Source organism: Fundulus heteroclitus, chromosome 9 (assembly GCF_011125445.2).
Source record: "Fundulus heteroclitus isolate FHET01 chromosome 9, MU-UCD_Fhet_4.1, whole genome shotgun sequence".
NCBI classification, from domain to species: domain Eukaryota; kingdom Metazoa; phylum Chordata; class Actinopteri; order Cyprinodontiformes; family Fundulidae; genus Fundulus; species Fundulus heteroclitus.
In genome coordinates, this window is record NC_046369.1 from 16,538,406 (window position 1) to 16,793,289 (window position 254,884).

The following is a 254,884-nucleotide window of genomic DNA, read 5'->3' on the forward strand; positions in this document are numbered from 1 at the left end:
CATAATGGCGTCGCTGCAGACTGTTTGCAAAGCCGTCCATGGTCTAAAACTACATGTTTCTAAGTTTAAAACTGAAATAGCCAGAAACTAAACTAAAGTTATGTTTTCTTTTAACAGGTTTTGTGTAGCACAGAGAGTATAACTCGATAACCGATGGATACTTGGGTTTGCCACAACACAAAGCGATAAATGCTGGCTTTAAAAGTCGTTTATATTCAAATCGATGCAGTACGCGCTTTAACCTCCTGACATAGACATCTAATGGGACCTGCCCCGGCCTGCCGATGCACAGTGGCGCTAAAGCTGCCAAACACTCAGTGGGCAGCGGAGAGAGAGACTTGACTGACTGGTTCAATATTTGCTGGTCCAGAGTGTAGGCGTGTGGAGGCTGCAGGAGGTCAGGAGGTCAGATGGCCAAAACGGTGGCCTTTCAGCTCAGACAGGACTGACCAGCAGGTGAACAAACAGGGAGACTGCAGCAGGGATGACCTCGAGGGGCAATGGCATCAGGAAAGCTTGGTTTAAATTCCACAAAATTAGGAGTAAACAGCACCTTACAAAGGGATTAATACCCATTTATTTATTTTTTTCCATGTTTCGTCACCTTGTATCCACAAACTTCAGCATAATTTACTTTATTGGGATTTGATGTGATCCACTATGACAAGGCAGTGCAGTCAGGGAGGGGAGGGGGAGGGGGTGTCATGTTTCTGAGTTTTTAGATTAAAACGTAGAAATGTATACTTAGAGGGATGCCAAATTGCACAGCAGAGAGTATTACTTGTTGTTAACTAAGCCGCTAATCCAGGATGTGACATCATCACGCCTGCCGTCCATCTGCCAAAGTTTGAGTCCATTTATCGCCACCATCTGAGTAGTCCATCGTTCCATTCAATCAGCCCCTGCCATGGATCACTGACACAACCTTAAGAATCAGTTGTCCAAAATGATTCAATTTTATTTATATAGCGCCAATTCACAACACGTGATCTCAAGGCACTTTACAAAGTCAAAGCAATCAAATCATCCAGACAGATTGGTCAAAACGTTTCCTCTCTAAGGAATTGCATCAAGTCTTGACAAGCAGTCTTCACTCCTTATGGGAAAGCGTGTAGCCACAGGGAGAGTTGTCTGCATTATTGATGGCTTTGCAGCAATCCCTCATACTGAGCATGCATGAAGCGACAGTGGAGAGGAAAACTCCCCTTTAACAGGGAGGAAAAAACCACCAGCAGGACCAGAACCAGGCTAAGTGTGAACGGACATCTGCCTCGACTGAAACAAAGGAGGTTTGAAGCAGTTTTTTTTTTTTTAAATATTGTTTTATTTTCCAGATTGCTTTGTATGGTGAACTGGTTGTTGGAACACCAAGCAACTGATGGTTCTCCCAATTCCTCAAAACAAACCTCAGTTCTTAAATGCATGTTCAAAAACTGGAATATCACTGCATCCGTTCATTGGTTTTTAGTTTCAGTTTTATTCTTATTTGTTCCTCTGTTTTGTACTACTTTTTTCCCCCCTGTCATTTATTCGTTTCCCTTATTTTCAGTTCCACGTAGCAGTTTAGTTGAGTGTCACTAGCCTAGTTCAACAGTTTCTTAACTAAACTATAATAACTTTAAGTATTTCGTTCATTAATTCTTGTGTTTTGAAGAAATGTTGTGTTTTTTCTGTACATGTGTGCAGGGCTTGCCTTTCAAGAACACCAGAGGCCAAATTCACTCCATTTATTACTTTATAACACCTCACCTCACCAGGCAGGTATTAACAAAGCAATAATTGTCAGAGACTGAGAGTGTTTGGCCATATTAACTCCTGATAATCAGATGGTGCCCCAGCTTGTTCATTCTGATTAAAATGACCAACTTTGTTAATAAGCGCCTATATAGCCAAACCAACTGTTGTAGCACAACAAATGTGACAGAATTTGGGAAATTTTCAAGGACTATGAACACTTTTGCAAGCTACTGTACTGTGAATTGAAAGTGTGTTTGGTAACAGGACAAGATGCTTGGTGAAACGTCTTTCTCTCCAGCTCAACGCCTTCTTAACTCGTCTCCAATCTTATTTCCAGCTCCTTCTTTCAGAGGTCATGTGAAAAAAACAAAAAAAAAACAGCTTTAAGAGCATTTTTTTGTGCGTGTGTGTGTCGAACAGAAGTGCGAGAATTCCTGAAAGCGGGGACCATGTAACGTGGCAATCCTCTTGTCTCAATCTGGTGGGATGCCAGGCAGGTTGAAGTCCAAATGCTCTGGGAAAACACCGAGCCATTCATGTGGCATAAGCCTGTTTTTACTCCACGACTCCCAGAACACATGTAAAACAGCCGCGTTTGGGGAACGCAGATCTAATTAAAAGCATGAGCCGAGAGAAAATCAGATCAGGGCGTCCTGAAAGGAGACAAAAGCTTGATCACTTTCCCCAATGTGTTGTCATTTCTGCTCTCCTTTTCACCCGACGACAGAGCCTCGCCTGGAACATTCGCGCTCGGCCTCGCCGCGTTGTTTACTCTAGGTTTAGTGCCTGCTAAGATACTATTGACGGCCAGTCAAGTAATGTCGCCCGACTGTTTTTCGTCTGGCCTCAGTGTGGCACTCAGGCGATGAAAGCCGGGCCCTCAGAGTCCCCACCAATCCGGCAACAAGTGCAGCCCCCTCTGTGAGCACGGCCGTGCGAGGAGTGCAGCTCAGCCTGACTGACGTGAGCGGTGTGGACAGATACACTTTCAGCCGGGCAACACAGCCTGGATCTGGCAAACCTCCTCTGTGTTTACCTAAAGGCTGAAGGCAGCTGAGGCAGCGGACCTCACCTGCTGGCCTCACTGGTTGCCATGAGGGATCCCGTAATCCCACTAAGTCCATGCAGGCTCAGAGCCGCTTCTGGTGCTAAAGGCTCCACATCCCTCCCTCCCTCCCTCCACTCGATTCACAGTTTGTGACGACGATTACTGTTTTCTTCACGGGGGGGCTTTGTATGTAACTCCATTCAGAAACGGATAGCTAAAAAAAATTTATTTAATGTCTTTAACTCCCTACACTGCCAAAAACAAACCAAAAATAAGTAAAATGTCCTTAAAATGAATGTATTTTTCCTTGATTTGAGCAGGTAAATAAGATGATCTGCCAATAGAATAAGATTTTTGCACTTAAAATCACAACAATTCATCTTCATCATCTTATTTCAAGTGCAGGATATCTAATTATCTTATTTTAGGGGTCAAAATACTCATTCCATTGGCAGATAATCTTATTTACCTGCTCAAATCTAGGGCAGAAACACCAATTTTAAGAACATTTTACTTATTTTTAGATCCGTTTTTGCAGTGTAGTTTCAGACTTTCTGTCTCCTTAATATCCAAACTGCCACTGTTTGAACTATAAGATTTAAGAGGTGAAATCGCACCAGTTAACATGTTTTTTCTAATTTTTCTTAGAATCTACGCCTGCTTTTCAAACAGGTATAAACCCCTAAATGTATTAATAATTTCAAGAGGTTTATGCGTAATTAAAACTGAATTTGTTTTTGCCTTTTGCCAGTATTTTATAATGTTTTTCAAGTTACCAAGAGTTACTTTTAAATCAGTTATTGCCATTCACAAAAACAAAGCGGATCAAATAGTTTATAAAATATGTTACAGTTTTATTTTAACAATGGTTTCTATCTTGCCATTTTTTTCATAAAAGGCAGATTTTTTTTAGATTGCACAACTGATTGTTGTCCTGTCAGCACGTTCATACAACTGAGCTTAGGATATCTGCAGCTCCTCCAAAAGCAACCATGGAAATACTGCCTGATTCTCTGATAAATGCTTCACTTGCTCAACCTGTTGGTCCAGGTGGACAACCATGGTTTGGTAGGTTTCATCCTAAACAGGTTTGTTGTGCATGATATGAACCATAAACCTGTGATCCAAAGAAACATTTATTTTATCTTCACCATAAAAGCTGCTGCAACAGAGCAAGTTCATGCAAAGCAGTTGTAACTTTTCTCCTTTCCTAAGGCCGTGTTCATTAAATCAAATCTTTACGACACGCTGCTGAATCTTGGTAAGAAAATTCCCGATAAAAAAAAAAAAAACCCTGAATCAACCAGATGATAATCACCCAGCGGTTATGATATATTTTGTTTTCTCCCTTCCTGTTACGGAGCGGATGCTGTGCGGCTCATCCTTCAGGGATTTACCCTCGGCGGCCCGTTTGCCTCCACAATGGGCCGATTCACAGACGACGTCCTGAGCTACTGCGATACGGGACGATGAGGTCACTTTATGGGTGGATGTCAGCCGTGAATGGTGAGAACGAGTCACGCACAACACACCCATGGAGATACATACAGGACCACCGCAGGATTCACACGCTTTACGCCCGCTCAGCTCCTAAACTTCAGGCGCTGCCATAATTTATAGCTCTCACAGAGTAAGAACAGGGCTCTGTATGGATGTGTGTGTGTGTGTGTGTGTGTGTGTGTGTGTGTGTGTGTGTGTGTGTGTGTGTGGGACGGGGAAGGTCGCTGACCTCTGTGACTCGGCTAAACTCCCCACGGGCCCGGTTCATCGTCGGAATGGACCCCACAGCGCAATGGGAAGATGGCTCCGACATAATGAGCACAAAGGCCAATTGTGAAGCTATTCTCTGCGGGGCAGAAAGCAGCGGGCCCCGGGGACAGTACAATGTCTTGTCGGCTGAAACGGAGAAGGAAGCCTGTTGCTTTAACAAGTCTCTGATAACATTCAGCAGAAGTGACTCAACAGCGGCACTTTGTCGCCTGGGACACAAAGTGTTGGATTTCCATCCACTGTATTTATCGGCACTTGGAGACAAAGGTGCTGGCAAGTGTCTCTTAGGGACCAAATTAGTCTTTTACGGTTGATATCGAGATGAAAGATGCAGCATCTTTGGTTACTTTTTAAAAATAACTATTCTATAATATGCTGCTTGATTTTTTTTTATTCTTTGGTAGAAATTGTGATATATTGCACAATTACAAGTGCATGCATTGAAAATGTAAGAAACAAGTGCAAACAAATTAGAATTTTATATACAGTTTAAATGTATTATTTTGTCCTTTATATAAATAAACTGTCCTAAATCATTCAAATTAAAACCAATGAAAAAAATCTAAATCTGCACCCATAAATTAAAACCATCTAAACCTTTGGCTAAATGTTCTGGTGCTGTACTATTGACTCCCATTTGGGGGGGGGGGAAAGCTTCTGTAATGAAGCTTGATAGCCTTTTATAATAAAAGCAGAGACATTTAAATTTGTGCAACCTTATTGAAAGATTCACAAGTCCCGACTCAGATTTCTTCTCTGTTTTTGTTTTTCTTCACACTTAAAGGTTTCTAAATGATCATTAGACAAAATTTGATACCAGACAAATTTAACCTGAGAAAACTGCAGGTTTTGAAGGATGATTTCATTTATTCAGGTTGGTTGATACGGCGTCAAAATAAAGTTGTGCCCCCCCCCGCTAACTTCTGAATTAACTATTATTAATCACAATTTCTCTGGTTGAGTTTCACTGGCCACACCCAGGCTGGCCTCTACATTCAAGAAACCCTTAAAAAGTAACAGTCTGACAAAATGCAGCAGCCTAACAAACTTCCAGAAGCAAAACCTAATCAAACAGAATTTAAGAACAGATGAGAAACAAACTCCTTGACATTTAACAGTCTGGAAATAGACACAAACCATTTCTAAGGCTTTGAGTCTCAAAGGAGCCATTTTCCACAAACAGAGAAAACAACTACCAGAAGTGACTGGCCGATGTACTCCAAGAGAGCCTCATCCAGGACGTCATAAAAGAACCAGGAACGTTTGAAATCCCCGCAGATCTCACCTGCTTCAGTCAGTGTTGATGATTCAACAGGAAGTGGGTGGACAAAAATGGCCTCCAAGAGAAAGTTCTAACCCAAGAGAGCTCTTCATCAAAAACGATGCAAAGAATTGCCAAAAAGGTATCGGGGATCCCTAATACAGAAAATATTCTGTGGACTGATAAAATAAGAGAAAAAACGTTTTGGAAGGTGTGTGTGTGTCCCGTTACACGTGGAGCATAACTAACTCATTATATAAAGTCTAAATCATGTGGACACCCGAACATGGTGGTGGTAATGCGATGTTCTGCTGCTGCGTTGCTTCACAAGGACCGGGACGACTTCCCGTAATAGATCAAACCAAGCATTCTGCTCTCCGCCAGAAAATCCTAAAGAAGAATTTTGGGCCATTAGGCAGTAATTTATACAACGGGGAAAAAAATCATTTTCTAATGGCCTAATCAAAGTCTAGTTATATACAAAGCCAGGTCACTTTGGCAAGCCATTTTCTTGAAAAAAATTAGATATTCATTTAAAAAAGTATTTTTATATATGCAGTTGTGTTGATAAGGTCATTCAATCTCTGATATATATTTTTTTTGATGATGTGAGCTAGTTAAGCAAAAAAAATTATATAGGGGGCAAATATTTTTTAATTTATTTATTTTTTTATTTCCTAGTGGATCAGTTGTATATTGCTTTACTTGTTTTACTTTATGTAAATAATAAAAAAAAATAAAGTAAAATTTTCTTGTCCAAACACCTCAAGGTAATTAGACAATAACCTGTTAAACTGACCAATCAAAGGAGAGATTGTTCATTTATCTTTAAGGTTATTGGTTGACTCTCTAGCTACAAGGTTAGATATATGGACTTAATTTATTTTACATTTATATTAAGTTAAAATGAAACAAAAAGAAAGTAAACAGGATGGATTCCTATAAAGGGAAGGTTAGTCTGCATATTTCATAGCAGGTAGTTGTATTTGGAAACGCATGTCCTGCTGCATTAAAACGGCAGAGAAAAGCATTAAATGAAACAGCAAAGTCTCTATTCAGCAGCCATTAAAAAAAGAAGCTTATCAAGCAATACTATACAGCTTTGTTAACCCAAAAGTAAAGAATATAAATTACGTTTTAAAACCTGTCCACTGATTTCATGTCAGTATGTTTTCAACACCAATCAAAAGAAAATAATTTTTTGTTGCATTTGCTTGATGTTTACTAAGATCTGTCGGGGGTTAGGGGGACTCCCATCTGTCCTCCTTTATGACAAATAAACAATCCTGACCATCTTTACATCTAATTGGACACCAGAGGATGCTTTTGCTGCTTGATAACGTCTGATCAAATGGCGGCTTCGTACATTTATCTGGTTCCTGCCTCTGCTGCGATGTCAACCATCAGGATGTTAACAGAGGAGGACAACAAAGCCGGTGACACGGACAAGGAGGCAAACAAACGCTAACACCGCCTCTGCTGCCAGAAAACGCCCTTGCCTGCAACTTATTGCCTCCTTTCCGAGGCGTATTCAAAGTTTCCGTCCTCCACCGACCCGCCACTCCCCCCTGCCAAAAGATTCTGTCCGTATGATTAGGTGGACGGGATTAAATAAAATGAAGCAACAAAATAAGGCCTTTCTCTTTCCTCCGAAAGACTAGAAATGGAGCTTTGTGTGCATCCGCTGTTGTGGCACATTTGACAGGTCTGGCTCGGCTGCTTTTGTGCAGCCAGAATAAAGGGGATTGACGGAAAACACAAACTGAGCCACTGTGCTGTTGTGGAGCTGGCTATTAGTCAACGTGATGGCCTTTGCAGATGCTAATGGCTTATGGTGCATCCAGGCGGGCTTCCCTCCACACAGAGCGTGGCTATCTGGTGGCACAAAGGCCCTTTGCTGGAGGTTGACTTCTCCCCCCCCCCCTTTCTTTTCAGAGCTGCTACAAAAGTCATTAGGCTGTTTCTGAGAAAACAGGGGGATATAATAGCAGCACACAATGAAACGATTTGATAAGAAGCAGCTATCTTCACGGTTAAAGCCCCAGGTGATGAAGAAGAGGCTTCTGAAGTCCCTCTGAGTAATGTGGAGCTGCGGTAACAGCCAGGCTCTTGTGAAAGCAGAGATGATGCCCGGGAGTGTGGGACCTCTGGACTCCCGACTTATTAATCAGTCAGACCCTCAGCTGCGTGCCTCAGGCTGCAGCGTGCCTTCAGCCTGCTCTGGGACCAGATAACACCCTGCAGACTTCCATACTGGGAGGGTTTTACCCAGACCTGGAGCACAGGCCTTGGCTCATCAGCACACAGGTCACTGCATCCCGCAGCAGCAGCTTGAGGATAGCAGGATCCTATATGCAGACATGAAGAGCGCAGGCCTGCAGGGCTGAGAGCAAAACAACACATCAAAGAAGATCCTCTGTGTCTCCACGTCCAATCACTATTACCTTTCAGTTCAATCAAGCTGTAATATGTAGGAAAGGTAAAACTGCCATCAGCCTGTGTACCATGTGGTACGTCTGTTGGAGTGTCAAAATGTGACTAAATTAGGTACTTTTTGTCAAAAACTGTGTCACTTATGAAGGGCACCTGTTTTCTTAAGGGTCTATGTAGTGAGATGGAAGATTTGGAATGCAGTTATTTCACAATATGTAAGGATTAGATCTGTGCTCAGTGCCCTATGGGTGCCCCCAAGTGCTTACATAAATATTAGCCGAATTAACCAGGAAGTGGGACAGCTCCATATATGGAGTATACCTTTATCGGTGCAGACCGAGCATCTGCATAGCGTAGCATGAGATAAAATAAAAAGACTCTGTCACCTGGTAGTCATAGTCATTACCAGATCAATTATTTAATTGTTATTACTTCATCATTAACTCTTTACCTCACGGAAATGTTTTTTTTTTTTTTCCCCAACAACTGAGTCTGCACAGTAGCTACAAATGTAAAAAAGAAAACAGGTCAAGAACACTCAACAAAAGTGATAAAGAAATTTAATAAGTAAAATCGATGAAAAGTAAATCGATATGAGCTGAAAGTCCACGTCTCACATTAGCTGAATGTATTTTTTTTTTTAAAGAGTTAGAAACAGCAGGAGAAGCAGTAAAAACTCATCTGTAAGATTGCTTCATGGTTTGAGTACCATTAGACCACAAAGACACTCGACAATGAGTGGACACATTTTTAGAGAAGTTATGTCTGACAACCACGTTGGAAACAAACCAAAATATAGCTTTCATTTCCCATTAATAATTCATTAATTCTTGTTTCCCAGGGGTGTAAATAAGACACAAAGGTCGATTTCACCTCCAAGACAGGAATGACAAGAACACACCTCTCAAGCAAGGCAGATGCATATTTATCCTCATGATTCAAGCTAAAATAAGAAAAAAAGCTACTCACCTAAATGTGAGCAGTTCTACAATCAGGAAGATTTAAAGTAGAAAACAACTAGAACTGTGACAAACATTGGCAGACAACGACCGAGGTTCAACTCACTACTGATCAGTGAGGGGACTGGCAAAAATGGGTGACATAAACAGCAGTAAACGAGCATTTTGAATAGCCACGTCTCCATGGCAACCATTAGCCGTTACAGTATCTACTCGATAATCAGTCATTCAGAGCCAGCCTGAGAAGAAGAAGAAAAAAAAAAAAAACTTTTGTCCTATCAACTAGTCCGGGTTGCTAAATTCTGTTTGACTATTAGATGAGGATAAGACTCGGCTTACTGCAACAAACACTGAAGAAATTAACGAAGGTGAGCAAACGCATGTGATGCCGTCTGCTACGTAGGTCAGAAAAACAGTGATGCTGTGGGCCCATTTCTTTTCCAGTCCGACACAGAACAACGTTACAGTGTGTCGCTTCATTAGCTCTCTGCAGCACCAACACGTTTCAAATAAAGTCCTGTGCCATCACATTTTTTCAACAGGATGAATAAAAAAATATATGGCTGAACCAAGTCGGAAGAGGTTCACCAGGCAGAGATCAACCTACCTCCACGACGATCCTAACCTGACTCTAGCCATATGACTTTCGCTCCGCCTAGCTCCACTCATCCATCTGGAACACCTCCATAGGAATGGTGTTTCAGAAGGCTGGGCCTTATCAAAAATTCTTGCATATGATTGGATAAGCCACTTGTCTGTCATCTTTATCGACGTGCTATTTCAACCACTCACACCGAAGCTAACCCGTGACGCTGTGAGAGCGACGAAGGAAAAAACAAAACTTTTTTTTTTTTATGTGTTTGCGGCTCTAGTGGCACACGACAGTGAGCTGACAGGAAGAGGGAGAAGACAGGCAGCAAAGAGCCGCGGGTCGGAGTCGATCCCGGGCCGACCGCATCGAGGACTAAAGGCCTCCTAACATGGTTCGCGCTAACCGCTCCGCCATGGACGCGCCCCGAAAAACAAAACTTGCCAAATCCGGTCGGGAGAAGGGCGAAAACATCGTTTCCACTAACAAAAGCCTTCAGAGGCGTTCTCTGATGTTCTTTTAATGAAACAATATTAGGTAGATTGGACAACACGGAAGAAATAGCAGCATCAATGTTAATGCTTGCTTCCTCGATGCGAGCCGCCATCTGCGTCCTGATTGGCTGCACAATAAAATTGCTTGGAGAAATCACTCTCTATGGGAGATGGTCCCAGTTGGATGTAAGTGGAGCTAGGCGGAGCGAAATCCGTCTGGCTAGGGTCAGGTTACGACAATCCCAGTCCTCAAATTTAAATCATTATAGAAACCTGTTGGGCGATAAAGAGAATAAGAGAAACCATTACAATCTAGAGATTGTCCAAATATGGTTGAAGATTCCTCTGTGTGCAAGTTCCACCCTTGTGAATGTAGCGACAAGCAGGGGCACCAACTATGGTGGGTGACAGAAGAGCTTGTGGTAAAAACAATTAGATCTTAAAACTGTGCTCAAATCGCATGATCCTGCAATAAAGAATTATTTTAAAGCTTTTCACACAATTTTAATGAATGTGTGTGAACAACCTGTATGTGCACCCCTTTGTTGCATAAATGTAGAGCTTAAAGCCCACAGCCTCTGGAGTGTACAGCTAAAAGCATCTAAAAAGGATGATAACGTAATTAAGAAACAATAAAGTTCACAGTTTTTATAATAATTTTAGACAGCTATGCGTCAACCTATCATAGACTAGTACTGACATTAACCATATGTAATTTAAGTTTTAATTAAGGAATTTGTTTCAGCAATATTCCAAAAAATAAACCTTTTTCTCTTGCTGAGTTTTAACTAGCAGTGAAGGATGAGCAAACATTTGCGGGCAGCCGGACCGAATCAGCGAAACTTAAAAAGACCAATCGGCTTCGACTGCCGCCTGTTTTAAGCGACGATAAAAGAACAAACTGACATTTAAAAAAAATGAACTTTATTTACTGATGTCAATTTTATTCTCATTTAAACACAAATTAAATAAATAAAGCACATCTGTAGGGGGGGTACACCATGCACACGTCACTTTCTACAACATAAAACTTGTTTTCGGACCAGCTTTTTAGCCTTCTGCTGCACAAACACACACGTCTCAGTCTGGATCCTCGTGCCGCACATGATAGTGGCTCCCCAGCTGCGGACTCACTTCCTCTGTGCAGATTGGTTACTTATGTACACCTATATGCACATCTGAATGAATGGATATTGGTAACGCACTCTCACCCCTTCACTCAGGCAGAAATGGAAAAAGAAGAGAGCAAGACGTCGGTGGAGGATCTTAACGGCCCAAAGGAAGGAGGTGCAAAGAGAGAGGGCAGAAGAAGAAGCAGAATTTGGAGATTGGGAACAGTGAGCCCTGAACTGGGACTGGAAGGGGAATGAATTAATTGCAGAAATGGTGACAAGTATCTTTTTTTCTTGTCTTTGAAGACAAATTCAGAGTTTCTATTATTTTGTGTTCTTAGAAACCATTCAGACACAGAGGGAACTCTGAGTAAAACTAAATCTGTGTTGGATACATCTACGTAGACTGAACATCCCTGACAAGTGAGAAGCCTGGTGCAATTTTGAGAAAACAAAACAAAGAAAAATATATATATATATAAATATATCTGGAAGAAAACCCAACCGATGTGTAACTAAACCCACGGAGTATTGGATCAGCACTTCAAACCTGGAAGCAGAAAACTAACTATAGTGACTCAGGCTCTAAAAATCCAATCAAATCTACCTGCAGAAGTACCAACTGGGTTTGTGTTTAAAAGCTTAATGACAAACATTTCACTTTTTAAAAAGACATTTTATAATTTGTTTACTTGATTTAGCATTCCAATAACTGATCTATAAAGATACATTCGGGGCATGTATGGAATACACAGAAAATAAGACGACAGCTTTGTTATGGACTTTATGCTGCATGAAACCTGTTTGTTTAATAAAGTCGGCTATGAAAGGGAACAAAGTGAATGAAACTCTATGAGAGGTGATGCTTTTCTGTAAGGGCCGTGGAGGGTGATGGTGGGCTAGAGCTGGGTTTACGTTTGGATCAAGTGCTGTAGAGTCTAAGTGCAACTATTCAATACATTAGAAGGTAACCGGGTATTATTCTAGGAGCACCAGATGAGACAAGAAAACCAAAATACCAAACCGGGGACATAAAATGTACACAATCCTCAATCGTGGGAAACAAGTTAAAGTTTGCTTCGTAATTCTCCTTCGATCTCGGTGTGTTTGGGTTGTTGTGCTCCTCTGGTGTCAAAGAAATTCAGGAGAAGACAGGGAATGGTTCCTCCGTAGTTTTCTTCTGCTTGTGTCCAGCTGTCCGAGAGTCACTGATGTTAAAAAGAAAAAATCAGGAAGCTGTTGAATATGGAGCCAGAAGGGGGCGATGGTGGTCATTTACAGATGTGTTGGCTTTGTTCAGTGCAATATTCTGCTGACACAGGAGAAAAAAAAAAAAAGATGGCGTCAATAAACATGTTAAGAAGAAAGAGAAACATAAATGCGTAAACACCTCTCCTGACGCCATACGTCGCTCAGATTGACAATTTAACCCTAGAGAGAAATACCTGGATCCGTTACTTCTCCTTGTGAAGAGCTTCTATGAAAGCTTCAAGTTTCTCCTGGATCTCACGGACTTTTTCTGCAAAGTAAAGAATAAAACAAAAAGGCATAAATTTCTGAATCAAATCTAAAATAGTTTGCCGTGAAATAGAAGAACTAATTTAGTAAAAACAACACCTTTGGCAACATCGTACGACTCTAATTTAAGGTGTGATAAAGAAAGAAGCGCACAAGTTGCTGATTTTTGTAGCTAAAATAATCACTTTTTTTATGTTTTTGTCAAATTCTTGTTTCTGGTTGCTAAATAGGCAAAACGAGAAGTGGAAAGATTTGAAAGGTTTCACCCACAAAATGATGCATTAACTGGGAAAACAGATCTTTATTGAGTTTTGATTTATAATTGATATATGTATACAAATATAACACATAATACATACAGGATGTGTATTGACGTAGGAGGTTTTCGTGGTTTTTAGATAAAAATATCTAAAACTAAATTATTTCCTCATATTTTCACAAAAAAAGAGCAAATAGCTCTCTTTGACAGTGACAGCCAAAACCTCAAGGCAGGCCCTGCTTTGCACGTTGGATGATGAAGACTTATGAACCCACATCAAAGCGCTCGCACTCTCCTTTTTATAGCACGTACCTCCTGGGCACATTGCTAATGGACGGAAGGAGACACCTTAGCATCTCAGAGGGAACGGCAGGGTGGGGGGGGGGGGTTGGGGGGATGGGACCCAACACTCGCTCTTTTTAATATGACCAACGTTGTCTATATAGTATAATACAAGCAATCCTTTCACCAAACATGTAGCGTCACAAGAGCTGAGCGAGCCGTCCTAATCACTGATTAAACAGTGGCTGAAGGAAGTCTGTGGACCAGCGATGGGAGAAGGGAAGCCTTAGCTCGCGGTGCCAGCTGCACCTCCGGGGTCTGGCTGACTCTCCAGTTCCCCCCCCCCCTCACCCACCCACGTCACCCTCGCTAATCTGTCTGCATCTCATCCAAGCACAAACTCAAACACTGGCTTTGAAGAACAAACCAGCACTACTCCATCATGATCAATCGGCAGCACGAGATACACAGGAGGACTATTGTCGATTGTTTTCCCTGCTGAAAAACGCAGCTTTGGCGAAACTTTCAGGAGCATAAATCATTACGGTTACGACCTCAGAGCAGTAGTGCCCAGAGCATCTATTTAACGTCGGCGCGCCGGCGACAACCCCGCGCTCGTTTGAGGGGAAACTAAATATCATACTCGGGATGGCGCACTGCTGCTAAGGTATCGTTTTCTCGATGGATGGATGGATGGATGTTTGGAGAGACGCAGCCACGCCGCCGTCTTGAGCCGTAAAAACTGGCACAAGAACAAGAGAACAAGCAGCGAGAACCGGTCCAAACCGAGTCAGAAGGGGTTTTGCTGTGAGAGCTGTACAGTCATGCCACTTCCACCTCCTTTCACCCGCCAACATGTTCCCCACTGGCAGGTGGCAGAAAAAAATAAAAAAAATCCCCCGCCTTTGATACTCTGTTAACACACTAAGACAAAATGACAGAGTGTAAGGAGGGGATTACTACACCTTATGGAGGCATTAAAAGGGGGCCTGTGGAGGGGGAACGCCGACAAGTCGCAGCAGCAGGTTTGCAGCTGCATGAAACATAAGCCTGCGGTACGCCACTGCAACAGGCAGCCCACCGGAGGGCCCGGCTCAATGCGGCAAACAGATTAGGCGTAGTGCCCTGACCACAAGGCAACATCACTCGATCCAGGGCCGACGGGGACAGGATTAGAGACATCTGCCTGACCTCGGGCTGCGAGGGACGACGAGGGCGGGAGGGTCCTGACTGTCAAAGCATACAAATATGGGAAATCCCCCGGATCAAGCTCCAACGTTTATTATGGGGTTTGGATGTGGATGTTGATGAAGTGGCTCTACTTGGATTTCAAATCTAGAACGAGCAAAAACCGGTCAGCCAACAGCGATCCTTCCAGTGGTGGGCGAAGAGCTGGAGGTCAGCTGTAGACCTCTGAGGCTACTGGAGGACATCAGGGCCTATTTTTCTCACTCTACTGATTTCTACTGTTCTCCAGTTTTGCATTGCATTGAAATGACTGTTGTCATTTCAGCTTTTAACTTTTTAATCTCTCTTTTTTCTTCATAGTAGGTACACCTGGTCTGGCGTTCTGTTAACTGTGACATCATCCAGAGAAGACGGCTCACCTGCTACTACCATCTAATGTAGAACAGATTACTAGATCAATGTGTGCTTCTGTGCTTTTTTGTCTCTCTTGTTGTGTCTCTGTCTTCTGTAACCCCAGTCGGTCGAGGCAGATGACCATTCATACTGAGCCCAGTTCTGCTGAAGGTTTTCCTTCCCGTTAATGGGGAGTTTTTCTTCCCACTGTCGTCTCATGCTTGCTCAGTATGAGGGATTGCTGCAAAGCCATGGACAATGCAGACGACTCTCCCTGTGGCTCTACGCTTCTCCAGGAGTGAATGCTGCTTGTCGGGACTTTGATGCAATCAACCGGTTTCCTTATATAGGACATTTTTGACCAATCTGTATAATATGATTGAATTTGACTTTGTAAAGTGCCTTGATATGACATGTTTCTTGAATTGGCGCTATTTAAATACAACTGAATTGAGCGCGTTCAGAGGTCGCGTTAAAAAGCAAGAACGATACCAGCTGCAAGAAGTTACAAATGGGTCCTATAAGGTGTGTCAACGATCCGATCCCACTGTCACATGCAAGAAAAAACTAAATTTTCTAACAAATAATAAACCTGGTATCGTTCCCTTGGTTATTGGTTTATTTTAAAATATGCACAGAGAAATCAGGTGGTGACCACAATCAGCCAACCGTTAACTTGGCCGGCAGCAGCAGAGGAGACTGGGGAGCATCCTCTCCCGCACAACAACCATCAGCAACAGCGCCCCCCAGGGGTCTGTCTTTTAACGACTCCTCTTCTCTCTGCACACAACTGACTGCACCAGTCTGGGAAACTTTTTTGGTCATTGGTCTGATCCAGGCGCCGTCAGAACCACCTAGAGCTTAACACGTGATGGTGGACTTCCAGAGAACACCACACCCTGCCTCCCATCACCCTCCTCATCACAGTCAGGACCTGAGCTGTTCCACAAAGACACTGGAAAAAAAGGTCCAGCAGAGAAGGGACGTCCTGCAGCAACTCAAGATGTACAAACTTCTGCAGGACCCGCTGCTCATCATCTACACCATCATTCGGTCTGGCCTGTGTTTGTCCGAATAAAAACGTGACAAGTCACGACCATCAGGATCATCAGGCCTGACCTGCCCACCTCCATGCAGGAACCACAAAACCCTCACTGCGTCACATCTCTGTTTATGTTTGTGTGCTGTGGCTCAGGCTATATTGAGTACAGGTAGGAAAACTAAAGCCTGAAAAAAAACGGATCACTTCAGGCATATTTCCACCACTACCCTCCTTGAAGGAGTTAGCCCACTAGGACACTAGCTCCACTTCTGCTGCCCCAATGGATAAAATGACCAGTCGTGGTATATAGTTTAACCTGTGTCAGATTAAATGTGGACCTTAGCATTTTGCAGAAAGTTCCTTACCACTATTATTATTACCATCATCATCATCACGTTTTAATGAAAGAAATGCTCAAAGCTATGCAGAAGTATCTCAATTAGTCCCGTATTACATGTATGGCTTCAGCTGTAATCATCTTATTCTTAGTGTTATTTTTTTTCCCCCTCTGGTATTTCTATCTAGTTTATGTGTCGTCATTCCACTTCTTCTGTCATGTTGATTGTTCACGCATACCTGAATTTATTAATCTAATAAAAAAATTGGTGAAAATGACTTAAATCAGAGATGCGACCCTAAAAACCTCCCTTACAGGAAGATGCACCCGGCAGCTCTCAGGAACCAGGAGGCTTCGGCCGAGTATGAAAAGCTTCTGGGAATAAAAACTGTGAGACTGAATTTTATTCCCCCCCCCACCCCCAAACACCATCTGTTTTCAGCCAAAAAGACCACAGCACGATAAAGAAGAGGCCAGGACTTGCCTTTCCTTTCACCATCCTGTGGAAATGAAACAAAAAACAGTGGTCAGAGTCACCGCTGCCCGTTTCTCACTGTGCAAAAAAGGGAGTAGCGGTTTAAGACTCCATTTAAGCGGCTGTTTACTTAAGAGATGAGCCCCAAAACACAGTCATTCAACCGCTCACCCCTTTATCTGGCCATGAATATTCCCATAATCCTCTACCCTCAATCTCAGAGGCCCCGTCTTTGAGATGCTCGGGTGTGTGTGGGTTGCAGAGGGTGGAGGAGTAAAAAAAAAAAAAAATCTGGGAAGCCGTTTCCCCCCAAATCCTTTCTTTTAAGGCCGTCCCTCTGCTGATCTCCACATGAAATGATATCTCATTCACTGGCACTCAGCAGAGCCCAATAAGCCTCCGCCGGCCGAAGAGCTGGCAGAAGGAGCGCTGAGACAAAAAAGTATTTAATTGACCTGTAATTAGACTACGCAGGCCTGCTGGACAAGTGACCAGCACAGACGAGAAGGGGAACAGAGAGAAGAAGAAGATGTGTGTGTGTGTGTGTGTGTGTGTGTGTGTGTGTGGGGTGGGGGGTCTGCAAACTAATCCCCTTTAACTCAAGATGGGCAATCTTCCTCACAGGATGTGAACGGGAGGAGCCACAGAGAATTGGAGGCTGTTGTAAAGAAGTGGCAAGAGAACGATTTCAGTAGCTGAAGACCGGAGCCAAAGAAGTTGCTTTAGTATTCAGCAGCAGTTCATGGTCAGCAGAAGGAGCGGGTTCCTGTCCTAAACGCCCGTCATTCATGAACAAAGCTCTCGTATCGCCGGGCGGCCAAGGTCCCCTGAGCATCTGAACACTGTGCTTCCCACCTCTGAAGCCGGACCTCTTAATGCAACAAACAGAGAAGCTTTGATTTGTCACCGAATCTGGATGGTTGCTATAAAAACTAAAGCCACAGGAGAGGTGCATGCAGGGAAAGTGAGTGTGTCGGTCGGCAGCCTGAATGCCATGTCAGTGGCAGAGCAATGAATCAGCCGCAGCACTCAGGGGTCTTATCTAGAAAACAGATGCCTGGGAGTGAGGACCCCAACCCGGGGAGAGGGATACGTAGGTCTGAATGGGTCAGAGCCTGGGGTCAGCCAAAGGCCAGACTAAAGGAAAACAGCAACATTTACAGAGAAAAAAAAAAACTTTGAGAAGAACCAGATGATGACTTCACTGGTCTAATCGACAAACATCGCGCATGGCTTTAGAGCGTCAGACTTTACGGCAAGCTCGTAGATGCTGAACGTTTTTAGATCTAAAGATCCGGGTGCTTACAGACTAATTTAAAGAAATTATCTCAAATTAAACATGCATCTGCACCCAGAAGGACTCCATTTTTATGTTTTCTATTTGTGAGGTGATTGAAGGTCCAACCATACAGGTCAGCCTTTGACTCAAGAAGATCTGGGGTCTGAAGTTTTTTTTTTTAGTCTGCTTTGGGTCTCAGATGAGGGCTGAACTCAGCCCAGGTAACAATCCACCTTATGAACCCAAAGTGTGAGGTGGAAAGCTCCGATGTAAAGTCAGATCTGTTCTTTGTCACTCAGAGAATCTCTTCTTTCCTTAGTACAAGTGTGTGGAAAAACATTAACTCGTCATCTTTGCCAAGCGTGCACATGCAGCTGGGCCCTGATCGGTGTCTAAGAACACGGCATGGTTCTACGGTTCTATGGTGGCTATTATACACCCACACAGACCCCGTTGCTGGATCAATGTGCGCTTTTCTATTATTTGATGTAAACTAAATCTGTTGGCTACATGTCTAGAAGGGAACCGTGACATCTTCTCTGCAAAGGTACACTTTCAGAGTGACAGTGGGGACTGGTTCCAACCATATCACCTCAGCAGCTCTAACTGAATCAACAACTTTAAGATGAACAGGGGAAGATACTTTGTTTTTAGAATACGCTAAATCGCTGTTGATGTTTATTTATTATTAGTATTATTATTATTATTATTACAACATTGCCTCTTTTTTTCCAAATTACTTTATAAAGACACAGCCGGTCAGCTCTACTGACCAGATGCTCTGCCTAATAACCTCATTATAACAGCAAATAAGCTCATTTGAGCCAGTAGAAATTATTCTTTCAGATCCATACAGGGTGGACCTGTTGACATGCAGGGTTTTCACTGGTAAAGACTGAAAAAGTTGTGCCAGTCTGATTAGAAAGTGCTGCCTGATAAAAATGTGCTGAGAAAGTACATTTAAAAAAACAAAATAAAAAACAAGGAACTCAGTCGGAGCAGAGTTAGAGCAAGCCTAGGAGGGCAATTTTACGACAACAGCTCATTTAAAGACCAAGTTGTAACCAATTTGTTCTACATTAGATTTATAGGTTCTAATTACATAATCTGTTCTAATCATTTAGATGAGCACAATGTACTGAATCCCAATTATCATCCTAATATCAATGTATGAAATTGTGTAAATGCAATTTGGAAAACTATTATATTTCCTGTGTCAGTCGTTTCTGCTCTGCATGTCGATCATGTTTGTCCTCATTAATGGACCTTAACTGCCATGATGTTCACATCTTTTGTATATTGGTAGTGGCTAAGAGGCTAAACCTTACAATAGTCATTTTTTTACTCAACCGCACAAATTTCATAATTTTTATAATTCAAAAAGCCATAAAAATAATGTATGTTTATGTCATTTCATCCTGAGCAGCACCTGCTATAAAGTATTACTATGTGCTTGTGTTTAGGTGACAGGAAGTGGAGCGGGACCTGGTCCCCTGCAGCTAGAACGTGCTGGGAGCACGGAAACAAAAGTCTGGATGAGTTTCCCTTCTTTCCTTTCTGTCGCTCCCAGACTTGACCTTCCTCTTTCTCATTGCATGGAGAAAAAAAAAACCATTTCAGTACCTCTTGGATGGTTTTATTCCAGTTTCACCACTTTAATCAGCCCCTACTCATTTCATTTTTGAGTTTCCATCCCTGTCTCTCATGTCAAGTGCTTTAACATGATATGCATATGTTGTTATAAAATACTGTATTGTTGCAAAAGAAAGATGTTCCTGGATCATGACACCGGAAAAAGAGAAAAAAAGGGGACTAAAGGGGAAGAGACAGACGATGGAAACGATGGAAAGAGAAGCTTCTTGCGATTTTGGTAAATGTCAGCAGCTGGCCAGTCGGAGCTTTGATTATGGAAGCAAGACAGAGATAAATAGAGGAAAAAACATGTGAAATGTTTTACAGCCACATACTCTTTTAGTTTTTTTTTTTTTTTTTTTAAAAACAGGTCAATAATTCAGTATGTATGATCATAACCACAGCAGCATTGGTAGAATGAGGCTAACAACAAGACAAAGAGCCTGTTTAGACAAAAAAGATCCATGGAAAACGGGATTGTTTTTCTGTTTCCCTTAACACGTCTGCATGACAAACGTTCGTTACCATCTCCTGAAGCTGAGCTTCTCGTGAAGTATGAATAGACAGAGCTAATTTCTTGGTTCTCGCTGAGGATGTAGCAAGCTTTAGTCAGACTGAGCATGAGCTGGACTTCACCAAAAAGGCAGATCCCCCTTTTTTTATTGCGTACACGATAACAGAGGCCGAAATGGTTTGAACGCTCTGTAGCCCGTTTTCAAGTCGCTGTTGTGGTGTAAAAGAACTGTAGAAGAATAAGTGCCAATTTTGTGTCGCAAAATGTACGAGTGGTACAAATTAGGCGCAACAACAAAAGCAGTTCATTCACCTGGATACAGACAGACGAACAAGTTGACAAATTAAAATCTAACTATAATGGAAAGTACAAATGCAAAGCATTTGTATTTTATTAACAAGTTTTGTTTTGGTTATAATTTCATAGTACATGGTTGCACAGACATCCAGTGAATGTTTCACAAAAAGCAGATATTAGCACATACGTTGATTTCACTTAAGAAATACAGTAAGGCATTAGAAAGAAGGGCAAACCCGTATCCTTTTCTACTCGCTGAAAATAGATAAAACTTATCTAAGCCTAAATAAAATGAGCCCATTTTAGGTTTTGCATGTATGATCAGTTTTCTACAAAAATCAGAGTTCTTTATTTCCTATAAAAATAAAAAAATAAAAAAATAAAAAAAGGGGATAGGCAAGTTAGAAAATGAATGGACGGATAGTTTATTGTTGGGTACCTAAAACAAAACAAAAAAAAAGAAAAAAAAGAAAAGAAATATCTACTAATAAGATTATTTTTGCACCTTTAATTTGCAAAAACACCAGAATGTTTGTGGCCGCCGTGTAATCTCAATTTTATGATTGTGGCCCCAGTAGCAAAGCGCCGTCTTCCAGACGCAGAGAAACGTGAACGACTTAAAAAAGGGAATGAGCAAACTTAAAACGCCTCCTACTCCCCGTCTATCCTGCTCACAGGAAGATTGTAACCACAGCACCTCAAGATCATACGTCACTCCTGAAGCGGGGCAGAACAGAGGAGCACTTCCCCTTGAGTCCTCACTAATCACTGTGAGGGAAGCTGCCATAAGGAGGCGCAGGGGCAGGAGATGAAAGGAGCCAAAGTGAGCGTGAGGCTGAGAGGGCATTCCGCTGAGCAAGCCCAGACAACCACGGCTTTATTTTGTTCTGCTTCCACCCCGGCACACGGAGAAAGTTCCTGCATGCGCAGACAAGCCAAACATTACCTCAGTCTTTGTTTAAAGGACCCGCTGTTGACACCTGTTGTTCCCTAACCCTCAGATAACCTCACTTCATAGAAGCTGAATCCACCATTTCCTACAAATTGTTGCATTCATCAGTGCCAACAAGCCTCCAATAAAGATTGCGGGGCTTATGGTAAGAGGTTGTGCAGTGGCCAGGTGTTCTTTTGAATATAGTATTGTAGAAAATGTGCCAAAAACCCAACTGTGACGCTAATGGACTAAAAACTGAGGTGTGAAAATGCAAGAAGCATAAAATCCTTGACTTAAAGTGCTACAGTGACGGCACTTTACCAAGAATCATAATAATTTATCAGTAACAATATTTGAAACTTGAAACTAATAAACGCCAAAACCAAAAAAACTGAGTCATTCTGTAATTCTTTACTGTAATTTTCTGAAACTTAAGTAGGATTTAATTAATCTTATTCATAGCACAGAAATTATAATACCATGGTTAACTGTCATTAAGTTTTACTGCCATAAAATGATTAATGTATTATATTTTATGCATGAGGAGGTGCAATGATATTATAAAATATTTAAAGCATTGGCTTCATATACAGACCACTTTAAAAATGTTGGTTTCCCTGATTTTAATATTTGTAGTTATGTGTTGTTTTTGTGTAAAATAGACATTTTTGTTTTCGTGTATGAACTACTAACATGGTTGTTGATGGGTAGCACTGCAAAAAAGGGAACTAAAAGTAAGTAGACTTTTCTTGGATTTAGTCTATTTCTCCTTGATTTGAGCAGCTAAGACTAACATAAGACTATTTGCCAATGGAATCAGTATTTGTACTCCTAAAATAAGATAATTAGATATTCTGCACTTGAAATAAGATGATGGAGATGAATTGTTCTTATTTTAAGCGCAGAGATCTTATTCCATTGGCAAATAGTCTGATTTAGCTGTTCAAATCTAGGAAATACACTGAATTCAAGTACTTACTTTTAGTTCTCTTTTTGGAGGTGTAGAAATACCTTTATTGTCACACGACAGCAGAAATCTGGGACAGTGACAAAAACACCAAGACAGGGTGCACCAGATTAAGTATGAATAAACAAACACTGATTTAAAGTTAAGTTTTAAATCAGAAGAGACTGAGTTTATCAGAAAAGGGGGACGGGGGCCTATTGTGCAATTATTAATTGATAATACAGCATATTCAGATAAAAAAAATGCAATAACCAAGTGAAATAGCGGAAAGACAGCAGCCGATTTACAGAACGAAAGGTAGGCAGGGAGACGCTTAGCGGCGAGAACCAACATCCAATCATTAGAAAGCAACAACTACAAACTTTCTTGCCTGGAACGGTTGCAGCAACATCACCTACAGGTCAGGTTTTCTCTAAACATCTGTAGCGGCTGAAGCACAGTAATGCATTGTGCTCTCTCACATTAGGCACAACGGTATGTCCTTCCAGTTGCACTCGTATGAAACCGCACACAAACACACAAAGGGGCAGCTTCCTAATTTGGGCAAAGGAAGCAGCAGCAGCGGCGGCCTCAGCTCATGGGTTTGCACATTAGGCCCGGGCTTTGCTCCAGAGGTGGCGCTGTGCCATGCGGCTTGTCGGGCACACACACACACACACACACACACACACACACACACACACACACACACACACACACACACCTCAGCGGTGCACACTGGTCTTCATTCACTTCAGGTGCTTTCACACTCCCCCAGTGACGCACCAACCTGACCTCTGTTTGTAACCTGAGCAATGTAGAGGCTGTCTGCGAGCAGGGGAGGGGGGGGGGGGGGGGGCAAACAGAGCTTAACAGGAGACTGCCCCCAGGAGAATATTTCTGCCTTTGTTAAGTGTGTTTATCCTTTCCCTCGTCTCATGTCTCTCCCTCTTTCTCCTTCCTTGCGCCCTCGTTTTTTTTTTCCTAACAGAAAGAGATGTGAGGTGAAGGTCCCCTCTCTGATTTCCTATTCTTTCCGTCTCCCTCCGTCAAGGAACGAAACATTTGATGAGAAAACGTGGGGAGGTGGAGAGTTAAAGACGGATACCTGGATTAAGTAACCCTGTGGATTAGCCTGCTGACCTGTGTGTGTGTGTGCGTGTGTGTGTGTGTGGGGGGATGATCAGCATCTCAGAGAGTGAGATGATTTCATAATGCCAGGAAAACTGCCGCAGAAAATCTCCTTTTCCATGAACCAAACATGGAGAAGCAGCATTTAGTTCCTATGCTCCACTTCTCTGGAACAAACTTCCAGAAAACTGTAGAAGTGCGGAAAGCCTGAGTTCCTTTAAATCGAAATTAAAAACACATTTGTGTAAAATTGCCTTTGAATGTTCAAGTTAAACTGTTTAACCGTTTTTAAATGTTCTTTTTTTGTTTCTACAATCTATCCCTACTTGCTTTTATTCCTATATTTTAATCATGTAAAGCACTTTGCATTGTCTCTGTACTGAATTGTGCTACATAAATAAATTTGCCTTGCCTTTTCCCTGAGAGCAGAGCTCACCTGAGAAGGTGTGGGTGTAACTCCCGTCAAGGGCTCTTAACCCCTGATCTAAACAGGCAGACCAAAAAACAGCCGTGGTTACGGTGGTTAACCTCGTGGCAGAGTAGGCGTCTAACAGCTGACGTTAAACGCGCCGACAGAGGAGTAGAGGAGACGTGACGCAACCACAGGCCACATGTAAATGGTGATCTCGCTTTTATGGTCCTTATCATAAACAATGTTTTAGATTTTATCTGTTTTTAATCTTCCGCTTCATTTCAAGTCTTAAAGAATAAATTAAGAATAACTATTAAATGGCAAAATAATATTCCTGTGCTGCCCAAAAAAGTATTCCCACCCCGTTGTGTCATGGAATGAACTGTAGTTAGCTGACCTGGGTCAATGCTTTGCAGAAGCAGCATTCGCTTTAATTAAAGTCTTTTGGGGTACCAGTTTAAACCTCTACAGACTGAAATGTCTGTTATTATTTCCTCCCAAATCAGTTCAAGCTCAGTCAGACTGGAAGGAGAGCGTCTGCCAGCGGTTCTAGGTTGATTTAGGTCCAGGACATTCTAACACATATATGCTCTGATCTAAATGTTTCTGTTGTAATGCTGCATGTAGATTTTCAGACGGCTGTCCTGCTGGAAGGTAAACTTGTAGCAGCCCCTAACAGGTTTTACCTCAGGGCAGCGCTGTATTATCCCTCCATCTTCCCGTCAATTCTGGCAGGCTCAGGGTAGTCATACCTCCTCCATTTTCAGAGGACGCAGCAAACAGCGCTCTGTGACGTGTCCAAAGCTTTGGATGTTGTTTTGTAACCCTCCTTTAAATGCTTCGCCACAATTCACTCCTCAATCTGCCTGCTGTGTTGCTCTGTCTTCATGATCCTGTTTGTTCTCCCATTAAACCTCTGATGCCTTCGTACGGCAGCTGGATTCAAACGGACATTAAATCACACACAGGCGGACTCCGTTTATTATTTAGGTCACTTAGGGAGGCAACTGTTGGCTCTGCGTTTTATTTAAACACCTAAAGCGCCCTGAATACAAATGCAGGCCACACTTTTAAGATTTTATTCATTGGTTCACTTTCACTTAATTATGTACCACATTGTGTGGTAAATACAATATAAAATAGCTGAAAACATCTCAGAGGTGTAGGTACTGAAGCTGTCAGAGAGTATGGCGTTGGCGCTCAGGTGTGTCTCCATCTTCTGTGAGTTTGTGACAGATTCAAACCACATTCCCACATCTATCAGAGACGGGAGGCTTTGGTGGTGGGAAGTGGGGAAAGCCGCGCCTGTTTGGAAACGTTTGGGATCGACTTGCCTCTTCGGGTTATTAACAAGGCCAGGCAGGTTTAGTGTTTTTTTTTTTTTTTTTTTTTTTTTTTACACATAGTGGTATGGACCCAGTGTGTGCTTGTTCCCTCGTTCTACTTAATTCACTGGGTGAGGGGGGAAAAATTAAAAGTAACTGTTCATTATAGAAATGTGCTGATTTGATCATAGACCGGCAGGACCCTGTCGATGTGCTGTCCGCGTCGGTGAAGCTAACATTTAGACAGACGGCGTTAGCTTGAGTTGTCCAGCAGGTTGACTCCTTCACTGTTGCAGATACAGGAGCTTTACTGACGTCTTTGCATTGCTCTCGAACAGCAGCGTAAATCCTAACATCTAGCGTTGGCATAGCTAGATGTTAAAACTTTGGCATGACTCCTTATCATGGTAATGCAGTAATCTCAGGAAAAAAAAAAACAACATAATTTACAAACATTCATGTCCATGACAGACTTTGAGAATATCATACAGGATGCAGTGAAAGTGGGACGTCACTGTTCTTGTTGAGTTTACTCAACTTCAATTTTACTTCTAATGTTTTATTCCATTCTTACTGTTTGATTTATTTTTTGTATTGTTTATAATGATATGTCCATTTTACATTGTTATTTTTATGGCTGCTTCCTCGGCCAGGTCTCCTTTGGGGACTTCCTGGTTACATTAAGGTAAATAAATTAATGAATGGGTGGCATTGTTCAGCATTTTGTTTTTTTTCCCTCTCAGCTTCCCTCACAAGGAACGTTCCTATGTGCGACGCTTTGGTGTTCGACTAGTCGGCTAAAGAGGGTCGCCTGTGTGTTTGTTTTGGCAGTACTCGCCACATTGGAGTTCATACTTCCTGCAGCAGAGCCTCGTTTTTGTCAGGTAAGCTGCTGCAGAGACGGGGGTGCCGAGTGTCTATGATATTGCAGCACTCAATCGGAAGTACTGCAACAACATGTACGTTTGTTAAGTGTTTGTAAATGTCGTTTATATCGATTTTGACCCAAATGAGTAACATTAAATAATAAATCTTTTAGTATTGAATTATGTTGGCAACCCTGAAACTCCCCTTCACATGTAATAAGCATGTCCATCACAGACATGTGCCAAGGGGATAAAACTGAAGCCCATATAAATGGAAGAGCTTTTCAACATGGCATCTCCAGGTTTGAGATTTAAATAATGTGCGTATTCTGAGGTGATTGCAGCTTATCAGATATCTACCACGTACCTGAAAGAACATGGGAGCAAAGCCCCTCCTATAAAAAAAAAGCAGTTCAGGCTACAGCTGTCTGTTTAGCCCGGCTGTGCTGTCAGCTGCTACTGAGCGGAGCAGCCAGTAGTCAACACTGATTCCTGAAACACTACTGCCACCCCCTGACCACCGACCAGACTTCTTCCTGGGGTCTCCAGCTCCAGTCCTCAAGAACCGCCTTTACTACAACTTTTTAGATGCATCCCTGCTCCAGCATAGCCTAATCAGTAGGCGGAATTACACACTCAGCGTGGTGGAGATCTGCAACTCCTAACATTGAGTCTTTTATTTAATTCAGCCGTATTAGAACAGGGATTCACCTCAAAGTTGCAGGACTCAAAGGACTGGAGTTGGAGACACCTGCTCTACTGCCTACAGCCTGAGCAGAGACAATCAGCTTGAACACAAGGAAGCAAACTAAATTTAGTGCTGCTACTGAGAACCTTTGAGTTAAAAAGGAATAAAAATGTTTGTGGTTTTAACTGTAGTGGTTGTTGTATTGTTGTTTTTTCTTACTTAGATCCTCAGCCAGCTGGACTCTGCGGCCGGTGATGAGTTGAGTTTTTTTCTCCATGTCTTCCCCAAAGTCATCCAAGACCTCTTTGACATTTTTCTCCAACCGCCGCACTGCAAAAGAAAAATATAACAACCAACCCATAAAAACGATGCTAAAGTCTAAGAACTTTTTTTAAAAGGCATTCCTTATTTGTGAACGAGACATTTTATCGCTTTAAAAAATAAAATTAAAAAAAAGAGACAGGAAGTGTTTAAGCAGATTAATTCCAAAATCAATGATATTATAAAAGGAAAAATAAAATAAAACTACAGGCTTGATCTGGCTGGTGTCATCTGCTTTCTTTCCAAAATGAAATGTAAGCTTGTTCCTAATAAAGTGTTTCAACTGAACAAACTAGAGCTTCTAAAATGCATAATAGCCAAAAAAAAAAAAAAAAAAAAAACTTTTTTTTTTTTTTTTTTTTTTGCCATTTTAACTTTCTCTCGTTGGTGAGGTCTTAGAGCAGCCTTCTGTTATGAGCCGGTCCCCGTCCTCACCCTCAGTGTTGGTGAGCTGCTGCCGGAGCGTGTTAGCCGTGATGACCAGCATCCTCTGGATCCTCCAGAACAACACCACGTCATTGCACTCCAGCTAAGACGAAGAGGGATGAGAACACCGGGATGATGTGTTACAGGTGGGAGCACGCGGAGACAACAAGGCAAGCATATAACGCTTCACTCTCCCTGCTAACCTCAGAGTCCACAAAGTGCCTCTGGTAGTAATAGAAGCCTCTCTTGCAGAGGTTGCAGTGGGTCAGGGCTTTTTGCAAGAAGTGTCTGCGATAGAGCTGATGCCACGTGTCTTTGATCTGGACACAGAGTCAATATTCAGGTGGTTAGTAGTAATGTGCGATGCGCATCTACACCTTGTTCACATCGCCGGCCTTTTATCTTACCAGCACCGGGTCCACTTCTACGCCCCGTCCCTCCAGGTTCTTCCTGACGGTGGTGACCTCGTCGTTGGCCAGGTAGGCGGTGTGGTCATCGTGCAGCTTCAGCAAGCGATCCAGCTCGTTTTTGGTTTCGTTGCGAACGTGCTACAAGACCAATAAGCTCGTTTATTAGCATTTCTGCGGATCTGCGTGCCGCAGCGTTTCTCGCGTCGCGCCTTGCTTGTGACGACAGACGGTTCTGTGCTTTGGTTCTGACCTGTTCTGGTGTCCTGTTGATCCAGTTCATCCACCTCTGTTTCCAGTCAGGGCCCACCATGTCTCTGATCACTGATTCAGCTTGAGGAGGAATTGGGAGTGAATCATAAAGAGTCAAGGTGAACGTTTTTTTTTTTTTTAAACTTTGCAATCAGACATTTTAGTCACTGCAAAAATGGAAGTAAAAGTAAGTAACATTTTCTTGAAATTTGTATATTTTTCCTTGATTTGAACAGCTAAATAAGACTATTTGCCAATGGAATGAGAATTTCTACCCCTAAAATAAGATAATTAGACATCCTCCACTTGAAATAAGATGAGAGAAATGAATTTTTCTTATTTTAAGTGTGAAAATCCTATTCCATTGGCAAATAGTCTGATTTACCAGCTCAAATCAATGAAAAATACACTAATTTCAAGAGGATTTTACCTAATTTTAGTTCCTTTTTTGCAGCGTTGGTGGAGGCGACGTACAAACAGCCGATCGCCCCATGAGGTAAGACCATACAGAATACTGAAATGTTATTTTTCTCTCAGAGAATCAGAATACACTTACTTTAATAATCATAGAGGGAAATTACTTAATTTTATGAGCTTTAGCAGAAACCAGTGACGTTTCCACATTGAAAGATGTGCAACTTTTACTAATCGACACATCTACACAGATCTCTGATATCCAGCGACCAACAGAAGGCAGCTATAGCCAACGTACTGTCTTTGAGGCGTGACTGCAGAGTTTCCTCCATGAACTGGATGGCAGCGTCCCACTGAGGTTTGTCTGTGATGGAGCGGTCCTCTAAGGCGTTGTGCTGGATCACCCTCTGATAAAAACGGCAGCGAGAGGTATAAACAAGACGTGACATAAAGTATTATAGTTTAAACAGAAAGTTAGTGGTATAGGCGGCCTTTGTTAGAACAGATCTTTTTGGGATCAAAGACGTAAAGAGCAGCGTTTTTTAACGTCGCAGCAGATTATGTGGAAAGTGGCGGATTTGAAAGGGTAAATCAAGAAGCGTGGGAGCTCTTTGCATTCTTGCGCCCGGGACGGGTTGACTTTCTGTGTTTACCAGGCTGTCCATGGCTCTCTCGTTCCACTTGTGCCTCTTGATGCTCTCGTCCTTCACCGCCTCCTTCAGCTTGTCAAAGATGTCGTCCTGGTCTTTGCCTTTGTATTCAGCCATAAAGCGGGCAAACTCCTCCTGCAATGTCTCCCAGGCAACCTGGAGGGGGAAGATTAGGCAAGACGGACGGAAAAGAAAAGGCAGAGGACGCCATTAAAACGAGGAAACCGGGGCATTTAAGGCTTCTTTAAACGTCTTATATTCGACTTAGACAACTTTGTCATTTTGTATGCACAGAGTGCGTACAGAACAACATTTCGTTGCATACAGCTTGTAAAATTGCAGTAAAAATTAAATTACAGTATAAGGTGCAGCGCTGATTAAAAGTAAATCAATTGAAATGTAAACAATGCAGGAGAAGTCACAGTGTACAGGTGAGTATTTTTAAAACCATTTGTATGTGCAGAATTGATTCTGCAAAGGGCATTAGTGCAAGAATACAGCTTGTAAATTACAGTAGATTTAAAATACAGTATAAGGTGCAGCACTGATTAAAAGTTAAACAATTGAAATGTAAACAATGCAGGAGAAAGTTAGTGTACAGGTGAGTATTTTTAAAAAACACTTGTATGTACAGAATTTGATTGTGCAAAGGGCATTTGCGCAAAAATACATTTAAAAACTAAGAGTTTTTAAATGCATTCGTGTCAAAAGTGTTGGATTCGTGTGAAAAGTGTTGGAGCGATCAGCAGCAGCCAAGCAGTAATGATTACAGCACAGGACGGAAGATTAAGAAATAAAAATTAGAGATGCTCCAAACAATCGGCCAATTTTCCTCTGATTGGTTCTCAGCTGGTCAAAAGGAAACTCATCAACTAACAGGAGGGCTGCACAGTTTTATAAAAACCGTATAATGGCAATAATGTTGGTAAATGTTGCTGTGACAATATCAGTTGATATATGTTAATTTTTGTCTTTCCTCTCTTATCTGCCCTTCCTAAAAATCAGTCAAAATCAGATAAAAAAAATCAGGTCAGTTGTGAAGATTTTATTTTGATCTTTTACCTCCAGTGCCTTGTGTGGAAGCTGCTTGTCAGTCCACTGCTTGAGCTTAATGTCTACAGTTGTGTTAAAGGTCCCAGAGTCCATTGTCTGGGCGGCAGGCAGGTAGATGTTCTCGATGACGTGTGTGGAAACACGTTCCCAGAGCTTCTTCTGCAGAATAGACTCCCTGTGTGGAGAAAAAACATGCAACACACCACTACTGAGCCAAATAACAGCTGTTTGTCGATTTGTAACACAGTCTGTGGGCCTGTTGTTCTGGTCTTAGTTTTCTGCTTAAAACCAAGTTAACGTTTTCAAGATGTGAAGATGTACTTTTTAGTTGAGGTTTATAGCAATGATCCAACATACATGTGCTGATCCAAACCCTCTACGTTTGCAGTGCAGCTCAGCAAAGTGACCCACTGGGGGGGGAAGAAAAACAATGGCGATGGAGCAATTTGCCCACAGCTTTCACGTTTGCAGCCAGAACCACAGCAGCTTTGACAGTAAAGTCCAGCGCTGCTCCACAATGGCTCCCGTTAGCAGGTTAACGCATCCCCGCCTCCCTACTCAGGAACAAAACTGAAAATCCTCCCGAGTCCCCGTGTTACCACAGCAGTGCTGCCCCTTTTCTCATTAATCATAAACACTTACTCATATTTCATGCAGCACCCCCCCTCCCTTTGTTCCAGCTGCCTCCCCTCTGCCGTCAATAAATCCTATCTTCAATTGTGCCGGCTAGCTAACAGGGCCACCCCTGCTCCTGTCCACGGCTCATTCATCAGATTATTGATTAAAGAAAACTAGAGGCACGCACACAGGGGATGGCCAAAACACAATGCATACATCTCATTAAAGCAGCCTTTTCCTCACTGTAGATGTTAGATATATAGTCGTCTAGAACGTATCAACCAAAGACAGAGGACCAGCGGTTTATCCTAAATAGAAATAAATAAATTAAATAACACCTGACATCTGCCGACACGTGATCCAAGTGGCTCTGACCAGACACAGAACCTTAAACTTTAGGAGCTTTAAATAACCCTGAGATTCTACAAACGGAGCAATAAACGAGTCATGTAAGATGTGGCTGCCAACCAATGGATAAATAAATGTACATCTAATTAAAGCCTGAGTTCCTTTAAATCGAGATTAAAAACACATTTGTTTAAAATTGCCTTTGAATGTTCAAGTTAAACTGTTTTACTGTTTTCAAATGTTTTTTTTTTGTTTCTACATTCTATCCCTACTTGCTTTTATTCCTATATTTTAATCATGTAAAGCACTTTGCATTGTCTCTGTACTGAATTGTGCTATATAAATAAATTTGCCTTGCCTTGCCTAAAAAAATATATTGTAAAGGTCATTTACTTTCATAATTCAATTAATTGAAGTTTTGTTTCATTATTATGGCTTAAAGCCCCACAAAAGCCAAAAGACGAAATAATTAGAAATGCTGCATAAGAATAAAACAAAGGCTTTTTAATGTAGGAATGTCGACCTACTGACAAGTATTTCCATGTACTGTACAGTAATGCGCTCAGTCTGGGCTCCTTTCACACAACCTACTGTAGCCTGTGGCTATGCCAAGGCATGAAGAAGCCCAGGTAGCTGTAATAGCGGCCTTTTCTGTACGATTGAGGTGAGTGGAGTTTTCTGACCACTTACAGGGTAACTCACCCCCAAATCGACTTGTTTTTTTTTTTTTTTGCTAATAAACTGTTAACATATCCTGTCTACATGTCCTGGTGATTATATTGACAATTTACTGCATCTTTGTTGAAATCCTGCTTTTGTGTCTAAAACCGTAAGTGTGGCGCCCTCGCAACGTTTAATGGGGTTGTCTTGCATTGAATTTCCAATCAGTATTGCTATTGGTTCAAAGGGTTTTATGAGATCACCCAGAAAAACTGACGGCAGTAGCTCTGCTGCTGTGGGATATAAAAGCCGGCGTGGCGACTTTACGTGAACGCGGCAGTCGTTCCGCAGCTACTGTCGTCCGTCTCAAAAGATCGATCGAAGTTACCAGCGTCATGATCGCCCCCGCCTCATCTGAGCAACCTGCTTTTTGTCCTTATCGTCTTTCTGCTGAAAAGACTGCTGCACGTCAGCAGTCTTTTCAATCATCGCGTAGAAAATAACAGAACATTTTAGTATTTTTTGGTGTTATGTTATTAGAGAACTATTCTAATTTAGAGTACCGCCCGTTACTAAGGGGGTGGACCTGTTTCGGTTGAATTTGCATGTTATCTAAGCCATTACAAGGCCTTTGTTACTCCACATTACTCCAGACTTTTTGAATTGAGAAAGCTTTCTGGAGAGGAAGTGAACTATGAAAAACAAGTCCAGTTGCTTTTTTTTTTTGCTTTTTTTTGGAATATTATCCAATTGAATTTCCCAAATAAATTCACTTTTGGGGCATACATTCATTGTCATATAACTGCAAACAGGTTCAAATATTGCTTTACTTAAAACTTACCAGAGTTGGGGAGTCACTTGACTCAAACTGATGACTTCATCCAAAATTTCATTCTTTGCCTTTTCAAAGAGTTCATTCTGCGGAGAGGCAAAACATCATGGAGTAAGCTCAGCAGAACTACGCCCCTTTCAGGAAGCAATTTCTACATTAAACCGTTCTTTTTCTACGTCTACAAAGACACATTTCTATAAAAGAAGCACAGAGAAACATCATGGACCGGGTCTGTGTGGGCCTTACCCTGTCCAGTTCTCTCAGACGAGGATAATTGTTCTTCCATTCAGTCTCCAGGTTGAATCGTGATGCTGGGGGGGGGGGGATATAAAGATTATCTGTAAACTTCATAGATATAAACCAGATCTAATGTTATGACTGAGGATATTCATCATAAAATGATACGCCCGGTCTTAACAAGATTAACAGACTCTTAACAGCTTTTTTATTTTATTTTGCTCCCCCGTTTCCAACAGTGGATTCCCACAATCAACAGGCGATAAGCATCACCACACAGAGCCTGTTTTATTTTCACATAGTATGATATAAAAGCCACTCTCAGGCTGATAATGGTGTCCATCCTTTCATAAAAGTGGCCGAGGACACTTTGCACACTCTCCCCTAACTGGTCCCTTAGGAGGTGAAGCAATGGGGCCAGAAGCCTGGAGTTTTTAGCCCTAACCTATGCACAAATAAAGACACACACAGGCCAAGCAAGCCTGGTGCCTTTCTCGCTCAGCTCCCTAGCCACACCGCCGATTAGTCTAATTGCAGCTTTGTGGCGCCGAGGAACGGAGGATGAAAGCCGGCCGTGTGTGATTTGATGGGATACGGATCGATGCGCAACACAATGGGTCTATGGGAACTGCAGTCTCACAGCTATAAATCTCCTCTGCTGTTAGCAATGGCTTGTGATTGTCTAGACTAATTGAAGAAGGCCGAGGGGAGGGACCTGGGAAGTGTGGCAGGGTGGGCAGAGAAAGACCAGAAGAGTGAGGAGGTGGCACTGCCTGGTTCCTTTACAATCGCTGCTTAAAAGCCTGTAAATACTTTTGTAAAAACATTGAAAGACGGTTTAGACAAAGATCCACTAAACGTCAGCCTGATCGTACCTTTAAAAACATCCGCTTGCTGCTCTACGGACTCCCTGACCATCTTCCAGAAGCAGTCAGAAACAGCCAGGCTCAGGTTCTTGGTGGTGACCTGGTGAGCTTTCAGCATACCGTCCCTTTTGGCACAGAAAAGTCGTCTTCAACTACGCACTTAGCACCGACAATGACCATTTGTTGATTTAGAGATCAACTTGCCTCAGCAGTCTGGAGTTCTGGAAGAAGTCCTCTTCGTAGTCTTTAATTGCGTCGATGCTTTCGCCGGTGCTCCCTTTCAATGGGGACAGAAACGGCGGGTCAAATTAGTTTGAAAAATAAGGAAAATAAAGACAGAGGCTGGATAACTCTGTGAGACGGTTTACCTTTTCCTGTTACTACAGCAAAATAACCGAGAGCTTTCATGGGAAAGAGCTTTCCTTCAACAATTTGCTGAATCTAAAAAGAGAAAAAAAAAAGTGCTTTAAAGGCAGAGATCAAGTTCAGTTTAGCGCTGCAGCTGTAAGAAACTTATTTAGTTTGTAAAGTTCTCTATAAATGATGAAAAACATTACAGTCTTACAACCAGTGACAGGCCTAATGAATAACACTGATCAGCTCTTTATTGTTGCCCGTGTTGTTTGATCCAAAAGGCGAGTGAGGGTGGTTCAGACTGTCTAATGCCAGAAAGGAGTCAGAATAGTGTATTTTTTAGCGTATGGAGCTACACAATTTCCAACCAGTCAAGGGAGGTAACTGTACTTCCTGATGGCTGGGGCCTCTAGCAGCAGAATAATACACATATCTGTGAATCAAAAATGATCCAGGAATGGTTGGAGGAGCAAATCCTGAGGTGTAAACTTGACCTCTAAATTCCCTGAATCCAATCAAGCCTCTGGAAAATCTGCAGGACCAACAAATCCAATCTATGGAGGCCCCGCCTTAAAACTTAAAATGAATTAAAGAAGTGCCAGATGACATCCTGTGTCATGTGGAGTCCATGCATGAAAAGTTCAGGGACATTTGGGTAGGAAAAATAAAGAGTAAACTAACACTATTAGGCAGGTAGTCATAAAGTTATGCCTGATTGGCATATGGTTCCTGGAAAGGGATTGAGCTCCCCCTAGTGGAGCATCTGGATATAATTTCAACATTGGTCCCTGATGTTTTCCTGGTTTAAAAAAGGCAGCAGACTTATGAACAAGTGGCAATCTTTGGGAAGATTTCACCACCATCTTTAATTCAGTGTAAGTGAGTAACTGCAGCACCAAAAACCTAAAGGTGGATCAGCTGCTTCCGTAAAATTTGAGAGATAAAGCGGCACTTGTGTTGGAACAGTTCAGATCTCTTACCCTGCTTGGACTGGCCAGGTTCTTTTCAGCCAAATCCACTTTAGTTAGAACAAAGATGGTCCTTTTCCCCTGAGGGTCCATCTGGCTGACCAGGTCTGTCACGATGCTGCGCTCTGCATCCACACTCCCATCTGGGTAAAAAAAAAAAAAACAAGGCAATAAAAAAAAAAAACGCATCGCAACACACCTGGGGTTTTGTTTCTTGTGCAAATCTTAAAAATATTTTTGTGGTAATAATGTTGCTGTTTATTTTAATCATGTGACCATGAATATATCATTTATCAGGCTGAAGACCCACCTTGAATACAGAGAATGATTGCATTTGGGTTTTGCATGTAGGCCTTGCTGATGCTGAAGATGGTTTCCTTAGTGTCGGTCGCCATGCCTGCGGTCACCGTCTACAAAAGAGTTGAATTACATTATCTTGGTGTTTTCAAAGATAAGTGTTTTTTTTGTTTTTTTTCAGTAAAACTATTAATTGCTTATGCAGCAAAAAACAACAAAACATTTATTTTTGACAACAGGGTTTCTACACATTTCCCATTTTATATTCCATAATTTTCCAGACTAAATTTTTTACATTTTCCACACATTTGAAAATAAAACTAATTATCTAGTTAGGTTTTATTGTCTATTTGTTCAAGAAATCATGAAACAACATGATAATGGAGTTGTCTCTCAACCCAGCACCAAAGTAAATTAAACTGGTCCATTTTTATGTCAACAGAAACTCGTCAGAAGCATAATCTTTAAAGCGCTGCACGGAAATCTTTCACACAGGAAACACGTTTTTTTTTTTTTTTAAAACTCGATAATTAGAGGAGTTTCAGTACGTCGTCCTAATTCAGACCGAGTTTTAAAACCACAAACAGGTGCAGTTTATACTCTGATTTCAGAAAGACCAGACGCCAAATAGGCAGCAGAAATCTCCCTTTTAACGTTATTTTTATCTTTTTTTAGAAGAATATGTTTTTTAATTCAATTTTAACTCTTTAAATAAATGTGGTAATACCATAAGCAAAGAGTTGATTAAAAGAATAAACAATTCTAGAGAAAAAAAAACAACTATTTCTCATAAAAAAAAGAAAAAAAAAAAGAAAAGAAATCAAGTGGAGACCATCGACGGATGTAAAACCAAAGCATCAATATATTTGATGAGGAACAGCTCAAACTGAAACAATTAACAACATAACAGCTATAATTAAATGTTAAAATTCAATGTAAAAAGACCATTATTCTTTACAAAAGATATATCATAACTGCATAGGAACCTTGTAGCAAAGCACAACACAAATTAAAATTCAATAATACATCCGTATCCACCTGGGGACGTTGAAATACTCACACTGATGACACCAGGTAAGTCAACAAGAACCATCCTCTGAATGCCCGGTCCTTTAACACTCAGAGAGATTGTCTAATGTGGGAGAAATGAAAAAAATTATATTTCATAAACTCTTCCAAACAATTCAGTAGAAAAAGTGGTTTATTAAAAATCCAGATGTAGTTTTGTCCAACCTCAGAGCTGACCGTCTGTCCCTCCTTCACACTCTTCCTCATCCTCAGCTCAATCTCGTGCCTCAGAGCCGCCAGCTACACAAAAACCGACAAAAAAACAACAACATCCAAGTGTGAAAAACCAAGCAGATTAACGTTCTCCCTTAAATACACGCCTGCATGTGTCACCTACATCCTCCTCCTTAGTGAGGTCGAACTCTCGGCCGCTGTCTTTGAACCTGGCCACATGGTGGGGACCCTCGCTTAATGTTACCTGCGAGGAAGATATGGAGCTTATCTTAAAGAAATCAATCAAATCCAGACGTAAAATCAGCCTATTTGACCTCACACACCTTTACAGGAGAGCGCGTCATCATCTCCCCCGAGCCCCTGGGGAAGATGCGGGCCTGGGCGATCATCTCAAGCACGCTGGTCTTCCCAGCGCTCTGATCTCCAACCACAACCACCTGAAAGCCAAGAGGGAAACGAGGGAGACCTCCGATGAACGATAAGTCAGAGCTGGAATGGACATCTGTCAGTCAAAGACAAGAACAAGCTGAATGGGGTAGTTGAACAGGCCAGTAAAACAATTGGCCTTCAGCATATGCAGCCTCTCCATTTACATAAAAAGGGCTTTGAGGAAAAAGTACTTCAGAGCTACAAAAATCCCGCTCATCCTCTGCAATCATCTTGAGCTGCTGCCAACTGGCAGGAGACTAAAAGCCCCATTAACAAAGAAATAGGTATGAAAAGTCCTCGTTCCCTTTGCTCTGACCTTTTAGAAATAGGGAATAATTTAGTTAGTCACTGCTCAGATCCTTGTGAGTCACGTTTAATTTATTTATACGTTCGTTTATTATAACGTTGTCTTTAATGGAACTGTTTTAAGTGTGTTTGTTAGATGTTGTTTTTCCAGTAAAGCTGTTCTTTTAAATGTGCCGTTTAAATCATCAAAAAAAACAAAAACAATAAATAAATAAATCATCTGTTTTTTATGTACGAACTGTTGCCAGATGTCAAAGACAAATCTCCATCTCAGGAAATGTGATGGACAATAAAATGACCACAACACAAAAATCAGAACAATTAAACAAAATGAGAAAAGAACATCAGAAAATAGTGATTTTGGCCAGTTATAACTTTATAACGAAATATCAAAACTATCTAAATGAGACGGCAATTTTACAAAAAAAAGGGATCAGAGAGTTTCCATTAAAATAATGTCAAATCCCTCTGAGTATAATAAATAAATTGTGTAACTTACCCTGGGCAAGTGATCCTGGGTGTTGTAGTTGGCATCGTAGTCAGACAAGATGTCGAGGACTTCTGAGTACAGGTCAATTAGGGATTTCTGCAAAACAAATAATAAATAGTATTTATGGTCAAATAAAATAATTTTAAGACTAATCTAACAGGGTAAAAACTTAAGTTAGTGATCACAACAACCAGACAAGTGGAGCTGGAACCTTAAAAACGGTCTCTGTATTAAAGTGTTTAAGGTCTTTTGTATTAAAGTCTTTTGCATAACTCACCTTCACCTTCCTTTGATGAATCCCCTTATCGTCTTTTTGCAAAACCACTTTCCTCAGCTCTTTATTTTCCTTTTCCAGTCTTTCCAGCATGCGCTGATACTTCAGCTGAGGAATAAATGATCACATTAGCGCCCGTAACACAAGGTCTTTTTTTTTTTTTATTCTTGCCTGATTTCAGAGATGCACGGCTGCACCTGAGTCCGAAGAAGCTCCTCTTGCAGCTGGTCGATCTTTTCTTTGTCCGATGACTGAAAGTCACAGCAGAAGCAAAAGAAAAACAAGAGAAATGGGTAATATAGACGCTTCTTCTCAGTGTTAGCTTGTGGCTTCCCGTTATGCTCACAGTACTACCTCAGAAAACTCCCAACAGCACCGCAAACGATCAACACATGCAAATTGTAGTAGATTAAATCCCAAAGTGGAAAGTCAAGTCAATGAATAAACAAAGGACAAAACAGTTCAGGAAGACAGTCGGCATTCGGCTATTGCTTTAATCTCATAGATCCACAAACAGGCAGAAATCAAGGAGGGAACCCTGGAAGAAAAAAATAAATCAAGCTAGATTTATTCACAAAATCATTTGGTTTATGTAACATTAGATTATTGTGATTTCATGTCATTCCCTTAGCGTTATCTCTGCATGAGAGGCGGGAGGGAAACAAAAAGACAGAATACAAGAACAACCAGAACTGAGAGAAGACAAAATGAATTTAATAGACACACAGACAAAGCAAACTACATCAGAAAAACTACTCCTTTTCTTTGTTTTAACATATTTCCAGCAATATGCAGAAAAGATGATGATCGGTTTTCTTCTAGGACAAAGTGGTTCCTTGTGAGCTGAAAGGCTTCAGTCTGTGGTTTTCAAAGAACGCAGCTCACACCATGCGCCTGGCTGCCACACAGTTTCATGCAGCGTTCCCAAACGGCAAACCGGCTGCCGCTGATCGTCCGGCTACGTCTGTGGTCTGGTGAAGCTCGATCTGTTGCAGCTTTTTCTGGAACTAGCCCACTAAGAGTCATGCGTGTCACACTGGCTGATCTACACCCAGTGGTATGCATTCAGTCGTACGTGGAGACTGTTGTCACGCTTTTCACAGAGGGCTAAAATAAAGCGATGCAGTGCCTTGCAAAAACTATCCACACCTTATAAACATGTTCACATTTTGTCCCATCACAGCCACAAACCATCACAGAATGTATGTGATGGACCCACACACGTTAAAGGAAAATTAAATGAATTTCAAATTTCTTTACATCAAAAAAAAATCCAAAAGTGTGACATGCGTTTGTGCTCAGCCTGCCTAAAGGCCTGTCACTGCACTAACATCTGCAAGTTGCAACCTTTGCACTAGAAACAAACCTTTCCACTAGTTCGTCTTTGCCAAACAGCTCAAACTCGGTGAGATTGGATGGAAGAAGTTCTTTAACATCGAGCTTTTCTGCAGGTTATCAACTGGATTTAGCTCTGGACTTTAAGTAGGGGTCCGTTATGATCTAACCCATCCCACTATGGGGCTCTGGCTGTATCTTTACAGTCATCCTGCTGGAGGGCGAACCTCCGCTCTGCTCTCTTGCCGTCTCTTACAGCTTTTCAATTAAATTAAATTCAATTAAATTTTATCTATATAGCACCAATTCATGAAACATGTCATCTCAAGGCACTTTCCAAAGTCAGATTCAATCAGATTGTACATATTGGACAAAAAAGTTCCTATCTGAGGGAACCCAGCAGATTGCATCAAGTCCCGACAAGCAGCATTCACTCCTGGAGAAGCGTAGAGCCACAGGGAGAGTCGTCTGCATTGTCCATGGCTTTGCAGCAATCCCTCATACTGAGCAAGCATGAAGCAAGAGTGGAAAGGAAAATTTCCCCTTTAACGGGAAGGGAAGACCTCCAGCAGAACCGGGCTCAGTGTGAACGGTCATCTGCCTCAAGCAGCTGGAGGTTTCTGTCCTGTTTTTACCTCCGTTTATCTTCCCATCAGCTCTGAACAGCTTCCATGCTCCTGCTGAGGAAAAGCATCCCCACAGCATGACTGTGCCACCACCGTGTAAAGGCTGGCTCACACGGCAGGATTTTTACCCCGATCTTCCCCTTCCGACAGTCTAATCTTAGTTTAATCTTAAGAGATGTTCCTGCCGTGTGTGGTGTGTTCAGAGAGATCTGGTCCTCTCCGTAGAACGTCGGGACCGCTCAGACCTCAAATCTGGGATATTTAACATGTTTGATTGTCTTGACCCGATATATCCTTGCGTGTGTGGTGTTCCCAGAGGACAAAGGAGCACGCAGCCTGTTGAATGTTGGAAACCCTGAAATAAAAACAGCAGCTCATCTCAACATTATTCTTCCCCGTCGTCCATTTTTATTTACTCTGAACTCACGTTTGATCCTGAGAGGTTTTCGAGATTTCCCGTCTGACATCTGAATGATGAACCTGTTTTATCTACATATTTTTATCCTTACATGTGGCGTCTCTCAGGCTTTGAAAATTGCCCGACTATTTTAAAATCCTGCCGTGTGAACCAGCCTTTGACTCTTGGGATGGGGTCTTGTGTTAGTTTTCTACCATACACAGGAGGCTGCATGAAGGTCAAGAAGTTTAATTTGATCTCATCTGACCAGGGTGCCTTCTATCACCTTTGCTGCGTTTTGCAGCAAACTGCTACCCGCAGTCCTCATTGCCTTTTGTCAATAATGCCTTTCTTTGTTTGTGATGGGCTATCAGGGTAAATACACTGAACTTTGTGGCTGTAATGGTAAAAAATTCAGTGGTGGGAATACTTTTTTTAAGGCACTGCAGGTAAAACACCTTTATATGTATAACTAAAAAGTATCTTTTTGCCAAATAAAACAAAACCATGAAAGCATCCCTGATAAAAAGGTGATCTCAACTAAGTGCTATCAAGCAAATATTGTCAAAGACTGAATAGATTGTTTGTCCTCAGCATTTTATTTTGATCAGCCATAAAATAAATACTGAATTTACCAGGATTGATCCTTATAGTTAAAACCCAGATTGTCTTTTTGGATGACTAATGGAAATTGTGTCTTTAAAAAAAAAAGAAAAAAACTGTGGAAACTTTCTGTCTTTGGGCAAACAATCCGTCTACTGTTAATAGTATTAATTATTAAAAATAAAAATAATGAATGAAACTAAAAGAAAACCTGACTCCAGCTCACTTCCCTTTAACCGAACTGCCCTAATCCTCCCTCCTCTGTCCTTTAGCTGGAGGTGTTTGGGGGGGGGTTGCTGGTGGGATGGGGCGGATCTAAGTGGGGTGGGACCTTCACCTTGCGTGTCTGAGTCGAGGGGTTGGGGTTCGGAGAAGGATCTTGGGGCGGCGAACGCGCGCTATTGGCTGCAGCGGCCCGCCGGACCTCCTCCTCGTGCCGCTGGATCTGCTGCTGAATAAGAATGAGTTCTCCGAGCAGACCCTGCTGGGGTACGTCAGAGACGTGAGAGAGAGGAAGGAGGAAAATAATAATAATAATAATAATAATAATAAATTAAAAAGCAACAACAACAACAACAACCACCGGGCTGATCCATGCCATGTGGACCAACACTGCACCCCACTGCAGGAAACCTAGCCGGGGCAGCTGGCACTGGTGTTGTTCGGGTGGAAGAATCACAACTCAAGTCAGGATTAAAGTTCGAAAGAATCAAGATCTTTCACTTTCCTAATCTTGCCACCATCATCAGTGAAGAAAACAAAGTCTGTCTCGGTTTCAGACAAACTTTGCCAGACTGAAGGCGGAAGAGGCGACTAATACCACAATCAGTGCCTCCCGGCAGGCGGCGGCGGCAAATCAGTCATCTTCCCTTAAGAGCCACAGCAGTTCAGGGTCTGCCGCATTAGTCTGAGTCTTCAACTAACAAAACGAGACGTTAGAGCGCTCTCAACTCTGGGGCTCGGATGACGCTTAAAAAGGAAGATGAAACAAGCAAAGCAAGCTGGGAAATCTACCGAGTCGCAGGACAAAGCAGGTTGAATCTGTCTGATTTCAAAGATTCCCCAACATGAAACGCAGTTTGTCTCATTTTTGGGGCTGGAGGTTCTACATTTACACAAAAAACCTAAAACCTTGTGCTCATGTTTGGAGAAAAACAGGGAAACAAGATGCATCTCTTTCTAATTTATCACATTGCCAGATTGTTTTTGTTTCCAACTTTGTGTAGTTATTAAAAAATAAATAAAAACTGGAGGATGGTGAAACTAAAACAAGACATGAGACGGCAAGAGGACAGGAAGAACAAACATTTATGAATATAAATATTTTTGCAGAGACAAATCATTTGGTTAAATAAAGTGGCCAAACGAAAGGAAAACACTTTTTACAATTCACAGTCTAGCTTAACAAGCCCAAATAACCAGTGATAAAGAAACCTGTGAGTGTTTTCCAGCTCCCAGACTAACAAATAATCAGAGCAAATGTAATTGCTCTGCTGCACCATCCTGGCAGATCTGAAAATCATGTCAGGGTTTTAGGAAGTGCTAAACAAAAAACCAAAAACAGTCACATTTAATTAACCTACTGAATCAACAGCTTTTAGAAAACATTTCTAACTATTTAGGACCTCTTTTATTCATTCAAAGCCATATTAGTTTTGCAAGACTTAAGCACAATGTCTCACAGATTTATATGTCAACCTTTAAAAAAAAAAAAAAAAAAAAGTTTCATTGAGGACATTTTGATTCAACCAACTACAGTTGTTGAAGTGAAAAGGTAACAAACTGCGAACAGAAGTTAAAGGGACTATATCATCAAATTTTTAGAGCCAGAAATGTGTCTTCTACGGATGAAAAATACCTGGTTTGAAAATTCTTTTCAAACCAGGTAAGTCAATTTGAAACTCACTTTTCTGCTACAAGAGTTTTTCTGAGTCACACAGGAAGACGCTGGTGTTTAGCTGGAGTATGTATGATGGGAGGCCATTTATTGGCAACACAATGAAAAAGAGCAGTGAACACTTTCGCTACAAAGTTCATCTATGCAGCAACGGTAGGTGAGAAATTTATCAGGTAAGAAAACGAGAATACCATTAGCTGCAGCAGTTTTGTGTGTTTGAACCAAATGGAGGAGAGAAGCGTTGATTGGAGCTTTCCCTTCCAGGCTCCAGATATGCAGCATTAGCCTGAAGAAACTTTAGCAACAATCGACTTCCTGACAGGAATAACAGACTTAGGGAGTTTAAGGGGCGTTACAGAAGACATCCTCAGAATAACGTTTTGACAGCTTTGACATTACCATGTAATAAAGCAGAAATCCCACTGATTAGGTGGAGAAAAGTGAGATTTCCACAACCGCTGCAGTTCTCCTTAAAATGAAGCATTTTTGACAACGGTTCTTTAGAAACTAAAAAGGCTGATGGCTTTGGGGGAAGAGAGAAACAAAGATTCACCAAATATTTAATGTTAAATAGGATTTTTTTTTTATACAAGTGGTCACTAATCACTGTGCTGAACTGCAGGCAGACGAGGCTCAACACCAGGCGCCATTAAATCTCCCCCGTAGGGTGCCTGATTGCTAGGTCTCCCAGCCGCGGCTCTCAGATACCTCCCCCATAACCGTCATCAGATAAGTCTTCTTATAAATCCTCGCTTTATTAAACGCAAACTCAAGCTGCAGACTTTGCTCAGACGCATCGTCGGCCATTGTTTTATGTCATACCAAATGTAAAGCTGCCACCGTTTGGCAGCGTTTTGAGTTCTCGCATAAAGACCATCGCAGCAGTCGAGAGCTGTGAGCCTGAACACGGGTGACAATGAAACGCTATAAAAACGATGATATAGGCCCTTTAAATGAAAGTGAGCTCTGGCGGCGTAGAAACAGCGCACAAAAGCTGTGAAGTGCAAAACAAACTTTAGACACTTGCCTTTTTGTACTGCTTGTCGCTGGCATCGTGTCCAGCTCCAGCCGAGGAGTCTGTGGCTTTTAGAGCAGGATCGCCCGACGTTTCTAACAGAGAAACAACCGAGAGATGAGAAGGTAATGTAGAAACAGGACATACTGCTGTTAAAAGGCTTCAGGGGGTGCTTACTGTGATAAAAAGAAGAAGGAAAAAAATAAATAACCACCGCTGTGATTAAGTCCAAATTTTTGAAAATTGCTGCAAATATTCTTGAGTTTGTGGGCAAGTAGGTAACACAGAACCCAAAATTTTATTTAGGACAGTAAAGTATGAATAAAATACTTTAATTAGCCTGATTAAACCACTTATATGTTTGTCGTAAAACAAATAGCTAATTAAAGTGAGGCCACAACAAAAACGAGCTGGTTTGAGGGGACAATTTGTCACTCATTGTGCAGATTTTTTTCAGTTCAGTGAATGCATCATACAATAGGTCATGGCAGCAGCGATACTCTTTAGTGCATCTGTAGGAAAAAATAAAATAAAAATCTCCATGTTACCTATTTTCAGTCTCGATGTGTTTACAGGAACGTCTTAATATTAAATTAGAATATTGAAAGGTTGATTTGTTGCACCATTTCAATCTAAAAAAGTTAAACTGATTATGTAAGAACATAAAGAGTGACTTCTTTTAAGATTTTATTTCTGTTAATCTTGACGAATCTTGTTTCATAACCCTCGCGTTGATTTGTTTTTTCTACCACAATTTTTCCTTCCACTCAATTTTCCAGGGATAAAGCACCGTATGAAGATCCAGCTTCTTAAGAAACGGTCTGTTTTGGCTCTCCCTCCACTGTTTGTGTGTCAATTAAAATCAGAGGAACTGTGAGAGAAGATATCTAAAAGGAAACTATATTTTCTAAGTGGCATGTGGACTGCACATTCAGGCTGCTACTTAAAGAAAACTAGAAGTCATTTTGAAGGTTTAACATGCTGATATGGAACATGCCAGGTTTAGAAATGTTGACAGGCTTTTGGATATCTCTCGGTACCTACACGGATGCAGCTGCTGTTTTTGATATAAAACAACAGTAAAATGTTGTTTTGCAGCCTCTCTTCCCCAAGCACTGAGACGTCACTGCTGCCCCTCGCTAAAATAATAATGGCTGCTGACGGCAGTCAGGTTCGGAAACGTTATAATGAATGCTGCTCATTGTTTCCTTTTAGGGAGAAATCGGAAAAAAATAAATATCTGTATCAGCGCATCAAAGCTTAAAAGAAAAAACACTTCTGAAAGTTTTCCAGTTCTGATGCAAATAAAATTCATATCTTTGAAAATATGCTACTACTAAACGAAAGCTGAGATCCTGTAGATGTTTTCATTCTGAGAAATATGTTTAGAGGAATGTTTTTGGACTTTTGCTGAATGTTTGTTCAATAGTGAACTTTGTTCCATTCAAACTTGCTTTACATGTCAAAATAAGACATAAAAAAAAATCACACTGAAAAGGTTTTTGTGAGAACAACTTGGACATTTTTAAATCTTAAAAGTTATTGCAATGCTTATAAACGTGTTTAAAACCCAGAATGTAAAAAAATCATAAGGTATCTATATGAAGCCATTGATATCCATACGGGCAATTAAGAGTTAATAAAAAAAAGAGTAAGGGACACTCCTTTGTTTTTATACGACTTAGATCTAAGGTGTGGTCACGTCTGCCCTGACACACAGCTCCACAAATGAACGTCCAATCACATAAAACTTCATTTTGTGTTAATTTTTCAAACACCTGCGCGTCAGTAACCAGAGACAGAGGGTTAGCAACGAGCGTGTCGTTAAAAACAAAAAAAACAACAACAGGTGAGAGGAAGGGTGGAAGTCAAAGGAGGCACACGCCTAAAAAGGGCACAGTACAGCCAGAAACAGCCAAGTAAAAAAACCATAGAAAGAAAACAAAGAAGAAGAACAAACTACAGGCAAACAAGACGATCCTTTAAGTCTCTTTGTGAGGACCAAAGCAAGGAATGAACAAATCCCAGATGAACATTTGGATATTCATCTGCATTTAACTTTAGATAAATCCAGTCGTTTGCAACCCTGGTAGCCAACTCTGTTCACCACTAGACCCGAACATTAAGACGATCCAACCACAGACGACCACAATCCTGTGGGATGTCCATAAAGTGCACAGAGAGCGACAGAGAGACAGAGAGGAGGGCTACGGGCGGCTCTACCAAAATACAGGGTTTACACACCTAACAAAAGCTGCAGACCAGACGCTCCTTTGACTGCACTACCCAAACTCACACCTGTGAAGAACGTGGAGGACAGGAGGGCGGGGGGGGGAGGGGGAGAAAAGGAAGAACACAAGATGAAAATCATGAAGAAGACAGTCACGGGGATGGTGGTCAAACCAGGAACTTGGCACAGTAACCACGGTTAATAAAAAGCTGCGCATGAACATAAGCTTTAGTTGGAAAAAGTCACTCAATGAGAAACTGATTAGCTCTGATCGGTGATTAGCAGCTCAAGAAATTCAACTAAACTTCTGTTTGCAAACCCAACAAACAGCTTTTCTGCTTTCATTCAAAAGTTCCCCTTTTTCGAAAGTACCTCCGGTAAACTTTGTTGTAGTATTTATGAATAAAACGAAAGACTTCACAGGTAAACGGACACTGGTGCTGGCCGGTGTGATCAGCGCATCTCCAGCCGTTTTATTTAGTAAACTCCTGCCTCTGTGTTTCATCAGTCCCGTCTGTGACTCAATACCTCCAAGCAAAAGCCTTTCAGATAAGAAACCTGGAGTTTAAAAAGGGAAATTCTGCAACGCTACAAAAAAATGCAGTGACGCAAAAAAAAATAAAAAATAAAAAAAAAAAACCCAGTGAAAAAGAACTTAAAGCAAACCATTACATTTTATGTCAGGCAATCAAAAACTGAAGCAGTACACTAACACGGAGTCAGACATGGAAAACAGCAGACAGGAAGTTGATTTAGAGACAGGCTGCTTTCACTTTGAAGGCACTTAGAGCTAGAGGATGAAACAAACTATGGATTGGCACAAATGTTAAAAAACAAATAAATAAATAAAAATAAATCTCCCAAGATATAACGCTACCTTTCCGCTAATAAATCATGGTCAGCTTTATTGGTTATGGTTGAATGTGACTGCGTCTAGAGCGTACGCTAATGACGCCACTGTAACCCTCATTCATGTGTGGCACTGAATTAGTTGTTTGATTTTACGCCGCAGGGCGACTACTAATGTTGAGTTTACTCACCGGAGGAAAGGAGACTTTTAAGGAAAGTGAAGTTCTCTCCAATCTTCTCAAAGTCAGGCAGAAGTTTAGCGATTTCCTCCATCTCTGGTAGCGCTTTGGCCAGTTTGTCTTTAGAGAAGAGAGACGACAAGCAACACTAAACTCAACCGTGGGAACAGCCGCACTGCAGTGAACGAATCTGCCACAGCAACAACACATCCAGGATATCTGACATGGAATTATGCATTGTGAAGGTCCATAAACGCAAACATTTTTATGTAATCGATGGCTGATTAAGTTTGAAATGTGAATCCGGAAGAACTGATAACATAAGCTGTTGGTCAAGTGCATCCGAGGAACTTCGTCAAACCCAAAAATAACTTGAAAATATTCGACACTGCTGGTGTAAAAGCAGCCTAATAGTAGCTGTAGCTCCTCATGTATAAACTAGGGCTGGACGATATAGAAAAAAACATTGATAAAATGGAAATATTGATCAATATCGATAATTATCACCAAATTCAAAAATGTATATTTCATATGCAGCCCTGGCCATTTTATGCTGTTACTTAATGTCCTATTTTTTGATACAGAACAGACAAACACTAAATTCAAGCTCAACCCTTTATTCAACCAACTTTTTACCAAAACTACAAATTTTTTAAAAAGAAAAAAAATAAAGAACGCGTGCTCTCTGAACCCTTTGAAGGGGGCGAAGCTTAGCGACTGAGCTTTCCTGGGTCTGCGTTGTGATTGGTTGGGAGGATGTAATGACTGTAGTATTAACCTACATGGCTAAAATGCAAAAGGAAGGAAAACTGTTCTATTGAACTTTTTATTGACACTTTTTTTAACATCAATATACGTCTATCGATCGATATATATCGTTATTAAATTTTCGTCCAGCCCTAATATAAACCATGCATTATTAAAGTATTCCCACCCAGTCAATTTGTCCAGAGTTCAGCAAATTACCACAAACTTCAGTTTGGTTTACTTGGACTTTAGGGGACAGACCAACACAAAAGAGCACATGATTATGAAGTAGAAAAGAATTATATAGTTTTCCTTCTTTTAAAAATAATAATCAGAAAAGTGTGGCATTCTTTTGCATCTCCCCCCACTAACTGAGTAAATACTTTGTAGAATCACTTTGTGAAGCAAGTACAGCTGCAGATTTGTGAGGCATGCCTCCACCATCAAATCTTTTGCCGATTTGGTACAAAAACAGTTCAGGCTCAGTTTGCTTCACCAGATTGGAGGGAGCGTCTGCAAACAGTGACTTTTATGTCACAACACAATTTCAACTGGACTTAGGTCTGGACTTTGTGTGGGATATTCCAACATATGGACATCCTTTGACCTAAACCATCCTATTGTAGCTCCGGCTGCATGTTTAAACTCACTGACCCTCAACTGACCTTTGAAGGCTATTTTATGCCCTAAGGTTTATTCAGGGGTATCAGAGTGGAGAGGGCTGACTATAGCTGGCCACACACATTTCATATTTGAGAAAACATGATGTAAACCATTTGCCATTTTTATTTCCACTTCATAATTAAAATCCAGTAAAAAGATTTGAAATTTGCGGTTGAAATGTAATTCAATTCAAAAAGACTCAAGGGGTAGGAAAATCTAGCACGACAAGGACAACAACTTAACAAAGAGATCCATATGACGTTAAATGAACTTACCGAGGTCAATTTGGTCGCTTAGTTCCCAAACAAAATCAGGGATGACCCAGTTGTATTCACTAAAATCAGGCAGCATGTCTTTCCACTCTTCATAGGTCTGCGGAGTAAAGGACATTTTTTTTTTTTTATTTGCCTTTACCTGCCGCCTGTTCACAGACGCGCAGCAGTTTGCGTCCCATCTACACTGCGCTACATTAAAACTGCCGATGAAGCAGAAATCCTTGCTTATATGATTCTGCAGCCAGCAGAATAAACTGACAATAATAGAAATGACAATAGCTCCCACTGACCTTCTTAGCGGTGTAGCCTCCTCCCACGGCGGTTCCCAGCAGGATGTATCGGAGCCTCAGCAGCCGAGCTGCCAGGCTGGCCACCCAGAAGTTGCGCTGCTGTTGGTACCTGTGACCGCCGGACCTTGGGGGAGGCTTCGACGGCCGCATGGGCAAGCGAGACATGGAGGTGAAGTATCGAGCCGCTGTGCGATGAGGAGTCCGGTGAGGGTTACCGTTTCCAGAGTAACGGTGGTGGATGGCACGAGACAGAGGATGGAGCTTCTGCAGCGGGAGCCGGAATCTCACCCCCATGTTGGATGAGACGAGGTTCCTGCAGGCCACGCTGAGAGGAGAGAGGGACAGCATTAAAAGCTGTGAGCCGTCTGTTTTCAATTCATTAATATACAAAGTTTTATTAGATGCAGGACGCATGAGACGAACACACACGGGACGTATGGTGCCGTGCAAAACTAGTCCCACCCCATCGTTACAGTCCGGCCTGTAATTTAAATGTTGTTTTATGTTATGAGATGGATCTGCAGAAAAATAGTCTTGGGTAGTGAAATGAGATGATTAAAAAAAGAATAATAAAAAAAGAAAAATAACTTTGGCAAACATATATATATTTCCGTTCTTTTAGTCGCTTCACAATGAAAAAAAAATGTAACAAAGAAGATATCTTCAAAGCTGTTGACTTATTCTGTAGATGAAATGGTGAAGATCTTTTCATTAATCCATTTTAATTCCAGGTTGTGAGGCAACAACACATAAACAACACCAAGGGGTGAATACTTTTGCAAGGCACTGTAGAAATGTGAGTCACATTTTAATTTTATTGCGATTATTTAGAGTTCTATGAATGTGTTTTGGATCAGAATTGATATGTGGATTCATACCGTTTTTTGTTTATAAGAAATTGCGTCACATTTGTGTGTCGTAGCTATGAGAAAGTGGCAGGTCAACATACAAGATTTAGTGTTATTAAAAGTAGTGACTACCTTGTTGCCCAGTTTCTGGGGTTATTTTTATCCACAAAAAGGAACATTAAAACATGATCAGGATGGAGGTTTGGTGTATATAACCTTATTTTATCATGATTAAATGGTTTTGATCCTTTTTTTAAAGCAAATAATGTGGCTATATACCTATAATTTAGTCAGTGTGTAATTATAGTTAGTTTGAATAATTCTTAACCTTTTAGGTCAGACAATACCATGTTTGACTTGCCGGGAGATGAGAACTTGTTTACTCAACTAAACAATCTGTTAATGTTTTCAACTTCCAGTTTTCCAAAAGTCAATTGATTTGACATATTCCTAAATTGTCAGCACAAAGTCCAGATTCCACAAATAATTGAAAATGGTAGGTCTCCTAATTTCAAGGGTTGACCATGTTTTATTCGATAAATGAGGCAAGCTGATGTTTGTCTGGTTATTTTAGGTTATGACAAAATGTTGCGGCCTTTAATGACGAAACGGAAACTTTAACAGTAATGATCATGAGCTTTTAGCTAAAACAAGAACTATTACAATTAATACAACCATTGAAAACCATCTTCAAAGATCAGTAAGTGAATATCTAAATAAAACGTTTTAAAGTGAAATATTTTTTGTGATCAGGGGTCACAGCTTTTCACTGGTTGCCGTGCAAACTGATCAGACCAAAGTTAGAGCAGAATTTTAGCCTTAAAAATGCTATAACTGCCTCTGATTTCAATCTACTAGTGTCATCTTTGTATAATTTGAACAACAGTATGTTGCTCTCTCACATGAAATCGTTACTTCTTCCATAAAACCCTCATAATTTAGCAAGCATATCAGGTTATGGGAATTATTACATTTTATTATAAAACCGATCGGCCACGGTAACTAGAAAAATGGCTACTCTGGGAAGACCTTGCACTGCAAAAACTGATCTAAAAATAAGTAAAATGTTCTTAAAATGTGTGTACTTGTCCTAGATTTGAGCAGGTAAATACGATTATCTGCCAATAGAATGAGTATTTTGACCCCTAAAATAAGCTAATTAGACATCCTGCACTTGAAGTAAGATGATGGAGATGGATTGTTCCTATTTTAAGTGCAAAAATCTTATTCCATTGGCAGATAATCTTATTTACCTGCTCAAATCAAGGACAGATAATCTCATTATAAGAAAATTTTACTTATTTTTAGTTCCGTTTTTGTAGTGTGGTAAAATATTCTGACTCCGATTGTAGGCAAAACACGCTAGCAGCGTACATTGACAGTTAATACTTAGCAACAGCTAATAGGAAGTCAACTTATATTAAAGCAACAGTAGATTATTACGATCAGATTGAATAGAAATCCACTCACCAACCTCTCGGGTTAGCTGCTTACAGTCAGCTAGCAGCTGTATAAACTCAGTACCAGCAGCACCAGAGGGAAATTCGGTTTAAAACACGTTTAACGTGAAACATACATGGAATATTCACGTAGCCATTCGGGTTTATCGGGTTTGTATTTATTTAAACTAGGGCAGCGGCTATGCGTGCCAGAGCAGAGCTAGCTATACTGACATCAGCTGTCAGAGGACCCCTCCGCTCCTTATCACCGCAGCTAGCTTGCTGTGTTACCGTTACCTTCAGGGAAACGGGACTCACCGGGCAGCTGAGCTCCCGACACGCAACATGGCGCCGCTAACAGGAGGTGAACGTTGCTCTCTTTCAGATTTTTATCTCCCGGCACAGTTCAATTCATCTTTCCGAACGGGACACATCTGCTTGCCTCTTATGGCAACTCACTAGCTCGCTAGCAAGGACACAAGCACAGTGACAGTTCCACTTCCTGTACGCGGTACTACTTCCAAATGTGCACTGGCAGAAACAAACGCAGCGGCCCTTTAGTTCCGCTGATCTATGAACGCTTCATTACTATGGAACCTATTCCTAGCCTAAGAAATGGGGTAAAACTATCGCTTTCCTTGGATTAAGCGACTCTTTAGCCCCAGACACTGTGAGAAGAGTCTTGCCTAAAAAAATAAATTAAATAAAAAATAAGAACTGATGTGCTGTGGTTCAAACAGTGCAGCCATCCAAAAGGACATTTTGGAGCACTTTATGTTTCCCTGCCAAGAAGCTTTGGGGGGATATGCTGATTTTATTGCAGGTCTTGGCACCTGATAACACTGCAAAACATACCAATACATAGTTTAATGACCACGATATCACACTGTGCTTGACTGGCCATCAACCTGACCTAAAACCCACAGAGATCTGCATGGCTTATAGTCAAGAGAGTGAAGAGAGACCAGACCCAACAATTCAGATGAGCTGAAAGCTACTAACAAAATAACATGGGCCTCCTTAACAACACATACACCACATACACTGATTACATGACCATCAAAAAACAAAACCCCTTGCCAAGTATTGGATGCATATACTGTATGACACGTGACCTTTTTAATTGGAAGAGATTTCTGTATTGCAAATCCTTCACTTATTGGTCTTAGAACTATCAGCACTGGTGTCCCTCAGGGGTGTATTCTCTCCCCACTTCTCTTCTCCCTATAGGTCCAACGTAAATTACAGTATCTCAGCAGACCTGTGTGTGAGACACCTGAACACTGGAGATGAAACCAGTCACTGGTATGATCCAGGACTGTGACGAGTCTGCACAGGAACCACCCTTTCTAGTTGAGGCCATTACATTTTTACAGTGGGGAGAACAAGTATTTGATACACTTGCAAAGCATCTAGAAGAGGTCTTTCATTCTTATTTTAGGTATTCTTCAACTGAGTGACAGAATCTAAAACAAAAATCTAGAAAAATCCCATTGTCTGTAATTAATTTCCATTTTATTGCATGACATAAGTATTTGACACATCAGTAAAACAAAACCTAATATTTGGTACGGAAAACTTTGTTTGCAATTACAGGTACCAGACATTTCCTGTAGTTCTTGACAAGGTTCGCACAAACTGCAGCAGGGATTTTGGACAATTTCCTCCATCTAGATATTTTCCAAATCCTTCAGGTTTCGGTGATGTCACTGGGCAATACAGACTTTCCGCTTCCTCCAAAGATTTTCAATTGGGTTAAGGTCTAGCGACTAGCTAGACCACTCTAGGACCTCGAAATACTTCCTTAGTTGCCCTGGCTGTGTACTTCGGGTTGTTGTCATGCTGGAAGAAGCATCCACGACCCATCTTTACTGTCTTTAGTGAGGTAAGGAGGTTGTTGGCTAAGCTCTCCTGATCCATGGACCAATCCATCCTCCTCTCAATACGGTGCAGTCCTTTCTCCTTTGCAGAAAAGCATCCACAAAGAATGCTTCACGGTTGGAATGTTGTTCCTGGGGTTTATACTCACCCCTCTTCTTCTGAGTGGAGTTTAGACCAAAAAGCTCTTTTTTGACTCATCAGACCAAATGACCTTCTCTCACTCCTCTGGATCATCAAGATGGTTATTGGAAGCTTTAAATGGAACTGGACATGTGCTGGTTTGAGCAGGGGGGACCTTGTGTCTGCTGCTGGATTTTAATCCAGTGTGTTACTAATGGTCTTCTTTGAGACTGTGATCCCAGATCACTTCAGATTATTGACCGGGTCCTGCAGTGTAGTTCCGGGCTGATCCCTCACCTCAGATCTTGCATGGAGCCCCAGATCAAGGGAGATTGAACTGGTTCCATTTTCTTATTATTGTGCCAACAGTTGTTGCCTTCTCACCAAGCTGCTTGCCTATTTTCATATAGCTCATCCCAGTCTTTTGCAAGTCTACTATTCTATCCCCAATGTCCTTATAAAGTCTTTTTTACAGATGAGTTCAAACAGGTGCAATTAATACAGGTAATGAGTGAAGAAATGTGAAGAGGAACCAACAGGCCTGTGAGAGTCCGGTTTCTTACTGGTTGGTAGGTTATCAAATGCTTATGTCATGCAATAAAATGCTAATTACTTAAAAACCAGGCAATATCATTATCTGGATTTTTATTTTAGATTCCATCAATCACAGTTAAGGAATACCTATGATACAAATTAAAGACTGCTACATGTGTTGCAACAGGAAAACCTGCAAAATCAGCAGGTTTTCTATACTTGTTTCCACTACTGTATTTTACTAAGTGATTTTTGTACCAGGTGCAATTTATAAACAGTGTTAAATCAAACTATAATATTTGGTCATTATTAAGTTTGTTAAAAAGTATTTTGTTGAAAATTGTCTGATGCAAAGACCGGCTGTGCAAAGCAGAAAGGCTGTGGTTAAAGTTTCATGGTTAAACACTTGATACCGGATATTCAAATGTGAAGACATGATAAAACAATGGATAATGGCAATTTGAATGAAGATGTGCATTTCAGAGCTAAGGTCAAACTGCACTGTAAAACATGCTAATGACTAACAGAGATCCTGATCCTTTATGAAAATGTGTCTGTAGTCAGTTGCATCACCTCATAGGCTGAAGCTACCACTTTAGATCGATGCACTAAGCAATAGAATTCTGAATGTGTTCTTATGAAAACTGAATTTGTACAAGATTGCAACAATCCACAGGTTTTCTAAATTTTCATCAGAACAGCTCCTTGGACTTGCAAAAACAGAATAAAGGATACATTTTTTTGAGTTCTTTGGATTGCCAACTAAATGCTTCCTGGTCTATTACAAAACATTAGTTCTAATAGTTGGCCATAGGGACGGGTGATACAGACGTAAAATTTTATAGGGGCTATTGGGATAAGTGACTAAAAAACTTCTCACCAACTTGCACATCCTTTTATTTTACCAGAGTATGCTATTTTTATGAAGTGTAAAGTATTATAGATATGTTGTTAAACTGACTTTTACTGCTGGTACACCTGAATTTCATAACTGTGACAATAAAAGATCCTTTTATTCTCCCAAACCCGATTAAATCTAATCTACCTTTCAGTATAGCTTGGTACTCTTGCTTTTAAATGATCAAATGTACATTAAAAGTGTGGAGGAACAAAACCTTAGTCGTTCCAGTTGCTTAAAGAACATTTATTGAAAAGAAAAGCAATTCAACATAAAGCCATAACAATCTTCAGAGAGAAACAAAAATCAAAAATAAATACAAATAAATTATAAAATACAAAAATTGTCAAAATATTATCTTTATCAATAAAAAAACAAAAAACAAAACATACATACAGCCCAGGTGACCCTCTTGGTGAGGTAAGAAAGCTGAAAATATTGAGCACGTTAAAGAAAGTCAGAGCTAGGTTGCAGGCAGACTGATTAAAAAGATGCAATTAACAGCCTTTTTCTGAATTAAGCATTAAACCCAAGTGTAGTTATTTATTTAACATAAATCATTCATCCACTGGCAGACCCAATGTGAATGCCACGAGTAACATTTAGACATAATGTAAATGTGAGCCCAGTCTGAAAACAACAGCCGGTAAAGATATTTAAATATCCCTGTTGAAGGTTTGTTGGATTGGAGGGAAAAACTAAAGACAACAGTAGCATTTACAATTTTTCTGAATAAAAAGGTGCAGATATGACACAGCTCAGTGAATCGTTTTGCTCCTAGCAGCAGTTTTTTTTCTGTAGTAATGAGATCATGATAAAAGAGCAATGCACATTTTGTTTGCCAGCTACATTTTTTACATGGATGCAAACTGATGTGACCAGACAAACTAGAAATGTGACACAGGCTGCGTTCAACACCAAATTCCCTTCTTGTCAGATTTGTTTTATCAATTAGAAAACTTTGATAAAGAAAAGGAAAACACCAAAAAGAAGTCCCAACTTCTGGAGCCTGCTGGAGTAAATGATTCAGGTTTGATTGATTAAATCTAAACCCCAAAACAGACATGGGCTGCAATTCGTTTATCCAATGTTCTCACCAGACTGAAGGAAATGCCCAGGATTGATGCCCAAATAGAGAACAAAGACAATCATGGTACGTTACATAACCTAGAGCACAAAACAGTCCAGGGAGAAAAGAGAAAAAAAAGAAAAGAAAAAATTTGACAGCTGATTGTGACAGTACCAAAAAGTAGAAAAAAAGCAAAAAAAAAAAAAAAAAAAAAAAAAAAAATACATCAGCCCTTTTATAATTCAAAATACATCTTATAATTAAACCTTTAAACTCTTCTGCTAACAAGAAATGTACACACCCATATATACAGATAAAACTCAAAACACAAATATTATTTTCAACTACTTAATGTCCACTTGATGCGCTCTACCAAATGTCACTCAACTCCTGGCTTAAAAAAAAAAAAAATCCCACTTTTCTTCTCTCACGCTCTTTATTTTATTTAAACAACCAGAACAAATGTGGGGGAAAAAATGTCTTTGGGAATCAGAAATCAGTAATTTGCGGGTTTGCATTGCATTACATTCAATCTTAGAAAAATAAAGAATTTTCAAAATCACGTATCACTCTTTTAGAAATGTTATGTCATATAATCTATATTTAAATTAAACAAAAAAAAAAAGGTCTTGGATTAAGAGTAATCTGCTTATTTATATAACTCAAGGTGGCATCAAATCCACTTTATTTCAATCCAACATTTTCCCGAGAAAATAGAAATATATTATCCAATCACAAAATGATGGTCACATTTAAGCTCCTCTACTGGCTTACTTATTTTTCATGTTAAATGAAGAGCGCTGAACCCAAAATATAGCCCTTAACGCTACACAGGCAGGATATGTGAAGGATGTGAATACAGCTATTTAATCAGGATCACTCACTCATAAATATTTGTTACGAGAGAAAAAAGGGAAAAGCCAGACGCGGCACACAGACGAGATGCAAAATCCCCCCCCCATTCACCAGTTTTATCTAATCAATCTTCCACGGGAAGAAAGTTTGCTTTAAAAAAAGCCGTACTTCTGACTCCAGGAAACTATCTGAAGATGCAGGAAGCTTTAAGTCATCTGGTCTCATGCATTTGGTTAACGCTTTACAGTAACCAACCAGACACATGCCGCTACGCAACTATTTTAATCACCCTTTACCTATTATACAACTATGTTAAATGTTTGAGTCCTACAGTAACGCCACATGCCGGAAGTTAAATGTCTAGCATCGCCACGGTCAGGTGAACCATGGGCAGGCTGGCTTCATGCAAGTCTCTGTCTGCTGCTGGCTTTCAGTGTTTCACAGACAAGCGAGCACCAGTTCAGTCTACAAAAAGCTCTTTACACACTAGAAAAGAGTTTTACTAACAAAGGAAATGTTGAAGCAAGCATGCTTTGTAAGGTTTAGTTAAAGGGTAAACTCTTCAGTCAGAATTCAAAGCACACAGAGCAATGTTCTTTTTTTTTTAAAATAGTTAAGCAAAAAAATAGCATTAAATGTGTTAGAAATGACATGATAAATGCCAGCACTGTCAAAGTTGATATGGATTCAGCGATCGGATTTAAGGTGCATCTAAAACCTATAGAAAACTGCTGGGAAGCTTTAACTGAGCTAAATTTGACGTTTCTTTATCAATTATTCCATATTGCAGAGCGATGAAAACGAGGCCCATATGGTCAAAGAATGGATGAAATCGTCTCTCCCGCCCATTTTTTTCCATTCCTCAAAGACAAAACGCTACGACTAAAATTTGACCATAACAGCGGATATCATGCCACAAGACAAGACTGAGCCGAAACATCTCAAACTGTTAATGAAACTGCTCCATACGTCACAGTTGTTAGCGAAATGGAAGAGAAATGCCACCTGAAGTCAACCCTGGCATTATTCTGCAACTATTAGACAAAATGCCCTTAGCTTTAACCAAGTCAGAGCCATTTTCTGTTCTTCTGGGGGTTTACATAAACTTTGTGCCCACACAATATGAGAGGCACGTGAGAGCAAATGTACAATGCATAAATTAGCTTCATCAGCTAAGAACCCCCCCCCCAAAAAAAAACAAGTTGTGCCATTTTAAAACATTCCATCTTTTCCCTTTCGAATCTGTATGCCTTTTAAAGACAGAACATCTAGTTTTATACTTAACCTCAAATGTGGTAATGCAACTAAACTATGCAGGGACCAGAACACCCCCCCCCCCCTCCCAAACAGCTGCCTAAATGTTTCTCTAGGAGTAATTTAATGCAAATCAATCATCCTTATTGTTATACTTGGATTTTTTTTAACCCCATTTCAGTGAGGACTTACCATATCCCTAAGCTAATGCACAAATTAGTCAGTATGTATTTACAAACATACATATATTTTGAGATGCAGAGAAGTTGGCAGGTGACCATATCAGCCAATATTAAGCTCATTTGGCTCAAACCGTCTAGTTTGATTGTTTTCTAATGAGTAAACGCATCGTGTTTAAGAGCCAAACGGTGGCGCACTATCATCAACACTGTTCAGTGTGGAAGTTGTAATTGTGAAAGAGAGAGAAAATGTGCATTTGATTACTTCTTTGTTTTGACAATTTCTAAACACTAAATCTATTACTGTTGGAAAGTCTGTTTATTTATAAATTTCTAGGAAAATCTATTTGTGGGTTGAGCCCAATGCATTTGCCAGATCCTCTCCTCGCATGTCAAACTGCTCCACCGGCCATTGACTCTTACTTGCTCTCACTTATTGGATTATGTTCTTGAAGTTTAGAGAAACAAGACATATTTACAATTTAATGGATTCAAACGGTCCTGAAGGGCCTCAAGGAATCCCGCACAGCCACAATCTCACTTCGTCCGTTAAAAGCTGGTTCTCACAACTTCCCCACGGGCATAATGCGCATAATCAACCCTGCTGCGCAACCCACAAATACTTCATCTTTTCACACGTGGAGCTATTTAAAGGAAAAGTTAACAGGCAGTTCATCGCAACAATGAAACGTTGAACAAAACAGAAATTTCGGCTACGTTTATATAACGGTTGTTTCACAACACAGCAGTTATCAGAGTCTATAATAATCATCTTTTAAAAAGGGAATGGACAATTTTATATCAAGTCAATCCATCTATATTTTCATCCATTAACCTTTTTTCTAAAGTGCATTCACTTTCGCATTCTCTTCTCCCTTTAAATGTTTTCCCATCTACAACCTTTTTTGTTCATTTTAGTTATTTTTTTTTTTTTTAGAAAAGGGTAAAATTAAAAGCCTCGTTCCTTGGGTAAAATAGGTATCAATCCTACGCTGCACAGCTTCACTAAGTGTGTATTTGTACTTTTTAAGGACTTTCACATTATCTGTCAATCTCATATCAATTATTGTGGTGTGTAATAAAATCTGATGGAGAAAAAAAATAAATCTTATGAAAAATAACACGGTCTATATACGACACACATCTCTGAAGTGTACCTCCATATGGTTTGCCCTCACAGATAGGTTGAGAGAGTGATGAACCTACACCAGAAAGGGTCAACGCACAACTTTTCCTCTGACTGCAAGTCTGATGAACGCTACTCTGATTTGCTAAAAACAGACACCACATAAATAATGACATTCAAGTTCAACAGCAACAATGTTTTTTTTTACAGAAAAGCAAAAGAAAAATGAGACCTGAGAGCATCGGTACAGAGTGTGATGGAGAAAACAGGAGTGCTCTGAAAGTTATGAAGGTGATCGTTTTGGTATTTGTGTGAAATTATGGAGTTTTTGCCTGAAGAGTGAAAGCTGTCCAGATAAGGTGAATGTGCATTTCCCTTAGTACTCCTCATATGCATGTCTCCCGTAGGAGAGCCAGGGATCCCGTAGTGTTGGTGAGCGTGGGGGTGCTAGGAATTGATGATGATGATGTCATAAACGGAGCCGTTTTCAGGGCGGGGCTTGGCTTCAGTGGTGGTGGTCGGTTTTGGGGGCCAGTCTGGGTCCAGACTTAGCTCTTGGGCAAGATGCATGTATCGAGCTTTGGGCGCCGTCTTGCGTGGGCACAGCCAGGACAGACACTTGTACCCCTGCAGGTCAATCAGCCCCTGAAAATTCCCAGGTTGTAAAAAAAAATTAATAGATGAATAAACAGTTGCATCAAAAGAAAAAAAAAGGGGGGGGGAAGAAAAAGAGGCTGTTAATTTATATTCAGTTCCTGCAGATCAGGTGTTTTCAGGCTATTACATTTATTGCATGCAAAACGTTAAACTCAAGGGTCCAGTTCTGTGATAAACAGTTAAAATTCATACATGCATGTTGTTCAAACAAAAATTTAGCATGAAATTAATTTGAAGGAGTTGGTTGTCAACAGTTTAAGTGAAGCAAACTCCTTGAAAACAAGCACATGGAGACTGAACACAGATCTTTAAAGATGGCCACACAGACACACTTTAAAGATGCAAATAAAGAATGCTTTTCCCAAGCTCTACAATGACAAAATAAAAGGGTCAGGCTTTTTTTTTTTTATTGTGACATACCTGAGGACATCTAACAGGGAAACTAGGCTAAGCGCAACAAGCTTTAGGTCTTAAAACAAGAAGCTGGCAGCACAGCAGAAGCTAAAGATAGTGGCAAGCATTACAGGATATTAAAGGCTGAAAACCAATTAAGCAATTTATAAAATATAAAACAGCCCTTTTTTACAAAACACGTCTGGAAGCAGAGTTGAATTTTGAATATGATGCAATGATTTCAGCTTAATTTAAACGTGTGTTCAAGTTGAAAACATTTAAAGAAATACTTTTGTAAAATTTACTTCTACATTAATTTTTATGCAGTTACCCCAGATTTGACTTTTAAACGTTTCCTCTAATATTGAGCTGCTCAACACCCTTAGCAGGCATTTATACGTACTAATGCTAATCCAGCTAACTGCTAATGTAACATGTACAAGTCGGCATATAAAATTTTTTTTACCTATCAATTCATTATCTTAGGCAGAATCAGGAAATGCCATTAAAACTGTTTTTTTTTATACAGAAACTTGGTTAAGTTTAAAACAAAAATTATTTTATGAAAATGTTTTATCTGTGTTGTAGAAAATAGTAAAAATAATTCCAACATTCTATACATGTTTAATTTGATTTACCATGTTCATTGCATTTATCACATATTTACTCATTACTATTAAAACAAATGTTAGAAACTAACATCTGTTGTCTTTCTTCCCTTTGTTGTTTGATGCTTGTTTTAGGTGCTTGAACCTGACATAAAACGAGTCTTAATGTTAGTGCACTGGCTTGGGTTCATCAGACCGAGAAACATTAGATATGCGATAACTCACTTCATATATTTTTAAACATTTTGCAAAATCTTCACTGTTTTTGTTACAATTTAAAGGTTTTTCTTCTGCCCTCACCAATATTTGGTCTTTCAATAAAACATACAGTTTAAATTTACCGCAAATCATTGCAATCCTTTTTTTTTCTAATTATTTTACAGATCATGGTAAAAAAAAAAAAAAAAAAGTTATTTAGGCAAGCAAGACTAAAATAAAAACAGAATAGTCGGCAGTCAATAGATTTTCTCTGCAGTGTGTACATCTGCGTGGGGAATGTTGACGTACTGAATCACATGTAGCGACCGACCATCTACGTGGCATAATTCAGTCAACTGTGACGCAATGCATGTCACTACCTTCAGGGTTCAAGTCACACAAAAAAAAATAGAAAAAATAAAAAAATTAACCAAAATACTAGGAATTTAAACTCCTGCATCCTCTTAGCTTCTTGTGAAGTTGGCAGAAATTGCGCAAGCTGAACTTTTCTAATCGACCCTGGACCGACGGTCCATTAGGGGGTTATAACATCGGGTTGTTCTCATGCATGTCTTAGGTTAGCAGTCACATCAGAAAGGTGCACTTTGTGACATTAGAGAAAGAGGAAGTTATGACAGAAAGAGGAAACACCACACATGAGGAACAACAAAGGGCTAGAGAAGTAGGTGTCAGTTTTTCCCAACCTGTGGTGTCGGGGCGGCAGGGGTGACGCCATAGTTGGCCTGTTTGTCTCTGCTGAACGCAAGCTTCCATAAGACGATGTCAAGGATGAAGGTCTAAGGAATAACAGTGCATTGGGCAGGGAAAGAATTAAAGAGGCGAATTTGACTTCCCACACCTCCTGCTTTTATTTCGACACAAACGTCTTCAGCTGATCTTGCAACAGAGCTTTAAGAGATCATGTATGTGAAAAGTCGTAATTGCTGAGGCAGTGAAACAATAATTACATGTGTTATGAAAATCATGCGAGTCGGAAGAATTTACCGAGACTCATTACAGTGAGAAAAAGTGAAAACGTCTGATTATGCAGAATCAGTGAAGCTGAATTAGTTAATTGGCTTCAAGGGTCAGTAGAATCTAAGTGGTTTGCTAAGCAGTGCTTATTTGTGACCGCAGCCATCAAAAAGGAAAGGTGGGAAACTGTGATGCTGCTCAGGGCAGCATAAACTACTGACGAAAATCAATTCTGTTCCTAAAAAGCTTCTGCCTGTGATTAAAACAAACACGACACTAGATGCAGGTAAGCTGCAGGGGACAGAAATGACAGGGCCAAAAAATGAACACCTGTATGAAAGAAGTCATGTTTAAAAGAGACAATTTTCTCCATTATAAAACATTGTCGCATCACAACAAGAGATCGATCCAGCTGTAAGGTTGCATAAGACAACGATGAGCACACTGCATGAAAAAAACAAAACTGAACATGACCAAAAACATCTACCATTACTGCATGTTACTGTGTGTGTGTGTGTGTGTGTGTGTGTCTTACCTCCACCAAAACAGACACAGCAGCATTGACTAAGATTACCAGGAAAAGCTGCAGCCTCCATTCAAAAGGGACACAAACAATCTGCATGGACCAAGAAAGAAATATATATATTTAAGTAATTATTACTAAAATACTAGAGCTGGAAATATTTTAGGTGCAGAAGTACAAAGTACTGACATTAGGCGTGGGCCTAATGATCGCAATCAACCACAATATTGTCAGACTAGTGCTTCTCTGGCTCTCTGCTGTTTTGTATTTTTATATTTTTATAAATCTTGACCAGAGACAAAAACATTGAGTTAATTTTTATTTGCATATTCAAACTTAATTTTTACAACTTGTAAAAAAAAAAATCTATATATTTAGCCTAACTGAAGCTACATATTGGACACAACCTGAGCACTTAGTGGTACCAGGGAATAAAAAGCGAATGAATTATAGAGCCACACCGTATATCAGAGTGATTATGTAAGTCGTTGTGGCGATAAACCCGATTATTTGCATGGAGAACAGCAACGACAAATTCAAACTACTAAAATAGCTACAGCATGCACCATATTTTCTTAGAATTACCAAGACCAGGAACTAAGAGTTTAAATACATATCCAATAATTAATTTTAGGAATAAAACAGGAGATGAATAAAAACCTGAAAAGTGTGTTTGTATTCAGCATTTATGAGGGATTTAAGTTGCAGCTTTACGTCTTCTGGGCCCTGTCTCTTTCAGCTTCCCACATCTTGAGAGATATTTATGCTTAAATGTTCTTCTCAAATAGCTCTCTGGCTCTACCTCACAAGTAGGGCTGAGTATCGATTCAAATTTGAAGAATCGATTCCGATTCTCAAGATTTAGAATCAATTCAATTCAATTTCAAATTGATTTGCTGGTATCAAAAAAAATGTTTTAGCTGTTACCTGAATTTCGTGACAGGCCTAATTAGATATTATCAATAGTTCTGGCATCAGACTTTGATAAAATCTGTTTTTTCTTAACAAACATTGAATAACAAATTAAAGGTTGGATTTTAAACAATTTTAGCATCAGATTTCACTACTGCATTAAAAGTTGAGCTTTAGTTTTTTTCTTGCACAACTCTATCAGGGGTGCAAACAAGTTTGTCACCATCTATTTTAAAAAAAAAAGAACCAAAAAAACATTGTTTTATATGAGTAACAGGCACCATTACATACCTCTAGAAACCCGTCGATGCCTTCAACAGGATGAAACATGATGAAGAGCAGGAAGAAATACAATCCCACAGCAGACAGCACAAAGGGCCCTGTTGAAAGATAATCACAGACACGCATCATGATACCGAAGGCTGAACATCGCAGCGTACCGCAGAGCAGGAAGGAGAAGACGGGCCCCTTACAGTTCTTGTAGCTAGGCTGCCTGAAAGGTTTGCCTTTGGAGAAAACGATGGCAACAATGAGATACTGGAAGGAGGAGACATAGAAGAGACTGGTGTTCTCAAAGTTCTGGATGTTGTGCTCATCCACTTCTGTGTTGTTGAGGTCGGAAACGTTCAGGGGATCGGAGTGGTTGCAGACGCTGGGCGAGCACAAAAAAAATATATCAAACAGTGCAGCTTAAAAATGTGACAAGGGGGCGATTTCTGATCAGCTACTCTACGCTGGATGGACACTTACTCGGTAAGAGGGTTCCACTTCTCGTACCAGGGCTGCTTTTTGACCCAAAGAAACGTAAATGTCTGGAAGCCCAAGCAGATGAGGATTTGGGTGAGCACAGAGAACAGCAGCGGTCCTGAGATAAGTCCTGACGGGGGACGACGGGACACCAGTTCTTTCCAGGCTGGGTTCAGACTCACTGAGGAGGCAGCCGAAACAGGAAGGGTTAAAATATGTTGGTTTAAAGAAAACATCGCCTCCTGAAGGGCACTCCTCCTGTACTTACTGGTGAAGACGATGAGGAGGATGATAGCAATGTCAATGAAGAGGAACTGGAAATCTCCAAGGTTACTGGAGACCTAAGACACAGATTGGGAAATAAGAAGCTTTTCTCCTCGTTTTTTCACTGTTGTTGATAATCAATGAGGCCACGTTACGTACTGAATAGAGGAGCGTGACGCTGATGTACTGGATAATGCTGTAGAGGGCCATAAACTTGAAGACACAGAAGGAGGTGATGAGAGCAGCACGTCCCTCCCTGGAAAGCCAAGCAAACAATGTCTGACTGGCTGAAGCACAACGGAGCGTCGAGCCGCATGGAAGCAGAAATCTTCACTTTACATTACATTATTATGGCTTTTATTTTAACGTGTTATTGATGTGCCACTTTTAGCTCTGAAAAGTCACAACAACATTAGTAACCGTATACAGGGCAATAAAAATCACTAAACTTATGTTTTCACTGCCATTTAGGCTTCTTTGCAGCCACTTCCATTGTGCTGCTGCTGCTGCTGCTGCTTTGTATTTTTAATAAAAGCTTTTTGTAAAGATGTTTTCATAAATATTGACCAGAGATGAAAACATTGAGTTAATTTGTATTTGGATATTCAAACTTAATTTTTTACAACTAACACATACTTTTATCTCCTTTGGGGCTCTAGCTAGCCTGTTTATGGTTGTTGTCCTGCTAGAAGCAGAACTAAAGTCTTTTGCAGCCTCTGACCGGCTTTTCTTCAGTATCGCTACATATTTGGCTTCAAACATCTTCCCATCAAGTCTGACCAGCTGAATAAAAGCATCCTCAGGGCATGACCCTACTGCCACCATGTTTCACAGTTTAGATGGTGGGTTTAGGGTGGTGCAAAGTTTGTTTTTAACACATTTATTTTGCATGGAGGCCAAAACGTCTCATTTGACCAGAGTGGCTTGTGGCTTTTCTTTAGACAATGACTTTTCTTTTGCCACTCCATGAAGATCACACTTGTGGCGCGCAGGAGTAATAATTGATTCGTAGATCTCTGCAGCACACAAGTGGACTCCATTTATGATAATAATACTGATTATGTGCCTTCTGAACACAGCTGGTTGCTTCATTTAGAGGTATCACAATAACAGGGGCTTAATAAGAAAGTAAACCCCACTTTTTTAGATTTTTTTTTCTTCCTTTTAATTATGAAAATCCATGTATATACCCTCCCGTCAGTTATGCAGGACTTTTGTAAAAAAAAATCCAATAAAGTAGGGCTGGACAATATGGACCAAAAATAATATCTTGATACTTTTAGGCTGATTAGACGATATATAACTTGATATGTTTTTTCTTTTTGTAAAGTAATTATAGAAAGGGGTCTCTGAACCAAAGCTGTGTCCCACATGTCTCACAGGCACATTTTTTTTAAAAACAAATAGCTGTAGATAAATATGAGAAACAGCTGGAAAATAACCTACTGGAATACATAAAAGTCGTCCACATAAACGATAAAGTCTCATCTTACATCTGTTTTTAAAATATCTTGATTTTTTTTTTAAATCTTGATATATTGCTGAGCTCCACAAGTACAGTAAAGGTTTTAGTTCAAAAGTGCATAATGTTACTTCAACAAGGTACGGTTAAAGGGAAAGGACAGAAACCTGATGAGACTCGGCACGCAGGAGATGTTGGGGGTCTTGGAGGTGAAGGGCGAAGCTACTGAGGCTTCAAGCTCTGACAGGGAGATCCCACCATGAGCCCTCTTCAGCGCCTTGAGTTAAAAAGAAAAATGCAATTACAGGTATGTGATATCGTGTTGCTTCTTTTCTTAAGGCAACGGACGGTTTTTACATACCCCGCAGTCATTTGCACCATCTCCACACATTCCCACAAAGTAGCTGGGAGAAAAAAAAATGACACGGAGCAGAGATTCCTTGATCAGCACTATTGTTTTTAAAGGAACTAATTGCTTTGATGCAGATTTCAACACTCATGTGTTCATTAGTAACGCAGCAGAGATGACAGTAAAGGGGTCTAGGGACTAGCTGAGCCGGGCTCACAGTGCTGCATCATGTGTTCGGCCGTAACACTCACTCTACTCCCTGCAGCGTCTCAATGAGCTGGGTCTTCTGGTCAGGCGCCATTCTGGCAAACACGGTCCCGTGCAGCACGAGCTACAAAACAGACAACGCTCCACATTCATTAAGGCTGTGGGATCGCTTTCAACATCCCTGCTTCTGTTTAAAATAAATACACGGGGGATTCCCACTTCAGAAGGAGACGCGTCGCACCTTTTGAAGCATGTCTGGGAAATGCTCGGCGATTATAGCGAATGATTTTCCATTCATGGCAAAGTGGTACAGTTCTTGTGTTTTAGGCTCCTCCAGATGAACTTCATTCTCCAGGCTTATGTTGATTTCCTGTTAAAGTGACCAAAAGTAGGGATTAGTTACAACAGAGACATTATAGAGATACCAGAACCATCCACTGACAAAAGCCCTGCCTAATCCTCTCTGTTAATAACTAAATTCTGGGAATTAAACTTCCCTTTTACTACAGCATAATGTTACCACATGTATTTTAGCATCATTTTTAATTTGTATCTACTTTTTTAACATGTCCTGTCTGGCAGGGTAGCATTAGGTTGCTTTACCTCGAGTCGCGTGGTTCTGCTGGGCTTGTCAGCGTATCTCCAGGTGATTTTAGCAGCTTGTCCATCATGAGGAGGAAGGGCATCAGCGATAATGACAGTGTCCTCCGGAGGGATCATTCCACAGTCACGGGCCACAGAGATTGCCGTCAACATGTTGTCGCCTTTAAAGTGGAAGAAAAAAATAAATAAAAATCATCATCTCCAAAACTCAGAATGTATATTTAATTTTATCGAGCAGCTATTCAATCAAAAGCAAAGACCTGCTACTGTGGCAGTGTTGCAGATTTAACCCAAATGAATTTAAACTTAAAGCCGTAACCACCATTTAACATCTTGGGTCTCACTGGGCCCAAGATTTTGTCAAAGCTAACTCTTATTTCCAACTATAGCTATAGCTCTTTTCCTAGAGAGTGTTTTTGAGAGACCAACTGATTTAGGAATATTAACATCAGTACAACAGATCACAGGCAATAAATAAGCAGGTTTCATTGCAGCGGAGCTGTCCTGCTTGCAGATGCAGAGCCTATTTATTAATCAGCTCTGACAACTGTGAGGAGGTGGAGGATAGGAAACTAAAGTCTTTGAACTAGCATTCACCATATGGCCAGCCACATTTCCTTCAAATCACTCACAGAGCTACATGTTTTCTAAGCATTCAGTTTAAAAAGGTAACTTTACCTCTAGTTAAATCAGATTGAATAAGCTGAAGGCAGACTGAGTGATTGGGAACATTTTATTAGCAGAGATTATTGGGGGGGAGGCTACAAGGTTTATATTTACCAAGCCTCAAAACTGAGCTGGTTTCTACTAATCATGTAATTTTGTTATGTTTTGAGATTTTCCCGTTCTCACCAGTAACCATGATGGTGCGAATGTTTGCTCGATGGAGGTCCAGCAACACTCCAGGAGTTTCAGCCTTCAGCTTGTTCTGCATGATGATGAGACCCAGGAACTCCATGTTTGCCTCAATGTAATCCCTGTTAGAAAAAAAAAACAAAAAACAGAAACATTAAAACATGTGCAACAAGCACACCTAAAACATATTTTGTTTTTTTACAAAGAATAGGGTGTTTTCAGCTGACGTCACGCTCACGTGACTACTCAGCGCGTCCGCCATATTGGGTGGCAGTCGTTTCGCACCGTTGACCTGCATTGTATGACGCCTTAGGCAGTATTGGAAGTGAACAATGGGGAAAACGTGTTTAATGGTTGGTTGCACGGCCCGTGGAGGTGGAGATCAACGCTCTTTCTATCGCCTACCAGCCGTAATAGTGAATCAGTGTGAAAAAAAAACAGCTGTCTGAACAACGCCATCACCTATGGCTGACACGGATATCCAGTGCCGATTTGGACGGTGTTAAGCTGGAATACGCCAGAGTCTGCGGTGCTCACTTTGTCACAGGTAATTAACTGTTAAGTATTTAAAACATGTAAGAAGAATATATTAATAATAGGGCTTGGGCGTCATGACTTATTACTTTCCGCGGCTGTCATGTTGACTGCCTCCGCTGCCTCTACTGCCTATTACTACCGCATACTGTACTCCCTCTCTCAGCCGTGTTTTAATTTGATTAATTTCACCTTAACTTGATTTCAACCATGGTAAACCGTTGCTGTATTGTGGGCTGTAACAGCGCAACACATGATCGCCATGGGAAAAACATAGAAACAGATTAATTTTCCACCGCTTTCCTGCCTGGAGGCGCAACCACGGAGAACAACTGTTAGCGATAACAAAGAGTCGTCGGCTCGCTTGGATCGCGGCTGTAAGTCGACCGAACATAACTTTCCACAGTATCCCGATGTCAATGAGAGTGTGTTCTAAACGTTTGAAACACATAGCAGCTAGTTAAAAGTACATTACATGCGCGAGTGGTTGTTAGCGCTAACGGTTAGCATGTGCAAACCCGTCTGAGCACAGCTTACCTTTGAACGAGTTACAGACATAACAAAGAGATCGTCGGCTCGCTTGGATCGCGGCTGTAAGTCGACCGAACATAACTTTCCACAGTATCCCGATGTCAATGAGAGTGTGTTCTAAACGTTTGAAACACATAGCAGCAAGTTAAAAGTACATTACATGCGCGAGTGGTTGTTAGCGCTAACGGTTAGCATGTGCTAACCCGTCTGAGCGCAGCTTACCTTTGAACGAGTTGCTGTGTTCCCACTGTTTGCTGGCTTTATGATCTGCAGCTCCTACCGGCGCCAATACGGTAAATACAACTTAATTTTGCACTGGTCATTGTTCTGCTTAAATAATTAAAGCCGCGAGCGGCGTCGATCGGCCCAGAGCCCGTCCGCCCTGCGGCGGGCGGTGCGCCTTCGCGCACCGCCCGCCGCCGGCCGCCAGCCACCGCAGAAGCATGCGACACATTTGCGTCGGATTGTTTACATTTTTACCATCTTATTAAAACTCACCCGTCCACGTATGATGGCGATTTCCTTGATGTACATAACCAGATGTGAACTGGTTGTGAGCCTCTAGATCCTTGTAAGCTCTCATTTCCTCAAGAGTGTGCAGAGGGTTTTCACCGAACACCAGGTAATGCATCTGGATTACGGCTAAACAAGGCACCGTGGAGGGCATAGGGGTCCATATGGTCGATCACGGAACATTTCCTCAGATATACGTCCTTATCTGGTCGCTCTAGCGTGCTGGCGTACTTATCCATTCGCGATACGATAATACGTGTAAGACAACTAGAGATAAGGAAGTGTGCCACCCAATATGGCGGACCGGAAGTTGGCCAGTGACGTCAGTGAAAACACCCTATTTTGTGTTAAGCGATTTGTTCAAAAAAAAAAAAAAAAAATCCAAGTTATATAAAAGTTGGACTTTTAATGTATGAGTGTTCATTTTCAACTACTCAACTTCATCTTTTAACTATCTGCTGCATTTAATGGCCGTCTTGTTTGAAATTCTTCCCAGATCGACATAATTATGTATAAAAAAAAAAATAAAAAAAAAATCAAATGTAATGGTTTAAACTACCTGTTGATGTTTTGGACTTTGTGCCAGTTGAGTTTTGATCCCAGGCGTCGGTGAGCCAGAGCGATCACTCGGAAACCCTGCTTAGTGTAACCCTCCAAAACCTCGGCAAAGTCTTCTGGCACTGTGAAACACACGGTTGGGTTAGAGGCGGGATTCAGCTGCTGGAAAGCCTCTGATTTGTTTTACCACCACTGCAGCTAAACGCTGCAAGTACCAGGACTTCAATACATTTAGGGAAGTTGTAAACTATAAAAAAAAACTTTAAATGCATCCTTTTGTGAATGTTTTATTGCAAAGCTTCATGATTTTCTTGGACTCCTAAGATGATTGGATGGGCGCCCAGCTCACCTGTTTCCTTCTTGCAGAGGCTGGCCACAACCTCTGGCGCTCCCTTCATGAAGGCATCCATGCACTTCTCCCCCAGAGTACGAGACACAACGCTCATCCTCTGGAGCCCCGAGGAAAAGGGAAACTGACGCACGATACCTATTTCATATAACGACTACACACACACAGATACACCAACAGAGAAGTGTCTGTAAGACTTAGCAATTAGGAACAAGTAAATAAAGATTTATACTGATTTAAATACAAGAAAATGAGGTATTAAAGGACAATTAGTTTTTCAGTTCAAGTGTTTAAAAATCAAACTACAAACCTGAAAAATGTAAAAGCCTAATTTATTCCAAATATACTTATAAGTGTCATTTAGAGATTGTCTACCTTTAAGGATATCAAAATACCATCCAAGTCTGAGCAGGACCAACACCAAAGACGACTTCTGGTTCTTTCTATTTTATTATACATTATATACATTTATAGAGAACGTTAAAACCAACCTCAGTTTCAGCATAATGTTGTATGGTCGAATTAAAAATAAATGTATCAAAAACGGTGTATAAAACCACCTAATGAGCAGAAACTGTATTACAATAAAAATCTGTAAGATGCTACAGTGCCAGCAACTGATACCTACAAAATAATTTGATTTATAATGAATTATAAAATACAATCTATATACATTTCTATAGATAAACAATTTAAAAGTTGTATAAAATAGATCTTTCATAAACCACAACAACATCAATAAGATCTGAGTAGGAGTGTGAGCTGTGCACTTCAGACTCTGTGCCCAACATGGATTTATATTAAATGAAAATGCAGTAAATGAAAAGTTACGCAGGTAGAACTGCTGAAGAGAACAGACTTGAGAATCCTGAAATGTCCCTTTAATTCAGAGGAAAATTAAATGGTGTGTAATGACTAAAAGGCGGGCTACTTACCGAAAGTTCAGCGAGTTCCTACAGCAAAACAAAAGAACAAAACAGGTGTCAGTGTCAAAAAGTATGGCTGCTGTCATTTTTCACACATAACTTTATACATTTGGACAGATTTCTTTATATTTTTACTGTGTTTTTAAGTGTTTAGTCTGTATGTACCATGTCCTGTTCGGCTGACCCGTCAGGCTGCGAGGGCAGCAGCTGCTTCGGCGGTCGGACGACGGTGGGCATGATGCGGTTATGGAGAGCGGTTTCCTCCTCAGTGGCTTCCTCCAGGATCTGGAGAAGATAAAGTTACAAGAGATTTAAAAAAAATATATAATAATATATAAAAAAACGCTCAGTTCATTTCTTTTTTATAGTGTTTTGTGTAAAAATTCATAGTTTGTAGATTTAAATATTGATAAATTACATAAAAATGAATATTTGTGCAAACAGTCATAATGATGAGGGCTTTCACTCAAAGCTGTGTTTATATGGAGAAAACATGTGCTTTAATGTTCCATAAAAAACACACATGTGCAAACCCCATCTAATCAAATAAAACTTCATGCTTATAAATGAACGAGCACACTGCGCCGACCCCGTGCCAACGGACACAATCAGAGCAACTCACCCAGCCTGTAGCCTCAAACATCTTGAGGTCCAGCGGGTCTCCAGACAGCTGGCCTTCTATTTTGGTGAGCGAGTGGCAGGTGGCCATGCAGGCCACAAACTGGGATTTGACCAGATTCTCCTTTTGGGCGGTTTCCTCAGAAAGGTGAAAACTGATCAGGGAAGAGAACCCAGTTGTAGGTGAGCAAAGGCGACGACAGTCAGATAAATGATTAATGACGTTTGGTGTTGATTCGTGCCACAGAACAGTCTTTTTCTAAACTAATCAGAGAGCAAACACAACCTGTAGACTGAAATCTCTAATGTTTTCCATATTTCATTAATCAAAACCATCATACCAGCCACTTTCAACTCTCTGAACTCCCCAGAGGTCCAATCCATCCTCTGTTAAAGTTCCCGTCTAAAAGAAGAAAAAAAGAAAGAAACACTTTAACGTCTTGATTTCTCTAAATATAATGTCTAGGAACAGTTGATGGCAATGTTTTTTATTTATTTTTTATTTTGCGTGGGAAGTAGGAAGGTTAAAGTCTCACTTTATCAAAGCAGACCAGGTTAATTTGGCCACAGATGTTGATCCTCTGCGGACTGATGCAGAAAATGCCGATCTTTTTGAGACGCCGCTGGGCGTACACAATCCCAGCTGTCATGGCTGCTGGCAGTGCTGGTGGTACCGTAATGGTTATAATGTCCAGAGACTCGATGATGATGGTTTTCGCTGGCACCTGGAAAGAAACAAAGTCAATGACGGCTTCGTTTCTGCTCTCATTTCTTCTGTGGGCAAATCTCTGGGAGCTCTCCTTCTGGTTTCTCAGAGCGGTGGATACTCAGCAGTAAAGTATGGGGTAAGATAACTGTCAATATAAACATATGCATAAGTCTCCGATTTTGTAAATGTAAGTAAATAAATGTAAGATTTGTATTCGTTTCTGGTTGTCAACTCATACATATATGTTTAGACGTTATGAATACAAGTTACAACTTAACTTATCTTAAACTTATCTTAAAAATACAAGAATCACAATTTTACAAAAATGAATCTACAGCCCGATGAAACTTTTACACACCCTACCACTTGGTGGCAGTAATGACACGTGACATTTCACAGAGTCAACAATAAGAACTCTATTGTGGGGAGGAAAGGAGCTTCGGACTGCTGTGCTGACCAATTGGTAAGAAGTATAAAACAGCTTCATCAGGGGTTGTAGATGCGTACTCATACATTTGTGATTTGTACTTGTATTTTTGTAAAGTTGTAACTTGCATTCTCACAGATAGTCGTCATCACTTCACTTGGATTCCCAAGGTGAAGTGATGGTGACTATTGTGATATGGTAATACCCTGTGTGGAATGTTGTATATATATATATATATATATATATATATATATATATATATATATATATATATATATATATATATATATATATATATATATATATATATATATATATATATACATACACACACACATATATACAATGTGTGTATTCTGGAGCACGTAACAAAAGTAATTTCCTCCTGGGATCATTAAAGTATGTCTGAGTCTGATAAATCATCTGTTGTCACAGGTATGTATGAGTTGACAACAAGGAACAAATACAAATCTTAAACTTATTCACATTTATTCACTTACATTTACAAAATCAGAGACTAGCGCATACGTTTATATTGACAGTTGTCTTACCCAGTGGTAAATTCCTGGTAACATTTGCCAAAGTGAGCTGCGTAAAGCGCAGTGAATTCCCACCATTTTCTACCGTTTATCCTTATGTCTCGGTATCTTAAGCTCACAAGAGATAAAGAAATGGATGTAAGGGCTCTGGTGCTGGAAAGCATTTCAGTAAACACAAAGATCTTAAATTAAGCAAAGAAATCTTAAAAAAATAAATAAAAATATGCTGTTGCTTTAAGAGTGGCAAAATAAACTGGGGAAATGTCTGACGAGAAAACAAGATAAAAAAAATACCCCAAAAAATGTAAGAAAAAAAACGTATCAAGAAGGATATTTAGGAAAATGTAGTTTTTGCCATTTCCTTCTTAAAACCTCGCACACAGTGAACTGTTCAACTCTAAGCAGATTAGACTGATATTCTTATTATAAATGCTCAGAAGGAGTTCTGTGAGAAATGAGAAAGCTGTTTATCCTCCTAGATTACCTCGTTCATGATACTGAGGACGATGGAGTAAACAAAGCCGATTCCAGCCACAGCCACCAGACACAGCAGAAAGAGGTAGGCGTCGCGATACAGCTTGAAGTCGGTGGGTTTGGGATAAAGGATGGAGCGCACCAGTTGGCCTTTGGCTGTGCTGAAACCTGGAAGACAAACAACGCTTTATTTTTAATTTTATATTTTTATTAAGTTTACATTTGCTTCAGAGAAAATGAACCAATGATTCTCATTTACTGTAGAAAAAGTCTATTATGACTCTCGTACATTTAGAAAAAAAAAAAAAAATCAGAAATATATGCTGTACACCATATGGGCATCAGTACTTAGTTGATTGAAGTTTTTGTGCATGAATTATTGTGCCAGAGCAGGGTAGCATGGAGGCAACCAGTCTGAACCCTCATTCCCATCTTGTCATGGATACATCGGCACTAGGCGCTTCAATCACAAACTCCAGCCACAGGCCTTATGACTTTAAACTCTTAAATGGTGTTAGCCTCACAGTCCTCTTGAAGATGTAGTTCTGTCTTTTTTTCCTTCTTCCACTCAACTTTCCTTAAATATGCTTGGGTACAGGACTTTGAACTAGTGCAGTCTTTAGCAATGAAAGTTTGAGGCTCATCTTCATGTGGATGGTGTCGATTAATATTCACCAACAACAGTCAGGTCATCCCACCCATGACTGCATAGACCATAACCGTACAGTTCGATATTTTTTTAAATCCCATTATATTATAGTTTTATGTAATAATTTAATTAATATATTTCAATAATCAATTAATATATTTCAGATTATCTATATATTTAAGCTAAACTTTTTTATCTGAAGCACTGAAACATTAAACATCTTGATATTATAATTAACTGATATGCACCTTTTTATTATTTACTAGGGCTGGGCGATGAATTGATTTTATCAAATAATTTGAATTTGCAATTCTTAAAGATTAAAATTTTGGTAAAACTATTTTTTGGCACTCTCTTGGGCTTCCATGAAACTTTGCATTTTATCAGTCCTGAAAGGGGAAATTGTTTTGGTAAGAGCATGCAAAGTTTAATGTATGTTTAAGATAATATATTGACAAAATATATAGTTTTACTCTAATATGAGGCAATTTAGTTCATTCATTAGCTTATTTTTAGGTTAATTTTAAAGTATACAAGTGTAAAACCTCACATTTGGTTTTTTAAGCATGTTTCAACGCTTATAATAAGCTGCACTTTGAATTCGGGCCAACTTAAAGATGAGATGATTGAAATAAAAAGAAGTCATATCGCCCATTCACTTGATACATTGCCCAATAAAAACAAGCAGAAGACCTAAAAGCGTTTGCATTCAGGTTCTCATGCTGACCTGTGCGGACCACCACGGCTTTGACCAGCTCTCCTGTGTAGAAGCGGGTTTGGATGACGTTGGTGCCGCAGAACAGTGTGTGTCTCTTATGCTCCTCGGTGTTGTAGGCACTGTCCGCCCCCTCCCGCTCGCCTGGTGGTGGGTTGGGGAGGTTGGTCTTCGTCACGGGAACACTCTCGCCTGATGAAGGGGCGCCCCGTTAATTCGAGCAGAGAACGACACACCAGGCCGCTGAACATGAGCTTTCACCCAGGGTCTGCCGTCTTACCTGTGAGCATGCTTTCATTGACGATGCAGGTGCCACTGACCAGCACTGCGTCGCAAGGCATGATGGTCCCGTTGCTTGGAATAACCACCACATCACCAGGTACCAGATCAGTCGACAGTATCTCCTCAACTTCTGCCAGGAGAAGCAGGAGTCAGAAGCCGCATTTAGCATGCGATACAAATAAAAAGCATGAGGGAGCAGGGAAGGGGTTGATGGGAAAGATGGGGATAGATTTACAGAGATCAACGACCCTCCATCAATACTTCTTTCATTAAAGCTAGACTGAAAATAAATGCATTTTAATTCCCAACGTCTGGAGGTACTCTCAATTTCCCTTTTGGTTCAGCTAGCTCCATTTAGGAAACTAAAAACTGAATAACATGCACAGGGCAAAAAAAACACATGAAGCATACCGTTATTGGCTCGGCAAACAGACACACGGACAATACTGTGAGCTGCCACCATATCATGAAGCATGATGTATTGCTGAGGGAAAGGAGAGATGAAAACATGTTTAACTTCAACAAACACTTGTGTGACTGCAGGGTTTGACGTTTAGAGCTACGAGCAGCAGAATGTGTGCAGAAAAGCTTTTGTATTACTCAAACTGATGTAGATTAGACAGGACCAACTCAGATACGGAGTCGCAGCGCTGAGCCAGCAGTTATTCTGACACGAATAGCAAAAAAAACAAATAAATGATGCAAGAAGAAGTCTAAATGCATTCCTCTTATTTTTTACTGTACTAGTTTTACAGTCTGAGAACAACATACAGAGGGTAAAGATATCTGCTGGATGAGTATAAATGCTTTCACCATCATCATGCGGCTCTATCAAGAAGACGCAATTATGGCTTTGTGTGTTAGCGTGTGCAAACTGGTGGATAAATCTTGTTTCCATAATGAATTAGGCTAAAGTTGTCAAAGACTAAAGGAGAGTCTAAGTTTTTGAAGTTATGTGAAGAGAAATGAAGGGCTTGGATGCCTCGTGAGGTTTATTGGTTTAACTCAGGAGCACGGAGAAATGTCTGAGCATCAAACGCCACTGATGAGCCGGCAACAAAAAGCTTTCATCGGTTTTTTTTGAAGCTGCTGAATGCTCTGAGGCTGGACACACTGTTGGTCTGCTACAACAGAATAGATGCTCATTGAAATGTTGAGGCAAGCATCATTAATGCTTTTTTTTAAAAGTAAATTAGTGAAAGGACTTAATTTTATGTATTTTTGTCTTGCTGGAGTTTTTTTATACCGACAGGAAATTTATTTCCTTAATGCGTCTTTGCGTACATTTTTTCGTGGAATGCTATAAAAGCTTTGACAGTTGAAGATATAAATAAATGAAACTTGGTTTTGTTATTTCAATTAAACTTTTTTTATAAGCCAAATAGATCGATAAGAAAAACAGTTGTCAATGTCTTAGACAATAGTTTAAAGAGAACGGATCCACCAACAAATCCAGGATTTGAAGCAAGAAAATTGCATAATTTTGACTTCTAGCTGAGATGCACAAAATATAAGTTAACACAAAACTAGATTATACCCATAACCTACCAATATGCCTTAGATAAAGACAAAATGCAAAGATAAAGTCTTCAGAAAGGAAAAACAACTCTGCAAGCTCTTTATAGTCGATGTTAAAGAACCTATTTTAATTAAAGAAAATAAACGGGATTACTTTAAATAATAAATCATTAATTGAACAGATGTTTAAAACTTCAGGAGCCATTCTTTGATTCAGTAGCGGTCCAGCTAGCAGAAGCACATTAACTGTGTTTAGACATGCATTTATTTTGTTAGTGATTGGTAAGCCTCACCTTTTTGATGGTGTACAGAGAGGTAGCTATGGATATAACCGACATGAAAACAATGGCCGCAGCATAGTAGTAATACTCATCGACACTCCACAGGATTACGCTGAAGAGCTGGAAGATGTAGAAAGGGTTGAGAACCTGCCAGGAGGAGACAGATGTGTTGTACCAAACACAAAGGTTAGCTCCAAAACAAAGATGTTCTGCTGCAGAACATGAAGAAAATGATGATACATGTGAAATAGAAAAAAAAAATGTTTAACAGAATAAGAAAATAATTGAGGTATAGACAGTCTGTAGACATGCAGGACTCTCAACTATAAGCTAAGATTTGATCTTCATTTAATGATTGATTATACCATCTTTTTAAAACATGCTGGGGACAACAAGAGCTACGCTAACTGTGTTTAATGAAACTTTTAAAGCAATAAATAGAGAAAACTACGAGAAGGGGTCCGGACTCTGACAGCTGAAGAGGATCACATCTTCAGGATTCAAAGTCCAAAAGTACTGAGCTTCATTATACTGCTAGGAACTGGCATAACTCTGTGTTGCCTCGGCCAGCTGGGTTTCACACACACACAATGGGAATGAATGGGAATTCAGAGCAAGTTATAGAGCGGACATGTTCTGTGGACTAAAACTGGGCTTTACCTCTTTGATAAGCAGCTTGAAAACAGAAGGCACTTTCACTGCGATTTCATTCACTCCGAAAAACAATCTCCTGACAAAAGGAGAGAAAAGCACCGTTTAGCTCTGTGAGGCACACACACACCTACACACACACAAACAAACAACGCACAAACACAACGCAGCAGCAATGATGCAACAACATACCAAAGAAGTTTTTACTGAGGTTTGCAACATAATACAAAAGATAACATTGCAGTCTGAGAACAATTCATTATTTGTGAATCTTTGAATATTAACAGCAATTTTTTTCAGCAAGCTGTAAAACTCTTCTAAAAAATATATATTAAAAAGAAAATAAAAAGTTCTAGCCACCTTTAAAGAAAAGCATTTGATGGGTAAATTCTGAGTCCTTTAATTTCATAAATTAAATAGGTGAAGTGCGTTATGAACTTATGGGAGATATTTCCACACTGGAAAAGGTTGGTAACACTTTATTTGAAGGGGTGTACTTAAGACTGACATTACACTGTCATACACATGACATAACACCTGTTATGAACATAAATGACTCTTTATGAATGTTTAGGACTGTTGTCATTAATTGCCATTTGGTAAATTATGACACTATTAAAGCAAAGTTGACATTGTTTAAAATGTCTTTGTTATGACAAGCCCTTAACTTAAAAAATACCCCAAACCCTTAACTTAACCTAATCCCAAGTCAAGCCTTAAACTTAACCTCGTCTCTGTTAATGTCAAGTTGTCATAACAAAGACATTTTAAACAATGTCAACTTTGCTTTAATAGTGTCATCATTTACCGAATGACAATTAATGACAACAGTACTAAACATTCATAAAGAGTCATTTATGTTCATAACAGGTGTTATGTCATGTTTATGACAGTGTAATGTCAGTCTTAAGTACACCCCTTCAAATAAAGTGTAACCAAAAGTTTTAAATTAGAAAAAAAAAACATTTAACTGGAAGGAGAGAAGTTAGGACACTAGGGAGGCCAGAAGTAAGGTAGGACAATAGGAAGCAAGCTAATGTGCAATAAGGATGGATATCAAGAAGGAAAGAAGGACACAAGGGAGACAAGATACAAAGAATAAAACAATGCCAAGAAAGGACAGGAGGAAAGGAGGTTAGGGAAAGAAGAAAAGGCAAAAGGAAGGGATGGATAGAAGACAAGGATGGAGGAAATGCCAAAATGAGAAAGGACACAAGGAAGAAATGGAAGGCACAGAGGAAGCAGTGCACACAAAAGATGAAAGGAAGGACAAAAAGGAGGACAGAATAAAGGTCCAAACATCTTCTTCCCACTTTACAAATATTAATAGTGTTGGTCTATCCAGATAAAACCTCAATAAAAAACACGAGGTTTGTGCCAATAGCATTAAAACATATGTGGAGTTTAAACGGCATGAATACTTCCAGTAACACTCTTGACCAGATTTACCCACTTCCTGGGGGCCCCGGAGCCACCAGGAGGCCCCGCGTGCTTAGAGCTGCTGTACCTGTACTCCTGCTGGTTCCTGGTCAGGCCGGCGCTGTGCTCCGAGTGGATCGTAGAACAATTGACCTCCAGATCCTCCAGGCCGCTAAATAACGCGTTTTCCACCCCCACAAAAAGGGAGACAAAGTTGGCATATTAGACGCAGCAGGGCAGAAGACGCAAGTTTAAAATTTAAAATGGCTGCAATACAAACGTTTTTCTCAAACCTCAGTTATTACAAATCAGGCTTTGGCCTTTTTAATGCAATCGACGTAGGTTGTAAAAGGATTCTTACGTTAAAACATTAAAGTTCTGCATCTCGTCGCTCCAGTAATACTTTGTGCTGTGGAAGGTAAAATAGCGAATCTGAGAGAAACAGAGACAAAGAAAAAGAAAATAAAGATCATGATCTCATGATGAAGCTCAAAAATGTTAAAACAACAGAGTCCAGGAGTGAATACTGGATAATTTAAGGTTATAAGAGAACCATAAGTAAATGTTCAGCGGGTGTGATATGAAATCTGAATGCTAAGATAAATATCTAAATGTAATATCATAAAACATCCCTGTTAGACTTTGGAAACCAAACGCAGACGTGCGCTCACCATTACAGGCGCCTGACTGTGCTATAAAATAGCGAGAGGAGGACTTCTAATCTCCTCATCCTCATCCAATAAAAAGTTAATTCATCTGATTACTGCTGTTTATTTGATGTTAGTGTACTCACATCCAGGATCTTGTCATTTGCACCTCTAGTCTATCATTTCTAGATGCAATAGTGGGTTTTAAACAAAAAAATTCAGTGCATGATCACCGAGATGAAAACCTTTTTTTTTGTTTTTTTTCCCCCTCAATCTCCGGTTCCTTCCCAGCAACGACGGCAGCAGCACAGACAGTGCGTCCCAGTTAGTTGTACATAGGGCTGCAGGCGAGTCAGAGTCCCTTCCTCACCCAAGTCCATGTCACAAAGTGCTGATAATGGCTACCTGTGCATCATAATTTGACCACAGAGCAACAGAAGAAGGTGGTCTGGTCTGATGAATCACGTTTCTCCAGTCTTTCTGTGGTTTAGTTTAAGCAGCAGCTTATCTACAGCTGAGTGGAAGAGATCAAATAAGCTCCCCAGGAAGGCCAGCGGTGTCCTAAGATGCCCCCTCCACCATCTGCAGGTGGTGGAGGACAGAAGGACTCAGGCTAAAATGACATCGCTGTTGGACAGCGTCTCCCATCCCTTGCATGAAGCTGTTGCAGAGCGTTACTGCAGATCCTCCCTGCCAGCAGCTGCTGGCTTTTATAACCATCGCTGCTCCCAATTAACTCTAATGAGTGTTCACATCTCTGCTGTTTTTTGATGATTTTTCTTCTTCTCGTAAATATATATTTTTTAAATGCACAAATATACACGCACATGTACAGCTTTGAAATTATACTACTCAGTTGCACATTTCCTCAAATCAGAGTTTTTAGTAACTGCTTTGTATTATTTTTTTCTTACGCTGGAAATGTAACTTAAGGCTGGTTCACACGGCAGGATTTTTACCCCGATCTTCCCCTTCCGACAGTCTGCGTGGCTTTTAATTTTAAGAGATGTTCCTGCTGTGTATGATGTGTTCAGAGTGATCTGGTCCTCTGGGTAGAAACGCCGGGACCGCTCAGACCTCAAATCTGGGATATTCAACATGTTTGATTGTCTTGACCCGATATATCCTAGCGTGTGTGATGTTCCCAGAGGACAAAGGAGCACGCAGCCTGTTAAATGTGACGTGTAGCCAATCAGAGAGCGAGCTGAGGGAAACCCTGAAATAAAAACAGCAGCTCATCGTCATATCATCGTGCAGCATGCGTAGAACCCCTCGTTTGCGAATACTCCACTCTTTTACCCAACACCTTTTCTTTTTGTGATGTTTTTTTCTCTGTTAAAATCAGTCCACAAACCATCGCCATTATTCTTCCCCGTCGTCCATGTTTATTTACTCTGAACTCACGTTTAATCTTGATGCTTAGCAAGATTTCCCGTCGGACATCAGGGTGAAATCTGTGTGGTGGGTTGAGCTCACATCACACGCTGTAAGAGCAAACCTGTTTTATCTGTTTTTTTATCCTTACGTGTGGCATCTCTCAGCCTTTGAAAATCAGCCAACTATTTTAAAATCCTGCCGTGTGAACCAGCCTTTACTGTAGAGTCTCTAATTCAGTTTATTTCAACCTTTGTGAGAATTTGCATGCTTTCATTTTCCAGTCACTCTGTTGTTGCTACACCTGTATTTCCCCACTGAGGGACAATAGAGGTTAATTCTCTACTACTTGTGCTGCGTTAACAAGTGCGACCAAATAAATTACGGGCACACAGACAGGCTAAATGGTAACTAAATGAGCGGCACAGCAACAAGTACAAGCTAGTGACTTGGCCACCAAATCCCACGCATTTAGGGGGCCCCTCCTCTCCTTTTGGATGTGCTTCTAACATCTTGGTGCCAGATACCACAGCTCACCCTCAGGGGTCGGGTCGGGTCGGTTCAACAGATCAGGGCTGCTTTGGTGCAGAAAGGGGAACTGGGAAACTGTTAAGCTGGTAGCCATCTTTTACTGGATTGTTGCATCATAAAAATGGAAAGATTGATACTTGTACGGATAATTCATGCATGATACCAGGTTCCCCATTCAATAAGACAAAGGCAGCACTGTTATAACACTGTAACAAGGTGATTTAGATTCCACTCTTCTGCTTCTTATCAATGAAAGACTGAAGTCTGGTCGATAGAGCTAATATGCCAGAAAAACTAAGGAACCATCTGAGGTGAAGAAGGCTAGAAATAGGATTCACCAATTGTTTCTAACACTTATTTTTAGTTTAATGGTTAAAAAGTAAAAAAACTTATTAGAAAGAACCAATTTTCCTGACAGCAGGGAGTCAAAAATACTAAAAATGTGGTTTCTCCTTTGCTCCACTGACCTGGCGTCTCTGTTGACCATCAGCTGTATGTTCGGTTGGTTTGCTTTACATATTCAAAGTTTTTTTTTTTTTTTTTTTTTTTTTTAACCATGATCTACCTGTGTGGGCTGGTAGTCGGAAAATCTTCTACTGAGCTCCTGAGCTGGGCTGCCATCGGAGGGGTGAGGAGTGTATCCGTTGGCCAGAGGTGGAGAGGAGGGGCTGGAGAAGGGGCGGGACAGGGAGGACGGGGAGGACGGGGAGGAGGGAGGGGAGGTGGTCTGGGTCTCCAGGCTGTGGAAGGGGTTGCTCCCCGGAGCAAGCATCACTCGTACCCTGGCCAGGAACCAGCGCCGGAACTCGTCCTGCAGACAGCAGACAGCAACAATGAGAACCAGCAGTCAGGGAACACACCAATCCTACTTCAGGGTTCCTACAGCATAAGAGAAGTTAAATTCAAGACTTTTTAATGCCACTTGAAATAAAAGGTTAAGACCAACTTCACGATAAACAAGATAAACCTCGTTGCGACAACTTCACCCAAATGTTTATTTTAACTAAACCAATACTTTGTCGCCCAGTAGACATGTCTGAAATTTTGAAAAACATTACATATAGGAATAAAGCTAAAAAACACACAAATTACAGATATATTTTTAACAACTACTGAACTGAATGCACAAACTTTGTTTTGTTCTCTACTAAAATAAACTATAAATCAGTATTAAAAACCACAACATAACCAGTGCCAACTCGCAGCTATGGTCCGGCCGCAACAGTTTTTATTGGTTCCGCTATCGGGACCGAACCAATAATAGTTACATTGAGCCATTCGGTAAATTAAAAATATATATAATTGTGTCAATTATTTTACTGTCTGGCAAGGATTACAAAAACTAAATCCTATTTATGACCTGGTAACAATTTTAAGACCTAAGAAAGACTGATTTAAGACATTTTAATGCCAATTAAGGCCTTAGTTTTATATTACAGAATTCAATGCCTTTTAAGACTTTTTAAGGATCCGCGGGAACCCTGTACTTTACCAGCATCATCACACAAGGCTGGGGTTTCCTCAGCGAGTGAGAACGTTGGCGCTTTTGAATCGGAAAAGAAAGTTTAATGTTTTTTAACCTTAGGCCATGTCCAGAGACTGACTGGAGTCCTGTAAAGTAGGTAATTGTAAACTCAAACACTGTAAGGGAGCAGAAATGGTGCAGAAAGAGTGCGCAGCTCTCATAGTAAACGTCGGCGAAATCCTGAAAAAATTCAGATGAACAAAACCGTGCGTAGACGGTTGATAAATCCCAGTTTGCGTAGAATTGTACGCTCCTGCTCGTGCACATAGGGTCAGCCTGTCCTCGCCCCTGATTACATACGCCAATCAGTAAAAATACCCAGAAGTCACCCCTGTACAAACAACCATGGCTACGGCGCTGTCAGGCAGTCACAGAGACACCTGGAGGGTTATGTGTAGTGAGTTATAGCAAACAGACATCAGCAACTCATTAAAGAAACTGGTCTAAAATAAAAAGTCTGTCTGCCCAGACCCGTTTTGTCCTAAACTATTTATCAGATTCAAACCGTGATTCTCAGCTGCAGTTTTGAAATGTAGTAAATATGCCTCCATATACACACCATGTGGAGTCCTTTAAATCTTCAAGTCAGGATGTTACACAGAAAGTACAAGTCAGGTAATCACGCTCTTGTTTCCTTCCAGACAACTATTATAATGAGAATAATAATCATTATGATAGTGTAGCAGAATCCTGAGCTGAGCAGGATTACAGCAGGAAGGGTGGCAGTCTGAGCTCTGATTACATTTGGAAATCGGCTCCTTGCTGCAGCTGAGAGCCACGGTTCAGGGGACTTTTCTGTATCTGAACAACATAGATGAGATTATCCCCGGTGGGAGGAGGCGTGGGACGACACGGGGATGTAAACCACCCGACCCGTCAGCCAGCTCTCTCTGAAAAGCTCCGGTTGCAACGACCACAGCGGAGTTAGAACTTGAAACGACGCCGGCGACGCGCGGTTCCTCCTGGTTTCCCCCTCTGTGACGCTGGGGCCAGTTAAAACGTGACAATTAGCGTTCTTCTATGGGTGACGTCCTCCAGCAGTGCCAACGCTGCCGCCGTTCTGCTACTTTATGCAGCTACTTATGGACGTTATCGTCTCCACCTCAGAAATCATCACGTGTGTTTTGGCAGTAATAAATCTGCTGATCTGACACCGTTTTCTTTTTCCAGTGAGAATGAGTCACACAGGGTTCCTACAGCATAAGGGAAGTTAAATTCAAGACTTTTTAAGACTTTTTAATGCCACTTGAAATAAAAAGTCAAGACCAACTTCACGATAAACAAGATAAACCTGGTTGCGACATAAACATAAACCATTACTTTCTGGCGCAGTAGACATGTTTAAAATTTAGAAAAACATTGCATATAGGAAGAAAGCTAAAAAAAAAAAACACACAAATTACAGATATATTTTTAACAACTACTGAACTGAATTCACAAACTTTGTTTTGTTCCCTACTAAAATAAACTATAAATCAGTTTTAAAAACCACAACATAACCAGTGCCAACTCTTTTTCCCAGCTATGGTCCGGCCGCAACAGTTTTTATTGGTTCCGCCATCGGGACGAAACCAATAATGGTTACATTGAGCCGTTTGGTAAATTTAAAAAAATTATAATTGTGTCAATTATTTTACTGTTTGGTAAGGATTACAAAAATAAAATCCTATTTATGACCTGGTTACAATTTTAAGACCTAAGAAAGATTGATTTAAGACATTTTAATGCCAATTAAGGCCTTAGTTTTATATTACAGAATTCAATGCCTTTTAAGACTTTTTAAGGATTCGCAGGAACCCTGGTCACATATTTTATGGTTCTCAGCTCACAGACCGACGCACATTTACATCTACATGTGACATAAAGCAGAGGAATATTCTCTGTTTACACCTGACTGAGGTTGATTCCATCATTTCAAGGCGCGTTACGTTATTATATGAGGCTAAATGTGATTTATACAATATAACCTCAAACTTGGAGGAAAAACATCAGGTTCCACACTCCTTGATTTAAAGAGAACTGAACTGAGTTATATTTCAGGAGATTTGGGTGAGCTTTAGTACTTTGTGGTTTTTGATTGTCGATTAAAGAAGTTAGCGTTGCTGACGCACATTTTCACAGCAGGTCCAGGATTTGCGTGGATTACTGCACACGTTCTCACATCGTTGATTTCTTTACATGCCAAACTGGGCTTTAAACATTGCGCCGCACGTTTTTGGAGCGTACGCACGCTTCGTTAATGAGTAAACCTGGATGGTTGGAACGTAAAGGCACAAATGAACCAGACGGTAAATAGACTACAGACTAGGGCTGAACGATTTTGGAAAATAATCTAATTGCGATTTCTTTTCTTAATATTGTGATTTAACACAATTTTTTCCCCCCAGTTTAATTTATCGTGTCTTTTTAAACATATACAAACAACAAATCAATTTGTTTCCCTGCCGTGTGGATTAGTTGCTAAAAGACCTACAGCATCTAAACTCGGAGCAGAAATGATTGCGTTCTGCCTACAATATATTTCAACCAAAATTGCAATTTTGACCTTTCTCTGCATTAACCACAAGCAACAAAAATGCCCTCTAAATAAAGATGTTTGTAAACAAGGACTATTTAAAACAAGAACTTTTAATGTTTCTCTTGATCAGAATATTATTCAAGAGAACAGCTTTTAATTGATTTGGACGTCAGTCCTTGTTGAACATAAAGTGCAACCAACAAGCAAGTCTATGTATTAAACTGATTGACCTGTACTTAATGCTATGTATGATTATATAAACTCTAAAACAAGTAATAAAATGAGAATATCTCACTGCTGCAACTGTCTTCCCTCCTATTTGGAGGCAAACCCACTTTAAACATTTTACTGACATCTAAAGGACGTGTCTGATTCTCTAATTGTTACACACCCAAAAATTGCTGACCTCTGCGATTTGGAAATTGCGTTTTTTTTTTGTTTTTTTTAAATCGTAATTATCTTGAAAATGCGATTAATTGTTCAGCTCTACTACAGACACAGATAAACTTTGTTGGGCATTTATCTGCATTTGTTTGTTATTGTGCACCAATCCGTTGGTCTCAATAAATTCACTCTGCTGCCACTAATGTCCACCGTCCTTTTATGAGGCTGTTAAACTACATGAGCTTTAGACTTATAGCTGCAGAATGAACCAATAAGCGACTTAAGTGGTCTAAGAAAAATTAAACAGGTAAAATCTCAGTTTTCCTTAAATATTGGAACAAGAAAATTATAACAATATATTCTGTTGTGGGGTTTGGGAGGTTTTAGGTTGCAACCTTTGAGCAGCAACCAGCACAGTAAAGTAATAATAACCCTGATCTAAGATGACTCAGTGATTATTTCTAAATGCATCTTCAGTTGACAGCCTGAGTCAAATTGTACTCCCTTAGTTTTACAGAAGATTGGCATTATTTCTCCTAGAATGTCGCCCTGCCTCAGTGTCTCTGCGTTATCTTTGCTGTAACTACGTCGTGTCCTCTTAAGCACCAGCTGCTTGCAGAAGACAGCAGCTCAGACTGAGGCTGGCTCGGCTGCAGACTTCTTCCTATGAAAAGCGAGCAGATCCTCCCCACTGTCACCACGTGCTTGGTCAGGGAGATGGGATTGCTGGAACGGCAACAATTAGATGCAGTTGGCAGGCCTTCCCTGAATAAATGACATTTTACCAAACTGCATTCGCTGACTGCCTGAATATGGCCGGACTGGATTATAATTCTGGACTGATTCTGGATTCTGGACTGGATTCATTGCATTGGAAAGAACTGGGTTAATCTGAAATGAGTTTGTGGTGAACTGCTGCTTTATAAGTTAACAAAATAAAACTGATTCGATCCTTGGGGTAATTTAGTTTATATAAGTGCATAATATCTTGCAACTCATACGTAAACTCATGCTGCATCACAGCCAATGCTCAGACAGATGAAAGAACAAATATACAAACAGGCACATCCATCGGCGAGAACTTTCTTCCTACCGTGGAGCGCAGCAACACCACTTCAGCATCGCGGGCCGTGGTACGGGTGCAGGTGGACTTGACGCACCATTCTGGCATCCAGTAGAGCAGCAGGAGAAGGAAGCCCCCAGTACAAAGTACCCCGAAGCCTACAAGGGCCAGCCGCCAGCGGCAGAGACGGTAGCCTTGCAGCTCCTGCAGGAAAAGGAGGAGGATTGTAATGTGGATGGAGGAAATTCTTATGTTTACAATGATGTCGATGAAAGAGGCATACCATCTCCTCCTCTTCGCCCTTGTTGAGTATTTTCAGCTCACCCTTCTCCATGTTGCAGAACAGTTAGTCAAGCCCCTTCCTAGTCACTAGTGGCACAACCAGAAAAGAAAAGAGCATGTCAGTATAAAGCAACATTTCAGCTCTTGTTTGCTCGCTGCTAGAGCACTAATGATCGGTGAAAAGGATGATGGACTCTTTAGACCAAGTTCAATAATGGAGACAGACTATCCTGCAACAATCAAATGGCTGAACTCCCTCATCAGCCTCTCATTCAGCTCTGCAGAGGCCCGGCGACGAGCCGATCGTTTGGTTTTGATGGAGAAAGAAGTTGCAAGGTAGTAGCTATTTGGGGCTGGAGTTGGGCACCCCTGTTTTAGACAAACTAGAGAATAAATGTTTCACTGCCACACATGGTCTTTATGTTGTGGCTCAGGAGTCTAAAAGTAGCTTTGTGCTTGAATAAACGTTTTAGAAGTCGATTTTCAAATCAAATTGGTCACATTAATGTTAGCAGGTGTTCATCAAAATCTACTCATCTGTATCTGAAAACCCTTTAAGCTCTAATGGTTTAGGCAAGGCAAGGTAAATTTATTTGTATAGCACAATTCAGTACAGAGACAATGCAAAGTGCTTTACATGATTAAAATAGAGGAAAATAAAAAATGTAGAAACAAAATAGAACATCAATAAACAGTTGGACTAAAAAAGTTTAGGATCAAGTTCCACCTACAACTACAAAGCTGATATAAAGTGCAAGTGCCATAGTTCAATGGTCTAAATGTGAACTTTTGTTACCTGTTTAACGGTTAGTCATAAAAGAATATGTTTCCAGTTGAACCATCATTGCAACTTTTTCTTTGCCTAATTTATCGTTATTGGTGACTGAACAAGGAAAACAATTTGAGACTAAATAAACCTTTAAAACTCCATGAAAGCACTTTTGAAAACTTAGGAAAAGCGTCAGACTTCATCTAGACTACAGCTGCGGCATGTTTGGAGTGAATCAGTCAAAGCTTATTCGTTCCACAAAGGTTTTAGCGAGTAGTGTGTTAAATGTGCCAAAACTGTGCCGAATGCGTTTTTCACTTCATAACAGGACTCAAATAAAAATAAGTCAAATAAATAATCTATGGTCAACGCTCTTGTATCATCAAAACATACAATTGTACACAGAATTACATCAATAATGCACAAAGCAACATGTAAAGCTAAATAATAAGCTGGATTGTGCATGGTAGTGACGTCAGTAGATACGCCGTTACAAAGACGAGCTTTACAAAACTTAAAACGGGGAGTTTCTCTAGTTTCGTGTGATACTAGACAAGTGCGATTTCAGCAGGTAAATGTGTGTTTTATGTTGTTTTTTTCCCCCACACAAACATCCGCCATGTTTAGAGGACCTTTTAAAACTCATCAGGTCAAAAGCCGTTAAAACCGTAAGTATTTCAGGAAAAAAAAGAAGAAGAAAAAAGTGGATTTGTTTTCAAAACGTTAAAGCCTCATCTTGTGAGACAATTAGAAGAAAAATAAGCTTTTTTGTGTTTGAGATGGAGTTTAGACACCTGTCTCAAATGGGTCCAATTTGGAAAATGCATTACAAATTATGACTGAAATGCCTTCATTTCACTTCCATCTGTTTTTGTGCGTTTGATAGAAACGATTAAGTGCTAAGGCTGGTATACACTATGAAAATAATACGTCATTTATTCCTTGCAACGGGAATATCACTTAATTATCAACAGAAGAAAAAAAGAAATAGAGCCTCAGAAAGACTGCAGAGGCAACAGAGAATCAGGGGACGCTTTCTATACAAATACCTCTGTGTTGTTCAAGAGCTGTGCTCAGTTTCATGAAGCCAAGAACGGCTACAAAGAGTCCCACTCCCAGCAACTACCACTGGAGGAAATTTATCCCATAACCTCCAAGCATGCCACAACAGAAAAGCAGGAAATAACAAAAAAGATCCGTATCAGCCACTCGATTCTTTGTTCAAAAAGACTTGCGTCTACTTGTCCAGTTTTGTCAGACATCCCTGTGATTTAACATTTCTATGGAGTTCTAGTCTAGCTTGTGTCAGACTTGTAAATTACCCTATTCTTTCCTTTATGCTGCTGGCATCTGGGAGGTTTTCCAGGTTAACATAATAAATTAGAAATACAAGAACAAAAACGTAAAGTCTTGAATTTTTCAAATTAAAAAAACAAATTACTCACAATTTAGTGAAACAGGATTAATCCAATTACTGAATTTTTATCACAATATTGAGCAGCAGATGAACTGCAGGGACTGTTTGCTGAGCCAAAATCTCAAAAAAGCCTGAAGAGATCCTACAAATGGAAAGTTTGGCTGATTAAGGCGAGGAGTTAAAAGATAAAAAGGTGGAGTAGTCCAAGGATAATGCATTAGCCCATCTATTTATTGAGTTGCTGTGAAAGTGTAACTGTTGCTCTCCTTAAAGTTGAGCTTCCTCTGAGAAAACGAGGAACGTTATGGTGCTTCCACCCAGGTTCCTGCAGCAAAGCGTCAGCAAGTTTGATCAAGGGTCACCATTCAGTGTCCTGCATTGGCCCTTTAAACACCAGAAAACCCTGTGTGACTGCGCTCAAACTCTGATCTTATCAGGCAGCTACACCCAGGAGAACCTTTTCTCTGGCATACTCTGGGATATTTTACTTAGGACCAAGCCCTTCCTTGTATTTTCCAATGGCAGCCTCCCCCCTGGCCGGTGCTATGCAGTGGGCGCAGCACAGGCAGAACATTCCCTCCCAAACTACTGCAATGAGTGGAAATACCAACAACAGTGCATCACAGAGTTGTTTGTGAGATCTCTACTCTGGATTACAGCCGCAGACAGACGGAGGGAACTTAAAAAATAAGTTTCAAGGTTGAAAGTACTGAGGGAGCCTGGCTGCTGGTATCAATGTGTACAGAGGGTTTGAAAAAGTTCAGTTTTCTGAAGCTTTAAATATTTCCACCAGCAAAACATTTGAAAGTCCCGGAGTCACCAGCGTTTTCTCCGGATGTATGGATCACAGAGTGGGACAGTGCTTCCCACCGCTAGCTGTTGCTGCGCACTGCCTGTCTTTTTATCAAACAAAAGCTTTTTAGAAATTTTTGTAGTTGCAAAAAACAACTTTATTCAAACTAGGGATGCAAAATGATCATTTAATGAGTTAATCTAAAGTCGATTGTTCTTATCGATTGACTAACAACTTTTGATTTTAGAGTGGTCTCTTGTATCAGTAGGGCTGAAATTAAAGAGGCAAATAATTATGTTTTAACTATTGTGCCACCTGTATTAAAGCTGTCGTAGGGAGTTTTAATACTGTTTTGAGAAAATCATGGGCATAGCCTGAAAATTTGAAGGAGGACACTTTACAGGTCCCTCCTCTTTGCTCTCTGCTGCTGCCACAGCTCCTCCCCCACAGAAGGACCACTGGGATGAGCCAGAGGAGTTTAGTTTTTTCCACCCCTCCCAGCAGATCAGTTTTGGTTGAGAAGTTGACGCTGCTCCGCCATGCAGAACGACTGAATGGCACCATTTAGGTGACAACCTAAAGAGGTTGTCTAGTGATAATGTAAAAAAAAAAAAGAATAGCATAAATTGCATTTTGCATTCTTGTCCTTATTAAACTGTTAAATAATCCCACACTGGACATCGTTGGGATAGCTTTACGTTGCCTCCGCAATGATCATCTCTTTTACAACTACTGGGTTGTGGGACAGGTCTGTAAGCAGATGTTATCCGTTAAGCGGACGGAACAAACTTTAATCTAATAAACCATTAAATGACACCTAATCATAAGTCGGTTATGTGTTTGCATCCCAGGTTGCAGCTAAAGTGCCAACCAAAACTTTAAATGGGAGTCATGGGGAGGAACAGATGGCCACAAACAAGCAGCATTTCTGTTAAGAAAAGACTTCAGGATGGCTACCAGAGTAGATAAAACCTGACTAGTTACCCAGATAACATCTATCCAAAAGGCATTTATACTAGTAGGATAGATTTTAAACATCCATGAGACCTAAACCTGGTTTAGGTATTTGGTAGCTGTGATGCTAGAGCTCACTCAGTGGTGTGGACGTTGTAAAGTTGGAAAAGAAAGAAAGAAAAAGAGTCAGGAAGAATTGTGTTACTTGTTATTGTTGTCATTACTGGTTTCAGCAACATTATTGCAAGTTTGTTCACCTCAAAAATCCAGCAACTATGGTGGAAATGCAACAAAACTGAATCTTATAAACAGCCCATTCTAGTATTAAGCCTGTTTGGTTACTAGAGCAGCAAAAACAGAGTGTCACGAACTCGCGCTTAGTATGCTGGTGTAATATTCAGTCTGTTAAACGGCGTCTGAGTGAAGGAGATCCCCACAGCTGACACAAATGACAGCATCTAAAACGGCAAAAGTCACAGAGCGCATTGGAAGCACAGACGAGAAAGAGAGAGGGGAAAAATATGTGCAATTATCACAACTGTTATTCTTGTTGCAGTATTTAACAAGAAATACCCCCAATGACATGATTTTCAATATCATGCTGCCCACGTAGTTAGAAAAACAGAGACTAGGTAAATAACAGAGGGTTGGAAACTGCAAGCTCGCTCATAGGGCGACCGGCCCTGGAGATAACTCCATTTACATTAAGTTGCATATTAATTGAATAATAATAATAATGATGATGAGAACAAGACATTTTTATGTCGTTGCATGTGTTATCTACATTAATCCATCCCTTAGGAAGCCGTGGGCAGCGTTACAGCACCTGGGAAGCAATCTGGGGCAAAGAGTCTGGCTCAGGTACCCATAGATGCAGTCTGCATGGTTTGAACTGAAGACAGCCATAACCACAACACTGGTCATTCATTTACATCCCTTACTCTGATAATGAAAATGTTTGAATAAAGCCACAGCGCATAAGCAATATCTTTTTTTATAATTTCAATGTTTTCTAGTATCAACTTAAATGGGAAGTTTTAGGAACCAGAGCTGGGTAATTCTTAAGAACCTCACAATTTGATTTGATTCTTTGGTTCCCCATTTGATTCAATATCAACATGATTTGATATTCATTTATTTTGTAATAAGCAGAAGTACACAATAGTTTAAGAGTTCCTGTCGTTAAATTTTAGCTATTTATTCATATTTGGTCCATATGAACAGCCACAGTATACCAGTACAAAAGTGAATTTAAACCTAAGTGCATTTAAACCTAAATTATTCTACTTTCCTCTGAGAACCTGAGATAATCTCATAATGTTTGAACAACAACATCTGAAAATAAAGCACTAGTGCAGTGACATTTGTGACGAATATGGAGATTAGAAATTAAAAAAAAAAAAGGGTTAGAGTACAGACTGGGCCTCTTTCAAGACCTGGGTTGAAATTCTGATGAAAAACTTAAGTATACATCAGTTACCATAGTAATGTGAGGATTTTTATTCCCAGATGGCCAATATATTATACAACAAGAACATATGGTATATAGACTTTAAAGTAAACAATAACAAAGCCACAGTTTATTTCCATGCAACAAAATAACTTATAAACTTAACTTGAATGTAACAAAATAAAGAACTGAAAAGAAATAAACCTACGAGTACCTTCTGCAGAAACGGACAGTTTCCTGCTACACTATCTAGAATCTCATCACTTTCCAGCATTTTATCATATTAATCTTTAGCAGAAGCCAGAAAATGTTTAAATGTGTTGCTGCACTCCCCCCCCCCCCCCCATCTCTAAACTTCTCACTGTCAGCACCACTTAACATCTACTGCGGACCTATTTAATGTTGCCCATGGCGTCACTGATTGGCAGGTAATGCGTAGCAGAGGAGTGACATGATGAGCTAGAACCACAGCACCGCGCGTCTTTGTTAAATGCGAGGGCCAAACTGGGAGGGAAGAGGCTTTTTTGATTCGTGACTGCTGAGTTAGAAGCGCCGCAGGAGGCGTTTTTGTTTTCGTTGGCCAGGCTTTATGGGACTAGTTTTTTTTATGACTCTGCGACTAAGCCTGCTGGTCGGCCCCGTAACGCTCGTTCATGAGTTAAAAAGGTCCGCTGCGCAGCCGTGCATTGAGCAGAGTCTGGCTGCTGCGGAGGAGGAGAGGTAGAGCAGAGGAGACATTTGAGGCGACTGCGGGGCAGAGCGTAACAGGATCTCCATGGGTTGAACCACCGGCACACCGGGGAACTCCCCAGTAGCCCCAGTCCACCGCTGTAGTAACACTGCAGTAAAATCCATTGACTTTATTTGCATTGCCGTTGTGCGTCGTTCCGCCTGCACGACGCACAACGCTTGAAACTGTCGCTCATGGTCCCAGTGGCCTGGGGAACTAATCAAGGAGAATTTTCTGAATCCGTATCGAATTGGGTAAAGATGCATTGATGAATCGATGGTGATAAATATTCTGATTATTGGACTAATATTTGGTCTAAGATGAGCTGGTACCTTGAGAACAAGGGACACGACGCCCCAGGCGGTCCACCTCCCCACAGGTAGCTTGCTCTCTCACAACACCAACCTGGAACCCTGAGAGAAGAGCCAAACACAAGAGAAGAACATGATTTTATTTACGGTTTATAGAAATTTAAAGGTCATTTTGTTACATATTTATGATAAACTGAAGTTTAACTGAGAGAGACATTCCCCTTACACAGTAACAGACCAACCTTGGGGGGGAAAATAACAATCAGTGATTTATTGAGCAGTCACAAGACATTTTTTAAACTAACAAGGCAATGTCAAAGCAAATAGCAAGAAGTCGTGGATATATCGTGGATAGAGCACGTGTGTGTAGAAGTCAACTGCTGTGCATCATCAGTTTTGGGTTGGAGGTTCATACGATGTTGAGTCAACCTTATTTTATCTTGACTTGTTAATGAGGCCTAGATTAACAGGTTTTAGAAAACAAGAGGACCCTCAGGGTGTCGGATTAGATTATTTCATGGGCTTACAAAGAGGAAAATACCGTCTTTTTTGGACAATAAGGCACACTTAAAATCCTTAAATTTTCTCAAAAATTGATGGTGCACCTTATAATCCGGTGCGCCTTATACATGATTAAAGTTGTGCTTATTGGCCGATTTTATGTGGTACAATGTGCTCAAAAAATCTGTTATGATTATGGCAATGCCACTCAAACAAACTACATTGAGCCCGCAGTCTGCATTTGTAACAAACCAATTTTATTTAGTTAATTTAGCGATTTCTTTTTTTCTCAAAAGCTTCAGGCTTAAAGATGAACATAGAAAAATATGAAATCTTAGCAATTCAAAATAATCAACCCACTTTAATTGATAAAAATTAGGTAAAATATTTAGGTATAATGATTAACAAGGACCACACTGAAAATGACAGAACAAATATTCAAGCCATTTTACAAAAAAAAATCAACAAATATTTGACAGTTGGCTCAATTTTTGGAAGAATCTTGTCACAATTTCATCTGGAATAATAAAATACATGTGATCAGAAAGAACAACATAGTAATATCAGTAGAAAAAGGAGGTATAAACGTTATTGATTTTAAAGTGATGAATGCTGTGATAAAATTAAAATGGCTGCAGACTTTTATTAAAAATGAAAAGAGTTTATGGTTTAGTTTCCCTTCACTTTTTTTTTTTTTTTTTTAATTGGAAGGAAGGAAATTTTTCCTAAGATGTAACTTTGATCCTGTAAAATTACCGATTAAATTGTCAGACTACCACACAAGCATTCCAAAAAGATGTTAAAAGTTTTCATGCCTCGATTAAGTTACTGGAAAATAACTGTAACAAATGGAGACCTAGTATAACTTACTAGTATAAACCTAGTAAGTTAATTCAATATAAAAGTTACGTTTATTTTGGCCTTATGTTAAAAACGGCAGCGTAGACCGACTAGTCTGTCCTCCCGTCAGAGACGGACAGCTCTCACTCTGAGGAGAGAGCTGTGGAGGGGCGGGGTCATATTACACCTGGGAAGAATATTTAATGTGCCTTATGGTCTGAAAAATACTGTAGTGTGTTTTTACACCAATAACAGGAATGAGTGACATTTTGAAAAGGAAAAAAATAAATAAAAACTCTACAAAACAATAGAGCTTAATACACTTTACAGTATTTGAGACATTCAAATAATACATAGTAATTGTTATTTTTCTGTTTTCAGTCAAAGTGTGTTTTATACACACACACACACACACACACACATACATTTATGCAAACCCAGTGATACTGTAGTATTTTCACACAAGGTTATGGCCCTGAGAATCTCACACCAGCTCCTGGCTGCTATAAACACTATTAATATTTGAAAGGATACTCATATTATTGCTAGTATCATGAATTCCTGCTCTGCATGTCAACAATACACACCTGACACAAGTAATGTTGCCCAAGATGTTAAGGGGCACAGAAGGAGTTGGAAAATGAGAAAGAAAGGCTAGAGAGGAAACCATCAGAGACGGTTCTTGCCGTAACGGCTGGTGCTTTAAACCCTAGAATAAACCTAATGATGAGGCCAAACAGATTATTTTGTTCCACAGCGACACAGATCCCAACATGTGAATCACAGGAGGCTCTCAGGTGATGTACAGAAAACCCTCTGAGAAACACAAACAGGAGCTAAGCTGCACCCTCTGAACCCACGAATCAGGAGCTCCGCTTTACTCTGACTTTCATTTATACACCTAAAACAACTAAACACAGCCAACATCTAATCAGTTTATCAACTCTTGACACTTTTTAAATTTGCGGTTTAAAGCCAGCATGAATTATGCTGAAGCCTTTTCTTTGTACAAGAGTTTATCATTGCTGCCGTGCAGATCAAACAGTAAAAGCAGAAACCATTTATCAGCACATCTCTCCGTTTGCTTTCCCTCAAATCCAGTTTCACGCACAGCGCTGAACAATTTCTACTTGTGAACACGCCATGTTTGCCTTTGAATGCATAAAAATGAGATAAAAAAATATGATCAACGTGTATTGTGACCGTAGGAAGCGTTGCAACATTTAGCAAACACTGTTTTTTTTCCCCCAACCAGAACAGATTGGGCCATGATTTATTTTCCCATCCCGGTCAGATTTTCTTTATTTATTCTATTCAGGTACAAATACTTGTCTTACGATGAAGTCTTGCTATAAATATATTTACTCCCCTCCCATTCTGACTTTGATTTGACAGCAAGTCGGGTTTTACAATGGCTTAAAAGAATATGGAGAAAATTTCATTCCTCCCCGGCCAAAACCAGAAACGACTTAAGACAATTTGCCTGACTTAGCAGATAAATATGTCCACTTCAGCCTGGTGATTTTTCTCTAACTTTGTCTTAATATTAAACATTAGTGGGAGCTTCTCAAGTGGTTATTTTCCTACAGGGTAAAAATGAAATGCAGTTCACTGTAGCTGCCAAGATGAAGAATGGCCCCAAGAGCTTAATCATGGGACAGTGATAACGTGACGGGGGAAACCATCAGGTGATTTAGTCCTAATGAGCCTTACAGCCGACACGTCATCGCACGTTTTTTGACCAGCAGAGAAAAATCATGGTGAGATACGCGCCGTGCTCTGAAAAAAAAAAAAAAAATGCGGCTAACGCTGTTTTCACTAGAATATTGAGGCCCCTTGTTTGGCGTCTATAGGAGTCGGCGTGGTTTGTTATTTATAGCGTCCTTGAGCCCAGCCTGAGGCCACATTGTTGTCTCTTGTTTGATTAGTCTACCACCGTATTAATAGGCAATGTCCGCTTGATGGAAATTTAGAAACGGGCAGCTGTTTATAACTTGTCAAACATGATTAAACAAGATTTTTATCGCTTTTCCTGAAAAGTAATGGGGAGGGGGGGGGTTACATGCAAAGAATCTACTGAATAAAACAAAATAAACTGAGTTTTCAGGTTTCCTACAGCTTAAGAACATATATATCATGAGATTCAATCAATATTAAAAACAATCAGTAACTTGCCTGTGCGTTTATCGTTTAATTCGACTACCGCCCTCACCGTATCGTCAACAATGCGTTCATTAAAGAGCAGATATATTCTCCTCTCCTCTTTAACTCAAAGACAAAAAAGGAAGGAGCGAACAATACGCTATGACCTAACGACAGAAGCCGATAATTCATGGAAGCGTTTGGAGGAAAGTGTTTTTTTTTTGCCATCATACTCTGCACTCAATGTGCTTTCTTTATCACTTCCCCTCATGATTATGGAGTATTGCAGCCAAGCTTTGTTCGCCACCGTGAAGCAGCGATGCTTATCTCGGTTGGTCCTGGACTTCTTCTTTAAAAAAGGTTTCTGATCATCTGCCCTTCCTCAGTTGGCTACTGAAAAACTCGTCCTCCGCCAGCTCTGAGAGGAAGAATCAGGACGTTTTTCTCCAATGAAGTCAAAATAAGTTTAATTATTTATTAGGTTTATTTAACACACACTAACACAGAAAGACTGAATAAAACAGCAGTCCCATGCCTGTATCATGGTGCTTATAGCGTGACCAAGTTTGCAACAGTTGTCCCTAAATGGGCTTTTGTAGAGAGTCAATCAAAAACCTATTATGAATTGAAATGCCACAGTAATGTAAATAAAACAATATTAACTTATGGAGAACTAAATAAGGCAAATAAAGCATGACAATAAAAAGGATCCAGTTAATTTTCAAAAGTGAAAATAAAAGTCAAATAGCCCACAGATCTAATATGCAGATGTAACAAAACGCAAACACAAAACCCGAAACGACTGAAGCCACAGACGAACAAACAGCAGCTAAAAGGGCAAACCTCTCATTGATAATGGCATACATTTTCTAAAACACACCTTTCTTTTCTTTAATGGTTCCCATGCGTTACAGGGTCTGAATCTCAAAGTGTAAAAAAAGGAAATAATCAGAAGGTTAACCTGGAGTTCTCAAAATTTGACACAATGAGAAAAAAAACTGAAGGGAAAGGTTTGGGGGAAAAACATTTTAATCCCACTGATCAAAACCTTTAAGTCTGACCGCATGCTTCTGGATTAACAGGGAAAGTGGCCGACAATCTATAAAGACCTGCTTTTCCCACTGTGCGAGAGATTAAACATGTTTTGATTCTCTCTCTCTCTTTTTTTTTTTTAAGAGAGTGAGTGCTGCGGTGTCTAAAACCAACGCTTACTAAATTAATTGTTTGGAGGATTTAGCTTTAAACAACCAGAAACCACATCCTTATAAAGTAACAGACTGACCAAAGAGTCTCCAAATGAAGTTTTGGGATAACTAGGCCTCGCTCTGCTTAAACCTTTTCGTGACGTGCAGAAAGAGAAGAAAGATGTTTTTTTTTCCCTTATTCGATAAATACGGATAATGCATAAACTGCTGCGGGAAATGTCAGAGCAAAGAAACAAAACAAATGGATGTATGAAACGTCTCAGTATTACAGGAAGAGAAACACCAGACCATCAATAACTCCACATTTAATACTGTCCAATGGTAAATCCTTATATGCAGCTTACTGGGCAATACTTGATGTTTATTAAAATCATTAACCATGTTACAGAAAAGGGCTACAAGTATATTTCATAAACCCGGTCAATGATCTTACCAATCTGCCACACATAAAATGTTTGATCTAGTTTATGTAGCCAAATTGGGCTTTTTTGTAAACAGGTGTAGGAGGGGGCAGCACTGCGTCGGTCTCATTTGAAATGTACAGTACAAGGGATATTTTACCGCTTTTTAATGAAACCAACATTTATATGGGACATCATGCTTTTCAGTTCATCCTTTTCACATTGAGATCATTCAACTGTGGTCTATATAAAGTGGGACAATGCTTTGGTCTGAATTTCTCATTTTAACCTTACCTTCTCCCTTTTATCCCTGTCCTGAGGTGCGTCTGAGAGCAGCTCGTTTTGGTGCCGCCTCTTTAAATCTAAAGCAGCCCAAACTCTGCTCCGGTCAAAGAGCGTTCCACTCTACCCTGTCCGGCCATTTCTGTAGCCTGCTGGGGGTCGATATAATGAATTGCGTGGGTTAATACACCCAACAGCTGAACATTTTCACCTGTCCTCTTGTAGCTTCAGCATCCTTCAGCTTGAACTACAAAGATCACAGCGAAAACCTGGAAGTCTGTGGCCTTGTTTAGTAGCAAATACTGTGACGTAATTGTTCAAAACTCTTTAAAAAAGACAGAGAAAACTGAACAGCTTGAAAAATATGACTCAAGCAGAGTATGACGATATCTGTGCAGCCCCTGGAGAGACGACTTTCAACTTTTCTGCTCTTCTGGAGATTGCAAGCATGCAACAAAATGTATTCGAGGGCTAATATTGTGGATTTTGCATGATAAGTTACCTGTAAATAGCAAAGCCTCAAATGCAGTCTTTAAAATTGGGGGAGTTCCCTCCTTACAAGCTTTTTCCCCCCCACTGCTGCTGTATGAGAAACACACTGCAAAAACGTAACTAAAAAGAAGTAAAATGTTCTTAAAATTAGTGTATTTTTCCTTGATTTGAGCAGGTAAAACAGAAGATCTGCCAATAGGATAAGATTTTTGCTCTTAAAATAGGAACAACTCATTTCCATCATCTTATTTCAAGTGCAGTAGATCTAATTATCTTATTTTAGGGGTCAAAATACTCATTCCATTGGCAGATAATCTTATTTACCTGCTCAAATCTAGGACAAAAACACTAATTTTAAGAACATTTTACTTATTTTTAGATCCGTTTTTGCAGTGCACCATCTGAGTGGTGGCGCAAAGTGGACGTTTTCCAACATCGGCTAATAAATCCATAGGTTTTACAAAGAGAGTAGTTCATTTCACCATTATGGTGTTCCAGCCATGGATATATTTTGAGCCAGTTAGCCTGAAACTTGTCTTATCCATACTCCCAACCAATTGGTGTCGGTAATGCTACCTAATGTGTGCCAACCGCCACAGAAATTGAGGAAGAAGAAAAAACGCGTCTTTGGGCTTTGACAAGCGGTCCATGTTTGGGTTACGTTACGGTTAGCATCGCTGAATCCTTGTAGGTTGGCTAGCAAAAGAGATGATCCGACAGCAGAGAGCGCGCTCGTATTGCTAAAGAGAGAAGTAGAGTAGTTTTTGACTTTGCTCCAAATGGTCACGTTCTGTACCGCCGTTACTACATGCAGGAACGTCCCGCATTATATGAACTAGACCTGTGGGAACCGGTTACATAATGCGCAAAAACCCGCTGTGAATCCCAGGCCCTGAATAGCTCCATGTAACCTGATACCAGTGACTGGTCCATGTCTACAGGGGTGTAAATGGTTCCTTTAGTGTAGTGAGCCACATGTTTAACCAGCATGTAGCACATACCCAGAAAAATAACCAAAAATGGACAACCAGCAAGCGAATCCTGTTAACAGCGAAACATGAGGCTCTAAATGATAACAAGGAGTGAGTGAGGATGGTAATGAGTCTGAATCCCAGTCTGCCGGCCAGTTTCTATAGGAGGAAAAAGACGGGCTAAATTTTCAGATGTCAGGCTAACCCAAAACCATAAACCTCTTTTATAGGCCTGGAGTTACCTACCATCAAATTCGTAAAGTGCTGTTAAACTTTACAGTTGTGTGAGTTTTTTTTTTATTGAACGTGTTCTCACTTTCACTGATGGGTCATTCTGCTCATCCTGGAGGCAAACTGTGATACCCGCTCTGGACAGATGTTCCTCTGGGGATCCCGCATCAAAACACGTCGGGTTGTCGACAGGACTTGTGTCATGTCAGGGTATTTCTCGTCTCCACTCTAAATCCACCTGGCAGACCTTCCGTCGGCAGGTTGTTGTGTTGGAGCTCGACTGTGAAAAGTCTTTGAGACGTTGGCCAAACAGCGGCAGATCAGTGCCACGGTGGTTAAACAGAGAACGCAGGCCCCAAAACCGCCTCAAAGAAACTAGATCAATGGTGGAAAACGGCAAGTTCAGCCCATCAATTCTAAACTATTTTAAATAAGCTTATAAAACTTATTTTGTAGCAGAAGGTATCCTGAAAGACAACAGCTTGAGGACGTTGCAGATGACGTGTCGATCACACGCTGAAATATGAGAGGTTTATATCATCTTAGGAGGACATCTAGCCTATTGGGCATGCATAACTTGACATAATACATTATGTTTTGCAATATCTGCTTTCTAAATTCTCAAAAGGCTCCAGGGACGTGGACCAGAGGTATTGCAAAGCAGAAGAAAAAAAGAATAATACATGTGGATAAAGGTCATTTCCCATTTGCAGCTATAGCAAAAATATCTCTTCAGTGAAGCAGCCTGCAGGGTGAGGCTACAACAACCCAACAACTGGATGTATGAAGAGTCACGAAGCAAAGAAACGCAGGGAAACACACAATTTTAAGCATCAGCTTTTTGCCAGACATTATGTATATATAAAATTTTTGTAACAATCCACCTTTAATAAATAATTAAAATGTTAGGCTTTGTTTAGAGCATAACATCAAGAATAATATTCTAAAGGAGCAAAGCCACCTGTATAGTAGGCAGCTGCCTGAAAGTACTGCCTATGTATTTTTCCAAGGTTATGAACACCGCAGGAGCAAAAGTTTTAAAAATTATACTTTGTAAATACAGATCAACATGACTGAAAGTTAAAGTTGAGAGAATTTAACTTTTTACAGTAGGGCTGCACAATACATCGCAAATTTATCTTCATTGAAATATCACGGATGACAATATGCATATCACAAATATTCGCCTGAAGCGCATTAAGTGTTAGCTAATGATTTAAGCGGCCTGCATTCAGGCTCTCTGTGCCCCTAATATGTTTGGTGACATTTGTTGTTTAATGCAACAACAAAGTTTGAGAAGGGAAAAAGGTGGTAAAGTTGATAAGAAACTGCAGCTAAGTTATTTTAATGCCAAAGCATCACAAGTCAGAGGAAACCTTTTCATTAAAACCTGGTGTTCATGACAGAAATGACGACTTTTTTCTTTTTTAGTAGCTGGATAGCCAACTAATATTCAGGGGTCTCGGTTTGCTACGATCCTAAAACCGGATCGACATTAATGCTTTAATTTGTTTTCTGTATTTATCGCAAGCTATATCATTAGCGTAGCAATTACTTATATTATTGCATATTGTAACTTTTCCCAATATCGTGCAGCCCTAATTTACAGTAAATAAATCAAAGAATCAGAAACAGAATCTGAAGTCCCAGCAATAACACATATAGGCCTGGGTGATTAGAAAAGATGACATTGCAGAATTATGGCTGAATATTGCAATTACCATATTACATCAATTAGAATGAACCCACATTTATTTTCACCAGCCCGTTTCTGCGCTTTAAGGTCTCGATATGATCCACATCGGTTGTGGCCATTGAAGTAGCCAAACATGTTGCTGCCAAGCAGAGCTTGAATGAATGGCAGCTGAAATATTACAGCCTACCAGCAGAGCTGCACGATATTAGGAGAATACTGGCGAAGGTTGCAACAACATCTTGTGATAAACAAATGATTGCAAACCTTTACCAGGTTTTAATTGATAAAGCTGCTTATAATCAACATCTATTATTTTGAAACTCAACAGCAAATGTATTCCAAGCATAGAGGCTGGACACATGGTAGCAGATACTTAGGTAACACTTATTTCACTTCAGGCAGTTTTTTTTTTTTTTTTTGCAATATACGTGTTGCGATATTACAATACCAAGAAATCTGCATCATTTTGTGCACCACTCCTACCAACCAGAAGGCTTGTCCTGTGGGAGTGCCGTGTTGCACACATTAATAGAGCGGCAACGTCAATCGTGACTCAATATGTTGTGCAGCTCTAAACATACAAGTACAAAAATTAAACCAGCTCTCTATTGGGGCCAGAAGAGTCCTCCAAGAGACTATGGTCCCCCGGAGAGCCAATAGGAAGAAGTTTAATGGTTAACATTTGCAAGAAGCTTAAAGAAGGACTTCTTTGGGGAGATTTTAGCTCCCAAAAGAAGAGTGGCAGTCCCGAATTGCTATTTGTTTCTTGTAATATTTTGCCATATTCTGCTTTAAAAGCACGCTGTTGTATTACAAGGTCTCCTACTAACCCACGGTCAGAGCTGGTGAAGGAGTCAAAAGGAGGGGAAGAGCAGCAGCCCTGTCCCCCGTGGTGGCCGTGAACGGACCCACGGTCAGTATCAAACTTACAGCAGCAGACAGGACCATTTTATACCTGAAAACAGCCGAGAATGAAAAATACCAACACTGCAAACTCTGGTGATATGGATCAAAAACACACGACCTGCGAGGTTTGCTACTCCGTGGTATCAGCGCCACCCAGCAAGACAAGAAATCTGTTCAACCCAGGAGTAATCTGGGTACTTAGAACTATATATCGAATTATATATTCTGCCTTAATTTCAATAAATATACACAATGTTTTAGTAGCTGCACTAAAATTATGAACAAATGAGCAATATTACTTGGTCTTATTTATTAAAAGCTGAAACATTTCTTGATTTTCGTAGAAATGATTTATTATGTTTCATCATATTTTGAGCTGACATTTTCAATTTACCGGTAGTCCTTTTTCCAGAGCGTGTTGCAGTAGATTAGATTAGATTGCTGATATGTGTTTTATCTTTATAATATAAATCTTATTAACTTTTTAATAAAAAAAAAGTGTTATAACTTTATCAGTTATTTTAAAGGGAGGATTCACCAAGAAGGCCATTTGATTGCTCTTCAGGTGCAACAGATCTCGGCTGGGAAGCGTCTCAAAGAATCTGGATTACCTGGTTAACCAAAACAAATGTGTTTACAACATTTTTCAAAATCAAGCATCCTAAGAAGACTTTTAAGAAGCGACTGAGAAGAAAAACTTTACATCCGGTCCAGATACCCAAGACAATAACGTCGGCACCACAACAAGAACCTGAGGAGATGCTGCCTCAAGCTAACAATTAACATTGCAGCATAACTGGGCAAATTTCCAAATATGAACTAAAGCCGTTAGGGTTGATTTATTTTAAACTGGTATTATGAACTGGGAAATAAACATAGATGAGTAACAGATTGATATTGTTATTCTTTTAGTTGCAATAAAACATTTTTCCTTCCACACAGTGAATCTATTAATATCTGGCACAACCCTCTGGAACCCGTCTTTGTTTTTGAGGCGTGACAAATGCAGCGCAAGTATGATAAACATTTAAAACAGATTATTAATCTACTTGTTTTGAGAGTTTACAATTCAGCAGACTTGCTCCATTAGAAAGCCTCATTGCCTGTAATCATAATAGAGTTGTTACTTTAAATAAAACAGTTAATTTACTTGCACAAACATTCTTGCAAATGCTTTCTATTTGTAGGTTAATTCTTTTAATTGGACTTATTGGAAGTTTAAGTTGTTTAGGAACAAATAAGCAGGCAGAACCGATGTCACAGCGATGGAAAGATTTTACAAATGATGAGAATTAAATGAGAACTAGAGTGAAATCTAACAGCCTGGAGACAAAAGAGTCCGGTTCATCCACCATCAACCTAAAGATCGGAATGACACGTTTGTAATCTGAATCCAAGTGACTAAGATCTTAAAAGGCCTTAAGGCACACATTTATCAAGGCTTATGCTTCATTTGCTATCTTAAATAATATAAAAGGATGACATTAGGTGAGTGCATTCTGGCAATGGATCAGTGCCACAAACCACTAAGAAGCAGTGGCGCGTCTCACAGCGTAGATTAGAGCTGTGGATGCCCAACTTTTCAGCGTCCGACCCACAAAGCAACTACGGCAAAGACTCAGAACTCGATGACTGATGACACAAGCACAGCTCATAAACCAGGTAACAGAAGGCATAAGGATAGTATAAAGATTGGAATGAACTGCAACATTGTCTTAATCCATTTATGAATGGTCTTTTAATCTGCTACTACAGTAAATACATCTCATGATTGTCGAACACACGGCTGTTGTCTTTGCTTCAGTCGCTGGATTTGTGATTTCTCAACCTGGGAGCTCCATCCTTGCTATGGTAGGTTGACATCAACAGGTTCAAAAGACAAAAACCTTTCATTCCATGTTTTTTTTTTTTTTAAGTTCCTGTGTAGCAAAATCTACTAATCTGATATATGAAAACATGTTTTTGTAAAAGCACGGGGGCTTAAGCAGAGACAAAGCAGTTTTCATTCAACATGGGGAAAAAAGGCTGATATTAATAGTCTGCGGTCAGCCTGAGTTGTATGACTCAACCAATCATTACTACTCAGAGAGTTCAGAACGGAGCAAGACAGTGAGGAGGCTGGAGTGGCGGGTAAGAGAAAGCGCCACCAGGTGGTGCCATTGTACTGCTGTATTTCTGGCTTTACGGCAAACACAAGAGGCAACTTTGTCGCTTAAACCGCATTCGGTGTGAACGCACTTTAAGTCTCTTATGTGCCTTTCAGATTGGTTGCTCTGCTAGATTTTGACTATCCAAACATTGTTTTTTTAAATAAATGTTAAAGGAATTTACCAATTACTATTTATCCTAACCACCTCAATGGGTAGAGCACATTTGTTGAATGTTGTTTACTCAACATTTTACAGAAAAAAAACTGTAAATGCTATATTTTTTGTTTTAAATATGACACCAAGTATCCAGAAATCTGAGATTATTAAAAAAATGCCACATTCAAACATCCCCAATATCATTTGAAAGCCCTTTTATTTTAATAATCCTTTTAAAATGTTTGCTAATGTTTCAAAACAATTATAGAAATACCAAAAGTCCTGAAGCTATGCCACTCTGGTTTTATTCATCCAGCTGTTCCGATCTCTGATGACAACAAATACAGAAAATTCAGCAAATTTACATTTACAGAATACAAGGCTGCTATCATGCTTTATTGCTTTTTAAAATCACTGGATTAGTGATTTTAGTAACCCGGCAGCACCATTTACACAAAGAAAACTCTTGTTGCTTATAGTTGATTGACATGAGATTGATTTTCAGACAACCTAATAATCTGTAACTTAAATATGTTCTAATTCCTAGTCGGCGAATACTTTTTTGCCACTGACAAAACAAAGATCTGGTGTCCAAGTAAAATAAGCGGCTCTCGTTGGGGGAGACTGTCATATTTTCCCTTTTGAAAACAAACAGCACTTTCAACACAAGTACTAAAAATGAACGGATGAATATTTTCTCCAAGAAGCATTTGCGAACATTAAGAAATTACTAATGAATAAACAATTGGCAAATTATTATATTTATAATTATAAATATTTTAAAACGTTAACCATCCAGAGTCCTACGTTTTGAAAAATGCTTTAATCTTCTTCATTTTTTAACTCACTGACATGATGTTCACTCCACTCAGAAGCATTGCAGTTCTTCTAAATGGTTGTCTTTAAATAACAAAACATTTATAACAACAGATAAGCTCGCCTACAAGATTTTCTATTAATTATTAATTATTATTAAATTAGATTTCTGAAGATCTCCAGGCCCCACCACTCGGTGTTTTGTGTCCAATATGCGGGTCCTGACCCAAACTTCGGGACTCAGTGCTGGGAGCCGCTACGCTAGCTGGCTAAGGTTAGCGCGGCTAAGATGCTAGCCCCCCCACTTGCTCCACGCGTCTTCCACGCTTCGCCTTCCCGTCAGTCTCATTCTGCCAGAACAGCAAATATGGTTTCCACAACACGGGCTGTTCCACGGGCCAAGCCACAGGAGCAAGACAGCCAGGGCTAACACGCAGGGCTAGCGTTGCCGCTTTTAGCCTTAGCTGCGCTTCGTAGGAAACAACACATGGTGGCGGCGGCGGTGAAGAAGGCAACCCCCGCGAACACATTTCACACTGACACACTCACCCAGAACCACCTGGAAACTCTGAAGATCACCTCCGTGTCATAGTGAGCGGGGAGCCTCTGTTATCTGAAGGAAAGCGTCGCTGAAGCGTGAAGCGCTCCGGGTTTATTCGGGGAATGTTCCCACGGCAGCAGAGCGGGGCGCCAGCCGGGGCGGAGGAAGGTAGCCGGGGCGAGTGTTGACAGCTCTCGGAGACGGAGCCGAGCTCTTTACTACGGCGGCGGGCTGTGGTTACTGGACTAAACTGGCTGTTCGGCTGCAGGAAGTGACGTAGCATGACGTCACGGACCACCACGCCAGTTGCAACCAGAAAGTAAATACAACCAAAACAGAGGAGGCTCGTTCACCCAATGTGTCACGGCTCCAGATTACCACTGACGGTGTTGTTCCCTGAAATAGGGTAATAAAGCTTTAAAAAAAGAAAGACAGAAAAATAGAACAATGAAGCTTTAAAAAAAAGAAAGAAAAATAGGGCGATGAAGCTTAATAAAGACAGAAAATAGAGTAATGAAGCTTTAAAAAAAGGAAAGACAGAAAAATAGAGTACTGAAGCCTTAAAAAAAAGAAAGAAATTGAGTAATAAGCTTTAAAAAACGAAAGAAAAATTAAGTAATGAAGCTTTAAAAAAGACAGAAAAATAGAGTAATGAAGCTTTTAAAAAAAGAAAGACAGAAAAATAGAGTAATGAAGCTTTTAAAAAAAGAAAGACAGAAAAATAGAGTACTGAAGCCTTAAAAAAAGAAAGAAAAAATTAGTAATATGCTTTAAAAAACGAAAGAACAATTAAGTAATAAAGCTTTAAAAAAGACAATATGTACATTTTGAACACATTTTCAATATGTACATATACAGCGCTGGTTTTTTGCCGCAGAGTTTTGCAATTAGGCAAAAAATTAATTTTGGTCTCATCTGCCCAGAGCACACACTTCCACTGGTTTGATGTTTCCATTACACAGGCGGTGGCAAACTTAAAAAAAAAACCTTTTATGGCACAGGAATGTTCTTTTTAAACTAATTACAAACAGGTGAACATTATTTACTTATTAGTTAACTTCTAAAGCCAATTGGTTGCACTAAATACAAATGCACCCCACTCTTTTTAGATTTTCATTTGTAAAAAAAAAAGAAAAAAAAACTCTTGTATTGTGAATGTTCAATTTAATTTTTTATGTGATAAAAAATTCTAAAGATATGTAAACGCCACTAAAGTTTAACTGTGTCACATGTTTTAATCTTTGAAAGTAAATTCAAAGAAGAGACACTTTTTTTCCCCAAAGAGCTTGAGCAACTCATTACATAACTCTGCATTCTGAGTTATTCAGCAACAGCTAATTCATGAGCGCTTTGTCTCTGGTTGATTTTTTTCCAGGAATGATGCGAGTTATGAACATCTTCCCCCGCCTGGCCAACAGGCAAGGTGAACAAAATGTCCGGCCGGCTCAGATCAGCTCTGCATCTTCCTCGTCCTCCTCAGTCGGGTGAACGGTGACGCTGGGGCCAAGACAAACAGAGAGGCCGGCTCCCCGCTGCTGCTCTGGATGTGTTAATCCAGACCCTTCTTCGCTTTTTCCAAACAGAATTCCACCTTTTTTGTGTGTGTGTGTGACACAGCTTTTATTTGTATTGCTTTGGTTGCATCAGAGAGATGAGGCCTGGGAATTCAGCAATGTCAACTTAGTATTGGACAGTGGGATCTGACTGGTTTCAGGTCTAAATTTTGATCTGTTTAAGATCTTTCAGGGGGAAAAACAAATTAGTCAAACCTTCTTGGTAGATTTCCGAGCAAGGTAAAATCATTTGTTTCAATTATTCATGGACATTCCTCCCTCTGACCCTCTGGGTCATGTTTTTGGGAAGAACGAGGCGTTAGGTCACAATAGTAGCTACTGCTGATATCAGCAATTGCTTTGTTACGTCTCATCAGCTGTTTCCACGTTATTTTCCCCTCAAACATATGAGTTACTATCGGAAATGTAACAGGGAGGAGTTCTGTGTGACCCCGATCTTTTCCCTGCTTACTGTATTGTTTAGTTATCAGCTCTTAAAGTCCCTCCCCCAGTTAAAAATGATCAAGTATGTTGTTCTCTAATCTTTTATAAAGCCCCTGAGCCAGCAGACAGACGTGGAGGCCTAATGAATAATGGAGACGACGAACAAGCTCTGGCCGTCCTGTCTGGGTCTTATCTGCTCCGCCGGACCTTTTACCAGTCCAGCCCTGATAATCCAGGATGACCGGCAAAATACAGGATGTGATGCGATAACCTTACACTGTGTTGGCGTGCATTTCATTTCGGGGTTGTGTTCTCTGTAATCCTTCAAAAAAAGACTTAGGATCTCAGGAGCTCAAGAGTGGCTGTATTTACTACTACAATTGGGTCTCGGTAAGAGAAAATATCAGACTTTATATTACCAATTCAGGTTAAAACAACAACAAATGAAGTGAAACATTTCAGGTCTTTTGATTTCAGTGACTCTGGTTTAAAGCTAACGAAAGCCCAAAATGTAGAAATAAAAAAAACTCCAGCAATGACATGGTCTCCCCAAGGATCCCTCAAGTGAGGAAACTGTACATTGGACCTCAAGCAACCTGGATGATTTGCTTATAGAGGCATATTAGGGCCTCCATTTCCAAATGAAAAGCAAAAACGTATCTGAAAAGAGAAGTCGTGACCACAGCTGGACATCTGTCAAATCAGCAACCTTGATTTGTACAAGCAAATCGTTATAAAAAAAAAAAATCCTTTTTATTTGTGTTATGTGATTTTCTAATAAATTTAATTTGTTTTTTTAGGTCCATATTTATAAAAAAAAAATTAACAGAAGGCTGAAATACATCACCGTATGTATTCTGCTAAAGTTCAACCTTTTCATGATATTTTAATGTACTGAGATGAACGTGTGTGTTCAGCAAGGCTTCCGTAGTGACACTAGAACTTGTATCATATCTTTGAACAAGTCATCTGGGTTTGCTGCACATTTCATAATACTGCATTAAAAATCAGAGATAACAGCCAATATTTTATTTTGCTTTTATTCGTGGAAAACTGCATTATAGAGCAGCTCACTCGTTGGCAGAACACGGACTCTTCTGAGGTAGGTCAGCCATGGAGCAAATGCAGACGCTGAAGGGCTTCGGATTTGTTGGCCAGTCTTGGAGGGGGAAGTTGTCCCCCTCCTGTGGTTTCACTGGTGGCTTACTCCACTGTGCAATTGCAGCTTCAAAGTCCCACTGGAAAAAAAAAAAAAAAAAGAGAATTTAAGGAGAAGGGTCTTGTTATGTAATGTTCCTCCCAGTTAAGACGCAGTGTAATAAGTAACCGCAGATCTGGTCGGATGTTTTGGCAGTCATGGTGGCACACCAACACACAGTTAGGAGTATCTTCTTACATAAGTAACAGAACAAGGACGCACCATCCTCCCCTTTGCTCTTCAGACTTTGATCCCAGTGAGGCATACATTCTTGCAATCTATTAAAGCAGTCTTGTTAAAAATGTATTCAGGTCGCTACGTCTCTGCCAATTTTCATTCTGGTATCTGCACATTTTCAGAGGAATGAGTGCAACTCAAATTCAGGAATAATATGGCTGTGCTGAAGCTAAAGAGACAAACCAATTATAATAACCTTAGACTGATTATTTTTTTAGTAGGTGTTTAAATATTCTTAAAATCATATGAAAAATATTTCTTTTTAAGTACAGACTTTTTAAGGACGGGCTGTATAAGGGTGCAGCAGGCAACATAATTGCAGCAAAAAAAAACTCCTGGGTATGAAGCCCAGCCTGGGGTCTTTCTGCAGAGGGGTTTAATTGTTCTCCCTGTGCATGTGTGGGTTCTCTCCAGGTACTCCACTTTCCTCCCAGGGTCCGAAAACATGACTGTTCAGTTATTCGGTCTCTACAAGTTAGGCCTCAGATATGCATGTGTGTGTGGACGCTCGATTCCCCTGTGCGTCTCTGAGATGGGTGCAGGGTAGGGCTGGACGATAATTCAATAACAATATATATCGATCCATAGAAAAAAATAATTAAAAGTTCAATAGAAGAACAGTTTTCCTTCCTTATGCGTTCTAGCCAACCAACCAATCACAAACACAGACCCAGGAACCAAGCTCCGCCCCCTTAAAAGAGTTAAAAGGGTAATCGTTACTTTTTTCTTTTTTAAAAACTTGCAGTTTTGGTAAAAAGTTGATTGAATAAAGGTTTGAGTTTGAATTCAGTGTTTGTGTGTTCTTTATCTAAAAATAGGTCGCTAAGCAAAAGCATAAAATGGTCAGGGCTGCACTTAAAATATATATTTCGAATTTGTTGATAATTATCAATATCGATCAAAATTATTTATATTTTACTTATATGCTTTTATTTCTATATCGTCCAGTCCTATTACAGTAAAGCCCTGCCTCTCGCCCAGTGCCTGCTGGAGATAGGCACAAGTCTATTTTTTGTTTCTCTGTGACAAAACTATAAGTTAAGATATCACAAAAATAAATGTTTTATTTCCTTAACACTATGTATTTTCTAAAACAATATAGTCACAGTAACGGTAAAATAATCAGATAAAATAGACAAGTACAGGTTGTTAACAAAAATGTTCTTTCAAGATAGAAATCAATGCTTCTGCAATGTTGTAACCACAGTAGTTCTTTGTTGATTGATGTTGCAAATAATTTTATACTTGTACGACTGTCATACTAAAGAAGGAAAGGCATGATGTTTGTAAGTTACTTGGCAAATTTAGTTTAATATCAGCAAGGCAGATTTGAAGAAGTCTTTTTCAGTTGACACTGCCTGCCCAGCAGCCCAGTGAATAGTGTTTCATACATTTATTATTGTCTTTCATTTCATTATCTGAGATAAGCTAGTGGCGGCAACAGGTTCAGCAGAGAAACCCGGACATCAAACATCTCAGCGACATCCTCCAGCTCATTCTGGAGGATCCCAAGGTGCACCTAGGCCAGGGATATATAGTCCCTTCAGTGAGTTCTGGGTCTTCCCCGGGGCTCCTCATAGTGGGATGTGCCCAGAAACCCCCAGAGGGAGGTGCACTGGGGAAATTATGATCAGATGCCCAAACCACCTCAACTAATGGAGAACCAGTCGCTCTGCTTTCAGCTGGTCACCATGAGGAGCTCCGGTGGAAGCTCATTTCAGCCGCTTGTATCCAGGTTCTCCTTTTTTCTTTCATGATCCAGACCTCATGACCGTAGGTGAAGGTCGGAATGTCGACGGACGGATAAATGGAGAGGCTTTGGCTTTTAGCTGAGCTCTTTCTTTACCACAACAGCACAGCGCCCGTGTTATTACAGACGGAGCCCCAATCCGTCAGCCTATCCTACCATCCCTCATAAACAAGACAAATTTTTAACTCCTCTGCTTCCAGCAGAGATTGACCCCCTACCTGGAGGGGGGGGAATCCACCTTTTTAGACTTCTGACATAGCAGCATTTAGTCAACTCCTCTGATGTTTTTTTAAAGAAGAAATTGAAGACTTTTGTACTTATCTCATCTAGCTGGTTTGACCAGATTACAAAAACTAACCAACAAGCCAATTAGAACTCTTATGGTATGATTTTATGCTGTTTTTTACAAGCTTTGGTACCTTTTTTATTTTTTAAGTTATGGTAAATGACACGCCATTTCACCTGTGTGATGGTGGGTACACTTCACCTATTTTTTTTGGTTAAATATATTTCAGTTCATCTCTGAAAATTAGCTGGAATCTCAGCAACTTCTGCAAATAAACTTGAAATAGGCCCTTTATTGTGTTTTGTAAAAAAAAAAAAAAAAAAAAAGCATTAGGTGAACACCTACAACACTGGAGGTTAAGTATTGTTCCCACACAGTTAAATCCCCGGCCAGCAGGCATCAGACAAGGGACCATAAACATCTCCCAAAATAGCAGGGGGGGCAGCACTGGCCCCCTATAGACAAGCCAACCATTCTGCACCACTTCCTAAGCAGACAGACCCAGCCCAGTAGTGGTCTTTAATCAAAGATTCGTTACAGCAGAACAATTGGACCACAAGGCAGATCTCAAACAATTCCACCCATCGCTGAAGCCCTCAGCCTCCCTTCCCCACCAAGACGCAGCACTCAGCAGAAATATGGAAGAAACATTCAGGACAATAGAAATTTCTATGCTCTGGCAGCAGCAACAGCTCAGTTTATAGAACTTTTTTTTTCTTTTTAATAGGACTCAAAAGTAAAAAAAGCATTGCAATGAAATGAAACAGCCTCAGTGTCCAGTTCATTTAGCAGAGGATTAAACATTAGACACAAAGTCAAACTGTATGGAAACCTGCTCCACATTGTGTCACCGAATAAACGGCTTCTGTGAACTTTAACAAGCAGATGGACGTTTTAAAGAGGAGGGCTGAAGTCTTTGAATCTACTTCCAGTGGTTTTGGTCTGGAAAGCCAGGGAAGAAAAACCTTTTAATATTTTCAATTTATTTTTCCAAGATACATTTTTCTATTTTTCTCCAAATGTATTGCCCTGAAAACATGGAACTCTATTTGGGAACTACAGTCGTAGGCCGTTTTAGGTAAATTAATTTACGCATGAGCAGCACAGCATTCGGCACAGATTTAAAAGCACATTTTTGACACCGTTAAGCCTCCACTCCTTTTCTAACAAAATCACATAAGCTAAAAGAATGGAAGTCATTTGCATTTTTCCTGTTTGGCGAAAAGCTTGCACAGCTTCTAAATAAATTACACCCTACATAGGCTTTCTGCAGCTGGACAAAAAGGGAGCCACTCTGTTGCTTGTGGGCATCAAGCTGACATGAAAAACTTGCAATTTCACTTCCCTTACAAGTGGTAGCTATGCAATTATAAATGAAAAGAGAAATTGAAAACTGTTTTAAAAAGTCAGCCATCTGACACAGGACTGGGTTTTGCTGTGCTGCCAGTAGTTGATCCCTCTGAGTTAAAACACAAACCCTGCACTGCCCTTTTCGCCACATGCACACGTCCCTCCACAGAGTTCTACGTTTAAACATGCTGACCAATGTCTGCTCACAAGAAGCTTAATGACCATCTTCTGACTTACTTCCCCTAAAGTCACATGTCAATGCAACAGAGCATGAGTAATGCACCATCACCGCTTTGTCTAATAAAAGAAAAAGAAAGAAAAAAGAACCACAAAAAGAAAAAGAAAGCAAAAATAAATCCTTTAAAAAAACATAAAAACAATTAACATGATCCTGGGGAAATCTAGCAGCACTGAAGGTAAAATCTGGAACATTGTCAAACCCAATCAAAATCCAAGTTTTAACTTTTACTTACCTAAAGCTTTTAGGTTACTTTGTGTAGATTTTAGTCAACGTTAAAGTTTAATTGAGCCTGACAACCATTCCTATTCATCGGCCATCCTGACTTTCTTTCTAATTTTCACAATCTGCCACCACCTAGTGGCAAATAGAAGAGAATGCACTTTGTAACTAAATGTTTTAATAATTGTGGTGCATTGAAAACCCATTTACACCCCCTGAATGTTTAACATTTGTCATGTCACAACAGTAAAGTTCACATTTTTGGGGGGAATTTTATCCTGTAGACCAATGAAAAGCACTACATGACTGAGAGGCAGATGAGAAAGAGCACATCATTTTCTAAATATTTAAAATATTAAATGAGGTAGTGGAGGAACAGCATCAAACTGACAGCTAGCGCTAAAATTAATTGATTTAGATAAAAGCAGAATTGTGTATTAGAAATGCCCATTAACTGTCCAGACCGGAGAGAAGAAATATACTCTCAAATATTTTCTCTGTGCTTGGTGGTGAAGACAAAAGCACACCACACTTTTCAGATGCTTTTGTGAAAAATGTTGAAAAGCACAAGCTTTTCTTTTTATTTCACAAACTATGGAGTACTTTTTGTTGGTCTATCACATAAATCCTAGCAACGTACAACCTTTGGTTGTAACATAATGTAGAGTGGAAAGGTTTAAAGGGTATATTTACTATTTACTGGTCCAGCAATGTACAATATGGCTAGAAATGGGGGGTAAAAACACCATGTCTTACATTTAAGGATGTGTCTGCTGTGATTGGCTACTTCACACAAGTTATTTTTGCTCTGGTTTTCAACTCACCTCCAGATCAGTGCAGTCTGACGAAGAGTTATAGGACGTATCAGAGGAGCAAAGGTTGTCAACTCTGACCAGCCGGACCATCCTGTGAGGAGGTCCACTGTCCGATCCGTCTTTAGCCAATCTCACTTTTTTAAGGGAAAACAGCTGAAGAAGAAATGATAATAAATCACACAGTTAAAAAAAGGAGTGCATATTTGATTTTAGAGATGTGTTGCTATGGTTTTGAGTCTGCATCAATGGTTTTTTTTTGTACCTTCGTTTGTTGGCCACTGACGTCCATATATTGGCCCATCTCAGTCAGCTTCTGAACATCATTTGTCTTTGAGAAAAAGACAGGAAACTTTAATATTTAACACATGACAAGTGTAAAGAGGAATTAATGACAGATTTCATACACATAAAAACATAACTATGTCAATATTTTAGATTTTGTAAGAAGTTAAAAATGTAAATAAATTTAAAACACATACCCATGTTTTCTTTTACTTTACATTAGATCACAAACCCTATTAAAGCATAAATATGTGAAAATGTTCTTGTTTTCTTGCATAGCAGTGGTTTTCACTTCCTGCTAGAATTTTTTAGATGCGTCCTTGCTCCAACACAGCCGATTCAAACAGCTCAGGGAAAACCTTCACAGCCCTTTCTGGGTCCTACACAAATGAGGACCCAGAAAATGTTCCTAATAAGATGCATAAACCACTTCAACTGACTCTTTTCAATGAAGCAGTGGCTCCTCTTTAAAAGAAACAAAGATTCAGTTTTACAAATGCTCCAATAGAAAAAAAAAAGACCATCAGCAAGAAATGCTGCAAAAATCAAACATATTAAATAAATCTGTTGTTTGGATGTGGGGGAACCTAATAGAAAAGCATTCCACCCAAGGAAAACTATCACAATAGTTTGTTGGTATAGTATCAGGAAAGAAATCCCTCTGGGTCTGTTTAGAGAGTAGACTGGATGCTGTCAGAGTAAAACTCAACAATGCTTTAACTTGGCTTATCGATTTTCTCTTGTTTTTTCTTTTGGTCTCTTGAATGTCCTTATTGGTGAAGCCTTGAATACACCAAATACTTTTTAATGGCGGATTAAGCAACATCTCCTCACTAGGTGGGCTGTTGAGCACCGTCTGTAGACCAAAGCAAGAAGTGTGACAAGCCACGGCTCTCTACCTCCACTCCAGCTGCAACCCTGTCCCCTCTTTCCCCTTCTCACATATCACTTCGTGTGCACATATTTGCAAAGGATAAATACACAGCAAACAAGCATCACCCTTCAGAGGAACATGTCTATTGAAGTAGTAAGTAACTTTATAAAGCTGTTGGCAAGACAGCGTTTTTGAGCCACTGGGCGCTCTCTCCATCTTTTTGCATTTTGCTCCTTTAAAAATATGCATTTTATTAGCTTTTACTGTGTGTGGATGCGTAAAACTGGCATTGTTTCTCATCTCTTCTCTCTGTAAAGGAAATCTACCTTTGGTATTAATAAAGTCACCTGAACCTGGACCATATAACCTGCCGACTCTAAGATTCTGGTATCAGGATACTTGAACAGATTAAACTTGTCTCAGGGCAGCCTCTATCATTCAAACTACATGCAATCTAACGGAAAATATAACAACCATATTAAGCAAGAAATTATTAAATTTACAACAACAAAATACTAGAGATGTAATTAGAGTCTGTGTGAAGATCCAAACAATTGAAAGGGAGCTTTCCAAACTGGGTTTATAGTACAAAATGTGCATATTTTTCAGCTGGATATTTGTTTTAAATCGTTTTTGGGATTGGTTTATATTTTTTTCTGGCTCAAGTAACTCTTACACTGACAACCGATTAGAGTGTCATTACAAACTGTACAACAGCGAGAAAAGAGAGGCTGGTTAATGCAATAATGGGGAAATAAACATACTTTAGTTTGTGCTGAGTTAGGTTTTTGCTGCTTTTTCTGCTGCTTCATGACAGCAGTATGGTCAGCATGCATCCCTAAAAGTCTCTGGGTGTCTGGTGGTAGTTTCATCGTCTTCTGCGTGGTTCCTGTCTTGCACTGGTGCATGACTAAAATCTGACATTTCTGGGTTAAAGGTCAACATAATACACCAAACGCATGGAAATCCTCATTCAGGCATCAAACATGAACGGAGTCAATCTACAACACATGACCACATGGTCATCTCGTTTGCATCTTTACCAAGTTTCTTAGGGATCAGACAGCTTAGGTTTGCACATAATGAACCAATTCTTTTCAATTTTCAGACATTTTTAGTTATTCTAAAAACCAGAAGGTGTTGCATTAGCAAAAAAAAAAAAAAAAATTTATATCTGAAAATGTACAAATTACAAATAGAGTCCGGATGCTTGTGCATAAGGATACAAGCAGATCCAGGATGACACAACCAATCGATGACAGCAGCCAAGGCATGACTCTGATCAGAAATACTAACTGGACGTCATAAAGTAGGATGGCGGCAGTGTAGAGGGCCCCAGATATAGAGCAAAGAAATTCGGAGAAAATGTATATCTGGGTCAGGTTCTGTCCTCTCCTCTATTAGAAACAAAAAAAAAAAACATTTTTGTGAAAGTGACTGAACTCTGGAGCTCTGGAACTAGTGTGTTGCCACTTACGGCTCTGCAGAGGACAGGGAACCTGGAGGTCCAGGCAATGACACAAGCCAGCACACCCAGGATGTAACCAAGGATTTCTTTGTTGTCCTTTGAAAAGATGACAATTATTCACATTTGAGCAACACGCAAAAAGCTCCTCAACTCCAAGGATGAAACAGGGATTTAAATTTAAATCGAGCTTTATCCAAATCTAATACAAATACCAAACATAACGAAAGAAAGACTTTGAAACGAGGTGTTTTCCCGAAGGTTTATTTTTAGTAAACCGAAAGACGTGTTTGAGGTCTTCACTGGAGTTTTTCCTAGAGCTTTCTGAAATAACCTTAATCCCCAATGTGTTTAGTTGGGATTTTATGTTAATAGACCAACACAAATTACTGTAACAGAAGGTCTTCCAAAACATTCTGCAAATAAAATATGGACAGTTTTCAACCCATTTGTTTCAACCCTTTACTCCCATAACTCTAAATTCAGACATTAATTGATAGACACGGTTCACTAGGCGTAATTTAATCTAAATCCAGCTGTTCCTTAAAGGCCTCACAGATTTCTTAGAGAACATTAGTAAACAAACAGCATCATGAAGAGGAAGAAACACAGCAGACTGGTCAGGAGGGAAATCAAATCATAAACAAATAAATAAAAAAATACTAGAAGAGTTTGCCACAACTGCAAACCTACAAAGAAATGGAGAGTCATCTAAAACTGACAGATCAGGCATTGATGAACACCTTTAGGCAAGAGACCTTGACCAAAAAGAGACCTTGGTAAATCTGGAGGAGCTGCAGAGCTCAGGTGGTAATCTGACAGGAGAACGCATTAACTCCATGAACCTGGCCGATATAGAAGATGATGAATCGTAGAAAGACTGCCTAAAGAAATCACCTCTGCAGTAGACACAGATAGGAAACACAGCAAAAACGTGGACGGACTTGCTCTGGTGAATTAAGACCAAAAGCACCTTCTTTCACTAACACAATCGGCCCTGTGTCATCATGATGGGGCGATGATCACAGCATGACACGGAAGATAAATGGAACTAAATACAGAGCAATCCTGGAAGGAAGCCTCTTAGAGACTGGAATAGAGGTTCGCTGTCCAGCAGGAAAGGAACCCACAAATTTGGGCAGAGCAACAATGGAAAGGCTCAGATCAAAGAACATCCACGTGTCAGGGTGGAGTTTGAGCTACTTTGAAAAGAAGAGTGGACAAAAATGTACATTTCCTGATCTGCAAAGACTTACAGCTGCGAACGCAGAAAGGGGCGGTCTACGAAATATCGACGAAGGGGGCGGCTGAATACAAACGCATGGCTCACTTTTCACATAACCATTTGTCAAGCATTTCGATTGTCTCGTACCTCCTTCGCACTTATGTGCAACTCTGTGTTGTTCTTTTACACAATACCCCAATAATAATACTTTGGACTTAGTAGTTATGCCACAAAAGGTAAAAAAAAAAAAGAAAAAAAGAAAAAGAGGCGTAATTACTTTTGGAACACATTATACAACATTCGGATTCTGCTCAATTACGCCCAGCGCTTCTGCGGCCCTCCACTTTTCTTTTAGTGTACACACTGCACAACGACTGTTTGCACTTGCACGCGGTGTCTATCCTTAACAGAGTGCATCAGCCACATCTTCACAGACATTTGTCTCTGCGAACATACCATCGTGGGGCTCCAGCTGGAGACTTGCATGGAGCCGTGCAGCAGCTTCCTGCCGCTGACCGGCCTGAGCGCCGTAGGTTCCTCCACTCTGGACTTGAGAAACCCTCCTGCTACCACCATCAGCACGCCTACGGCCAGAAGATGCTGTCTCCTGCGCTTTTTGATCGACCTCAGCCTGCGCTCTGCGGAGGGAGAACATCAGAGAAAGTCTGTTTAAGTTCCGAGAAGCATGGAAACAGGTCATCCATTCATTTGTGTGTTTATCAAGAGGGTTTTACTGATAAGTTCCCTTGCAGGTTTGCCTGGCCTGCTCGAGGTCAACACCTTTACGCACCTGCGCCACGACGCTTCGCTGCTACTTTGCATACTGTGAACGGGTCACATTGTTGGGGAAAAGATGGCGTTTTATCTTAACTCACGTGTTTGGGAGTTCCAGCACAGGAGCAGTGGAAGGCAGCACAGGATGCAGCGCAGAGCATCCATGGAAGCAGCGAAAGCCCCCATAAAGATCTGGACAGGTACCATTCACACAGTGTCACGGTAAAGCGCGCAGCAGGTGAAACGTGCCTCGGCATTAAGCTGCGCTACCTGTATGTGCAGCTGCCTGGACAGAACCGCTCCCACGGTGCTGCACAGGTTGCCCAGAAAGCTGTAGAGGACCACGATGCTTTCTCCTGAGTTTTCCCCTTTTATTGTACATCTCTGACACAGGATCCTAAAAACGGCAATGTCGGATTTATTGGCCGGTCTGCTTCCCTTAAAGCTTCCCCCCCCCGCCCGCCCGCCCGCTTTACTCACAGCAGAGTGGCCAGCAGCAGGGAGACGGCAGAGAACAAGGTGAGAGCAGCGGGGACGCATCGCCTGTCCGCGTCCGGAGACCAACAGGTGGCGGCTGAATGAAGGCCAAAAGCTCCGGGGCTTCCGCTGAGCTGACCCTCGGCGATAGAAACATCTCTGTCCATTTTGCCTGCAAACTTCTGTTCATTCCGCGGATTGACCCCACCTCCATGCGGCCGAGACGCTCAACAATCAGCAACAAGAAGGGATCTGCGGTTTCCCCCCAGGAGGGGCGTGGTCGGTCACCTGTGACGCACCTGGACGTCAAGGTTTGGGCCAATGAACGTAGAGCAACGAGGGGAGACAAATTGATGCTGCACTCTAAAAATCGTGGTGCCAGATTGGTGCTTGGATTGGAAAAGACCAACCACCCCCAAGTGAGTTATAAAAAAAATAGTATTTCATGTTTCGTGGACAAAGCTAAATTAAAGTTTTCCAAATGTATTTATCTAAATTGATGAGTAATATGTATGGGAAATTAAATTAAACATTAACATTAAAATAAAAAGAAACTAGTCAAATGAACGGTTTATAGCCGGGGTTTAAGCATCTTATTTATTTCATATCAATGTCTGATGCAAGACTTGCATCAAACAAATCTTTTTTATACTTTAATGAATACTTCTCTTCATGGCAAAACATTAAGAAAATTAAACAAGATATTAAAGATGATGTTAGGTTGCAAATAACTGACAGAAATGTTTTTGAGCTACATCTGGGGACATAAATCATCCCTACAGGGAGAAAAGTCAGCAGTTCATAACCTTTTAATAAAGACTTTGATGTGCTTTACCAGTAATTTGCTTTTTTTTTAAATTACAAAATCACTCTGAACGCTTGGTGCTTCAGCTCCAACAAACAAACCACATGATAGAATGATTTCAACCATTACAACCTTCATATCAGAGCATGTAGCGGCAAAGATCAACACTTCTCCGTATTCACAGAACCAGGAGGCATCTGTCCGCCAACATCAGGGTCCTTTGGAATGAGATACGAACGGCTCTTCTACATTATTTCACTTAATCTGAAATGATATGGTTTCAAAAGAGTTCAGAGAATCCTCATCAACCATCCAGATGTTTTGTGATCCGCCGCAGTTTCTCCTTCTTGTTTCTGTTGCCGTGTTTTTTCCAGGGCTTGCCTTCCGTCGTCTCGGACTCGGAGCATTCTGGGCCGACGGGTCCGCTGCCCGGTTTGTAGCCCATGACGGACTTAACTCCTTTGGTGAGTGCCCGGACATTATCCTATAAGGAAATGACCCCCAAAGGTAGAGCGCTTTATGTCAAATTGTTTTTTTCAGAGAACTGGTAACAAGTTTAAATAGTCAATGCATTTATTGTACCTGATGGAAAAAGGTTTTGTCGACAACATTTTCAATTCTCTTGATTTTCTGTGGTCCGTTTGTTACAGCAGAGAGGTCCGAGCTGTCCAACTCCCTTTTCTGGAATTTGCTGTGCTGAGGCTGAAAGTCTTCAGGGTTAATGTGTGGAGGAGGATGGCAGTACAGGAGCTTGCCCTGTCAGGAGCAAACATTGTTTCATAAAGTTTAAAAAGCAAAAGAGGAAAATCAGTTTTAGACACAAAGCTGGAGCCTGTCGGTAAGAAGAGAAGCTTGAAGAAAATATGAGATGTTCACATTCCCACTAAGAAAAGCTTTTGCCTTCCCACTCTTCCATAGGTTGCCGTAATCTATAAAGTTTATGACCAACCTTAATGGAGATTTTTTTCTGGCCAAAAAAGAAAACATTACTTGGTGTTAAAAATAAGAATGCATGTACTGAGTTTGCCAAAAGGCATGTGCAAGTTTTGCAAGGAACTAGCTGCATTTCTACTGACCATCAAATTGCACAAATTGTAATTGAGAAAATAAATCTGCTAAATGGAAACGTGACAAAAACTACTATTTTGATTAAGGGTTTTTGTGCTAGGATGAGGTGGTTTATTGACCGTATCGAAATTGAAGTATCTGGCAAAACAGCAATGCAAACAGTTTTGTTGCATCATACGTGATCAACAACCAGATGTTAGTACAGGCGAAACAGACGCAGAAGACAGGAAGTGTTCAATCCATAGCTCTTCTGGAACATCGGCGACTATAATTTCCCAAAACAGTAAGTATTGTGAGGGGCGTGTCGCGCCGACGCCTCAGAATGACGCTGACGTCTCCTCTGATGGCTGAAATATGAATATCTCATGTAAGAGCTTACATCCGTGTCACCATCTTTTTTTAATGTGTTAACAAATGTATTCACGTGATTTTAATTGCATTTCCTATTTAATGGAAACATTGCAACTGCGAAATTGTGTTTTTTGTCAACATTAGCAGAACATCGACAAAGTTTTGAGCACATTTGTAATAGAAACGCAGCTGCTGTAAGGTATACAGTGTATGTGTGATGTATCGTCAATTTTTTAAAAATTTGTTTAATTTAAAAAAATTTTTTTTAAATTTTGTTTAATAAAAGTCCCTAAAATTCCCCAAATAGTAAAACTCACATTGACATAATCCTTGAGGATGTAGCGAGCTGATCTTGGCTGATCAGGCTGACCGTGGGACGTCATAAAACCTCTCATATCTGCAACAACCAGGACAACATCTCTGTAAAATCCTTCTTTAAATGGTTAGAATGGGGAAAACATTTCGTTTTCTACAGAAGAAGAAATGTGCGGTGGTCTCACATCCATACGCTCTCAGCAGCTCCTCCGAGGTGGGGGGCCTGTCGGGGTCTTCATCTTCTCGTGGTCTGATGATGTTGATGCCGTACGTCCCTTCTAACACATGCCGAGGGATTGTCTGGCATATGTGACGAATCCGTTAAGGACTAAAGACGCAAACAGCTCAATAAGGCTTCACATCATTGCAAAAACATTCAATTAAATGTTCTCTAAAGGATATGAGGGACGCTGCGGGCACATGATCCCTCATCTGGTCGATGGGCAGAATCCCGGAGCAGATCATCTCAGCTTTGGTAGAAACGAACGAGGGCATGACCAGACCGGGGCAGTCACACAGACACAGCCCTGGCTCCACATACAGAGTCTGAGAAGAGATGAAAACACTTAAAGCGTTCTACAGGCGGAACACATGGACTGAATGTAACGCGATCATCTGATTCATACCTGAAAGTGTTTAGTGTGTCCGGGTGTGGCTGAAACCGACACCTTCTTGTTCCTTAAAATAGTGTTGATGGTGGAGCTCTTTCCCACGTTCGGATACCCAACCTGATGAATCAAAACAGCAAAAGGTATTATTTCAGAAACAAATCAATCCAGAGGAAGACAGAAATAGTTCTTCTACACCAAACTTCAGGGGTTTACCCACCAGTCCTACTGTGAGTTGCTCTTCTTTACACCTGGGCCCATTGTGTGCAGCTTTAAACACGGCCAACAGCTCGTCCTTGTGCAGAAGTCGGCTGGAGTTGTGGAAGGATTCGCCAGAAGAGCTGGCATTCCCTCCTTCAGCTTCCTCCTCCTCCTCTGAGCACGTCTGCCAGTCCTCTTCATCGACGCTTATGTTGTCCTGCTCATCCTCTTCAACGCTACTCTCTTCTCCTTCCTGATTTTCCTCCACTTTTTCTTCTCCTAACTCATTTTGGTTGTCTGCACTGTGTGGGGATCCCCCTGCTTCTGGGTCACTCTCTGCGCTTTCCGGATCATCGACTTCCATGCCCTGAGAGAAAGACACGTCAGACTGCAGCTACTGAGCCGCCACAGATGTATCTGCTCCAGATTGTGTAAAAATCAAATCAATTCAGCTACATTTCCTCACCTTTTCTTCTGCATCTAGCCTGTTACTCTCAGCCAGGGCAGACCAGAACACAGCTCTAAGACCCTCCTTCTGAAAATACTTGGCCCAGACCTTCCTCTGCTCCCGGGTCAGAAGGTCTGCCTTGTTCACCAGGAGCATGTTCACCTTATTTGGCGACACCTCTTTCACGTAGGCCTCCTGTTGGCAAAGAAGAGGACAACACAAGCCAGAAAAATCATCAGAGAAGAGCTCTGAAGCCAGAATTCAACAGATAGTTTAACCTGTAACGAAACCAGCTCAACAAACTCTCTCCTGCATCAGACTGATTTCATTATACAACTTTATTTATTCTTAAATTGTTTTCAAAACACAAAAAATAGTGAAGCAGGTTCCCCCTCTAACCTAATTCTACTGTGATGCTGAATAAATGTGGGCCTTACCAGGTCAGCACATCTGAACAGCAGAGGATTCCTGGCATCGACGATCTGAACGACGACGTCACTGATGGAAAACATAACCGTGATTTAGGACCTCAGTCAGCATACGGCGCCTTGCAAAAAGCACCGACACATCTTAATCTTTGTCATTTTCCAACCACTAACTACAGTGTGTTTTATTGGAACCCCGTGGGACAGAACAACACAAAGTACAGCTTAACTGGAAGGTTAAAGGGAATAAAGAGAATCATGCAGAACCAGGAACACAGAATAAAAGGATAAAAGTCATAGAGAATTTATAAAACATTACCCAAAAGCTTTGAACGTTTTACAAAGTGATCAAAACTACCAAGACATGGCCGTCCACCTAAACTGACACACAATTAAGGAGAGCATTAATCAGAGAAGCAGCCAAGAGGCCTGTGGTGACTCTGGAGGAGCTGCAGAGACCCACAGCTCAGGTGGAAACGCCTGATGAAAGGGCAACTATTACATGTGCACCCCTCCCCAGACACACGTCCTCATTGTGAAGTACGGCAGTGGCAACATCATGCTGTGGGGATACTTTTCTCCAGAGAGACAGTGAAGTTGGTCGTAGTAATAAAAGATGAATAAAGCTTCACAAATGAGTAGCTTGACCTAAATCTAATAGTGAATCTATGACAAGAACTGACATTTGACCAGGGCATCTCCTTTAAATGCAATATTAAACGGGTTTTCTTTTGTCATCTCCGGAATATTGCCAACATTAGAAATTTCCTGTACAAGAAAGACCCTGAAACATTACTCCACACATGTGTTACTTCAGGGCTGAACTATGGTAATTTTTCACAATCACTAAGTTCAGCCGACAGCTGATCTAAAACGCTGCAGCAAGAGTTGTGAAGAAAATTAGCAAGAAAAATCATATTTCTCCAATTTTAGCCTTCCTTCATTGGCTTCCTGTTAAATCAAGAATAGAATTTAAAATTCTCCTTCTTACATATCAAACCCTTAATAATCAAGCTCCCTCATATATCAGAGCTCTGATTACCCCGTATGTTCCTACCAGAGCACTTCGCTCTCAGACTGCAGGTCTGCTGGTGGTTCCTAGAGTCTCTAAAAGTAGAATGGGAGGCAGATCCTTTTAACCTGACTCGCCAGATAGATTTGCTTCGCATATCCATCTGGAAACCTTCCGTTGAAGTAACTTTGGGAAGGGGCGAAAATACTGGTTAGCTGATTGGCCTATGTTGGTGATAGACGGGCCAAATAAACCAATCAGATCAACGAAGCATATGACGTACTCATCAACATGATTCGTCGTCACTCGTAACAGAGCAACGATGAAAACACAACCACAAGCCAAGCTACTCTTGCTGCTGCAGGTAAAGGCTCGTTAGCTCAGCAGAGAAATACTCTGTAATTCCGATAAAACTTGCTCGATAGCCACACTAACGCTAGTTTCATCGACTGAAGCCGCCATGTTCTTTAGACTGAACTGACGCGCTTCCCGTTGCGTCACACCTCAACCCGCCTCAAAGCCAACGCTGATTGGACGTTCGTTTGGTGAACGGCTCCAAATTTTCTTTAACGGAAAGTAGCCAGACTGATCTGCGAGTGAAACCTTGAAAGCTCGCGAGATCAGGATGGTCTCACGAGGCTAAGATCCTTTAGCTATCAGGCTCCTCTCCTGTGGAACCAACTCCCAGTTTTCTACTTGTAAGACTAGGCTTAAACTTCCCTTTTTGACAAAGCTCACAGTTAGAGTGACCTAGGTTATCCCGAGTTATCTCTGCAGTTATGCTTTTAAAAGGGTTATACTTTCCCTTACTCTGCTGCATTCTCCTACTACTCTCCGATTTTGCATTAACTGCTGTTAAAACAGCTTTTAACTTTATGTTCTCTCTGATTTTCTCTTCATCGTAGCTACACCACACGTGTTCTGTTTAACTTTGTTTTTTTGTTGTTGTTATGTGCCTAGAGATGACGAGTCTTGTTTCATTGCGCCATATTAATAAACGGAATTGAAAATATATGTTCACAGGTGCTATCCATCCTATCTCACTCAGCTTGAGCCATTTTGAGAAATGAGTATAAATGAGAATAAATCTCCAGATGTGCAAAGCTGATAGAGGCGTATCCCAACAGATTTGCAGGTGTAATTGCAGCAGAAGATGTCTCCACACAGATTTGGGTGGAGGGACTGAATACAAATGCACGCCTTTGGATTTTTTTTGTAAAGAAACTGAAAACCTTGTATCATTACCTTCTCCAGCACAATTCTTGGCTACTTAGTGTTTCACGTATAATCCTATAAAATACATTGAAGGTTGTGTTTGTAATGAAACAAATTATTAAAAAAAAAGATTTGAGGAGTATGAGCCGTTTTCCAAAGCACTGTATTTCTCATTAAATAATTTTACCTTCTCTCGATAACTCTCCACAGCTGTCTCCAGAATTCAAGGTTCCTCTCAAACGGCGTTAGAATTAACTTCTGTTCCTCCTCCAGTCTTTGGAAAATATCACAAGATTAGATTACCTTCAGAGAAGTCCAACACAAATGTAACAAAAGCCAGTGTTCTCAGTTCGGTAGTTCTTGGTTGTACACCATATTGCTTTATAGTAACACTATAGTAGGGTCCGGTAGTAAAACAACTTTACTGAGAACAAAAATGAATGCATACTCTGCAAGTTCTCGTCTCCACTGCAGGAAGCTGTCTTTCTCTGCCTGCTGAAGTGAATCTGGAGTCGTGCTTTCATCCCAGTGAGGACTGAAAACACCCAAAACAAAACACTGTTGACAGCAAAACGTTGTCAAATGCTTTGGACTCGACCAGGTCAGCGCAGCTTACCGCCGAGGAATCCTGAGGAAATGCTTGTTTTCTTCGTGCAGCTCCTTCAACCTGCTTTTCTCCTCAGCTGTCAGCAGGCCTGCCCTGGCTTCGGCTGGGACAAACTTTATGTTGAGTTTCTCTGGGACAGCAGAAACGACAAGTTAGAAACAAAAAAACTGGGGAGTGGACGATACTGAAGTAAGTGAGGTCCCTCAAACGCTGCTTCAAGCTGCTAGTACTTTTTCACAAAGCCAGAAGTTCAAACTTACAACTGTCAAGTACAGATACACTCCTGCATGTTATGATAAAGATTTAGATTATTTTTCTTTTTCTTTTTTACAGATACAAACATTGGCTTTGCAAAGGACTGGAGAGTCTATCCATCACGGTTCTAAAGAAATGATTGTCAGGATGGATGGACTAATATACTGATTCCCCTTTTTCCAGGCAGGAAGTATTATAATTAGTTTTTAAAAACAACAACTGGGTGCACAGGTCCTACTGGAAGCTCCTGGGATAATTCTGGCAGGACAGGTGACAATTTTTTTTGGCAGAATCTAAAGAACACATTGACATTGGTCAGAACTGAAAGCTTATGACGCTGCGCCATTTATGGTCCGACGAGTGGAGAAAAACAAAAAAACAAAACAAAAACAAGAGTCATTTGACTAAAATAACGTGAAGAAGTTAAGAACACTGTAAAAACTGTCCAGCACGGTAGTGGCAGCAGCATGCTGAGGGTCTGTTTGGCTCACACAAGCAACATCATACAGAGGGGATAATAAAGAAAGATCTCCAGCGAGTTCTTTAATTTTACCTCAAATCAACCGCTAGTTGGTTGTAACTTTAGCGCTCCAATGTAACAATTATTCTATAGACAAATTCTCCTTAAATTACACTGAATTTTTTTTTATTTGAATCGGAAAAAAACAAGCCAACATTAAGCCTCTGGAAGGAAATATTTATGGTGTATGCTTAAAAGTCAGATCTACCTTCAATGATAAGAAGAGTTGTTCAACATCAGCCAGAATTAAGAGCTTTGGGTTTCTCAGCAACTAAAGGACATCGATCTAAACATTTACAGGGTGTATTTCTTCATTTAACTCTGTATTTTTGTTTTTGATCTCATTTGCAGCCTTTTCTTGCTGTATAAACCGGTTCACTTTGAGAGAAGAAGGGTTCAAATCCCAAAAACGAACAGCCTGGTTATAAGTTTTCGTGTCGACGAGGAGTGAAATTCTCTGAGGGGAACCGCATTGAAGAGCTGAATTGACTTTTACCTGCAACAAACTCCGTCCCTGCCAGCTCGGCTGTGGCGAGGAAGTCATCCATGGAGTTCTGCTCTGTCACCGACTGCAGGTTCAACCGACCCCAGTCGTATCCATCGTTCAGTTCACTGGTGTGTAGCTGGAAACGTGGAGAAAAAACTCTGAATCAGCACCTCGCACGATCCTCCTAATGATCGGTTTCTGCGCATCAAACCGCACTCTATCCAAACTGCTGTTCTATAATGCTATTTAAAACACGTTAAACAGCTAATTTCCACCAGTAAAATGCTGCTCGCTGCGGTCTCGTCTTACCCAGGAGTCTCCCTTCTTCTTCTTCCCCTTGCTCGCCTGTAGTCTCTCCTTCACTAGTGCTCTGCCGAGTCCAGCTCCTCCTCCTCCTGCTTTCTTCTTCCCCATAACGACGTCCGAAAATCCTCACACCGCAAAATATAACACTTTTAGTAGGGAAAAAGAAGGTCTCTCTGTCTCTAACGCCGGTGACACATGTGCGTTGCCTTGTTGTCGCGAGCTGTGGAAGTGGAGCAACCAGAGAGAGTTACACTTCCGGTATTCACTTCCGAGCAACTTTCGGTAAATTGTGTTTTTTTCCCCAACAAATAATGATATTATATCGTATAAATAATTAAACCAATTTGGACATTCTTGCATTAATAATGTTGTTGGTTAAAACTTAATAAAATATTTATTTTTGTTGAGCTGTCCAGCTCTTAAATGTGCTCGGTAGAAATTAGGACAAAAACAAGTTTCGTTCCCATTGCATTAGAAACAAGATTAATAAAGACAAAGAACATCTATAAAATAGCTTAATATGTGATTACTTCGACAATATTTATTTTGGTTAATGTAAAACATTGTAATAGCTTATTTCAACGAAAATATGTAAGTATGCCCAATACCAGTCAACGCAGTTTAATATAATGACCACTAGATGGCAGCATGAAACATCAGAATTAGCTGTTAAGACAGAAAACTGACCTTTCTTTCTTTCTTTCTTTCTTTCTTTCTTTCTTTCTTTCTTTCTTTCTTTCTTTCTTTCTTTCTTTCTTTCTTTCTTTCTTTCTTTCTTTCTTTCTTTCTTTCTTTCTTTCTTTCTTTCTTTCTTTCTTATTACAAACCATCTCTACCTTCTAAGCATTTACACCCTTTCATAATCTTGGTCATGGGCTATTATTTTCAAACCCCCTTTAGACAGCGATGACCTGCACATTAGTCACTTCAGCCAATTTCTGGAGGCTGACATCCTTATCCAGTGTCCTGGATCAAACCCATACCTCATGCCGGTTATGTTAAATAAATCAATGCCTGGATTGGTCTACATTTTATGCAGGACAGGGTTACAAAAACAGCCTAATTTTTTAAGTACTTGGGTTTTCTTTCATTGTGTGTTTTATAATGTTCTTCACTAGGTGTGGCATTTTCTTTTAGTAGTTTGTTTTCTTTTATCTCTTGCTACTATGCCATTTTGTTAGTATAACAGAGTCTTTTTTTAAATCTATGTTATTTGTTTCCTAATGCACATTTTGATTATGAATATCTCAGAAGTGCATTTGATAAAATTATTTTCATATGGACGAAAAACAAGGGACCAAATTTGCAAATATGCCACATATTGAGGTTATAAAGGGCAGTGGTTACTTAAAAAATAAATTATTCTCTTTATAGTCCCACAGAGAGGACATTTTGTCTCTACATTTAACCCATCCATCAGGGAGCAATGTGCTGCCAACAATGAGTGGCACATGGGGAGCAATCTGTGGTCAAGGGTCTTTCTCAGGGACCCAGAGTAACAGACTGAGTTTTGAACTACTGACATTTGGGTCATCTCCAAGAGACAAACACTCTGCTCTCTAACCACTAGGCCACCACTCCAACTTTTACATAGTGTGAAAATTATGCAATTGGTCGGGTTTCCTAAGAATTTTTATTTTTATTTTGTTTACACCATTTGCATAGTAACCTAAACTGGACTGCATTATTTATAAACTAGTGTCAAACTGGAATGTTTGAATTGGGTATTTACAGGGGTGGGTTCTTACAAAGTGCTACATTTACTTCCATCCATCCATCCATCCATCCATCCATCCATTTTCTTACTCACTTTATCCCTCAAGGGGTCACAAGGGGTGCTGGTGCCTATCTCCAGCATCTCAATGGGCGAGAGGCGGGGTACACCCTGGACAGGTGGCCAGGAACTTTTTAAAAAATGGTACTCTTAGCAGTAGTTTTACTGCGCCTTACTTCTACTTAAGTTATATTGTTATGAAGCAACATTTCATGATAATTCAAAACAAAGTAAAGTAGCTCTTTCTTTAGTACAATTTCTGGCTAAGTAAAAATGAGACTTCTCATTTGTTGAAAAGCTTCATTCTTGCTTGTTATTTTCTATATTTTAAACCTGATGTACCATTTGCAGGTCAAAGGAATATATAGAAAACAAGACAGTTTGTCACTGGAAAGTCCTTCTCTTTCTTTGTATCTGTCCTGTCCATCCCCCCCCCCCCCCCCCCCCCCCCCGCCTCGCTCTCTCGCGCTCTGCTCTCTCGCTCTCTCGCTCTCGCTAGATATGATATAGATATATAGATATAGAGATATATAGATATATATATAGATATATATATATATATATAGGATATATAATATATATATATATATATATATATATATATATATATATATATATACATACATACATACATACATACATACACACACACACATAAAGCTTTTGGAATAATTTAGATTTTTTTCTCATGGGGCCAAAATGTCGTGCCGGCCTCCCTCGGTGCTCTACCCAGCTGTTTGATTATACATTCCTCTATTTAAATTTATTTCTTCTAGCTTTATAAATAGTCTTGAGACAACTTTTGTTGTGAATCGGCGCTTTAAACTGAGATGAATGATTAAATCCATTTATGATGGTTTAAAAGGGATTTAATGGATACTATTCTACTTTTGTAAGAAACTTAGTTTTCTGTTATCAGCAGCTGTGAATAACAACCATCAAGATCAAGTCGCCTAATAGGACTGCCTTGTCCTGCATGGCTGAGAATCTACACCAGTGTAAAATTAAGGGACATTGCATTGTGTGTGTAATGAATTATATGGTAGCATGGATTTTTGTTTATTGATTCAGTGAAATAAATAAATTGTTGTATAATATTCAGATCCTTTGAATTGTACCAACATTTGGAAATTCTCTGTATTGCACAACTTAAATAGACGCCTTGAGAATAAACAGGAGTGAAATGGTTCAGTCCCCCCCTACGCTGGCGCTGTAATGGTCCATCCCTGTATATAACAGGTGGATCTGCTCTCTGCACGCAGCATACATGCTTTACTGTGGGCGTTTCGGAGCGCAGAGCGGATAATGGACAGGAGCTCTCCGTCTGATGGCCAGATAAAGTACGGCGTCTTTGCGCTCAGAGTGGCTCATAAATGACCTGACAAGCTCCCCAAACCGGGACCTTAAAAGTAACTCCAACTTTTTTTTTCTTTTTCCCCCCCCCCTCAGTGTTGCTGTTGAACGGGATGAGCGGTAAAATGCTGCCGTGGAAGAAGAACAAGTTCGACCTGATCGAGGAAGACAAGCAGTCCAAGCAGAAGGGCTATGCGGTGAGCCTCAACTACTCCGCGCTCACCTCCTTCGCCAAGTCCTGCCCGGAGAGCGCGCTCAACCGGGTGGGCAGCATGTTCAAGTCCAAGCGGAAAAAGCTGAAGATCACCAGCGAGGACCCCACGTACACGGTGCTCTACCTGGGCAACGCCACCACCATCCAGTCCAAGGGGGACGGCTGCACGGACGTGGCGGTGAGCAAGATCTGGAACAAGAGCGAGTTGGGCAAGAACGGCACCAAGATGCGGCTGACCGTCAGCGCGCAGGGCATCCGGATGGTGCATGTGGACGAGAAAGCGCGGAGGCCCGGACACCTGTACCTGCTGCACCGGATCACCTACTGCGTGGCGGACCCGCGGTACCCCAAAGGTCTTCGCGTGGATTTACCGGCACGAGATGAAGCACAAGGCGGTGATGCTGCGCTGCCACGCCGTGCTGGTGTCCAAGCCGGAGAAGGCGAAGGCCATGGCGCTGCTGCTGTACCAGACCTCCGCCACGGCCCTGGCCGAGTTCAAGAGGCTGAAGCGGAGGGACGACGCGCGGCACCAGCAGCAGCAGCTCATCGGCGAGCAGACCATCCCGCTGGTGCCGCTCAGGAAGCTGCTCAACGGACAGTGCTGCTACAAGCCGCCGGTGGAGCGCAGCCGCAGCGCCCCCAAGCTGGGCTCCATCACCGAGGACCTGGTGGGGGAGGAGGAGGAGGAGAAGGCGATGCACTTCGAGTGCGAGGACGTGTTGGACTCGGACTGCGTTAACGAGAAGCACGAGTTGACGCAGCTCATCAGTGACTTGGGGGAGATGAGCATAGGGAACGACCTGCAGACTCTAAAAGCTGACCTCCGGGTCACCAGGCTGCTCTCCGGGGAGAGCACGGGGAGCGAGTCCTCCATAGAGGGCAGCCAAGAGCAGCCCCCACTCAGCAACGGGCTGGGGGAGGTCAGGGTGCTGGAAGTAGCCTGAATGACTATTGTCTGTGCCTCCTAGCAGTGGCTTTGTTTTGTTCAGCCACTTTGTCTCCAAGAGCAACATTGGTAGAGATGCACCCGTCGGGCCTTGCGCCACTTTTCCCATTTTTGGCTGATTCCAAAAGCGGTGCTCCAGGTTTGTGTTTTTTTAGAGGTAGGAGGTTTAAATCCAGGGAAAGTTGAAGAATTATGCGCATTGTTATATGCAAGCATTTGATAAACTCTCTCTGATTCTCATTAAACTCCAGAAAGTGCATCCTTTTTTGAGATGTCGCTCGAAGCCTTCACAGACCTTCATGGTGGGAGTGGATGGTTTTGATGCGTTCACGGTGCCAGTGACCGATCACAGAATCGATCGGTGCATCTCTAAACACTTGCGCTCTGTGTTGGGGAGCGTTTGTCTGATATGTGCCTCTACAACTAAAAAGAGAGAAGCTCTCTGTGGGTTTTTGGGACTACTGCCACACACACAGGGACTCTAAGATGTCACAAACACAGAAACGGTGTGGGGGGGGGGGGGGGGGGGTGCATGCACACCTGAGAGATAACCCCCAGCCTGTCTGGGGACGCCTGCTGTAAAACTGCCTCTTTTTGTTTAAGAGGATTCGTTGTAGCGTCGGGCTCGCTCACTTAAAGTTTATTTCTCACTTGAAACAACTTTGTGATCCCAAAAAACAAAACAAGGAAAAAAACATCATTAATTATTATTATTTTTATTTTAAATTAAAAGCACCTTTGCTTGTTCAGAGCTCCAGTGGGTCTGGATGAGTGCCTCCTCATTTTCCTGTCAGGGCACATCTGTGACATCCTGCTTTATTTTTGCACTGTTGTGTTCACAACCATGTACATAATGTATGCCAGTATGTTGTCTCAGACATAAATGTCATATCTTTGCTGTGCAAAAGAGTAAGTGAGAAAAAAAAAATAAACCCCTAAACATTTATGTACTAAGTTGTAAAAGATGTTTTAGCTATAAAAATGTTTTTTAAAAAAATATCTGAAATGTGGTTTGATATGTGAACCTCATGGAATTCTCAATAAAAAAGAAAACATTAATAACTTTTCTGTATGTCCCTTTTTTGTTGTTGTTGGTCACATTGGTGTAAATATGAGCCAGGACTTTCTTGCAAAATGAAATTTACATTGAGTTTTTTTTAGACTGAAGCATATTTCTTCGTGGTATTGGTCGTAAATGGTCCAGTTAAAAGGTGGCTGTAAATCATATCATATTGTATTATCTCCAGGCAAATGCCTTCCAGGGAGCAGGATGTAAGACATTTAGCTAAACTTCTGAATATGTATTAACGTGGCTGGCCTTCAGAGAAAGCCAGCCACGTGGCGCCTGCACAGACTGTCAGAGCATCCAAAGGATGCTGCCAGCTTTCTGCACCCAAGATCATCCTTGGAGGTTTAAATTCACGTCCTGTGGTGCTGAATGCTCCGAGTTGTCCGCTTTCATTCACAACTTCTCTCGTGAATTCAGTCTGCGGTCGTTTGCATCGTCCGGTTACTGTGACAACACAAAAATAAAATCACCACTGTAAGTGGAAGTGCTTCCCACAAAGTACATGAGCTCAGTTCCCTTCATGAGATGGCACAACATTGCGCTGGATGTGTGATATGACCACAGAGACGCAGCTCATGAGACCTTTGGTCAGAGGGCGGCGGGGACTTCGTGACTTCTGCTGCCGCTCTAAATGCGGACCGGCCGCCACTTCCCTTTCACAGAGAACATCGAGCCGAAACACGCTTCGTCACGCCGTCCCTCAGACCTAATTTTATAAGCTTGTGCAGTCGTGTGGATGCACTGTTCGCGTTAGTCTCACGGCTCTGAATGACAATCGATATTACTGCTTTTTCTACCAACCTCAGCAGCATTTGTATATACGTAGCCCTTGTCACTGTCTGGGACAGGTAAACCCGTTTCTTCAAGGCAATTTATTGGGGCTTTATGCAATAGGGCCAACTCATTAAGTGGAAGGAAAATGATTCATGATTTTTACAACGCTTACAAATAAAATGCTGACAAACGTATTTAATTTCTCTCTAACCCACATGACTCAGTCATTCGAAGAACCGCCTTTTTGCATGCAGATACAGCGGGTGTGTCCCCTTACATTGCAAAATACGTAGCTTTGGCCTATGATGACTGGATGGAGAACATCTTAGACGGCGATTTACAAAATCCTGCCGCAGATTCATAATTACATTTAGGTCTTTAATTATCTCATCCAGACAAAAGCCAGGAGGCCAGGACACCTGTAAAATGATTTAATCTAAACGGGTTAACCATTCTTGTTGTTATCCTGCTGTAGGATCTTTTGCAGACTTTTTACAGGCTTATCATGCATTTAGCTCCATTTATCTTCTCATCAACTCCAGCTATCTCCCTCAGGAAAGAAACTCCATGAAGAGCCTCCTACTGCGTTTCACCAAGGGGAAAGTGTGCTGATTCTCCTTCCCCTTGGTGAAACACACAGTTAACGGTTGAGTTTATGGACCACCTAAACCATCCATCATAGCCCAGTCTCAAGCCTTGTGCAGCTACCAACAGGTTTTCCTCCACCTTTGCCCTATGTTTAGCCCCACCCACCTTCCCATCAACTGCACGGCAAAAAAGGAACTTAAAGTAAGTAAAGTTTTCTTGAAATTAGTATATTTTCCTTGATTTAAACAGCTGAATAACACTTTTTGCCAATGGAATGAGTATTTTTATCCCTAAAATAAGATAATTAGATAATCTGCACTTGAAATAAGATGATGGAGATGAATTGTTCTTATTTTAAGTGCAAGTATCTTATTCCATTGGCAAATAGTCTTATTCACCTGCTTAAATCAAATAAAAATACAAAAAATGCAGTGTGTGAACCACTTCTCCGTCCCTGTGGGAAAGTTGTGTTCCCACTATGATACTGCTACCGCCCTGTTTCACTCTGGGGACGGTTTGTTAAGTAGTTGTGCAGCGGTAGTTTTCTAACATGCAACCTTCCTCCACGTGTGTTTGCGTTCTCTGCACGGCCGGTGCAAATCTGCAAACATGACTTATTATGTTTCGTTGAGCAGTGGCTTTCTTCTTGCCGCTCTTGCATAAAGGCCAGATTTGTGGACCGTGTGAGTAATAGTTGTCCTGTTGACAGATTCCCCGACCCGAGCTGGGAGCTCCTCCAGAGCTACCACGGCCCTTCTGGCTGCTTCGCCGATTAGTCGCCTCCTGGAATGGTAGTCAAGGTGGGTGGCTATGGCCACGTGCGAGACACTGTAAAAAAAAAAAACTAAAAAAATTAATTAAAAAAAAAAAGCCATGAAGAGGAATGAAAGGAGTTTATTGTGACCCAGAAGAGACTTTGTGTTTGACTGGGTAAGTTGGTTCCGCTGGATGCCAGAAGGTTTTCACTGAAAACAGAAACACTCCCATCCTGGGTTATAAATAAGACACTGAAACAAGGGGAAAGTTTTTTTTTTTTTTTTTTAAACCAGTAGTCAACAGAATAGAAACCCAAAGTTAATTTCTCTTCCTCTTGCCGTTTCCTGTCCACACCATCTGCAGCTTCTGGAAGTCCCTCAAACCGTAATAACTGTATGACATCATCGACACGTGCATGTTATAATGCGATCAGCGGAGGGACAACAAAAAAGCGAGAGCCAGTGACCCCGTGTGTGCCGTTCATGCCTCTCTCTCAGCCTTCACGGCGTCCCGTTTTTTTCCCCTGACCTACATTCTTGCAAAGTGTTTGTTGGGTCCCATCCTTTGCAGCGTCAGCTGAGATCCCGCAATCTCCCAGGGGTTAAATGGCTATCAGCCGCTCGTACAGGCGGCTCACTCGCACAACTGAAGGCCTGCAAGTGTTTGCACAACAGCTTTCAAGCTGCCGGAGGAAAAACACAGTTTCCCAGCTGATAAGAGTGGATTTACAAAAGAGAGCTTTTGAGTTTAACTTTCCTCATCCACTCTCAGACAAAACAAACACTCCGGTGTGTACTCAGCCTACTGTTGGATAGGGTGAGTCCCAGGTAAAGAGATCATTTAGCTGACAAGAAAATGGTTAGTTTATCATGAAGCTTAAGCTACGGTGCCTTGAAAAACTAACTCTAAGCCTTGAATATGGTCACATTTTGTAACTACCAGTGTATTTTATCGAGGTTTTATTTTATTGGGATGTGATTGGCCGACACAAAGTAGTGCATATTGTTGAAGTAGAAGAATAGGGCAAATGGTTCTAAACTGTTTTTTTTTTATATACAAAAATCTGTTTCTTTGCAGTGTAATCTTTAACTTTTGCCACAGATTCTGCTTTGGATTTGGGTCTGAACTTTGACTAGGTCATTCTAACACATGAATATGCTATAATTCATTATATAAACCATTCCTTTGTTGCACTGGCTGAATGTCAGGTCCTTGTCCTCTTGGAAGGTGAACCTCCGCCCCACCATCAAGTCTTTTGCAAAGCCTAACAGCTTTTTTTCCCCCAGGATTGCCAAGTCCAGTCCTGTCCATCCATCTGTCCATTAATACTTGCATGCCTTCCTGTCTCGTCTGAAGAAAAGTTGCGTCACTGCATGGTGCTTCCTTCATCATGCTGGTGCAGGTGTATTATTTTTATTTTATTGTATTTTTTTGTAAAGAAGTTTGAAAACCATGTATCATTATGGACTACTTTGTGTCTTTCAGAACAAATCTCAATAAACTGCACTGAAGTTTGTGGTTGGAACGTTGCAAAGGGTGGAAAATGAAGTAACAAAGCAGCATAATGATGAAAACTAAATCAATATAATATGGCCTAAATCCTTTAGTTTGTCTTGCAAACACAACACACTGCACAACCAGGTCATACAGACCTTATTCCTCTGTATAGTTATTTATCATATAGAAAAATATTTTAGTTTGTATGTTCTTGAAAATATCAAAACAGTTTGAACTATTTTGGTCAATGCAGGATAAACTAAATCTTCATCTCCATCATATTGGTCTGGTCCTCCATAAGAGGAGCCATTGCAGAAGTGTATGCTTATAAAATGCACTTAAGATAGGTCCACAGTGACTAACTACAGTTATGTATTCATTTCACTTTAATTGGATTTTATGCTAATTTTTTTTTTTTTAAGCAATTATTGTACATACTGTGCAAGTATTGTCAGAATGTCACATGCACTGAAGGAGCGGCACTCCTAATTTTCTTGTAGTTTGCTGTCAATGTCATTCATTCATTCATTCATTCATTCATTCATTCATTCATTCATTCAATAAGTCAAGGATGCATTATTTCATTTATTTGACTGAGAGCAAGATTAGTTTGCTATTTTAGTGGAAGATGTCTAATAAAAAAAAAAACTATAACTTGCAGCCAACAAGATAGATCCCTGTGGCGCAGTAATGGTTGTCTTGCGATTGGAAGGTTGTGTGTTCAATTCCAGCTTCCCTGGTCACATGTCAATGTGATTAATCCCACGTTGCCTACTGTTCTGCTTATCGGCGAATGAAGGTGTGCGCGTTAGTGAGTGTTATTGGGCGAATGTGGCTATAGTGTAAAGCACTTTTAGTAATCGGTAGACCATTATCGTTTATATCACATATACTGGATATTAGAGCATGTATGTTCATGACAGAATCCTAAATGAAAGGATTCCTTTAAATGCTCAGTGCATCAACATGCTCAACTTATTTTCACGTTTCGTGTTGTTGCAGTTATTTTGCAAGAAATTGTCCACAACACTTCTCAAGGCTCTTCTAGCATTTTAAAATTACTTAAAGCTCCAAGTTTATGCATTTTTTGTAAACGATTCATTCAGTTCTAACTGGGCTCAAAAAGACTTAGAACATTTATTAAAATTAATATAAATATTCATTTTTTTCAATACTCCTTAAGGCTCATCCTTTATGAGTTTGGATTATTAATGTATTGAGCTGCAGAGTAAAAAAATCTCCAAGTTCCCTCCTCTTTCGGACAATAATTTTGTGTTTGCACAATGATTATGGACAGAACCCACAGGTCATGCTTTTAATGGAAACTATTACTCTAATCATGTGGGCATGTTGAATTTTTTTTGTTTTAAAATCTTTGGTCAGGTGTGCATTCAAACTATTGCCTATGCAAAATCAACATGAAATCCTAGTACCTGACTAAAGAGACATGTTCACACTCCGGAGGCCATATAAACTATTTTATCAGAGTTCATGCATGTGCTGTCTGCACAACATCAAACCATTCATCAAACCTAACAACACTATAATTCTCAGAGCAAGTGGCTCTGAATGCAGGGTAAGTACACTCAGCTTTCCCCCAGACAAACAGTAAATGGGGCTGACAGTCAGACTCTGACCCGACACAGAGAAAGAAGAGTCGAGCTTTCTAATTATCTGTTCACTGAACAAAGCCACGGGCGATCGCTGTTCTAGATCGCCACTCCTGCCAGGCAACCACCCAGTTTAATTTCAAACCATTAAATCTTGTTGTCCATAATAGATGAGGGGACCTGGGAAGGACGCAAGGGCTGTCGGCGAGTGTTCCCGGATCCGATTTCAGCAGCAGCCTGAGAGACGTCAGAGGGGTTGAGTCAGAGCATGGAGGTGTGGTGACCTTTCCTTGGTGATGGAAAGAGATAAATGCATCCCATGTAAGCGTGGCACAGAGCAACATGTCCCAGCACGCCCTTGGTTTATAGGTTCATAATTAGACACTGCGTGTAGACTTTACCGTCGAACCGAGTGGAGATAAAGAGGATCTAGATGCACAACTCTGCAATTTGTGGCTTAAAGGTGTATAATCATCACAATCCTCCATGATAGAAGCCACTGCTGAAGGTGATTTTTAGTGTAACCATACCATTATGTGCAGCACGCTTCCGCCAAAAGGGCCGTGAACTTCATGGAGAAGATGTGCTCCGATGTGGTCTTCATACGCAAAGCGTGTTGGTGCATCGGTCAACCTGAGACGGCACCAGGACGGCAGGTGTTGATGCAGACAAACCAAGAAGTTCTGAGCAGGGTTGAATTTGACAGCCGTCCTCAGCGCGCCGGACATGTGTCAGCGTAAATGTGCAGATCTGCCAGACTGATGTTAGAAACGCACTTTAATCTGAATTTGAAGTATAGACAGACACGCTGAATGTGTACAATCCTACCTTTTTGCAGTTGTTTTGTACCCAATGGTTTCGGGTATGAAAGAGAGCCGAATGAAAGGGGGACATTCTGAAAAAAATTTGCGTCAATAACGCGTGAGCTGTGTTACGGTGCATTGTGAAACATTGCATTGAAATATGCTGCTTTGCGTTACAATGCAAAACTAACTGTGCATCACGTAAAGTCACGTTGCATTGCAATATCTCAACCCCAGCCAATCACAGGTCTCTTAATCCACCGAGAAAAAAATTTAAAGCTTTTGTTGTTGTTTTTATGTTTGGAATCCCTCTAATTAACAGAAGAATCAAATCCCAACCCTTGGACTTAGTTGAGACATTAAATAATAAAAAAAAAAAAGACAAGATCTTTCATGGATTTTATGTTAGATGCCAGCATCAATTAGTTCGGTTTCCCCGAACTGACTGATGCTGCATAAAAGGATAGCAGTGTTGACGGCCTCAAGCCTGTTTTTTTTTTTCAAATGTTTTTCTTTTTTTGTTTAACAACCTCATTTATTTTTGGCAGCTTTTTGCACACAGCAAGCCAGATTGCATTTAGGCCTGATCTAATTCAAGTTGTTCACAGATATCTTCTCGGGTCTATATCTATCCAGTAATCACCTACACTACCTTTTAAAATAGTTTTTGTTTGTTTTTTAATCGAGATGCGTCTTTTAGGCTTTTTCTGGCTGATTCCAATTTTCTGTTTTTTTTTTTTTTTTTTAAGGTCTGACATGCAAATTCGAATTTTGACTGATTTTCTTTTCTTTTCTTTTCCTTGGGACTGTAACACATAGCAAAGAAGAAAAAACAATATCCTTTTGGTTCTTTAATAGAGCTACTAGCAAATACAACAGAACATAATTGTGGTGCATTTAATGAATAATCTGATTGTTCAGTATTTGACCAGTAGACAGAGGAGCTAATCGGGAAAAAATTTGGCATAATCCGATCTCTGGTCGACTGATCAGTGCATCTCTAACTTTAAAATGAGGCAAAACAACTCATTTGTAACTAGTTTGGATGAGTCAGCAGAGCTTTTATTAAAGACCGCTCTGTGGGATGAAAAAGGCTTCAATAACGACATGTGCAGAGCGTTGTCCTCACTTTGGAAAACATAACTTGTTATGAATAAATATGTGATCCTAACTCATAAAATGTGTCATGCCTGTGTGCTAATAGAAAATAATACGTATTGAAAACAATCCCAGACCACTGATTTGCTCTACGGCCACAGCTAGAGGCCTTGAAATATGCAGGAAAAAATGTGGGGGTTTGTTTTCATCTAAAACATAGCGCTATTTTTAAATGACAGATTCCTACACTTGCATCTCGACAGTTTGCACAGCCAGATCATAAGTGGACCTTCCAGTCTTATATTAATACGCTTTAGTCATGCTTTTAGCTTGCACTACCAGATGACCAGGTTGCAAAAAATGTTACACGGCATCCATTAGTTTCCCAGTTAATCTCTTCATCCTCAGACACCACACGCAGCGTGCAGAATGATTTCATCTCTGAGTCCGTCATTAAACTTCGGGGCCCAGACCGCTGCTCCCAGTTTCGTCTGTAAAATACAGCCGACTGTCTCACACGACACCTCTCGGCTGGACTCCGCACAGTCTGACCGCTTAATGAGCCGTGTCTGTGTCCACGGACCTGGAGCTGCATGAGGCCTTGAAACGCCGGCTCTCGCAGCGTCCCATTCAGCCGCCTCTGCTCTTGTTTTTCACTTGCTCTGACACAAAAGCTTTGTCCCTGGAGAGCCATAGATTTTGAGGAGGGTTATTTTTGGTCTTTCCGTTCACACAGAGGAAATGGAATAATAACAGAAGAGCGAGAGAAAATCATGAAGTGACCCGAAAGCCTGGCGGTCTGAGCAGAGGGCTGACGGCAGTAGCAAGGCCTTTTATTGAAGAGAGGCGCACTCACCCGATATTCTGCCCGATTTTTTTTTTCCCAGGTCTTCACTAATGTGAGGAAACAAGGGCACATATGTGACTTTCCTGTTTTAAATGCAGACATGGACAGATGCAGACACAGTCCTCATTCTTGGAATGATGGATGTTTAAATTTTTGCTGCTGGAAAAAGACCCTGCAGGAGCTTGAAAATGGCCTGTTATCTCGGTATATGACATTTTATTATCAAGACCTAAAAGGCTGCTCCATGAGATTACATTCAAACACCATTAGCTCATTCATCAGCCCTTTGGTATTTCTACAGGCTGACATATTTTCCGAGGCAGATTTAGGGAGCCAGCCATCGATTAGACGAATCCAATTTAAATTTTCCATTGGATTTGTGACCCGTAACAGACAGAAAGGTACAGCCCGACCTCTCTGAATTGATCAGGTCGGTGCACGGCCGTGCATCACCAGGATCCAACGCAGCATTTTCAGTTAGAGCTGAGCAAGAGGCTTTGTTTTGGTTTGGTGGCTATTTATAACATTTAGCTAAATAAAGGCATCGATTGACATTTAAACATATTTTGACCTCCCGTTTTAAAGCTCATCAATATAGCTTTACTGTATGATATAAAAAATAATTATTTGAGGCATTCATATGCCCTTTAAGCATTATCCTTAATGCACAACTGAAAGAAGCAGTGAGAAACACAAATAAAACACATTGCACAGAATATGAATGGAAAAACAAAAATTTTTAAAACCTAGATTAATCACCAATCCATTTTAATCACATTTTGTGATACTTGGTTACAATGTTAAGTCCCTTTATGTACTTTAAAGTACAATACATGTTTATTTTTTGGCTTTATTGGGACTGCAGTATTTAGTACCAAGCTTTTAAGCTCTCATAGACAATGAAGGTGCAGTGATTTAAACATTCATGTTTATACAGTGGCTTGCAAAAGTATTCATACCCCTTGAACCATTCCACATTTTGCCACATTACAACCACAAACATAAATATATTTTATTTGAATCTTTTGTGAGTGACCAACACATAATGGTATGTAATTGTGGAATAGAAAGAAAATTATACACAATTTAAATCATCCATCCATCCATTTTCCAACACGCTTATCCCTGCTGGGTTCACGAGGGTTGCTGGTGCCTATCTCCAGCTGTCAATGGGCGAGAGGCGGCGTACATCCTGGACAGGTCGCCAGTCTGTCGCAGGGCAACACAGAGACAGACAGGACAAACTACCATTCTCACACACGCTCACACCTAAGGACAATTTAGAGAGACCAATTAACCCAACAGTCATGTTTTTGGACTGTGGGAGGAAGCTGGAGTAACCGGAGAGAACCCACGCATGCACAGGGAGAACATGCAAACTCCATGCAGAAAGACCCAGGGTTGGACTCGAACCTAGGACCTTCTTGCTGCACGGCAGCAGTGCTACCCACTGCGACCAATTTAAAACATTTTTTACAAATAAAAACTGAGTAGTGCGTTGTGCAAACGTATTCAGCCCCCTTTTCTCTGAGTGCAACCAATTGTCTTCAGAAGTTGGCAGATGATTGCCAGAGACTGAATGGAGTCCACCTGTGTGTAATCGAATCTCAGTACATGTACAGCTGCTCTGTGATGGCTTCAGAGGTTGGTTAAGAGAATATTGGGGAGAAAACAGCATCATGAAGTCGAAGGAACACACCTGACAGGTCAGGGATAAAGTTGTGGAGAAGTTTAAAGCAGGCTTATGCTATAAAAAGATTTCCTAAGCTTTGAACATCTCACAAAGCACTGTTCAATCCATCATCCGGACATAGAAAGAGTACGGCACAACTGTAAACCTACCTAACAAGGCCGTCCACCTAAACTTACAGGCCAAACAAGGAGAGCACTGATCAGAGATGCAGCCAAAAGGTCCATGGTGACTCTGGAAGAATTGTAGAGATCCACAGCTCAAGTGGGGGAATCTGTCCACAGGAAAAATATTATAAAACCATTCTTACAAGAAGACCAAAAGATCTCCTGTTTGCAGTTTGCAAGAAGCCATGTTGGGAACACAGCAGACATGTAGAAGGAGGTGCTTTGGACAGAGGAGACCAAAATGTAACTTTTTGGCCAATGTGTTGTGGAGAACTAACACTGCACATCACTCTAAACACACCATCCCCACTGTCTAATATGGTGGTGGCAGCATCATGACGGCGTTTCTCTTCAGCAGGGACAGGGAAGACGATCAGAGTTGATGGGAAGACGGATGAAGCCAAGTACAAGGTGCCTGATTTCAAACATTTTCTATTCTGTGAACCATGACTTGTCCCAAAACTAAGCTCAGCCAGTGCCAAAACAAATGATAAGCACATTGCAGCCCGCAGAAGCCAAGATAAAGATAGCCTGAAAGATGACACAGAAAGAGAGTACATCAACAGGACAAAAAGAGGACTCCTGTTTAACTCCCACAGAGAACCCAAAGCATCCATCCCCACGGACACCGGTCCAGACTGCACCCACCTACTCTTTTTCTCCACAAAGCCCAGATGTCCCCTTCTTGGATTTCACACACAACATCTAAAAGGTTTTTAAGATTGGTCTGCAGTTAACACCCTCTGTGCATAGCCATTCTGATAACCCTATTTCTGTGACTAAACCAGCATCTTCCAAAGGCCGCAGGGCCCCCGATCCTCCTCCTCTACATCTCAAGGAACATGCCTGTGCTCAGGATTTTCAGATGACCTCTCTGAGATACACACCTGACCTTAGCGGCAAATTTATCAGACATGATAGTTTCCAGCATCAGCTTGGGCCTTTTGTTGGAGATAGCTGTGATATATCTGTGATATGTGGCAGAAATAAGAAACCTAAAAGGATAACAAACAGGAATAAACAATCATATTTAAAAGTCATAAATTGTCAGATGCAACCTGCCACAGAGATAGTATTAACCACTAAGTCATTAAACTGATTTAATTAAATATTAGATCACTGTCAGGAAGATCCTTTTTAATCAGTGACTTCATTGCTGACAATAATCTTGATGTTGTGTTTTTAACAAAACATGGTTACATGAATTTAATGAAGCAGCTATTCTGATAGAGACGACTTCTCCAAACTACAATTTTCTTTGTGAAAGCAGACAGCAAAGGAAAGGTGGAGGAGTGGCAACATTGTTTTTTGATTCACTAAAGTATAAAAAGGTGTTTCTGGGAAATGTTGACTCTTTAAAATATTTGAATATATATTTTCAATATGTTCTTGAATGTTTACAGGCCTCCTAAGTCCAAATCAAACTTTTTTAAATGATCTTAGTGACCTCCTATCTGTGATATGTGTTGATAAATAATGTATATATTTTTTTACTTCTCAATTGCATACCACTTTGTACTGGTTTTTCACAAATCATTCCAATGAAATATATTTATATTTGTGGTTTTAATGTGACAATATGTGGAAATGTACAAGGGGTATGAATACTTTTGCAAGCCGCTGTATTTTCTGTGAAGTGCCAACAGAAGTAACGCATGATTGTAAAGAGGAACAAAAATTAAACAAAGGTTTCAAAATATCTATAGAAATTTGAAAAGTGTGACCCGGTGTTGTATCCAGGCAACCGAAGCAAAACAATGTCCCAGCCTCTAAACAGCCCACTAAGCAACGTTCAACCCATCATCTGAAAAAAAGAAGAGTATGGCACAACTGCAAATGTACCAGGATTTGGCTGGCCGCCTAAACTGACAGGCCGGACAAAGACAGAGAAGCAGTGATGAAGCCCTTAGTAACTTGACTGGAGCTGCAGAGATCCACAGCTCAGGGGAAATAATCTGCTGAGATGGCAACAATCAGATAATCACTCAACCAATCTGGGACTTACGGAAAAGTGGTAATATGAAAGCCATAAGTTGTCCTGTTTGCAGTTTGCCACGTAGGGGCATGTTGTGAACCCAATAGATGTGGAAGAAGGTGCACTGGGGTAGGCCTACATAAAAATTCTTCTTTGTGGCCCAAATGAAAAATAATATGTTTAGCAAAATTTGCTTAAGACCTTTTATGACTCTGTGGTGGCCTCAGCCCTCCTCTACGCTGTCGTCTGCTGGGCTCCTGGCAGCGCGGAGCGGGACAGAAAGCGGCTAAATAAGCTGGTGAGGAAGGCCATTTCTGGCCTGGGCTGCACGCTGAACTCTGTGGAAGAAGTGGCTGAGAGGAGGGTGCTGTCCAAGCTCACATCCATCATGGACAACACCTCCCACCCCCTGCACCAGACTGTAGAGGAGCTGAGTAGCTCCTTTAGTGACAGGCTTAGACATCCTGCCTGTAAAAAGGAGCGCTACCGCAGGTCATTCATTCCTACTGCCATAAGATTATACAATGCTGCAAAATAACTGTAACAATAACTGTAATTATAACTGTGACCACAACTAACTATAACTGCAACTGTAATAAATCTAATGTAGAACAGATTACTGGATCAATGTGTGCTTCTGTGCTTTTTTGTCTGTCTTGTTGTGTCTCTGCTCTGTCTTCTCTAACCCCCAGTCGGTCGAGGCAGATGACCGTTCATACTGAGCCTGGTTCTGCTAGAGGTTTTCCTTCCTGCTAATGGGTGGCTTTTCTTTCCACTGTCGCTTCATGCTTGCTCAGTATGAGGGATTGCAGCAAAGCCATGTACAATGCAGATGACTCTCCCTGTGGCTCTATGGTTCCCCAGGAGTGAATGCTGCTTGTTGGGACTTTGAAGCAATCAACTGGTTCCCTTATATAGGACATTTTTGACCAATCTGTATAATATGATTGATTTGACTTTGTAAAGTGCCTCGAGATGACATGTTTCATGAATTGGCGCTATATAAATAAAATTGAATTTAAATTGAATTGAATTAATAACCAACATGCAATAACGAATGGGCAATTATATTTAATACACTGTGCAATAATCCTAAAAGAACCTACTTCTGCTGCTACTACACCTGAATATATGTCAATACACACGCGTATAAGTCACAGTGAATGTCCATACAGTAAGACAACCCCTGCCTTATTTTTCTTTTTCTTACCTACTCCTTTTGATCCATGGTATAACGAGGACACACTGTATATATATGATGCACCTCGTCCTACTTGACACCTTCTGCCTATGATTACTGACTACTGAGCCGATGTAACATGTGAATTTCTCCAATGTGAGATCAATAAAGCCTATCTTATCTTATCTTAAAAACTAACATCACCCTGAACCCACCGTGAAACAGAGTATAGGTAGCGTCATGCTGTAGGGATGCCTTTCCTCAGCCGAAAGAGGGAAGCTGCTCAAAGTTCATGGAGGCATGAATAAATCTGCACACAGGGAACATAGTTGTCATTTCCACAGGGCAGGCTGGTGAGAGAGTGTATCTAGCTCATCTGAAGGGAGTGACCAGCAGGTGTGTCCTCACAGCTGGAGCTCCCTAATCCCCACCCAAGAAGAGTTTAAAGAGGAGCTGTTCCCTGAGGCGGATGCCAGATTGTTTTGCTCACGTGAGTGTTAATTAGGGTTATTCTTCTTTGTACCTATATTAATAGAATTTCTTATACTTAGCATTTGTCATTTTCCCTACAGGTAAACAGTTTCTCTGTTAAAGTTCAATTCCTGGATTCCAGTGATCGTTCTGAGAGTTTGCTGGAGAACTCACCTCAAAACCTCTCCACTGTATCTCCTCACCGCTCCTCCTACTGCTCCTCTGATTCCTGCTGTCACTATCCTTCTTCACCCACTCACTCTCAGCCTCTTTGGATATACTCAGCTTTCTCCTGGTTTACCACCATCTCTCTAGCAGTAAGAATGAATCTGCTCCTCAGTAGTTGAACACGTGCCAATCGACTCTCTTTCACGTAATAACTTACATTTCATCCTCAGTGCCGTCCTGGATCCCTCCTTTAGACCCAGAAGAATCTTCCCTTCGTTCATGATTGTTGATAAACTTTTCAAAATTATCTTTGGCGACCATCATTTTTGTCTGCAAAAGAGTCTCAGATTTAACCAATACGATGATTTATGGATGATTTTAAACATACAAAAAGAGCTAGGAGTTCAAGTTGAAGCCCTTTCATGAGTTAGAATGGCCTAGTCAAAGTCCATATCTAAATCCAATTCAGCATCTTTGGCAAAACTTTAACATTGAATGCATTTAATGCTGAATTACTAGATTTCAATTCTGATTTCAATACGGAAAACCTCTCCAACTTCACAATTGTCTTCTGTTTATATACTTCTACTGTGAGCTAACTTCCTTTTTAGTGACAGCAATTTGAGTCACGTTCTTGTCAGGCAATGGTTGCTGGTTCTCTTTCCGACAGGTTCACCCTGTTCCCAGCATCCCTAGCCTTCAGCATCATTTATCTGCAGCTGAATGACGGTTTAGACTTGAAACCATGTTTCCTGGCAAGTGTAAACAAAATACAGTGCCCGTTAAATGCCGAGACTCTTTTATTATTATTACTTTGTCCGGAAAGCACGCATCGGAATCACATCAAAATGATAAACAAAAAAAATCCAGCGTGACGCTATGCTGCGGGTAGACGGAACAAGGTTCAAGATCCTCAAATTCAATGTTGACTTTTAAACTCAAATCACAAAAAGTACCATGTGTTTTTCCGTCTCTGTTAAACAGACGACTGACTCATTGAATGAATGAGTGGCAGGTTGGGTGCAGGTTTTTGAGGGGAGAAGATATTTTAGAGAGAGGAGAAGTCATTTTCATAAACGCAACAGATGAAAGAGCTTCAGGAATGATCACACCATATTTCCACCAAACATAGGCGACTGGCCGTTCAGGATTTAGCCAGATGGGAGCTCATCCCTTACAAGCCTGTTAAAGCCTCTTAAGACGCAGACCGTGAACTGCAGGAGACAACTGAGCACCCTTTGCTGGACTTCCACATCCAGACGGTAATCGCATCATGGCCACCCAACCCCCACACCGTGTTACATCCAAGCAGTTGACATATCATCGGGTCTCATGAGTTACACACAGTCGATGAAGCACGCACCGTGCTTGGCTGCTGCTAGCCCCACTTAGTCTGCTGACTAACCTGGAGGTGAGCCTCCAAGTGGCACTGCGTGATTTAATGGAAAAGTTGATGGTGCTGAATGCTGACTTTATCGTAGCAGATTTATGCAACAGCTTCCACACATCCTCAGAGATATTTGTCTTTCCTCGGGGGTTGTTGTAATTTTGTTCTTCCAGCTACAAAGTGTTTTTTTTTTTGTTCCCTGCAGCAGCTCCTAAGAACATAAAAATCCCTTGCTTCCTATTTAGGGGGAGGTTTTCCTGCTTGGAGCCACCTTACATCATGTGGACTTTGTTTCTGTATTAACTGAGGGTGCAAAGTTTCCTGTACTAATATAAAACAGCTGAACGTAAGGCAGGATTTAGCATTAAGAGTTGCTATACTAACACACAAGTGGTGGAGTGCAGCTAATGTGCCATTCTACAAATGAGCATGATTAAAAAATGTGTACAGGGACTATACCACATTTATCTAAATGCTGAAAGTTAAACTGCAAAGAACAATTTGATTTTTTCCGCACTTACAATACATTGCATTTTGATTAACTAACATGAATTATTACATTCAAACAAAAGTTTTCAAGACCAAACAAGGTAGGACAGAAAAGTGGATGTGTCCCCATTTAATTATGTGGATTTTTTACCTAAACAGCAATGAATGGGCTAATGTTCATGAAAATGAAAATCGTTCTGAAAACATTTAATGCAAAATGACGATGATGGGTTGATGATGGAGTTGACAGATACACAAAAATGTCCTCACCTGTTTAGCCTTTCCACATTTTGTCATGTTGGATCATAAGCTTTAAAATACTTTGTTGCGATGTTATGTGATAGACTGCTATAAAGTAGCACATCATTGTAAAGTGGCAGAAAAATTATACATGGTTTTCAAAATGACAAATTAAAAGTGTGGCGTGCATTTCAGAATCTTCCAACACAACTATTATTAGTTTTGCACTCTACCAATCTGGTTCTTCATCGAGGAGAAACAAGAGTAAAACCGTCGTTAAAAGAAAGCAATATGAAGTTTTGTTTGGAGATGGCAGGAAGCACGAAGTAGGAAGATGACATTCTGCTTTATAAGCAATGACATAAACCAAATGCACAAAGTGGACTACAACACGGTGCATTTTGGTTAAGCACAACCAAAACCAAAAGCACATGTAGTAAGACTGCCAGGGGGAACAAATAGTGATTGCATGCGGAGAAAGAGCAAGCTAGCAGCTCTGATACAAATATGATCAGATGACAGTATATCACAAGTCCAGGTTATATATATATATATATATATATATATATATATATATATATATATATATATATATATATATATATATAGATAGATAGATAGATAGATAGATAGATAGATAGATAGATAGATAGATAGATAGATAGATAGATAGATAGATAGATAGATAGATAGATAGATAGATATAGATATATAATGTCAAAAATGATCTTATTAGCATTTCCATAAACAGGATCAAGGTTATTGGAATCTCAAACTGTGAACAGAGTTTGTTTAGGAACAGGAGTGGATCAAATGAAGTCTAGTAGCCTTTCAACTTATCGAGACAGAGCAATCTTGCTCTCTGTCTCACTGTTGCCATGCAGCAACAAGGTTCCTGGGTTCAAGTCCTACCCTTGCTCTGGATCTTTCTGCATGGAGTTTGCATGTTCTCCCTGTGCATGCGTGGGTTCTCTACGGGTACTCCGGCTTCCTCCCACAGTCCAAAAAAACATGACTGTTAGGTTAATTGGTCTCTCTAAATTCTCCTTAGGTGTGAGTGTGTGCGAGAATGGGTTGTTAGTCCATTCTCGCCTCTCGCCCATTGACAGCTGGAGATCGGCACCAGCAACCCCTCGCGACCCCGCAAGGAATAGACGTGTTAGAAAATGGATGGAGGGATGTACATACAAAATTATGTCCACTGAACAGATGTATAAGTAAGCAATAAAAAACAAGTTTTAGTGGAGTTTTTTTTTTTTTTATCACATGTACCCCTAAACACACTGGTACACTGGGCAATGGGCCACATTTCCCCAACGAAAGTCCGCTACTGTGTGAAGGAAATCTAACCCAGTACATCAATCTGAGCCCATTGTCCCATGAAGTTGTCAGTATTAATATACAGGCCATGCTTTTCTTCATGGACAGGAAAGTTGGATGGAGCAAAATACAGAGGAATGCTATAAGGGGAAAAAAAGAAACTGTTAGAAACCGCTTAAGACTTAAGACTGGCGAATTGGATCTGTTCCAGCAGGATAACAGAGCTTAGACAATCAGCCAGAGCTCAAATGAGACAATAAGACGTTATGCTTTCAGTCTGGTAAAAAAAAAAAAAAACCCTGTTAAATCAGAAAATGCTTTGAGGGGTTAAGTTTACTGATCATAAGTTTCATTTGAAGTAAAATCTCTGCAGGATTTGCACCAGAGATTGTTGCAGAGAACTTGCAGCTTGCTTTTGACACACCTGAAACAAAGAGTAACTGATTGAGAGGCTGTCAATCACGGGCACATGAGAAGCTTTACACCCGATTTAAACAAAGGAGCACGTCTGGTTCTTCTCCTTCGTGCAGGAATGAGGAAAACTCTCCCTGAAGGTTGAGAAAATCGATCAAAACAGCATTGTTGAATAAGTGATCGCGTACTCAAAGCTATGCACGTTCATGTGAGGGTTTGTAATAACAACCTCACCGATGGCATTCCTTCGCTGACCTTTGGCCTTCCCCTGGCGTTCCTTTCTTGTTTTCAGCCGCACTTTTTGGATGAATCACGCTCCGTCAAAGGGAAGTTTTGTTGAATCAGGGAGGCCTTTCTGTGATTTAAATCGCCAAACGCGGCCGATCGGGTGTTACCGGCTCGTTAAAGCAAACAATAGCAAATATGCCAAGGCTGTATCTGATCCACATGCGGCAGTGTTTTGCTGTCCCTGTGCTTTTGTTGATCTCTGGGTTATCAGAGTGGAATAACCCGCTTCCTACACTGGGGCGCTCTGAAGTTTGAGGAGAAATTGTTCATATGACCTCAGTTCAGCTGTTAAATGTGTTTTGATGATTCCAGCTAACCGCTTGTGAGATGAGATACTCCTCCAAGAACGAGCTTGCAAATGTTGTCGATGGCGTTTATGTGGGTGTCCATGACAAGGTGATTGCCGAATAATCGAAAACCATGTATAGTATGTATACCATTGGTGACAAAACCAAGCATCATGAAACAGTTCCTGTGCCGTCTTTCTTCCTTCTACGTCTACCGACCTGTTCCTCAATCTCTCTTTTGTTTTGAGTCGGTTCGACATCCCCTCTGCGTAACCACTTCTGTCTTTTCCCCTAATATCAAAACCTTAGTATTAATCATTCAGAGTCTGAGATTGTGTCGATTTTTGGTTTAAAAGCCAACAAAAAAAAAAAAAAAACAACAACACACAGCTTGTGGGCACGAATGCATTTGTGAGTCGGAGTTTCCACACAGGACGGCGAAGAGAGAGCGGCAGTTTGCACTCTCGGAGAGCAAGCGTTTGTCACTTCCTTCCCGTTTCCTTCATTTCATTCTGCGGCCTCCTGCTGCAAACTGCCCCCTCTTTCCTCCTGGAAACACACAAACACAGACACACAATATCAGACAATGCACAAACAACCTCGCAGTCTCGCAAGGGGCAAATACTTCTGAGCGCAGACGCAGACAAAAACAAGCTAACACAATGCAGTTGCAGCTGCAGAGTCTTCCCCCTCCAACAAAAAAAACCCCCCAAAAAAACATTTTTTAAGCAATTCTGCAGCCCTTGTTTTTCAATTCCAGGTGTTTGTTAATGTTTTAAATATTCTTTTTATTAGGGAGTCGTTCCATTAAAACTGTTTTTCTTCCCAATTTGATTGAAATCATTAATTTTTCTTATCCAGGTTTCCACATAGTGGAAGGAATACTTTTTAAATACTGACATATTTCAGCTTTTTTAGCAGTTCTTGGTATTCTGTCCCTTGTACATATGTTTAGCTTCATAACTTCATCTGAGTCCCAATTTACTTTGATTTCTTTGTATGTTGGGATTATTTAGGTTGTTGCTTCTGCTGGGAATTTTCTGTTCATAGCCCAATTACCTATATCTAAACTGAGAAAAATGTTGAGGTGTCCAAGGTGCATTTTACCTGCTGTGTTGATGCTGTCATCTCTTTCTTTCAGCTGGAGTTAATGAGTTTGCAACAACGAGTCAGCAGTCATGCAAAAATGACGCAACAAAGAAGATTTTCAGGCGCAGCGAGTAATCAGAGCAGGCCTGAGCAGAAAGCGCTTCTGCAGCAATGTAGCAATCAAGCCTGCAAAGGTGGTTCGTCATGTGAAGAGAGGCAACAGTGGTGTTAAAGGATCAGCGGAGAGATTTCTCTCACGCCATCTCCGCCTTAGAAAAATAACCAGATCCATGCTCTGTGTCTTTATTACTTCATTTCATTTCGACTGCGGCAGAAAATAGTTTGTGTCCATCAGAGATCTGCAGCTGTGTTAGATGGAGAATCTGAGCGGAGTTTGAGGGAATCAGACGGCTCCTTCACTAAAGTCACGTGCATCACTGCGCCTGCTGGATGCGGGGCGGCAGACGAAACGCGGCCCGTCGGACTAGATGCAGAGGATAAGCTCTGCGGTCGTTCAGCTTATGAAAATGAAATTGACAGAAAGCATTGTGTGCTCTAGTAAGCAACGGGTGCTGTGTGACAGGTATGCTCCCAGTCAGGATTCCTGCCATTTAGAGACAATGTCTCCATCTTTGTGACCATCTGTGTGAATCTGGATAAATAATCACTGATCTTCTTCTTTCCTGCTTAATCAAGAGTTCATCTCCCTTGTTGACTGGATTTGTAGAACGTGGCGACATACTTAAGTTGCCTCATGTTATTATTTGAAATGTGTCTTATGGAAACACACGCCCTCTGATAACTCCCAAAAGCTTCAACTCAGCTTGATTAATGATGGTCAAGTCAAGGCAACTCCTGCTTGTTTTGTTTTGCATGTGTTTTGCACCAAAGATGTCCACATTTAGCAAACATGGACTTAGCTTATAACTTTGTCTGGGAATTAGTGCTCAGAAATCTACTCTTGTGACAAGCACAACACAGTTTTTACTTTGCATTTCTGGTACATTTATTTCCGCTTTAGTAGGCTCTTGCTTTTAGTCTAAGGCACAATTATTGTCTGAAGATGTAATGTCTGCAAAAAGCCTACGGATCTTAATTCCTGTTGCACGTGTTTCTACATACCACTGCACCTTTTCCAAAGTTCCTGATTACATTTTGGTCAGACTGGCGCTTTCCTAATTTTGTTTTAACCAAAAATAGCTTAAAGATATTCAAAACATATCAGTTACCAGACCAGATTTGGTCCACCAGAACAGGTGGCTGATGCAGATGGAAGATTTTAGTTTTTAAGTAGGGCAAAATTATTATAGAAAAGATAAAATGTTGAGTACAACACAAAGTACTCATCTTTTAATAAACGCACTTATGACTTATGATTCTCTTTAATTTCACAGTAACATCTGCCCAATGATATTTAATTACTCAAATGCAGACTTTGGTGCATTAAAATCTGCTTTGAATTAATTTATTAATTACAGCAAGTGTTTTCAAAGAACAACTGACCCAAATAATGTTATACTGCTCGACCAAAAACAGTAAAGTTTATTATTGTTAAAGAGTGAAATTAAATTATTCAAAAATAATTAGCAAACTGGATGAACACAACAAATGAGCAAAATCCTTTTAAAAACTTTGGATCTACAATGATTTAAACGTTCATCCCCTACAAAAAAAATCTGACAAATTTATTTATTTAGAATGATCATATTTTGTAGAGCAGGTAAAAAAATAACATATTTTTTGTTTTGTTTAAAAAAATTTGTTAATTTTTTTTGGCCCTTAAGCTCCTTTGACTTGACAATTTTGGCCCATGTACTGAAAAGTTTGGACACCCCTGGCCTAAAACATCTTTAAAAATCCTCACAAGTATTTCTAATGTGGCTGTACATTTGGGACTTTGGAGTTTTGATGATACCAATGAAAACCTTTTATTCTCACAGTGCATGCAAATTGATCATACTGTCGGTAGTTTTTGCTTTTTTTTTTCAACCGATTACACTGCAAAAACGGAACTAAAAATAAGTAAAATCTTCTTAAAATGAGTGTATCTGTCCTTGATTTGAGCAGGTAAATAAGAATATCTGGCAATGGAATAAGATGTTTGCACTTAAATTAGGAACAACTCATCTCCATCATCTTATTTCAAGTGCAGTTTGTCTAATTATCTTATTTTAGGGGTCAAAATACTCATTCCATTGGCAGATAATATTATTTACCTGCTCAAATCAAGGACAGATACACTCATTTTAAGAAGATTTTACTTATTTTTTTATCTGTTTTTGCAGTGTACCCGAAATGCTGCCACACGAACAGTTCAAAATTGATGGAGTTTTTATTTTTAATGCTTCTGTACCCCAGTGTTGTCAGCCAACCTGACGAGCTGACTCCATCAACACAGCGGGGCAAGTCAAGAACCGCTTATTTTCTTGCCAAAAATAGCAGTTAAGCCTACAATTATTCACATCTCCAGCAGATTTTCTGATTTCAAAGAATTTTTTTTATTCAGCCAAGAAGTTTCTCTGAAAGGAAATGAAACAACGTAAAAGGAAGAATAATTAAACATTTTCCCTGAAAAATGGTATGGCAAACAGTATTCATACAATTCATTTTATCTGATTCAAAAATACTTTCTTAATCCGCAGGGAAATTGAAAATATATCCTTCTGAATAATCAAGTGAAAAAACTTCATTGACAGTGCAGCAATGAAACCCTTCATGTAATTGTCAGGCATCTTTTTGACTGTTTCCATTGGTATTTTGATTAATTATCATTTATAAGTCTTTGATGTAATCTTTAGGTCCTTCCACAGATTCTTTACCACATTTAAGTCTCTACTCTGAAACAGCAGAAGGTTGTCAACCATTTCTCTTCACATATTCCCTGTTGGTAAAATTAAAAGATTACTTTAAAACCAAAATCTTCCAGGGGTATGAATATCTTTTAGTTTAACTATGCTCATTTTTGACAATGAACAACACTGCAAAAAGGGAAATAAAAGTAAGTTAAATGTTCTTAAAATTTGTATATTTTTCCTTGATTTGAGAGGCTAAATAATACTATTTGCCAATGGAATGAGAATTTCAACCACTAAAATAAGATAATTAGGATTAGACATCCTGCACTTGAAATAAGATGATGGAGATGAATCGTTCTTATTTTAAGTGCAAATATCTTATTCGATTGGCAAATAGTCTGATTTACCAGCTCAAATCAATGAAAAATATACTAATTTCAAGAGGATATTACCTACTTTGAGTTCCCTTTTTGCAGAGAAGCAATGATCAATTTGTTAGTGACTAGCACTTAGCCAGCCTCTGTATTCTCACGGTGCTTACAGTGGAGGCTTCTTCAATGCTTTTGTAACCAAGTGTTGACAGCCAGCCAACTGAGACGCTAATAGTTTACACAGAAGGGCAACTCAACAACTACTTCCTTTCTTACTTCAACATAGGAGTCCCAAATGTAGACAAGAGATATCAAAGCCATTTTAAAGGGCACTTACCACGAAATCTGAAAATAATAGCTGTTAATAATAGACATCAGTGGCTGACAGCAACAAGATGGGAAATATTGTGCTGCTTTAGTCGAGACATATAATGGTATGAATTTTTTTTACTACTTGCTTTTTTCCTGAATTTCATAGTTTTTATATGTGAAAGTAAACAGCAATGGAAATGCATCTTTCAGTCCAAGTCTGAATATTGAAACACATTCACGCTTTACTCATTGTGTCAGACTGAGCTAACCGGGGGAGGCTGTGGAGACAAAGGTTCACCGCACTGGGTCCTGTTCCCATCTGTCGCCAGAGAAGTCACGAGCCTCCACCAGCCTGTCTAACCTGCTGCCCTTGACACAGACATCCAGGCTGGAATGCAAAGCTGCTCGTAGGCTTTCCGAGGACTTTTAACATTCCTCTATAACTTGAACAGAAGAGAGATGAAAGGAAAGCAAGATAAGATCAGAAATAGAAAAGCTCAAAGAGTGGAGAGGGAATTTCTCACAAGCAGGTGAACGTACTGTATGAAAGAAACTGGAGATGGTGTGCGAGCTTGAAAGTGAAACTAATCTGCTCTGGCTGTATTTCTTTAATGGTTTCAGGAGGTTCTGAACAGCGTAATGTAAAATTTGACAAACAATGTTTTACCGTATTCTGGAGGATATTCTTTGATGTTTTTTTGCTGAACAGTTCAACTATGGAACTGGAGTATCTAGAACAGGGGTGTCAAACTCATTTTGGTTTAGGGGCCGCATTCAGCTTAATCTGATCTCAAGAGGGCCACACGAGTTAACTCATTGCAAGATTAAATAGAACTAATAAATGTGGACTTGTTGTTGATTTTTATATTAAATTCATTTCACTTTTACACAATATATTATGAATAACCTCAGCGTTTTTAAGAAAAGTATGTACAATTTCAACAAAACTTTTACTCAGTTAAACATTTACTTGTGCATTATGCATAAGAACTGATCACAGTGATTATACAATGTTGAAAAACATTTATTCACATTTTTTGAAACTTAAAAACAATGTCCTACATGACAAAATACATCAAACAGATAAAAATTAAGAAATGATTTAAATTTGTCCACACCTGAAGCTTAATCTGCTAATTAAAACACAGCGCCCCTCGTGGACAATATAGGAACTGCATATTTTCAATTAAACGAAGTACATGTTTTTTTTTTCAATAATTGTTTTATCATTCTCTTCCTTTTATCTCCTCTTTCTTTCACCTTTTCTTTTTTCTTCTTGTTCTTCCTTTCCTCTCCTACTTTCCCATTGTAGTGTCCATATCATTTGAGATATTCCCCGCATGAATCATAATAAAACTATTCACATTCATAAATCACATTTTTTTTAATTATTATTTTTTTTTTTAATAATGATAATGCATTTAGCCACAGGGCCGGACTAAATTGTTTGGCGGGCCGGATCCGGCCATATGTTTGACACCCCTGATCTAAAATAATCAAAATATTTATATTTTCTTCTTATAGGGCTTGATTTGCTTGAAATAAAGAGAAATATAAACAGTCAAAAGAGAATGAAGAGTTAGGTGTTAATTAAGGCTCCAGCAGTCAGCATCTGTAATGGAGGAATTTTTCCAAAATCAGCAGCAAGTATACAAAAGAAAATGTTTTAAAGTCTGACGAAGAATCAAAAACGTAAGTAAAACGAAGTTTAGGTGGCACAACAGCTTTAGCAAAGGGGTTAGTGGTTGAATCTTCCCTTTCTAATAAAAGTTTCAAAACATAACGTAGGGCTGCTATGAGCTCATTAGAAGAGGTAGAAAATTAGAAATTAACTGTTCAGAAAATGTTTGACTGATATCCAATCTCTGGATTCTGCCAGCACCAGTTTTAGCCTATTACAAGTTATTTCTGTGAGCTAGAATAAAAGAAGATTTGGGGAATCTCACTGAAAATATTTTCTCCCCCACATGAGAGTTGGAATTGCAACTGGAATATATTTGACATCATAATGTGCATTAGGGCGCAGTTATGGTAAGAAAAAGAAAAAAAAAAGAAAATGGCAAAACAGACAAAATGATTACAGAATTAGCAATTGTTAGTGTGGCAAGTAAAAAATCAGTCTCTGTGTGTATTTCCAAGAAAATGAAGACCCTTATCTTAGAGTGGGAATTTCAAATGGCTGCCAATAGATTAGAAACAAACACATTCTGCAACTGAGACCGAAAACCTTCCTGTTTTCTGTTAAAAGTGTTGCTTGCTGTTGCCATTGCCTCGGTAAGAAAAGTAGCCACTGGCCTATAAGTCGCATAATGATGTCACAGATTACTCTGTATAATTAACTATGATGCAACAGTATTGGTTGCTGCAAAAGAGGGACATTTCATTAGAGGGGCAAGAAGTGAGTAAAAACAGCATTGTGTAAACCATATGGCAAAGGTATGTGATTTAAACTTATGCTTTTGGTAAATTTAAAGGTATTCTCATGGCCTCAGATAATGGACTCTGCTAAATCCTACTATTCTCCAATTTTGCCTTGATTGTTGTTATTTCAGCATGTAGCTTTATGTTTTCTCTGTTTTTCCTCTTCATAGTACGTACATCTTAGTCTGATCAGCCTGACTTACGTATTCAATACACAGGCCGTTGGTCTGGACAGGCTCACACTCTCTGGTCTAAAACTTACCCAACCAATCACAGTGCAGGAGGCAGGTGTTGTGATGCGTCACTCTTTACCCATAACGCAGCAGTGCTATTTTTTTTAATGTTTGTATTATCATTTTATTAACATATAAATCTGAATCTGAATTATTAAAATCATACACATATCTTTTTGACAGCTTTCTTACTCCATAGAGGGTGAGTAATTAACACAAAGGAAGCTGAGCTAAGAGAGCTTTAAACTAACATAAAATCACAAAAATTAGGCCTGTATAAAGCAAAATGCACAGAGGAAAGAATACAGGAAACAAATAAGAAACTAAACACCAATGAATGTTTAAATTGGAGTAATCCTAACACCTGGTTTCAAGGATTTAAGCTCATCCTTTTTGACCAACAAAAAAAAAAAAAACTTTGACGTGAATCCATGATGGGTTGAAGCAACTTAAAGCAGCAGTGCTTTTCTGTAATCATAACAGTCATGATGGAGGCCGCAATGGAGCGTTCATCATGACTGTTTTAATAATGGCCTTTATTATGTCCTGAATGAACTTAACTGGCTGCTCTAAGGCTACGTTCACACTGCAGCCTGAAGTGACCAAATTCCGATTTTTTTGCCCATATGCGACCTGGATCTCATCTTTACGTATCTGATCTTTTCAAATGCGACCTGTGTCTCTACGGCTGGGTCGCATTTATCCGACCTGTATGTCACCGATACTGGACAAACGTCACTATTCTGCGTCCTGCTATGCAGAAGCGGGAAGAAAGACGACACCCATAGCGGACAACAATGAGAAGAGCAGCCAATGGAGGGAAAGCTCCGGTTAGAAAATAAATTGATGACTGCAAAATGCGTGCCAGCATTATAATCCATGTTTACTTCCGCAAACACTGAGGACGCTTGCTACGTGTGACTTCATCGCGTCCTCGAGTGCGCATGCGGGACACTTAAGTTGAACGCATTCAGTTCACACAGGAGATCACATACAAGTCGCATATATTTGGAAATGTGAACAACCATGCAAAAAAATCCGATTTCACAAAAAAATCGGAATTGAGCATTAAGACCTGCAGTGTGAACGTAGCCTAAGAGCTAAAAGAGCGTGTGTCTTTTTCATCCTCTTGACCTGAAAACTGGTTCAGATCTTTTCTGCTTAGCTGTGTTTCTTTCCTAGACCCACACATGGAGCTACTCTGACATTACCCTCTCTAACATAAAAAGTATTCCTGGATCAATGCCTCTGTGTTCTTTGTGTGTCTCTGCTCTGTCTTCTCTAAACCTCAGTCAGTCGTGGCAGATGGCCGTTCACGCTGAGCCTGGTTCTGCTGGAGGTTTCTTCCTGTTAAAGGGGAGTTTTCCTCTCCGCTGTCGGTGCATGCATGCTCAATATGAGGGATTGCTGCAAAGTCAACAACAATGCAGACGGCTGTCCACCGTGGCTACAATAGCCGTTGAGTTAACAACGCAGGTCAGGCTATCTCTCGCTTTTATGCAGCCTGTATAAACTACAGCCAAGCTGCTTTTTAAATAGTGTCTTACATCTCTGTGCGTCCTCTAACAGCACTGATCTAAAAAAAAAAAAAAAAAAATCTGGGTCTTCACTCCATTAGAGTAACTGTTAGATTAACCTCATGGCACTCAGGTACGGTGCGTTCATTGATCAAAACACACTGGATCCTTTTAGTTTCTGATCAAGCTGGAAAAAAAAAACACTTTCCAGCTGATTTCTTGGGAGCATCTCTGCAAAACATGCATCAATGGAAAAAGGGATCTCAAGCGGGGGATATATCAGCCAAAAACATGCTAAATTTACAGCGCTCATCTCTTACACAGACTACAATTTAGTGCTGAAAGGAAGCAATTTTTACAGAAATCTGGAGGAACTAAACATGTTTGTTCACCAGTTTTAAGGGATAGCCGTAGCTGGACTTTGGTTGTGCCTTTAAAATTTTGCCCATGGTTTGAGACGTTTGGCAAACCACCCGTATAGTCCTCCACCTGCTTCCTCTTTTCTTTTTATCAGCAAATAAAAGATAGTCACAGATGAGCAGAACAATATGCAGGGAGAAAGTAGGTCAGGTGACTCCTTCCATGTGTTGCACACGCAGTGAGAAATTCAAAGAGCGGATGACACCAAAAAGCCGAGGACAGCAGTCTCTGCCGCTGAGTTCATAGGGAAGTCCCACCCTTCAAATGAATGTTTTAATAGCTGTCATCAGTCTGGTGTCATTCAGCACTCCTTTAATAAGTACTTCAGGGTGTGAAGACTAAAATAAGGAGATGATTTGCCTGTAACAGTGTTTGCATTTTTGTGTCCTTATGTGTGCTTGTGGGCGTCTATGTACATAATTATTTTTCAGGCTGATGAGCTCATCCGTAGCAGCATGGACTGCTGTGATGCAGGGTTCCCTTTGACAGCACATTTTAAAACAATTAAATTAAGAGGATAAAATAAAGAAACAATGGATTAAAAACTAATTAAACTAGAGTGTTAGGAAAAGGTATTTGGTCCCTTAAAGATTTTTTACAGGTTTTTCCCTTTTGTCACACTTAAATGTTTCAAATCCTCAGATAAATGAATAAAAATTTTATGTTGAACAATAGTAACCCGAGTCAAAACAAAATGCAGCTTTCGAATTATGGTGTTCTTTTTTTTATTAATGGACAATAATTAACCAATAAAACAATAGTCTTGCGCAAAAAAGTTATTTAACCCTAATTGTTTATGTTTTAAGAACTTTTTTTTTTTTTTTACCAAAAACATTTGCAATGTCATTCAATCCTTTTTTTTTACAAACTTTACATCTTACCAGCTTCTGTGTAAAGTCACATAGATTGTGCCTACATTTTTTTCTGCATTTGCATTTGCGGCCATGATTCAAAAGGACTCCCAAAAAGAAAATGATGAAAAAATATGAAAGCAGCAACATTTCATTTGATTCAATATGAAATAGCCAGTTTGATCCTTTTCACAGTAATGATATCAACCTTTGGCCAAATATTACCTAAAGTCTTCCTTGTAATGTTCTAAGATATCTTTTAATCATCTTCACGGAGTCCATAAATTGGTCCAAATGAATTGAGAGGAGATTGTTTATTACAATTTCCTAATAAAGAGCTGTAAGTATTTATGCTCTTTTACTTTTTTCAGTATTCGATTTGTGACCCTTAAATGTTTCAGATCATGAAGCACATTTTAATATCTAAGATAATATGAATGTACACAAAGGTAAATTCAAAGTCACACATTTCTAAATGTTCAGTTAAACCAATAACTGGTTGTGTCACTGTTGGGACTCTTGTGTTAGGGTGACATCGAGTCTTTTAGCAGTGGAGGAATTTTGGCCGACTCTTTTTAATGTTTAAATTCAACTAGTGTTGAATTTTTTTCAAACGATTAAACCCCGTTTTCACGGTCATATCACAGCATCCCATCCCGAGGATCAGGCTGCTCTTAAATCTTCACAACACAAGTGCTGAAGAACTCCACAAGCACATTCATTTAAAAAAAAAACATACATACTTTAAACCCCTGTCCTGTTTCCTGTTTACGGTGTCCCGCTCTCTATTTTTGGCTGCAAGATGTACGAAGCGAGGCCTTCAACTTTAACAATAGAGCAGTTCAGAGTGACAACACTGCAGTTAGTCATTCTTGTCGGTTCTTCCTTTTCTGGTTACAGTCTGCTAGAAAAAGTGAACAACATGCTTCCCATCTTTAACCGGTTGAAACACCGCCATCATTTGTATAATGAGCGGCAAGTTCCGTTGCTCTTCCAGGGAAATTAAAACACCTTGTACATGATTTTGTTTGGTTCGGCTTTATGAAGAAAGTTGACTTTACGGCGGTAACTCGGGGAAATTTGGCAGAGGGTCAGTGTTTCCCCCGTGTCCTTTTTGAGATGAGTTTTGAAACCCAAAGACAGGAAAATTTCCTCTCTCTATATTTGGAGAAAGGTCAGTCATCACACCACAGTTTGGAGAACAGAGGTCACCAAATGAAGGAAAACATCTCTGTGCAGTCGTCTGCTGTGGCCCCACTGCCATCCGCCACGACGCCTGTTTATCCACCGCGCTTCCTGTCCTTGTGAGCCACAGTGTGGGTTCAAGTGTTAACGGGTTTGTGACCGCACTGCTCTGTCCTTTTCTTTTTTTTTTTTTTTTTGATAATGCCCCTTCCTTTTCTTAGACACAAGGAAACCCAGCGTCAATCAGTAAATCTTTAATTGAGAGCTTTTTCTTTTTTTTCTTTTTTCAAGTTTCAAGATTTTATTAGCCATTTGTTACAGACCACAGTCCAGACGCATTGGGATTCTTGTGCAGGGCTCTTATGGTCGACAGAAAGACATAAACAACCATAAAAAAACAAAGATATAACAATGTAATATATAACATTAGCAGGTACGGTATTATGAGGTAACATTATAAAAACATTACATTATGCAAAATGTGGGTGTGCTGTACAGAAGGCGGTGGTGTGCAGAGAGATAAATATCATTAAATATTAATAAATACACAAGATTGCGGGGGTCACATGTTCATATATTGCACATGTGACATATTATAGCACAGCGAGGCAGTATTGTACATGTGTTGTTATTCAGCAGTTATTGTTTAGCCATCAGTCTGACTGTGGCGGGGAAGAAGTTACTGAAAAAACGAGTTGTATGTGTGGTGATACGGACCGCTCTGCTGTGTCTCAGGTTGTCTGTGAAGCGTTTGCGTCTGAGCAGAGAGTGCGCTGGGTGGTGTGAGTCTGATGATTACTTTTGCTCTTCTCCGACCGCACATGCATGGAGTCCCCGTAGTCCTCTCAGCGGTCTTCATGACTCTTTGCAGAGCCTTCCTCTCTGCCTGGGTGGTGTTCCCGTACCAGACAGTGATGCCTCCAGTGAGGATGCTCTCTATCAGTCCTCTGTAGGCCCGGGTGAGAGGGCAATAGTTCAGTCCAGCTTTCCTGAGCAGCCTGACGAAGTAGAGCCTTTGCTGTTTTTTTTTTTTCACTGCAGCTGTGGTGTTCAGAGTCCAGCTCGGGTCAGATGTAACATGCAATCCCAGGAATCTGTAGCTGTCAGCCCTCTCCGCTTCAGTCCCTCTGATGAAAAGAGGCTGTGGAGAGGGGGAGGATTCTTCCTGAAGTCCAGAGTTAATTCCTTTGTCTTGTCTGTGTTGAGGATGAGGTCATTCTCCTCTCCACAGACAAGGAGGTTGTTTACCACAGTCCTGTATCCCGACTCGTCTCCCTCCTTGATGAAGCCCAGGATGGTGGTGTCGTCCTTATGTTTAATGATGATGGTATTGTCCAGGGTTGAGACACAGTCATGTGTGTACAGGGTGAAGAATTTGGGGCAGAGGCAGCAGCTCTGTGGGGATACTCTGCTGACAATGAGCTCAGTGGACAACCGTCTCCCCATCCTCTTTCTGTCAAGAAATACAAAATCCAGTTACAAGTGGGAGTTAGGACACCAAGGTCCGTCAGCTTCCTGGTCAGCTTGCCTGGCCGGATGGTGTTGAAGGCAGAACCAGGAAGAGCATCCTCGCATTTGTTCTGCTGCCTTCCAGATGTTACAGGGTGTGGTGGAGGGCTACTGCTACCGTGTCGTCTACTGATCGGTTGGGGCGGTAGACAAACTGGAGTGGGTCCACAGTGTCTGGCATGGTGTTGTTGATATGGATGAGAACCAGTTTTTCTAGGCACTTCATGGAGACTGGTGTATGTGCCACTGGCCTGAAGTCGTCTAGAGTGGATGTGTCCAAGAGCTGAGTCCACGAAGCGTGTTAGCTCCAGGTATGACTGAAGCGTGTTCGGGTCAAAAAGCCCAAGATGGCTGCGCTGTCTCAGCTGTTGTAAGGTCGACCTTTCAAAAATACTCTTCGGCATGTGTGCTTTAACGTCGCACTCTGGGGAGCGCTATCCACCCCTTTGCAGACAAGTGTGACACAAGTCCTTTAGAGAGGTTAAAACAAATCTAATAAGATGACAAAATAGATAAACTAAACTATTTTAAAGGATGAGAAACTGAGGAAAAGAAATATTGTCGATGAAAAAAACAAACATAATACAATCAAATAGATTACACAATACTTGCTAAAATTGTTAGCAGCTAAAACTGAGTGAGACCGATAACAGGTACAAGGGGGGAGCACAGCAGTGTAAATGTGTGGTTCTTATTTGATTTGCAAATATTGCAGACAGGTATCTGAGTTCGCAGCGCAGCCTTGACATGACAGAGGACAAGTCGACAGACGCAGCACGTTGTGTTTGCAGAAGTAAACACAGATGCTGCGTGTTAGCTTATATGTACCAGCTATGTAATTGTTGTGCAAAGTTATCGCAAGTTTCTCCTGTAACGTTTGCTAATACGGTTATGGATAGACTTAGCAATTGGAAGTAGGATGCTGATGCGTTTACCTCAGTGCACCTGTAAGGAACTTTGAGCTGTGAAAAGAATGAATAAATAAATACTAAACAATAAGCTGACCCGGCTCATGCAGCATATTGCAACTCCGAATAATAAGCAGTTATTAATTAGAGCACCAAATAGTGCAATGCATCAGATTTAGGATCTTATATGAAGATAACCTTGGTGTGACAAAACAAACAAAATAAAATCCAAAAAATAAAAATAAAGCAGATAAGTATTGTTCCGACAGTCATGTAAAAAAGTCGTGGGGTATGTATGGGGGGGAAAAAGTCAGATTTGAGTTAAAGGCCATGGCCTGATCTCATGACAAAGATGTGAAAAGACGTGTCATTTAAATTTAGAAAGAAAGAAAAAATCCAGTACTTTGAACTTCGCTGAAATTGACACATAAACAAAATCTGCCCTCCCTCAAAGAGCCATATATCGCAATTCTAAATTAAAATGTATGTATACTTCATATAGAACGTGCTAAAAGTTTTGAAGAAAATTAAATGAAATTAATGCAAATGAATAGATATTGCATTGGACTAAAAGTCAAACTGCACAAAAGCAAATACAGTGAACATACATGCAATCCTAGCCAAACCTAGCAGATAATTCCCAGCTGTGTGAAAATGCCGTTTGTGCCTGCAGGGCTTTAGACTGAGGTCGAACATCTCCTCCGAGTTCTGGAGAAGAACGGAAAACAACAGAGGATAAAAGGACACAAACACATTATAATGTTACTTAGACAAAAACATCAGCAAACAAGCTTGCTGCCTGGTACTAGAGGTGAAAAACAGGAAAACAGAAACACAGCCATCACATATTAGAATAAACAGAAATTGCACAGTACGTGCAAGCTGTCATGTAAATAGGTGACTTAACATTTACACATAAATATTGGAAAATGCAAATAACATTCCATGTGAACAGCTTTCGGCAATTTTTATTTTTATTTTGTTACCGTTTCAAATAATCATAAAACATGTTTTCCACCATAAAACATGACTCATCTGTTTCTCACACGTCTTGTTGCATGTAACTCCGACAGTAATTCTGATTTTACATCTTGCAACAGGAAACTGTCAGCGAGTTTGCCCCTGCAGACAAACGTGTGTGGCAGTTTTCAGTGATTGGGGTTAGCCTCTGCATGTTCTAGCTGGGTTTTTATGAGCAGCTAATATTTCATTCCCACAATCTTTTTGACAAAGTAGTAAAACCTGGACTGACAGCAACCTCAGCTGCAGAGAGCTGTCAGCTGACTTGGCCACAGGCAATCTCTGTCAGGATATTTTTAAAAAAAGAGAGTCATGAGCCGATCAGAAATCACACCCACTGTGTTGGTGAAAGGTCCTTTCCCCACACTTTGTGGGAAAATTTGTTTTTGGGACAGAATCATTGCGCCAAATGCCAACAAAATTAGAAAGGGAGAACATAAGCTGAAAGCAAACTTTGTAGTCAAATTAAACCTAAGCATCATGTGTGACGCCACCACATTTGTTCTTAAAATAAGGCTCAACCCTCATTGGAAAGCTTTGGGGGTGGTATGCCAAAGGTCTTCAGGCTTCTTCAAAACCCTCTTTTGTATTCTCCAACACTGCTTAGGGAACACTAATTCATTAAAAGTAGTGTCCAACTGATTAAATACAGAATTATGCTTTCACAGGATTGGCAACATGTTTGAAATCATTTTTAATCCACTGAATAAAATTACAGCCAATCAATCGGTCGTTTAATAGCCTGTATCATCATCAACATCACATATGACCACATGTTATGATTCATTGGCTAAAATTTACCCCACCATGCATGAGCAAAACCTCTAAAGTATTTCACATATGCTCTGAGAGTCTCTCAGTTGTACCTCTCTTCTGATCTCTGTAACAAAATAATTTGAATCAAATTTCTAACATTTAGATTTATCACCCAACCAGACTGTCATTAATTTTACAGCTCAATTACCCCATTTTTTTTGTTATATCTCACCTTATATCTCCGTAATTTTGCCCATTTCCAGAGGGCTAAACTGTATGTCCAAATGCAAATTTTCTGTAAAGCTGAAACTGATACAGGTGATATCTGTAATGTTAAGTTTAACTACCCAGAATGTCTTTAATGTGCTAAAGTATTGGCCTTGTCAATTAAAAAAAAAAAGTTATGTGGTCTGGGAAAAGTTGCTCGTAACAAAGTTCCCAAAGAAGCAATTTTGTGCTCTTTGTAAAGTTGCTGTTTATGTGTAAACACAAGGCAAAATACTGGTACATGCTGGTGGTTTTTATCTGTTTCGAGGAAGGCCTAATGACGTTTGCGGGAGTGGAAACAGAAGAACTCTAGTGACCTGTATCTGACCTAGCAGGATGGCCTCACCAGTTGTTTCTGGTCCCAGCAGGTAAACTTATGAAACTGAGACGCATCGTTCCATTTGAACTCGTGACCCAGATATCACCAGAGGTGAAGCTATACTACCAGTCAAAAGTCTGGACTCACCTTTGTCATTCAATGGCTTCAATACATGGACTATTATTAAGACTTTCTACATTGTAGATACATAATGAAGTCCTCAAAACTATGACTCAAAAGCATGTAGAATTATGTATCAAACACAAAATTGTGAAATAGCATCTTGTATATTTTTAGCTTTTCTGCAACTTTGGTCACTCTTGGCCTTCTCTCGGCGAGCTTCATGAGGTTAATCACCTGAAATGGTTTTCCAGCGAGTTCCCAGAGGTAGTAAGAGAAATAAAGACAAACTATTGAAAGAGAAGGTGAATCCAAACGTTTGACTAGTAGTGTAAGCTACAAAAAAGAGCTTACTCAAGTTCTCCTAGTTTCAAATTTTATTCACTAAGGGCAGAGAGTAGAAAAATAACTTCTTAATTGTTTCTTGTGCTGGTTTTTTACATCGTTTATATCGTAAGAACGTAAGCATGCTCTACAGTTAAATGGCATTATGCTTTGCACAACTACATACAATGTGCACTTTGTGATTTAAAGGAGCACTAAGTGAAATTTCATTATTTTAGATAGAAAAAAACAAACAAATTGTTTTGTGATAAACTAAAGGTATCTTTTTAGATAGACTATGGTTAAAAGTCACACATAGCTCTCTGTGTTCTCCAATCTCTTGTTTACATAGCCGGGCTGGCCGCGCACGCACGTACGTGCACGCGGACAACTGTACCTCAGAGCTTACCCACTCCCTGCCCATAAAATGCCACTGCCAGGGACAAGATGGCAGAGAGCATCCCGATTGGATCAAAACGTTCTCTAGCTGACAGCATCACAAAGTTATGAGTTACTTACTTCTTCACTAGACATGTTCCTCTGAAAGGTGACTGTTCAGCTGTGTATTTATCCTTTGGGGGAGAAGGGGAAATGGGTGCAGAGTGGGCTTGATACACGTCTTGTTTTGGTCTACAAACAGTACTCAAGCTCCACCTAGTGGTGAAATGTCGCTCATTGGTCCTTTAAGGTTTGGATGCAGCTGCTTGGCCATGGAAACCCAATAAGAAACCTTTTGCCTACTGGTCTTGAAGTGGATTGAGCATCCACTGACCCCACTGTATAATTTTTCATGGTCTATCACCTAAAAATACCCTTCATTTAGAAGCCAGGCATTTAAGGGTGGCATGTTTGTAAAGGAATCAAATGTTTTGAGGCAGTAACCTCAGAGCTGGTGCAGGGATTTGGCTTTGGGAAGAAGAATGCCCATGTGTTGGGGCTTCGCCTAACAGAGCTGTGCGGGGCTTTGGGATCACAGCTAAGTAGACCTGATTTGTCTGAATGTCACCACAAGTACCCTCTAACCAGAAAAAAATGTGTCATTAGCCCCATTTACACTACCCTTGTTAAACCAAGCCGAGCCGAGACCAGTCCGAGCTTGGATCAGTTAACCAAGCCGAGACGACCGTTTACACACCATACTATTCCGGTTCCTTGGTTGCTCCTCGCCTCCTAGTGACGGTTTGCGGTACTACCGCTCTCTGGGATTGAAGGTGGGACAAAGCAAATCAAAATGGCGGCGCCCGTAACATTTAGGATGTTATGGTTAGACAGAGTTGGCTTTTGAGACGTGGATAAGATAAACGAACGTCTAATAAGGATTTACAGACGCAGGAAACAAAGACGGACACTGAGGTTCATCACACTGCTAAGCAGAATCATCACTGGAAACCGTGTGGCACGGTAAGGAAGCTAGTATTATTATGAATGTCTGAAATTTGTCTGAATGGAGTGTGAATCGGGACGTGCAGCCAGACACATCGGAAAAACCGCGGACAGTCAGCTGACTGAAAGGGGATGACGCGGTCTGCTCATGCGCTCTTTATCAGATAAAAAAACCCAGGCCGAGACCTGCTCAGGAACTGGTCTGCAGTTAGCGCAGTCCAGTTTAGTCTGCTGACCATTTACACACAAGAGTTATCTCGGTTACCGAGCTCGGACTGGTCTCGGCTCGGTTAAAAAAAGTGTTGTATAAACGGGCCTTTTGTTGCTCTGGGTGAACCTCAGTTTGGGGGCTCATCAGGAGGCTTGCCGGCTTTTCCAAACTCACTGTCAGCTTTGATGGGATCCCAGAAAGAGTTGTTGCAGAGTGCGACACAGCTGCCAGTGACTGGCAGGAAAAGGGTCTGCAGGGTGTTCAAAGACACGTGCAGGCATGAAATCATAAAATACTAAAAAAGAAGTAAAAATAAAAGAAGTTAAAAAAAGAACTTAGGTACATTTTAGTGTCACTCCTAGCTGGTAAAGGAGGTGGCTTGTGTAAAATTATAGTTTTGAAAATCTATAGCGATACTTATCCCCCTACATTGTTCTTCCTCTGTTCTCCCTGCTGGAAACAGAGGCTGTGTTGCTCTTTTTGTGTTCTTGAATTGATCCGTAACTGGCTTCAGCGTGGCCTGGTATTTGTTCTTTCCACTTATAGAATTTCACCAGCATCTCCTGAACTTCTCCTGACCTCTCAGCTGCAGCATGTCGCCCTGCTCACCTAGACCATTTATGGAGGTCGGTATCCCCACATTCTTGTGTTCTGTGCAAGCCTCCACACTTTGGATACTTTTGTTTACCCTTATAAGCTGCGTCAATGTGTGCGTGCCTCCAACACTGGAAACATCAAAGCGAGGCAGTCACATTAGTGCCTCATTCATCAACACCCATTTAGGACCTGCTGGTGACAACATCTACACAAGAATGCAATGCCAGCCAACTCTTAGTCGTTTCCTTGTTTCCCCAAGCACTCTTCTACTGTACAACTTTTTTTCTAACACTTTCAATTTGCAAAACCTTATATTTTTGATCCTCCACATTATCTCTTGGTTTTAGCAATATTACCTTTCTTTCTGAGTTCCCTGGATAAAGCTATTGAGATCAGATTAATGTCCTCACGATCCTTCTTTAATTTGAAGAACAGCATTATGAAGCTATAAGGGGGGTAGTAGTGGCCTGGTGGTTAGAGCAGTGCACTTGCACTCTGAGAAGGTTGCAAGTACCCGGTTTGATCCCTGCAGACTGTCACTGTGGGTCCCTGAGCAAGACCTTAGCCCCAGATTGCTCGCTGGGCACTGTGACAGCTGCCCACTGCTCCCTAAGGGATGGGTTAAGTACAGAAGACAAATTTCATTGGAACGTGCAATTTCAATGACAAATACAGATTTCTTCTTCTTCATTTAAACCTCCTTGCCTTCTACAAGGTTCAAATGTATACATTTTAGCTTTGTATGTTCTGGACAATGGTACCCAATCATTCATTTCCATATCTTCATCGATGTTGTTATCTTCTACACCCTGAGTCGCCATCTTGATCCAGAGACAAGCCAGTTTGTGCTATACTGCTTAATTCCGAAACCATTGTGACGATTGCGAACATATTTTCAAAGCCATTACATAAAAAAAGAGTTTGAAGCTGATTACTGTCTGATGAAAATGCCCATATTTGGAGATGTAATAGGAGGTCTGAGAAAAAAGGCTCCAACTACAGATTATTACACAATAGGGGGTTACGGTGAGCTGGTTTGGTGGAGCGAAATCATAGAGAGACTGGTGCATTCATTTGGTCCAGACCAAATGCAAACTTTGTTTTGTTTTTTTCGTTTGGAGTGGTTTGCTTTCACATTGAACTACAAAAAGTGTACCATAACTTGGAAGCAAAGTGTGGCCGTCGTTGCTCCCATTGGACAGAAATCAATAGGTTGGGATGTAGCACTGAGCTGGAAGTGGAGGAAAACTATCATGGAAATACTTTGAGCGGCTCCTGTTTTGCATACTTGTGCTGATATTACAGCGGATAAATCATTGTGAGTGGCAAGAGCAGCTCATTCATCGCAGGTCTCGACACATTTCAAGTCTGATTTTGCATATGCGTCGGAGAACGCGTCCTACAAGCCGAAGCAGTCCCACAGCACGCTGGCAGCAGCAACAGACGCCGGCAGGTATGATGGGTGGTTAAGTCCAAATAAAAGAGATGTTAGGTTTTCTGTAGTTGGTTCGGATCGAGGTCGTTTCGTCTTCACACCAGAAACGAGCTGCACCAGAGTCCATGTGGGATCACTTTTACTCTGACTAAGCGAATTATTGTTCATTAGCATATCAGGAGAAAATAGTATTTCAATTGAGTCAGTGAGAGTTCATTTCAATCGGCTTATACTGTAAGGGCGTCGTGAGGATAACAAGATGAAAGCTGAAGAGGGCCCCTACCTTTTCCTCTTCGGCACACAAACATGCATAAATCGTGCGGAGGCATGGAGAAAACTAAAGCCACATACTTGCACACACATGCCTGTCGCCTGCCCCACCCTGCAGGGCTTGATCTTTGTCTGGCTTCTGCATCCTCTTTTGTCTCTGCTGATTAGCAGCACTACTGAGGAAGTCTTGCAGGAGACGGCTGCACGGGCGCTCAAGCACCGACTTGGCCTGTGTGTCTGGGCTATTTCCAGCCTGCCGCCTGCGCAGCTTGATGCGGCAGCCCAGTGAAATAGAAGACACAGAGCAGAAGATCCTGACTCCAATTCTGCCGCAGGTTTTGACTCATGTCCTCACTGACTCCGGAAAAGACCCCTCCAGAGGTGTTTAAAGCCGAAGCCAACAACCTGCTGGTGAACTCCAGAGATTTGTTTGAAAGGGGACAGTAATGGATCGCTCTTTTTGAACAAATTCAACACAAAGGTCCATTCATGTTACAGGATGTTTTTGCAAGGTGATGTTTTTTGCCGTTTAGCTGACTCTGTGTTTTTTTGTTGTTGTCGTCGAACTACTTTATTATATTGAAGAAATCCTTTTAACTCTTTGTAACTTAAACTGAACCTAAAATATTTTTATTACATCCTGTAATATATTACATATTATTATCAACTTTCAAAGCAAGTCTACACTTTGACATTAGGTCATACGTTACATGATACATTATAATTAAGTTAAAGAACTCTATATAGACTTATTCCAAGCACAGTTTAAACCAGCTTTCTGCGCATTTTAAAAAACACGGCCTAATTTCATCTGCACAGCTTGCAAAACTGTACCCTAGGCCATTCACATTATTTCAAATCTTTAGTAATAATAAGCTGTCATAAAAGTTGCAAATGGTTATTATCAGTTAATTAGCATTATTAGCCCCAACAATCTAAATGAGGATCATTCAGTAGCAGCTTCATGCATGGGTGATACATTTGCAATCTGACTGTAAAGATGCAATGATCTGCTCTGATTTTGCTTCTAGAGGAGATTTGAATCCTCCCTAAACAGGTTTTAGAGAATACTGTTTTTCCCACCCTTTACAAAGACATTCATAGTAAAACAGGAGTGAAAAGTTGAGTGCACTGACTTCTTCGGCTCCACGTCTCTCCATGATCAGCACAGGTCTCACGCAAACGGCACACGTGCCAAAGACAGGATCATAGCACCAAGAGCAGTTGAAACACTACCCATTAAAATTGTTGTTCAAAGCAAAATGCTGAAGCTATAAAGCAGAAAAACTACTTCTCTGTCTGCAACCACAATGATATGTGTCCATAGCAATACAAGGAGGAAACATGCTAGGATTACCTTAGAAATTCTGAATACTCTCAGACATGAAAACTGTTAAGACGATTTTTTGAGTCAGCTGAAACCCAGTTAAAAGTCACAAATTTGTGCTTCAACCAGTGGTTATAATAAACGGACATGGCAACACTGGGTTTAACCAGCCTAAGAGGGGGTTTCCCAACAGCTGCGATTTTATGATTCATAGTGGTTAGAGAGCAGGGCACTTGCATTATAGAGAGGCTACAAGGTTCCTGGTTTGACTCCCTTAGCTCCAGAATGCTCCCTGGGCGCTGCACAGTGGCAGCCCACCGCTAGCTAAATTTCATTGGAATGAATGTTACAATGAAGATGATGATTGTTATTACATTGGACTGTCTATACCAAAACAAGCCAATAAAACGTTGCTGATTTCTCAAATGTTGACCCAGTCATATTTAAATAATCCCAAACAAAAAATAGGGTTGCCAGATCTGAGAGTTGCCAACCCAAACACAATGTAAAACCCATCCAACCAAATAAATAAATAATAATTAAAGCCCAAATCAGCCCAAATCTGAACCTTTCTTGAGCTCGTGTTAAAGTAGAACTATTATATACAATAAAGAACACACCATTAGCACACAACTGCACTAAAGCAAAGACAGACTCCCCACAAAATGTGCAATCAGGAAACCAAATAACCCACACACAAGATCACTTTCCCAATCACACTGTCAAAGCAACCGCAAAAAAGTTATCAATAGTTGTAAATCTAACTTCATATATTATTTCTTTCTCTCTTTCACAGAGTATAGATCAAAAATTTGTCTTTCACACAGCCATGAAATGTATTTTTTAAGTTCATCAGTTGAACTCTTAACCCCATTTGGAGCGTTTATAATTGAAAATGACCAATATCATTTTATAGCGACACCCAAATAACCAATGATTAATAATCGTTGATGATCATGATTTTTTTTTTTTTTTTTTTTACTTTTCTGTCGCACAATATGAATACTTCCTTAAAACCTGCCAGATGTTGTGAAAAGGCAAGGCAAATTCATTTGTATAGCACATTTTAGTACAAAGACAATGGAAAGTGCTTTAGCCATAACAAGGTCAACATATTTTCAGAAATAATTTTTTTTGTTTAATGAAGTAAATAAAATAAAATAAAATAAAAATTATATATATATATATATATATATATATATATATATATATATATATATATATATATATATATAGACAGAGACAGGCAGGGACAGGCGGGGTTCACCCTGGACAGGTCGCCAGTCTGTCGCAGGGCAACACAGAGACAAACAACCATTCTCACACACACTCACACCTAAGGACAATTAAGAGAGGCCAATTAACCGTCATGTTTTTGGACTGTGGGGAGAAGCCAGAGTAGCCGGAGAGACACACGCATCCACAGGCAGAACATGCAAACTCCATGCAGAAAGGTCTCAAACCTTCTTGCTGCAAAGCAACAGTGCTACCCTCTGCGCCACTGTGCAACTCTTTTACTTTTTCACTCATTTGAAACAAAAATTACATGAGGCTCTTGTTTTCTTTGAAGTATTTACTGAAGGAAAGGTTAGTATGCACAACGCATATGCAAATGACCTCAATTATTTTTTTTTTCCAGGGCAGCAGCCCTTGCCGTCGCCTTCAGGGTACTCCCACACACTTCCAGCTCCGAATGAACAATCTGCTTCAGCAGGTGTTTTCCTCAGTAAGAACCCTTTCATTTTTTTTAATGCCCAAACCCATATTTTTTTCTAAAGAACTAGGCCATGTCATTATCCTGATCTGGTGGGGTTACATCTCGTCTGTGTCATTTAAACGTTTTTTTTTCCCTCTCCTGCTCTTTGTGGTTTTGCTTTCAGTAACCAACCAGTTCACGGGAAGACCCAGTAATCCAAGGAAATGTGTGTGTCACAGCTCTGAGGGTGTGTCTCTAGGTAAAGTGTGTGGAGTCTAAATATAGGATTCTTAGCAGCAGCTCGAGTTAAGAAGAGGACTAAGAGTCAAGGATAAGCACAGAGGTCCTGACTTCTTGTGCTCTAAACCCTGAGCCCATGAAGAAACCATTACAACTTAACTCAACAGTAGATCAGATTTACGGTTTGCTTATGTGTTTTTTTTTTTTACTTGGAAAGTGTACTGAACCCTGTGGGTTAACTGATTGTTTCCATTCTGCTCCAGGTATTTTTTTCAACCAAACATATTTAAGGAGCACAGCTGATGTTTGTCAGTCTAATGGTGAGCAGCAGAGCAGGTGGTGTTAAGCGATCCTTGGGAAACTTTGGCGAACGATCATCCTTCCCTCCCTTCTAATTCTTTGAAACATTGCTCACGGTTTTGAAGAACCTACTGCTTGCATAAGAACCGTGATGACGCAACAACTGCGAGATTGACTGTTATTAGGAACCGTGACTCCTTCATATTACTTTTTTTTCAGATCCCGTAAATAAGAGGTGGGAAATTCCTGTTCCTAATGGCTGGTAGTCTGCATGACGTAGATGTTTTCCTGCTTGAACACATCTGAGTCGATTGAGTGGTTTACCAGCAGGTTCCCGCAGAAACTTGCAGCCATGCTGAGAGGGTAATTAGGTCAATTAATTCAGAGCGCTGGAGGATGGACACATCTAAAAAAAAAAAAAAAAAATGCAGGACACCAGCCCTGGAGGACTGGAATCATCCACCTGTGCCATGAATGAATCAGTTTCTCTTAGACCGTCTCACTCCTTAAATACGTTAATAATAAATACGCTCATCAGGATTAAAGCATCTATGTCCACTTCTTGTGTCTCTTGACTATACATTTATTTACAAAATGCTAATTTTGTAAAAGGTTTCGCTGGAGGAAAAAAGCATATGAAGGAATTTGCACCAGACCGACTGCAACAGCAGGTAAGTGACTGTGGACGGATTTATGTTCAAGTATAGTTTATTGTTCCATTTCAGAGGTCATAATTTCATTAAATTTTTTTTTATCACCAGCCGCCTCAGAGTCAGATTCATTCATTTATTTTATTTTCATTGTAAATATCTTTCACTCACAGACAACAGCTGACATGCTTCATATTATTTACAGAGATACGTCTAAGCTCCCATCCTGTCAGAATGGTTAGCAAAATACTGTACATTAAATACTTTACTGGAAGAAAAGTGATAGAAAGTGGGTAACAACCATTACATTTGATAAATACTGTATCATCTCAGCAGTACTTGAGTTGAAATTTGAGCAGCTTTGAAGCCAGACTTCCACTCCTGCTTCCTTCTTCCGTTGCTCAATTGTCCAGCCTTCGCTCAACTTGTTTTTGCAGCCACTTCTGGGATAGAGGGTTAGTCAGCAAGGGGATACTGAAGAACTGCAAAGCAAAAAAGAAAAACGTTTCACGCTCTTGGCCGATAAGACACAAGCTGAAAGTTGCTTAAAAAAATTAAAATGCTTACAGTACGTCAGAACAAAAAAATGTAATGTATATATATATATATATATATATATATATATATATATATATATATATATATATATATATATATATATATATATACACACACACACATTAACCTATATATATATATATATATATATATATATATATATATATATTTACAACCAAAAATTTAAATGTATTTTGCTGATTTTACAACTAAAAGCCTGGAACCTGTGACCTCTATTTGTGGTCAGACTCTTTTACATAATATCCCTAAAATACAATTCTCCAGAAGTCACTTAATTAGTAGAGGCCACCTGTAAAGTTTTATCTCCCAGCAGAAAAGCTGTGGAAAAGTTCAAAGCAGTGTTACGCATCAATATCCCAAACTTTGAACATCTCATGCAGCAAAGTTTAATGAAATGGAAAGAACATTAGTGTATATATATATATATATATATATATATATATATATATATACACACACTGTAGTTTAATCCACTTAATCCATCGCAAAAAATAAAAGTTTGATTTTGAAAAGAAATATCCAAGAGTCAAAGAAACAAATACGTGTAACTGATTCTAAACAATATCAAATCCATTGTTCTTCCGTTAAACAGGAAAGGATCACTCATTATGTTTTCTGATGCCTCTGCAGAGCAGCTCTAATGCCACACTGTGGCTGCTGCTTTAAGTGTATTCAAAGGAACAGGTTTGGCAGCAGAGACCAAAATCAGCCTCTGTATGAGTTTTTAGTGTTTAACTGCTACTGGCTTCCTGAACAATCTGCTGACTGTGAGAAAATGTCTGAGGTGTGTAATCAGAGTTACTGCCTTGATAAAATGCCAGCTGATGGGAAGGGAGCAGCGATACACACTGGTGAAAGCACGTTGACAGGGAAAGCTTTTTTTTTTTAGCTTTCATTTTTCACAGTGAAACAGTTACTGAAAGCAAGATTCAGAAAAAAAACGTTGCAGCAATCAGGACATATATCCAGGTATCACACAGTTTGTTGACTTTTAAATGTCTTAAGTTTACATTCAGGTAGTTTCTATGTACTACTGTTGTCCTTCTCCATTATTCATTCATTTTCTTTTATTCATTTATATAATCCATCCAACAGTCAACCAGACAGCCTAAGAGTTTTACAACAAATTAAATACAATAAATACAAGTTATAAATTTGGAATAAAATGCCACAGTGCTACTGAGTATTAAAAGCCTTTGTAAAAAGTAAAAATAAAAAACAGTCTTACATTTAAGTTTAAGATAGAAAAAGGCCCAGGTCAGTGACTGAGCGTAGATCCAGAGGGAGTCTGGGTCCTGCGACTGAGAAGGCCCCGGTCACCCCAATGTTTATATTTAGTTCTCGTAAGATTCAAGGAGAACTAGGGCGATGACCTCAGGGACATATCACACATGCAGAAATCCAATAAATCAGAAATGTAGGGTGGGACAGGCTATTCAGAGCTTTAGAAATAGACTTAAACATTTAAATCAAAAGCAGAACTCAAGTACGGAGCCCGGGAGAGCTCACTTTAAGTGATATTTTTTTTCAGGTCGTGATAATTTGTGAGCACGTTTTCATTTAATTGAGTCCTCGAGTTAATAAAACTTATTCGAGCACACGTTTTAATTATTCGTGGGTGCGTTTTGGTAGATCGAGATCTCGAATATACTATAACGTGCTCATGTTTACATGTGTCAAGACAATATTGAGTGCACATTTTACATATTGTGGCCACGTTTAAGTAGATCGTGCACACAATGTTCTATAACCATGTTCACTAAATTGTGCTCTCGTTTTAGTAAATCATGCGCTCGTTTGAGTAAATAGTGCACTCGTTTAATAAATTGTGCCCTCGTTTTACTATGCTTAAAATGAGAGCTCAATTTAGTAAAATGAGCTCACACTATAGTAAAACGAGAGCGCAATATAGTAAATTGTGCACACGATTTAGTAAAACGAATGCACAATTTAGTAAAACGAGAGCACATTCTCTCAACATGCAAAACATTTTGCGATGACCCCTCTAGGGCTCCGTACTCAAGGACCGGGCGATGAGGGCATTAATCAGAGAGGCAGCACAGAGACCAAAGGTAACCCTGGAGGAGCAGCAGAGACCGGAGGATCTGTCCATAAGACCACGGTGAGCCGTACGCTCCACAGAGCTGGGCTTCAGTGAACAACGGCCAGAAAAAAAGCAATTTCTCAGTGTCAAAAATAAGAAGGCACATACTCAGTTTGCCAAAAGGCAAACTGAGTATGGGCGACTACCCCAATGTATGAAGGAAGGTGATCTGATGGAAAGATGGATGTCGCTGAATAAAAGCATTTTCCCCAGCAAAACCAGTCAGGTTGTCAGACGGTAGTTCGCCTTAATCTGTTGTTAATCTTAAGCAATTTGCAGCTGTAATTGCTGTAAAAGGTGGTGTTATGTCATGCATGCTGATTTTTTTTCCTGTTAATTTGTCTCATTTGTTGTTTTCTTTATAATAAATAGAAAAAAAACATTGTGAAAGTTGTAGGCATGTTCTGTAAATTAAATAGTGACATATACATTTAAAAAGTGAAATAACATGGCTATGCAACTTTAATGGAAAACGCTATACTAACCCACATGGACTTATGTCAAAAACCAGTGGCTGCCTTTGTTAAGTAATAAATTGAATTACTGTTATATTATGGAAAATAAACTTTTTTTGGATCAGTTTCCTTAGCCTCACTGTCCCCAGACCTAGATATTCATTTAACATTTGTCTAAAACTTTACACACCACCTTCTTATGGGGGTATGCAAATACCGCCTTAAATCTGTGATCACCACAAAAGGTCACAAATCCCAGCAAAAAGTAGAAAACGCTGCATCAGCTTTTTGTCTCTTTGTGATAAGTGGCAAGCGACCAGCTAAGACACAAACAGGAAATGTCCAATGTTTTCACACACAGTCCAGCTTCTTGTAAACTGTTGTGTGTTTGCTTGATGCTCAGGTTTGCAGCTGTCAGCGTGGATGTGTTGGAACGCCATGTTATAGAATAATACAAAGTTTATTTTCAGGAATCTGCATAAAAAAGGAGGAAGTAAGAGCTGGGGCCAGAGCGGTTGTTTAGCCAAGCTCACTAGAGAGAAAAACAAAGAGATTCGTGATGGCTACCAACAAGAATTAGGACAGGAAAGGTGTTTTATAGCCTGAAATCTCCATGTTATCCAACTATAGTCAGGAAAATAAATGCACACACACACGCACACACACACACACACACACATACACACACGCACACGCACACGCACACACACACACAGACGGATGATGGTTCCAGCCCATTATCTTTTTTGTTTGCAAATTATCAGTCCAGGCAAGAAAAGTGTTGCAATACAACTTGATAAAGTTACATCATCTAAACCATATATTTTTGAAAATTCATGATAATTTGATTATTGATCTATCCAAGGCATTAAAACTGGTCCAAGAGTTTTTTTTTTTTAAATCCAACAGCATATTTTCAAAGAGATTGAGAGAGAGTCCAGTTTTCACAAGATTTTAGCACAAGGCTCAGTTTTCTTAGTTAATTTTTAGTATCAACATTGAGAAAATATTTCCTTAGCTAAAGTTCACCTATATGCAGATGAGAGTACCGTGTGAGGTGGATGGATGGAGACTTTAGAGACAAAACCTAACAGCTTTCATTGTTAAATGAGAGAAAGCCTTGATAAATCCACAGATCTGATACAGCTCGTCTGGCTATAGAAAGCCGAAGTGTCCTTTTTCTCTCTTTTCCCCTTCAGGCGCGGTTTATGGTTTGAAAATAATAAACTGAGATTTTTGTTTTGACCCACTTAATTCATAGTGGTCCTTAATATTAATAACGTGGCTCTTCAGTTTTTCTGGACTCCATCACAGAAAACCTTCTCATTTCTTACTGAAAAGAGGTGTGTTCACTGAAAACTCCCCTAGGAGTCAGCGCGGTTTGGCCTTACTCCTCAGCAGAGCCGCAAGAACCCAGGCTGATTGACACAACAGGATCATTTAGTCGCTTTTTGCCACGATCTTCCCCTTCTAACATCGGGATGCCTCTCAAGATAATCTTATGAGACATTCCTCCCATGTGAGGTGTGTTAAGATTGATCTAGTCAGCTCAGAAGAACGTTAGGACCGCCCCGATCTCAAATCAGGGGTGCTGATTTGACGATGCTATGCTCGACATGCCGCCCAAGCTTTAGTATCGTATGTTTGGTTACTATTACATGAGTAAAAGCTCATTCTATTCAGACCACGGTGGGTTCAAGGATGCAACTTCTTCACACAGCATTCACGAGAGTTTCTGTTTAGTTTTTACTGCTGCCGTCATGTATTTCTAATGACTTTGGCGGTTGCTGTTAAAGCTTTTGGAAAATTTACCCCGTGTGACGATGACGCGACATCAATACAAGATGAGTTGGGAATTAGACCAGCCTGGCACTGCTGAAGTTCCTCAGGCAGAAATAATGTGCTGTGCCCAACAGATGTTCCAGTACACGTGTCCTGTGGATGCAAGTGTGAGAAATATCTTGGCAGGTAATAAGACAGCCGAAGAAGAAGAAGTAGGTTGAGGTTTTATTTTTGTTCAAACTGCAGAGAACTACTATGACACATCCATACTGTCAAGCTTAAAGTATCTTTGCCGGCAGCAGTCTCCTCCTGACTAATCCTCATTCTACTGTAAAAATAAACCCCATGGATGAATGCCTTGTTAAGAATAAACCTAAAGTTTGGACACAGAAATATTTATTTCACATACAGATTGAATAGTCTACCTTTTTTTTCAGCAAACCAGCTTATGATCAGTCATCACAGAAAGAGAACCTATGAGCTTTTGATTTTTGCCACAAATAGCTCTGGACTTTGACTGCTCCAAAGCCACTTCTTGGGGGTCGTGAGAAGATTTATTAGTGAAACCGATATCAAAGTATAACTTTACAAGATGCTCCTATGTTGCTCATTTCAATGCAGGGGGAAGGCTACATTTTTGAAGCAGCTCTTACAAAAATAATACTTTATTCTTGTAATTTTACAGTTTTATTCTCATATCTCATATTTAAACAGAGGAGGAGGACTCAGGTGTCAACTTTCAAAAACTTACAACACAGCAAACTGTGCACTTTATCCTGGAACTGTCCTGCAAAGTTACTTTTTTATCATGCAAAGTTACTTAACTATCCTGCAAAGTTACTTTTTTATCATGCAAAGTTACTTAACTATCCTGCAAAGTTACTTCATTTATCCTGTAAAGTTATTTTATTTTCCTGCAAAGTTACTTTATTATCCTGCAAAGTTACTTTATTCTGAAATCCATTGCAATTCACTGAAATTCTCAAGCTGTATGCAAATGAAATTGCGTTCTGTTTGCACTCTGTGCATACAAAATGACAATAAAGTTTGTCTAAGTCTAAGTCTAAGTCTAATAGGTTTGATTCCTTCTAATTTCAACCTCAATACTCACCTCCATGCAGGTGATCACAACATCTCCCCTGTAAGCCAGGCCAACGATGACCCTAACGACTCCCCATAGCTAAGGGGTGGTCCAGTTTCGGTTTAATTTGCATGTTATCTAAGCCATAACGAGGCCTTTTTAGGCAATAATATAAAGCTTGGAACGCCACACTACTCCAGACATTTGAACTGAGAAAGCTTTCTGCATAGGAAGCAAAATGTCTTCAAACTTCGGAAAAAAGTCAAGTTGTCTTGTTTTTGAACTTTTTTTTGGGTATTCTCATATCTATGGTCGGCTGGCTGGCCACACCCCTGGCCAATCACTGACGTAAGAGCTCGACTCTACTCGACAACCACCGTACTGCCTTCTGAGTAGGGTCCAAGAAATCCAGCCTGGCATATTTTTCAGACTTTCACTTGTAGAAAAATCTAAGGCTAAAATTCTGAACTGTCCAAAGGGTACAAATACTTTTGCAAAGCACGGGGCTTTGTTAGAGATCCAAGACATGAGAATATGCATGTTTCCAAAACCAGTTTTACCGTTTAGCAAATTTTTCTTAATCGTCTAGCTGTAAGTCTCCCCCTGAGGATTTACCTGCATCCCTTATAAGACACTGCACACACACAAATCTACTCCCCCACACACTCTGTCTCTGTCTGATGTAACCGGCTGAAATCAAGCAGTCTCACCCAATAAGGTAGCCAAGCAGGTTGAAACGTAAAAAACAAAAGGATGGAGTGTCCACATTCTTAAAGAGGAATTTGCTGCAGTCATTTTTTTGTAGAGAAACAAATGATTTGAATAGTTTTGTTTTTCCGTATTCATTCTGAATACTTTTTGAGCAGCACAGGAAAGGTGTTTTATAGCCTGAAATCTGATGTTTCTATTGTGTTTTTGTTTATTTTTTAACAAGCCAAATTACAAACGAGCACGGTTCTTTTGAGCGATCAGCCGTCTACGGCACGTAAGAAATGCGACAGTGGCGCAGGAGTTTGGGACTTTGTCCTGTAACCAGCGGGTTGCCAGTTTGATCCCCTGCCACATCATAGAAAGATGAAGTAAAGTAAGACGAAAGCAGCGCAGCTATTAGTGGTCTGTTACGGAGCGCTTACTGCTACCACTGTGTGTGGATGTGTAGTTGGAGCAAACAGAGTGAGTGACGTGAAACACGGATAAAACGCGAAACGACCGTTCAGACAGCGGACGCTTTGAAATAATATCTATATATATCCGAATTAACAGCACACTCAGACTAAAAACCAGTCAAGGTTAATGACTGTCATTGTTACACAACGTGATTGGAGCATGCTGAGGACGACGTGTCAGGTTGGCTATCCTGCTGTTGGTAAAGGCAAACCTGACAGGCCTGGCAGGGAAAGGGCAGCCAGCGAGCATCACTCCCTCTGGATGAGAATCCTGAGATCTTTTTGCCTCCCAACTAATAAGTAAGAAAATGAGACACAGTGAGATTCAAAATGAACAAATGTTCTTTTTTATTCAGATAATGTGTAGAAAATTAGAATATATCTGTGCAGATTACACCTAGTAAATGTGCAGTTTCTTAGATAATTAATATACTTGAAAACTTTCCATCCTCAAGTAAATTAGGATTGAATCAATGCCCCACAGCAAATTATCTTAACCAGTTTGCTGATTTAGGGCTGGATTAATGGCTTAACTCAGTCATTTTTGAAAAAAAAAATAAAATAAATAAAATGTGTATGATTAACTCTAAATGTGAATTTTATCAGCTGCTGGTAACAGTAGCTGATAAAATTCAGTTACTAAACCTTTAAAAAACATTTTAAGAAATTAAAAAAGTGTAGGTTTTCATAATGGTTAAAAGAAGATAGGATCTCTGAAAATGACACTGTTCTTCAGAAATAGTCACTTTACCTTTGACTTCAGTAAGTTAATACTTGACGATAGGTCAGCACAGTGTCAGTAAATTAGATTGTGATATCATTTCTTCAGAGCCTTTCCCTGACCTTTAGCATCATCGGTGTCAGATGTTGGCATCTACTGCAGTGAGACTCCTTCCAACAGGCTGAATATCACACTAGTGTGTATTTCTGTCAACTGGAAATGCAAGAAATAATGCCTTCCAAATAGTCATTTGCAATGTTATTAATGTGCACGTTGCTATATAATGATTAAATAGTATGTTTCATTATCACATGTGTTGCATAGATAAGTCTGGGAAATGTTAAAAACTCAATTTTCTTGTATTGGTCTCACTTTAGCTACCAAAACAGCCGTTGCCTTCAAACCAAAAGCTGTTTTATTTAAATAAAAGCACCATCTGTGGTTCGGTGTACAAACTAACAACGTATGCATGATTAATTTCTGACCCTCTGTTAACCAAACCAGTCAAGTTATGGCAAGAGAAATACCTCCGGGCTGGAAACGGATTGCCCAAGAACCAGCTAGGGTGCTCAAACCGACTAAAGAAAGATATGTTAGGTTACTTTTCCATTTTGGACCATTAAGGCCCATTAAAATTTTTTGCCTGTAACCAGGTGTTTCAAACGTACCTACACCTGATACCTGGTCAAACATCCTTACGGAAGGATACAATATTATGTAAAAATGATAATTTATTGGCTAAACTCTGTGCACACTGCAGAAGTGAGATTCTTTTATCGGTAGTTTCTGTAATAATAAGTCATTTCTCCAAGCTTGCAGCTGCTTCCGCCCCTCCGCTGGTGGAGGTTAAATTCAGGACGGAGGAAGTCCGGCTGCATGAGCATGGCTCTGTCTAATGCAAACTGTCACAGCCGTCCACTGAGAGAACACAAAGAGTCGCACGCTGTGCTGGTTGGTCTCAGTGGATCTGTGCTGTAGGTTGCACCAGAGGGACATGAGGCCATGTTCTGCTAAATACCATTGTTGCATAATCTGTGGTTACACAGAAGCAAAGAAACTCACGTTCAGATACGTTCCCACAAATATCCAGAGCCACCGTTCAGCAGCGCGTGGAAGCCACGCAGGAAACAAAGTACAAGAAAAATAGAACATTCATGCATAAATTTATGGGGGAAAATTTTATGAAAAATATTAACACCAAAAGCTAATCTTTACTGTAAAAGAAAGCAATTTAATTGCTCTAAACAACAAAAATACGCCTCCTGTTGTTCACCAAATAATGGACATAACAAATGCATTTGCTAGCAAAGAAAAAAGTAAGGACACCCTATGCCTTAATAGCTAGCTACCACGTGTGGCTGAATTAACTAATTAATGTCTCACGTTCAGCTGTAAGATGGTTCAGGGGTCTCTGCATGTGCAGCCCATTACCAGTCACACCAAAGCACCTCAGTGAGATCACGATCTGATTTGGTGGCATCCATTTCTGGTTCTCATGTTATCCTCAAGCACTCTCTGATACACCGCAGAATCGTATGATGGAGCGTCCCACCTTGGCGCATACGCCTCTGTGCTTCACACCTGCCGCTTTGAGGATCTCTCCAGGGAATTGCCTTATTAGGTTTACATAAAATAAATGTTGATGTCCAAATTCTTCATTTTAGTCCATATGACCTTCTTTGAAAAGTTAAATGTGTTCTTTCTGAGTGTAAAGGCATGTACTTTCATATCACCTGAAGCAAGAACCTGTATTGGGTTGCTGCCATTTTCAAGTCTTTCTTGGTTTTTTTTTCCTCTCGTTTTTTTTCTTCATAGTAGGTACATCTGGTCTGGCGTTCTGTTATCTGAGACATCATCCAGAGAAGACAGATCACCCGCTATTATCATCCAATATAGAACAGATTACTGGATCAATGTGAGCTTCTGTGCTTTTTTGTCTCTCTTGTTGTGTCTCTGCTCTGTCTTCTGTAACCCCAGTCGGTCGAGGCAGATGACCGTTCATACTGAGCCTGGTTCTGCTGGAGGTTTTCCTTCCCGTTAATGGGGAGTTTTTCTTTCCACTGTCGCTTTATGCTTGCTCAGTATGAGGGATTGCTGCAAAGCCATGGACAATGCAGACCACTCTCCCTGTGGCTCTACGCTTCTCCAGGAGTGAATGCTGCTTGTCGGGACTTTAAAGCAAACTGGTTCCCATATATAGGACATTTTTGACCAATCTGTATAATATGATTGACTTTGACTTTGTTAAGTGCCTGGAGATGTCATGTTTTATGAATTGCCGCTATATAAATAAAATTTAATTGAATTAAAAATTTAATTTGAGCATCTTGCGGTCTGCTTTCAGGGTGAAGTATCTTGAAATGGCAGACCTGAGCATGTTGACGGTTATTCTGCACGTCGTCCACTTGCAAAATATTTTCTGCTGATTTCACATTCTTTAGAGATCTTTAAACCCCTCCACTGGACTCACAATCTGCCACCATCTGCTTTCTGAAGGCCTCAGACAACACTTACGATCTCAGCATGATGTTGACTCTCACGTCAACATGTAATGGAACCCGAAACAAAATATTCAAATTTTAAATAGGACAGAAGTGCATCAAAGTGCTGAGTTATGACACCATCATTATGTGCAACTAGTGTGTTATTTCAGCCATTTTACTACATGTGGGAATAAATGTTATTTGGTCCAGATACAAAATTCCATCTTGATTGTTTTTCCAATAACTGTGTTAATATCAGTTATGTTCTTATATCAATTGCTACCCCTTTTTCACAGAACACCATACCTTTTAAGGTCAAATATAGTATATGGTTTTGCATGTTAGTATTTTGTCCCTACTATATTATAGCTTTGGCAAGTTGTGTTAACAATAGTAAAGCATATTTTTTATTCTTTTGCAGAGCCATGTAGAAAAAGTCTGGAGTCACCCTGAGTTATGGCTAATCATCCACTTGAATCTCACAGTGACAACAGAAATATTGACATTCTGCTGAGCCTTTTATTAAAAATATTTCTCAAAATACACACTTGTTGCCTTTTAGTCTGAATGTAAACAAAGTCTTATTTGAGCCAAGATGCCTCTCTTCCGGAAATCTTGTCACTGGAAAATGTTTTGTACTGCGTGAGTCAGATGTCTTAGAAATCTGCTGATGGACTTTTTATTGATCAGTTCGTTCCTGCATGTTTTCAATGACTGGCCTCCAAGAAGAGAAAGAAAACAAGGTAGACACAAATAAACGGCAAACCGGGGTGTCATTAAAGCTTTTTAAACCCCAATGAGTCCTTTCATTTGAATATGCATACGTATATTAATGCGCATAGGATCTATGTGACCAGTGCGCCATTCTGGGAAGTTAGCAATTTTATATAACAGCATTAATAAATTAACTTCATAGTGCTATTCTAATTTATTGACATACATCTATAGATGCTGGGAGAGCCGCAGCCGTGCAGAAGCATGACCTGAGTGACAATGGCCAAGAAATAACTCCTTAAATGCTACAAAGAAACAAAAATAACTGGGCCTGGTAGACATTAGAAAATACAGTAAATGAATAATCACTAACCACAAGAATGTTAAGATTTCACCAAAAGTTTAAAAAAAGGCTAACAACAACAACAAAATTAAACATAATAGATCATTAAACTGAACAGATACTTTACAATTAATATTTTTTCCATTTATTATTATTTTCATTATTTACATATTCATCTGACTCAGTTAAATATTGAACATATAGAATAAGCGATGTCACAAAAAAAAGTTTGAAGTTATTCAGGGGATAAATACTCGTTTTTTTCTCCCCGATTTGTAATAATTTAAAGACGATAGATTCTATTAAATAACAAACAAGACGCTCTTGTATAAGACACACAGTTGTGGTCTGACCCAGAGTGTCCCCGTTTCTTATGTGGGCAAAAATCAGGCCACCTTGTTACACACAGCTGGAGAAGCCTATCTTTAGACGTACTAGCTCCGGATGCACTCAGACTGCTGCAGAAGGAAATCATTCATGGCTCCTATAAATACTTAAAGGAGGTTTATATTTTTTCCCCCACAGAGGTAGATGTGGATTCTTGGAATAAAAACGGACTCTGGTTTGCCACAAGACGACCCTTCCTCTGCGTGCTTCAGCCACGTGATTTGAGGAATTAGACAGAGGTGAGGCAGGGAAAGGGCAACATGTCCTCTTTATTGAAATATTAATTATATGAAAAACATTTATACTCGTTAGACTAAGCAACATGTGTGCATCCAGGCTCTTATAACATAAGAACATTCCTGTAGATTTACCTTGGGAGAGGGGTAATGACCGAAGAGGCTCATATGTAGGTACTTTCTATTAATATAAAAATCAAAATCTTCAAATTTTAACTGGTACTGAAGTTGAAAATGTATAAAGCTATTTCACAGTTCTGTGAAGGAGTATACACTCTCCATTTACAGATATTTTCTGTTTTTGGAAAGGATCACAAAGCTAATTTCTTAGGCTTTGGGAATCCAGAGCACCACAGTGAGAGCCATTATATTCAGATAAAGAAAACATCACACAGTAGTAAACCTTTCCAGGAGCGGCCACCCTGCTACAATTACTCACCCAGGAGGTCACCCCCAAACATCTCAAAGTAATACAGGCGTCAGTAGCCTTAGTTAAGGTCAGCGTTCATGATTCAGCAACAAGAAACAGGTTGAAGAAAACCGTTTTGAAGATGAAAACCACTGTTTAGAAAAATGAACAAAGGTCTTTCTCACATTTGCCCAAAGCAATCTTGAAGGTCCGCAAAAGCGCCCCAAAATATACTGTGAACTAAACTTTTTTGGAAGGTGTAATCCTGTTATATATGAAATAAAACACCATATATTAGATAAAGAACATCTTACCTACAGTCAAACAAGGCAATACTCTAAAACACTTTTCATAAGCAAGATCTCAAAGTGCTACAAAGTTAAAAGAAGCTAAAAAACAAGGTAAAGGAAACGAAAAACATACTGAATTAAAATGCGGCCAAGCAGAAGGTGAAGAGCCTGGTACTGGGGACTTGGAGGAGCAGGGTGTTTGTGCGGGCGGTGGACAGTAGGGTGAAGAGTTCTTGGAGGTATGTAGGTGCATGTCCATGGATGCATTTATGGGTGAGTAGCAGAATTTTAAAGTTGATACGGGTTGAGGCAGGGAGTTGGAGGTAGTTTGATGGTCTGGAGCTGCCTTGTTGGATTTAGGACCCAAGTGAGTTGCTACAATTTATGAAACTGACTTGTGCTCATTACCAGACAACACTAAAGAAGAATGTTATGTGTTCACAATCTCAAGCGCATTTGGTATATGCAGCAGCAAAACACACTAGCAAGTCATCCTGTAAATGATTAAAACAAAATACTAAGGATTGGAGTGTCCTAGTCAAAGTCCGGACTGAAATCTAATTGAGATGATGTCGTACAGCAGGCTGGTCATGCTCATAAAGTCTGCAATGGGGCTAAATTAAAAGAATTTTTCAAAGAAGCCAGTTTCCCCCCAGAGTGGCGTAAAACACCCGTCGGCAGTAATCACAGACACTTGATGTCAGCTGTTGTCTCTAAAGGTGCGTTCACACCAAACACGCTCCATGGATTGCCTGCCATTGGTCGCTTGACATCCGAGAAGATGGATTTTACGGAGCGAGTCATGGTTCTGCATTTAATGTGTGTCCACCATTCCCTACAGAAACACACCCGTTTCAGCAAGTACCACCACCTGTAGCTGCGTCTGGATGCCCCGCGTCGAGGCCAGGGGACCGATCCCTCCGGGACACGAAGTTCAGCCGTATTTGGTCAGTAAATCCATCACTGCGCAATAGAAATTATAGCCCAATTGTTCTGTCTAAATATGTAACACATAAAACACTTTTTGTGCTTAAATAACTGGACGAGGAGGACATTAAATGCGTCACAAATTGACAGAAAAGTTCAGACTTTTTAACTCAACCAAAATTTTACTTTGCTCTATTTGCAGTTTTGCTTCACTCTGTTCGCCTATTTCGTACCTCTCGCATCACAAGAAACCCGTTCACATCTTGGACCATTAATTTGCTCCTGAACGCACCTTTACATAGAGATAACTTAAATTACTCGTTCCAAACGTCTCGTTAACGTTTGGTGTGAGTGCGCTTTAAGGGAGCCACAATCAACTTAGGTGCAGGAGGCAATTCATGTTGGGCCAGATTAGTTTGGAAAGTTTGAAAGTTATTTGAAAACTGCTTTTTGAAATTTTTGTCAGGTTATCTTTGTTTGATATCAAAATGCTGTTTGATGATCTGAAACTTTGAGACACAAAATAAAAAGCAAACCAGAGCAGGGAAATCTGAAAAAGTCTGTAATGGGGGAAAATACTTTACAGCACTGTGAATGCTTTGCTCGTCCTCATTTTTCAGATTTTGCTTTTAAAAACAAATTTTCTTGTAATCATTTACAGCGGTTGTAATCACTTCAGATTCTAAAAGCGTTTTCTGTGGATAACGACTGCTTTTTCAATTTAGTCCCTAAACCCGATAATAGTACAATGTGGGCAAAAAATAAAGGGAAAGAGGATGATACAAGACATGCCATTACATTTTAATGTCTAAATGATTAACAGATTAGAGTTGAGTGACTGAACAAACACAAATAAAACTTTTAAAGTATCATGTTCTAAACTAAATATTTGTGAAAGGAAGCCAAATTAAAATGTGCCGCCTAATGGTTATCTTTTACAGTATTTTATGTTAAATCTCTTAGTTAAATTGTGTGAAATACTTATTGTAATGTACACTGCTTAAAACCCTTCACTTTCCAAAAATGGGACTTCCTGGATTATAAAACAGCACAAGTTCCTAGTAGATTATATGAACCCATGAGGAGTGCTGGGGTTGTAACTTCCTGTACTGCAGAAATTGATTACCCAAAGAGGCATCGGGGAACAACTATGTATGTTTATGTGATTTGTCATAACCACCTGTGTTCCTTTAAAAAGACGGTGTCCTGCTCAGACGCTGCGGTGTGGGGACCCCCGGGTGCCGAGGGAGAACAACAACAACAACAGAGAGAGGAAACATCTGCAGAGGGGGTCAGCAGAACAAAGCAGAGTTTCCGCACACGGAGAACGACTTTGTGCTTCTTCTTTTCCCCTCCTTGTCAGAAAATCAAATCGCAACGTAAGCACTTTAAAATGTATTGAGAGACTTAATAATAAATACATAAATATAAAGCCTGACAACACAACTTTTTAAACCCAACTGTATCTTTCTAAGGGTTAGTTTAGTTTAAGAATAAATCTATCTATCTATCTATCTATCTATCTATCTATCTATCTATCTATCTATCTATCTATCTATCTATCTATCTATCTATCTATCTATCTATCTATCTATCTATCTATCTATCTATCTATCTATCTATCTATCTATCTATCTATCTATCTATCTATCTATCTATCTATTCTAGCACAACAACGGTTGTCTGCGTCTTTAAAGGGAACACACACCTCCAGCCAGACAGACGTCACCAAATGGGCCAACCTTGGGTCAATCACTACGTCTGCTGAGTTAATGTCAGGATGACCCACTTGCAGCAGCACAGGTCATCTGCTGACTGTGGTTTGGGCTTAGTGTGAATGCCGAGGGGAGAAACATCACATCGGAGGTTAAATGTCGTTAAATTTATTGAACACAGAGCACCGAAAGAATCATCGAGGGCTTAAAAGCAGGCGGCGAGCAACTTAACTCTGATCGAATGACCTGGATGACACAAAATCTAATTTAACGCCGGGAGGGGCTTAAAAATAATGTGATTTGTTTGTGTAAAACAACAGCCTGTTGTTTTTCAGAACTGATATCTTGAATAACCATTTTTCTAACGATTTTTTTAAGGTTGATCTGACCGGTAGCGATGTTAACCTGCTCATCTTCTTATTCCATTGACATGACCTACAACCTGATATACCGTGGACACTGTTGAGACGAAATGCCTTGCAAAAGTACTCATAATATAATATACATGATAGAAATTCTTAAACATATTTATAGGCCAACAATAAATATGTTACATGTCCAAAACAATCATACATGTATGAGGCCTTCCTCTGCGAGACAGATTTACCAGAAACTGTGCTGGTAAATAGCATGAAGGAGAGTCTGATGTGTTCATCTCGCCTCCGGGGTCACTAAACACCAATCTGATCTAATTGTGTCCGTTTGGAAAAAGGCCCAACCCACAAAAAAAAAAAAAAAACCCCATCAAAACGTTACAGAGCTTAAATGATCTGTTTTCCTAGAACCAGACACTTAGGAAACCCTCCGGTGTTTCAGAACAACAATGAAGAGCTTGCTTTGCTTTGTTCTGGATAGCTTCTTAGCAGTCATTGCCTTTTTTTTAACAATAGTACTCCAAACCTACATTAGTAAACACTTTAGCACACTACACTATTGTGTATCAAGTCGCCCTCTTTATAATCCCCACAAGAATAGCTCTGATTGCTTTTCATTATCCTCTAGTGGCAAATTATAACTTACACATCAGTGAGAACCTGACAGTAATGTTAATATTGGGTCGCTGCTGCCCGATTTTTTTTAGTAGATCTTGCATTTAATGTTTGTAGCAGTGGAGTTTATGCAGCAAATGTTGCATCTCAGAGTTATAACTGGTCACACCGGCAAATATTTTCACCAAAAAATCTGTGGCAGCCTGTGGTTTAACTGGAAATCAAAAGGAGCAACAGTGCCAGGCGTGTAGAAAGGCATTGTTGGTGTGTTGGATGCTTAAAGTGGCTTCAAACAGCACAAAATGCTAAGGTTTCAACAGTAGGTTTAAGCTTATTACAAATGTGATGTGACGTAAATGCAGCATCATGAAGAAATGTGTACGTTCTGTTGTTTATATTGAAGTAAATACAGGATGCTGACTGTATAATGCGAATTAAAGGTATGACTTTGCTGGTGGGTGGTTCAAACCACAACAACCTTGCATGCTCCTGTGGGTAAAGTGTAGTCAAGGGGAACAAATGCTGGTGGACAGCCATCTGGTGGGGTTAGAGGGATCATGACAAAAACTTAATATAACGCCTAGGGAATTATGACAAAGCTGAATAGGTTACACCATAAAAAAACAGCACACGATATCAGGAAAATTATTTATTTTTCCAATTTCTGTCCGTTGTTTGTGTTCATTACACAGGATTTTAACAGAGGTGTGCATAAAGCAACACATCCTATTCATTCACGACTGTTCCCACGCTCTCTGCCTCCTGTGACCCACATTTCTTTCCTATTCAGAGGATGAGAATAACACATGAGTTCAGCTTCATGTCGCGCCTCCAGTGCTGTGAAGATGCACTTCACTTCTTCTGCCGATAACGTGCCGGGATTTCAAACAAAACTCGAAAATGAAACTGGGCGAAAAGAAATTCCTCTATGAGTTCTAGTTTGAGTGCTGATGAAATAAAATTTTTGATGTTCTGAAAGCCTTTTTTTATGACTTTGGCCCTCTTTTTAGCAGATGCATGTGGAATAAGTTGACTTGGATGAGAGGAGGATTCACCATGGCTGTGGTGTTGGCCTTTTGTCCACACAAACCAATATTATAGAAGAAACTATGGAGAATTTATCCATATGAACTGGCCGCTAAATCCCACAAAGTGTTTTGTTGTGTCCCAAAACTGAGTTTTTGAAAGATCTTTAAATGACGTGGTTTATAAAACAAAACAGAACTGCTGAACTTTAACCTAAGGCTAGTTAGCGCTCCACAATAATTTCATATTTTAAAAAAAGTGTTGTGTTTGACTAACATTTCAGTCAGAAAACAGCTCCAAATTCTTAAACACTTTCATGCAGCCTATGCAGTATAAGTTTGAGTTTGGTGTCCACACTCCAATCACTCCATGTGTATATATATATATATATATATATATATATATATATATATATATATATATATATATATATATATATATATATATATGGCCCTTGTTCATTAGTACTACTATTAGAGTACCACATCAAAGTGGGTGGGGTTGTCATAGCAAAGTGGCCCCAGAGTCAAAAAAGTAACGCCACGTGAATTGTATATGACACAAACACAGCAATGGAGGACATGACAAGCCTGCTGCTCAGTCTATTGCTTTTTGTCCGACTCAAAGTAAAAGAAGAGAGCCACAAAAGTCTGCCAATGGCAAGACAAAGGTAAGGTAAGGGTAAGCAAATGGCACCTAATGCTAGAACCCAGTACTGCAATGGCTGAGTCAAAGCCACTCTCCTTCCCATTGCTCGCCAAATGTCTCCGGTAGATGGTATTCATTTGGTCCAATAATCGCTGCAACTTTTTAAGCTTCTCTCTGCATTGGTTTGTTTTCTGCTGGTAGTCACGAGAGGCCATCAGCTGGAAAACCTCTTTGAATACTTTTTGGTTTTGCGTTGTTCCGTCCAGCTTCTTCTGCATCTTCTCATCAGCCACCAAACGCAGAAATGTCTGCACCTTGTCACTGGATATTGCTTCAGTGCTTGCATTTTCTTTGAAGCTTGGAATATGCTCAGTGTTCTTACTGTTGTGAGATTTTAAAAAATGGTGAGTCTGATTCTTGGGAGTTGCTCGAGTGACACCACCCCCTAACCCGGTCAGTGATCGTTTGGTTGAAGTCCGCCAAATAAGGAGACGGTAGCAAAGAATTACATTACTAATGGAAAACCCTAATAACCGAGTAGACCCATGGCATGCTGACATGGTACAAGTACTACAAATGGCACAAGGGAAAGGACCATTAGCCATGCTGCTAAACACATAATGGATTGATGAGATGCTTTCTACCTCCTCAACATATCAGGGGGTGAAGAGAGGCTCTCTAAACTCAAAGGTGGTGCTGGGTCTTTGTGGATGTGTCGGTGATTATAGAAGAGAAACATGGAGCAACAGCAGGAGGAAGGAACCGGCAGGTCATATAAAAGCAGCAGGTACAGCAGGATGTTTTTCAGCTTTAAGAGACTACTAAAAGTGTTAGGGTATGCCTGATATATTCTGCAGGGTGTGAGGAAGATTATGTGTGAAGCAGCAGCACAGCTCCAGGTTTCTGCCTGAGCTAGCTCACGGGCATCGGCTCATTTATGAAAAACTCTCATGACCCAACAGCTTGAAGAAGCACCATCAGCGGCAATGATGGTGCGTTATTTTGTGTCATCGGTCATCAGTCCCTCACTTTGTTTTTGAGTTTTTTGTTGGTCTGCTGTTCTCTTCGTTGTTGCCCTACTTCAGTGAGACTTGCAGGTATTTGTTTCTGTTGCATTCCCACCTGGACTTTGCCTGAACACTGAAACACTTTGCTGGACTTACCAGCTATAAAGGCATTAAATTCCTGCTGTAAGAGCTGATCTCACGTGCAGTGCAGTATGCTAAATCACAGATTTAGATCAACAACAGATTACAGGACTAGAGTATATCAGGGACCTTGATAGAAATTATTTAAAAACCACAGCAGATTTTAAACATCCAGAGTCGACCAAACCAAACTGCTTCACCTTCATATCACTGTTGGTTTTGTTTTGGGGTATACATTAAAGAGATCCGACCTGAAAAATGTCACATTCCCCCTCACTTTGCTTGCTGGGTAACGTGCATGAAAGCACTTTGGAAATAAAATCAGTTTGCATGGCTTACACTGCCTAATGTATCGCAAAGAAATCTATCCTCATGAATTGGAAAAGCAAAACAATTCTCAGTTTCAATCAGTATGGATATCTTTTGTTGGGTCATCTTAGTCTTGAGACTGCATCTGCCTCTGCATCAGATCAATCTTTCTGGGCTCCCTTGATCTGCTCCATCCCTTAGTGGGGGTGGGGGTGGGGGGCTGCGGGATGTGTCCTGTAGGGCATGTTGGCTGATTCAGGGGGTGCCTGGGTGTTGGGGCTCTGGGGGGTACCCGGAGTGGGGTCTCTGGTGGGTCTGGTCCCTGCCTGGGTGGGCCTTGGGGGGCCTCAGGGTGGCTGCTTGTGATGCTCTGCTCCGGCGGACGTGGGTTACTGGCCTGGTAGCTGTGCTACAGCTGGGTGGGTCTGTGGTGTGTCGTCCTTGAGCGGGAGTCCTGGTGAGGCTTTGGGGGCTTGGGGTCTGTGGATTTTGTCACTGGGGGTTTGGATCGGTGTATGCCCGGGTGTCTGGCGCTATCCGGGGCCTCTGGTGTGCTGGAGGGCCTTGGGGTCTGGGAGAGGGGTATGGACATTAACATCTCATGGCAGATGTTCTCCCCTTCAGGGGGTGCATTCTGCTAGTTGGGGGATGGGAGTGAGGGGGGGGGCGGGTGTTGAATCCAACCTGGGTGTCTATTGTCGTATGTGGTGTGGGAGTTGTTTGAATGTTAGTGATAGTGGATGGGTTTAAATTTGTTTTTCTTTCCTCGGTGGGGGCATGTCCCGAGCCTTCCAGATCCGTCGACCGAAACAATACGGCCTCCACCTCCCCGATCGCAGAGCTCCTGCTTGTAGCCCCAGAAAAGGTGAAGTAGGAGAGTTTGATGCCTCCAAGGAGAAGCTTCTAGATTACACCTGGCGATGCTGCAAGACCATGGAAGAGGAGATCCATGCCAAAGTCCAGAGCATGACGAAGAATAACACGCTGCTCCCAATCTCCTACAGGTTTAGGAACTGAAGAGGAAGCCAGTCCTGTTGAAATGTAAATCTTTTTTGCCATTAGAAAAACTAATGCAAATAAAATCATAGATTCATATGATAGAGTTTTTTTTCACATGATGGGTAGCTTTTTCTTTGACCAAATCTTTTTTTTTTTTTATCTTTTTTGCCTACATCAATTTAGTCATATAACACAGTATCTGTCTGAGTTTTTTGTTCTTGTATTTGGCTTTTGTTCATACATTAAACTGAAGACCTTTATTAGCTTGTTTAATTGATATCCCCTGAATATATTTAGTTTTCTTACTCAATGGCTGCAGGCCCTGCAGGGAGTTTACATATTTATAGGTAATTTGGTGAGATTGTAAGATAATTTTGCACTTTATATACTCTTTTTTTCTGACTCTGATTTAGTGTTTTGCACACAGAAAAATAAAGAGATCCGATCAGGACCCAAGTCCTTTAGTTTTAATGCACACCATTAACAGCATCTAGTTTGTTTCTTCATTTTCTTCCTCCTTTTTCAACCTAATTGTCATTCAGTTGTGTGAAACGGCAAGTTTAATCTTTACACAAATGGTTCTCGCCTGTATTGCTGTCACGCTTCATGACGTGGTCTTACAATATTTTGGGGAACTCTATCCAGTTTTTTGGAGATGCTTTGTTTAGAGAAAGCCTCTGGCAGTTTTCGCTGTCAACCCTCAGAGAGCAGATTCATCACAACAGCTGGCTAAAAGCCTCTGTGAATAATGTGATTTTCTATAAAGGATTTTATTGTCTTCCCTTCCCAGTTGCTGAGGGGAAAATTAGGAGCTCAGACATCGTGATGCCTAATTTACTCTCAGTTTAGACTGTGTATTGTTTTTCAAATCCTCTGCAACAGTGACTTGGACTGAAACTTCATCAAGCATTCTCGAGTTAAACTGGTGATCGTTTCCTCCTACCGCATCTCTTCAGTGAAGCTTTGTGTCACTTTGATTCCTTACATCAGTAATTTTTGTTTCTGGGACGATCAGTCTGACAATCTAATGTAAAAACTAACATGACAGCAAATACAGTGATAGACACCACCGGCCTGGGTGGCAGAAATGTCCCTCTTCTACTCAAATTGACAACAAATGAACTGACGGTCGTTAAACTAATTTAACCCTTGTTATGGTGATGAATTGCTGACCAGCCTTGTTTCAGTTTGAGGGAACCCACATGGACATAAGGAAAAGTTATTGCCAGTTTAGGAAACTGAACGGAATAGGAAAGACAAAAATGCATAACAGCATAAAGGTTTGTCGGATGCAAGAGGAGAAAAAAGGCTATTCACAAAAGGAGGGCTGCTGTGAGAAAGATTAAGTAAATATAGCTCCTGTATCTCTCATTATTCCTGCATTTAGCAAAAATACATAATTTAGATAATCCTAACTGTCTGAAAGCAGTTTAAGGTCAGTTTGATTTAATAATAGGCAATAAAAGAAAGAGGTCATGGGTCTTTTTCCACAGTATTCATTAATATGTACTTGCAGATGTAGCTAACATCAAAAGTATGAGGCATATTTGAATTTTCTTCAAATTCCTCCACCAGAGGTTTTGATGTAGCTTTGCCAGAAACAGACAGTCTCTCTCCTCTAAAAGCTTCTGGTATTCTTCATGATTTTGTTACAAAAGGTTAAGCAGTTTGTATAAAACATGTTTTTTTCACAAACAGTGATTGGACGTTGGAAATATTTAAGCATTTTAGCTTGTTGTGCATTTAACTAAATGAATGTTTACATGAATGTCTGCATGCTCTTCCTGTGCAGGTGTTGGCTCTCTCCAGCCATTTTGTATTGCTCTCCCAGTCCAAAATCATGCATGTTTTGTTCTGAGATGAACTGACCAGCTAACCAGGGTGTAATTAATAGAAATAAGTACTCATTTTGACCGAACAGCGAGGTCTGGGCACCAGTGAGAGTGATTAGCTGCTGCAGGATGACAGAGGTGGACAAGGTCATCTTGCACATGAAATAAACAGGCAACAACAAAGCAATCTTGATAAATATGACTGGAACCAGTTTTTTCCATTCATTATTACAGTGTTTCAAAGACCTCAGGACTTTCTCGTCAATGAAACAGGACAGGTCGTTTTATAGAGCTGAATAATAGGTAGAACTATTCAGCAATGTGTGGATATTTTATTCCATACATTTACAATTCGTCAACTCATCTCTTTAACCCTGGTTTGTCCATAATCAGGCAGCGCAAACCAGTCGCATGCTACAAGGTAGAAATAAGGATTGGCTTCTCTTGATGTTCTCACCTCGGTTTTTTTTTGTCATGTGATGTCTGTCATCAGAGATATTAACGTCCCGTTTCAGTCCATTTTTCTGATAAAACGTCCCACCCAGAGCATCAAATCTTCATGCCTGAACGTTATGTGATAACATGATGATCCACCACAGCAGGAAGCCGCATTAGCAGGCTTTCAGTCGCTCCACGTTGCATTGAGTCGCACCTTTCGTGTGACTGATGGCATTTTCACGTGGCAGGTAGCCTGATGGCAGCCCTGATATTTCAGTGGTTAATGAGACAGCTGGGAAGTCAATACTCTGCAAGCAGATTACACAGGCAGGAGCCCCAATAACATCCGCTTTGCTAGGTGAGTATCAAGGTCTGTTGGAGAGATGAAATACATGTTGCTGCATGAAGCTTTATGATACAGTATATGCTACAGTTCCTGGAATAGCATTCATATTCCTTAAAATTGACAATACAAATAATGTATTGTGAGTTCCACATTTCACCACATTTCAACCACAGCTATCACCTAATATGAGACAGAGCAAAATCCAATGACTGAGCTTAAGCTAAAATGTAAAGAAAGATGGGCTGGATTTTATTTAGGGGCATCCATTTAAACACAGATTAAATATGTATGCATGCCACACTTTTCAAATGTATATTTGTAAAAATAAAAAAAACGGAAAACCATATTCATAATTATATGCAATTAGTTTGCATTTGGCCTCAGTATATTTTTTTTCATTAGAAAAATATTTTTTCTTATATAAGACACAACAAATATGCTACTTTGTCATACATATGATTACATACCAGGAAGCAGACCCATCATTTAATACACCTCTGTGCAGCTTCTGTACTGTTACCCACCCATTACCCCATTGAGACAGTGTCGCCCATGGCCAAAACCAAATAGTTGAGAAACTGATATAAAAGGAGTAAATCATGGAAATCTCCTAAAAATTAATGTGATATAAAGGGGACCAAAAAATAAAACTGTTAAATGTGGTTTATTGAATAAGGTCTCCGTTTTCAAAGACATTGTTAGTTAATGACTTGATTTCTAATAACCAGACTGATTTATTTTGTCTCACAGAAGGCTGGCTGCAAGAAGAGTACATTTGCATAAATGAGTCAACTCCGTCTAATTATCTAAATTTCCACATTCCCAGAACTACAGGACAGGGAGGAAGAGTGCCAACCATCTTTCAGGCTGATTTTGTTCTGAATAATGCTGGTGATATTCAGCTGGCCACAGAATGACGTTTTTAAAAAGTTTATTGACGGGAATGAGTTTTGGCACAAGCAGAACCAGACTTGACAGATGAGTAATGGCTGAAGGTGCAAGGAGGCAGGGATGAACATGAGACTAGAAGATGCAGGTAGGGACAGATCAGAACGGGCGATGAGGACCAGGGAACCACCAGAACGGATAGAACGAGCAGCTGGAACTCACGGGGAAGCAGGCAGACTTGTGCAGCACGCAGACACAGGCAACTTTCACCAGAAGAGTCCAGCTGTCTGAGCACATAGGAACTGGTAGAGGCAGGGCACATCACAAAAGATGAGAAGAGACGTCTGGCAGGGATAAGTCGACTGAGGCAGGTATATATGGTCAGAGAAACAGGTGAGTACGGTTGGAAGTAAATAGTGGCAGCAGGTGGAGCTGAACTGGGCTAATTGACTGGTGACTGAAGAGACTGAGCTGATTGGATAGTGACTGATTCAAGAAAATTCCATAAAAGTCCAACACAAATCAAACATAAACCTAAATCATAACAAATTTATTAATTAGTCCCAGGCCTATTAATAGCTAAACATTTTTGAAAATTTAAACCTTAGTTTCCCTCATCCAAACTGCAAACAAATTAAACCTCTTCTGTTTTTTGTTTTGTATGGTACACCAGGCCCTTACTCTAAGTTTGTTAAATCATTTATCCAACTTCTTATCTGATTAAGTGTTAAACATTGACAAAGCCATTATATTTGGGGATTTAAACATTGGCATTGTAATAACCTTAATGTAGCCTTTAATACTATCCTAGACTCAATTAGTTTGGGCCAAAATGCGCATAAACCGATACATTCTTGCCTTCATACGTTGGACCTTGTGCTGATATACATGTATTTATTTCTTCCTGTTAAAGGGGAATTTTTCTCTCAACTGTCGCTTGATGCATGCTCAGTATGAGGGATTGCTGCAAAGCCATCAGCAATGCAGACGACTGTTCACTGTGGCTCTACGCTCTTTCAGCAGGAGTGAATGCTGCTTGTCAAGGCTTGATGCAATCTGCTGGGTTTTCTTGGATAGAAAACATTTTGACCAATCTGTCTGTAGGATTTGATTAAGCTGATTTTGTGAAGTGCCTTGAGATGGCATTTGTTGTGAATTGTTGCTATATAAATAAAGCAGCGCTTTGGGTGGTCAGCATGACTGGAAAAGCGCTATATAAGTTCAGTCCATTTACCATTTACCATTTAAAATTGAATTGAACAACAGATTTTTAAGTTTTCAAACTTTTACAACTAGCTCTATGCAGAAGCTAATGGCTGCACTAAGAGTCACACTGATACACAGAGGTCTTTGATCTGATGTCTTCATATTAGAGCACTCTTCATTTTAGGACTTTCGAACAATGTTAAAAGTTTCTCAAAGAAACGTTGACATAAGTGGTATCTGTCAGTGCCAGGCTACCCTGCTGCCGTCCAGTAAGAAGCACATCCACATGATGAGACTTAAGTTGGAAATAACTTGGCTGCTCGAAGCACTGTGATAGAGAGGATTGGCTGGTTTCAGGATGGGGCTGGAAGAACCCTGCTTGATCACATTGAGGGGTGATTATTTCACACACCAGTAGTTCAGTTTCAGGCCAAGGTAAAAGCCTCCAAAATGCTCCTCTGTCCTTTAGTGTGAGATACAGATAACCTCTGAGAGGATGAGAAGCTGAGGAAAGTGAAGGGCATGTGGAGAGAAGCCCTCATCTCTTAGAAAAGAAGACTGGTGTATGATCACTTTCTGAAAACTTCAAAAATCAAAAACCTTTGCTCTCTTGCCTCAGTTTTCTAATTTAATTTCTCACTCTGACATTTCTTTGGTTTTCTCTGTCCCTAACAGCATTTTCTTCCACATTTTATTGTAAATTTTGAGGCTGTTTTTGGGGTTCTTAAAGATATTTAAAGGTTTGTTTTATGCCACTCAAGTACTATCTAGAGGAATGATGGAAGCCCATACACTTTTAGATGTTCTATTATCCAAAATGAAAATGAGTGGATGTCATGCTTCTGAAGTTGCTGCTTAAAGTTTAGGGAATAAGTTAGTTTGCCATATTTGGACCGATCAGAGATGAGAAGGAAACCTTTAAAGACTCACTTTCACATTGTGACTCTTAACTCAAGTGGAGCTTTACGTCAAAGTTCAGAGTTTACACAGCACCTCGTAAAAGTATTAATACTCCTTGATTTTTTTCATGGTTTGTCACATCAAAACCACAAACTTCTAATTTTTTTCTCATGGTTTACCAACACAAAATAGTACAAAATTATAAAGTGGAAGGAAAAAAATTATTTAAAAAAGTTGTTACAAATACAAAACGAATGGCATATTTTTCTTATACACCCTACATTTTGCCTTAAATTAAGTGCAGCACAACCAACTGTCTAATTCACCTAATTAATAAACAGAAGTTTATTCTATTACCATCTAATGTAGAACAGATTACTGGATCAATGTGTGCTTTTGTGCTTTTTTGTCTCTCTTGTTGTGTCTCTGCTCTGTCTTCTGTAACCCCAGTCGGTTGAGGCAGATGATGTTCATACTGAGCCCAGTTCTGCCGGAGGTTTTCCTTCCCGTTAATGGGGAGTTTTTCTTCCCACTGTCACTTCATGCTTGCTCAGTATGAGGGATTGCTGCAAAGCCATGTACAATGCAGACGACTCTTCCTGTGGCTCTACGGTTCTCCAGGAGTGAATGCTGCTTCTCGGGACTTTGAAGCAATCAACTGGTTCCCTTATAGGACATTTTTGACCAATCTGTATAATATTATTGAACTTGATTTTGTAAAGTGCCTTGAGATGACATGTTTCATGATTTGGCGCTATATAAATAAAATTGAATTGAATTGAATTGAAATGACTTCCTCTATGTAATTTTATCTCAATATGAATACAGCCATTCCTTGAAGGCCTCGGAGGTTTGTCAGAAAACATCAGAGAGTAAAATTTAAAGCACTTTAAAGGAGGGTTAGGTTTGAAAACTAAATCCCAAACTCTGAACATCTTACAAAGCTCTGTCCAATCTAACATTAAAAAATGTAAAAAGCCATGTGACAATTGAAAAACTATGAAGGTTAAACTGACAAGCCATTTAAGGAGAGCAGTAAGCCTGGTTTATGCTTGACGCATCTATGAGGTCCGCACAGCCATTTTACGTCGTTTTGGCTACCATGCCAAAAGTTTTCGCTCAGCGCACCTACGGAAATTCCTAACTACACGTACAGTCCAGTGTGGTAAAACATGGTGGACGAGCAAGAACTTCTTCTGACAGAGGTTCATAATAGACGTTTTTATGATTCGGCCCATAAAGAGGGTGATCTTTATCACCATGATCAACAAATTGTTAACAATTCCCAGAGAGAAATCCTGGTCACTCTTAAAAAAAATGAAGAGTCTTTAAAATGTTGGAAACAATTGTGTTTTCTACTTTTACGTGTAGTGTGCAATATGCTTGGCACAGGAGCACAACGCTTCCCTCTAGAGTCTAGGGGAATTGCGCTACTTCGGAGGAAAAGCCGCACGGAGCATAAATGTTGCAGATGTCGTGTCCGGATGTCCAGAACTTTTGTGGATCAAGCATAAACTAGCCTTGAATTAGAGAAACATCTACGAAGCTGGTGGTAACTCTGGAGGAGCTGCAGGGATTCCACAAGTTAGGTGGAAAAATCTGTTGATAGGACAGCTATTTTATATGCACTTCAGAAACCTGCATTTTTAGAAAGTAAATCTCAAAAGATTTGAGATTTTGTCAATTCTGGTTGTTGATAAAAAAAAACTCCTGTTTGCATTTTTGGCACAAAACACTTAGGGGATATAGCTAAAATGTGGAAGAAAGAGCTATGTTTAACAAAGCCGAACTCAAATCAGTGTTGGAAAGTAGTAATTTCCTTCCATCACACTTTGTCTCAGCCCCTAGAGTAAAATCCCAATAAAATACATTGACGTTTATGGTTGTAAACAGGACAGCGTCAGCGAAGCTCTGACAACCACTTTGTGCAACCCTCGTTTGTTTTCTTTTATAAATGAGCCCCTGTGAAAAACGTCAGCTGGATCAGCGAACAACACACACGATATTCCTGTCTGACCTCACTGATAAAGGCTTCCCGGAGAAAAACCTGACGTCATGTAGGCCCCGTTTCAGTCAACATCGATGACAACATGACACACTCACTCGAAATTTCACACTACCCAATTTCCCAGAACCCACTACAGGTGGGACACAAACCATCACAGCTGACTTTCCACTATGTTTAGCATTAGAAAAACAGTTTTGTAAAAAGAGGAACAAAAATTTAAAAATACTTTACAGGCAACATAGTAGATGTGCTGGTGGCTGCATGTGCAGAGCTTTTGACATATTTTCCTCGTTGCACTTTATCACCTGTTAAGCTGCACAAGCAGCAACAACAGCTGAAATAATGAGCTTAACTGATCCTGAAGTTCTGTGAACAAAAGGACGTACGGAGAAATCCAGACCACCCTGAAATTCTTCTACTCCGTTTACCTAAAAGTAAGTTTATAACATTTCTAATGTATGTTAACATACATGTTTTTCATTTGTGAGAAATAAAAAAGAGGGAAAAACCTTAGTTACTGATTGTGATATAACTATTTACATGATCTTGATAACTGTAGCAGACGGGGTAAGGACATCATTTTTAAATCCATCTTTTTCTGTTTCAGACCAAGCAGAGATTTGTCATGAGGCCTCTGATGTAGCTGCCATCAGGGCCAACGCATATTTAATTATTTTAATATTTAGTTAAAAATGACAGTTCATAGATAATAGTATTTGAAATGAACTGTTAAATCATAAATAACTGTCAGTAAATTCTTGTTGTTAAGGTTTGTTTCGCTTGGGTAAAAAGCACACTAAAATGTAGGGATGTGCAGATGGGGGGGGGGGGGGGGGGGTTCTTGAGCACCTGCCCCTTTGCCACTTGATGCCCTTTTGTCAGTGTTTTTTTTTTTTTTATGTGTGCGTTTTTGTTTGTGTGTGTGCATGTCCAAAAGCAATAGTAATTTAGATCTACCGTGCCACGGTAACCATGGCCGGTTAAATGATCGACATAACATGCCCTCACTCTGCATAACGTGCCCTTACATCTGCAGCTACATATGAGATGTAGCTGCAGATGTAATACTGCAGCTACATCTCAAATCGCCAGCCAAGCAGTTAAAGTTTGGGCAAAAATGGGTTTTTACACTGGAAAACGACCGTCAGCGTTGCTGCAAAACTAGTTACAAAGTGGCGTCAGGGTGACAAAGTCAATGTTTTGGAGTGGCCAACGCACAGCCCTAATCTTATTCCTGTGGAAGATTTCTGGGCAGAGCTAAAAAGGTGTCTGTGAGCAGTATACTCTACAAACCTGACTCAGTTACATCGGTTCTGTCAGAGGGAATGGGCCAAACTTCTAGTCGAACACTCACTCTACCCAAATAACCCAGTTTAAAAGCCTATTCTACCTTAAGAAATGTAAAAAAAAAAATCTTCCTCTCTGTCTTAATTTCTGGCTATCAAACGGAAATATGTTTTACTCATTTGGCATCAGACAGAGAGAAACAGTATATGTACATGTTTACATCTGGTTTTCGACTGAACAAATATTACAGTTCTTGATATTATTAAAGCATATTGTGTCCCGGGCTTTCCCTCCTTACACAAGAGATGTCTTTTGCTGCAAGCATTGCAGTGTAAACAACAGTAAATGATGTTAATCCTGATTAGGCCAACAGCGGCCTGTGCAGACAATCACAGCAGGTATTAAGCTCATGGCTCGCTCTTAAACTTTAAATAAGATTACAAAAGTACCGAGAGGGCATGTTGAACCAAACACAAGCATCTACTTGTGTTAAGATCTGGTTAAACTCCTTATTCATCAAGCTGTAGAGCAGCAAATTTGTTAATATTTACATATTTCCCTCTTACCTTAACTTTGGATGTTAATTTCAGATGTTATGTAATAAAGAATCTTCTTCGTGCAAGTGTTTCCCTTAAAGAACTGCCTCCTAAATAACACCACAGCAGAAATAAACTGAAGCTACCTCTTTAGTCTTTGCTTTTATTGTATTACTGTTACATTAAACAGGATTAAATTTATTTCGGCAGTTCTATATGACAGCGCATGTCGTTTTTCATCCTTGGAGTCGAGATATAATTGTAATTCAGAGGGACATTACAGGTTGCAGCCAACAGATATCCTCCTATTATTCAGGAATCAGGAAAATTAGCTATAAACACTGACAGCTAGTGCATTTCAATTCCCTGCTGCAGCTTGTTTTAGAGCTCATCAGAAAAACAAACCTGAACTAAAAAAAAAGCTGTGAAATGACTGCAGAGTTGATCAATTTACTGTTTTTTTTTTGTTGAGAAGACAGGGATGAATTGACTGCAAGTGATATTAATGCCAATAAGAAATATTAACTTTTTGTGTTTCACAGTACAGTTTCAGGGAAACCAACCAATCTTAATCTCACAACAGCCGAAAAGGGAGAGTTTCATAAAGAATCCATCACTTTCCTTGGCTACTTCTTTGAGGGTGGACCCGAAAAAAAATAAAAGCAGTTGAAGATTGGCCAACATCCAGCACATGACTCCAGTATTTCTTAGGCTTCACTAACTTTTACAGATACTTCATCAGGGATTTTAGTTTGGTTCCCACTCCTGTCACTCTTCTCACCTCCACTAATTGCCCATTGTTTTGTCGCCATAAGCTGTGAAAGCCTTCTCAGCCCTGAAGGGAAGATGCTGTCATGGAGAAAAATCCATAATTAATTTAAAAAATCGCACCCTGCTTGTTCTTAAAAACTGTTTCCTATACTGTGTGGTTATTCCACACTGAAAAAAAGAACAGCTCGTGTAAATTCTACAAAACTAATGTGCCATTTATGCCGATAACGTTTAGAAAAATAGAACTGAGCTGTGGTGAAATTTGTGCATTTGTGTTACAGCTGGAGACAAAAATCATAAACACCTTACGTTATCCAAGAGGCTCAGGAGGCAGAGCTGGGGTCCGTTCTTCGTACGTTGCTTAAAACATCCAAGATCAAATGAGACATCCAAGATGATTTCATCCGGCTAATCCTGATCCGGCTAATTGGGTTCTTCGAACACACCTGTTGTTTACAATTAGTATGGCTGGATTGAGTTATCTGAGACAACTGCGCGTTCATGCGCTTGTTTAAAAGGGAAATGTATCGATAGTAGAAACAATGATCAGCAGCGCTGCTATTGGCTGTTCAGCATGACCAAAGAACGCCCACAGTTTTTCTCTCAAGCAGAACAAGAGCTTGGAAGGTTATGCCGAATTTGAGTCATTAATTAAAACACCTGAAAATCTGTTAAAGCCAGGAGAGAGGGCTGGCAAAAAGTTGCAGACAAATTAATGCGTAAATACTGTCCATGGTAGATGTTCTATCACTTTCTACAGTATGAATTTTTGCATTTTAATAATTTAATATTTACTTTGTTCTTTTATATAAGTGCCTCCACGGGACCCACTAGAACATGGGGACAAGTAAAAGTGAAGTACAAGAATATTCTACAAAATGGTAGCCTTTAATTATTATACTTTATTTTAAAAAGGCACTTGTTATGGCAACAGATCCAATATCTGTGTCATTCCTTACACTCTGGGGTCCGTTCTTCGTACGTTGCTTAAAACATCCGAGATCAAATGACACATCCAAGATGATTTCATCCGGCTAATCATGATCCGGCTAATTGGGTTCTTCGAACACACCTGTTGTTTACGATTAGTATCACTGGATTGAGTTATCTGAGACAACTGCGCGTTCATGCGTTTGTTTAAAAGGGGAAATGTATCGATAGTAGAAACAATGATCAGCAGCGCTGCTATTGGCTGTTCAGCATGGCCAAAGAACGCCCACAGTTTTTCTCCCAAGCAGAACAAGAGCTTGGAAGGTTATGATGAATTTGAGTCATTAATTAAAACACCTAAAAATCTGTTAAAGCCAGGAGAGAGGGCTGGCAAAAAGCAGCAGACAAATTAATGTGTAAATACTGTCCATGGTAGATGTTTCTATCACTTTCTACAGTATTATTTTTTGCATTTTAATAATCTCATATTTACTTTGTTCTTTTATGTCAGAGCCTCCACGGGACCCACTAGAACATGGGGACAAGTAAAAGTGAAATACAAGAATATTCTACAAAATGGTAGCCTTTAATTATTATACTGTATTTTAAAAAGGCACTTGTTATGTCAAGAGATCCAAATTTCAGTGTCATTCCTTAGACACTGGAAGTAAAGGACACGTGCAAACTGGGAATTTTAACAAAAAAAAAAACAAAAAAAACAATCTTTATCCATAAAAAATGAAAATCTTCCTTTTCCAAGTCATCCACAGTTTACACGGGAAAACTGTATTGCTCCGTGTCTAGATAATCCATCCATAGTTTTTTCTAATACAATATACGGCTCGACAGGAAGCAAGCCTTTCAAAGTAAACTAAACTTCACAATAAAATGGCCCGAACAAATCTTCTTACTGAATAGGATAAAAATAGAAAGCAAACCACCATACAAATAACTTAAAATTTTAGATTTATGGCTCCAACACCACTTTTTCCTCTTTAAAAGCTACTGTTAAATGATGTGTTTGTCTGTTTATAACAGCCACCAAGAAAAATCTCTACACTGTCGCGCTGATCTAAAGGATCCTGTCTATTGCGCAATACGCGATTCATTCGAAAAACTCTGCAAATTATTCTTGCACCTTCCGCAACAGGTTGCAGTCGTAAAAATGGACATAGCTACGGCAGACTTCCCATCTCCTCCGCTTATACAGCCGTGATCTAATCTTGTTTACATGAAATAAGCCTGCTCTGGAGCAGGCTCAAGCTGGCGCACTTGTTGCTATGACAACAAGTGCAGGAAGTCTTTCGAAGAACCAAACGATCCAAGATCATGCCAAATCGTCAACAATGAAATCCTGCTAACTGAGTTAGCGACGTACGAAGAACGGACCCCTGGAAGTAAAGGACGCGTGCAAACTAAACTGACTTTGAGGGGGTCAGTATCACAAGAAAAATCCTATAGCTGTTCAGTTCAATTACCATTCACAAGTGGTGTGTAAAGGTGTGTTGAAAAGAAATGTATTCAGGTATTTTTTTCTGTTTTGGTATATCTTATTTACTCTTCTATTTTCATGTATTAATTCAGATTGTTTAACATAAAACATGACAGACGAATAAGGCATAGAAATTGGGGCTAGGCAATTAAACGCATTTGCAATATAATCGCAATTTAAAAAGAAAAAAAAGGAAGCAATTTCCAAATTGCAGAGGTTTACAATTTTTGTCTACGTAACAATTAGTGGATAATACACGTCCTTTAGGTGTCAGTAATATGTTTAAAGTGGTTTTGCCTTCAGATGGAAGGAATAAGAGTTGCAACCAGAACAGGCAATGAGGACCGGGAAACCACCAGAATGGGCAGAGCGAGCGGCTGGAACTTACGGGGAAACAGGCAGAACTGTAGCACACAGACACCGGCAACTTTTATCAGGGAAGGAAACAGAAGAGACCAAATGGCTGCGCACACAGGAACTGGTTGAGTCAAAGCACATCACACAAGATGAGAAGAGACGTTCTGGCAGTGGTGAGTCGACTGAGGCAGGTATATATATATATATATATATATATATATATATATATATATATATATATATATATATATATATATATATATATATATATACAGGTATATATGTCCAGGGAAACAGGTGAGCAGAGTTGTAAGTAATTACTGGCAGCAGGTGGAGCTGATCTGGGCTAATTGACTGGTGGCTGAGGAGACTGAGCTGATTGGATGATGGCTTACAGGTGACAGACTGATTAAGAAAAGTCCAAAGCAAAACAAACAAAAAACTAAATCATGACAAATGTGATCTTATTACTTGGTTTAGAGTTTATATAATCATTTTTTTTTTTTTACCAGAAACTTTCAGGAATCTCACCATAGCATTAAGTAGTGGTCAAACTGTTTAATACAAAGACTTGTTTGTTGGTTGAACGTTACGTTCAACAAGGACTGATGTCCAACTGAAAAAATTATTCTCTTGAATACTAATATTCTGATTAATGAAAACTGTTAAATTTCTTGTTTTAAATAGTCCTTGTTTACACACAACTTTATCTACAGGGCATTTCTGTTGCTTGTGGTCAAAATTAAATCTCAATCGCAATTACGGTTGAAATATATAGCAAATTTTGATTTTTGGCAATATCCCACAGCCCTAATAAAAATGGAGCGAACCATACAGGCAAGTCTCCTGACCCACCAGGTCAGGTTCCCTCCAAAGATTTTATAATTTTACTAAAAACAATAACTTTTGAAAGTTACACAGAGTTACACAGAGATGAGTAGATCTGTGAAAATGTTTTTCCAGACGTTTTGCCTCTATGCTGATCCTAAAGGAACTATACCTTAATTTATTTTTTGTCTGGTTGATAAAAATGCTTTTAACACAATATATTATACGTTAAAAGACGCAATCTAACAATAACAAATAACCAATTAATTGAGAGCAACATGGCATGCATGTTAGTGTTGACCATTTACATGGAAAAATATCTTACGTAGACGTGGCCTTTTATGTCAAAGAAAAAGAAGAAAAGTCCCTTGATGAAGCTTTGCTTCCTCCGGAGGACTGCGCACGGTCTTGAGGCTCGTGTTTAGTTTAGGGCATGTCAAGGGTTTCTCAAAGCGGGGCTCACAGTCCAAATTGAAATGTTCTCCTCACTCACGTTTCCAATTTGTGCAGAATCAGGTATAGTTCCTTTAATTAAGTCCCCTTTGAACAAAGGGTTAAGCTAAATACCATCATTGCTAAACGGAGCAGATTCATCACGTCTAGCTGGAGGTCAACCTTTCCTGCCAGCTACTATTTTAGTCTAAATTTTATTTCCCCTCTGTTTATTATTATCGTGAGGGTTATATAATTTGGCCCAGGGTTCTTTCAGACTCACTAGCTTGCTAACAAAGGGCTTTTCTGGCCGGGAAAATAATTAGAAATGCTAGCTGCCCCGAGTTAATCTGGTCCCCACAGTAATCTTAGAAAATGACGGCGGGTCCAATGAATTACTGAAGAGCAGTAGCTCACCACCCCTTCCTTAAACAATAGAGATGAACACACTTTGCTAATAATGTCCCTGTAGACACAGACAATAGTAGGAATCGGCTAAATCAGGCACATAACTGCAGACATATTTGTGGCCTACTTACATAATATGCACAGAAGACACGCGTTGTCATGGACAGAGCTATATCAATGGTAATGTCTTGCTCTCATCTACCCATATTACTTTTAGCGTTCCAATGAAACAGGGAAACATCCTGAAAGCGATACGTAATCATGAGGACGTGGTCAAAAAAAAATTCAAAACAAAAACCACACAAGCAGCGACTACTTCCTCTTACATAAGTTTCTGTTTTCACAAAATAACCTTGTTCTACCTGAGTGGTTTCAGCAGGCCATTGGTTCTTGGAAGATGCAGAAATTCTGCTGAATCAAAAAAAAAAAAAGTCTGGAGATTCCTAGAAGGTACAGAAATGCAAGAGGATCAAAAGGTGACCTTTATGCATCCATCCATCCATCCATTTTCTAACCCGCTTAATCCCTCGTGGGGTCACGGGGGACCTTTATGCAAATAATTTTAGTTCAGTGAAGAAAGAAACTTGTGGACTCCACAGGCGTGTTGGAACCAAGATCTTACCAGCCTGGGTTTTTTTGCTGTCAAGATCAATACACATTTGGTAGAGATTAGTAATCTAAATATAGAACAAATAACATACACATTTAGTTGGTAAGTGTGCAAATAATAAAATGCATAACGTGGCAAAAGTGACCACATGGTAGCCAGAAATGGGTTCTAATGCAGTCCTTACTATGTGTAAAATATGTTAACCTGAGGCTTTCAAACCTAAAAACACTGTGCCAGCTGTCAAACATGGCAGCAGCATTACAGTGAGGTTTGTTTTAGTTTTAATGGTTCTAATGTGTTGTAGAAAGTAGGCGGGAATAATGAAGCCTGAGGACAACCTGCGAATTCTTCAACTTCATATTCAATCAACTGATAGGTGGCTAAAACTTTGACATGATTGAATGATCCAACAAGACAAGGATCCAAAACTGATGAAAACATGGCTGGAAAGGTCCTGACCTCAACCCTAATGAAACTTTAAGGACTGTGCATAAAAGCCGGGTCCATGTCGGGAAACCAATTCATTTAAATGAGGTTTACCATTTCTGATAACAAGACAGGTCAAATTTCCAGTCAGAATTCACAATAGAATTTTTTTATTTTAAACAAAAATAATTTTTCTGGCCTGTTGGCGCGATTAACTTGACATTTTAGGCGAAATGTCTGGACAGCACTGGTGCTCTTTATGTGCAAACATGCTTGGGTACGGTGCATGTGGCATTGCTCATTTGCACAGATGTCAGGATCCACGGTTCCCAGCAGAACATCCCGATACCATGTGTTCTCCCAACCTTGCCTGCAAGATGAACTCTCGCGGTATTGGTGCGTTCACAAACACACAAGAATCCATCTTGTACCGCTCGTACTTCAACCGTTTGTGTCCGAACCAAAGACAGTTCTGGGGCCAATCACTTCGCAGTATTGGGGTTTAAGGCGGGACATACCGGTGCGATGAAAGCAAGAGCTGTCGAGCCCACAGCCGAATCAAAAACAAACACGGCAGCGCTGGAGGACGCAAGCGTAGCTGCTGCTATCACATCTGTTTGGGAAGAATCCTCGATTTCATCTTTGAAAGGAGAACAGGAAGAAACGCCTTGAGCAGCTTAACTTGTGGTTTCTCACGACGCCTGATGCTTACTTTTTCATTTGATACCGTGATTGGCTAAAACCAACCTGACGCGTCGCCCAATCAGCTCAGAAAGCTCTGCTAAATTTCCCTCTTTTCCCCCGAACAGATTTGACAGGACCAGTCCCAGATTGATAATGTGCAGAAGTGCTACACACTATCAGTCTGGCTTGCCAGGTCAGTTGGCTCCAGGTAACACACCTGGTTATCCATGTGATGCAAAAACGCAATTAGATTAATCAAACCCACATAGGCTTACTGACTGGTCTGGCACTATGCAGCAGTATGTGTACAGCATGGGTTAATCGTTTTGGCTTCAATCAAAGGCGACTCTTTTACTAGGCACAATGATCCCACACATTTTCCTGGTATATTACAGGAGAAACGTACTGTTTCAGCTTGCTTTTCCTAATCCGTCTTCATGATGAAGTCGTCCTCAGATCTCGTACTCTGAAGTAAACTTTGACCGGCAGCTTTCAGTGATTAAATTAGTTTTTTACGTGCAGATAAAAGCAGTCCACGTGCAAGCTTTAACACGTGCATATACTTTTATACATATGTGCAGTAGCGACCTGTAAAAAGTGTGTTAATGTAGGCTTTCCTCGGATGCTGAGGGGCTTTGCAGATTAGATGACAGATGTGTTGCGTTGATTGATTTAAGTACCTATTGGTGTATATTCCTCGGATTTAGTGATGGACCATCAGAGTGTAAAATCCCTCTCAATGGGTTCCTTGAATTTTGATGTAACCAACACCGCAGGAGGACATTCCTGAGAATCAGTCCTGGGCACAAAGACTCTTTATTTTTCCTGGGTGAGCAGAATTTTGTTGTGAATGTTGCAAACACTTGCAGGTTTAACACAGAAAGGAATTTCAACACTTGTAGTGATTGTAGTGTAGTGAGTCTGGAAGGTAAAACTGAGGTTACAGTCATCATAATTTTTTTTTTACAACTTTGGTTTACTGTGATAACAATTTTATTCATTTCTCTGTTGAAATTAACAAAAATTATGTAAAAAGACATCAAAGAATCAGAAATGGGGGCAACAAAGCAGTTGCGAATGAAGCAGAATTATTTTTAAAGATAGCATTTTGTATTAATTCAGACATCAGTCCATAACAAAAGTGCCAACCAGGAGGAATGTCAGGATAGCCGAGTTCCCAAGTCGAACATTTATAATTTCTTTTCTTTCTTTCTTTTTTTAGTATTTAAGAGAAACTTTACTGTATGAGTTGTTACTGTTGTTCCAGAGGAGACAGACAAATAAGTAAATGAATGATTAGACCTGAGAGAAGAATATAGCCAAACTACGTATTAAAATGATATATGCTTTTCTTCCTTTGCAGAAAAAACTGTTTTATAGACACTGTGACAAAAAAGCTGATAAAAAAGAAAGTTATTCACAGGCAGAAAGGGGAGAAAATCCCAGATGATGAAGAGATCGACATTAATATTTACCAATGTGCCCGCTGATCTACGCCTTTCCTACTTTAAGCCAAACTAACAATCTACATATAGAAGAGGCTGGAGCCTAAAAGTGTCGATTGGTCAAGAGACAGGAAGGAAGAACCAACTATTTCTTCTTGAGTTTGTGACTTTAAAACAAAAAGAAAACAGTGTAATGAAATTAGGTAATTTTATAGAGATTCAACAAGGCTGCACAGGCAAACGAGCAGCAATCTGGCTGTATGAGCTAAGACTTTCATTCTGCTCAATTAATAAACCCAAGTCAGTTAAATCTGAGCCCAGGCAGCTCAGGAAAGTCAATTTAATCACCACTTTCCAGATAATGGGACTGTCAGTACAGTATTTCATAAATCTCCAAGGTTTCCTGTCTAAAATAACACGTATTGTAGAAATATGATTTATTTTTGCACTTGTTTTGCAAATCATATATTGCATCAATGTGCACAGGTCTGATTTTGACTCAAGTCATGAACTGGTGCAGACATTCTTCTGCTTAATCATTTGCTGTGACTGTCAGTAATCCTGCATAATGAAGAAGAGAAATTTCACTACATTCTAAATTGAGTCAAAAAGTAAAAGCAGCTAATTTAAGTTTTCTCAACTCTGAGATCACAGCAAAACTGTTGAATGAACTATAACGTAGGTGAACTACTTTTAAGATTTAGTGCATAATACATTTCAGAGTTGGGTGAGATGAGATGGCTGAGGTCGAGGAGACAATACATTCTCAGAGGGACTCAAAAATGTTACTTTCATTTGCAACAGATTACACAAACTGGTCACTGGGCCATAAAGATAGCATGTAGACAACCAGCAAAGTCTGCAAAAAATGTGCAGATAGAGCATGGTATGTTAGTTGTTCTCTTAAATATTGTGAAAACAAAAGTGGTGCATAAGTGGACTATTTGCTATGATACATGGGTCTTAACTTCAGTTTTGTGTTTTGACTATTTTGCGTGGTTAGTTTAAGTTTACTGAGGTCCTCCTGTAGGTTATTCATGTTACCTGATTTGCGTTCACAAATTTAGATTTAGATCTGTGTCGTTGTCCCCAGTCAGTCTTTCAGGTTTTCGTAGATTAGTATTAATTAGCAGAAGTAGAGAAGTTTGTCAAAGTTCTTAGAAAAGAAGAAAGGGGGGGGGGGGGGGAATATCAGTTTCATTTTGGTAGAAAAACACATTTTTTAGTTCTCCCCCAGAGTCCTCAGATGTGATAAAAGAGATGAGGGTACAGAGGCCGAACGCTGACCCTGGACCTGCGGCTCCTGCTCCTGTGTGATATCAGCTCTCCGAGGATTACGGCTGCTCAGGACCTCCAGTTCCCGAGAGATCGGGTCAGCTGTGAATTAGCTCCGATAAAGTTACCGGACTAATGCAGCTGGACCTCAGAGACTCTGTCCAAGGGGCCAGCGGAAAAGATATCAGCAAGGTTCTGCAGCCACTTATGTTACATCACATCCAAAAAAACAAAACAACTCGAGGGCACGGCCCTGGCTGGTTTGGGGAGTTACGTAACCCCAATTGGATTTGGCTTGCTGTTGTTTTTGATGCAAGCCCAAAAACTCTGTGAAAGCCTGGCACAGCCATGCCCCTTTCATTCATTATTAATGACCCTATTAGGAATGAGTCCTACAAAATGCTGTTTGCTGGATGACTGCTCCGTTCTTGTGTCTGTGTGCACACGTTGCTGTCCTTGACAATAAGCAGGAGACTCCAAAGCCTTTAGAATATCTAATGAGGATATTTGCCTTTGGATAGTTTACCATCTCCTATACATTATTTAAACAATAATTTCAATGTAAAAGACACGTTTTCTGCATCTTCCAACCGTGCGGCAAGAATTCATTTCTGATTTTCTTCAAAGCGTATGAAAATAAGTCAACATTTGCACAGCTTGTTCTGTTTGAACAGCTAGAAAACTGAACAAGTCGCAAGATAAGCTGAAATAAAACAAATCCTCTTGGTAAAAATGTTTAAAACATCTTGCCAGACCTTACCTTTTCCAGTTTTAGATTACTAAACCTTCACTATAATGCAACATTACTTTCCTCTAGTTCTTGATCACAATCAGCCAATAAGAAAGTGGTGGACTGCTCTTTTAAATTAAGGATTGAAAGTGTGAGGTAGTATTCCTGGACCTTTCCACATTTTGTCAACTTAAACTAAAACTAGTAGTTATTGTAAGTGTGGCATGCACATGTAGTTCTTTACTCTGATGGTCCATCATGATCGATCGCGTTACACCTAATTGGTAAGTAGAGTCCTCCTTGTCTAATTTATTCTCGGTACAAATCCAACTGTTTTGTGAAAGCCTCAGAAGATTGTTAGCGATCGTAACTCAATAGAAGTCTATTGATATACTAGAAGAGATACAGTATATCCCAAAGGCTTGCAGTTGTAATCGGACCAAAAAGTGGTCAGTATTATTGAATCAGGGGAGATGAATACAAATGTATCCTAATCCTAGTAAAATATGTTAATGCTTAAGGTTGTAATGTGGTACAAATACTTCTGCAAGGCACATTTTATTAGATTATTCCCTTGATTCAAAGTCTGCATTATGTCAATCAACGCTGACCGCATCATAGATTCAATTTTATAATTAGGAATTTGGTATGTGAAAAGCTGCATCGCTGTGCCACTCAATAAAAAGTCCCATTGAAAATCTAGACTGTATTTGTTGAAAAGTCCAACAATAATGAAAGAAAGAGCACAACAACTCACAGCCTGGTTGTCAGAATATCACCCGGCTGCTCAGTCTGTTTTTTTTTTTTTTTCAGTCTGGGCAATGAAGTCAAGTTTTGTACAGTAAAAATCAGGAGAAAGGACACCCCACTGACAGAAGCTGTCAGTCTCTCAAAACAACGTCAGCATCAGTTGTCGCGTGGCTTAAAGCAGCTGCCGTGAGATCCTCCATCCATGTGAATCATAAATAAACCAGCGGTGTAGGTATAACAGGCCAATTGGAAAGTTAGACATATCACCACTGAGTTGTTGAATGTTGTTTTGTTATGTCTGTACTTTACAAACTACAGCCATATGTCTGCTATTTTCTCTGATTAAACTCAGATCAACCTTAATGCGGTACCGCGCACGTGACGTCACCGTCTCAAGAGCAACGCCCCTTTTGCCGCTTAGGTAGGGCACACAGGAGAGAACGCACGGATAACCCAGCTATTACAAGCACAACAGAACCAGCGATCTGACCGACTTTACAGCCGTTAAACTTTCCCAAGACGATGTCCCAGGCACACGGATTACTGGCCGAACTGTCGAAGAACACACCAACCTTCAGCTCAAACGATGGCTTGAGGTTCGAGGGCTTAAAAAAACTGGAAAACTGGCCGAGTTGATGAACGGTAAGCTTTGTTTTTTTTCCTGCGCGGCGATCATGGCAGCGTCGGCCGTTTTTTTTTTTTTTTTTGTTGTTTGCAATCACCGTCCAGGAATGGGTATATGTTTAATGTTTGTCTCATTTGAAATGTTTTTGAGTAAGCCTGGTAGCAGGCTATCATGTTAGCGCCTGCTACCATGATAGCCTATATGCTATCATGGTAGCAGGCGCTACTTTATTAACATGTCGGCCACCAAAATACTCTTACCTTGACTTGATGTCGCTGGAATTGGGTCAGGATGTTCTTCGGTTGGGCCCTTTCCTCCGACAAAATGCTTGCTACATATGTACTTGAATTTGGTAACTTTTTCCGGGTTGAACTGTTGTGTAGGCCGACCGCCCCGGTGTACCAAGCACACATTTCTCCTTGGCAGTCTTGAAGAAAACATCGTTCATATGCGGCCGATCAGCGTAACTCGAGTCGCTGTTGCACGTTCCATAGCAACGATGTTTAAAAACCATGGTTTTAGATTTGGAAAAAGCAGTCGTTTACCGAGTAAAACCTAGGCTAACGCATGTCTCTTTTAAAGCAAAGCAGCGGCCGGTTTCAAAAGTTTGCCCCACTGCGTACCACGTGATGTGACGTCATTGTGACGTTGTGTTTCTAAAAATAGCTCGCGCGCGGTACCGCATTGATAATTCAAGGAAGAGATTCCAAAGTGACCTATTCTTCAACACATGCTGTGAATTTGTAAAAGCATCTTACTGGGTAATGAGCATGTGTTGTTCCCTATGTGGCATTTCAGAGAGCACCATATCGTGTATCAGACGGTACCGCAAAAACAACAGACTGTCTGGCGTTTGCAGCAGGAAGAACCTAAATATTAAGACACAGGAGAGGCTGTGAAATATTTATGAGCATCTAAATATAGCCAGGTACATCTCCTCCTGTTCATTTGTATTAGTACATATGAGTGGGCTGCAGGCTTAGTGAAAATGATGTTCTCTGGGGCTTATATTTAAGACTTGGAGTTCAAGAGCTTTACAGAGGGCCGGCAGATTTAACTAACTAGTTTGCTGGTATGCTTATGGTCATTGTCCATTCGGAAGACCCATTTGTAACCAAGCCTTAATTTCATGGCTGATGTCTTAAGACTTTCTTTTCTCGTAACGCCATCTATTTTTTTAAGTCCTTCCTGCCTTCACAACATGATGATGCCCCCTCCTTACTTTAGTTGTGATGATGTTATCAGGGCTTTTTCCCTTTTTAATTCCGAACAGTGGACATTAAATTTAAATACTTCAATTTTAGTTTTCCGCAGACCACAGCACTGAGGAAACTAAAAGGTATTAATTTTACAAACGTTTTGTCCCCAAGTACATTTGCAAACTGAAATCTGAATTTGTATGTCACTTTAATAGTACTGGCTTCTTCCACAATGAGCGGCGTTTCAGCCTGTATGTTGATACAGGACTAATATCACAGTGAATAGTAATGGTCTCTAATCAGCCTTAGGCAGCATCTTCTCAACATGTCCTACTTCAGTTTTGGGTCTGATTCAAACATTTTCAACATGTTTGTCTCCTTCCTGACCAGTATGATAGACAGACGGACATCCCCTTGATTTTCAGTTAAATGTGGCTCCTTCAGGCATCTGAAAAATGCACCTAATGAATGAACATCTGCACCCCCCACACATTAATCTGGCATTTAGCAAATATAAATTAATAGAAAGCAGTTTTGCTAGATTTAATATCAATGTGAAAAATCAGTTGCCTCCTTTTCACAGAGTATGAAAATATCTGCCTTCTACTGTTGACAGAAAGATTGATCCATTCTTAAAAAAAGGCCATTTCAAATGTTTTTCACAGGCAACAGGGTGTTTTTTTTTTCATTTGCTAGTTCTGGTCACCTGTTTATTTAAAAATGTTACTTCAGGGAACTTACTGATCTTCTCCAGTAGCATCAGAGCGTTTCCATCTTTATCAAATGGGACAAGATTTTCTTTCCCACTTCTCTTGTTTTTTGTTTTTGTTTTTTTATGAGTGGGTTTATTTTTAGGTATAGTTAAATTTAGCTGTGCACCTTCTAATCTCATTTCTTGAAAACAGGCCAGGGGCTACAAGCATCTCAGCTTCCCCTCAGCACAGAGAACACAATACAACTGAGACAATTAATGTCCACTGACCATAAGCTATTCTTAGCAGCACAAAGGCTGAGCTTAAAGCTGGTGTGTATACCTAACATATGCTGCAGCTATGCATACAGCACTCCGACAATGTGTATGCATCACATACAATTTTGGTTTAGAAGACTCTACAGTTTATGTTGTTTAGATTTTTAGCATGCTTTAAGCATATTATGTCACTCAAAAAAAGACAGAACTATGGAAACATTGTCAAGAAAGTCTTTAATTATTACATTTCCCTTAAATACCATTGCATGAATAGATTTTTACACTTTTTTAAATTTGGTCTGCTTATGAAAGGTATCCGCTCAGGCTGTTTGGAAAGAAATAGCGCCTTTCTACTGCTAGAAATTAGTTCTGGTTAGTGTTTGCTCACAGTTAAGGTAGCAAACAATGGTCTCCCTTCCTAGAGTTATGCCTTCATACATCATAAAACAATAAACAATACATTAAAATACATTTTTATTTGGGTTTCATTTGCAATGACAATGAGGATTTATTGGACATTTTCCTCTAGTGGTCAGCATGGTTCAGATTCTGTGGCAAATGCATGAGATGTCTGGAAATACCACTTCTAAGGACTAATAAAGATCTGTTGCTGTGTGGTTGTCGTCCCTCCCAAACACATTCTTTGTCAACAACTAATGGCTCACTCATTGCATTTTCTGACTAAACTTACTCTAACACTGTTTAATAATACATACTATAGTTTTTTGTAACTATTTTACATTGGGATTTGTTATCCAGGAAGTACATTTGTTATACTTTGCATTTAGGGCTGGCACTTGCCTTATACATTCTGTCTGGGAAGTCAGATAAACTTCAGAGAATTGACAACGCTTTCACAAGAATGTGCTACTACAGGCATTTTTTAGCATTAAACAGGCCAACCCAAAGTGTTCAGGATTTGATGGATCATAAATGATGAGTTTATGTAAAGTTAACCAGCTTAGCAAGTCACCTTATATTACAAAGTCAAGGTCAGAGTGGATAGTTAGCTAAAGCATCCTGCAGTTTTTCTCTGTTAATTTTCTTTTCTTGGACTCAGGCTACAAATATTTTGTGTGGCACAAAGAGTGACAAACAGGGTCAGTGGGCATAATTTTATTAAAGCACCACTGGATCAAATAATATTAAGTTAAGCTGCTTAAAATAAGAGGGCTGGAAGGAACGGTTAATTTAACTGCATGGCGTCTCCTTCAGCACTCAGGAGCAAGAAAGCAGTGTGAAAGGAGTCAGGGCTCAATATAGCAGCAGAGATCACTAAGCTCTTCAGCTGTAGAAAAAAAAAATTACGTTCTTATCACTTAGAACGAGGTCCCCCAAAGTCTAAACTCATAAAAATGAGGAATACTGATATAAAACGAGCCAAACAGTTCATAATTTTCATTTGGGCTAAAAAGACTATTGATTTTGTGATTTAAACGCAGTAAAGCTGCTCATAGTCTGGTTATTGATTGAGTTTTAAACTGATGGACTCACTCAGCCATTTATTTATAGTTTAGGGTCTATCCCAGCAATGAGAAAGTGAGAGGCGGGGCACAGGGCAGTTCACCGGACGGCAGTAGGGACAAACAATGCACACACATATTCATACCTAAGCGTAAATTAAAATCCCCACTCAGCCTCAAAAAAAATGTTTTCGGACTACCAACAGAAAACAGGGAGAGCTCATAATCTTCTCCCAGAAAGACCTGGAGCTAAACACCACATCACACTGCAGTTTGAAGAATGAACTCAGAGTTTGCGTTTTAGCTGCATTTTATTCCTTATGAAACCTAGCATCTTTACTAATTTAATTCATGATCTTATAAATAAAATTGTTAAACTGACAGAAAAAGAAACAAAAAGTCTAAATTGTCAAAAAGCGGTGCAGAACGAGTCTGTAAAAACAGCAACTGGGAAAACAGTGACTGGTTGTTGAACCCAGTAAAGTGTTATGTTTAAGTTGTAGATTTCCCGTTTTTAAATATAGTGAAAATTCAAAAGACATCACAGGAGTAAATGTTGGCATTTGATGGCAATCTTCTCCTGCAGCGATGACGAATGTAACTATCCTTTCAGGATTTATTTTTAAGGGGAATTGCTGCTTAAACACTAAGCAATTTGTAGATTGACGAAAAACGAGTATGGGATTAAAATTCTGTAAATTTTAAAAAATCCGAACGATCATAATACACTTTTTCAAAACGATAACGTCACCACTAAGTATTTTCTGGTAATACCTGATCCATCCTAAATTAATGGATGTTTTCTCTTTAATTTACTCTCAGGGTTACTCTCATCAATGTTTGAGTAACTGGAAGTTAAACCTCTTCATAGCAGACTGCTACATGAGAAAATAAGAGCTAATTTTACGACACGTGAAGAAGCATCATTCAGTCTGAAGCCAGAGAAATAAGATAAAAGTCACATGGAGCAGCCCATTTTAACACTTCAATTTCCTGCTTGTTGCTTTTCTTAATTTGGTTGTTTGCCTTCGAAAACAATCTGTTTTTATCAAAAATGTGTGTGTTCTTGTACTTTCAGCTGAGCGAGAACATTTTTAGCTCCTTACACAAGTAAAGCGAGGACTTTGATGTAGCGAGATGACCATTTTTTTGCTCCTCACTTTTTAAGTGTGCCAATTAGGTTTAGGTTCGGGTTTGGTAAATATTCCCAAAGGTTAGGGTCAGGCCACAGAGAGGCTTGAAAATGAATGGAAGTCTATGAAAGTCAAAGCACAGTCCTCACTTTGTGCTTTAAACAAGGATGCTTTTCTCTGTGTGTGTGTGCGTGTGTGTGTGTGTGTGTGTGTGTGTGTGTGTGTGTGCGTGTGTGCGTGTGTGTGTGTGTGTGTGTGTGTTAGGGGTTAGATTTAGGACTAAGGTGTGAATTAAGTGTAGCTCAGGTGTTAGGCTATAGAAATGAATGGAAGTCACTGGAAAGTCCCAACAAAGATAGAAAAACATGACTGAGTGTGAACGCGTGCTTGCACACATTGGATAAAAAAAAATGTTGCACACTATAGCATATAGTTTTACATTTTATACTATTAAGACGTTGCTGTTTATTAAATTTTACTGTGTTGTTGGGGGCCTGAGAAATACAAAATATCAATCCTGAATATCAAGAATCAAGAATATTTTATCTTTCACCATGTGTTACCGTGGCAAAATTTCTCTTTGGCTACTCTGGTTCACATTACACATAAGTATGTAATACATAATAAGTATGTATTACAGAATTGACAATAAAGATGACTTTCACTTTGAAAATGCTAAAGAAGTGCAGGTTGAGCGTGGCAGTGTTTGAAGAGAGACGTGCGTCTTCTCTGGTAGCAAATGTAGAAGGCAGAAAGGTTAATAGTTAACGATAAAGCTCAGGTGATGATTAACTGACTATTAATACGAAGAAAAGATTGAGCCTGACCAGAAATTAATTTCCAAGTTTCCCAGTTCACAATTAAAATCCTTCTAAGAGTTTTCATGCCATGGAAAAACAAACATCAAGTAACAATGCCATTAAGGCCTCCTTCCCACCAGGTGAAGACCGCCCCACGATCTCCAGGAGTATTCAAATGTCAGTACCCATCTACACAATACCAAGCTCTCTGCATTCAGCAATGATGCATTTAAATATTGACATTTACAGTCTGTTATTAATTTTAATGGCTTCTGTACAGACTGTGGTGTGTTTCATAACTCTGTCCCTGATTCACATGCAGTTATCACAGTCTCACTTCATTCTGCTGTTGTCAAATTCACCATCTAAAATTTGAAACAAATCAGGGAATCACAAACAGAAACCCACCAGAAGAATTGATGTAAAGAAAAAGCAAGTAGTGAAATCATAGGATCATAGTGTGTGTCCATTTACTATGTATACAATAGGAAACTTTATGACCGATCTGTCTGTATGATTTCATTCAATTTGACATTGTAAAGTGCCTTTAGATGTTGTGAATCGGCGCTATATAAATAAAATTTAATTGAATTGAACTGACAAATGGGCGAAGAGAAGTCACAAGCAACTTTACCTGACCGGTAATATTCTACAGCCAATTGTTATGTTATCAACAAGAACACAGATGGGATTCGGAACATAAAGCAAATAGAATATTTTTATGGAGGACAATATTTTCCATAAATAATTTAAGAGCCTCTTGCTCAGTGTATTCATGCATGAGAAATCACAACGTCCACATCGAGCACGGTGTGAGATTTAAAGCAGTTTTGCTCTGCTGCAGGACAAACTGTGGCCTCTAGACTTATATTTTCAAACTAAATCACACTCTTGCAAAGCTCATAATGTACCAGAGGAAAGCAGCTTCTTTTAAAGACGTAATTTTGAAATAATTCTTACATATTTTTCTATTTATCAGGTGTAATGTTTTGTCGTTGTATGTAATTCCTGAAGGATAATTGTTTCAATATGAATTAGATGACACTTAAAGTTAGAAACTCTGATCTCTATCCTTAATGAATCCTAATTGAGAGCTAAAGAATATCCAAAATGACCGTCGCCTGTCTGAAGGAATCGTACCTGAACAGGCTTCATCATCTTATTATCCAACCAAAAGTGTGTCTGAGTGCACACCAGCTCTGGAAAAGACAGAGACAAAGAAGAAGAGCAGAGACTTGGCTTTTTTCCAAGTACTCTGCAGACAGAGAGCTTCCCCGGCAGACAGGAGCACCAATTAACATCCACTGTGAGACGCATCAGGAAACCTTTCTGCGTCGGTGCTTTGACCTCATTCACCCCCGAATGACTGTATAATAACACTCAGCCAATGAGGCCATAATTAGATCACACTCAGGGTGTTCAGTACTCTGCATTATGGACAGATCTTGGCAATGCATAACAGATAGGTAGATTAAATCTGACAATAACAAGGTATTATGATTGTAAAATGTCTTTACGTTAAATACATAACTTTAAACTTCTAAACTCAATTTTACAGGAGGACTGGAAGCTTAATCAAAACAACAGCAATAGACTGATGTGAATGTCTCAGATTTCATATTTCACAGGTGATTTTCTCCAGGAGTTCTTGAAACAACAAGTTAAAGCCATAGACTTAGCAGCAGACACTATTGCTTTTCTCTCTACAGCAAAAAAACAGCATTTCATTAAATAAAACTGAAAAAAAAAAAATTTCAAAAAAGGTATTCATCATTTCGAACATTTTTTCCTTGTGTATGATTTTGTTCATGGTGGAGCAGTATTTAGCACCGGTGGCTTACAGGAAGAAGGTTCAGGATTGCACGTTCTTAAATTGCATGCACGTGTTCTAACTGGGTACTCTGGTTTCCTTCAATAGTCCAAAAACATGACATGTTAGGTTAATTGAAGCCTTGAAATTGCTCCTAGGTATGAGCGTTTGTTGAACAGGCAAACTGCTCAGGGTGAACTCCCCCTCTTGCCTAATGGCTGCTGGAGATAAGCACCAATGCCCTGTGACCCTGCAAGGATAATTGGGTATAGATAATGGGTTTATAGGTAAATGTGCCTGATAATTAATTGTATTCCCCCAAATTTTCAAATACTTGGGGGAAGAAAAGGAATTTATTTGGGACTCATCACTGGTCCATGTGTACCATTCAAAACCTTATTGTGTTAATATTTAACATATAATTTTTATGGGAATCAGCCAAAAAGTTACACTGGTTTTAACTAGCATAAAAAGAACATTTTATTTTAAGAGCGTAGACAATTAGTAAATCAACTTGTTGCTTGTTGCAACTATTCCACTGATCCTTTAAGGAGGGTGCCCCGTTTTCTCTCATTGCTGGACTCATTTGGTTCCATTTCTGGTTCTTAATCAAACATTCAGAAAGGGGACTGCCTTCCAATGTACAAATGGTGGATGAAATACCATTCCCTATAGCTTTTAAAATATCTAACGCAGAATTCAAATTCCTGGGTACAACCATTACGGTTACGTTCATGGTTTTCATGAAGGACCCGGAAGCAACAAACACACAGTTAGACAGACAGTTTAAATTGTTTATTGAAGACTTCAGGACAGGGGGTAATGGAAGTGGATGTGGTTCTGGCCAGCTGGGAAGGCTCTGGTTGCAGGCTGTGGGAAGTGAGAAGTTAGCAACAACAACAGGCAGGCTGGCTAGATGGTGCAGCAGAGGCTGACTTACAGGATGAGTGGTGATGATGAACCAGAGGGAGTGAGTCTGGCTGCGGTTCTGGTTCGGTGGTAGATTCACGGTGGAGGGTGGACAGTCCAGGTGGTGACTAGAGGACGCCAGTGGGAGCAGAGGAGCAACAGTCGTCTGGACTGCCTGGATAGATGCCACAGGACTGGATGTTGGTGACCAAGGAGAATCTTGACAGAAGCAGACAGGAACCAGGTTTGACCCGCGGAGGAGAGGAACGACGGATAAGCCGAGGGAACACTTGGAGACAAGGAACAAGACTTGGAGTTAGGATCTGGTCAGGTACACGCTCAGGTGAGCTGATGCTCTCACACCTTCCATCTGTCTCCAGCCACCTCAAGTACTCCTCCTGATCAACGTAAATGGAAAACAGCCGTGGCTGGTGTTCGCCCGTCACAACCTGCAGGAGCAAGGTAAGAACAACACACCACATGCCTGACAACCACAAGATCTATCCATATGCTGAGAAAAAGATTCAACTCAGTTTACCCAATTGGTAAAATCAAATTAGCAGGAGAGTCATGGGCTTTGATTGATTTTTATTCATGAAAAGATTCACAAGGTCTGCGATAGACTGGCGACCTGTCCAGGGTGCACCCCGCCTCTCGCCAATTGACAGCTGGAGATAAACACCAGCAACCCCTCGCCCCCAAGGGATGGAAGTGATAGAAAATGGATGGATGGATGGATGGATGGATGGATGGATGGATGGATGGATGGATGGATGGATGGATGGATGGATGGATATTCACAAGGTTCCAAATGCCATCTGTGTTATGTCAGCAGTATTTAACGATCTATTTTGCATTTCATATTTTATGCCAGTGGTACTTTCAGAACTGCTGCAGAAAGTCCAGCTGCATTGAAGCCTGAACAAAATACAAAGGTTGTTATGAAAAAAGCTGCTACAAAACTGGTAAACCTGTATAACATCAGTAAATCCTGCAGGAATGCAGGAGACTGCCGCTGCTGCTGCTGCTGAGTCACTGAGCCGTCCATCCATTTTTTTTGTTGGAGAAAACAGAAATAACCAGGAGAGAAGGCTAATGCCGAAGTATAATGACTGAAGTACGGGAGGTGAGTGGGATTTAAAGTGAAAGAATGGCCACTAATTGCTGCAACAAACTGCACAGCCAAGGTCATCAGACCTACGCATGTCCGTGCATGTGTTGGTTTACCCAGTAGTACATTTGGAGCATTTCAGTGATAGCGAACAACAAGCAGGCTCGCTTCAGCGTCCCAGAGTCTCCTGTTTGAGATATTATTGTCTGCAAGAAAATCGGTTTTAGGAATTTTTCAAACAAACTTTAAAAAGATACAGATAAGGGGAATAAAATGACACATTCAGGTTTGAGCTCATATTTTTGTTTTTTTAAACCTCTACAGGAAAAGCTGTTTTTAATTATGATGCAAACGAAGAAAATACAGATATAAGCTGATAAGAAAAACACAGTCTCCTAGGTTGAGAAACTGGAAATGTCTTACAAAAAATAAAATACACAAATTAAATTCTAAATTACATTGAGGATAAACAGACCTCCAAAAATGTGCCAAATATTACAGTGTAAACATAAAGTTTTCTTCTTAAAGCAATAATGTTGCATTGCTGTTTTATAGGGGATGGATAAGAAGGATGTGTGGGGTAAGGCTTCTGTCAGCTCTTTGTTGTTTCTGCTGGTGCACATAACAGACCTGAAAAATGAGAACACAATGTTTCCTCCTGCCTGTCAGGTGAACGTGTGAGATGAGAGCGGATATGCTGTTCTTTTCTTTTGCTTTCTCTCGCTATGCCCCTCTTGCTTTACACCCCCAAAGCTCCCTCGGCTCACCCCCATTTAAGGTCTGATATTAGATCTTTGCCAAAGGTCCTGTAATAATCCAGGATTCCTGGCTGCACACATTTAGACCAAGATCACTCTGATATTTTTCTCTTCTTCCAGTCAGTCTCCCCATGCTTTTATCAAACCCCGTCTACGTAATGCTCTTTGTGATTGGACGCTGGTCAGTCAGACTGACAGTAAGTTCACATTCTCACCATAGTTCGTTTAATGTATTTCATAAAACTGCTGTGCCATTGTTGGTAATATAGATTCTCAGCAAAGACGTGCGGTGAGGTTCAGGACAGGTGAGGCCTCTGGGTTAGGATGCACAAATATGAACCCAACATGGACCCCATTTTATTTTTTACCCTAATTTAATTCCAAAAAGAGTAAAAAATAAAGCAACTGGACCTGTTTTTTCGTAGTTGAAGACGTTTCGCTTCCTCTCCAGGAAGCTTTCTGAATTCAAAAAGTCTGGAATAATGTGGAGTACCAAGCTTTATACTACTGTCCAAACAAAGGCCTTGTAATGGCTTAGATAAGATGCAAATTCAACAGAAACAGGTTCACCTCTTGGTAATGGGCGGTCGTTACAGTCATTAAACCAGAAGATTGAACCGAAACTGGTCCAGTCCTCTGTAACGAGGAGTCGTTAGGGTCGTTATTGGCTTGATTTACAGGAACGATGTTTTGATCTCTTGTATGAGGATGAGAATTGAGATGATGATTGGCTGGAATTAATCCTATAGCTGTGTTGTAAATTTTTGAGAGTTGGAACCTAAGGCCTCCTCCTCTGTTTAAGGTTGTTTTTTCTCTCTTAGCGTAGATGGCCTCCTTCACACCCCTTTCAAACCATCTGTCTTCTTTGTGAACATTTTGGTCCTCAAAAGAGTGTTCTTTGTACCTTAATTTAAATAATTTTTTTTGTTTTAAAAACATTCATAATACTTGAATCTATTCTAACCTGGCCAGCCAGACTGATAATATGTAGCACACTAGTTCTGCACATTATTAATCCGGGACTGCTCCATTTCAGTTTGTTTAGCTAAGGAGGGAATTTCGGCAGAATCCTCTGAGCTGATTGGGCGAAGCGACACCTAGCGGCTGCCTACCAAAGGTTGGTTTTAGCCAATCACGGTCTCAAGTTAAAATGTAAGCAGCTCATGCTTTCGTCACACCGGTATGTCCCGCCTTAAACCTAACTACTGCAGTGTGATTGGCCTGAACCATTTTGGTTTCGGACACAAACAGTTAAAGCCGAAGCGATACAAGATGTATCCTGCAAGAATTCATCCTGCAGGCTAAGTTAAATCTATGAAATACTTTTTAACAATACGTGAGCAATAAAACAAAACACTGACTAATATAAGGTCAAATTTGAGCTTTTAAGATATACTTTTTCTAGCTGTTATATGTAAGAAAGCCTGACTTCAAAATGTAAAACTGTCACTAAAACCTTATTTTGCAATAATTGCCGTAAAATGAAACAAAATCCCTTAAAGAATAGCTCACCTCAAAATCTACTTTTTTTGCAGATAAACTGCAGATAAATCTTTGTCTTGTTTTTTAAGCTGTGCTGAACTGTTCAACTGAACATTAAACATGAAACAACGATAGGTGGCGATCCTTAATGGCTCATTTAGCCAGTATGACTACTATTGTTAAAATAATGACAACAACACTGTTTTACACTGTGTTCTGTACATATAAACAGAATTGAAACATCCCGTCTAATAAGCGCTGAAAAGCAGTACATGTACGACTGACTAATTGTTACATAAATAATAGAGAGCTGCTAAAAACAGCCAAAGAACAAAGTTTCACTCAACAACATCATGTGCACCACATGTAAACTTATAAAAGAAGGGCCCTGAGAAATGTCATTCTCTTTTGTGTCTGATTGCAAAGTTTTATTTTAGTCATTAACATAGGGTATTCATTATTTATCTATGAACATCTTTTAAATTCCAAACACGACAAAAACATATGGAGAAAAAGATTAATAAACAAAGTTAACACCGTAATGGAAGTTAATCAACATTAAGTATTTAAGCTGCGTGAGTATTGATCATTTTTCTTACGTATCCGGCTGTCATGTAATTTACTAAAAGGTGCAGGAGAGCTGAATAAACGTTCGTGGCTGGGGGATTGCGTGTGCTGCTTTGATTATGGCTTTAGCTTGTTGGTCCAGGCCTATTTTTAGCCACTAACTCAGACAGCAGAAGTGCTGAATATTGTCTCACCGTTGTGAGAGAAACTGTTGAAGTCGTGCAAAATTCAACACAGGCAATACATGAAAGTGAATCTGTGATTGTTTTTTTTTTCCATTTACCTCAGGGATAGGGAAGTAGAAAGACTTTAAAAATTGCTTTTAAAATAGAGAAGGAAAGCCATTACAGGACAAAACAGGGTTTTATTTCATCCGTCTACTCATTATCTATACCTGCTTTTCCCTGGGGACTGAAAGGGTGTTGGTGCATTTCTGCAGCGGTCATTGGGTGAGAGGCAGGGTACATACTTAGACAGGTTACCAGTCCATCAGAGGGAAACACAGAGACACAGGACAGCCATGCACACATGCACTCACACCTAAGGGTGATTTGGAGAGACCAATTAAGCAAAGCTGGAGTACCTAGAGAGAATTCATGCATGTACAGGGAGAACATGCACACTCCGTGTAGACCAGGCCAGGATAACCCAGGTCCTTTTTGCTGAAAAGCAACAGTGCTAACAACTGCGCAGCCCCGATTTTGCTTCACGTGAAACATATTTATTTTGAAAACGAGCAAATCAGACGACAAAACTTGCTCTTGAGGGCACATGGAGGAAAAAAAAAATCAGCATCACATTAACTGAATATTGTCGGCACACTTTCAAATTTATGTGGGTGGGTTGCTTTTGTATTTGCAACAGTTTCTGGGCAATGCTATAGAGGATGACACTGGTGGAAAATAAAACTTATGTCACATTTAAACGACCTTGTGAGATTTTAGCGTTGCGAGGAAAGTCATTGTCGATCAAAACTATTTCACATGTCAGACAAAAGCATTTAAAACAAACTGGGATGCTTGAATTAATACTTCACTTTTAGCAGTTCCGCAACATAAAATTTATGTCAAAAACTTGAGAGAATTAACCTTAAAAATTACAGCGTGAAGGATGAAAAGTATTCACACCACTTGAAACTATTTTTTAGAGCCCCTGTGGCATCGCGGGCCAAGTCTGCATCTTTGATTATGTGGACTGAGGTTCAAATCCTGGTTGGGTCAGGAAGGGAATCTGGTGTAAAACCTCTGCCATGTCTGTGTACATGTTGAATGACTTACTGTGGTGTCTCCTGAATAAGGAGGAATCCAAAAGGACTAACATTACTTTCACAATTGCAAACAAAAATCCAGTACTGCCTTCAAAAGAAACCCAAGCAATAAACAGAACCAGCATGTAGATAATAAAATTTTGGTGTGATTCTACATTCACTGCGATGGCCTCAGAGGTTTCTTAGAGAACATCAGCAAACAAACAGAATCACGAAAACCAAGGAACACAGCAGACAGGTGAGGGAGAAGGATGTGCAGAACTTTAAAGCAGGTTTAGGTTTAAAACAATATCCTAAGATATAAAAATGTTTAAGAACACTGTTCTATCTATCATCTGAAAATATAACGAGGACGGTATAGCTGCAGACCCACCAACACATGAGTGTCCCCCTAATTGACAAGCGAGGAGGGGAGATCATTAAACAGAGAGGAAGCTCATAGTAACTCAGGAGGAGCTGCAGAGATTCACAGCTCTGGTGGAATAACCAGTAGCCTGACTCCTCACAAATCTGGTCTTTGCGTTACGCTTTCTGCCCTCTCTTCCCTGTCATCTGTTGCTTTTTGGCTTCTGCTGGCTGTTTGTCACTCTGCTCCGCTAATTACAATGAGCAGGAACACCTGTCTCTCTCCCAGTTATCTTCATTCCTCCCACCTGTGATCCTGACTTTATATACCGGTCTCCCACAGTCATTCCCTGCCAGACCGTCGAAAGCCTTGTTGTGAGGCTGCCCATTGTTCTTTGACTGCATTGCCTGTTCTCCTGACCAGGCTGTCTCGTCTCTGGACTTCCCCTTTTTTGCAACAGCATTTTGTTCGTTTATTTGTTTTAATAAATATTTTAACATGCAACACCGTGTCTGGTTTGAGTATCGCATTCCCTGTCTGTCAAAGCGTAACGCAAAAAGAAAGCCATTGTTGGGGGAGAAAAAAGAGAATTAGAGGTCCTATGTTAAGGCAGCTGAAAGTCGTGTAGGGGATACTACAGCATGGTCAGATGAAACCAGTGTCAAACATTTTTTCCTTAATAGTTAGTGAGAAGGCATACTAATACTGCAATTCAACCTGAAACATACAAGACACACGGTGGTGGCAGCATCATGCTGTAGGGATGCTTTTCTTCGGCTAAGACAAAGAAGCGGGTCAAAGGTGATGAGAATATAGATGGCGCTAAATAAAGGAAATTGCTGGTGGAAAAATCAATTAAAGGCTGTAAGAAAAACACATAGACTGTGGCAGGACATAAACGTACAATCAGACCTACACAGGAGTGATTTAGATTGGAGTTGTCAAACTGCAGTCCTCTAGAGTTACAATCCTACAACGTTTAGATGGTTTCTTAACACACTTGAATAGCTGAATTATCTCCTCAGGATGTTTTCAAGTTCTGTAAAGGTCCGGTAATAAGTAATTATTTGATTCAGATTTGTGTTGGATGTATGTAAAAGTTACCCAACGGTGGCTCCGGACAACTGGAACAGAAGACCCCTTTAGGCCAATGCATATTCATGAATGTATCAGTCAAAGTCCAGACCTAGATCACTGGAAAACTGATGTGCTCAGACACATTTAATCCAACCTGAGTGAGCTTGAGCTATTTGCAAAATTTAAGTCTCTAGATCTGCAAACAGAAGACTTACAGCTGGAATTGGAGCAAAAATGGTGGTTCTAAAAACCTTGAAACTTGAAATTTCAATAAAAATAAATTGCCATTTGTGTTTATGTAGGTAAAAAAAAAAAAAAGAGTTCAACAGGTAAGGAGACTTTTTCAAGGCGCTGCACAAAAGCGTATACAGAGGAGTGCTGCAGCGGGCATGACATGAGCACATGGCTGCTGTAGCGCCCTGTTGCTTTGTGGGAGGGAATAAAAACAAGTGTTGATTGATCAGCTGCCGCACAGAAAGGGATCAGTCAGTCAGCGGCCCACGGAGAAATGTAGTGATTGAGGGGAAGCCAAAATCGCTGGAGAACAAGGTTGCCGGAATTATCAGGGGTTCGGAGAACTGCAAAGCATAACAGGAAACAGAGAATAAGGGCGGCGGAAGACACTAAAAGAACAGAAAAGGAAAAAAAGACATAACAGAGATACACGTTGAAACAGAAGCTTAAAAAGCAGAGCACAAAGAGGCAGCAGATTCATGGAAGAAACCCCCCCCCCCCCCCCCCTTGTATGATGGTAGAAAAACGAAACAAGCTGCAGCTGGAAGGACACACAGGTGGAGGAGTAAATTAATGTTTTTTTTTTCTATCCTTCCTTTTCATCAAATGCAGTGCGCACACGTCAAAGCTCATGTGATAACAAAGGAGCTTCTCTTCAGCTGATTGCAGTGCATCACGTTCACAGGTTGTCAGACCAGCTGCCAATATGGAGAGTGACAAACGACTGATAATGAAAAAATAGTGTGACAACACCAAAAAAATAAATACTTAAATACTCCACTCCCCCATTTATTGTTAAACCTTTACTAAACCCGTACTATAACAGATTTGCACAGTTATATTAACTGGTACCATCATAAAGTCTCCACCCATTTCAGTTACTAAATTAACAACTTTATGCTTAAACTACACCTCTACGCTTGTATATTGGGCAGCAAGTTGGTGCAGTTGGTAACACTGTTGCCTTGCAGCAAGAAGTGTCTTTCTCCATAGATTTTGCATGTTTTGCGATCATAAATCACAAACGAAGACAGCAAAATTAATCAGAGCCTTGTGCTTTTCGAAATTACAACATCGGTGCGGCACAATTGTGGCACCTCGGCACTGCCAACAAAATCCAGCGTGTGCCAGAAGTCTCTCCATGGTCCAATGCTCCATACTCCAAATTCTTTTCTAAACAATAACAGTGGATGAACCTAGTATAGCGATCCTGTTGTTAGCTAACCAAATGCTTCTTATTTAAATTACACAGGCTTACTGTATCTTATCTTCTTATTCTACTCCATTAGAAACTATTTCTGTTTTTAATGTTTACAGCCGGCTGGTAACACAAACCATATGACATCACTACATCACTCCTATGGGACCTGCTAAGCTGGCTTGCCCCATCACAAGACAGCTGAGGAGCGTCTGTGACATCCTCACTGCAGCCCCCTCATCCCATCGATCCTTTCACAAAATACTTGAACAGAGTAACATCTGAAAGTGTTTTGTAAAAGGGGAACATCTGTGTTGCTGTGTAATGGATTGGACAGTTGTACAAGGTTTACAACCCTTTGCCCAATGACTACTGGAGAGAAGCACCAACCGTCCTCCCAAAGACGCATCTCTTTTTATTTCAATTCCAATCATAACGGCGCCACTTTCACATGCCTCATTATTTCCTACCTGTTCCTAGAGTTAGACCCTGTTTTCAAGACAATGGTCCATTGAAAACAAGATGTTTTCCATTTCTTTTACCATGTTTGCATGACAAATTACTATCTCTATTTACATAGCAAGGGTAGAAACCTGAAAATGGTGTAATTCCAATGCCACGCCACTAGTGGTGCTATGTTCTTTGAAACTCAACATGTGCATGAATACTGTCTAAAATCTGCTGCAGCTAATAAACGTTCGAGATGCAGAGAATAAAGTTTTCCTATGGACAGACGATGACGTTCGACTATTGCTTAAGGTGACTGACTTTAAATTATAGCCGTGCCTAGCCGTGGTTGCAGTCAGAAGAGTTAGCAGCCAAAACAGTATTCAGCTGTTCGACATTTTTATTTTTGTCTATGTGGTTTTTAAAATTGTAGACCTCCGTAATGTCGTTCCTATGTGCATTCTTTTTGATTTTCGCCATGCTGTGCATGAGCCAGGGATTCACTGTAAGAGCGGGAACCAGGACGTTTTCAAACCATTACACTCTGGAACCCGTTTTCACACTGTGTTGCTGTAAGAGAAAATATTTGCCATTGTCGCGTAAATAAACACTACAAATGCAACCAAGCTGCTTAGTTTTTACCAGAAACCAATGTTTAGACATCTTGCCATATCAATATTCATGGACGTTACAGCAAACATCAGCAATGGGACTGGTCTGAATTTTGTCAAATCAGAATGGACAACAATTTAAAAATTAATACACACTGATCTGTTAACAATCCGCTGCGTTTAACATAACGTCTTATTCTTCCACTGGTCACCTCAGGGCTGTAAACTGCTTACACTAGAGTCTGATGGTGGCCCCATTAAAGATGATAGCTGCAACATTTTTATCAAAACAATTAATTTTCCAGAAATAACACATCCACAGAACGTCTAGAGTGGTGCAAAATAATTTTTTCATTTTACTGAAAAACAAATATATAGTATGCAAATAATGGTGTTAGAAATTTTGACGTGTCCAAAATATATGAATATTTACTTCTGGTTATTTACAATGCCAACGGTGACACGACAGGATCCTGCACCAATAGGAATAGTAGGTTGAAGTCATGTGAGACGGAGCTCAGTTGCCAGACCATAACTCTGTGATAGAGCTAAGAAATGGCTTCTTCTCAGTGTTACATTTCTCTGATTGGACGGAAAAAGAAGCAAAATGAGGGTGAACATTGGTCAAGTTCTCAAGGAAGCAAAGGGGCTCAGAAGCTACGCAAAGATTTCCACTTTCCTTCTGGACAGGTAAGTTAAATATTTGCTAATGCATTCTCACTAAAACCAGGAAGATAGAGTAGATCACTCCAACCATGAAGTCCCTACACTGGCTCCCTGTAGCTCAGAAAATAGATTTCAAAATACTTCTGTTAGTTTATAAGTCACTGAACGGCTCAGCACCTAATTCATTAAAGACCTGATGTTCCTGTATCAACCCTCCAGACCATTTAGACCTTCTGGTTCTGGTCTACTCTGCATTCCCAGAACCAGAACCAGACATGGAGAAGCAGCGTTTAGCTTTTATGGAACAAACTTCCAGAAAACTGCCGAAACACTGAGTTAATTTAAATCAAGATTGAAAACCCACCTACTTAGGGTTGCTTTCGACCCATAATAACTGGAACATTGACCAACATATTTGATGAGAAATTGATGTTTTCACTTGATACAACTTAATGTTTCTCACTCGTCTCACAACCGGTGACCGTTACAATGTGTTTGATGTTTTTAGATTTTCATGACATAAAGCACTTTGAACTACCTTGTTGCCACCAATATGATAATGCTAATGCTACCGGACATGGCAACCGACTGGAACAGTAAAGTTGAAATGAAATGAAAGTTGAATGAGAGCGAATGAGCACAAGTGCTCCACCTACTGGCTGGGAAGAGTTAAAGTTGTAGCTATCTCCTTTAAATTGCTATGTGAGTAATCACACAGACATAAAATCTGATCTTGGTTAAAAATAAGGACTCAAAATTAAGACCTGCTGTGTGAACGTAGCCTTCACTGCCCTCTGGTAAATTCAGTGTTGACTCTTCAGGTGAGGAATGGTTTATGACTGACCATGCTACCATTCAGACCTGTACCAACAGATGCCCTTTGACACTTTTTAACCAAGCCCATAAATAACAAACACTAAAAATGTTTTGTCTATATATGTTTTTTTTTGTTGTTGTTTTTTTACATAAATGGCAGTTTATCTTATCAAGAAGGTACGTGTGAGGTACATGCACTTTCGAAGCACCCCGCTTTTGAAGTTCTCCCATCTTTGCTGGTTCCCATTCAAATTTAATTTATTGTTTATGGTGACTTACCTGAACAAGACCATTTTCCTGTTGGAAGCTCCAAACTTTTCATATATCAATAGCAAAATAAACAGTGCTTCTGAACGCTGCTCATGCCGCAAACACTTTTCTTGTGCCCCTCCATGAACGTCACAGCTAGTTCTTTAAAACAAAGTACTTAGTTATCAGTATGTCAGTCAACATTAGCCATTAGGTTTCCCTAAATGTCCAATTATGTACAAATGGACTCAGAAAAACAACAAAAAAGAGTTTATCCAAAGTTTGTTTTTAATCTTTTTCATGACTTACTCTATATAGAAGCATTATCTACAGATTAAAATCAATCATGAATACCAGCAAACCAGCATGTGACTGGGGAAAGAGGATGACAGCAGGTGATGGAAAGAAAAAAGAAAAAAAAAAGGAGGCTTGGGTGAGTAATGAGCACCGATTTGCTGATGTAGGTCAGCAATTCAGAAATGTGTGTCAGGAGACAGAACTTCAGGCAGTTGTGTGCTAGACAGGGGGAAAAGTGCATTTAATCAAAGATAAACGGATTAATGGATAATTGATTGGAGGGGAAGGTTATTAAAATACCAGGACAAAAGGAATGTGATTAAAGAGAATTAGAGAGAGAAAAAATTATAAGATCTCTAGTAATACCAGTGATGTGATGTAGGAATTTCTTAGTGAATCACCAAAGTGGGACGAGAGTATAGGAGCAATGTCTGTTGGTCAAATGAGGGTTTTCTCTGTGTAAATGGGAACAGGTTGTCTCTCAGACTGGAGGATTATTAAAAAAATACAATAAAACTTTTCAGCATTGGGTTCTGGCGAGTGTAAACAGTGAGGCCAAAAAAAACTTTCACTCTTCTATACGTTTATTATCATGCACAAAGCCGTTCCACTGTTGTTAAAGTAATTGTTCACACACATTATGAATGCGGCAAAAAAAAAAAAAAAAAAAACATTACAGGTTTTTAAAATCGAATTGAAACCATGTTATGTCCTAATAGTGAGAGGGGTTTATGGGAACAGTTGCATTCATACCCTTTTTTTTTTTCTTCCTCCTGTCATCAATAACTAAATCACATGGACTTCATAGTGTCTTTGCAAACTAATGTGAAGAGAGGAGCTAATGGGTTTATGTCCAAATGGGTTGTTCCAATCAATGAGCAGCGTCAGTGCTCCTATTAGAGTACAACAGCGCCTCCCTTAGGCAACCCGCAGGAACTTTGCAGTCTGTTTAATCTTGTGTGTAAATAAGAACAAGATGTACAGCTGATTGGGTTGAATTCCTGCCTTTGTTTCACACCCGTGGGCCTCAGTCCAGTGATAGTGGTGTATCCCTGCTTATGAAATGGCTCACCAACTTGCTTTTTAAATGTCCTGTTTTTTTTTTTTTTTTACGGAGTGAACATTTTTTTTAATTTCTTACAGGTTTTTTGGACTCAAGCTCTATTAAATTGGCTTTATTTTTCTTCTGTGACCTTTAAGAACCATCATTTAAATATTCCAGGAAACCGAATGAATGGTACAATTATGGCTTTCTTTTTGTTTTGACTCAATTATATCACTAAGGACCTTTATTTTTCTTGTTTGAGGAGCCAAAGCAATGTCACCCAAAAGCTAAAACGATGCCAAATCAGCCTAAGGAAAGACTTATGTTGGTGTTGCATTTTGCAGGGACCAATTTTACAGCAAAGCCACAATTACTGTGTGTTCCGGGGAAATCGTCTCGCAGTCTGACCAGAGCACAATGATCTGATGCACTTTGTGTTCAGACCAAAGTTGACAGGAAAGAACCGACAAGAGCCAGCCTTTTCAGTCTCTGCAGCCTGTAACCCAAACAACAGCGCCGGCAGGGACAGGAATGAGAGCAGCACCAATGAAACTGACGTCGATAAATCAAACTTCCCCTGTGGTGAAAGCAGTAAATAATGAGTCAAGACCAACGTCATGCCAGCACAGCAGCACTGGCCTGCCATGCAGATATTAGCGTTAAATGCCAGCGTTTCACTAACTGCAGTCCAAAAGTGCAGGAGACGCTTTCCTGATCTTTTTGTCCGGGGAAAAGACGCTGAAGTTTTCATAGAAACTCACCTGTTGTGTTTCTCCCAAATTTGTAGTAACTTGCTTTGCAAAAGTCTTCCTTCTCCTTTATATATATATATATATATATATATATATATATATATATATATATATATATATATATATATATATATATTTTTTTTTTTTTTTTACTTTTTGTCACATTTGTCACAGATGCAAACTTTAATGAATTTTATTAGATTTAGTTTGACAGGCCAACTCAAATCTGCGCATAACTGTGAAGTGGAAGGAAAGTTATTCAGTGTTTTCAACATCCTTTACAAATAAAAAGACTGAAAATGAAAAGTACAACATGCATTTGAATTACTCCCATCTCACTGAGCAACACCCAGTTCATTTATCTGCAAACCTAGGGGATCAGTCAAAAGTCCAATAGTAGCTTTGGGGGAGCTGCAGATCCCTGCAGCTCAGGTGGCAGAGTCTGTTGTTGGAAAACAAGAAGTTATGTGCTTTAATTATCTGGATTTTATGGAAGAGTGGAAGAAAGAAAGCATGTTTTAAAAGAAACCAATCAGATGTTTAATTTGCAGATGCCACGGGTCATTCTGGTGGCACAACAAACAAGTGAAAGAAGGAAACCTGGTCAGATGAGACCAAAAATAAACTTTTTGCCCAACAAATTTTTTACGATTGGCTCAAAACTCATGTTGCACATGTCCCAAACACACCATATCCACTGTGAAACATGATGGTGGCAGCTCCATACCGGGACAGGGAATCTTTTCAGAATTTATGGAATGATTGGAGGGAGTTATATGCAAGACAATCCTGAAGAGAAAAACCTACCAGAGGCTGCCAAAGACTTGAGATTGGGCCAGAAGGGATATTACCATTTAAGCAGGACAGAAACCCTGAACCAGCAGTCAGAGCTACTATGGAAGCATATTGGGTGTTAAAAATGTCCCAATCAAACAACCAGGGGTAAATACAAATGAGAAACGAAGACCACAGACGCTGTACATGTGATCTGACAGAACAAGTGCTATTTTGCAACGAGTCTGTTGGTCTGTAAAGCCGGTACAGGCGCTCTGCAAAGAAACTATGACAGTTGGTTTGGTTGGCAAAAAATGAGCAGAAGTTACAGCAGAGTGGCGCATCAGCACCTTTTTGCCAGGGCAGAACTGGCATCCTTTCAGGGGCAGACGGAGGAAGTCGCAGTGCCATAGGGGGAGGGAGGGGTGGTTGGCGTGCCATGCTAAGCTCTACCATTAACACTGGGATGCATCAAAAAGCAAATACAAAAAGAAAATCCAGCCTAAAGGAATGTATGTTTTTGATGGCCAATAAAAAAAAACAATGAATAAAATGATGGCAAACGGTTTGCTTGTTTTCCTGGGGTAGAAAAATCCACTGGGCTAAGAGAGTAGATGTTTGAAATGCGCTGAGGTTGTACTCAGAGTAGTTGGGAAACTAAAGAAGGAAAAGTCAAATGCCTTTGAATGCCCGTGTGCATCAGCTGCTGAATCCCGAGGCACAGTTTCATATGAGTCATTAACTGAGTCATCATAATATCCGCATCTGTTGTAAACGTCTAAATCTGTTCAGCAGAGTAGCAGCTGTTCGTGGACGGGCTGCTGGAGCATATAGCAGAAACGCCGGGCGCACGCCGGTAGAAACATTTGCAACGTCATGTGTGTCGTCTTACACCCATGTCAGGATATGAAGCGCAAATAATCTAACCAATAAAACAGAAGGAGGCCCTTCACACACAGCTGTGCAAACACAAGGAAACTACACTCAAAAATGCAAGCAGCAGGTGAACTGAATCCATCCAATAACTGCACATTTCCAGCAGTGAATGTTTTTGTTGGGCACCTTGCTGCTTTCCCCTAAGCACCTGTTGATGGGATGGAGTAATGTTTAGTAGTCATTCCTGATATTGCTCAGCATGACCGCCAAGGAGAAATAAACTCCGAGACTGGGAGCAGCGGGAACACCTGTTTCTTGTTTGGAAAGCAGAATGTGGGACAAACGGAGGAACGCTGACGCTTTTTACCGCCAACGTCAGCAATTCCCCCCCGTGTGTCTGCCAAGACGAGCTTAATAATGCTGCAGCATTTTTTCTTGTGTCTGTGTCCGTGCAGAAGAGCGCATTCCTCACAAGGTTATTTCGCTTTGCATCAGTGGTTTCACTTCACCCTGCATGGGGAGAGGTGTTATCAATCAGCTGCTCTCCTATCCCATTCTTTCCACTTTGCGTCATTTCGCCCTTCATGTCACATGACGTTCCTCTTGCATTGCTGATAGTGATTTGATTAATTTTTATGGCTGAGTAACATTTCAAGTCAAAACACCAGAACATCTAAAATGAAATACATCAATGGTCCAGTGGCCCTCTGGAGATAGAACAATGAATAAACATTGTTTGAGATTTTGTCATGAACAGACTGATGAACCCGAAAAAAAGAAATGAAGGTATTAATATGAAGTAGTCGAGGTTTCATTCAAGAAAAAAAGCTAAATAGATGTGTTGTGATTTCTCCAGGCAACATTTACTCCAAGCGTCACAAAAGACCTCCAACATGTAGCTTTTTGCAGATGTATGTAAAAATAATTTCAACAAATCATTAGGGCAAGAGTTCACTGTCTCTTTCAGACTAAAAAGCAATAGAAATGTGGAAAAATAACTTTTGTGGGTTATTTTGTTGTGGCTGCTGTTGGGAAGTATTGAGAGCTGATTATAAGTGATTTGTGTTTGTATCAAAATAAGTAAAAATGCAGGACAGAAAAGAGTCAACAACGTTATTTTCTCTTCCTGCCGGCTGCTAGCATATCCTCCAGGTAACTGGACACGACAATGATACAGTTTTGAGGAGATTAAGGCTGAAGTGTGGACCAGACTCCAGAGCTCAGTGAAAAGGGGAAAACAAAACATGTAACACGAAAGGAAGACAACAGCAGTATTCATTTTAAAAAAAAGATCTGGCAAAGAAAAACTGAAAAACACTGCACTTTACACAAACAGAGGGAGCGAAGCACAATGTGTAAGGGTGATACCACGGACGCACAGATGCATATCTGCCTTAAATTTCCTTTGATCATAAGGAAATGTCAAAATGTTCCGTTCATGAGTCTCAAAACATTGAGCTGCTATTTAAAGTCTACACTGCTATGTAAATTTCAAAATACAATATAGATGTTGCTGCAAAGACCCAATAAGGACATTACTTAATCCCACATTACACAGAGCAGACGTTCCGTTTCCCTAATAAAGACTCACTCCCCTCTGCATGCCGAATGCTTGACGTAGCTCCAACCTGAAGGCAGTCTGACCTGTTTTCTTTCCTTCAGGCATTTTTTTTTTACCACTTTCCGGCACTAATAAAATGTGTATGGAGCGAAGACAAAGCTTTCAGCCCGAGCTGGTCAGGCAATCACCAAGTCTGGAAAAAAACCATTGACTATGTCCTCATGCAATAGCACGCTACATTTGACTCTTTGTCCCAAAGCACACATTCTCTGCAATGGGAGTGAACCATAAGTGATAAACTTCATATATACCTGACAGGACGAGTGTTGTGCTGTATGGATGGGTGAGCGGAGAGCAGATAAACAGAATCTGTAGTAGAAAACCATGTCTCATCTAAGACCAATTGATAAAAAACAGAAGATAAAAACATCAAAAGATCAATAGATAATAAAATATAAAAGTAAAAAAGGAGAGGGTAATTGAGAAAATGAACAGGCTTTGTGGAAAATTCATTTAGAATAATTAGGATTTAGTATATTTATGTGTATTGTTAAAAGCAATAAAAGTAAAATAAATAAATAAACCTTTCCCAGCTTTGATAGAAAAACTTTTGAGGAACTCAACTTAAACTCATTCCTCTGATGCAAACAGTTATTTTTGCTCACAGCATTGTTTGGCATCTGCTTAGTAGCAGCATGTTGGAAAAGTATACTAAATTATCATTATTTGTGTGTTTTTGCTCATTTTAACTGTCACATGTACCCTAACACTATGAAGCCTTTAAATCTGGATATTTTCCACTCTGGGTTTTTCAAATGATATTTTGAGAATGTTTCATTTCCAGTGGAAATTCATGTTGAGATAGAACACTTTGTATCGCAAAGAAGAAGCAACTTTTTAAATTATCAACAACAAAGTTTTAGAGCTGATATCTGATCTGCAGAAGAAAGCCCCAAAAATAAGGATGTTATACCACAATGCACATGTAGTCTTATATCCCTAAAGGACTACTGAACAATCAGCTGTTCAAAAAGACTAAACATTATAGTTTTATAGATATTAAGTTAAGAAACTGCTATTTAGGTCCGATATTAGTAAATCTTGTCTGTTAAAACCAAACAGGAGGCATGTGCGTTTTGAGATTGTTGTAATAAATAAAGCATTTCTCATTGCCTACAAGCTTGTTAACCAAACATTCAGTCATTAATGTTCTTTAAAATCCCCTATTTTAACTATTTTAGTGGTTGATGTATCCATGACCTAGAACATGCTTTCACGGTTTACCTTTGTATCAATCACCATAATTTGTTATGTTCATCAGTGCAAAGCCTGCAGCTAATTAAAGGCTTTAGTGCTTCAAAACCTGTTGAGTCTGGATCAACCCACCTTCAACATGGCCCCAGTTCTCTTCCCTGATGTCCTGAACCTATGAGGTAGCGTGTGATTAAGATGCCTCCTTGCCACTGGTGTTAAGTCCTCAAAAAAAAAAAAACAAAAAAAAAACAGCCTGTGCGTCAGCTCAGAGGGCTGTAACCATTTGACTTGATGAATACCAGTGAGTCCGTGCCCCCACTGCTTTATCAGAGACAGACGGTGTGGACGCCGGCCATCTGGGCCAAGACACAGGGACAGAGCTGGATGCCAAGCAGCATAAGACCATTTGGTAGGACTTATAATGAGCCCTCCAACATTTGCTACTGCTTGTTGAGAAGTTACAAGTGTGTTTGATACGAGAAAACCTCGCAAAAAGTGTTCATACTATGAACGTTTTGGGTTTTGTCAGGTAAAACCACAAACTTCCAAGTAGTGTATTGGGATTTTTCGTAATAGATCAAAACAATGTAGAACACAACTGTGAAGAGGAAGGAAATGGATCCATGATTTTTTTAATTTGTTTGCAATTATAAACCTGAAAAGTCCGATGTGTTTTTGTACTTATCTCCTTTTACTCTGAGATCTCAATATAAAATTCAGTCAAACCATGTACTTTAAGCGGTAGATGGAGTCTACTGGACTACAGTTTAATCCAAGTGTAACTACAGCTGTTGTGTCAGGAACTCATAAGTTTATGAGAGAAAGATGAACATACCAGACAGGTTGACGATAAAGTTGTGGAGAAGTTCAAAGCCCCAGTGTGTAAGATTGTCACACTGGTGCACCATATAGTGGTGCAATAAATTAATTACATATTTTTAAGTGCATAATAACTACTACAAGAGTCGTGGAGTGTCATAAGTGTAACAATACAAACATGTTCTTAATGTATTTGGTACCAAGCTGCTACTAAAAGCTAATAGTTACGGTCATCGTGTGAAATAGTTTTTGGCACTGTTGCAGAGTCTGCTGGTTTTATCTAATGTTCCTTGTAAATTCTGTGGGTCACGTTTTTTTTTTTTGGGCTCGTTTCTGAATGTGTAGTCGCTTATTTGGGGTCTAATATAAGCAAATATAAACGTGAGTAAATAGACCCGGTCTTGCTGCGCACTACAGTGAACAGGCTGGCTGATATCCCTCCCTATCTCTCCCCCATGCTCTCTGAGAGGGAGACGAACAAACTATCAGTCTCTGCACGGAGGACAGAGTGGTTGCTGGACCACCCTTCAGTGTTTCAAACATAACGTAAAAAATAAATGAATTAATGTACCTGCTGTCCAGCAGAAAGTCTGCCACCTCTGCATCAGTTTAGAGTCCATCCTCTCTCCTGTATTATCTCCACCTCCTAATAATAACTCATATATACTCTTGTTTTCTCCCAGTTATTACTTCTTTTTCTTTTCTTGGTTACTTTCTCTTCCCTCTCGCTGGGCAAAGAAGGATGGTCCATCATTTCATTAGAAAATGGCAAATATAATGATCTACATTCATCTTTGCTTATTTATACTCCTCCTCCACTGACAGCGCGTCTTTATATAGAAGACAGATAGAGGAAACCCTTATGGCTGACAACTTTGTCCCCTTTCGGCTACTGAAATCAAAAATAGCGACTCAACATGGCGCCTCCCAGTGGGTGCACCACCACTTATGTGTTCATAAAGTAATAATTCTAAGTTATGAGAATGCTTTCATTTGTTCGTGTGTTGTTTTATACTTTGCCAGAACATGTATTTACAAAAGCAATACTTGATTTTTTTTTGCCAATTAGAAGCCAGATTAGTTGCACACTGTCCCTTTAAAGCAGGGTTAGGTTAAATTTTGAACGTCTCACAGATCACTGCTTAATCTGCCATCTGAAAATGAAAATAGCATGGGGAAACTGCAAACCTGCCAAGAGACAGCCATCCACTTAAACAGACAGGCAGGGCAAGGAGGGTATTGATCAGAGAAGCAGCTGAGATTTCCATGGTAACTGTGGAGAGGGCACAGCAGTCTATTTTTTTTATTTTATTCTTTCACGTGTCCATTCGCAACATTTCGGGCGCACTATATAGGGAAGCTGGTTGCCTGCATTTGCCAGGGCAGATATGCTCTATGAAAAGGATATCTCAAGACGGTGTTCTAATTGCATGAATGATCTGATCAAATCCAGACTCAGAATGGACAGATCACATTGATGTAATGTAAACCTGTGTTTATAAGACCTTTAGATAATTTGTGTGTGAGTGGGAGAGTGAGTAGTATGTGTAGAAAGGGTGAGTTTGTCACCTGGAGGTGCACAGTTTTAAAAGTGGCACCACATCACAAGAAGAGGAGACCCTCCAGAAGCCCCGACACTCTGAGTGGGCTCCAGCCCACTGTGGCGCTCAGAAGGACCAAGATACAGAGGACGTGGCCAGTGCCCACAAATCAACATCACTCCGAGGGGTATTCCCCTCAGCCACTACAGCCTCTGGCCCAGCTACAGAGGCAGGGATGTTAAGGAGCCACCCCCATCCGGCACACAGTCAGCCACCCCCCCGGGAGCCAGAGCAGGTCCCAAAGCCCCGAAGCCGTCCACATCAGCCAGGAGTGGCAGCAGGCCAGACAAGAAGGTTTCTCAGGAGAAAAAGAGAGCAGGTGGAACCTGTTTTACATAAATGAAGGTTGGCATGCACATCTAAGACATGTAGTCCTCAACTCAGTCATTTCTTCAATAAACTGCAAACCCATTCATTCACATGCCTCCAGCACCTCAGAGGCTGAAATACGGTTTACTGAGCTGATAAAGTGGAGAACAAACCCACAGAATCTCTTATGATTGTTCTTCTGAATCTTAACAGCGTAAACCTCTCCAGCAGAATACTTTTTTTTTTTTTAAAAAGGTGTCTAATAGTATATCCACTTCGTCAGGAAACGAAGCAAATCTTACAAATGAGCCCCTCTGTGTGTTCTTGTCAAGTGTCAAGAATAATAATAGCTTTGATGATTTTACCCAAAATCAGCCTTGCCATGCTAAAATGTCCTTAAAAAGCTGCAGAGAGAGTCTAGATCCATCCCCCCCCCCCCCCCCCCCCCTCAAGCTTGGCCAATATTGGCTTTCTGGTTGCAGTGTAGCACACTGACCTATATATACAGTTCTCTGTCCTACATCTTGTCCCAAACTCATACGTCAGCAAAGCGCTGATATATCCAGTCCATTTTACTGTAGCAAACTATTTTTTTCTTTTGAAATATACATGCATAACCATGTGAGTGTGCACGCATGACCGTGCAAGTGCTGCAGCTGAGTTAAACATGTCCCAACAGAGATGGGTGGGGAGAAACGTTCAAATTAAATCAGCATCAGGACATCAGGCTTGCTTTGTAAGCACAGTCCTTTAGCTTTACGTAGAACCAACCTGAAACCGCGTCCTTCCATGAACTCCCACACATGCCCTTCTTAAGATCCTGCCAAAAGCGATCTGGGTGACCTCAATAGGAGTAAGACGTCACATCACCAACAAACACCACAAACGGGGTAAAAGGTTGTTGACTCTTCGGGAAAGGGGCAAATCCACTGGTCACTTCAGATCGCTCACTGCGGGGTTTAACGCTTTAAACAATAAATGTCTGATCCAGCTCCCTACATTTAAAGGGAACTAGATGTTCTGACGGCTTTTGAGGTCATGTCACCTTTCCTGCCACGCTTCGTCATCTCTGCTTAGCTGTTGCTTCACATTTTTTCCACATGATGTCACGTAACATTTTAGGGCCCCCTGCAGAATTTACGAAGATCAAATTGTTTCATGTTAAACAAATTAGCTGAGCTCCAGATTTTGGTAATGACATAATTAGACCGAGTGTCTGATAATCATTAGAGTGCTTGTTGTCAAGAAAATAAATATTAAGCATACTGAAGCTTTTGCTGCTGAGGGAATGAACTGGTGGGTTAATGAGAAAAGCAGAAAAGAGGCTCTGGGGGAGCAGCAGAGATCCACAGCTCAGGTGCACCCCACAAATCGGCCTATAAGGAAGAATAGCACAAAGAAAGCCACAAGAGAAGTACCGTTTCCAATCTGTATGAGCTATGTAGAGGACAAAGGAATTATATGAAAAAGATGACTTTAAACAAGGATATGCAGGCATGTATATGAATTTTTGTATATGTGAGTCTCCTTGAAGACAGGTTGGCAGCTGGAGGGCATGGCTGGCCTGCCGCAGATGCTGCATCTCCATCTTTCACAGCTGAGGGTTTGCGGAGCCGCAGGATGACTCCACTTCGCCTGAAGACCAACTCGCTCGGAGTTTCCCAAAGTTTCTTGTTAATTCTGAGAAAGAGTTCCAGCTTACTCACCCCGGCTGATCCATGTGCTCTCTGTGTCTCCAGGTAAGGCTGCCACATCTCCATGGGAAGCCTTCATCTGCTGGACCTCTCGCACCACAGCCGATTCCCTGAAGCTTCGCCCCTCCTCGGCCTACGCACTCTCCATCTCTGTTCAGTCTCTCCTGGACTCACATATTTTATATCTCCAGGGTACCGTCGGTTCTTCAGACCTCCAGACCCAGAAAACCCTGTTCAGTTGCATTTCTGTCCCTTATACCATTGTAATAAATTTCCTTTTCATATCAATTCTGTATGGAGTTCAAGAAAACACCTCTGATCATGACACGGAGAGTCTGAATGCATGGTAGTTATATAATTAGATATGTTCACTGCAGTTCAAGTTGTACTGTGCGATAAATGTGGGAATTATTGGTCATCGCATATAAAAAAAGAACATATTTGGTGTTCGAATGGCACAGCCAATGTTTGATCCTAAATCTGTCTATAAATCTGTGCCAATACCAAAAAAACTGCCTTACACTGATGCTTTCCATTCAATCTGACTGAGCTGAATCAGTTTCTAGTTATGCAAACAATCGCTGAAGTTGAAAACAACTTAGGTCCATGGTTGCATGTTAGGTGATGTTTAAGTAGAATTTTGTTTTTAAAGTGTGCTAAAAAAAATGTTATGCATTGAAATGGAACGAAGGATAAAAAAATATCATGTGAGGGTGTTACAATTTTCTCTTTGTTTGATTTTAATTGGTTTTATCGTTCGTTTGAGGTTTTGGCTAAAAGCCGCCCTCTTTTCCATCCTCTCTCGCTGAAGGCAGGGTTTGGACATTTATTGTGATATTTCTGGTCGTATAGACTTTAAAGTAGGGCAACAGAGAGACCTAATTTCTACCTGACAGTGCGATGTATTATGTGTGTCACGCTCCCAGCCAGGGTTCCAGGATGCTGTCTGGGAGGAGAGCATCCCGGATTTATGTTTTTGTGAATAAATGACTCTAATACATGCCTCTTGAGTCAGATCAAACATATCCATGTCTACCCTGTTGTGAGACGGCTTGTTCTCAGTGATTTACCCTGCACCCCCCCCCCAAATTAATCCGACGTTACCGGCAAACTTCAAAACACAGCTATACTTTGATGTCGAGATAAGCTTATTACGGGGAAGGAAGTTCTTGCAGCATCAGGCTATCAGTGAACTTTTTGGAAAAATAAATATGAGCAACAAAGATTGTACTGCTTTTATTTAAATTTGCGATCAGAAGCACCTGGAGCATGATCTACTCAAGACAGGAGAGACTTTACTTGCTGCACCAACTCATGAAGTACAATCTATGGGTCATCTTCTACACTGCCGTCCTTCAGTCTGTCCCTTGTTTGTCCATCACTCTGTGTATGGCTTATCTACAAAACAAGACAGGTCCAGACTGCAATAAACAATTAGGTCTGCAGAAAAGATCTTTGGGGCTGACTTTCCCTCCATTCAGGACTTCTACGGGTCTAGGGTCAGGAAATAGGCAGCTAACTTCTCTGCAGACCACACACATCCTGCACACAAACTTTTACCTGCAGGTCAGTGCTACAGAGCGCCTGCAAAACCCAGCCGCCACAGAGAGAGCTTCTTCCTCCGGGTTCTTTCTCTGAAAATTCAACAGCCAGAGTACTCAGATTTGATCAAATCCAGATTCATAATGGACAGATCACATTGATTTAATGTTATTCTGACCTTCAGACCTTGTCCTCCTTTTTAGAAAAAAATAAAAATACTGAATGGATGTTTACAAAAAAAACTGTAGATTTTATTTCCCTTTCTAGAATATATTTATATTTATTGAAGTCCAATGTCTTGTTTATGTGCACAAACACATAAAAAACATGTGTAAAATAAACAAAAACTAAATAAAACCTAGATGTTGCAGTTATATTTTGGAGGCTCTCAGACACTATGTACTAGCAAAGAAATGTTTATGAAATCCATATATATTTTTGGTCTCATTTTGCTTAGGAAATTGTGCCAGGCACCTGCCAATAGTTATGACATTCACAATAATGATTTCATCAAATCTTTTGGCCTTAACGTTTTTGGTTATAATTTGCATTGTTTTTAGACCTTTGTTCTAATTGGCCAAATACATATTAGTTTATTGCAAGGAGCTTTAAACCTTAAAAAGTTATTATTTTTTTAATTATTACAAACCACTTTTTAATAAACTGTACTTATTAAGAGCTGTTGTCGGTCAGTGCAATCAACAGTTTATTAAAAAAGGAACAATTATGTCTTGTTGTGTCTGCATGTTATGTGCAACTATGTGCATTCTGAGCTGATGTCTGCCTCATCATACATGTCCTTATGGTAACACATTATCTTCTTGAGTCTTCTTGATTCTAAATCTAACCTCCATATTAAAGCAGCCTCTGAGCTTTTTGAGTTAAAGGTTGGTTCTGTTAAGCAATACGGTCCCTCTGGACACAAACTGTTCAAACACATGGGACTGCAGAACCACGGCTAGACTAAGGACAAACTGAATACAAACTGTTCAAACACACGGGAACGCAGAACAAAACCAATATTTAGTTTAGCATAACATTTCCAGCTCTCAGAAATATTTTTTTTTAAAAGGGACATGAACTCTTCCCATGCTCGGTTATCATGGACTAAACGTGACGCGACATGACGTGATGCTCTCTGGATGAAGCTGCGTGATCGGCTGTCACGTGAAGGCGTTTCGACTGAGAGCAGCACCTTTCTGTGCTTTCGCTTCTGTGCTGACGTTCGGCGTGACTCTGACCGCTCTTGGAGCGCCGTCAAATTGCAAGAAAATAGATTGTGCAGCAGCTATTGTGGCAGTTCTCCGAATGAAAACGCCTTGTCTGTCAACAATGGTGGGTCAGAGATATTGGTCAAAGAAGGGGAGAGCTGGTGCACAGCAGGCAAACAGGCCACAGATGGAGCAGAAGAAAGAAAGAATGAATAAATAAATGAATGAGGAGAAAGAGAGATAATTTCCATGTAAAACATTCCCGCCCGCTCAAGCATCAGCCTCCTGTCCACCCTTCGAACATCTGCATGTATCGTGCAACGTAGAAAATCTGGCCTTTCTGGAAGAGTGGCAAGAGGAAAGCAATTAGAAGTCCTGCTTGCAATTTGCAACAAACCAAGAATAGAACAAAGAAAACATGTGGAGGAAAGTGCTCTGTTCAGACCAGAATGCATTTTTTTTTTTACCCACATGTAAAAACTACACATGGCTGAAAGCGAACACCGCATTTCCACCTGAAAGATGATAGAGGTAGCATCATGCTGTGGGGAAGCCTTTCTTCAGCAGGAACAGAAAAGCAAGTCCGAGTTGATGGGAAGATTGGAGGGGATCAACTTAATCTTCCGTTAAGATTAAATTAACAATAACATATAAAAACATGAAGGAAAAAAAAAACAAGATGTCAACTTTGACTCAATTCCTACTATATGTAGCACTACATATAGACTCAATCAGTACGGCTGAAAAAAACACAAAGAATATCATATGTTATAGCCCCAGAGCCAGCCTAAGCAACAACAACAATATATATATATATATATATATATATATATATATATATATATATATATATATATATATATATATATATTTTTTTTTTTTTTTTTTTTTTTTTTTTTTTTGTACGGTACATTAGTCCTGAAGGACAAAATAATGGCTTGAAGAATGAGAAACTGATAAAACAATCAGACATTCAGATGCTTTGATTACAATATTGTCAGCCGTGTCTGACTTTAAAAGCAAAACAACAAGTAAGAATAGAGCTGATCCCATCATAACAATAGAAACTAATCCCCAATGCTGGGATTCATAAATCACAATGTCATAGATAGATAGATAGATAGATAGATAGATAGATAGATAGATAGATAGATAGATAGATAGATAGATAGATAGATAGATAGATAGATAGATTTGGGCCGTCAGCAGCATCTGTCTAGTATCAGCTGCTTTGGTCTCATTGCATGTCAGCTTGATGTGAATCAGTTGGATGTGAATGTAGGTCATGGAATACATTAATTACAAAATGTAGTACTCCAAAAGAGCAGATTGTCTGCCATTATGTTAAATTCTACTATATGATTCAGCATTTTTGAAAAACAGCAATGACTGTGACACACGGCGCATTTGGTCATCATACATGTATCTGGAGGATTATCATTAGGAGGTGCGCCGGCTTCAACTAAAGCGCATATCCAATGAGTCAGCCATGACAGACTGGTACCACAGAGACATATTTTACTGTACGTATGTTTTCATTTTTCTGTTTCCTGAAACAGTTGCCGAGAAATGCTCCACATTGACTCATGGATTCGCTGATTTACAGACGGATTTGATAGTGGACGAATCAAATCTGAAGCAGCTACATGTAGCTTCTATTAATTACACAAATCGGTTTATCTCTACAGTGTTTATTAATCACAAGAGGGGGAAGATGTTCAGGTTAATTCAATAATCAATAAGTTCAGAGACTAATATAGTCATTTTGTGCTCCTTCTGTGCCTCTTGGTCAGAGAAAATGCCAAAGAAATGTAATTTTGTGTTTTCCATGAATGCCATAATCAACTTCATTCCCTACTATACATATCAAATACGATGCAAACCGATGAAGCTGCCCCGTCTTCACCCTTTTATCTTTTCTTCTGCAAAACTGACCTTGATGTTTATCAGCAACACATAATTCAAAAGAATGTAGCTCTCAAAAGAGTATCTAAGCAAAAAGAGTATGCAGATCAGGTGTCTAGATAAGTGATGCAGTTTTACTTTCCGGAGTAGACAGGATTATTTCAGTGTCAGGGGTCATGGATGTGTTTCAGTCTATACTGCATTTTTTCCTCCCTGGTAAACATCAGTGGCATAAAGAGGTCATGCCTTGCTTGCAGCAGGGATACAGAAACAGAGACGTGCTTGTATAATGATGAATATTCTCCCTTTAATGTGATGCTCTATTTGTATTCGGCATAGGAGCTATGTGGTGTATCTACATCGCTCTTCAATAAAACATTAATTATTGCCCTCGATGCAAAATTACTATAAAGTATTCATATGCCTTAACTTCATATTTTGCTTTGTCATAACCACAAACGTTAATCTATTCTA

General features: G+C 40.2%; 5 protein-coding genes and 1 long non-coding RNA gene across 13 annotated transcripts; 2 read left to right on the forward strand and 4 right to left on the reverse strand.

The window, feature by feature from the left end:
- Nucleotides 1–11,198: 11,198 nt before the first annotated feature.
- On the reverse strand, nt 11,199–52,278 carry opa1 (OPA1 mitochondrial dynamin like GTPase). 7 transcript variants are annotated; one of them, XM_036141097.1, is made up of 31 exons: nt 52,077–52,278; nt 49,472–49,796; nt 49,182–49,278; nt 47,509–47,616; nt 46,483–46,536; nt 44,251–44,333; nt 41,664–41,807; nt 38,563–38,616; nt 38,369–38,473; nt 38,101–38,187; nt 37,190–37,303; nt 37,030–37,110; nt 36,858–36,932; nt 36,685–36,756; nt 35,638–35,737; nt 35,340–35,470; nt 34,374–34,446; nt 34,210–34,282; nt 34,015–34,130; nt 33,149–33,213; nt 32,912–32,988; nt 30,454–30,619; nt 29,395–29,547; nt 29,040–29,148; nt 28,329–28,408; nt 28,076–28,216; nt 27,872–27,988; nt 27,678–27,771; nt 27,141–27,251; nt 12,849–12,922; nt 11,199–12,715 (listed from the first exon to the last, which is right to left on the reverse strand). In XM_036141097.1, the coding sequence occupies exons 1-30, from the start codon at nt 52,103–52,105 to the stop codon at nt 12,858–12,860; spliced, it is 3,099 nt and encodes a 1,032-aa protein (XP_035996990.1). In that variant the 5' UTR covers nt 52,106–52,278; the 3' UTR covers nt 11,199–12,715; nt 12,849–12,857. The 7 variants fall into 7 exon arrangements, with proteins under 7 accessions (XP_035996990.1, XP_035996989.1, XP_035996988.1 ...); XM_036141096.1 differs by having other exon boundaries at nt 11,199–12,712; nt 41,664–41,810; XM_036141095.1 differs by having other exon boundaries at nt 41,664–41,810.
- Nucleotides 52,279–55,422: 3,144 nt separating this feature from the next.
- Nucleotides 55,423–108,432, reverse strand: atp13a3 (ATPase 13A3). 2 transcript variants are annotated; one of them, XM_036141102.1, is made up of 34 exons: nt 108,207–108,432; nt 94,890–94,970; nt 88,446–88,531; nt 88,193–88,366; nt 83,238–83,483; nt 80,482–80,552; nt 80,209–80,292; nt 78,711–78,780; nt 78,063–78,197; nt 76,663–76,735; nt 76,250–76,381; nt 75,982–76,161; nt 74,616–74,773; nt 72,993–73,181; nt 72,798–72,859; nt 72,461–72,611; nt 72,004–72,123; nt 71,848–71,865; nt 70,913–71,066; nt 70,565–70,685; nt 68,425–68,549; nt 67,573–67,733; nt 67,211–67,339; nt 67,014–67,093; nt 66,775–66,817; nt 66,581–66,690; nt 65,111–65,207; nt 64,956–65,028; nt 64,691–64,868; nt 64,414–64,592; nt 64,232–64,320; nt 63,041–63,121; nt 62,235–62,327; nt 55,423–60,319 (listed from the first exon to the last, which is right to left on the reverse strand). In XM_036141102.1, the coding sequence occupies exons 3-34, from the start codon at nt 88,494–88,496 to the stop codon at nt 60,122–60,124; spliced, it is 3,825 nt and encodes a 1,274-aa protein (XP_035996995.1). In that variant the 5' UTR covers nt 88,497–88,531; nt 94,890–94,970; nt 108,207–108,432; the 3' UTR covers nt 55,423–60,121. The 2 variants fall into 2 exon arrangements, with proteins under 2 accessions (XP_035996995.1, XP_035996996.1); XM_036141103.1 differs by lacking the exon at nt 62,235–62,327.
- A 1-nt stretch (nt 108,433) lies between these two features.
- On the forward strand, nt 108,434–110,470 carry LOC110368730. Its single transcript, XR_002428345.2, has 2 exons — nt 108,434–108,517; nt 109,574–110,470. It is a non-coding gene; the product is annotated as an uncharacterized LOC110368730 (long non-coding RNA).
- A 749-nt stretch (nt 110,471–111,219) lies between these two features.
- tmem44 (transmembrane protein 44) lies at nt 111,220–121,664 on the reverse strand. Its single transcript, XM_012866013.3, has 10 exons — nt 121,392–121,664; nt 121,182–121,308; nt 121,013–121,103; nt 120,594–120,775; nt 118,925–119,011; nt 118,674–118,844; nt 118,212–118,364; nt 116,554–116,619; nt 116,301–116,444; nt 111,220–111,433 (listed from the first exon to the last, which is right to left on the reverse strand). Exons 1-10 carry the CDS (start codon nt 121,553–121,555, stop codon nt 111,266–111,268), a joined length of 1,353 nt encoding a protein of 450 aa, XP_012721467.2. The 5' UTR covers nt 121,556–121,664; the 3' UTR covers nt 111,220–111,265.
- Nucleotides 121,665–121,953: 289 nt separating this feature from the next.
- On the reverse strand, nt 121,954–130,290 carry lsg1 (large 60S subunit nuclear export GTPase 1). The gene is made up of 14 exons (XM_012866012.3): nt 130,015–130,290; nt 129,715–129,841; nt 128,453–128,573; nt 128,285–128,371; nt 128,024–128,110; nt 125,622–125,682; nt 125,203–125,379; nt 124,756–125,103; nt 124,554–124,655; nt 124,330–124,473; nt 124,113–124,236; nt 123,930–124,009; nt 122,776–122,949; nt 121,954–122,677 (listed from the first exon to the last, which is right to left on the reverse strand). The coding sequence occupies exons 1-14, from the start codon at nt 130,117–130,119 to the stop codon at nt 122,498–122,500; spliced, it is 1,917 nt and encodes a 638-aa protein (XP_012721466.2). The 5' UTR covers nt 130,120–130,290; the 3' UTR covers nt 121,954–122,497.
- A 2,724-nt stretch (nt 130,291–133,014) lies between these two features.
- fam43a (family with sequence similarity 43 member A) lies at nt 133,015–135,357 on the forward strand. Its single transcript, XM_021318269.2, is given in 3 exon segments — nt 133,015–133,125; nt 133,235–133,698; nt 133,700–135,357. Coding segments are annotated over 3 exon segments (1,062 nt in total). The 5' UTR covers nt 133,015–133,124; the 3' UTR covers nt 134,297–135,357.
- Nucleotides 135,358–254,884: the final 119,527 nt, after the last annotated feature.

Coding starts and splice junctions, on each gene's coding strand:
- opa1 (XM_036141096.1), bottom strand. CDS start 52,105: ATGTTGCGTGTCGGGAGCTCAGCTGCCCG. Junction 34,131..34,209: donor CAGAACTCCAGACTGCTGAG/GCAAGTTGATCT, acceptor CTGTGCCAAAAG/GGACGGTATGCTGAAAGCTC. Junction 27,989..28,075: donor TAGAAGTGGACCCGGTGCTG/GTAAGATAAAAG, acceptor CTCTGTGTCCAG/ATCAAAGACACGTGGCATCA.
- atp13a3 (XM_036141102.1), bottom strand. CDS start 88,496: ATGGAGAAGGGTGAGCTGAAAATACTCAACAAGGGCGAAGAGGAGGAG. Junction 83,484..88,192: donor TGGTGTTGCTGCGCTCCACG/GTAGGAAGAAAG, acceptor TGCTGTCTGCAG/GACGAGTTCCGGCGCTGGTT. Junction 72,612..72,797: donor CAGAGAGTTGAAAGTGGCTG/GTATGATGGTTT, acceptor TTCCCTGATCAG/TTTTCACCTTTCTGAGGAAA.
- tmem44 (XM_012866013.3), bottom strand. CDS start 121,555: ATGGACAGAGATGTTTCTATCGCCGAGGGTCAGCTCAGCGGAAGCCCC. Junction 119,012..120,593: donor CCAGCTGGAGCCCCACGATG/GTATGTTCGCAG, acceptor ATCTTTTCAAAG/GACAACAAAGAAATCCTTGG. Junction 116,445..116,553: donor TCAGTGGCCAACAAACGAAG/GTACAAAAAAAA, acceptor TTTCTTCTTCAG/CTGTTTTCCCTTAAAAAAGT.
- lsg1 (XM_012866012.3), bottom strand. CDS start 130,119: ATGGGGAAGAAGAAAGCAGGAGGAGGAGGAGCTGGACTCGGCAGAGCA. Junction 125,683..128,023: donor TGGAGAGTTATCGAGAGAAG/GTAAAATTATTT, acceptor GTTTTCCATCAG/TGACGTCGTCGTTCAGATCG. Junction 122,678..122,775: donor ACAAAACCTTTTTCCATCAG/GTACAATAAATG, acceptor ATTTCCTTATAG/GATAATGTCCGGGCACTCAC.